Below are 250,034 nucleotides of genomic sequence, written 5' to 3' on the forward strand. Positions count from 1 at the left end.
ACCACTTCACAGTATTTTATAATAAATATGTCTGGGAAAAGGCTTCAGTGAATGAGTACGCTTAAAAATATTCTTCAGTGGGTATATTTGTTTTGGTGGTTGTTACTCATCACTTCTCAAAGCCCTGAGGATTTCATTAACACTTTTTTAGGTAGTACGTTTTCTCTTTCAGCACTTCATTTCTTTGTGACATAGGTACCTGTGTCTGTGAGAGTGTGCAGACGATAAATTTTATGCATTAAAATACTTTAGAAAGAGGAAAAAATATTAATCAATCCAAATGTTCAATAAAAATGGAAAATTAATCCCACTCTTCCTAAAAATGTGCAACGAAAACTAAATAGATTTGCATGTAGAGATATATTTTCCTCTCTTTTTCCTTTACCACCACCACTTTATAACACATCTTCTTTTGTCACACCTATCCACAGAAATCTTTTTCAAGTCCTATTATTTGCCTTTTATCCATGTATTTGCTCAGTGAATCCCAGCCAATCTTCATCTAATCTCCATGCTCTACCCCCCTCTTGTCTTTGTTCAGGGACATCAGTCCTCGTCTCCTGCCTACCTCCTCTTGCTCCTGTTCAACAGTAAATATCTCTCTTATATCTGTCATTGTTTCTGTCCTAGGATTTCCTCCCCCCACATTATTTCTCATTGTATTTTTCCTGCTTGTCACAACATTACCCAATGGCTCCTGCCCCATCTGTTTCAGCTTCTCCTCCCACCTCTGTGACCAGGTACCCTCGCAGTTGTTGTGTCTTGACTTCTTCTGCAAGTCTGTCACTTGTCTCATCTTTACCTAAATCACAATATTTTCCACCAGGATTGTCCAGGATGCATGGAGAGCTTGGAGCTTGCCTGGAGCAGACTTGTGGGGCATAATGGAAAGCAAGACGTTACAACTGATCTTGTGGAACAGCCTTTGTAACAGGAAATGGGGCGGCATTTGCATATTTATAAATTAATTTTTATACATATTTTACCATAATGATTTGATTACCTCCATTTTGTTGTTGCTCGGAATAATATCACACTGAATGTGTGCTCACTGGGTAAAAAAGAGGGGATGTTTTTGAAGGGATTTGAAATGCAGGTTGAGCACATAGGTATGTACATACAAATATGTGTATGTGCTTAGGTTAATCCTGATTTATTATATTAAAGAAGAATTCAGTGGTTTAAATGTAAGTTTTTATGATTCATTTACAGGCTCTTTTATTTATTCATGTAGTTTTACTCTACACCCTTAAGCTATCATAGATATTTTATATGACAGTGCTTAATTGTGTTCATCCACCAGAAATGCTGATTGAAAATTAAAATGTTCCTGCTCATTTCTTTCTGGGGATATGCACATTGAAGATTAATAGATTCATTTTTATTACGTACATGAAAGAAACTGGATTTGTTAAGATGGTGAAATCATTAAATCGATAGTTTCCTAACTAGAAAGCCTACCTGAAGCAGTTAGTTTGGACTTTAATGGGTGTTCCACCTTAGCCATGATCACCTTACTAGCAGTCCTAGTGCTTGAGCTTTATCTTCATTATCAGTTTAATGAACTGAAAAAAAAAGAGGACCAAGATAAGTGCATGTAAACCTTCCATGAAAGTATGCTGAAAGTCATTATAAGTAAGGTGAATTCATTAAACAGCGGGTAAACTGCCTTTCACAGATGAGGTCCATTCTTGCATTTTCCTGGGAAAGGAAGAATGGAGGAGAAATGAGGGATCCCACAACAGCTCATTGGAAGAGTAGATGAAGGGTGTTTTCATTTCAGCGTATCCCACTGCAATATGTCGGTGCCTGTCAAGTGGACTGAGCAGATGGCCAGGCTGTCCTTGGTCCTCTTCCTCCTGTCCTCAAGGCTGGCCTCAAGGAGTGGTGGGAACAGTCTCTTTCTTACTGCCTCCCCCCTCCACCTCCTCTCTGGAGAAGAGATGTTTGCACTCCCTTTCCTTACAGAAGCGGACCAAGGGGTTTGAAGGGCACAGACAGTGCTGAAGCCCCTCGAGAAGGAAAGTCCCTTCAGGATGGGAGTGCCCTACTCTTGCCCTGGTCTACTTGATAGCAAGCACTTCCCTTCTGCTGTCATCCTCCCTGAGGTAAAGAAGGAACAGAAAAATTAGACTGGGCCTGAGGTCCATAGACCTCCCTGTTTTTTCCCGGCTGAGGGAAATCACATCCCATTTTCAGTCTCAAGGAGAAATATTCATCTCCTTTTCCTTCTCTGCTGAAGCTCAAGGGGACGAGCTATGACTGGGAGGGCAGACTAGAGAGGAGCTGCCTATAAGGCAAGTATATCAGAGAAATATGATCTAAATTCATGACTTACTGAATATCTGGGGTCCTCCTGAGCACCTGGGTGTGGCATATCCACTTCGGGCTTTAACCTACCCTGTTCCTCATAATCTTACGAGGTCAGGTTGGGGGAAAGAAGAGAAATATTTTGCACGGTTACACATTTAACCCCAGGGACAGCATGCCTTTGACCTTGAAAGACAAAAGCAAATTTTTTGCTTTTGAGCTAGGCCTCTCCTAGCTGGGAAATTAATGTTGGGTACCTTCAGCTGCTAATGAATTCATTTCTGCCTGAAATAAAATGTAAAGGAGGTAACAGCCAGTTTTTCTGGGCAGATGCCAGTCTAAAGGCTGGATTCAGTACGATGGGTATGCAATAAACGCCTGTGAAACACTTACCCTGGAAATAAATTTGCTCCCAGACATTGTGTGTTTCCAAGTATTTCAGTGTTTGAGTACCTCACATCCTGTGACACGGTCATGTACCATCTTCTGGTGCCAAATCAGAAATGCTGGTAGATACATAGAAAGGATCATGTTGTTTTTTTGGATTTCTTTAGCCCGGTTGCATAATATTAGCCATTACAATCTTACATTAGGAGATTTTTTTAGAAGAAATATACTCCCTGTGCATGAGATTAAGTTAATATGTATGAAATGTCTTTTTGTTTCTGCAATATGTTCTCCTGTTGGTCACAAGCAAAGAAAATTGGGAAGAGGAAACCCCCTTCTGATTTATAGGATCAAAATAGAGAACAATGTGGAAAACTGAATATTTTTCCATATTTTATGGTTTGGCCTCAGCTCCAGCACTGAGCCTGGAAGAACTGCACCATGTAGAGGTGAAGCCAGGTAAAATATCCCAAGTAGAAGGTGGAGGTGAGTTTGGTGGATCATTTGGAATTGCACCCAACCACACAGAGTGAGTATGACACCTATTTGCAAATGTAAAATGGTTTAGAATTCAGTGCATTGCTCTTCTCTCTAAACACGTACATCATAGCCATGAAAAAGTGATGTTAGTCATAAGTTCAAGCCTCGTGCCCAACATCCCCCAACTGGCAAGTCTTTAATTACATTAACATTCACATTTGCTTGCTCCCATGTTCCTAAAATGAAGATTAATTTTCATCATGTCAAAGTTCTGAATGTCACAGGATTTCTGTAGTCATCATTCACAATACTTGCCAGGAAGTAATAGTGAAAGCAATTCCAGCTGTTGGTAAGGAAGACTGGAGGTTGATGAGGACTAATTACACAATCACTTGGGAAGAAATATGTAGTGCTAACCCACTGCTTGATATATATAACTTTGTTAATGTTTTGCTTAAATTTTTAACTAGCAGTGTGATTTCTACAGGTTGTAATGCATGCTTTGTTCCCAGTTAGTGTCTGTAGGCAGTAGAATTGTTGGGGACATAGTAGCAGGTAGAGAAGGTAAGCTGCTATAAATTGAAAAAATAATTGAAAGTTCTGAGTTATGAGTAAGAATTGTGCTCTGTGCTATAATTTGGGTGGAGGGGCATTCATGATTTATGTTAGCAATAAAGAAAAGAACTTATAATAATGTAGCTGGTTTATTAATGTAATTATTAATTTATTCTTTATTACGCATATGAAGAGAGATGAATTATCTCATAAACATCCTTTCCTAAAGACTGTGCACTAAATGAATGGTAAGCAAGGCTGTGGTTGCAGCAGCAGGTAGGAACAGGAAAAATGTTGTTGTGCAGAGCAAGATAATGAGTACCTTGGATTGAGAACCAGCATCAGAGATTCTGCATTGATGTTATGGCTTTCAACCCTTTTATTCAACTGCAGCTGCTTTCCTGTTTCTGCTTGTTTCTGGTAGAAGATGCATTACAGCAAGGCTTAGCAAGCTCCTGAAGATGAAGTGACAGCAGAAGAGCAGGACAGGTAACAGAAAGCTTATCAACTTCTACAACAGCTCCACACGTTGATGCACAAAAAACATCTGAGCTGCTGATTTCAGACTTCTCCCCTAGTGAAATCCTTCTGGAATATGGGTAATTGGGGTTTTTTGTTTGGTTGGTTTTTGTTTCTGTTTTTGTGTTTAGTTGGTTGATTGGTTGGGTTGGGTTGGTTTTGGTTTTGTTTGATTTGGTTTTGATTTTGTTTTTGAGGGCTGTTGTGATGTCTTAAACACCCAATCTTTCCATGAGGAGAGGGCTAAAGAGGTCATGCTCTGCTAAGGCTTGAATGTGCTTTCAGTTGTTCCAAAGCAAATCTTAGGCAGATAGGGACTGTCCCTGTGTCTGTATATGAAAGCTCAGGTAGCCCAGGCAGCCTTCACCCCACTGAATTACTCCATCCTATGAAACTTCTCTGCCTGGCCTTTGTTGTGAGCTGACAGAAAGGCAGTTCAGCTACTAAATCACCTTGCCCAGATGTGCTTCACATGAAGAGAAAGGTTCTGCAGGCTGTTCTTATGGGGCTGCTTGCACACATTAACTCAGTCCCTTGTGAGGGGTAGGTCATGGTCCCTGTGCTTGTTCTGAGTGACCCTTTGCCAGGACAAAACTTCCTCCTACAAGTCCTTCACCCTGGGGCGTGAATGCTGGGCAGAGATGCAACACAAAGAAGTCAGGAAGCAGCACACTGAGGAATTGGAAAGACGTGGCTCTGGTCTGAAGTTGTGCAGTAGAAGGGTAGAAATTGAATGTGCTTGTGGATCAGCACTTGGGCAGGAGATGGTTTAATTTCCTTCAAATTCAATAATTTAACATCACATTTCTTTAGTGTAGTTGGGACTTTACCTATTGTTCTTTCCCACACCAAAAATTTCAAAGACAAAACCACAACAAGATAGCTGATTCTGAGACATCAAGCTTAAACAACTCCCATTTATTGAAAGTTGAATTCAGTGCTGATGTGTTGCTGTTGCACTTCTGTTGCTGTGCCGTGACATCTTCTGCCTTTGCAGCAGAGTCCCTCTAGACAATGCAGGAGTGCTCACTGCAGAGAGGAGATTTGTGCTCCTCCTGCAGTGCATCACCTACTTTGTGCTATTAGCAGTTTGAAAGCTTTCAGTATGATTCTTCTCTGTGTATTTGACCAGACAGCAGGGGCTGTCCTTTCAGCCTGGCAGCCTGGCTATTGCTCTGCACCAAGCAAGCCCCAGTCAGAAGGAATGCCTGCCCCTGCCTCATGTTTTCCTGCCCTTTTACTTGCATTACTACAAGTCAGGCAGAGGGACCTGAAACCACAAGTGGGAAGAGGGAATAGGACATCATTTTCAGCAGCAATGCAGTCCTAGATCAGATTAAACTGACATAGAAATGGCACTCTCCTGAGATGTACAAAGTTATTCCCAGACACTTAGCAGAAGTGGTCCATTGAGGCCTGACCTTTCTTCCAGGGAAGGTCACATCCTAACATGAAATTTGGTTTTTGTCTTTCCATAAGGGATAACAAGCTGGTTTATGACTGATTTACCAATTGTCTTTTATCAAGTATGTTCTGCTCATGCCTAACCAAAGTACCCAATGTTTGATTGCCCCCACAGCACTGCAGACCCTGTTTCTCTCGGGCGCTGATGAGCAGGCTGATATGAATAGAGTTCATCCCAGCCCCTCTGAAATTCAACAATTCCCATGCTCAGAGGGATAGCTAGGCCTGCCCTGATCAGAGCTAGCTATCAAAGGCCACTGCTGGACTAGATTACTCTGTGCTGGAAGCAATCTCAGCTGAGGGCTGAGGATCATTTTGTGATGCTTGCAAGGAGGATGGGTTTTTATAGGGCAGATATGTGTTTTGAACACATGGACAAAACAGAGAGGGAGACAGTACAAGAGACATCAAAAGATCATGTGTTTGTTAATCAGTTAAGGAGTAATTGATTGCTTACAAGAAGAGCAATCAAACCATTTTAGGAGCATTTGTTTCCAAATTGCTTGTATCTGGCAATCAAGTAGAATAATAGATCTGTGTGGGGGCATGACTGACAGACTGGCTTGCATTACAACCTTCTGGAATAGCACAAATGTTCAATCTAGGCTTGGTTTACCTATGTTAAAACTGTGAAATAGGTGTTGACTTTGTGGAATCAGTGGCAAGCACTACATACTAGTTGGACACAAACTCCCTGTACCTCAGGAGATGCACTGAGCCTGAAATTGAAATGGGTTTTTATTTTCCCTCATGAAAAGGCAACAGTCTACTTGAGATAGATCTGCCCAGGTTCTCTTACAATTTCTCAGAAATGCACTTATCTCATCTCTGGAGAGTGTTTTACGGAAATGTATTTACTTAAAATGCACGCAAAGGATTTCCAAAATGCAGATAAATTATGAAATGCTCAGTAACACAAACGGAGAGAGGTGGTTGCAGTATTTTTGTATATTTTCTAAGGCATTTGGGATTCAAATACATACCTGGTGGGGTCTGCAGAGGTATCACAGTGAGCTGAAACCTGCAGAAATAAATTACAAGCTATTTAGATATTTCAGAAAACTCTCCTAAATGCATAATCATTTTCTTTAGGAGCCCAGTGCTTCCAGAAATCTTGCCCACTTCTCATATCTCCAAATGCCTACACAATGCAGGACACAGTTCCAAGGGAAAGGAATTTACTGTAAACCAAGTCCTTCTCATAAGTGATTTGGATGAGCAGAATGAGATTTAGAATTTGAACCATTGCTGGTAAATAATCAAGCTCCAGAATTCAAGATAATGAAATGTTTTTGAAATCTTCCAGCCCTGTCTACAAGAACATTTTTAAAAATTATTCTTATATTTCAAAAAAAAAAAATCATTACATTTTTTCCTTTGCAAAAGGATCAATATTACAGTAATTGCATAAATGAGACCTTGATGGTGAATGCAAATACAAAGCCACTTAAAGGGATTTTTGCTCCACTTGATTGTATTGGTTTGTTAAATTTATTACTGGTTTGCAATATTTTGGCTTCATTTCTTTCTCTTCAGTTATTATGGCATCAAAAGATTCCCCTCCCCTACCACTAAATCATTAGCATTCTCCTAAAAACTCCAATGTACAATCTCTACCTCAAAATTAATTTCTAGTGACAGATAATAGCAAAGAGTAGGTAGTTAGCAATCCTTTCAAATGTGGCTTGGAACACTGACTGCTGAGCCAAGCCATGTGGCCTGAAGCTACAGAGATACAGATTTCCTTGCCTCTAACAGCTGGTGAGCACTGAGAAAAACAACTACTGAAGGGATCTTCTTCTTCTAAAAGATTTCTTGCTTATCATGTCGTGAAGTTGTCACAAAGGTCTGCAGAATTATGGAATGGTTTGGGTTGGAATGACCTCAAAGATGTCCTAGTTCCAGCCCTCTGCTGATGCCTTAGGAAGGCTGACCTGGAACAGAGACTAGACAGAGCTAAGAGAATAAGGCAGGTATTATTAAAAGGCCTTAAAGCATACACCTTGGGCAGCACAAGAGCCTGGCCAGGAGTACACCCAAAATGATCACAAAAGAACCCAAAAGGCAGACCCAAAATGGTCAGAAAATGGATGACCGGTCACAAGGTCTCACACTTCCATAAGGTTTGGTCCATTTGCATATTGGGGTTAATTATCCAATTACAGCTTCAGGTTGTAAAGTCCCATCCTTCTTGTTTCCTCTCTTCAGTCCACCATTGTTTATGTTTTTAGGCCTAAAACTTGTAACAGTTGTTCTTGGTCTCCATCTGGAAAAGGATTTGTTTTGTCTACCTACTGTGTGAAGAAAGCTTACTAACACTTAATATGAAGCTCAGAACTACACCCCTAGGCAGCACAGAATTTGAAAAACATAAAAACTAAAACTTCAGGCATTACTGCCATAAACATGCATGCTACCCACTGGAGCAGGGTGCTCAAAGCCCCATCCTGCCTGGCCTTGAATGCTGCCAGGGATGGGACATCCACAACTTCTCTGGGCAACCTGTCCAGTGTCACCAATGTCAAAAGCTTTGCACGACTCCAAGTCATGGAGTTTGGTTTAGTAACTTGGTTTAGTAACTTAACTAACTGTAATAGGGAATAAAATCCTGGATTTCTCCTGATTTTGGTCTTTTGGGTGGCTCTGAAGTTGAAGGTGGCACTGGGCTGACTCTCAGTGAGTGTCAAATCTAGCAGGGTACTGCCTGGTGCTGCAAAGAGTATGAGAAGTGATGAGTTAATTTGGTGAGGCCCTTTCTGCTCAGTCACCAGCCAAAGCCAAAAGTCATTAAGGGAGATGAACAGCAGAGACAGATGGTATTGCCTGAGTTAAAGGGACAGCTTTAGCTACTGTGCCTCTAACACTGAGACTAACTGTTCCCAGCCCAAACTACAAATTGGCCTAAGCACAGCAGAAACTAAGAAAAAATTGGGTACAAGACACTCCTACATTGTATGTTCACCTTAATCGCAGGGGAGACAAATCCATAGGCCTTTCTTGCTTGTTAGAATTTTAATTTATCATTTGTCAGCAAAGGCTCCTCCTACCAGTCAGATCCTCACTAGTGTTCATACAAAGAATTATTTTAGCCTAGCCTGACAGTAAATATGAGGATGAGATGTTTTTCTGCTGCAGGAATGCCTCAGACTAACTTGTTTGTATTTACCTGTTTGATGAAAGGAGGCACCTGATCTTAGCTGACACAAGCTGGTCATTTCTGAAAGCAAGACAGAATTTTTGGAAACTTTCTCTAAAATCTGTCATGTTAATGCTTGTGGACCAGCTTAGTCCTGTTCATGGTGTGTGAGAGGCTTTTTAATGCCTAATCTTCACAGGACTAGAGAAAAAAACACTAGGTTTTTCCTAGGTGATAAGATGTTGACATGGAGAACCACACCACCTGCATGGAACATCTAGCAATGGGTCACACAAGGCTTTCATCTAGAAGGTGACTTTGGGCTGTTCAGCATGACTTCACTTCTTGGCCAACTCTCCAGTTTTGCTTTGGTCTTTGATTAATGCTAAGCCATAATGACTGGTGTCTGGCTTTTTCCTCTTACAGTCTTGCTTTTGCTGACTAAATGTCCATAAGAAAAGTTTCCTTCTTGTTTCACCTTACTGCATTATACTTAACCAGGTGTCCTGGTTTCAGCTGGGATAGAGTTAGTTTTTTTCCCAGTAGCTGCTTCAGAGCTGTGTTTCGGGTTTAGCATGAGAATAATGTTGGTAGCCCACTGATGATTTGGTTGTTGCCTAGCAGTGCTTACCCCAAATAAGGGACTTTTCAGCATTCCATGGTCTGCCAGTGAGCAGGTGCACAAGAAGCTGGGAGGACAGATGACCCAAATTTCCAAAGGGATATTCTATACCATAAGACACCATATCCAGTATATAAATTGGTGGCTTACTGGGAAGGGCTGATCATTGCTGGGGGACAGAGTCTGGCGTCAGTCAGCATGTGGTGAGCAACTATATCATGCATCAATTGTGTTTCTTGGGTTTTATTCTTCTCTCTTTTTGTTACCTCTGTTTTCTTGACATTATGATGATGATGAGGAGGGGGATAATGGTTTTTTTCATTTATTAAACTGGGTTCTCAACTCACAGGTTTTATCCCTTTTTAAAAAAAATTCTCTTCCCCATCCTACTAGATGAAGGGCAGGGGTGGGGAGTGAGAGAGCAGCTCCCTGGTTTTTAGTTGCCAGCTGGGGCTAAACTATTTAAAGTCTGATGTCAGCTTAACACCTTTCATAGAAGCCACAGAATTGCTACTCAAGAGAGAACTGGTGGGTAAAGATCTACTGATACCCCATTCAAAAGTGCTGTAGACAGAGCATCTCACAGTGAGATGCCTTTGTAGTCTTTGTGCAATGTGGGTAAGTTACTCCTCTGCCTGCCTACATAATGGCAGCTTTTAAGTAATACAGCCCTCTTGAAGGAGGCAGAATTTTGTTTCTCTTATTTTAGTACAAATTTCCAATGTAAGTATGTTTTGTTTAGTGTAAAGTTTAACTTTTTTTTTTTTTTTAAGAAAAGAGATTGACACATCTTCACACCACCAAGACTATATCTGAATTTTGTGGTGCTGAGGCTTCGTGGCACTGAAGTGTAATATCTGAATTTTGAAGATAAAAACCTGATGAAAAAGGAAGCCTGTAGTGTAGGAAGGACACGGAAATGGAGACTAAGATTTGGAAAGTTACACAATAAAGGACTTTCATTTCAAAATCTCAGCTGACCCCCTAGAGTGATACCATACTGCGCTGCTTTAAAATAGTCTGCACAGAACAGGGGAGAAAGTTTGATGCAAAATCCATTGTCAGTAAAGGGTTACCCTTAAAACTGTATTTTAAACTTGATTTCTGAGATAATTGCAAAACTGAAAGTGTCTATTTTTAATATAATTCCTCCTACCAAAGAAATCCCTAAAGAATGGGAAGTAGTACCTGTTTATAGGCAAAATTGGTGCTTATTGCAGTTGTGCTACATGCAAAAACTGCTACATAAAGCTTGCTCAAGTCTCAGAAATTGATAGCTATTTGCAATGCAGTGGCCTCCAAAGAGACACACAGTATTATAGCAGAATTACCAAAGTGTCCTCAAACTTCTCGGTATGATAGAGAGAAAAAAAATTAGATTATTCTCCACTATGTTTGACTTATAACATATCAGACAATAGTACGTGATTTTTATTATGAAGTGTTGATTGTGAGCCAATCAAGCTGTATTACGCTGTACTGGGCACCAGCATGTATAAGAAACTGCAGAAAAGGTTCAGGGTAAAGGGATGCAGACGTGCAAAAGAGAAAGAACAATGGGGCACAGAGAAACAAAATATGTACAGCAGCAATTTCTAGGAATCTGCTGGTCTGAGAGAGTTTGTAAGAGAGAACATCTTGCCACCTGTGTGGCCTGAATCAGTGCATGTCTCTGGGTCACACTGAACGTTGTGGGGTTAAAAATTCAGCATTAGATGATTCTGTTTTTTCTATTAAGATGTAATTTTGTCAGTTAAAAGAAAACCAACCTAACCTGGTTTTCCTGGGCACCTGCTGTTTTGACAGCCAGTGGTATCCTGACCTGTTTCAGAAGCAGTGTGGTCTTCAGGACCAGGGAAATGTTTCTTCCCCTGTACTCAGCACTCAAATCTTGTTCTCAGTTTTGGGCCCTTCCCTGCAAGAAAGATGTTGAGGTGCTGGAGTATGTCCAGGGAAAGGCAACAAAGATGCTGAAGGGTCTGGAGCGCACTTCTGATGAGAGGTAGCTGAGGGAGTTTGGGTTGTTCAGCCTGGAGAAAAGGAAGATCAGAGGGAACTTACTGCTCTATAACTACCTGAAAGAAGGTTGTGGCGAGGTGGAAGTCAGTCTCTTCTCCCCTATCTCAAGTGAAAGGATGAGAGGAAGTGCCCTCAAGTTGTGGTAGACGAGGTTTAGGTTAAATATTAGGGAAAAATTCTTCACAGAAGGGTTTGTCAAGCACAGGCTGCCCAAGGAAGAGGTTGAGTCACCATCCCTGGAGGTGTTTAAAAGGCATGTAGATGTGGCACTGAGGTACATGGTATAGTGACATGGACTTCGCAGAACTGGGTTAATGGTTGGACTTGATGACCTTAGAGATCTCCTCCAAACTCAACAATTCTATTATTCCACTGCACTAGAATTCACGTTGGAGGCAAATGTAAGGTGGAATGATGCCCAGCCACCTCCCAGGAACTACTGCATGCCAGCTAAGGCAGCAGAACCGTAAGCACCTCTGCTCCCCATCTGCTGCAGTTTGCTGCTAAAAATATGTGAACAAGGTGAAATCAGCAGTGGTTTGGGGTTTTGTACTGCGGGACCTCTGGGAAAGTGGCACTGCCTCTGTCACTGGGACAGTAATGTCTAGTGGAGATACCAATACAGCATTAAATCACTATGACCAGAAGGCAGGTTTAATTTTCATGTGTTATGCAACACAGGCACTGACCTGAGACCCACAGAGATCATTAGGAGTGACCAAGTTGGGGGTCAGGGTATGAGAAGGACATCCCAAGACATTGTAACTAGGTTGGAAACCAAACCCCCCTGGGCAGAGACACACACATATATTCTCCTTGCATACTATGTGGATGCAGTGGCTTTGCCAATGAACTCTGGTCAGCAAGGCCATGCACAGGGAAAGCAAGCAGACAAGCACAGGTTACCTGGCTGAGTGGCAAGTGCTATGCTGCTCCTGAAAGTGCCCTGCAGTCCTCCAGCAACTCACGCTCATTTTGCTCATTTACTCTGTACTAGGCTATTAAAGCAGTGCTGCTGCCTGTAAGCAGCTGTGTATTACCACACAGATAACCTCTGACTGCAGCTGGCATAGCAACAGAGCAGTCAGCAGCATACAGCTACAGCTGCAGCAGACTGGAGAGGCAGACGAGGGAGCTGAGCTGAACTCTTGTTTTCTTCTCCATTAGGTGCTCTAGGCAGCCACAACACTCACAGCAAATCTGGCTGTGCTTCCTGCCTTATATTTCTCCAAAACCACAAGCTGATTATAAAGCCAGCATTTGGGAAACAATCTGTGTTTATATGAGATTAAAAGAAACAGGAGTTTGTGCATTCAGTGGCAGAGGAAAGGGTGCATGTATGCTCTGAACTGTTTCTTTTTCTTACAGTAACCCGTACTAATGATTCCCTACTTGGGAAAACAAAGGAGCAAAGTCTCCCAAACTGCAAAGTACGGCAGTTCTAGAAGAATACTGTCTTCATAGATGGTCCTAGAACAACCCCTGGAGATATGCCTGAGAGAGGGAGTTCTAGCAGTGTCTGAGGATAGGGTGGGAAACCTCACAAAACATGCACCGTGCCCCCTTGATCATGATGTGCAAAGTCTCATGGGGCTTCAGACCTTATACCAGTAGGGTAGTCACAAATACTCTCAGCATGAGGTTGCTTGTCTGTGGAGCTGTTCTATCTTACTCAGCAGCACTGAAATGCGGCTTCTGCATTCAGCTCCAAAGTGAGATTAGCAATCTGATATGTATTGTAGCAAGATGCTTTAGCACAAACTCCTCTTTTCTGTCTTCTGAAGAGAAGAGCTGAGTGGAGTTAGTTCATGGCACATTTTTCTGAGCCAAGGATTACCTTCAGCTTTGTTACTTTGACATTGAGTCCTTCTCTTGTGTGAGGCATTTTCCAGCAACAAGCTGCCAAGTGCTCCCTATGCATGAAGATGGTAGGACTGTGTTCCTTCCAGCTACAAACCCAAATGATTTCCATTTAATGATTCTAGGTAGACCTTAAAACAAGGAACATTTTGGAGGTAAAAATCAGCATACAGTTGCTATTATGAAGACAGGCAAATCTCTAGCTGAATTATTTCATCCTCCACAGAACATATCAACTTCTTGCAGCACAATACCTCCATGATGGAAGAGGACTGAGGGCAGCTCAGCTTAACCAGGCTGTCTTTACCCTGGAAGCAACAGAATGGTGGTAGCTCATCTCCAGCTGCTGTGGGGGAAACAGTCCTTTCATGACCTGCAGAGCTTTCCACATGTATCTTCTACATATGCCTGACTCTCCTTTAGAGTCAGGTTTCTTTATATTGCTGCAATTTGCTTGCAGAGAACTTAAATTTCACTTTTGAGGTAGTACTGAGCTGCCAGAGAGGCCCCAGAGATTGGTAGCAACAGGACCAAAAGCTAAATGTGACCTTTGCAGAACCTAATTTATGAGAACCCCTCTGCCTCTGAGGAAAGACTTGCATGCCTATTCTTCCTATCCTGATGAGTTACTAGCCTGACTGGGGCACTGGAAGTCATCTGCAATCAGCCAAATTTGCATCCTGCTGCAGCAGTCGAGTCAGGCAATGCCTTAGGCACTTATCAAGGGCTACAGGGCAGAAGCTCCATCTGCCATCTAGAACACTATCATGGGGGAAGATGGCACCTTATATCCATGTCTTGTTAAAGAAAACCCAGACAGAGTAGGAGTTTCTCACTGGTAGGATTTTGTTTGGTTTGGTATGTTTGTTTATTTTTGCAGCTTCTGCATAAAATCCAGTGGCAGTCTTGAGAGTCCTCATGAATCAAAGGCACCTTCTCAGCTGAATGACCCATTGACACTACAGGCATTTGCATCCTCCCTGTTCTGATTAAACTCTTTTCCAGCAAGGTGGCACAGCTTCCACAGGGAGATGCAGCCTGCTGATTTCTTGTTGGAACTGAATCCCCAAGAGCAGTTGTCTCACTGCTAAGAAAACACTGCACCTTGGAAGGGTCTAGAGACATGGAAACCGAGGGTGCAACAGCTGCCATCACTGCTCCAAATGTCAACAGCTGGATCTAGTTCTGTGCCCTGTGCAGTCAGTCCAGCAGGCTCAGGCAATGATTACTGGAGGCAGCTCACCCCTTTCCACAGACAGAAGCATCCTCATCTCCTGAATTGTACCAAGTTTTAGCAGAAACAAAGTGCATGATCACACAGCCCAGCTATGGGAGACAAGCACCTTGTCGCATGGGACAATGTCCAGGGCAAATTTTCAGTCAGACACAGTGGACCTAGGCACCTCCAAGGCAGTGACAGTCAAGCTGTGAGAGAGAGCCTGTTGTCTATTGCTGGAATTTTGCTGAAGCCTAAGTCCATTTTCATTTGTTGGATAAACTGCAAACCCAGTCCCATTGAAGGAACTGCAAAGTCAGTCCCTGCTCCATTTTGGATAAGCACGTATCAAAGCATTGCCTTGAAAGTAGTCAGAATTTTATGTGAAATGTCTTCACAAAATATGAGTGAGTGGCAAACTGCATGCCTATGTACCAAAGCAGTGGAAGTGCATAGCTTAAAAAGAGCTACACTACCTTCCCCCACCAAGTAATTGCTGAATGCTCATAATCAGGTATTCTTCATTTTCTGTTGCAAGATTTCCCTGGTTTAATTTTATCTTTGCTGTTGAAACCTATTAAAAGAAAATAATGGAGCAAGCAACTAGAACTTATAGGTGTAATGTTCAGTTGTTTCCATAATCACAAGAAAATAAAGTCAGATGGATCATGTAATTGAAAAATGAAGAAAATTTGAGCATTATCTCAAGCAGTGTTTGCTTAATGAATATAAGACAGTGTTGATAACAATATTTTTTGGTGGTACTTTATCATGTGATGGGGACTGCATTATGCAGCTCTAATTCTGGTTTGTGTTTTTTAATATATTTTTAATGAAGAAAAGTAGATCTCATGGCTCTTAATGAGTGTACTCTCTGTTCGTAGGTAGAAGGAAGGAGAAGGAAATAGCTTTGGGAAAAAAGAAAAAAATAAACATCTTTTATTAGAATAGGAAGAGAATAAGGTGCTCTTTCATGGAATGATACATCTGGACCTTCTATGTCCTTTTCCACCAGCCACACAGATCTCTGTGTAATCAACCCAGTTTCACAAGAAAAGTGCTTCCAGTCTTGAAATCCAGTTTCAAATACTTATTAGTGAGAACACATTCAGGGACTGTTGCTTTTCAAAGGGCACTCTTACAGATATTTTCACAATTGTATCGTCTTTTGGTAATATTCCTGAAGACCTAGGGCTCTCATGTGGATGGAGATGCACGAGGACATTTACATGCATAAGGTATGCATGTAAGCACAAACTTCTAATGTGTGCCTTTGGGCTGACATGAGTGAGAAGCAAAAATCGTTGCTTGGCTTTCTTAATAAGGTTCAGAGGGATTTTAGTCATAAATGGTATTGTGAATGCAAAACAAAACAAAAAAAGTTGTTATTTTTGAGGGGCCTCTTTGTTGTTGCTATGAACTTTACCACAGGGGGTAGATGCACTGAAGTGGGAAATTCATAGTACATTGCCCTCTCTGCTGGAACTATTGTTTTTCATTATATAAATAACTGAAATGAACTGTTGAAAGATTGGGTGAGTAGAAAAGGATATCTTTTTCTTTTAATGTAATCCTTTTTCCTTTAGTTCCTGTTACTACATCAAAACTATGTAGGTTCCCAGAAACATCAATGAGAATTTGCTTTTAAGTGCCTTGGCCACCCCAGCTGTGGAATAAAGCAGAAGTTTGCTGCAATTCATATGCTCTAACATCTTATGCTAATTAATCCAAACCCCAAACAAAGCTGAGGGAAAGAGAGGGGGAGAAGCAATGAGATAATAAAACTAATGCTTATGCAATTAGGAAAGAATATTCCTCGGTGGTTAGCAGGGTAGGCATACAGCTCATTTTTATCTCCTCTGTATGTCCCTTTTTGCTTCTCTGTTTTATCTATCTTCTCATTTCTTCCAGTAATCCTGGATGGAGGAGCAAAGCACAAGGTAAACCCTATGCTCCTATAGGAATACTTCATTATGCCATGTTATGAGAGAATACATGCCTATCTCAGTCAGGAAACTCCTAGACAGAAAGTTGTTTTGATACAAACAAATGTGTGAATGATCAAACCCAATCATATTGTGAGTCTTCCCTGGGAAGCAAAAATGAAATGCCTGTATTTACTGTTTTTTCACTTTTACAGACCCAAGTGACTCTGAAGGTGAAATCACAGAAGTTCCTCATGGAGCACACACCACAAGCCTAGGAGATCAAACTAATGTTCCCATACCTCAGGGAGACTCCTCAACACCCTGTCTTCATGGTAATCCCATCCTGATCTCCTTCCTTCCTCCACCCTTTATGTAGGGATTTAAGGGTGTTTAGATAGCTTATGAACACTCAGGCAATAAAATATAACTGTAAAAGCTTTCTGCACTGAGTTTGTTATAGTTCCTTCTTAGTGCAGACCTATCCAAGGCACCATATCCTGTGTCATATATCTCGCCTGGTTAAAAAATGTGGTGACATTCTCTGTGAATGAAGGGCCACTTGTCTTAAGGATGTAGGAAACCTGGATACCAGAATTTTAAATAAATCATACTAGAAGTGTGTAGCAATTTGAATTCCGACTACTTCCTTTTGAATCAAACAATCCAAGAAAGAAGTCTAGTCAGGCTTTCTTGACACTGTGTGGCCAGGATACACTCTAACTGGAAAGTCCCTACCCTAAAAACCCCAATGCAAACCCAATATGAGTGTGGTGCACAGAGCACGGGGTCCTGGCCACAGCTACTGGCACTGCAGCATAGCACTAAAAACCAGTTGGAGCAGGTCTCTTCTGCACAGCCCTGCTCACTCCTGATGTGCCACCCCCATCACAGCAGATGAAACAAGGACTAATGCTGAATTGAAGAAGCACGTGAACAGAAGAGATTTTTGCCACACAATTTTTGGGAACACAGCACACCTTGTTTCTCCTATCTTGCAAGTGACAGACAAGACATTTTCAAATATACTGGACTTCAAATGTCAGTTGTCATCAAGGGTGAGTCTGTGAATCCAAATGAACTGTTTTGATAGGTGCAATCTAAACACCAAAACCAAATTACAGCTTCCCTGTCACGGCAGTTCTGCTGTGTGAGGTGAAAGCAGCACAAAACCCTGGGATGTGAGCAGACGATGTGCATTTTCTCACTGCACTTGGGGCACAGGCACCCCTTGAGACTTGAGGTAGTTAACCAAGAAATGAGGGAAAGCTGTGATAAAAGTGCAGGGCAGTTGAACTGGAAACAAAGAGCCAAGCAACTTCCTGATGTTTTCTTTAATTACTGCTTCTGTCTTCCATCTGAGGGATGGTGGTCCCAAATCCTATGAGAAGAGGTCTGCTAGAGGAGTAAGCTACCTGGTTGTCATGGGTTGACATTAGACAAAATGCCAATGCACCCATGAGGGTATATTTTACCCAATGACCTACTGTGAGATGTGGTCAAGAACAGAGCAGAGCAGGCCTAATACTTGAAACAGACAGACAATTTATTATACTACATAACAATGGACATTAGAAAAGGAAAGAAAAACCCAGCCACCCAAAAGCAGAAGAGAAAACCTCCCAAAAACACTGCTTCTCCTCCGCCCAATTTCCATTCCATACATGCTCACTCAGTTGACTCCAGCACATTACCTTCATCTACTTGCTTAATCCCTCAACAACCCTGGGTTCCTAATCCAAATCATCATCCTTTAAAATTCAGACAATCCACATTCCATCCAGGACGAGAGGAGTCTCTCTCGCACCACAGACCCCCCCCCCACAGGAAACACAGGTCCACCATCCCGTGTTCCCACGTCACCCATGGCACTGCCTAGAAGAGTCTGCCAGGGTGACACCCTCCTTTCCATGTCCAGCACTCTCACTGCCGTCCATGGACCTGCACTGCAACAGGGCTCTTTTTAAGGATGTTTTGGCCAAGTACCAAAAACCAGCCATCTTCTCATTTTGGGACTCAGGTCCCCCCCATTTACCCCTGGGGCCGGGGGCTCCAAGAAGCAGGCCAGAACGTCTCTGGGTTTGAGCCAAAAACATCCACCCAAACAGTCTTATTTATAGTCAGGAGGGTCCAGGGTCCGTCTATGGCTATCATTATGCAAGAAAAGTCCAGCCTCATAAGCCACTCCTCTTCATTCCGGCAATCAAAGGGGCTTCTTTTCATCTCACATTACCCTCTCGGTCCCAGGCTGTCCTCTCTCTTCTAAAACCACCAACTATGAGAATTCAGCATCCAGGGATAACTCTCTTCTGCCTTAGAAAGAGTTAAAAGCTTTTATCTCCCACCACCAAGGTCAGGCACAGGCGATCGCAGGCACTGCAGCTCTCACAAGCAGCTCCAACTCGGCACCTTCTCTCTGTGGGGGGAGGAGAGAGACGGGACCGGGGGGGGGGGGAAGGGGGGGGAACGGGATGGGACAGGGAGGGGGACGGAAGGCACCTCCAAAGTTCTCCCTCCACCCCTCCATTCTAGATGGAAGCTGGACCAGCTCCACTCCAGCTCCCTCTGTTCCCCACCCCGAGGCCCACCTTGCTCAGCCAGGCCCACCTTGCTCCCCTCCCCCACCCGGCCTAGCCAGGCCCGGGCAGGGGAGAGGAGAAGACGCTCCCTGTCCGAAAGCAGAGCAGGGAAAGAGGGAGTCCTGCTGGGAAATCCGGCTGTTAACCCCTCGTGTCCTCAGAGGCGTGTCCAACCTCTTAGTGGCCAACAAAGGTGCCAATACTCAGACCTAAGGACTGATTGGTTTGACCACTACTTCCAAAAAAACTCACTTCCCTTCAAACCACGACACTGGTCCTTCACATCTGTACTGGTTTACGGCAAATTTGGGAGGAAACTTTCAAAGGGGCCCTCTAGAAAGCAGATTCAAATGGCCCCTCCCCCTACTGGTTTGGGAAAATATTTCCTTGGAGAAAAATGGAAAAAAACCCTGTTTACTTAACAAGCAAAGTACTCACAAGCATAAAAAATGGATAATATTAAACAACAACACCTCTTGCTGTTCTGAAAAGATGGCAAATTCAGAAAGTCCTTGCCGTGGTTTGCAGCTCAGCTTGCTCAATCTCTTACCAGTCCCTCCAGCACTGAAAAATGCTGTCCTGGGCCATGGTGGGGAACTTCTCAGCCTCAGCTAGCCAAAAACTAAAGGCAGAGGAGAGCTCTCTCCATACTGACTGTGCTGCAGACAACACAGTCTGTGAGAAGGAATGCAGGGAGCCAGTGCAGTTTCTGAGAACAAACTCTGTGCTTCTTCTGCCCCCTTCGCTCTTGGAACCAGCCTTAAAGATGCAGAACTCAATATCCAGCATAAACAGAACAGACAATTGGGGATACAAGCATCATAAAGTCACCCTAGGACAACATCCCCTCTGTTCCCTGGTTCCTACCTGTTTCTTTTGGGCATCACTGAATTACTCAAGTTGTGATCTGGAGACCTGCCTTCTCCTCTACTACCAATCTGAAATTATTAGTACTTTATTTTACTTTAGAAGGACAATCTTTCACAAGAGCTGAGATGAAGATTTTTAAATTATTCAACCACTTTATGCAAATAATAACTAATCTGTGCAATGCCCTGGTGAGGTAGGTAATTATACCTTATCCTTTCTGACAGGCAGAGACATTAAGTTTGAATTTGCCCTAGACCAGAGGAGATTTTTGAACTCAGTTTTCCTGGGCTGAGGTGAAATTTTGAAAAAAGCTCTAGTTTGATCAGATGCAGCTTTTCGTTTTCCATTTTTGTCTGATCAAGAAACCAAGCTTGGAAGAATATCCCTTGGCTGAGTTGCCAGAATGTGCTCATAAATGATTCACTTGAACCTTTCGCAGTCAAAAATGACACTGCGAGTACCATGGAGATAAATTTTTGAGGGTAGATGAGTCATCCAGGTTTCATTGCAAGTAATGACAAAAGCTGACTCTGTTACTCACATGAGTTTTATCATCATTGCCTAAAATGCTTTTGCTATACAGTGATCTGGCTGGAGTGCTCCAGCTACCTTTCCAGTTTAGGGTCTTGTCATAGCTGAGGAAGTGTGGTTTGGTTCTGCTAAAACTGTGTAAACCTGAAGTGAACAGGACCCATGTTAGGTGTAGGCCCTCAGTAATCCAAAACTGGCTTGTGGTCTGAAACAGGTTTTGTATCTCTTCCAGAATCTGCCACCTACAACAGCTCAATTATCTTACGAATGACTCACTGAGTTCTTGTGGCAGTGAGCTCCTGTCCTAATTAAGGGAACAACCACCTGAGCTCCTGCCTTGCACAGCTTTCCTGTTCCCCTTCTATCTTCTCTCTGCCATTCTGTAACTTACCCCACTGTGACCTGTCCCCAGCTGGTTTTTCCCATGCTTACCTTCCCCAGTCATCACATTTACATGCTCAGCATCACTCTGAACCCTTTCTGAAATATTTTAGGAGACCAGAAGGGTGCACAGAGCCCCAGGGGCAGCAACATGGAGGTTACAGGGCAGCAGCACTATGAAAAAAGCACCATTTCTTCTCCATCATGACAACTTGCTCAGCGGCTGATCTTTAGACCACAGGTGGGCTCTCGCTGGAGATGTCAGACTGTACTTGCTGGTGAAGGCCATCAAGCGTGCTGTTTGATCTCTGAGTACCCTGGATAGCCACAGTGTTCATCCCTGAGCATATCCTGCTCTGACATTCAATCACCACTACCACCATCCTCTTTAGCTTCAAAACAAAGTCATGAGGAGATATGGAAACTTCTCTAACTTGTCCTGCACAGCAAAATATCTGGGTCTTAACCCTATCCTCACAAGAAATCCAGCACTATAGGACTCTCAAATATTTCTGGAAAAACTGTTTACGTTTCTTGACGGAAATTACAGTTTTTACATGTTTTGAATGAGCATTTTTTTAAAAAAACAGTATTTTCTAATGAAGTGATGTACAGACTGATAGCAAATCTTTGCCTCAAACACTCTATAAGAGATGTATCTATCCTGATTTTTAGAGAAGAATATAAGGCACAGCAGGATGAAGCTATTTGATGAAAATCACTCAATTCTGCTTTGATAAAAGAGAACTTAAACAAGAACTTTGATATCCTGATTTTCTGGTATGGCATCCATTAAATCACTCAGTAGTCATGCTATAGTTCTGTTAGCTTATTTTAAATACAGTGTTTAGAAAGAAAAAATTAACATCTCTATTTATGCATGTACAAGTAGGCATGACATGTATCTCCTTAGACTTTAGTTCCATGTTAATACACATAGAAAACTTCCACCACCTGGCATCTGGTCAGGCATGGAACTGTGACTTTTGCTACAATACAGGCTAGGATTTATGTTCACAGATAGTGTACAATCATACTTTTGCTTTAGCATCTTTCATTCTAGATCTCTAAAATGGAGGATGGAGACATCCACTCCAGTATAGCAAGGTTTTTTCCCCTATTCTAAAAATGCAAACACAAATACCATTTCAGATGACAGTCTTATAAAACAGATCTAAAGCCATTCTTTTTTGTTGTTGTTTTCATTTCCTGTTGTCAAAATGGGGTCCAGGATCTGTCTGTGATGCAACTACCAACAAGTCAATGCAGTTAAAAATTAATTTTCAAATTCAACAGATCATATGCGTAATTATAATAATTCAGGGCTTTAGAGGCATATTGAAGAAAGGATCTTGAGAGAGGTACCACATAGGACAACAGAATTCATTTATCTGGTTTTGCTACATCCACAAATGCTGATTTAATAAACACTCTTTGCTCCTTCTGGCTGGATTCAGTGTTCACCACAGGTGCTATTTACCTCTGAAATGCATGATGACTACCAATCAGGCTCAGGAAGAGGCACATTTTTCAATAAGTGATCGCTGTCTGAACATGTCAGCAACTCATGCCATACCTTAGTCTGGTAATGCTAACACTGAAAACAAAGGTTCAGTTCATAAGTTCACAGGACTTAGCTAAGACAAGCAGGAGCACCTCAACCAAATGCATCACTGCCACGTTAGACAAGGGATCATTAGCTCTTGGAAGATGTTTGTCCCCAGTACTGCAGGTTCTTTCCATTAATGTGTTCACTCATTTTGTTTTCAAATGCATTCTCTCACATGTGCTGCCAACACCTGGGCATCCCTGTGAGTCCACTTTCTGGAAGAGCTCTTTCTGGACATAAGTCCCAGGGCCACCTGTGATACTGGGAGCATCCACTGTAGGAAAGGATTAGAGAGCCCTCATTCTCATTGTCAGCAGCTTTCATCCTGGCCAGAGGATAAATGGAAAGCAGTACAAAAAATTGCTGTAAGTAATGAGGAGCAGCAAAAAGTGAGATTTCTGAAGTATTATGGAAGAGACAGAAATCCCATTTCAAACAGACTTAGAAAAGATAGTAATCTTATTCAGGTTTGATAGGTCCAGGCTTGTGCAGGGGTACATCAGCAGAGTGTGGTATTTTTGTGGCTTTAGCCTTTTACACAGATCTAACTTGTCTTGGGCCAGAAAAGCTGGGAAGCTTTGCTTTTTGTTTAAAATTTGGGAGTCTGAAATTTCCATTCTGAACAGAGTGAGAAGAAGATCACCTTGCTTAGAAAAGAGAACACAGACAAGAGAGTTCAAACAAAAACCCAGGAATTACTCTGTGGACAGAAATTGGCCGAATGTGATGGTCACAGGAGTAAATGTGCCTGTGTTTACCATGAGGCAAGCAGCTTCTCGGACAAATGGATTTATGAAGAAATAGCTTTATGTCACAAATCAAACTACCATGTTTTAAATATTTAGCCAAATAATTACCAACCTAAAAGGAGAGGTAGGAATTTCAGTTTGTGCCTCATGCATCTCAGGAGAATGCTTTAATCATTAAGTACTGGTTGGTATGAATCTCAGTTACTTTCACCTCCTAGAATCAATCCTGGGCTTAGTAAGCCTTCTGGATCAATATACCAAGTTAATTGAACCTTTTCATGGAAAAATTCTGTTCTACCCTACCAACATTTTCTCTTGGGAAAGAAAATAGCTCCATATCAGTATCACTCTATATATTGTGCATGAAAATGCCATCTATTTTAGCAGCCTATTTTAGTAGAGATATTTGGGTAGACCACGGTACTTTTTTCCAATTGCTTTTTCTGATTTTGCTTAGATGCTATACACAAGGGGTGGCTGAGAAAACTTTTTGCTATATTTCTTCTCCAGAGAGATTTGTTTTTTCCCAACTCTGAGCTGCTGCTGAATTCAGATGAGCATCAAAGCCTAGAAAACACTGAAATTTTGTCCCTACAAGAGAAAGACTATCTATTTAAAAAGCCTAGCCTGAAATATCAGAAAATCTCTCAAAGTAACTGTATAGTGTCTTGATGAGTGCACCTGACTTAGCGTGGCATTGGAAAATTACAAGCAGGAATTGATAGTCTCATCACTCTGTCATAAGTGACCCTACTGTATTATGAGCTCTTTTAGAGTGGTTTTGTCACATCAACCAAACAACACACTGGCTGCTTTCTAACACATAAGCAAAAGTAAGAGCAACCTAAATGTGATGGTGGTCTTGAGGTGGCATTTGTCAGTAATATGTAGGATGCCCAAAAAGATGATTTCCACACCTCATCAAAAATCCAAAGTCTTCCCTTCCATTTATGCTTTTAATTAAGGCGCCCAGGAGGCGGCTCCATGATCTAAAAGAAGAGATTTGGGGATGATGGGGATAATAGCTGGTGGGTGCAGGTTATAAGAAACATGAGAAAGAAGAGAGGAAAATAACTGTGAAAAATAGTAGAACTTTTTGGGCAGTCAAAGTGCAAGTAGCCCTGGAAGAATAGTAAAAGTAATAAAGAATTGCAGAAATACAGAGATGTAGGCTTTGGAGTAAGCTCTAAAATCCTCTTTGTCTAAAGAAGATAAAGTGCTTGAAGACAGTATTTCACAATATCTTTGCAGCTCTTGGTCTCAGATCTCAGGAGCAGAGGGAAGACATTTATTCACACATAAAATGCATGCAGCTGAAGGGAGTGTAGTAAATAAGGAACAGCCACTCAACCATGTGAAGGGATTGCTGGTCAGGCACCAAAATAAATTAAAATAGACTATTCACCACCTATGCAAGAATAGAAGTTAGGATTATTTCTTACATAGAAGTCAAGGCTCAGATATTTCAACTCTGCAGCTGTGGCAAATGATGCAGAATTAGAATGTGCTTGTAGAGAAACTATTATCAATTACCAACCATGTCAAATCTTTCTCTCTCCCCTTCTCTTTCATGAATTGTTCTTAATTAGACCACATTTCAAATGTGGTTACTATTTAATAAGAATCTTGAAAAGAAAACAGAGCTAAATTGACAAAGATTGTAAGAAAAAATGCCTAATTTCTTTGGGTTTAATCCTTTGTGCCAAATAACCTGATGTTTTCTCAAATTTCATAATTTATTTTAGCAAAGTTAATTGTCTGAGAATGAGTATCTGCAGACAAACAAGAAGACAAAGTTTGGTATAAAGGCACCCACCTCCAGTCAAGCTTTCATTCTCAGCCCCTCAGAGAGGACACATTAGTGCAGGAAAATAAGCAAAATCCTGGATGCTAGCCAGCATCCACTACAGAGCTGTAAGTATTTATTATGTGTCCCTTTATGCAACTTTCCCAATAATGCAAGTGCAGAGCTACCTTCTAACCTTGTATTTGCTGTATCATCTTTATGGAAAAGATGATGTTTATAGTGCTCTTGCTGCCCATATAAGAAACTACTTAAATTTCTTCAAGCACATGTGGATTGGAGATTTACTGACTAAAGTCCACAGAACAGTGAAGAGAAGCCATTTCCCCTGGAGACACTCTGATCAAAGGAGGCCCATGAGGTGTAATGCTGAGGGTCACAGAAGAGGGACAGCTTCTGTCACAGGAATACACCCTAAGGCAAGTGGATTTACAAGAATCAGAAGGAGAGGAGAAGGGGAAAAAAAGTAAGGTACTTGACAGGAGTTAGTTTTAACTGCCAATGTAGGAAGTGGCAGGGAAGAGCAGGACATCTGTGAGAAGTCAGAAAAACCCAGGACAAACGTGAGCTGGCAAGGTAGAGAAGAAGACAAGTACAGAAAGTTAACTGGAGGCTTTGAAGTCACATTGAATATTAGGCAGAGAAAGGGAAACTAGTTTGTGAGTCTAAAATTACCCACAAAGGGAAATGGAAAAATCAGTGATGGGAATGGAAAGAAATCCTTGATGCAGCTCAAATATTTGTGGGATAAAGAAAGGAAGTCAGTAGAAAAGGCTGCAAGTTCCAAAAATGCATGTTCACCCATGTTTCTTTGGGTATATGGGGTTTTTTTTGTTCTTCCTTCTGAAAAATCTACATGGAGAGGGCTGTTACTACTTCACCATTCAGTGTTTCTAGACTCCCTCTAGCCTGGCCAAAGGTGCCAGGATCCTCCAGATTCCTGACACTGCTGAGAGCTCCACTGGCAGTACCACGTGGGACTTTGATGTTTGCACCCCTGCTAATAAAACCTTGTCATATAAACCAGTGACTTGCACGGCTACTGTGCACCAGTGCAGCTGATGCAACACTTCCAGAAAACCAGAACTGGAGCCCAGCAAGCAGCAGCTCCATGGCACATGGACTGTGAGGTCCTGAGAGTAGGAAAGGTGGAAACTGGGACTGCTTTGATCACAAGTAAAGCCAAAGAAAACCAGGAAGCAGGTATTGCCTCATCTGTATTTGCAGCACTCTGACATTACTGCTTGTATAACAAGTGGGGTAAAATCCAAAAGCATCACAGAGTGCATGTGTCTCAGTGTCTGCCCCAAGGGGTGGGGGACAGAAATTAGGATTCTTTGAGGAACTCAAGATTTTGACTTGTTAACTTGGCTTGCAGGGGCAGGCAGTTGAGCGTAAGAGAAATTATGGTGGCAAAATACAGGAAGGGAAAAATACATATTAGTCATAAGGTAAGACAAATTATGTCTGTCAGCTTGATGCTTTTCTTTGCTTTCTTACATATATATGTGTATACGTAGATATATAAGTAACCTCTGAAATGCTTAGTTATAATCCAACAATTTGTAAGAAAGTTTCTTCCCTGGTACTTTGCATGTTTTATTCCCAAGACAAGAGAAAAGAGGAGGAAACAAAACTGTTCTCAATACAAATCTGATCAGCCCCTTCAGTTTCTTTGTTATGATAATTGGTAATTACAGGGGAAAAAAAAATCTTCATTTAACATGAAGATTGCTTCAAATGCCTTCCCTACACATGATCTATCACATCCCACCTATGGATGACATCTGTACTGAAGGTTAGACCAGGTCACACGAACTCTCTGAGCAGCTACCAGCCACTGCTCCCTGCTCCCCCTTTCCCCAGCACCTAGGGAAGCAACTAGGGCAGTACCAAGATCTGGATATTTGAAATGGGCTCCAGCATGAGGTGACTGTTTGATATATTACATTTCCCTCCCTGTTTAGCCCAGTGGATGGAAATTTACATGGTGTAAATTTTGGCTTTGGGCCAAAATCAGAAGCTTAAAGGGGATTAACCCCGTTCAGAGAAGAGTCACTGCCTAGTCATCCTCTGATTGGGCCAGACAGATCCTTGCTCCCTGAGGATGACTGTGGCTACAGGCATCTGGTGCTGGGTCACTGCACACCTACCCTTATGAGCTGAACCTTTCCAGAAAAAATCTACCCAGCTTCATGCCCATCTGCTGCTCTACACCGGGATGCACCCCAAGTGAGGACAGGTGAGTCCCATCCTTTGAAGCCAGCTTCTGTGCACGTCACAGAATGACAGAATCACAGAATGACAGAATGACAGAATCACAGAATGACAGAATGACAGAATGACAGAATCACAGAACATTCTGAGCTGGAAGGGACCCACAAGGATCATCGATTCCAGTGCTTAAGCAAATGGCCAGTACAGAGATCAACCCCATGATCTTGGTGTTGTTAGCATCCCTAAAAGTCACTCAGTTTCCAAGGACCAGTTTTTGACCAGTGTTAGGTTATGGCACTCACACTAATCACCAAATTCAGACTTGGATTTCATAACCAGTTTCTGTTTACATCCTGGCTTGAACCCTTGGTCTGGGTTACCAGGTTCACTGTGGGCTTCCCATCACAGGTCCTGCCACTGCCCCAGCCTGGAGGTGAGCTTTCCTGGCAGTGTGTGGTAAATAAGCTTTGCTCCCAGCAATGTGGGGGAACTGCTCTGACGAGTCCTGGGGGCTCTGGTGGCAGTGGGGAGGGTGATGGGAAATGGCAAAGGTCTGACTAAGGACAGTTAGACCTATTTCCCCAGATGCTTGATGATTCTGTTGCCTTCCTGTGGCCTTGTCCCCTTGCCTACACACAAGCACATGTCTGCACACACACATGTAAGAGCAGCCTGTCCGAGTTCAGAGTTCTGCTATGCACAACTTGCAGTTATTTTTTTTTCCCTGAAGCAAACATGTGACATCTGTGATGGAGAGATTAGATCTGGATAAATCAGACGTAGTATCAAGCAGTTTTCAGAGCAGAACAAAACATTTTTAACTGGTCCTGGAAAAGAGGAAAATATTCGTATTTCAGAAAAGTATTTGCTAACACTGCTGAAAGCAGTTGCAATTTGATTCAAGGGTAGCCTTGACGCTTTGTTTCCTTCTGAATGCTTTTGGGAGCTTGCCTTCTAATCTTGACTAGATACATGTGCTTATGTATGCCCATTTTACACTGCTGTGCTCTTGTGGATTTTTCTGAAGTATTATTAAAAAAAAAGGAAACAAAGAAAAACCCATTGATGTGAAAAAAATTTCCAGCTGAATCTGGCTGCTTGACAGTGTGTACAGGTGTGCTAAAATAAATACACAGCCTCTCAGAAAATGTAAACCAGGCATTCAAGCAGTCTATGGTACACTGCAAACAAATCTGCCAACAGGTAATGAGTGAAAAATGTTTGTGACTACTGAACCTCAAACAAATATATTCCACTGTTATCCAGGGAATGTGTGAACTCAAATGTAGTGACAGATTGTACAATACAATTTTATGGGGCACTGTCTTTATGCATAAAACCTTTAAATGTAAAGGTAGAAGGAACTGACTGTATATTCAGGAAAAAATACCTAACAATCACACCACACCAATGGGAGACACTATTGTTTGGAACAAAGCAAAATCAGCTTCAAACCTTGTTTCCATTAAGAAGCTGAGCAGTATTGTATACAGATAATGCGAGAAAAGCTGACAAAATCTGTTGTTGTCTGGGCTTTCTGGCTTGCAGCAAGCACTTCTTTGTCAATTTATTGGTAATTTCTCAGCATAATGGAGTTAAACTGGAATTACATTGGTATTATCACTAACGATTTTCAATCTGGTTTACTTTATGAGACTTTTAAAGAGTTGTTTTGGTGCTCCTATTACTTCTTTCCTTTTTTGTAAAGCCAGTGACAGGAGTGCCCACTCTCACTATAGATTTTGTCTATGCTGTGTTTGTGTATGTTTTCATCATAGCAAAGTAATGACTTGTGGTAAAGGAACTCATATGGGAACTTCTTGGAATGTGCTCTGCCCATGGAAATATACCCTCTACATTAAAAATAATGTATATCCCACGGATCTACAGCAGTTTTAAACTCTAAGCCACATGTTCCCCATTTTTTTAGCTTTTGGCCATTTGAGATCCAGATTAGAGAAACCATCACCTGTAAACCTGGGAATTGACTCCCTTGGCACTGAACTGCCAAGATTTTTGCTGGAGCCAAGGCATCCACTGTGGATGGGGAGGTCCCAAGAAGGACATCAATATTTTCCACAGAAATAAACCTTAGGTCTTTCAGCTGCAGTTAGGAAACCAGGAGGGGTGAGCAATAATCTCCAACCAGGAGCTTTCCTTGGGAACCTGATTTCCATGTGTCTGTGTCTCCTTCCTCTGCCCAGGGCAGTCCCTGACACCCTGTCATTCCTGTATTTTTTCGAAATACCAAGAGCTCAGCCCACTCTGAAGGGGCAAGTAGCTGTTGCTGTTCCCTGCCTGCAGAGGTCCAGATGTGCTGGGCAGGCACCCTCTGCCTGTGCCCATCAGCTCCCAGGAATGCTGGCAGCAGCTCTGGGACATTTGGAATGCAGTGTGTGCCCTCATGCATCTCTCCAAGAATTCCCTGCTGCCCTTACAGCAGCCCCTTTTCTGTGCCTTGATTTGCTCCCTAGATTTGCTGTTGCCTCACACTGGCCTCCATCCCTGTGGGCCTTGGCTGTGCAAAGGTTTACGATGTTTTTAAGTTATAAACAAATGTCATGCATTAAATCATTACTTTTATAGACTCATTTAGTGCAAAATCACATTCACACTTCATTTACCAGATCCCAAAGCTCTGGAGAAATCGGGATCATTTGTTCCTAACCAGGCGGATATAACTGAGAACAGCAACGGAGGACAGCTGCCAGGAGTTATCCAGGTGGATCCTAAAGCCAGTTTACAGGTCAATAAATACAGGTATATTCATTACAGCTGCACCAGAGGCTGCACAGAGATGAGCTCATGACTGCAGACTGTAAAGCTTTCTAATGTTATTCAAGAAGGGTAACACTGAATTCTAAGCTTCTGCCCACTGTGAAGATGTGATGTAAGGAGTGACAGAAGAAAGCCAGTGCCTTGGCTCAGAGACAACTTGCACTTTCTAAGTGGCTTCTGAACAGGGGAAGGAAACCAGCTCATGCCAGCGAAAGCAGGCTTAATAGGCACTACAATATTCCTTTAGCTCTGGAGACTAGGACTGGGGGTGAACTAAGCAACAGTAGAGTTTGCTGGTAACCAGAATGTCTTTTATAAGGACAATCCTGCCATTTTATACAAGGGAAAAAATCCTTCTAGGGATATAAGAAAATTCAAATTTTGGATTATCCAGAATTTTTTGGTACTTAATAATTTTCTCATGAGTCATGTGTGAGCAATTTATTTCAACATGATAAAGACCTTTCTCTTTCTCTACATTTGTGGTTAGTTTCATTTACAGCTATGCCATATGAAATGTAATGTAAATTCCCATAAATCATTCAGTGAGAATCTCTTCTGCCTCGACATTGTGACTTGTTGCAAACAGCGTCTACTTAAGAAATCATCACATTCCCAAAGACTGTATAGCAAGAGTTACACTTGGGGTTTTCTGTGTAGTTTATAGCCAGAAAGGAATCCTGCACTTGTTAGATTGCAATTTGGAGGATCAGATTATTTCTCTGTTGGAGCACATCTTGGGAGAGGTAGGAAAGACTTATTGGAATACCCTCTGTCCTCTTCATTTTCATCAGCATTAATTTGCAGCTTCCTTGGTCCCCCTTGCTTCCATATTTTCTCTTTAATGAGCATGAGGAGAACCAGTCTGTTATGAAATACCAGTGAGCTACAGATGAAAGTATATCAATATGAATAGGTTTAAGCAAGACAGCAAGAAAAGCTCAAGCTCTACTCCCACTCTTCCCATATCTTAAAATCATAAGAAATTTGACAGCACTGTCACTGGAACTAAAAAGTAACTTGGTTTCTGTGAGATGAATGAGGCCAGGCTGTACACAGGGCTGGCATATCCCAGTACATAAAAAATGGCCAAAAAGACCAATAAAATCATTCCTGCCACACAGCTTACAAAATCTGGGTCTCTGTTGGAAGAGCAGCACTAGTGAGGTGCATCAGAAAACATCTCAGCAAATGGGTTTGCTATGCAGAATTCACTCTATTTCCCATTCAATTGATTTAGTGTCTCTCAACAGATAATAGCACTTCACAAAAATACAAAAAGTTTGTAATACTTTACAAAAATACAAAAATACATTACAAAAATATTTTGTAAATACTTCACAAAATAAAGTACAAAAGTACTTTACAATAATACTTTCTTTTTATTTCTCTATACAAACATATACAAATATATTTTTATGTTTGTGTTTATAAAAACTAAATTTAGAGTTTTGACAATAATTCATTTCATTTTTGCCCTTCATCCCTCTAATTTTAGATCCATGTATCTGTTAGGATTTCTCAGTTTACCTTGAGTTACTTGCCTAACATGGGGCTAGGATGCTGTTTGAGATGTTCTGTGTTCTCCCACCTGGCCTCCAGTGGCTGGCCCAGGGACCTGACAGTTTTGCAACCTTTTAACCAAGGGAAATAATGGAGGGAGAGAAGACTGAGACGCTGACATGGAAATTCATGTTTCTAACTGCTGCTGCCTACATTGCTGCTCTTGCAGCCTGGCAGCTTCTTTTTAAAAGCTGCTGCAGGATGGATTTGCTTTTTCCCTCTGATTACACTGCTGCTAGAGCCGCCTGGCAGGAGCTGCAGCCCTTCTGTTTCATGACTGAGCGTGTTTGTGTGGGGTTGGATTAAGTGAGGCTCCCCGTGGGAATGGCTTCTGTGTGTTCTTGGTTCCCTTCCCAGCCTGGTTTCTCTCCGTGCTGCAGACACTGAGATCCAGGTGCTGAGGGGTGGAATTTTGTGCCCTGCAATCTATGCAGAGCAGGATTTAGGATGTTTAATGGGGGCAAAGAGCCTTGTCTCTCCAGCTCACCAGCTGCGGTGTTGCCTGGGCAGGAAAGGCTGTTCTGGTTGCCCAGAGCCCACCACTCAGGAAGACTCCCCAGTCCTAACCCAACTCCAGCACCTTGCTTTTTTCACTTGTCTCCCTTCCCATTTGTTACTCAGGATGAAGCTGCATTTTGTTCACCTAATTTGAGAAAGCCTAATGATTTGGAAACACTTGTGTGCCAGAACAACATGGCCCTTTCCATTTACTTACATGAGGTAATTTAGCACTGGCTCAGGCAGAAAGGACCTCCCAAACATTTTGGGGACAGAACTGGAGGTGTATGAACCACGGGATTTGTCAAGCTGGTTATAACCTCTGCTCCCACTTCTGCTATTTCCTGAGCCCAGTGATGCTGGTGCTCCTTTCCGAACAGGAAAATGCATCTTAGCCTCCTCAGAAGGGGATTATTTTGTGCCCTGAAACATGAAACCTTAATTCCTCCTACAACCACATTTCATTTCTGTGAACAGTTGAGCCTTCTTCGATATTTTTTGAACCTGGGAAAAAAGGAGAATTATTAGAAGTAAAATATGTTATTAAATGAGAGCTGACATGTGTCAGGCTTATTGATGGGAACTTGCATAAAATGTGATATTACTTCATTCCTACCTTAATTGAAGATATTTTCAGCCTAAGTGATGTGTAACTGCTCGGTGATTTAGCTCTCTTTTATGAATAATTATATTACATGTATTCTCTCTGGGTATTTCCATTGATACATAGGATAAGTGTCTCTCAGATTAGCCTGTAAAGGGGTCAGGCAGACCTCACTTCACTGAATCCCTTTGAAAATAGCATATTTTGCCTTCTTAAAATCAATGGTTAAATTAATAAACACAATGAGAAACCTTTAAAATGAGAGGAATATTCCCTCTGCTTATGATCTAATTCCCTGGACACCCACTTACTAAAGATTTGACAGGAGTAACATGAAGCTACAGTATTCACTATGTGGTTCATTTTTTATCAAACAAGACAGAAAGAATGAAGCCTTGTCTGTGTTTGAAAGCTGTATCATGTTTCTGCCATTTCTTTAGGCATTCTTACAGAAACCTTTCAGTTCTCCCTTTCTCATCTTCTGCAGGCTATTGTACTAGCAACGTCTTTGCAGTGATTAACAAAATAATGGTGATTTTTGCATGAAGCACAGGAAGAATCTTATTCTTACCTGTGTACTCATGAAATAACCAACTTCTAACTATGATGAAAACAGAAATAAAATATAAACACTTCAGAAAAAGAAGAAATCTTCAAGAGCTATGTTTAATATTAAGCACCACAGAAAATTTCCCAGGCAACATGCCGAGATGAGATTAACTGGATCTTCTTTAAGAGATGTTTGTAATGTAAATTTTAAACCAAATAATAAAAAACACTCTGACAAACCTTTATATCATTGCCATAATCTGCACTTAGACCCAATAAAATAATAGACAGGAAAGCTGCCAGCATCCAAGCCAGGAGTATGCAAAATGCCATATTCTGTAACTCACTGATAGCAGCTGGAGAACAGAATCTAACAGCACCACTTCAAAGCTTTTCTAGGAAATAATTGAACACTTAATGATTTTAAAGTTCCAAGATAGGTCCAATGCCAAGTTGTTGTTTAAATTAATTTACCTAGCAAATGATCTACGCATATGTCTGGAAGATGTTTACCTCTGTGTGTGTTTGCAGCTCTGCAACGGTGATGGCTGGAACAAAAAATGCAGTGGGGCATGGATCTTGTCCCAGGCCACTGGGGTAAACTGGGTAGGTAGTTGGTTCTGGATGAGGTGAAAAATCCACCTTTCAGACTATGGCATTCCCTTGATATCATTTATTTGCTGCCAACTGGGTCTGTTTCCAAGCAGACTTTGGAGGGCATCTCTCTCCAAAGTGCCAGAGAAGACTCTGACTTGCCTGCAGAAAAGAAGCAATGGCTTTTTTTAAAGGCATTTCTGTGTGATGTTGGAGTTTCAGTACCAGCTAAGTTGGCTTCTGTCAGCTTGAAGTAGAGAAGAGAGGGAGGTCAACCAGCAAAGCCACGATAGGACAAGTAGAGGAACTTCCCTCTCTGTCCCATTTCTCAGAGTGCTGAGGGACACCCCTTGAAATGATGAGGCAGCCCACTTTTAACACAGAAATCAATGCTGTTCCACACCACTTCTAATTGAAATGTGGTCTTCATCCCCATGGTAGGTGCACCTGCATTACCTGAGGCCAAGGTTGTCATGTGCTCCCCTTGTTTCTACTCACTTGCCATTACCCAGGCAAACTTCATTTGCACCACCTCTAGGTACCTGCACTGCATTTGGCATGATTCTCCACCTTTGCTCATCTTCTCTTTTGGTCCCAAGACTTGTCTGCCCTTCCACAGGTCAAGCTCGAAGGATGCTGAAGGGTTACTGCAAAGTTGTTCAGAGGGCTAAGGGCAAAATAGAACTTGCCTTGTGGATAAATAGGAATTTTCAGCCCTCAGGTTTCTGAATTAAAATATGTGGCCTCAAAAGGCTGTAAGATAAGTTAGTGAAAAGCGCTGTGCAGAAAAATGTTTAAGAGCCTTACAGCATGAAAAGGGGAAAGAGAAACTCCAACCAGCCTGGTCTTGCAGAGGGTTTAATCCTTCTTTATAAATTAGCCTCTTTGTACCAATGCAACATGTTTGATCAGATTCCAAATCATGGTAGAGATTTGTGCCAGCTGGGAAGCTGAAGAGTAGAGGAATGTTGGATATTTAAATATTTTACCAGCCCTTCATCTGGGTTAATATTATATTATCAGCAAATATGCTTTCCTGCTAAGGGGTCTACAACTACTGCTCACCATGCTGAGGTATGGGCAACTGTGCCTTGCACAGAGGCACTATGAAAGATAAGAGTTGAGGGAACAATTGGTGCCACTAATTTCTCTTTCAAATTTCTAAGGAACTGTGCCCCAAATGCATCCATACTGAGGAGCGTTTGCGTTCTCTGTGCCCGAGTCTCACAGTTGAGCTTTCTTTCCGTTCACACTGCTTTCTGCAGTACATACCAGCCACTGTGGAGCTGCATCATCCAAACTACACCAGATCCCTGGCTCTGTGTCTGCTCAGGATGGCAGCTGGCAGGTCAGTAGGACAGAGAGGGTTGCAACACTGTCTGTAAAAACTGCTTGGACCTAGTTTTGACCACATGGTTGCCAGTGAGACAGGCCTGCCCATGACCTGTCCTCCTGTACTCACCAGCAAATGTGTCATGGTTGGGGTTATTGGCCTCTCCTTTTGCAGTCAGCTGTGGAAGAACACCACCAGGTCTCTGACAAGAGCAGGCATGGATACTGCCACACAACCAGACCTAGGATCTTGGAAGATGGTTAGTTCAGTGCCCAGAGTGCAACAGCTAGAGCAGGATGCAGGAGTAGACTCTGTTCTGTGCTGCCACCTGATCCAGCCATGACCAGCCATGTTCAGTGTAGAAATGTCTGTGTAGATAATAGTTTAAAAAAACCAAAACAGGGCAGTTTCTCTGAGCAGCTGCCTCTGGAAAGGGTATCAGTGAAGTGGCAGTACAGAGGTGAGCTGGCAGGCTGGGAGCATGGGGAAGCTGCAATGATAATTAAACCATTTGCATGAAAAACTGATGTATTAAAGTATTGATATATTACAGTAAACTTTGTGGAATTTACCTGATTGTGTAATGCTACCAAGTCCCAAAACTTTACTGTTATGCATATCTAGCTAAAAAATTCCACCCAGTCTTGCTGGTTGATCAACTCATAGTGGACTATTATTCTACTAAAAGTACTAAAATTATTTTCTTCCAAGCATTTTGGTTGAGTTATTGTGCCAAGGGATACCTAGAATTCACATTAAATTTAGTATTGGTGGAGAGGATAGTAGTGACTAGGATCACCCTGCTTTGTATTCTTCCTCCATTCTTTCATACTATATGTCCTACTAAATTAATTAAAAAATTGGAGAGCCCTCCAGTGGCTAAAATTATAGAGCCTAAACTACCAGTGTATTAAAGAGGTATAGAAACATTTGATGGTGCCATCCAACTTCACAAAAATCCATACAATTTGAATACAGAACTTTACTAAGTGCTCTCTTTTTACTGAAGACACAATTTTTGAAAGGTCAATCCAGTTAATTACCTGTGGAGATACTTGAGGAAAAATTTCCCTAAATGTTTTTTTTTTTTTAGAAAATACCCACAAATGCAACATATGAAACATCAACTTCGAGCTCTTAGAGATTTTCTTTTAAAGGTAAATGCCAGGAATTTAAGAATGTTCTGTATTTGGTAATACAATTCTTCTCATACTCCTCAGACTTACTTGGTATTCTGCTTTTCATTAGGAAAAAATCAACAACAACAACAAAACAAGCCAACCATCCTCTGTGTGTGGGGGGGAAATCATGACTTTTGACTCTTTGACAATCTCTATATTGATTCCTTAAAAATCTGTATATTGCAGGTTTATCCAGCAAATGTGCCAACACAGCGTTCTGTTAAAAGAAGGGGGAAAAGTAACCCAGGTTTGCAGGCTGGCTGAGGTAAACAAAAAGGGATGAGCGACTCTGCTCTGGATCCTCCTTGATCTCACTTCTAAAATGCTCATTGATTTCCATGAGAAGAGATTTGGACTAAAAATCCATGGGGGGATGTTGCAAAGAAAAATACAATTTTTTGTCCTTAAGGCAGCAACTATCTCCTACTACAAGTTTTGGATTTCTGTTAGATCATGGAACTAAGCACAGAGAGAACATCAGTAAGACTCTTATAAATGACGAAATTTGGGACAATTTCACATGTGTCTCATTGCAACAAATTGGAAACCCAATGCAAAGCCCATTTAAGTCCATAGCTTTTGGCTCGGGCTCTTGGAGAAGGACACTTGGATCAAAACAATACAAATGATAAATCTCCCCTTGAGCCGGGAGACAATCTTTGCACAGGAGATGACTGCTGAACTGCTGGCTGGCTTTGCCATGGAGTGGGGTGGTGATACCCAGCCCAAAGCCTGAGCTCCCCGTCACCTGTGGCTTGTTGTCAGCTGCACGGCAGCCATGAAGCAGAGCCAGTCTGGTCACTAGCCCAGAAGGAGACTCCTGAGACTCCTGCCCTCTAATTAGCTGTGAGCTGACCTTGCTGACTTGAAAGACCTCACAGGCTGTGTTTTTTCCCTTCCTCTCAAACATTGTAGCAGGTCTCTGTCACCTTGTGTACTGCTCCACAGCTGACAGGTGATCGCTGTGCTTTGTAGGCAGCCTGAGACAATACCCCAGAGCCTGGACGGTGGGATGGGTGTCACAGCAGGGCAGCTCCATCACACAGGCTTATCTCAAGGTGCAATCACTGACCTTGGCAGTGCTGGGCTGCAGGGAATGACAGCCACTCTGAGAAAGCTGGAGCATCAGTTTCAGCCTGATGGAAACATCCTGATTCCCAAGGATGAGGATGGCCAAATCCTGCACTGCACTGTGACCACTGCCCTGGAAGCATTGGCTGCTGCTATTGGTGAAGAGCAATGCCGAAGCCCCCTCCTGACTGCCACAGCACTACAAGTCCAAGAGATGGAGGTGCACAGTGCAGCCCTCCATCATCTACAGAAGCATAAAAATAGCATGGGGTGCCTACAAATTGAAAATGGTCTGTGTCAAGAGCTGTCAAAAGCTGTGGTTGCCACAGGGATAATTGGTTTGTGCCAGCTGTAGTTGATGGGTTCCAAGCTGATGAAAGGAGACAGGATAATATGCCTTCTGTTGTTTAATTAAGGATTTTCTAAATCTCATATAAACTGAAAGCTCTGGATATTGAAAACCACCCAAATGCACCCCAACATTTGTAGCAATGACAGAATGCTGGGGAAAGAGGGTTCCTCCTAAAAAGTGCATGCACTCAAAAACCGCAATCCCTGTGCAGGAACAAGGCCATTTGGCCATACTCTTGCCCCTTATTTCCCACTGAATTGCTCCCTTCAGATTAATGCTTTTCAGAATCTTCCCTTATCACAGGGCTGCAATCTTTACTTAATACCCTGAGGGAGGGACATCTTGGGCTATTTTGCACAGTGCAAGTGAATTGAAATATGACAGCAAACAGTTAACATGATCCCAAACCTGCTGGCTCCTGGACCAGTATCTTTTCTACAGTTCTTTCAGAGACAGTGATTAATAGCATGTCAGAGAGCTGCTCTGTATACCAAACACTACTTGAAGGACTGTAAATAGATAAAACTGAACAATCAACAACTGTATACTGAAATAAGGCCAGGTACCTGAAGGGTTCTGGGAATCTCAATTGTGATTTCTACTTTTATTGTTGTTAATGGTTTGTAGCAAGAGGAGATGAATAGCTCTCAAATTAAATTTGCAGCTAATCTCATAGTAGGTGGCAAAAACTCTATCATAGAGGCAGCAGCCTTATCTGGAGGATAAAGTAATAAAATCCAACCTGAACAACACAAGCTAATACACCCAGAAGAAATGAAGAAACACATGTAGCTGTTTGATGGGGCTGGAGGTGTTTAGAAAGTAGCAATGCTGGAAAAGTGCTGGGTGAGATGATGTGCAGCAAAGCCGTGAAACTTGCTGTAAGCTCCCAGGGTGGCATGGCAATTAGGCTGGGCAGCGTGTAAAAGCAAAGCTCATTGTTGTGAGTCTGGGCAACATGAAAAGGATGGCATTCATTTCACAGGACTGGCATGCTGGGGAAAAAAAGATTACTGTTATGCCATCAAGTATTAAACTTGTGAGGAAAAGGCTGGTGATCTCAGAAGTGTTTATCCTTCAAGCACCTCCCTCTCTGAATATTCTCCCTGTCCCCAGCTTGCCCAGTTTTGCAGGGATCTGCTCCTGTAATCAACTCTGAGCCAGGAAGAGCAGGGGTGGCACAATTGTCCTCCCCTGCCAAAATCCCTGCTGGGGGCTGGCGAGTGCCCTGCAGCCCAGCTGTGCTCTGGTTCTCAGCTGCAGAGCCAGTGGGCATCCTCAGAAGAGTGACTGGTATTGGACAAAAGACTGGTCTCAGCAACAGAAGTGGTGCTGGCACTTCATAAATGTAGTATTGCTCCACAAAGGGCACATCTGTCCTCATCCCAAAAATAAGAGGATGGGAAAAGATTCAGAGATGAGTTCATCAGGATATTCAGAATTGTAGAATGGCTTTTACAACAAGAGCAGCCACAGAGGCCAGAATTCTCCAGCCCAGGAAAGGACATTTCCAGGGGCTGATGTGCTCTAGGTCCACCAAGCATCCTGGAAGGATGGGTAGGGAGTGACTCTTGGCTGTCCCACGCGAGTTTGAAGTCCCACCAGGATGCAGTGACACAGAGACTGGCTAGGGCAGAACTGGCAAAAGGAAACAGTTCTTCACAGAGATAGGACCAAAAACAACTGGGTGAATCCACAAACATCCACTACAGCTTCTAAATACCAGAATAATTTTTCTGGGTCAGGAGCTGCAAATTTTCAAAGGCTGGGAGATTATTCTGGGAAAACTGACTTAACCTGTTCTTGAACTCTTGCTTGCGTGTCCACTATGACTGTGGTCAGACACTCCGTACTGGGTCAAATTGGCAAATAGTCTGACTCAGGATGGCCACTTGGATGTCTCTGACGGTTTGTACATGCCACAGGTTTCTCTGTGCATTTCCTCTTGCCATAGCACAAGAGCTGCACCAGGCCAACCCTGATGTCCCACTTCTCTCTGCATTTATTGTGGCACTGGATAAATGATCAAGCTACACATTTCTGTGTCCTCAGTAACCATCTCTTTCAGTGGTCACTATCTTCTTCAAGGCAGGGCAGGAAATAACAGAGAGGAGAATCTAAAGTGGGGAAGAGAGATTTTCAAAATCTTCCTGAGAAGTGATTTTTAGGTTTCTACAGATCTGGTTCGTGGTACATTGGCTGTAGTTCTCACAGTCACAGACTTTGCCAGGGCAAAGCAAGCTACAGCTGGATCTGTCTTCAGAGATGTCTCTACAGCTTCCAGGTGATGAGTTGCTTCAGGTCCTAGACAATCATCCTTGTCTTAAAGAAATGTCTTTTGCAGCAGCTCATCTTGTATCAACCCCAAAACTCCCCAACCTCAACATACACTGACTGCTCACTGCTACCCTGGTCAGGGTATCAGGTTATGACCACTTGCCTCTCCCAGGTCCACTGGGCTTGGATGAACCCCTCATTACCTTACAGGTAGAGTTGGCAGCTCTCCAGAGTATGCACTGCACGTTCAGCTTCTCCATTTCTGCACTGAAATACAATCTGGCTGTTTCTGAAGATTGTAAAAGTAATCAATAATAGGTTAAACTGCACATTTTCTCCAGGCACTGGGTCTGCTTACATGTGATAAGTGTTTATGAACTGAGAAAGGCATCCCAAATTTACAGAAACACTTTGGTAATCCTGAAGATAGATTTTTTTTATGCCTCTATGCTCTGTGATACCAATTTTATTGTGCTTAGGGATAAATTTTTACTCACTAACACAGATTTGGATGGGTTTGCTTTTATTACACACAAAAACAGGAGGCTAGTCCATCCCCCCCACTTCTTACACTACTATTTCTTAATGATGTGCTTTTGTCAGTGAAGATGAGTTGGTAAAGACATGAGGATTACACTCAAATTCAGCTGTATTTGTAGTTTAAACATGCAGGAAATGAGATGAGGGGAGGAAGAGCTTATGCTAATCCAGACAAATGGAAGAGCTTGTTTTCACATGGTTTATTTGAAGTCACAATAAATTCTCTTTATAACCAGATGCATCTGCAAAGCTGGGGCTGCCAAAATATATATGCTTACCTGTTGTTATACAACTGCTCTAGGGCTTTTAATGAACTGCCATGGGGATGCTTAAATCATGTGCTGCGTATGCAAAGCACAATATAATTTATTAGACAACTAATCCACAAAGCCCATCTTTTAATTCATCCAGGTGGGCAAATGAAGGTAGAAAGACAGAAATGACCAGCTTATGGCCCCACAGTAAACCTGCCCAGAGCTGGGATAACAGTTTGGGAATCTGGCATTCGCCTCCCGGGGCTGTGGTGAGCCTGTACCTGGGTGACCCAAATGAGTGATTAAGCAGCATGAGCAGTGTGTCCCTCAGCTCCAAAGGAGACACTGCTTTACAGAGGAAAACAATGCTTCCTGGGCAGCTAACGAATCACCTCTCTCATCTTTGAAAGCAGTGCTGGCCCTTCCTCAAGTCACTGAAAATCTGCTTGTGCGTTCCTTGGGCTTGGCTGTTTCTGGGAGGTGATGCTGGCTCCCCGTGCCAACTGCTCCATCAGCCTTAGTCATAGGTCATCCCAGGAGAATGGGATAGCTGGTCTTGGAGCCATCGAGGAGATGAGAGACACGGAGCCTCTCCACCCTGAGCCAAAGATTTGACTTTTCTAGTGGTGAGGCTGGCCAGAGCAGTGCTTCTTCAAGTGGAATTGACGGTTTTAAGCCAATTTCATCCTTCATGCACAAGGTAGAAGAAAACAGATAGAATAGAGGTACTAGAAGGAACCACCCTGCCAGGCTTTGGTGGGGTGTCACTCTTTAAATGGTGAGCTGCTTTCAGTCAGACTCCACAGATGCTGCCCAGATCTACAGAAAGAGGACACACCCTGCCTGTATCAACCCTTCCAGTCAGTCTAATGAGCATTTCTGTGAAGAATCAGAGAGGGCAGCTCACCAGCTGGCCCACGGATGGTTTCCACTGCTCCTTGGAAAGGCACCCTAGCACAAGACCCCAAAATGACACTATGCATGTGTTCCTCAGGCAGCCATTCAAACCATGTCTGCCAAGTCCTTTTTCTGAACAAAAGTGTATCACCCTGTCCATCAACACGTGTGTTAAACTGATTGCTTACCTAAGAAATAGAGACATATTTGGGATTCTTGGAAACTTTTATCCACTTTTGTTTCTATTCCTCCCCCTAACTCCTTTAAAACAGGCCTGCTGGCCTACATTTGCAATGCTGAAGAAGGTGTTACGACATTTCCAATGTTCAATATTTTTGTTGAAACCATCTTGAGAAAATAATTTTTAATTAAACACATTTACTATTTCTCATCTCTGTGTGATCTGTCTGATTTCCTAACTCCTCAAAATGACAAAAAACATTTGTCTGTTCATAGATGCTGGCCCAAAGCCCATTACACCCACAGGCTGTAGTTTTATGATATGAAATGTTTGCCTAATTCTACGTACTGTGGAATTATAACCTTAGTTTAAGGAAGAAAAAAAAAAAAATCTGTTACATAAGCAATCCCACCAGAACATGGAATTAAAGGACAAATTCCAATCTAGGCAACTCAGAGGAGTGGACATGTATTTACTCTCTGAGATTACCTTTCAGCAAGTGGTAAGATACCATAGTGAGAGGTGCTGTTATAAAAAGAACACACAGATCGCTGGAGCTAAAGCTCAACCTCTCCAGAGAATACCAGAAAATACTTCTGTCTCTGCTTTCTAGCACTTGCTCTTAGCAGGTATCCTGCACAGCAAGGGGGCAAAAAGCCCCACCCCCAAAGCCTCACAGTACCGTATTTTGCAAGATGCAAAATGTTTCAGGTAGATGCTAAATGACCCCTCCTCTTGATTTCAGTGAAAGCTAAACATGCTTTGCTATGCCACCAGGCAAGGCAGGAGAAGGAGGAGGATGTGCTCAGAACTTCCATCAAGAAGCTTTACACATGCCAGCTTTCTTCTCCTACGGATGGGATGAGACACAGGCAGTATTTCTTGGTGAGTTGTGCATATTTCTGCAAATCACTTTCATCACGTTGCAGCAATTCCAACAGATAACATGACACTTTTCTCCCCTTTTGCATGACACCTTTCTCCCCTTTCTTTTATAACACACACATTAGTGTCTTGTAGGTTTAGGAATATAATCATCAGCCAGTCACATGGCTCAGTATAACATGTTTCTTACATCTTACCTAATAATGTTCAAACACTTCTTGGTATCACTGTATCTACTTTGTATTTATTGGTATCAGAAACTGCTCACAAACAACAGATGAACTGTTTCTGTAGCTTTTCCCCAAAACTGACACAGCAACTTTGTTTTGAATACATCAGTATTTCCCAAACTTGCATTTTTCAGGGTTGCCACATTCTGCTGCTCAGCATGCCCTGACATGCTCCTGCCTCGATGATGCTGAGCAGCACAAGGGCCAGTCCCTTATCACACATCTCCCGCCCCAGGGGAGTCACAGGCCAGGTGCTCCTCTGCCTGTCCCACCGGCAGAGCCTGATCCAAGGGCAATGTCAAACTCCTGCCCAGGAATGTGCCATAAGAGCCGGATGTCTGCAACTGCCGTTCTCCAGGAAGGCACAGGGCCCAATTTTTGCCGTTTCTCCTTGCATGTGATAAATAAATATTCACTTTATAGGGCAAGAAAGAGCACAAGATTGAATTTGCCTCTGTACAGGCACAGTTACAGGTGGTGAGCTTGTGCATGGGCAGGTGGGATCTGAGACGTGCTCAAGAGAAAGGGCATGGAGCACAGACCATCCCCTCTCCCCAGGAAAATGCTGAGACCAAACTGGCCTTGGGCTCCCTGTGATCTCTTCTGTCTTCCAGCTGGTGCTTAGCAATGCCATGGGAAGAGGGACAGCTCCTCCAGGAGAAGCATGAGTGCCCCAAGTTCCATCTCTCCATATGTTACAGCCTGCACAGGTGACATTGGCCTAAGTTGTCTTGAGCAGGGAGCAGCCTTTTGTCACCTGTATGGTGAGCTGGCTACTGACATAACTTCAAAAATACCTGAGGGAGGAAAACACGAGAATTTTAAGCATCAGTCTCCAGGGGACAGTAAAGACTTGCACGTTTTTAAGAGAGAAGTGGCTCCTGGTACACTGCCCTGAGATGGACATGCTTAAGGGACAACTTACCCTCAATGTTTCCTTTGGGCTGCTTGCAAGCTCCTCTGTTGGCTTGCTGATTCCTCTGACACCCTGAAGCTCCAGCACAGGTCACCAAGTCAACCTGGGCACTACCTGGAGCTTGGACCTTTTTAAATGTGAATGACCACAGCTGCCACTCAGAGAGGATCCTAAAGAGCAGCTGACCACATAGTGACGAGCACTGGTCATTGATCCTCAATCCATGGGCTGGCAGCCAACACAGACAGGATGCTGCCTGGTTTTGGCCCACTTGTGCTGCCTGTTTTCCAGCCTGTGGTGAGCACAGCTGTGAGTGGGTGGCCCTGCCAGAAGCAGCAGCAAGGCATTACACAGCAAGAGCCCATGAGCATGCAATAGGATGTACCCTGCTGCAGGAGGACATGTCACTGTCTCTGGACTTTTCACCTTAGCCAGCCAGTGAGCTGTGGCTGCTTGGCCAGCAAGAAGCCAGGAGGGTGCTGCTTTCTGGGAGAAGGGGAAGCCCAAGCACACAGCCAGCCTGCGGTGAAGACCTGCCCTTGGCAAAGGTGTGCAGGCTCATGAGAAGCAGATCCAATTTCGCAGGTCTGGTGTCTGCCACCGAGCGTGCAGTGCAGGATCAGGCACCTGTGCTCTGCCTTATGCAACAGCTGGCCCCAGGGCTCCTCTCTCTGCTGAGCTGCTGCTGGTGCTCCTCCTTGCTCCTGCATGGCTTCCTTCACAAACCCCCCCAAGAACATACACACCTTATGCAGTGGGTAATCAACTAATTCCTGAGGACATGCAAATCAGCTTTTAGAAATGGCAGCAGCATCTTTCACTTGTTTCTTTTATCTGCTTAAGTAGCTGAAACAAATTAGCTATGCTGCTACCTTAAGTTGCTGATTAACTTCAAGAGAGTCTGTATTTTTGTCTTCTGAGGCTGAGGTTCTACAGGCAAAAGTAGTATTGCAAGCAAGATCAATCGGTACAATTTGAAAAGTAGCCAAAGTTTGGGACACATGGTTTCTTTTTTAGGTCTGGAGTGGAAGGAGCAGAACTAATACATTTCTTTGCAACACAAGCAAATCAAAGCAGTTTATTCTCTTGTTTTGACAAAACTTCATTATTTTTTGCACCTGATTTTCAGATCAAATAAATATCAGAAAAAAACCCCCACGCTTTCAGTTTTCATTAAAAATGGAATAAACATAGTAGAAAGAAACATACACAACTAAAACTCATTTTGCAATGAAGATTATGTACTTGTGAAAGAAAAAGTTCATTTTCCAGACTGTAATCAATTAATGAAAACTCCTTGTTCAAAGAACATGCACTCATACACTCATAACCATTTTAAGACCTATTGAACTATTAAAATCTATTGGATTATTGAAATCAGAAGTGATATGTCAATAAGATCCAAATGACCTTAGAATGGCTTCTTTTTTGAAGCAAAAGAAACCTGGGGCTGTCACAGTGAAGTTCCTCCTTTCCTAGCTTGATTAGCAATAATGATTGCAAACGCTCAACTCCTTTGCATACTCTTCTTCATTGGCTTTTGCAAGGAGCAAAGCAAAAGTGACCAAAAATACTAATTCTGCATCCTAAAAGTTCAAGAGATGTGTCACCAGGTACTCCAGGTTGAACTGTAAGGGCTCCAAGCAGCTCTGGAATAAGGATCAGAAATGCAATTGATTCTCACCCACTGCTGTAAATTCATTGTTTCTCTCCTGTCAGTCACTGTCAGAGGTAGTGTAGGAGAATGACTGAGAAGCAGATGGCTCCATCTAATAAATTTTGCAGGCTCATTTTTAAACAAGTGAGGCAGTCAGCACTGACAGTGCTTCACAAAAACCCTTCTGCCTGTCCCAGTGTCAGCAGCAGCACTGAAAATGGGCTGCATGTCCCTGCTGGTTAGTAGGCTGGTCCTCTGGGACTGGCAATAGCCTGTTTCTCTGCTCCCTCAGTGGTGGCACAAGTTTCCCTCTCACTCGCAGACGTCTCCTGGGGGTGGGGAGCTGAGCAGAAACCTGGTGGATGGAAAGAAGTAAGAATATATTCTTATATAAGGAGGACGTTTTTTACAATGATGGTGGTGAAACGCTGGAACAGGTTGCCCAGAGAGGTGGTAGATAGCCCATCCCTGGAAGCACTCAAGGCTAGGTTATACCAGGCTCTAGGCAACCTGATTTGAAAGTGTCCTTGCTCGTTGAAGGCTGGTTGGACTAGGGGACTTTTAAAGGTCTCTTCCAACCCAAACTATTGTATAATTCTGATGCTATGATTCTATGACTCCTCAAAGCATCAGCTTGCACCTATTTTGATGCTCACTGATACAATGGTGTGTGGGATTGTCAAGTCCTCTTCAGTATGTATGTGCAAGGAGGACTAATTGGTAGATGTTGCTGCTGGTGGTTTTGCTATTCTCGGTGGGACTCCTTATCACTTCCTCACATCTCCAGCAGCTATTCTCAGCACTAGGTCAGCTGGGCCCCAGCTAAATGCTGAATATGCCTCCAGTAGCTTTTCCAATCAATGGTACTCTAGCATGTGTATACACTCACACATGCACTACCTGTGCAGGCAAAAATATTAGGCAGAATCTCTTTGCAGCTGTGCCAAGCACCTTTTCTCTGAGGAGAGTGCAGCAAATCAATTCCTGTTGTCAGTAGAATCCGGGGGGGGCGGGAAATGGGTCTTCATGGATTCCTGTAAGTGAAATATTTAACATATTCTGAAGCCATAAGTTAGTTTTCTCACATTTCTCCCATTTTATGAAGAAAGTAGTAGTGCATGCATATTCATGAGTATATGAAATTGATGGGGAATAATTATGCTATTCCGGGTAGTAGTAAAAATGGTTACATTTTAGTCACTTTTAGCCTGCGAACCTCTGTGGAAATAGTCGCTCAAATATTTAGAAAACAGATTCCTAAAGAATAGAGGATTTCTGAAGTTTCTGTGCATCACAACAGTCTCCTCTTTAAAAAGGTCAGCAGGGCAGAAAGTGGATTCAATTGTCTATATATGTTTTATTTTATATAGAATCTAGAAGTTATTCTCAATATTATAGACAGTATGTTTAATTATATAATGCATCTTACATACATATAATGGGTTGTATTTTTCTGACAAAACTCACACTGAAGCAGGTAAAAGATTATTACAGTTGTTTTGCCTCAGGTCAGAACTTCCCAAGCAGTTCTGTATTTTGGGCTACTAAAGAGGTGTTGCAGTACACTTGCCAGAATACAAAGGCAGCTGTCTTGCAGGACTTCACAGTTATTCATGGGGAAAAGGAAACATTTCAAAGGACTGCTAACCAAGAAAACTGCTGCAGAGAAAAATCACTTCAAGATTTCTTCTTCGGTTCACATTGCAATTATATGAAAATTTTGATTTATATTTAAGCAATGGCTTCCTGACTAAATCTAAAATTTTCTTGATTTGGTCTCTGAGTATATTCTTGTATAAAAGCAAACCATTTGGCTGAACATTCTTAAAAAGCTATTTTTGGGATGTATAACTAACAACAACTTGCAAATCTTACATATAAAAATGCACCTCAGCATTTCAAACATCATTTGAATACCACCCAACATACAATCACTTCCAGGTTGCAGAATGCTCTCATGAAGTGCTAAAGGCTTTAAACAGAGAAACTGATGTGAAAAACATTGCTACTGGACACCTGATTGAAAAGCTCTCTGCTCAAAGACAGAAACTCCAATTCAGGCAGACAAAGCAACACTTTTGGTACAAATATGGCATCTCTCATTTGCTTAGAGAAGCCTTGATTGGTGTCAGATCTAATGGCTATAGACATAATTAATGCAAATTATGGACTGCTGTCAGAAGACGATTCTAGACCATGTGTTCATTGTTGACCTCTGCTTCTCCATGCTGCAGCTATTTGGGGAAATATTAAGTATCTATTAAAAATCTCCTTTATACCATGTCATTTGTTTCTGAGCTTTCCTGTTAAAGATCAAAGGCAGATGATACCTCTCACCTTCCAACAGAGATGAAATAGATGGCAATTTTAGGACATGGAAAGGGAAGACACAGAAATCACCTTTCTCAGACTTCATTTTTTGGAACCTATTATTGTGGACACTATTACAGTGTCACAGAAGTTGTTTTGTAATAGATACCTCTACTGATAACTCCCCATGCACTCTTTCCTCACACTGAGGAAGAGAAACTATAACTTCAATGACCAAAACTGCCTAATACATCCTACATGCCCCAGCACTCTGCAGTTACAGGTATAAGCACTTTCTTACATAAGTCTTCTTTCCTAACTAAAAAATATTTCACCACAGATATGAAAATAATGTATAAGCAAAATATTAATTTTAATAAAACAGCAGTGGGGTTCAAACCATTATGTGTTCTCTTATAACATGTAAAAAAAGCCTCAGTTTTTGTGGAGAGACAATTAAGATATGTCACTGTATAATCTTCTTTCTTTCAGTTTCTTATGGACTAAGAGTTCATTTCATTGCTGGCTATGGAACAAACCTCTGGGAACATTTCTAGCCTTACCCCAAGCAGAAGGTACAGGGGCTTTCCTGTTTCTTTTCTAGATTTTTCCTACAGCAAGTATTTCATCTACGAAAATAGAACAGGGCATGAAAGCAGGCATGTAGGCCTTCTTCCAGATTCAAGAAATTGGGTCTATTACTGTGATTTCAGCACATGCAGAATATTCAGTTATGCTCACAAAAATTCAGATACTCAATCCTGGCTCTAGGAGAAATATGCTTCAAAGTCCTCATCCAATTTCTGGATGTGGGCAGTTTTGTCCTTCCAGGTGATTCTATTGAAATAAGGGAAAGTTCTCTCCTGATGCAGTTTTTAGCAGCTGGAGATGTGCTTTTTGGATTTGGGCCCTTGAATATTATTTGAAACATGTTGTGATGCATTGACTTGTGGTGGGTTACACATTACTCTGTGTGGACTCCCACTGACTCCAAGGAGTCTGCTCGCAGTGCCAGGACCCACTCAGAAGTCAAAACCTGCCTTAGGTACAACATATACTAACTCATCAAAAATTCATTTTGAGCTCTGTTTGGGGAAAGCCCTGTGCACCTCAGTGAGTGACAGCCATCAGTGTGTTTGGTGCTGCTTTCTAGCTATCCTTGGTGCAGGAGAGAGAAAATTCATCAACTCCTCCTCTGAGGCTACATGAATCACCAAGAGCTCTGGCACAGCATTTCTCACAAGTCACTATGTTTACTGCTCCCACCTCTCAGGGTTGCAGACTTTGGGGTTCCTATCAGTGTGTCACCCCAGCCTTTTAGGAGCTTTAATGAAGTTATTTCTGTGCTTTCAGTTCATTTTGGGCTCTGGAAAGAGATGCTAGGGACAGAAGGATGAACCTTCTAGCACAAATAAGATCCTCACAGCTAAATTTAGGGGAAACTCCACAATACTCTATTGATTTTTTTTCTTCTCAGTACTTAATAAAATTTCACTTCGCTCTGGAAGTGTAACAAAATAATAGGATTGCATGTCCCATTTACCAGGATGTCATTCCTAAACATCAAAGGCCTGCTTTTAAAAGGACACAGGTTCCCCTTGACCATTTTGTCCAAAGAGGGGCATGTGCACAAAACCAGGTAAGAACTTCTGTATTGAATTTTAGTGAAATACTAGTGGTTATATGGCTGGTTCACTGCAGAACTTTGAACACCAAACAATGATGCTGTGTTTACAAATGCTGAAACTTCATCCTACTGAGTTATTTCTCAACTTCTGTCGAAGTATAGACAGGTATTTTTCACATCAGACACTTTCATGATGAAATCAAGTGAGTGTTCAAAACAAGGATAGCAGAAACCAGTCAAAATCTTTCTGCTGATGAGGGAGGAGATAAAAAGAACATGAGAACAAGACCCTCTTATTGCATCTTACTCACCTTGGTGAGAAATAAAAGCGTGCAGTGCCATGCCTAAGACTGAGTTATAAATAATTGTCCCTTTTGGCCTAGAGTAGAACAGACCATATGTCCACACTGCAGCCACCGCAGGTCGTGTGAGTAACCCTGAGTTGGGCCTGAGCTCTCTCCCAGGCCTGTCTTGGCAGCAGGGACATCATTGCAAATCCTCTTCTCCAACCAGCCAGCTCCTTTGGCAGCATCACTGTGGCACCTATGGTCTAAGCAGTGCCTAAGCCACCTCATGGCTTTGTCTCTCTCATCCCCAGCTAGGTGTAGAAACAGTGAAAACAGGAATAAAGAAGAGGGGGCTGTGGGAAAGGGACAGTGAAAGTTACAAAAGTCAGTGTTCTTCAGAACAACTCATGACAGCCACTGTGCATTTACCATGGAGCCACAGTTCAGGATTATGACTCCCTTTGTTTCTCAGGGATCTCAGTCCTTTGGTACGATTCCCTGTTTCATTTCTCCCTTCAAGCTGGCTGCCCTGTGTGCTGTCCTCCTGCCAATGCAGTGCAGCTCAGCTGAAACCTGAGAGGGAGAGGAAAGACAGTGACAGCAGCGAGGAACTCAGGAGGGAGGAGGAAGCCGAGCAGGGTCCTGGATGACTCACAGTGGAATTCAGCGCTCACCAGGAAACGTGGCCACTGATTACTACACTTTCATTTGCAGTCTGAGGTGTGGGAGGCATGGACCTCAATATGCATGAGCAAATGGCAGTGTCTGAAGGCTGAACTACTACAGCTTTAGCAGAGTATCCCTCTATTTCATTCCAAGGAAGGATCCTTCATTAAATTCCTGCCAGAAGATACCAGGGGCAGAATAGCCTGGCATCACTTTTGGCACCCCCTTATTGGTTACATCCAGCTCCTCACGCTCCTGTCCATCGATCTCTGGCACACTCCATTTCTGGAGTTCTGTCAATGCTACATTTCTGTTGGTTGCCAGACAAAGGAATACTCCATATCCATGGAGTAAGTCAGGCTGTCTGGGAGGTGGGTGAGGGAACTCCTGCCCACTGAACAAAGTAAACACAGCAGAAGATTTCACAGCTATGCCATACACAGTTACAGGCACAACCAGATAAATGTTAGGCTTATTCCAACACAGGATTATGGTGTGGTTTGTCAGAATAAAGCCAAATGAGAGCCACATTACCTCCCTCATTTGCATGGCACACACAGCTCCTGGCTTTGGTGCATGTGTAACTACGGAGAAGTGATTCAGGTGAAACTCAGATCCTGCACTACGCATTTTGCTTCCCCCTTCCCCCAAGTCAGGGAAGTAAATATAGAAATAATTTCACAAGAAAATTTGAGTATTATGTTTCTATAAAAGAATTTCAAGAAAGTAACAGGTGACTAGATGTAACAAGAACATAATAGGTGAATTTCAGCAGTAAATCTCAATCACGTTACCCATGCCTTAGGGTATTAAGACGTGATGAAGACTTGAGAACTTTAGAGACTTCTGATCTGTGTTCCATTACAGCACATGAAAACACTGTCTCATAAAAACAAGGAGGAAAAACGAAATAACACTGGTATTTTTAAAAAGTTGGTGCATTCTGTCACATTAAAAAAAAGATATATTCTTATTATATTTCTGATGTAATCACAAGCCTTCAGCTTGAGATCTTGGCAGAGTGATACTGTACTAAAATCCATACTGAAAGATTTCCATGGTCTCTTTTTTAATTTTTTTTTTTTTTAACAGCAGAGCTTTAAACAAAGGAAAAAAATCTGGAAGTAGCCACAGGTGCAACAACACACTGCTTTCTGAGACACCAGTCCAACTGGCTCCAACTGGATATAAAGAAAAACAAATCATCAGGATGAAAATTAGGCATTAGAGCAGGTTGCCCAGGGTCATTGTGCAATCTCCATCCTTGGAGATTTTCAAGACACAACTGGATAAAACACTGAGTACCCTGGTCGGATTTCAGAGCTCACCCTGCTTTGAGCAAGGAGTGGGACTAGAGACACCCTGAGGTGCCTTTTGACCCAAATGTTTTATGCTCAGCTGATGAGCAGGTAATGATTCTGCGTTGTGGTGAAGCACTTTTTTAACATGTAGAATGGGGCTTTTCCTTTCTTATTAGGAAAAAAAAAACAAACTTCTGAGTATTTACATGAAAATGGAAGATGTAGGAGTGTCAGCTGCACACATCTGAGCCTTCTGGCTAGGGTGGTGGCTCAAAAGGTGGGAGACCCAGCTGCACATCTCTGCTGCATGAATAGAGTAGAAGTTTGCCCCCTGCACCACTTCAGATGGGTTGCCAATGTCACACCATTTGAAATTGTGTTTGCCTCAGCTTGCTTGTAGACGTCCTTGATATGTTTGTGGTCACCACTACATTTTTGGCTCAACAAAGCAGCATGGTTTGGGGATTAAGTCCTGAGCTCTCTGGAATTCAGCAGTGGTCAAAGGTGGTACAGTGCCTGCTGTGGCTTGGCCCAGCCTCAGACTGCTCTAAGTTGTTTGTGGCCCCTCTTTGTTCACAGAGCAGAGCTCAGAGGCTCCACAATAGCCCAAGAAATTTCATGTTGCTGATTTTCTCCTTCTTAGCACGTGCCTGTCATGGCCTAGTTCTGCAAGGTGAGTATGGGATACCAAGTGCCAGCACCCAGATCCCAGACCAGTCTCCTTTGTCACCTTGCAGACAGTACACAGGGACTGCAAAGGAGCCCTAGGGGGAGCGTAGTGTTTTCAGCATCTCTGAGAGCTCATTCTGTGCCCTCGGAGGCTGGCTATGCTGCACAGAGCCAAAAGTTCCCAATGGCTAATCCTGCCACTAAAACTGTCTCCTTCTGTGCCCTCAAGCACAGCATTTCACCTCTCTGTTGCAATTTTTTCATCTGTAAAATTGGGATAATGACATTTTGCTAACTCACAGGACTGCTGTGAACTTTAATTAAGGTAGGTTTTGTAAAATGCTGTAATGAGGGAAAGCACTAAGAAGAAGTAGATTATTTAGTTAAGCTGGCTGATGTGGTGCTGCCAGACTTGCCTGAATAACTCAGGATCTGTATGTACACACTGGAGATTGTTATTCTGTATACCTTCAAAGATAAGCATTGCGGGGCTTGATTCATTTTGGGCAGGAGGGATTCATTTTGGGGATGCCTCTTCCTAAGAAGACTGGTGTGCAGCACTTGCTGAGAGTGACAGAACAGGCCAGGTTGCAGGGACCACAGTGGGGTCATCCTGGAGCACATGGCACAGGACTGTTCAGATGGTTTTTCAGTATCTTCAGTGAGGGAGACTCCACAGCCTCTCTGGAGAATCTGTTCCAATGCCTGGTCACCCACACACGAAAGACGCTCCTCATGTTCAGGTGGAACTCCCTCTGTTCCAGTTCCAGCCTGTTACCTCTTCTCTTATTGCTCAGCACCATTGAGAAGAGCCTGGATCCATCCCCATTACACCCTCCCTTCAGATAATCAGAGACATTGATGAAATCCTCTCTTACATTCACTTCCCACCTTCTTTTTCTTTATTCTGCAGACAGCAAACAACTTTGATTTACCAAGGTCCCCCTTTAAATGAAATACAAATGCAGATGGTAGGAATCTGTGATACCAAGGATTGAAAGCACAATATCCTTTCTAATCCCCTCTTTCTGTGTATACGAGTAGCCATAGGTATGTGCAGATGAAAGGTAGGAAACCAAAGAATTGCTGTACTGCAGTGGCAGATGTTATAAGGTGACAGCATTGTATCCAAATGCCTTTTCCTTAGCATTTGAACAGGAGTTTTGTGATGGAGTTGCTCTGTTTTGCTGCCACCAGGCAGCCACAGACTCTCCTCTGCCATGGGCTATAACTTGCATAAGGTGGCTGAGACAGAGTTTCTTGCAGGGAAGAAAGTGATGTGTCTACAGTGTGCTGCAGATAGAAGGGATTGCCCTGCCTGCTGTATCCAACTCTTCCAATGCACTCACACTTCATGTTATTATATTCTCTATGTTATAAACGCCAGGGCAAATTTATTGCCAAATTCAATAATTTGGTTTATTAAAATTCAAATCACAAAATTTGGAATCAAATTATAACAATTTTAAACAATAAAAACAAAACAATACGAAACTTCACAAACAGCGACACTTACTTGACAGAATTTCTCCCGGGAAAAGTTGAGCCAAGGGTGACCCCAGAGACACAGAACCTGGCAGTCGGTGTCTCTAACTGGGTTCACGAATTTGCCATGTTCGAGGCTTGGTTTTTATACTCTTTATTCTGCCTCTGGCAATATTTCCCCATACTTCCCTTTGTTTCTTGGTTAGCTATTCAAACCCAAATTCGTCTCCGGTCGGATTGAAAAAGAGCTCCCCTCCCAAGTCCATGTGTTAATATTCAGTTTTTATGGATCCTTATAGTTGATGAATGTTCGAGATATGGGTGATATTGCTTGATGGTCTGTGAAAGTGGCTCCCGAGGTGTGAGTTGCTGATACCGGCTCATCTCAACAGGTCCCCTCCCAATACTTGAGAAGGCTGCAAAGTCTTTTGTTCCCTTCTGAATGGAGACGCCTGATTTTCAGGGTGGTCAGTTTCACCATCTGCTGCAGAAACCTCCTGAAACATAGACTTTTACCTGATATAAATTTATACAGCTTTATAATTTTCCAGTTTATCATAAGAACATGAATTAATCATCTCACGTTTTTCACATCTATGCTAGACAGTCAGACAGCAAGGCTTTGGGCATCTGGCAGCACTCAGCAGAGGGGTGACTACCACATAAATCCATGCAATCACAGTGTCTCACAGGTATGAGTCCATCTGGACACTGTCTTTCATTTTGCACCTTACAGCACGCAGCAGGTGATGACCATGAGCCTCGCATCTTTCTTCCTTTGCTACTTTCTGGGCCAGGAAAGAAATAACTGCCGTGAGCTACACTGAACAATTGAGCAAGTGAATGGAGAAAGGCAGCACCAAGAGAGGGAGGACCAGGACCCAAGCTGTGCCTCTGGCTCCTCTGAGAGCAGGAGTCAGGCAGTCAAAAGGACAATGTGGGGACATTGTGTCTGTCTGTGGGGATCTTTCACTGTCCTTCTTCTACACCTGTAGAGGTAGGTGTCACCACAGCCTTGCCCAAGGAACATGGCCCTGCTCTGCTCCCTCCCTGGTCACATGCTGCCTGCTTGCATCTCTTGCATGAGAAAAGACCAGTCTCTCCAGTTAATTCATTTGGAGCAGTGGTGAGTTCTGGGACTCCATATTCTTCTCCGAGGAAGATTTAATCTGTCTGGCTCTTAATACCACCCTGTTGCTCTTTGATCAAAGATTATTTAAGCTATTGTTGAAATATTGTGCTCAGACTTCTATTATGGCTGGTGTTCACAGAAACAATGTTCCTCACTAGCTGAGCAAATAATGTTGAGCTGTTTGTTTTAGACAGAATTCCACATATTCACTTTATGTTACTTCCACACTGCTGGTCAGAAACAATGACACTTGTCCAGGGCTACAAATAATTACTGGGAATCATATTTCGGCAACATTTCCAGCAAGCTTCTACAGTGCAAATTCATTTGCAGCACTCCCAATTCCTAGGCATCTCCTGAAGAATCACACATCTCACTGGCTTTGGGGTTTTGTATTCTGATGAGTGCCAGGCTTCCTTACTGTGTTTCCATTCTTTACATTTTAACCACGTTTGCAAAATGTCAAACATCTAAATCAGTTTGTCTTTTGTCAGATATGGAAGATTATTGTCTGTAATGATCAGCAGACACTAACCTGGCTGAATCCATGCTGTTTGTTTGCTAGTTCTACTACGGACACCTTGGCTCCCAGGCATTCTCAGACTTGAGCATTAGCACAGTATCTTTTTATTGCAAGATTCTTTAGAATAGTAAATACAGAGTCAGAGCAATGATCAAAGACCAAGACTAAATGTTTGATGTTGCTGCTCAGTTTAGATATCTGACGTGGCATATATTTTCAAGACAGAGTTACTTAGTCCAACCTCAAAAATCAAGCTAGTGATGTAAGCTATAGATCAGGTTTATGAAATTAGGAGATGCTATTGACAATCCTGGAACTTTGCCAAAAAGTTTCTGACAAGGTTGTTTTTTTGGTTGTTGTTGTTTCAATTTGGTTTGCTTTTTCAAGTCCTCCTGAGAATCATAGAATCGTCACAGAATCATAGGATTGTTTGGGTGTGAAGGGACCTTAAAGATCATCTAGAACAATCTCCCTGTCACAGCAGGGACACCTTCCACTAAAACACATGGTGGCTCAAAGCGCCATCCAAGCTGGTCTTGAACACTTTCAGAGATGGGACACCCTGCTCCGATTTTTTGTTTATTTGTTTTTAATAAAGGCTTCATAAAGTTCTTTCCAAGCTATATTTTGGAACAATTAGTGCACTTCAACTGCTGCCCCACTTAACTGAGAGAATTTGCATTGTTGAGATTCATCATGCATTTGAAAGCTGTTGTATGGCAAGTCTAATAATCCAAATTATTGTTTGCTAATCCAATCTGGCATTTTAATTAAACTGTGCAAAGTTCAGTGCTGCTGTGAGGTTTTATATCTGCCTCTTGGTTCATTTTATTTTATAATTTTTAGGTGTTATCAGATGACAGAGCTCTAGCTCAGAAAAACAAAGGTGAGGTGTCTGCATATTGGCACACTGAGTGGGTAGCTCTCAAACACTCCCGTCACTCTTTCCTGCACAGTAAAGTCAGATAAAATTGCAGATGCTATCATTAGCAAAGACATCCAGTCCATTCCTCTGCTACTGGCTCACTCCTGGCTGTATATTTCCTTCTGTTTCCTTGTGACCATCACCTAGACTTCAAACCTGCTCAGAATACTCTTCTGAGATCTGGGCCCAAACTGATGCAAAAGATTTGTTACATAAACTAGCAAAGCCCAGAAATAGACTGAGGGAGTACACATGAACTCTGTTAATTCCACTTAAAAAAGGCAAACCGAAGTGTACCTAAGCTGGAGTTGCTTTGTACTTGACTAAAGAGCCCTACTGTTTAAGCACACCCTTCACTCCACAACAGGTTTTGTTACATCTATTCTCATTCTTCTGGAACAGAAGGAAGAGGAGAATGATAACTCCTCTATGGCCAGATATAGGAACCCTTTCCCTTCATATGAGAGTGATCCACACAATATTCTTCTCTTCTTAAGCAAAGCTGGAGGAAGGCAGAAAACCAGCCTTCCCAAGTGGAAGAGGTCCGATGAGCTGTTACATCCCAGTGTGCTGCTTTCAGGGTCACCACAAGCTTTGAGCTAGCAACCACCTCTGCTCTGACAGTGTAATCTTCCCTCTTCACTATAATCACCACAAATAGTGCTGATTCTGAACCAACAAAAAGTGACTGCCCATCTTCTTAGAAAGCACTATGACCATGACTACTCCTCCTCTGCTTGTAGATGGGAGATCAGGTCTTGCCTCCACTGGGTGGATGGAAACAATAGCAGTACAACTCACTACAACCATGGGAATACAACAGGCACTCATCTTTCCTGACACTTCTCAGGAGGAAGACTAGCAGAGCTTTAACTCTGCTCCATGCTCCTACAACACCAGTTGGACAAGAAAAAGAACAGAAAAGCAGTCCTATATTATGTTAATTTTATCATATGGAGCTTTACCCTTTTCTTTGCGAAGATCTTATTGTCAGATTTATTTTATTTTTAATTATTTTAAACATAAATTCTTTTATTTTGATTTTTTTCCATTTTGAATGATCTTATACCTCCAAAATTCTCCTCCAAATCTGTTTCAGGAAGACTAGAAAGGATCATTTTCCTGCTGTGATGTGGGATCTTAGACAACCCTGCTGCTTGATGGGTGAAGAGCCAGGCTCCATGCTGGCAATGGGCTTCTCATCAACTGCTGATTGAGGTTTGTAAAATTATACATTAGCTGACAGCTGAGATCTGTAATTGTGCTATTAAAATTATGACTGCCAAAGGAGGCAGTAGGAAGATTCCAGGCACAAGATTCCAGCAGGCCACCACTCTTGTTAGGATGATTATTAGCTCTGCATCAGCATTTAGGATGTGCTTTGCCTGGGACTGGACTTCAAGACCACCCACTGCCACCAGCAGCCCAGCCACCCATCTGCCAGGATGTTTTCCTGCTGTGGAGAGGTTGGTGTTGGTGTAGCACAGGTTGCAGTGTCTGCTTAGTCAGTGGTTGGTTTCACTTCACACTAAAGATTACTTAAGATCTGGAGTGTGGCTGTCTCCCTGCTCAGCCTTTTCCCCCACCTCCAGCAGAAGCAGCAGGAGAGCTCTTCTCACCCTTTCTGATGCATCCTCTGTATCTCAGAACTGGAGGCACTACCCCTGCACAACTCCCAGCTCTCCCAGTTGGCTGGGAAAAACTCCAGTTTGGGATTCAGTCTGGGACTACAGCCAGGTTTATCTTATCTTATCTGCAGAGGTTTTTGCCTGAAACCAGGCCTGAAGGGTTTTCAGTCCTCACAGTGAGGGGGATTTTTTTGTTGTTGTTGTCTTTTACCAGAGAAGGCTACACTGCTGTGGGTTTCACTCTTTTTAGGTAAACAACTCTCTAGTCTGTGTAGATGTGCCTCCAGGCAGGTATAGATCCATTTTAGGAACTGAATAAATACCTCAGCTACACATTTGATTTTGGAAAGCAGGGAGTTATTTCACCATGCAGGATGAAGATGGCCTTTGTAACATAGGTAGATAAGAGCTAACTTTCCAGAGATACACCTCTGTTTTAACTTACTCATGGCAGTGTTCCTTTCTGGGCTGTCTGAAGCCTCTACAGTAACTCCTATCTATCCAATGTGCTTTAAAGATTCATAGTTTTCACCCTTACAAAAAACCAAAATTTTCATGATTGGGTCAGAGAAAGAATAAAATGCATGCTTAGTTTCCAAGTTTGGGGGAAGGGTGATAAGCATGACAGCCAGAGAGACCACAGGGTGACACTAGGCACTAGGCATGGCTGGGTACAGTTCCATTTCTTCTGTTGCTCTTGGAAAATAAAATGGGATTACCCTTCTCCCCATGCCTAAGTGGGTGTTTCACAGAAACTGTCTGACTGGCTGAGGGGGCCAGCCACATTCATTCAAAACACAATTTTCTGAGAAGCTGCTCTTTGAAAGAGCGTTCGCATCAACAAGTAAACACTTTCTGCATCCTATATATATGTATTTTTTAACCTGAGAGGTGAGTCCTTGTCCCACATTGAAAGACCTCTCGGTAAATTCCAGCTTGGGAGCCCAGCCGCTCCTAATATTAGCTTGTGCCATTATGCAAATGCAGCCCTGGTGTTCCCACAGTCTGGGGAGGGACCCAATCCCAGCTTCCCACAGCATCCAACAGCTGCCCACAGCCTGGGCTCTGCCACCATCGAAGACTGAAGCATTTGTCTACACCTCAGTTCTGACGTGGGTTTTGTCAGCTCCTGTCACCGGATGTACTTTTGCAGCTCTGCACTTGAGTCTCCCTCTGCTCTAGTTTTCAAATGCAAGAAGACATTAATTGCTGAAAACACACAACTGCAGTTGCTAGCATTTAAGAAAGATGGTAAATACAAGATTTCAGTCATAATGCTTTATCTCAATGCTTACATGTAAACCTAATCCAGTAACTCTGTGTTCACCTTTCCTGGATAACTGTATAAACCTGCTCAGCACTTTCAAAAGACATTGAAAAACCACAAAACCCTGTGGTTCTTTTCATTTTTAAATTTAATGTCTCAGCAAAGCCTGAGAAAACATTAGACCTCCTGACAAAATGTAACCAGTCCATTTCTCCACACTCAAGAGCTATTCCAGTATTGCACTGAAACGCTTTTTCACTCAGGTCAAACAAACCATATTGACTCCATTTCTCCACTAAATAGGATCCTAGCACAGACACAATGGAACTCTGACATTATGGGGTTCCAAGCTGACAGCTGCAAGTGTTTGGCTCAGTGGTTCTGGGATAGGTTTTGGGCCCTGGCTGACATGGTAACATGTTGGAATGCCCCTGTGGAGAATCAGGTCCAGAAGAGTTGAAATCTCATTTCTTCCCACCTCTCTTCAAAAGGCCTCCTCACCTCCCTGGAGATGAGCAGGAGGGGAGCAGTGAGTATCCCTCACCCTGACACCGATGCTCTTGCATCATGCAAGGCAACCTCAATGAACAAATGTTTACAGCCCAGTCTATTCTCCTATTTAATTTTGCTCATCTGTGATGGTGAGAATACTTAAATATCCAAACAGAGAATAGTTACGGTTGCCTGCCTGTTAGCACAATTTTTTTTACGCCTGCCTCTAAAACTGTAAACATGGGAATCAAACATCTGTTGTGCTTTCAGCAGGAAAAGATATTACAGTGAGATACAACTTGTAACATTCTTTATTTCTGGCTTAGATTTCTTTTTAATTGCTACGAGTTTTAACACAATGACCTTATACACATTATAAAAGAACTTACGTTTAAATAGGCTTACAATTATTTTCACTACATCTTAATAATTTGAATGACACATGCCTTACTCTTTTATGAGCTGCCAGGGTAAAAAAATTGCATCTAGACCAGCAAAATTCTCTCTGCATGGCTTCACACCAGTGAACAGGAAAGGAACTCTCCAAGAATCTCCAGTCTTCACCTAAAGTTGCCCAATGACTTTCAAGTCTGGAAGTAGTCCTATTGTCAGTGCGGAAGACAGATATATTCTGCTCTGCAAATGTTAGAAGAGTTCCTACATTCAAACTTGTAAAGGAGTCAGAATCATGCCATTGCTTTTGAAAGAAATCTGCATCCAGTCAACTGAGTTCAGGTGTGGCTGGAGGCACAGCAAGTATTTTGGAGAAAATAACTATGAGGATTGTTATTCACATAAAAATAATGCAATATGCAATGTAAATTTATTTATTCATTTCAGGCATAATTCTCTGTATCAGTCTTTTTTTTTTTTTAGAATTACTTGATTTTTAGACACATTTCTTCTGTGCTGTAACTTATTCTATTAATAATTTATATTTTTTTAAACTTCTTTGGCTCAAGATGTAGTAGCCAGCACTTTGCTGCGTGTTACTATACAGCCCTGTCTTCTGAGCAGAACCGGTCCTTTGTATTTGTATTTTAGAGGAAACATACCTTGCCATATCACTGACTTTAGAGAGATGAGAAAAATTGATGTCTGCATGCTTGGGATTCACTGTGTTTCCTCATGATAAATCTGAAGGATACAAATTTCTTCCCAGTGATATAAGGAGGATTTTTCTGATCTTTCTGCATACTCCAGCCAGTCTACATGACTTTACTTTTGCTTTTGGGAAAGGGCTTCTGAAAACCTGCCAGAAGTTTTTCCCAGTGACTCCAAGTGTTAAATTGCCATAAACATGGGAATATCTCATGACAAAGATGACAGAAACTCCCTGTTCTAACCTTTGGCAGCATCACAACCCTCTCTGTGGTCTAAGTGTCTCTCCACCTTACACTGCCATCAACCGACAGAAGATCCAGAGAGGCTAAAAATACTGCTAAATAAAAACGTGTTCATGTGACAAGAGAAAGAAAACAGACTCAGAAGAACTCTGGAGTGTTCTGCTGCCTTCGCTGCAAGATGGCACAGGACAGTGTGTGCACAGCACAATGCCTGGCAACAAAAAGAGGAAAATGCTGGGCAGGAAGGAGCCTCTGTTGACAGTACATGTACATTATTAATATTTGATGGAGGAAGGGGAGGAGAAGGATTCAGAATAGATTTCCTTCAGCTGGTGCTGTAGTTCTTATGAAATGAAAACCCCACAAACTCAGTAGGAAAGTAGCATGTAAGGAAACTTAAGTCATCAAGTAGATATTAAATCACAAAATCTCTTAAAGATTTTCCCGTCCAGGTCACATCTTATGAAGGGATATTGCTTTCCAATCCTATCATAGATTTCACTTTTTTTTTTACTGGGATAAATTTGCATTTGTGTCTGACAATCTATCTAGGAAGTTAAGTCCATATACACACAAGAGAGTTCATTGGGAAGTAGGTGGTGGTGTTTCATTCTATATTCAGGTATCAGTCAGATATAGATAACATTTTAAGTAGTATTTATTTTACATCCTAGAATGAGCTGTTTGCTGTTTAGGAAAATGCAACTTCTAAAAAACAAAAGTTACAGAATATTTCCACTTTATGAAACAACTTTGTAGTATGTCAACAAATTGAGTCCACATCCCTCAGGTTTCAGCAAAACCTGTGCTAGATAACATAAGACTAGAAATAAAAATTGATTTATTTTAAAAAAATATTTTTATTTAAACTATTGGCACTGACAGTTCAGTCTTTCAGTTTGGATTTTTCCTTCCTGTTTGCTTGTTACTGGTAGGCACTGGAAAATAAACTGACTCCGTAGCCTTGTCAGTGGCTTCATCTCTTTCTTTTTTGTTGCCTTTCCATTTTTGTTCCCTCAGAAATACTTACTTTTATTGACTCATCCCTTCATTTGCTGACTAGTTTACCTCCAACCAAGTTCCTCCTCTTGAAGTACAGTGCCCTGGCTGCATCCTGTCCCTTGTTCTCTCAAAGGGTTCAACAGGTGAAGAGCTGAAGTCTCCAAATGGGGAAAGAATCTCCTTTCTGCCACCAGCCTAACATCCAGGCAGTGGAGTACCCAGAGTATCTGACTTTTAACTAACCAAATCTAATGTGATGCTTGTTCATGATAACCTTCACCTTTGTTTTCTTGCTCAGTTTATTTTTAAGACATATGGAAGGTTTCCAGCAATTCTCAGAAGTGGTTCGTTGCCCATCAGACCTATACAAGGAATCATTCAGCATTGCAGTGTCAGTCAAAGGATTTTTGTTCCAAATTTTTGGGCCTTATTAATTCATGCACAGCACAAGAAGCTGTGGATATCTATTTTCAGTGGAGATATAATTAAAAGATGCATAATTATGGTTAGAAAATATTCCCAGAAAACTTTATTCTTTTGGCATGTGACATTTGCTTTTAGGTAACGTTCTGAGCAGTCTTCTAGGCTCACCAAAGATTAATATCAAAACAGGTCACCAGTGAAAAGATGTTTCAATTTTTCAGCTGAGCATCTGTTATCTTTGCAATTTAACAAAGCATTGAAAACTTTTTCATTAATGCTTTAAACCCAATAATAATTTTGAATATAAATAATATCCAATATTATTTCTATGCATTGAAGTCAGTAAAAACCTGATAAAATTCTCACTAAAGGAAATAACATATGATTAAGTCATATTAAACCTGCTTATTAGATGGACAAGAGGCATTGTAAAGTGTTCACTCATCAAGACATATTTTCTTTCTGTAGATTTTCTAATGGAAAGGTTTTTGTTCTTATATGTTTATGAACAAACCTCTCTGGATATACAAGAAAAGCTCCTAAGTGGATACACTTATTCTTCAGTGAGGTACTATTTTATTTATTCTGACAAAAGAAAGGGATTTTTTTTTCTGTATATATGGGTTAACACGAACAGCAACAGCTGCCAAAATTCATGCTTACTGAAACACTGATATTCTAAATGGAGAACTATTAATTTTTTTTTTCTTAATGGAGGACTTCTGAAACACTTGGAGTAGAACATGATAAAGGAAAGTCCTGACTACCCGTGTTACCTTTTGCAGGAATTCATCCACCAGCTGCAGCATCATGGCCCTATGATTTGTGTAACTTTCTGCCTATTCAATCACATCTTTGCATTACAATTGTATGAGAGAGATTCTTAGTATTTTTCTCTGCTGTTAAACAGCTGCTGCCTTTCAGTGTTGGTAAAATAGTTCTACATATAGTTTTCCTTTTTTAAAATGAAAGTGCTTTGGGATCTCTTTAGCTGAGAGATGGACTAGAAATGCAAATTATCCTTAGCCATATAACTCAGAATTACCTTTGTATTTTTTTCTACATCTGTATCTAGATATATAAAAATCCTGAAAACCGGTGACATTAGACCTGCTCATATAACTGACATGCTTTTGGGGAAAATAAACAGATAGAACTGCCAGCTGCTGCATGAATGTTGTAATGGAATGAGTGCTAATGCTGAAAAGTATCTCCTTTAATGAAATTTTTAATACAAAAATTTATTTTCATATATGCACTTAGAAAAAAATCACCAGAAAATGAATATACAAAAGCTTGAGTGAATTTATGTCATAACTCCTCAAGTTTCTTTTTCCATCCAGTTTTATTAACATAGACATTTGGGTTTGCACCAATACTTGCTCTTTGAATCTGTTTATGTTAGTTTCCTCCAAGTAATGACTGTAACAAAACATACCCTGGCAGAACCTTGCAAAATATAAGCCTGATTAAGTTACTCAGTAAAGACAACATTTCTTCAAAAATGCAGGAAAAGAAACTCTAGCTGCATGTAAATTAAATTTAGAACACTCCTTTGCATAGAGTGAAAGTCTGGCAGGCCAGGAAAAATCCATAAATGTGATTGCAGTGACAGAAAGTAAAACAAGAAAGAGGTCTCTGATGTCCAAGGCATGCCCTGTGCAGAAGTCTCTTCAAAGAACTGTCAATAGCTTTGCTCCTCCATCCCTATGACATGGTTGCCTCCATTTCCAAGCTTTCCAAAAGCTTCCAGACAAGATTTGAACAAAACCAAAACACTGAATGAAAGAGCAAGAATAAAGTGCCTATAAAACTTTTATGTAGTTATTTATCTACAAGCAGCAACAGGGGCTCCAATGGTTAGAAATTCCCCATCTTGCTGCTGCTTTCCCAGGGTCAGGAAGGACTTCGGTAAATGCCCCACTTACACACTGCTCAGCACCATGGCAAAGCCATGGGTAGGACTGGTTACTTGCAGGGATTGCTACCAGAACTTCAGTATGGGTTAGGAAAATTGGTTTGCCTAGGTCCCCGCCTTTCCTGTGGCAGTAACCAAATCATGGCTTCCAGCAGAGACTGGAGTACTCCCTGGGAGGTCGATATTGCAGTGGAACGCTATTTCGATAAAGATTTAGAGAAAATGCCCTTAACTACAGTACAGATGAGGACCAGGGCAGTTTCGGCTTGTGTCTCTCATTGGAAAGCAAGCAAGTTGCAGGCACTCTGAGGAGGGACTGCAGGACAGGTGCCAACAAACCAAACCCCTTCAGGGCCTGTCCATCTGAAAATGGAGAGAGGATGTAGATGGGTGAAACATATATGCAGAAATCGGAATATAAATGCTAGTTTAAATGCTTCTCAAGGCATCCTCAGTACCACTGTTGCTCAAGGTTTTTGTTTCATGGCTAAAGATAGCTCTGCTGGTAACATGAGACAAAATAACAGTGGAATTGTTTTACTCCAAGAGAGGCTGGGTACTAAGGAACCAGCTTTATTTCCTCCCACCACCAGCTCCTTCTAAAAGATCCTTTACTTTGAGCATTACCTTGTATTTCTTAACATGAGCCTTAATGGGACCTCAGCATCTCTGTGGCAGCTCTCTCTGTAAATGCAGGGCTGCCTCTGGGGTATGGCCATCGGCCTGTATCAGGTGTGCTGCTAATGTAAGTCAAGCAAGCCCACGTCTCTGCATTTTAAAATACCAGGCTTCTGTTTCCATGACAGAAGTTGAAAGAGACAAAGGGCTGAAGCCTCACAGCTTCAGAATAAAAAAGATTTTTAGCGTGGCAAAGGGTTTGCTTGGTTTTTTGCCAGTCCAGTCCCAAGTGATGCAAGACCTCTCTTCCACCCCACTCTCCTTTGCACCAGCTTTGCTGTAGCTCCCTCAAGAGACAAGAGTATTTTGGTGAATTTCCAACTCTTAAGATAAATTGGGCTGCTTGTGATATGCAAACGAGCTTTATGGGACTGGGATATAGTCACAGTGTTCAAAGCAGTGAAAGAACCCCAAGGTATGCTGTACTATTCAGGATCTGAAAGAAAATTGAAATTCTGCTCCTAATTCAAGGAAAAAAAATGGAAAAAACCTCATAATCTGTAATAAGAGTCTACATTTGATTGTGAGCATTAGCAGGCAGAGATTAGCACCTTTCCACTCTGTTTCTATAAAAGCTCTTTTATGCAGCCATAAAGTGCAGAAGGGCTGCGGGTAGATCTTTGCCAAAGATCATGCAGTTTTAGTGACGGTCTTGGCTGATGAGACACTTCAAGACCTGATCCAGGGCATTGAAGGAACATGGAAAAGGATGCAGAAGCAGCAGGCAGTTACCTAATACTATCAAGTCTCAATAAAAAATGACAAGCTGAGACATTTTGGCAGGCTTTCTGAATACCTAATAGGACAATGCTTGTGCAAACGGGCCTGGAAGTGAGGTTAAGAAATTCACAGCAGAAAAAAAGCCCAAACCCACACTTCAGAAGCAGCAAATTATTTCAGTTCACAGCTCTTCAGATCACATCTGACCACAGGCTGACAGAATTAGCCTCACTGATTGTTTCTGCAAGACATGATTCATAAGTCCAATATTTTATACGTAGCAATTCAGCAAAAACGCTCCCACCCGAGCCAGAATACATAAATATTTAACTTTTTGGCAGAGTGACCGTGACAGCATTTGTACCTATGGATTTGCTGTGACAGATAAACAAACCCGTACTCCTTCCTCACAGCTACAGAAGCGAAAAGGATGAAAACCCCGGGACGGTCGGGAGGGTCTGGTTTTCCACGGGGCCACGTTCTCACAGCGGCTTCCTTAAGCCACCAGACCGCGCTGATGGCAAAGGCAAACGCGGGGCATTCCCACGCACCGGGCAGACGTGTCTGTGCACGGGGCTGTAGGCGGCGGCGGGAGAGGCGGTGCGGTGCCCTCCTCCTCCTCCTGCCGGCGGGATCCGCCGCTTCGGCCACTTCCAACACAGGCGAGAGCCGTCCTTCTGCCTGAGCACAGTTCTCCACCCCCCCCCCCGTCTTTTTTTATTTCCAAATAACTTCCCCCGTCCCTCTCCCGCCCGTCCGAAGGGGCGGAAGCGGCAGACGGGCGCGGGGGGGACGCGGGGCGGGGGCAGCGCGGAGAGCTCGGCGCGAAGCAGGGGCCGCCCGGGGAAAGAGGCTCCTCGTCCCCGCCGCTTCTCTCCCCACCGGCACGGGGGCGGTGGCGAGGGGCTGCCGTCGCGCAGACACCGCCCCAGCGGCTCAGGAGCCGGGCAGTTTCTGGAGAGGAGCGGCGCGGCTCGGCTGGGCGCGCTCGCCCCGGCCTCCCCCGCAGGTGGCGGCCCGCCGCCCGCCTCAGCAGCTCCCCCTGCCCGCCGCGCCGCCCGCACACCCCGCTGGCACAGCCCGGTGCGCGGCGGCGGGAGGGGCCGCGTCCGCCCCGCCCCGCCGTGCCGCTGCCGGGCGGCGCTGCAGAGGGCGGAGCGGGCGGCGCGGCCGGCGCCCGGCGCGGGCTGGCTCCCGGCGGGCGGCGCTGCTGCGTTGCTCTGGGAGGCGCCGCGGGGCCGGGCGCGGAGCTGCGGGCTCGGGGGTGTGAGCGGCCGGGCAGGGCGCCCCCAGGATGCTGCGGTTCCTGCGCAGGACCTTTGGCCGGCGGTCGATGCAGCGCTACGGGCGAGGAGCTGGGCGCGGAGCCGGGCGAGGTGGGCTCGGCGGCGAGGGGGACGAGCGGGACGGGGGGCTGCGAGGAGCGGCCGCCGCCGCCGTCGGCTCGGGAGGCTTCCCCTCCTCGCCGCTCCCCGGAGGGGTCGTGCACAGCGCCGGAGCGCCCGTCCACATCCCGGCGGCCGGCGGCAGCAAGCCGGTGCTGCAGTGCCGCGTCCTTCTCCTGGACGGGACCGAAGTCAGCGTGGAGCTGCCGGTGAGTAGCGTGCGCTTTCCTCCGCCGCCTACGAAATGCTGCCTGCGGCTACCCTCTCCCCTCCTCCGCATCGTCCCCCCTCCCTGGCGACGGGCACCTGCGAGTGCCCCCCCCCGGCCGCACAACAGGCGCCGTTCGCCGGGAAAGCCGCCTGGTTCCGTCCTTCCCTCCGCGGGCGCCCTGGCCGCCGTCCCCGCCTGCATGCACCTGCCGCCAGGTGCGCGGCGCGCCTCCCCGCCATGACCGCCGCCCGCCCCCGTCCTGCTTGCCGGGAGCCGTCTGCGCCCTTCCTCCCTCTCCCGGGGGCCAGCGGGGAGCTGGGCACCCGCTCTCCTCCTCCCCTGCGCGGCCGAAAAGAGCCCCTTGCAGCGCTGCCTTCCGCGGCGCCTCTCCCGCCGGGAGGGGCCGGCCCCGGGTGCTACCTGTGCCTTTCCCCGGCTGGTGCGGGGGGCTGCCCGCTGAGCCCGCCCGACGGCACCGCCGGCCATGGGGGCACCGCGGTGTGCCAGGCGGGAGAGAATGGAGCCTCCGCGGGGCAGCGGTGCCTGGGGCTTCGCTGTCCCCGCGGCTGCCCCCCCCAGCCCCGCAGCACCTGTGGCGCCGCGGGGACAGCGAGGCCCCAGGCACCGCTGCCCCCGCCGCGGCGGGGTCTCCGGGGGGTCACCGCCTCCTTCTTCTCCTTAGTTCTTGTTTCCCACCGCCCCCGCTGCCGGGGCGATCTGAAGGGTCCTCCGGGGTGCCCGAGGCGCTCTCCCTGTCCCGTGGCGCCCAGGTGCGGGGCCGGGGTCAGGGCTGAGCCCGGGCGGCTCCGGGGGTGCAGCCCGACCCGGGTGCGGTGCCGGCGCTGAACTTTCTCCCCTCCCGCCGCTGTGCAGGAGGAATGAGGAAGGGACGGTGCTGGCCTGCGGGGCTGTGCGTGTGATGTCTGTGCCTGCTCGCTGAGATTTGGCCGCGGTTGTAGGTGTTTCAGCATCCCCAAAGCCCCCTGTGTGTCCTTTTATCTCTCCTAAAGGCAGCTGTGCGGTGTGTATCGGTAATTTGCAGTTTTGTTTTTTTTCATTCCTCACAGCTGCTAAATACTCACCACCAATTTTTTTTTTTTCTGACCTTTTCCCTCCGCCTTGAAACCCAAGTTTCTCATGAAATAGTACGGAAGCTTATCATGTTTGAAGAACATTTAATCTTCTTTCCATTTCAACCTAAATAGTCACCAGCCATTAAGCTTGTTCTCCAAAAACAGGTGGGAGAACTTAGTAATAGTGTATGTAACAACGTGAGAAATTGTGCACTGCTTTAGTCTCCAGCAGTATAAAAGAGTTTTTTTCAGAGTACCTTTAGACTCCTGTTAGGTGCCTTTCATATTAGCTGTCATCTGTATATATTGGCATCATTTCACTAAAACATGGAATTTGGCAGCCCTATTGTTTCTGCTTAAAAGAAACAGAAAAGATTGAGTAAGACTCTTACAAGTGAATACAGAAGTATGTGAACGGAGCCACCTAGAGATACTTGCTGCAGCATTATCAGGCCTCCCTTGCCTACAGGCTACATCACACATTTCCAGATATTTGAAATGCTAATATATTTCCTTTCCTCACATCTCCTTCACAACTTGCTGCACTCCTCTTAGCATCTCAAAACAAATCTTTTAGAAAGTAGACTTGATTGTTTTCAGTGTGCTAAGAGTTTACTTATAGAGGTCTGTGTCAATAAGCTTGGTAAATATTTTGTTTAAAATTATACTCTGATTTATCAAAGGTCAGATTTTGCTGTAGAGCCTGTTTAAAACAGTCTGAGGATTTGTAGGATCAGAAAGTGAGGCAGTGACACTCTTAGTCCTTGAATGCTGAAAATATGGATATATCTGCTTGGTCCAGTAAAGAAGCTGTGGAGCATTCTTGCTTGAATTGACCTTCAAATGAAGCTTAGACTTGCCAGTGCTCTCAGAATGTGAGCTACACATGTGGTGGTTGTAGCTCAGCTGTCCAAAGACAGAGTAAGAAGTTGCCTTTTTTTCACCCAAATCCCTAGACTGGTGGAGGACTTTGGAGCATGTAATAGCTGTCAGTGTTTTGAGGATTAAAAACTGTGCTGTTGAATTACATATCTATTCCTCATGGGTTTTTTTTCTTTTTTTCACAGAAAGTAACACCCACACTGAGAGTTAGAAAAACTGAAAGAGGCATTGCACCATTTATAGAAATTGATCAGTAAAGTTTCTCTGAGCTTTGCAGGTCTAGATTTTATGGGAATAGGGCGTGAAAGAGAACGTGCTTTAATACTCAGAAGTTGAGGTAGGGGACTGGTTAAGCTGAATGAATTGAATAGCATCTCTTAAAAAAAAAAGTGTATGGTGCTTTCTTTCATTTCAGCTCCAATTTTATCAAAAGGAGGGAATGTGGGCTTCATCACCAATGAGCAGCTTACTCATGAAGTCAAGTACAGAGATGATTGCAGAAGATTTCACTCTGCTGCTGATTGTGTTTGCAAGCACTTATTTCAGGAGATACTGGCATCTATAAAATGTGTTCTTCATGCTGACATTGCATCCCTCTTGCCTTTCTAGTTGAAAAAGGAACTTGTTGATATTAGAATACAATACTCTTGTAGCTACAACTTTTTAGGCTATCTCTAAGACTTTGTTTAGTAGTAATTGAAAGGTTTATTGTATTTCAAAGACTGTGAGTGTATTTGCTTATGTGGAGGAATGACAGAAAAGACATGATTGGAGGAAAACTAGCTATATACACAGAAAAAAGGTTCAGGGCTTTTTTTTTTTTTTTAGTTATTGTTTTATTTTTTAAAAATATTCCAATAAGACTGAAATCCTGAAACTTTTGCCCAAGTTAAATGTATCATGTTCTGCCACAGTGCTTTCTTATAGGTAGGGGCTGTTGGAAAAATAAACCCTGCATCAGTAAATCGGTAACTGTCTTTGTGGTTAAAGTTATAATTTGTGTGATAGTGTCTGTATCAGAAAGTACACGTTCTTGTAAATTCTTGTCCGTTTATGGTGGTAAGAGAAGCAGAGATGTACTCTGATCTCCAAGTTCTTCCTCAGCTCATTCTTCTCTAGGCTGTATAGCAGTAGTGAACTAGAGTCATCTTTCTTCTTGATCTGTGCTTCCACACCCTCTTTCTGTTGAGGCATTTGCACTTTATTCTTTTTACTGTGTGTGCTCTGCCCTTAGACTACCCCATCTGCCAGCCTGCCCTTCTACGTGCTGTGTACTCTTTCATTTGTAGGTGTTCTCTGGCTTTCACAAACTTGTTTCCTACCCAGCTGCCCCCACACAAATGTCAACAGAAGATTATTCTGAGCACTGCAGATACCCCTGGATAATGGTTTCTATACTCAGCTTCTTGCATGAAATTTCAAGGATTGCTTAATGATGCTGGCTTTTTCCTTCACTCTTACGGCAAGAACCATGTACTTTAAAAGTATTCTTTCTGAACAGAATAATGCACCGGATGGCTTTTTAAACCCACAAGCTCCTCGGGGCCCTCTATTGAATGTGCGATGCTATTAAGGTTGGATCTGTTATACAGGAGTGAGTGGCAGTGACCAGTTCTGTTGCCATGGGGTGATTTCCCATGGGAAGGGGAACATAAATGGTGTCATTACTTCTTCTTGACCTAACACCACGTGTCTGCTCATCTGAAATCCAGTGATGAGAACTGACACAAGGAGAAAAACGCTTCCATTAGAAGCCATCCCTCCTCCCTCACACATAGCTGTCTGTGTATTTCTTTTAACCACTGGAAACCTGTTTAGTATCTTCTGTGTTGCACACTCACACTGGAGGCTATTACCTGGTCAGAGTTTGCAGCTTGGTTGTAGGTAGATGGAAGGCCACTTGCCTGCTGTTGCCAAAACAGTCCTGCCTCTGTTTCTCTGGAGGACTCGTGACTTTAATGAAAGAAAAACTGGTTGTAGGTGATGCTGTGTCCTTACAGAAAGAATGCAAGGAGAGAGCATTGACATTTAGGCAGTGATGGTGCCTGCTAGTTAATACATAGATGGCTTTCAGATAAAGCCAAAAAGCCAGATTTTTCTTAACACTAAGACGTGATGGCTGACATTTCTAAAAACTGAGTGTTTGATTTTTAATTAGGTGCATCTTATGAAAACTTAAAGGGCAGGTATGAAAGATGGCTATTCAGTGGGACTGTCCAGAGTAGCAGAAATTAATGTCACTTCATGCTGTTGAAAACTGTATTTTCTGATAAATTGTGGGAGGGCAGGAGGAGAATGAACATTTGTAGAGTGTTCTTGGCTTGCTGTAGTCTTAAGTGGGATAAAAGGAGAAGCAAATGGTAAGCTTCTTCCACCATGAAAATCCTCAACCTGCAAAGCAGATCTAAGATACCTTACATTTTCTGTGATGTGAATCCAAAGCAGTCAGCATGTTGTCTGTTATAAATACTTCTTTCTAAAAATCTTCTTGCTCTGATAAATTCCTCTGCTGCTGTGAACACCATTACAAAGACTTGTGTCATGGATTAGAAAGCATGTAAAGTTTAAGGATTACATTAATCAAGAACTCAAATATAACTCTTCAAATCTGTAAATTGTTTTCAGATGAATGGCTTTTGCATTATTTCTTTGCCTTCCTTTTTCGTGTATCTGTTTTAATAATTGTTTTGGCTGCTATGGAAACACTTCAGGATAGGAATAGTAAATGTTCTTCAATACTGTTGTCTAATCTCTGATCTGCTATGTGTTGTATTCTTTTCTTATTGGGGTAACTTGAACATAGCAAAAATTGCTGTCTGGCCTCTATGCTTACATCAAATATAAATGTTAAATTAACTCTTGAGCAGCCGTCTCAGTTTTATTGGTTAGTGTATTTGACTTGATAAAGTTATAAATATCAGGAGGGAAGTGCAACAAATTTTTTCTTTCTTTCATATCACACATGACATGAAATAATGTTTCATGAATATTAACTCTAGAGGAATGCACTAATATGCATGTACATACTTGGATTCAGATCATGCTCTGGAGTTTCCTAACTAAGGAGTTACACACACATATATCCCCCTCCAACACATATACTGAATCAGAGGAGTAATGTGATTTTTAATAAATTCTTTAAAGCTTTTATCAGCTATAAAATTGGTAATATGCCTTCTTTATGCAGGAGTTACCTTTGTACAACATAAAATTAGAGTACTTGCGGAAAAATGTTAAAAGCATATTTGCAACGCTAGAAAGGGAAAGGCCTCTCACGTTCATGAGCTCCTGTGAGCACCAGCACCAGTAATTTCCTTTATAAACTGATCAGGCTCTGTTGGTAGAAGAGATTGGATATTTTTGCTTCTTCAGTTCACGTTTTGAAGCCTTTTGAGTACCTTACAGCTCTGATTAAGCAGCTGCAGCTAGGACTCAATGTGTTGTCTGCTGGTAATAACCTTTAATTATGTTATCCCTGTTCCATATGCCTTGATGCATTGCTGCAGCGTGTACTGAAGGTGTGTGAGAGACATTCATAGTACAATCACATACAGAATCAGGAACATGCCCAGCTCCAGAGAGACAGAAATGAGATGGGGTGTGCATACGTGACTGCAGCCATGCTTCAGAAATGCATGATATTAGGCTCTTGAGAGAGAAGAGGGAATTTTTGGCCCTTGATGTGCTTGCCCCAGTAAATCTACAGCAGATTAAAGAAACATAGTAGAAAAGGGAGTGCAGGAGACGAAAAGCAGCGTTTTGTTTTGGCATATGTAAGAGAAATCGTGCTTGTGAGTTCCATTAGTTATTAATGAAAACCAATAGAATTTTTCAGTGTAATACAGATAGACAGGATGACAGGAGTGCTGCTGCAGAGAGTTGACAACCAGGGAAGGGGGGAAAGCCAGTGATGAATGCAAAAGCAAGATACCTTGTACTAATTCGCTGATGGAGAGCTTATGTGTTTGGAGAGATGGGGAGAAGATAAGGTTGTTGTATGCATTCCTTCAGAAGCCTTTTTGCAGTGGACTAGAAGACAGCTATGCTTAGGAGAGTAACCATGTGAAATGTCAGTGTGGCTTTTGTTTATTGGCACAAAAATGCATTTCATGGTAGATGTTTGCACTGGGCTTACCTATCCAGTAGCAAACCTTGGAGAAACTTTGAGAACCACCATGGATTTGAGGGGACAGGGTCTGTAAGAAGGAAACTTACAGAACAGTGTGACAATACAGAACTTCCTTGTCAACAATGTACATCTGATATGTCTTGGGGTTTTGTTCCAGTGGTTCTGTTCTAGCCTATAGTGCTGGGTGGCAAGCCTGTAGCTTCAGGCTCTTAGTAGGAGTCCTGAAGAGCAAACAGAACATCTGGGCATTTAAAAAGTTCCTATGTGGCAAGAAATAGGAGCAAAGAGACTTTGGAAGTGCAGTACATATAACAGCAAGCAGAGGACTAGTTTTGTTTGGATTGCAGAAGGTGGTACAGGAAGAAAAAAGTGAAGAGACTATATATATATAACTGTATAACTATATATAAAGTAAGGGCTATTTTGTTCGTCTGTTTCTTTTCTGGAGCAGAAAGGGGACAGCTATCTCTACTCCTGGTTCTCTGCACATGCTTTGTCTTCATGCAATTCCTTGTGCTCCTATTTGTAGTGCCTCTGTAAATACCTTTTTTATGTAGCTTTCTCTGAGAGGCTGGCCTTGTATAGTGTCTCACCTTCCTCAAGCATAAGTCTGTTTTGCTATTCAGGGCTTCTGTTGTTAAATTCCCAACTGTTTCAACTCTCCCTTTTCATTTGCAGTCTCTTCCTTGAGCAATTATCTATGCTCTTTCTGTGTGGATATCATCTGTATTACTAGCATGATACCTAATGAATTTCCTTTTTAATAAGAGCAAATTTCTTTTAGTTTTGTGGGTTTTCCTTTACGTGACTGTTTTCCTAGTCTGTAAAAGTAGTTTTATTTTCCTCCCAGGAGCAGCTGGCTACACAAACTGTGAGGGATCTCTTCTGGGAGGCACTTTAAAGAGTATTAGAGGTCTGCTCCCTTCTGGTTTGGGGCTTGAGCACAGTTCTCTGTCCTATTCCCTCTTAGTAGTTTAGAAAATTTCTGTGTCTTTCTGCAGTTGACAGACATTTGAAACGCTCCTCAGTCCTGCTCCTCCCCCAGGAAAATTCAATTTCTCGGCTGTGGCCATGAGTCTGTGGCTGTCTCGGAGCTCATTCAGCCAGCTTGACTCACCCACGGGCCCTGTGTGCCAGGGCAGAAATGGTGCAGGTCGAGGACAGCTTGGTGTGAGCATCTCTAGAGCTGACATCAGGGAAACACTGGTAGCTGTCAGTGAAATAATTAATTCAAAGGTTAACCCTCCATACTTTAAAAATATATAGTTTCACGTGAGATAGCAAAAATGGACCTGAAAAATCAAGTGATGTGGGCAGGAGTAGAGAGAAGAAAGGAGAACATACACATCGTTGAGTTTGTAGGCTCTTTGTAAAGTAAATAGAAGAATAAGTACAAATTATTTTTTGCTAGAAGGATGAACTCAACAGCTGCTAGCAGTATGTAGAGTGTTTCTGAGTTAGTATTTTAAATACTTGAGAAACAGGAGGTTTTTAGTACTTGTTTTCCAATGTAGACTTTGGTTAATATTCTTTTATTTTTTCTGCATTAGAAATAAAAAGGTTGGAGGGTAATGAAGTGTTTAGAGTGACCATCTGCTCTTCATTTGACTTACTATTTCCATTTGTTTTCTATGCATCAATTTAAATGTGTCCTGGACCGTTACCTATATTGTGATGAGATTATTTTGAAATATTTGTTGAAGCTACAGACTCAGACTCCAGCTATGAAGCATGAAAAATATTAAGAGTTAATTTATGTTGGCTGTTTGGTTTTGATCTGTACAGATTCAGATTGTTTCCCTTCCTTGTTGTTATGGAACCACAGATAGTTTATCCAAACAAATACCAAATGCTGTCTTTTTTTTTTTCCCCTTCCCTTTTTTTTCTTTAAGTATGCTAACAAATACTTTTTTTTTCCTGTATTTCATTGTCTCAATATATGTGGTACAGTTTGTATGATAAGGGACTGAAAATACTAATAGAAGAACTAGTTTAATGTTTGTGAAATATTACAAATAACTCTACACAAATATGTGGAGAATATTGGTACTTTCTTTTGAAGAACTTCACTTTAGATGAACATAGTGGTATCAAATATACAGTTAGAAAAGCAGTGTTACCATTTATGAATTGTGACCTGTAATTAAATTATTCTAGACTGCAGCATTATTTCAATGAATAACTTATGAGCATTCTTTTGTGGCTGTTTGAAAATAATGCTTTTCTAAGTAGTTCTTTGTAGCACTAGTAATTGATTGTATGTCTTATTTGCATTGATATGTTATGTATATATATACATATATATCTAAAATAAATGTGGGCTTGAGAGGATTTTTGTAATGTAGCAGTCTTGACTGGGAAAAACTGTTTCTTTTTTGTCCTCAACTGAGACTAAACAAGGATGCTGCCTCCCATTTTTAAGTTTAAAGTTTCCTATTGTGTGCATTTCACTGTGTGAGGTCTTGTAGGTTATGTGTTGGATGATAAACAATATCAGTTTTCTTTGTTAAGCTTTAAAATTATCCCAGGTTCTGAACAAATTCTCACTTTAATTTTGATAAGTAATATTAACAGGCTAACTGCATCACATCTCTCTTGTTGGTATGAGGTCCAGAGGTTACCTGCATTAACTGTGCAAGTGAATATTTTCCAAATTTTCTGAGAGAAGGAGCAGTCCTGTGAAATTTTTTCCTTCTCCTTGTTTCCATCCAGGATTGATCAAGGATGCTTTCTGTCATTTAAACAAATCTCTTTCATACCTTGTTAGCAGTTCCTGGATCTATGATAACAGTTTAAATTAAGAGCTTACATTTATGTAAAAAGACCAAACTCAAGCACTCCCATTTTTGTACGCAGGTCTGAACACACCAGCGTTCAGTGCAATCGTTGTGTTGCAATAAAGATCACTATTCAGCAGAGATGCTGCTCCTCAGTGTGGAGGTTTTATATTCAAGCTCCTTACTGAGTGGAAATTCTTCCCGAATAATGAACCTTCCATGAGTGCTTTGCTTTGAGAGATGATGAATGATGAGTCTGTTATCTCTTTGAATTAAGCAAATAAGTGAAGAGCAGTGGTATTCTTCAAAGTAGGTCGTATCGCTAGGAGGGGCAGCACCCTGCAAGTGTCAGGTCCAGTGGGCAGCATCCACTTTTCTCTCAGTTTTTGGTCTTTGGATGCCGATGGAAATTGATGTGAATTCAGACATCCTGCTGTAGCTCTGTGGAGGAAGGAGCTGATTTAATAGTGTAACAATATAACTTCATTGTGCAAAAGACTTAATTTCTTTTCCTCCCTCTTCCTGCTGTTTCATGTTGCTGGGTTTGATTTAGTGTCTTTCCCTGCTGTTCAGCAATGGAGAGAGGGTGACAGGAAATGTTTTTTTTTGTGGCTGGCATCCCCATTCCCTGAGGAGGAGCATTTCCAGCCCCGCTCCGACTGTCTCAAGTGGGCCCAGGTCACGCTGTGAGCTGGGGCTGGGAACACCCAGCATCTCTCTGGCACTATTAATTCTGCATGCAGCTCTCAGCAGCACGTTGGAGTTTTGTTCTTGACTTCCAGTTAATTAGAAGATGTTAATTTTGATGGGGGAACTTGCTTACTAAGACAGCAGAGACCACTGATTCCTTTTACAGAGGCCAGTGAAGCCATTAAATGTTGATGTAGCACTTTTCCCTTTCTCCTTTAAGCTGATTGCTTAAGCTGTTATCAACCTGTTTGTGTGCTCTGTCTCCCTTCACTCCCTTCTTCTCATACAACGATATTTCACATTTTCTTTGTTCAATGAACTGTTTCAAAACTTATAAAATCAAGCTCCTTGTTTTTAGGTGTGAAAACTGGTGAGCCTTTGGGGCATCAGAACTCAAAACTGTTACAAACAGTAGGCACTTGGAGAGGAATTTTTCTTTATATAAAGGGGTTTACTTCATGAAAGGTGTGTAATATATTTTGGGAGGTCAATCTATGAGGAAATAATCTCAACAAAAAATATTTTATACAATATTCTTAAAATTTAGAGTGGAAAACAAGATGAAGTTTTTTACCCACTGCCTTCATCTTTTCCCTTGAATTCTCTAAGCCATCCCCTCTTGTTGATATTACTTACAATTGGTTTTTTTTTCCTGTGTAGTATATTGATGCATTATTTGCATTAAAATTTATCCTGTAGTGAAACTTTCCTGATGTGTCATTTCTGGCTTTATAAAATAAAGATGTTTACTTTAAAGATGGAAAAAATGAGGAAGGAGTTGGAGCATTTGTCTGTATATTAGCAAAAAAATAGGCCTAAGTTGATGACTGCATTTCTCAGAAGGGAGTGGGAATAGAAAAATTCAGTGCTGTGAAACAAAAACAAGTGGGTTTTGTTTGCTGCTATTGAAATTTGCCAGCAGATATTCTCATTTTACAGTTCATGTACTTGGATTTTGATGTATTTTCACTTAAACACACAGCATATTTTGATCTGTGGTTTGATCATAAAACTTACTCTGTTAAAAAAAAAGTTCATCTGTTTCAGCAAACATTTTGCATTAACAACATTGTTATGGTCAGGAAAGCATACCATTATTTCATCCCCCTAGTATAATGTTATTATATTAGCTACTGATAGGATGGTTTCTTCTTGAAGAATTTCAACTCACTTTGACTGGAAATGATAGCATTTCCAGTATGATCAGAATCTTGAAAAATTGTCAAACAAAGCAGAAAGATATTCTCTTTCGTAAACAGAAAATACTGTTCATCCAAATTCTGTTTCAGAAAGCAGATTTTTCACTGTAAAAGCTGCCAGTTTCTCAACATTTGTGTAATGCCAGGAGGGGAGAACTTTCCCAGCTGTTTCAGTGAGCCGTATGCTGGAAGCTTTCTAGGAAGAGAAAATAGTCTGAAGAACCTCTGTGTGACACCTCTGTGTGAGCTTGCTGTGACTTTCAGGAGTTGTTGAGAAGGGGGAAAGCTGCACTGCAAGTGCTGGCTTGAAGGATAGCCCTCAAAATGGGCTTTGTTTATTTTGTATTCTGTGAGGCACCTTACTGTTTACTGAGATCAAAAGTTACTTCTTAATTTAAGGCAGATGGAGCTTTTACATAATACCAAAATCTTCAATAAAGTTGTTTCTTGCAAGCTACAGGGCAAACAACTGGTAAGGTTGTGAGAGAAATAGGGAAACATTTAAAGAATATGAATTCCTCTTTATTGTATATGCATTAACCTCATTAATGAGATAAGGCTGTCAAGACTGGGGCAGCATTAAATGACTTGTGGGAGCCAGCAAATATAGATCCTGTGAAAAGCTTCAGGCCTGAGCAGCTCTCCCTACAGACAGCAGCTCTCTGAGCAGCACTGCCTGCTTTCCTTGAACAAGTTTTGGATTAGACTCCAACACCCTTTATATGGGAAGGAAGCTTTTCTCCCAGTTTTTCTTTTGAGTCTTAGAAGCTACTTTTTTTTTGTACTGGTTTCTTAAATGGTGCAGTTGTCTGTCTGCATTGCAGAGCTGATACAGGTGAGGTGGAGGGCGAAGTTCTTTTGTTTCTTGTGTCTTGTGCATCGTGTGAAAGTGCACACTGCAAACAGCAGATAGTTGCCTGACCCTGTGTGATCCAGATCCAGTTTGTGGTGCTGAAAACATGTCTCTGAAAGCAAAACATGAATTCACCGCGGTTCTGGAGGGACAGAATGTGACCACTTCCTCTGCTTTGCTTGGAAAGTGAAATGCCAAACTTGAGTAATCTCTCCCTCTGCAGAGATGGTAGTGGAAGCTCCCTGAGAGATGGACCAGGGCTGGGTTTAGGGATGATGTTCTAGAAGATTCAGGGGGACCTTACTGCTCCACAGCTGCCTGAAAGGAGGGTGTAGGCAGGTGGGGGTCAGTCTCTTCTTCCAGGTAACAAGTGATAGGACAAGAAGAAATGGCCTCAGGTTGTGCCAGGAGATGTTTAGATTTGATGTTGGGAAAAATGTCCTTTCTGGAAGGGTTGTCAAGCATTGTAATGGGCTACCTGGGGAGGTGGTGGAATCACCATACCAGGAAGCATTCAAAAAATATGTAAATGTGTGCTTAGATACATGTGGTGGACCTGGCAATGCTAGGTTAGTGTTAGCACTTGATATCAGAGGTCTTTTCCAACCTTAATGACTCTGTGGTTCTACAATGAAAATTCATGTTTTGGAGTATACTTCTGTTTCTGTCTTGTACATGGATGTAACCCGCAGTACTAATAAACTTGGGGTGGTTTTACTGCTAAAGGATGGGTTATAAATGCAGAAATGGAACATAGGACAAGCCTGCACCTTTGGTTTCATATCTAAATGAATTTATGGTGTTAGTTAAAGCACCTTTTGTATCTCAAAAGCCATTGTGAGGCTGCTGGTTCCTGGTGGCAGTAGGAAATGGAATTTGTTTGAGGTGGCTAGGATTTATGATGTACGTTTTCCTTTTGTACTGGAATAGGGAGGGACATTGTTCTAAAGGCCTGACTAAAGGATTACAAATTTACACATACTAACAGAACTCCTTGTTTTTACACATAATTATTTTTCAAAGGAAATTATTATAATCGAATATGTGCAGAAAATCACTGGTGATTGTTACATGTTTTTACTTCGACCCCACTCACCCCCAAAAAAACTGTCTACTTCACCACCACTTCTGATCAAGCTACTGCATTTGCTAAGAAAATTTACCTTGCATTAGTGGTTAGCAGATGTCCCAGCTGTCTCTGTTCCCATTTTTTCCTCTTTTTAACGTCCTTTGTTTAGGCTGTTAGGATGATGTTTAATGGAAGTCAGCTGACAATTCTCCTAGACATAATTTCTTCTATCACTCTCTATATTGGAGAGAGTCATGTGGATGGCTTGTAAATAAATAGGATCTGTAGATTTGTTTCAGGTCAGAAAGGGTCATTGTGAGCACTTAATCTGTTCCCCTTCCCTAATCAGTCTCTAGAACTTCTTCCATGAATGTGTTTTAAGCTGTCACTTTTTTACCAATAATGATCTCCTTGGATCTCATTAGTTTATCTGTCTTTGAGTCTTAAATGAGAAGCCGTTACTTATTCATGTTGCATGTGGACTTGTCAGTATAATAATTGGTCTTTTATTGTATCTGATATTTTTATGGTCTCTATTATCCCGTCTTGGTACTTGAGCAGGCAGGCAACAAAAAGTCATGGAACTATGGGGAAAAATATTCTCCGCATGCAGGTATGTAAAATCCATACACATGCCACCTCTTAGTCTTGTCTGTTTCTAAGTAGATTAAAAGAAATATTTACAGATGCTTTTCAGGCTTAGAAATATTGTTTATAGCTTTTTTCTGACTTTGTGAATAATGTGCAGACATTTGAGCTGAACACAGCAATGTTGTATTATAAGGGTTTGCTGAATGTTATGTGAAATGGCATTACTTCTTACCTAATGTTCCCTTGTTTGTTTTCTTGGCTGTAACATTGCACTGAGAGGTCACAGTCCATTATTTTTCTGTTGTTATACCAAGGTTCTTGAAGTGCTGCTGAAAGTCAGGGCACTGTCTTTGACCTAGTGAGTGTAAGTGAAACTCACCTTCCTCTCTGTGTGACCTGTGATTCCACTGACTTCAGCTACAGTGTGTTGGTGCAGTTCTGCATCCCCAGGATTTGTAAATCAGTATGTACAACCAACAAGGCCCATCATCTCCTGCTACTGTGCCAGTTTTGTTCAGCAGGAGTAATTTTATTAGTTCCCTCCCAGGGAAAACTGGTGAGTGACTGTGAGCAGAACACTTCAGGGTTGCACTGACAGTGCTTCTTGCTGGCTGGTTTCCTCCTTTCCCTTCGTGATTAATTTTTTTAAAAAATCTGCCTCTTGTGAACTACAGACATCTATTTTAGGAATGCTTATGCTTGCTTCTGTCAGACTCATCAGCTGTGTTTTGAGAGTGTGAGTGCTTTGTGGTCAGTTTAATTTGAAACAGTTCTTGGCTTCTCATCCCATCATGGTGCTGTAGACAGACATCTGCCCTTTCAGCTTTTACTGGGGCTGTGCTGAAAGCCAGGCCAGGGATCAGACCCAGGGATGTTTCATTGTGGAGAAAAGAAAAAGGTATTTGCAGCATTGAATGTCAGAAATTTGTTAAAAGTATGGCATAAGTAAAGGGTCAAGTAGCAGACAGGGGGCACATGAGCTCTTTAAAGTTCTGCAGCAGCCTGTGTTGTTGAGTTGGGCCATGAGGGTCTAAGTAATCACTTTAGGAATGGATTAATTCATGTATTTGGTGCTCTCATACCTTGGTCATTGAGTGTTCCTGGCCTGCCCCACCAAAGACAGGCTAGTGTGCAGAAGAAATAAGTGCTTGGGTGCTGCAGTCATGTTGTTCAGTGACAGAAATTGTGGCACGTGGCTCAAGCTAGACCTGCAAGAGCTCATCTGTTCCAAAGTCAGAGATCTTGCAGAAATTTATCTAAGGTTTCTTATTGCTGTAATCAAATAACAGTGTAGTTTTATGGAGGAAGAAGTTAGACTTGTTTTATGAGACAATTTTCTTGAGATCATGATGAGTGGTATAATTTATGCTGCTAATATTTAATCCTTTGTTGACTGGACCCAGCTGTCTCTAGTTTTTTTATTTTCAGAATCTAACAGAGAGCTAGAGTTGATAAGAGTAACAAAGCTGATACTGAATTTAGAAAGACACTAGGAATTTTAGAGAAAGTCACCTCTGTCTAGGCTTCACCAGTGGAGTTTCAAATGGTAACAGGACTGAAAAGGTTGTCTTAGGGTCCTTATTTGATCAGGATACCCTGTGATATCCAGATAAGGAATGCATCCCTTATCCCTTTAAGGCTGGCTGTAGGGAGGTGGAAGGAAACTGCTGTTCAGGGAAAATGACTGCTGCATTGAGCAGAGCCTGGGTTTCTAATCTATCAGGGATACATAAAATTCAAGCGGTCTGAGTTTAATTGTAGCTCTCTATTTCTAGATATTTCAGAAATGGGTTTTGCTACTACAGATTCAGTAATTCTTAATTGTGAATAAATGTCAATTACATTTTATCTTTCCATTTCTAATACCTTAATGATTTTTAGTTTAGTCTCTCACTTAGAAAGTAGACTGTGGATGAATTTGACTTCATGTTACATTTTCCAAATTAACCTTTTAAGGTTTACTATTAAATTACGGCATTTATGGAAGGAAGCTTTGTTTAAGAGCATGGTCTAAATCAATGCTTTTTAAGAGGCAGGTGGAAGATTATTTGTCTTGAAAGAACAAATGGATGAGTCTGAATCATGCTGAAAGTGTTCCAGTGGAAAATATCCTTTTACTTTCAAGTACATAAGTTACATTAGAATGACAGGTTTCTACTGGAATGATAACTATTTTAAACATTTGAATAAACTTTTTTTTTTTGAGGGGAAAACCAAGAAAAAAATTTGTTTCAGGATTTTCTTTCTTATGACTAAGCAGCTGTGTGCTTTTGATGGCTTGTGGGATAAATCTTGTTTTCAAAATGCTAAAGAAAACAGAGTTCCCAGGCCATCTGGTGCTTCTTTGTGTACATGCATGCCTGCATCCATTTACAGTCAGGGCTGTTGTGCTGCAGCTTCGGGGTGAGGGAGATAAACTTGGATCTGGAAAACCTAAAGGATGATGCTAACCAGAGATGGGAAGTGTTGGTTTTAATGTTCATGGGTGAAGGTTTCCAATTTAATATCTGATTTTTAAAAATTATTATTTGTTTATTTTAAGGTGCAGGCATTTGCTGCTCCTCTTGTGATACTCCCAAAGCATCTTTGGAGGTGTTACACTGTCTGGTTAGTGAGGTGACAATGTCTGTTATCCCCATCTGGACAGGAGACTTGAGGCTCTGATAAACTGCTGCAGGAAAGATTATGGGGGATTGCCTGAGATGTTATTGCCTTTAGCTGTCTCGCTCTGTGACTAAACTGACAGAAGGGTCTGCTCAATAACCAGACATGAGCTTAAACCATGGCAGACACTAGGCTGCAGTGCCTGAGGTAGGGGTGTAGGTGTGGTGGTGTGCAGGAAATGGTTATCTCTAGCAGAATTATGGGGGTAGGTGGGTTTGGTAGAGTACCAATGCACTCAACAGCTTCAGTAAGGTTGCCCTGTCAGGCTTCTTGGTACAGTTCTGGATGGCTCTTTCTGTGCCCATAGTATTCCTCTGTACAGATTTTTGTCTGGAAAGCCCCTGCAAACTATTGCCGTTGTATTTGGAGAGCAAATGTTTGAGTTCTATACTGGCCAAAAGAGGATCTGAAACACTGCTGGAGAGAGAAATTAGGTTGTTAAAGTCTGGATAGTTAAGACATATTCTGTAGATGCAAAGCCCCTTGACTGTGTGAGACTGAGGAAACAAGTTTAGCTGTAGTGCCTCTTTATCTGGACTTTGTTCTAGAAGCAGAATTTCACCTTACACAAATACTGGGAGCTGACTAAAGGTATTGCAGTGTTACAGTACAAAGTTCTTTTTGCTTTGACATTCTTTATTGAATTGAGGTGACTGTCTTGTGATAACCTTGTAGGGTAGAAGATTTGAGCTTTACTTGTGGAACACCCAGTAAACCTAAATTAAGAGCACCTCTTTTTACATGAAACTGGCAGTGTAGAATTTGGTTAAGAACAGTGATAAAGCATAGACAAAGGGGATAATTTGCTAAAATACAAATCTGTCTGTGCTACAGCAAATCTAGACAGATTATAGGTATTATAATTATTTATTAGTGACTTGTTACACACTTGAAATCACAGAAAAACAAATATTTGTCATGAACTTTTCAAATAGCTGGATAAAATTTGTTTGGAAGTTCCCCCAGCCCAAGTACTTTAGATTAACAGAGTGGAAGAGGGAGGTTGGGGAGACAGTTTCAAATTTATGAAGTTAAGACCTCTGATTTCTTTGAGACTTTTGTTAAGCATGTCTGCTGATTCTGAGGGGGAGAGAGAATCAATTTACCTGTTAAAAATGGATCAGAATAGAACTTGAGACTTTGAACCTGTTGCTTGTTAGATTTCTTTTCTAAGTTTATGACTTGTCTAAACACACAAATTACATAGTTCACTGTCAGTGTAACACAAATCAAAACCAGCTAAGTTTGAATGTGATACTCTTATGTTGTGCATCATCTAAAATGCTTTAATACTCTTTACAATTTTGCCAGTCACAATGAAATAGGTGTGTGCTTGTAAATCGGTAGACTTTTGTTAAAATGTTCTCACTCTTAACTGCCAGATTTACAATTTTCTTACTGTTGTCTCTAGTTTGGGAGTTTTCCTCCAAATGTTCTTGAACAGTACTTAAAAGATGTGGATGTTCCGCTGTTTCAATATGTGAATGTCTGAGAATCTGCCTGGTGATCACTGCAGCTTTGTCCCAACTTCCTGCTGCTGATACCAAGGGCATCTATTTTACCATGATAATCCTTTCCCATCTGATTCAACTGCCTTGGCCAATGTATCAGAGATTGTACATGAATGTGGCTGTGGCTGTATAGCTGAATTTTGGTGTTACTATGCCTTGAACTGAAATAACCTGTCTCCCCCAATGATCATCCTTCTTAGGCCATTTCTATGCACTTTGTTTCACCCTCTGAATCTGAAATCTGTGTGTCAGGCTCATAGCATATTGTTTTCCCACCTGGTGGACAGCGTGTATACTTGCCTAAGTGCTGTGGGTCATGAGTTAGTCAAGAGGTAATTATCTTCTCACATCTGCAGGAGCCTTCTTTTTTCTCTTGTTTTGTTTTGAACTTCTCCTTTTGTTAGAAATGTTTCAAGGCTAGGACATGTTTAGTATGATATGGAGTGAGGTTTGGGTACTTGATGAGAGTGTGTTGAAGTCTTTACTGCTTGAGTCTTAACTTTATCTAGATTTTGAAAAGTCTGTCTCCTTGAAAAAGTAAACCAGTGGTGGAAATCTCATTTCTTTGGAAGGTACACCTGGTGGCTATCATCTGTAAAAGTGTCTCTAAAGAATAAGGTGGGAAAGTGATGCTGCCAACCTAAGACTGCTAATGTAATTTTAGACAATAAGCGAAGTAGGACTACTGTATTTGTTTTGATTAGGTGAGGAATAATGTTGTAAACTGGGTTTTGTGAAGACTTTGCAAAGGAGGTATTCCTCAGACAGTCAAGTAGAGACCTTTATGATGCTGTGGAGTTTGCTGCTTCAGTGGGCAGAATTTCTTTAACCTGTGGGAAAAGATTTGACAAGTTGTTCTGCTTAGGCCTTCTAGTGGGTAAGACCATGTCTTGTAGCTCAGTAAAAAAAACACAGTCAAAAGATGGGTTAAACTGGTTTTTATAACCTTACTGATATTTGGATTTAGTTAAATGGAATGTTAAGTATTAACACATGAAAAGATTGTTGGCAAAATACTGAAGTTAGAAACTGAAGATCTTATAGCAGTCCATTCAAAGTGCATTTTTCTAAACAATGATGAACTCTTATATTTTTGTGTTAAAGGAGAAATTGCATTAAATATAGCAAGACTGCGTAATTTATCATAATTTGCTTATAATAGGAAGGAAGAGTGCATGGTAACAAACTATGTATCTCAGCATAATCATTCTTTTTGACGTGCTGAATTTGCTTGCTCACATAACATTTTTGACAAAAATAACATGTCTTCAGTTTGCTGCACGTTTTTAAGGAAAAAAATCAACCAGAGATTGTCAAGTACAGGGTTTTCCCCACCTTTAATAATTTGAAAGCATTTGCTGACTTGCACAGAAATAGATGCAAATATGAGGTGATGTGAGTTGAGAAAGGGCTGGGGCTTATTTACTTCAATACACTTGGTATAATTGAACAAAATCTACTGCATTCCTCAGTGATCTTAAGCACATAGAATGCAGTAACTTGCTGGTTTTGCCTTAATAATGCTGAAGTGCACCTGGTCGTTCAAGAAAACTTCATTATGCATGCTTTATGACTCTAATGGTCTTTGTTTTGAGTAACTGTGACTCATCTGGGGATGGGCTATGGTGACAAACCAAACTCATGACACTTAACAATTTTTGGGTTTTGCTTCCTGAAGCTGTTGTGCTATTCACATGAATTTTTGATGATTGTTGCCTGACTTCCCATCTTAATTGTATGTTGGTTCACTCTGCACTTGCTTTGGGCAAAGAAAACTCGACATACAGCTCTGGGACCCAAAGATCTAGTGCTTGATAAAAACTTATAAATCATTAGATAAATTAACTGGCAACAGTACTTGGCACAGTGTAGGGAAAACTGCCATCTTGATGTAAAAGCAAACCTGAACCTGGGAAGATAAATAATGAGTTTATCAAGAAAATAAAAGAATACCTGTTGCCTTTGTTCTTCCAGCATTGAGGATGTACTTGTTTAGTTTGAGGAGAGAAGTGGAGGAAGAAAGAAGAGGTTTGTGTGTAAAGTCAGACTTGTATGCCTGAAGAAAACAATTCTTTGATAAAATAGGTGAAAACTTGTATGTTGTCATTAGGATAATAATTTTCTATGGTCAAGCAGTAGTCAAATGATTTCTGGTTATTACAGAGTTTCTGTTGTAGAGAGCCAGAGGATCTTTTCTTTGTATAAATTAGGTTGAACTGTTATGCTTGCGTTTTCTAGTGTTGGATTTTTTTTCCTTAAAATTTTTATGCTGACATAGTTTTCAAAATCAGGGCTAATGTAAGGTTTCTGGAAACTGATGAGACTAAAGCCTCTGCTGTGGATGGTGTGGCGTAAAGGTTGAGAACCTTGTGTTAATTTAAAATGTCACATAAATAAAAGAGCAGTAGAATCGAGAGGAAGGGCAGAGGCGGTAAGAATGTGACTTTGTTGCTGGCTGGGTCATGTGCGCACCTTGAGCTGCTCCAGATCACAAGCTCTCTTTGTTGATAGCTGCCACCTCTACATGTGCCAGTGTCACAGAATGGAGTAGGACTCCTGCTTCCTGACTAAACACACTGACTGTGCGTGCACTTTGCTAGAAAAAAATGTAGGCAGGGTGCACATCTGTAACATACTCCAGTCCTAATTCTTCTTGCTTCCTCCCGCCTGTGCTTAATGTTATTTATAGTAATAAATGTTTTACAAGCCCTTTGTGCAATTTAAAGGTCTAGCAAAGATAAAGTACATTTTATGATGTTATTTTGTTGAGAAACTGAGATGACTGTGCCATCTTTCTTCTGAAATTAAGAATTCTGGCAGCCCGAAATGAGCAAGAAGAATTCAGTAGAGTGCAATATCTGAAAAAGATCATTACTTAAAAAATACGGTTCTCCTAGAGTAATTTGGAAAAGTAGAGGAGCTTATCCAGCAAACACCAATCACTAAATGCTGTTATTTATGTTGTCCATTTAGCATGGATGCCAATTTTCAGATAAAGGAAGTTGATGGGAATAGATTCAGGTCAACAGAGTTGGTATTATTCCTGATGTTTAAGGGATTATGTTCTTTTAGTTCATGTTATTAGAAGCTTTTTGCCAGAAAAATGCATGAAAGATGAAATGAATCAACAGTATGAACTCTATTCAGTAGCTAAAACACCCTTGGCCACAATATTTATGTGTTAAAGTTGAATGCCTGTCTACTTTGCACAGGTCTTCCAAAGTAATTAACATGTATATATTGCTACATGGTAATTTAAACAACAGTCATTTAAAGGGCTTCATTAAACCTAAAAAATGCCAGGCTTGAGGAAGCCATGTGTATGTGTGGTTGCTGGAGCGATTTGTCATTTGAATTGAGAATGAAGCCCCTATTGAAAGCAAATGAACTAGGAAAGAGCCGATCCAGCTGTATTGTAAATGAGCCTTAGAAATGAGTATAAGGCCAGTGTTCATTCATACTGAAAAATGCAAGATAGCTGCCTGTGACACTGGAAGGATGTTTAACTGTTGCAGGATGATTTTATTTTCCCTATGAGTGTGATGTAAGGAGATGGGAGGTGGGGGAGTGGGGAGAGAAAAGCACTGAATGAAAGGTTGTAGTGTGTCCCCTTAATTAAGGGCTCTAAGCAAACTGATATGGTGACATACTATCAGTCTTGGTACTAAATGTGAACTGTCTTAGTACTTATTTAAGTAGGGCTTGTGCTGAAAGTATGTTGCTGCTGATGTCAGTGAATTGTTGTAATTTGTAACTGGGTATTTTTACCTGCATGGATCCATTTTTTTTATGATGTACACTTTGGGCATTCTGACATTGTATTCTTTTTGTCCAGTAGCATCACAGATATAGCCTATATATCCTTGCATTTCCCTCCTTGAAGCCATGTTTCAGGTCATGTTTCATTCCAGATCTTTGTCCCAGAGAGCCGTACACCGTACTTGAAACTCAGGAAGGCACAACTGCAGTTTTTTGGAAAGAACCAGAGTAAGATGAGTATTTCTCAGTTTATTGTAGTACCAACAAGCTGGGACCTGCTTATTCCAGTGCTCCACCCTTGTCAGGAGACAAGTAGGTAGTGCAAACAGTGATATCTCAATAGGCCTTTCACCTGCCCAGAACAAACACTGGTCTGGTAGACACTCTTGGCAGATGATATGTAGCCAGCTGTGATGAATTCATCCTTCATAGTTCAGATTTGGTGTAGATCTGTTTTTCTATACAGAAAATATCGTGCTTTGAAGCAGGTGTCAAGCTTCAGACTGCCTTTTTTTCTCTGTATTCACCATGCTTGCTTCCTTCTAAGTATGGTTATCCTACCTAAGCAGGGTAGGATTTGAGAAAGCAGAGGGTCTGCAAATCTAGCAGTCAACAGTATTTACATACCCCTCAGATTCACTGTCTTCCATTTAAGGAACTAGTTTTTTTAAGAAAATAGGACTGGACCATCATGTACCAGAAACATTTTGCAAGACTGCATTATTGAAAAAAGTAGGTGGTTTTCACCCGAGCTCATCTCTTACCTTTCATTATTAAAAAAATTCTAGTGGTGTGTTTTATGGTAGCCCTTGTTCTTGTATCTTCAGCAGTTGTGCCTTTCCAGTGTTACAGCCCATATCATAAGCCGTTTTTGAGCCTTGCTAATGTCTGTCTTCAGATGCTGATTCTTGAAGCTTACCCCCTGGAACAATTCAGTCTGAATACGTGCGTCAGCCCAGCTCTGCCTGCTTTAGTTAACCTGAGCTAAGGTGCTGCTGTGGTCCTCTTACCTACTTTTCCTACTCCAATTGCTTATCACATTGGGTTTTTTCAGTTAAACTGGAATGTTAGTTCTATTCACTTTTCCTGAAGTCACTTTTACACCTGGAAGATCTTTAGGTCCATAAGTTTTGCTGGTGGGGAAAAAATGAGGACTTTGTTCCTGGTTTGCCCAAGAAGACCTCTAGCTAACAGAGATGCTCTTTTCCACTTCAAAAAGAAGTCCTGGCAGCTTCTGTCTGTGTGAAAAAGTGTTTGTGTATTGGGTGTCTGTAGGGCTGCTGCTTTGTCCTGGGTGTTCCTTTCCCCGAAATAATTCAGCAGGAGCCCAGTTCTTTTGTTCTTATTTGGATGACTAAAGGTAGCTAAGACTCAGATTCTTATCTTGCAAACTTGGATTATTTACTTTTTTGTTGCCACAAGTGGGATGAGAGCAGGCAGAATGTGAGGGAGTGAGGGAGCAGATCTTACACAACCTGTGGTTGTTCGGACTCTGTGCAAACCTGTGGTTCGCAGTCTCGCTTGGCTCGCATTCCTCCTCAGCCCCCACTGATGGTGAGATGAGACATTAGCCAGGAAAGCAGGGCAGCAGAGCCTAAGCTGACTTTCTGTAGATACTGCCCACATCTGGGGTTATTGGGAAGTTCTAGAGTCTATGCTCTGCACAGGTGAGCAGTCTCCCTGCACTGTGTGCCAGTTGATACACTCTGAAAAGTCTGAGGTGCTTGCCTGGGAGATCTGGAATCCACAGGGATATGTTTTCTTTGCAGAGACCCAGTTAATGAATTTCGAACCATTTAGGTTTGAAAAGAGCTTTAAAGAGAAGTAATGCTGGAGAGCTTTTTCCTTTGTGCAAACTGGAACCGTATTCTGGCCTTCCCAAGAGTGAGAGGGCTGAGCAGGAACTCAGAACAGAGGAATGTTTCTGGGCACAGAAATGAAAATGAGGGTTTCGTTCCCTTGTCTCCTGCCTGCCTTCTGATAAACATAGGAATTGCAGCTAAATTTCACAATTCTAACCTTTGGTGTATGCCTTTTCTTGTATTGTAATCTACTATTGTATGATAATTAGCTATCCAGAAGATAACAGAAGCACATAATGATTTTTATGCTAATTCTCCTGTAGACTCAATTTTATTTTCTGGTTAACTACTGTATAGTTACGGTACCTGTATAACATGCCATGAACAATATCTCCTAGGAAAAGGAAAAGAAGAAAATCAGCAGCACTATCCACACAAGTTGATATCATGATTGCAGATGTCTTTACAACCCTGCCTGGCCATCACAAAAGACCTTTGGCATGAACTTTTATATTTGCCTGTGAACTTTTATGCTTGCCTGTGACACTGACATAGGGGTTCAGAACCTGTATGTGTACTTCAGGGAAGATTTTGCTCTTTTTCAAACTAAGGCACGGATTTCTAGTGTTGTTCTACTTCTGTTGTTCTCTGATAATGCTCCTGTATATGTGCTGTGCACTTGTACTGTGATCTACTTAAAGGAACACTTCTGTCCCTTTTTAATCTATTGCCATATGAAGAAAATCTTGCTGAAAGCACCCAAAAATGTTTTTGTTTCCTTTTGTGAGTGCATGCCTCAATCTTGTTGTGTATGACAGGTATGTATGTCTTGTTGTTCAGTTGCTGAATGAAAAGGTAAAAGAATTAACATTCTCTTGGAGAGATGATCAGTTTTCTTGGAATAGCTGCTTAAATAAATGAGAGATTGTGTCTTACTCCTTCTTCCCCTCAAAAAAGGGCTGAATTAAAGATGAGATGTTTTTGAAGCAGCCTTTAGGTATTCTGAATCTTAATTTAAACGTGAATGAGGCTGGAATGTTGTTTGCTCTTATATGTGTTTGCAGTTTGAAAAAGACATCTATGCTACAGCTTTTACTAGTGACATCTGTTTTGATTGTTCTCTTTTTCTACTCTTAAATGACATACATGTCAAGAGAGATTGCTTAATTTTTTTACATAATTTTGAAGAAAACTCAAATTTGATTTATTTCTTGTTGTACTTCTCCTCTAAGATGTTAAGGAGTTACACCCTTAGAATAAAGGACCCTTAGTCCTATCTAGAGAAACCTTTACATTTTGTCAGCTGATTTTCTGAATAGTAAATATTTTCCTGAAAGCTGATAACATTTAAAAAAATAAAACCCAGATTCTTTTGTGTTTTGTTTGGTTTGTTTTTTTTTTTAATTCGCCTTTTTTTGTGCTTTTTGGTTTGGTTTGGGGTTTTTTTGCTTTCCTGTAGGAGAATGGATTAATGAGACAATTAGAGCTGTAGGAACAATGGCATTAAATATGTTTTTCCCAAAAACAAACTGTGAGAGCACGGGACACTTCTCTGCCAGTAAAGATGTGAGAATCGCAGATAGCAGAGAATTTTGAAGTTTCAGTAAGTTAAAGCATTTTGAGTATGTAGAAACCAGCCTAATTGCCTGCAATAAAGCAACAGTGCTTCAGGTGAAAGCTGAACCTGCGTTCCTGGATTATCTGATGTGTATTATCAAAAAGTGTTCCTCATATGTTGGAGGAAATATGAACTCAGTGCTCTTAAAGAGCCTGGAATAACGCAAGCTTCTACCAGTCATAGCTTGCTTGTTGCACAGTGAAATATAGAGGAGAAACTTGTGTAGAAGGGATCATTACAAACCATCTCTCCATCTGAGTTTTGGGTGTTGAAACAGCTGACTGGTAACTGAGAGTTTGCTTCTGGACCTGGAAGTGACAGAAATGCACAGTGACCCCGAGTAGAGAACACTCTCAGTAGCAATATGACTGGGAACAAATTCAGCTTTTTATAAACTGTGTTTCCAAGGAAATTACTTGGACCTTGTGCAGGCTTAATTTAAAGCAATATCATCCTCTGGACATTGTTTACATCTCAAAACTTCACAGACAGCTGTTTAACAAATTGAAAAAAACAAAGGACTGAAGCAATAACAAAATCTGGGGAAGTCTGCCTCCCAGCACTGGGTTATTGCCTTGATTGTTGATGTTTTGGGGTTTTTTAAAAATTTATTTGTTCTTTATTTGAACCTTAAGTATAGCTGAAGGTTATGTGCCTTGGAGGGTGGTGCTGTGTGCCTGAATTTCACTTTGTTTTTGTTGGGTGCACACTCCTTTGTGCTGCTTTGTAAATACAAACCTCTGTGTATGTGTGTTTCTTCTTAATCTTGATGGCATTTGTTTTGTTCTGTTTGATCTTGGCATGCATATATATTAGCCCCTGGTAGAGATGAGTCACATCTGAGACATGGTACATGTGCAGTGTTGTTTATCAAGCAGTAATTTCAGAGTTCATTTAAATATATTTCCTTTAGCTTGAAGGTGTGTGCGCCTTGAAGAACAGGCTTGACAAGATCTTGAAGTGTAAGTAGTAGCAAGGCAAATGTGATCTGTAAGGAGTTTATAGCTCTGAATAGTTGTCAAAATGTTGCAGGGACAGAAGACAGATTTGGTAGAAGGTGGGAAAATATGGAAGAATATAGGGAATAGAGAGAGTATAAAATAAGACAGTTGGGAAACAGGTTGCTTGAATCAGTCTTGAAAGGAAGGAATTAGTCTTACTTTTCCATTCCTGCCTGCCCCGTAGTGAAGGCTAGTGCCAAGTGCTGCCCCAAGGGAGGAGCAAACCCAGGCATCAGCAGATGCTGGGTTGGAGGAAAGCTTTGCCCAAAAAAGCCCTGGGCGTCCTGGTGGACAGCAAGTGGAGCCTGAGCCAGCAGTGTGCCCATGCCACAAAGGAGGTGAATGGCATCCTGGACCGCACTAGGTGGAGAATGCTGATCCTTCCCTTGTGCTGTGCACTGGTGATGCCACACCTGGAGTGCTGGGCCAGTTCTGAGCTCCCCAGTACAAGAGAGACACTGAGAGAGCTGCTAAAGTGATCGAGACTGGAGCATTTCACAGGAGGAAAGGCTGAGAGACCTGGGACTGTTTAGCCTGTACAAGAGAAATCTCTTGGGGTGGGTAAGAGACACACGGATGATGGTAAGACCAGTGTGTTTAAATACTTGAAGGGTGGCTGCAAAGACGGAGACAGGCTCTCTTCAGTGCACCCAGTGACAGGACTAGATGTAACAGGCACAAACTGAAACACAGGAGGCTCCATCTGAACATTGGGAAAAGTTTTTTTTACTGTAAGAATGCCCAAACATTGGAATAAGTTGTTCAGAAAGGTAACAGAGTCTTCATCCATGGATGGAGAAGCAGTTTGGACATAGTCCAGGACAGAGTTTTATAGCTGGCCCTGTTTGAGCAGGGTAGCTGGACTGGACCTTCAGAGGTTGCTTCCAACCTCAGCTGTTCTGATTTCCTTTTCTAACACTGGCAGTTTTTAAGTTAAAGAACAGATTTACTCTGAAGATACCGTGGATCTAGTACTGCAGAGTCACTTTGTACCACAGAAGTGCAAGTGATATGGTTCATTTACCCAGGTTACTGGGGTGGAATCAAGTCTCTTTGGAGTAGTTTTCAGTCTAGTTCTTGCAAATAGTCAAAGGCAAGAGATCCCATAATGTATTTGGGTATCTTGCTCCTTTGTTTTAGTGTCCTAACTATTAAAACTTCTTTCTAGTTCAAATAAGCTCAGCTGCAAGTTGAAACTCTCCTGTTCCATACAGAACATCACTGATTGCTGTCCTCTTCATAAAACACTTGGGTGTATTGAAGGAGTGAATACGAAGACTCTTGTGGCTGGGATGTGTTCTTAGATGGTAGCATTTTTGAGACAAACATCTAAACAGCCTTGTTTCGTTTTGTTCTATATAAGCCACATTTGCCAAAACTATTGTCCTTGCAGTTCATCTTGGTTGCTTCCTCTTTTTCTGTCAGCAGTTTTAAACATGGTGCTCCAAACTGAGTATGGGATTCCAGTTGAGATTTTTTATCAGCACTGAGGACTGTTACTGCTTTCCAAAGACCTCACTGATAACACTCCTAGGAGGATAACACTCCTGCTAGAAATCAGACCTGCTGCTTTGGGCAACAGTCTAGTATTGACTGCATGCAGTTTTTCATCCACTCCATTCTCTCTGCTCTGCTGCTTTCTTGATTTTATCTTCTTTCTAAGATATCTTATGTCTAATGGATTTTTATTTTCATGTTGAAACCCCTTTTGGTTGATGCTTTCTTTACTAGTGCTGCTTTGATTTTCTTGGTTTAATCTTTAAAAAAAATCTTGGTACAGAATTGTTTATTTTGGACACTTTCACCTAAGTTATTTGACCCATGTCTTGATAACATCTATAAATTTTAAAAGCATACCTGTTCTGTCATCCAAGCCAATAATTAAAAGCGTTGGAAAGAATCACATCCAAAAAATAACTTAAAATGTCCATCTCCTGGTTGTTTAGCTGCTGTCTTGTGAGTGCAGTTGATCAAGGATATGAGTCCACACATCATTGTACTTTAGATTACATTTCTCTAACTTGTTTAAGAGTGTATTTGGGAAAATTTATGTTTTGAGAACACATTAAAATAGGCTGATACTTCACCTGTGGCTTTCCTTTCAGTCTTTGGGTTAATTGCTCTGCTGGAATAGAATGGGAAAGGTTTGCCATTACATAACATCTGTCTTAGTCCTCCTCTCAGATGCATCTTCTGTACTTTGACTTTTAAGTGGGAGACCTGGATCCCTGTGGAAACCTTGAAAGTAAAATGTCCTGTGAAAATACTTGAAATGCCCTTGTCTGAAGGAAAAAAAAAACCAACAAAGTAGCACAACATCTCGTATGAACTCCTTCTGTGACGCCAAGTATTTTACATTGAATCCTGAAATACTGGGAATTTGCAAAAACAGCACGTTGTAACTGTAGAAAGAGGGCAGTCCTCTCCTGTTCTGATAGAGGCCACAAGTTGGAGGAAGTTGCACAAGACTATTTGGCTTTTTATTTAAGTAGTGGGATTGAAGAAGTAGTATATAAATAGTAAATTCATTTGACTTCATACTATTTGCTATACCGTTTTCTAGAGAAATCAACCCCCTTCTAAGGTATACTGAGAAAAAACCCACATAAATTTAAAAAATATTTCTCCAGGACCTTTGTTCTAAGTGAATGTGGTACCTGAATTGTGTATCAGAAGGATTTTTTTCTTTGTGGTTTTGTGGGGTTTTTGGGGGGTTTTGTGTTGTTTTTTGGTTTTTTTTTAATGTGAATTTACTTGCTGGTAATTAGTAGAGATAAAATCCAATTGTGTGCAAGAGCTTACTTAAACTCCTTTCTTGGAGTGGACTGTTTTATATTTTGGAAGATTTTCCTTTGTATTTATCTCACTGAGGTGCCACTGTGTTGTTATGAGGTTTTGTTTTGTATATTGCTCTTTTCCACTTCAGTGGTAACTTTTCTCATAAAATGATTGGTTATGAAAGCAGCTTTGCTCTTCTGGTATCATTTACTCACAAAAGAAAATAAATAGATGACTTTTCTGTTTTAAAAATAGAAGTTTGGGGGGGGGAAAAAAGGGCACATGGAAAATTGGTTGGCATTAGCAGTGCAAAGCCTCTTTCTGACTGCACCTGCTTGACAGTAGGGCTGTGCAGGTACAGGGTCCCAGACCAACCTGCACGTCTGCGAGGAGAAAGCCAGCCGGCATTTTTGGGGCTTGTGTTGCTGAGGTATAGTTACACCTCAGCAGGAGATCCCACCATTTGTAATAGAGCAGAAAGAAATACCTCGGCCTCTTCAGGACAGAAGTATAGACACAGTAAAACATGCTTTATGGCCTGTCTGCAAATCGAGATACCTTGTGAGTTGTTCATTGTTATTTTGCAATCAGTTATGCCAGCCTTCTGCAGAAAAGGCTGCTTCTTCTTTCCACCAGAAAATGCCATCTACCGCAGAGATCTCTTGTGCATTGTTCTATTGACTGCTGGTCAGTGCAGTATTTTTATTAGCCTTTCTGCTCTTGTCAGAAAGGATCAGGAATTGAAAGAGTGCTCCCCCCTCTCTTAAGGGTGGAGAGATACTGTGGTTTGTGTTCTCATGTGTATTGTGCTGCAACATATTGACTGTTGCTTCTGTACTATTCAATACAGAAGTATGTTTAAAATGTTGGAAATGCCTTCAGATGCCTTCTTCTATCAGTGAATACAGATATTAATTCAGATTTTTTTGCAGAAAAACCTCCAAGTATCTTAATGTTGAGAAATGTTTTCTTCCCTCTTTGAATTCAGTTTCTTTTCTTTGGTGTCATGTTACCTTTAGAGGCCATAATGAATTGTCATGAGGTGATACTTTGTAAGCTACTGAACTGTAAAAGCCTGAAGTTACAAAACCAGTTGGAATACTCCAGTGGAAGAAAAAATGATGTGGTACACAGAGGGAAAGTTTCTGTCCAAAGCTTGTGTCTTCTTAGGAACTTGAACAGAAAAATGCTTAAAAGTACAGGATATTCTTGTTAGAGACCTTTCTAGATGCTTTTAGTTCATAGTCATGTGGGTTGTTCCAAACCATTACTCAAAGCAGAGTAAAAACTGAATTTAGACTTTTTTTTAAATTCAGACTGAGGATATCGGCTATCTTGAAAACAGTGATGAAAGTGCTACAACTTCTCTGGGAAACCCTAAGGGAAAAGGTTTTTAGGACACCTAATTGGAACCTTTTCTGTTTCAATTTGTGTCTTGTTCTCTTACCATGCATCGCAGCAGAGACCCTGGCTCTGACTTTGCAGTTACTTCTGCTTAGCTATCACATTGCTCCTCCGTTCTCCAAACCTTCTCTCCTGTGGGCTAAACAATCCCAGCTCCTTCAGCCATTCTTCATGGGAAGGTGCTGCCCTTGGCAGAACCTGCTCCAGTTGTCAGTGTCATTCTTGTATTTGTCCTAAAACTGGCTGCCTTCTCCCAGATCTGACACAAGGAGCATCGAGTAAAGAGGATTAGTGAGTTCACTCAGTCTCCTTGTAATGCTTCTGTTGCTGCAGTCCAGGGTGTTTGTTGCTTTCCTTGTTACCAGGGCATGCTCCTGGTTTGCCTCAGTGTCAGGTCCTTTCCAGCAGAGCTACTCCCAGCTAATTAGACCTCAGCCTGTACCATTGCAGGAGCTTAGGCTGGCCCAAGCGCAGAACTTTGTATTTGCCCATGTTTGAATTTGATGAGAAATGTTCCTCTTGGCCCATTCTGCCAGCCAAGAGGTTACTTTGAGCCCTGCACTTGAGTGTGACCCCTCAGCTCACTGAGTTCCAAATCTCAGTGAGGGTGCATTTTGGTTGAGGAACTCTACTTGTAATTGCCCTTCAGGTGTAGTTTGGACTGATGACTACTGCCTTTTGAGCCAAATAATCCAGCCAGTGCTTCATCCACCTAGAGTCTAGATGTGGTAACTATCAATACACTAACCTGGATTCAAGGGTGCTGTCAGATATGATGTTGAATGTTCTTTTGTCAAGGTGAGCAACTTTGCTCCCTTCTCATTCACACATTTAGTCACTCCTTCGTAGTGGTCAGTTGTGTTGATCAAGCAGATTTATCCTTGGTAAATACATGCTAGTGTTTTTCTCCATCATCTACTTTGTGTGCCCTGTAATATAGTGATTAATGCTTTCCGAAAACAACTAGAAGTCTTCTGCCTCTTGTCCTCACAGAGGCTATCAGCCATCCAGACATTCGCTAAGAAGGCCTCAAAACTGTGGGCAGATGATGCTGGAGGTTCCTAGAAGTTGCAGCTGATGAATTCCTAGCAGATGGGGCTAATGCTCTGTTTGCCCTATTATACAACAAAGATGAAAGAGTCTAGTGGATCTGAGTGATCATGAGATGACAGAGTTCAGGATTTGGAGGAAGCTGGGCAGTAGAATTAGGCCTGTGAACTAGACTGTTGCTTAACTGAGAATTTGTTAAACTAGAATCCCTGGTGGAGGTGTTTAATAAAGGACTTAGAAAAGGAAATTTAAAAATCTGAGCTGTTGGACAGCTCAAGAAAACACCATCTCAGTTTCCAGGAATATCAGGACTTTGAACAGAAAACCCCACTTGACTGAACAAGAGACTTCTTGATGAACAAAATCACAGAAAATGGACATAGAAGAAGTGGAAACATGGACAAGCAACAAAAGTATGAAAGCATTACTCAGGTATTTAAGGATGAAAAATGAAAGGCCAAAGCCCAGCAGAGTTAGGGCTAATGAAGATTAACAGGAAGGGTTTCTACATGTATACAGTAGATAAGGGAAAAATTATGGGAAAAGGCTAATTGTATGCTCAGCTGCAAAAATCTACAGCAAAACTCTGAAAGTAATAGGCTAATCAGCCTTATTTCCATCCCTGGAAGGATCATGGCTTGTTTCCACATCGATTAAGTTTGTAAATATGTAGTCAAGAATTTACTACTTAATAGTGGGCATTTAATGGGAGTGTGTTTACTCAGTTGCCTTCTGTGGCAAAATATCTATGAACAACAGAACTGTCACCTTCTGAGGCTACCAAGGTTTTGAATCATGCTACCAATTGCATTCACATTTAGAGGTCTAAGGAATTAGGGGCTGGATGAACAAGCTGCTTAATGGGTTGAAAATCAGCTGGACTCTTATCAATAGCTGGCAGCTGACTGTGCAGTACGCCAAGGGTTGGTTCTGGGGTGTTTTTTTTCAATATGTAGTGATTTGGATGATGACATATATCTGCAAATTACACTAAATTAGTGGGAGTGGCTGACATGACTTATGGCAAAACAAATCCCAGGGGATCCTGAGAGACTTAAGGCTTGGGCCATCAAAAACTTCATGAAGTAGAACACAAAGTGCAAAGTTGTGCACCCGATGGATAACAATACTGTGAATCGGTACAGCTGGGAGCTGATGGGCCAAGTGGCAGCTCTGCTCAAAAGAACTGGGGATTATAGTTGAAAGCAAGTTAAATATGAACTAGTGTTCCATCATTGTCAGTAAATCTGGTGCTGTGCTACATTAGGAGTATAGTCAGCAGATTATGGGAAATCATTGTTGCTCGGTCCTCGGCACTGAGGATCCTCTACTAAGAGCGTTCCCTTCAGGCCCATTAGAAAAGTAAATGTCAGGAAACTGCAGATGTTTCAGTGGTTGTCAGGATGGTCTGCATGCTCTGCAAGGGGAGGCTGAGGGGAGTGAGCCTTGTCTGGTGTAGAGTAAGCTAATAATAGTCTATAACTATTTGAAGGGCATCTAAAAAGGTGCTGGAGCCAAGCTTGTCTTGGTAGTGACAGATGCTGTAACAAGACCAAAGACCTATTTTCAGCTTTATTTTTTACAGTGAACATTATGAAAAATTACTCCACTGGGAAGGTAGTGTAGCACTAGTGCAGGTTATCCAGAGAAGCCATGAGATCTCTCGCCATAAAAGTTTTCAGAGGCTGGCTGAATGGATGGCCATCTGTCTATCCTTACTGTGTTTAAATATGCAAGGCAAAAGATATGTTGAAGCCTCCTGCCTTTTGATAGTTTTACATTATCTCACTTTGTTTTTCTTTTATTTTTCTTTGGAGTGTGTAGGTCTAAATGTGGTATCTCTCAGAATTCAGTGGAGATGCTTTAACATGCCTTAGCAGCAAGTTTTGCAGTTAATGAATGTTCCTCCAGTGTGTAGGGAAAGTGATGGGAAAAGAAAGAGCCACAGTTGTGTCCCTTTAAACAAGAATGCTTTGTTCAGCATTGGCACCAATAGTCTCTTGGGCTTTGTCCTAGGGAAACGTGGTGATATTTCAGACTTCAAGACTGCTGTCAGCTTTTTTTTCTGTCGAAGGAGTGGAAGTCTAGGCAGAGCTCTACTAGGCAAGTTTTGTTGGCTTTTATTTTTATCTTTGCCCTCCTAGCAATGGAATTCTAATAGGGCTTTTGGGGAGCCCTTAGTATCCTTGTAGGCTTCGTTGATCCCAATCATTCTCTTGACTGAAATGGGGCTGAGAAAGTGGGATCTTAAGTGTGCCTGGGTACATTCACATGTGCACCCATGAACGCATCTGACTGCTCTGGTGAGCTGGGAGTTTCTTGGAAGCAGTTTGCTCTTGAGCTCCTTGTACTTCACTAAATCAACATCTCTTCCACAAGGACTTTCTCTGTCACTGGTGGATGGCAATTCAAGTTCAGCATAGCAGGAAGCAAGAAACTTGAAAGCAGTAGACAGCTTGAGAATTCTTAGATATGTTTAGTAATCCTTATCTGTAGCTTCAAGAGTTAGTAAAGACTAGGTGTATTCACACCAGAAGACTGAGTTTACTCTGTGAGAATAAACATTGACTTGCTGCAACAACATAGTCTGTCTGTGCCTGATAAGTTTAATGTGAAATAATCGTGTCTTCTCACTAGGACAACACTGATTATCCACCTACCTTCATCATAGTTGCTGCTTAATTGTTACCTTCCAGAAGTAGGATGCCATACCTCTACACTTGATACTGTTGTCTGGAACTGACAATAATTTTGTAGTAATGTAATAAGTCTAGCTCCTCTGTACTGGGCGGATGTAGTGAACTGGAAGCATGATATCTGAGTAAATTGCTCGTGAGTTTGTGTTTGAAAGCTGTAGCATGGTAGTGGGTTGTGTGAGAGCTGTGCTTCCTTTCTCCTAATTTGAGGCACTGGCACTTCAGAGTTTGTTGCACAATTTTCAGGAGCTGTTTGTCTAGGCAATGTGTTGCTTGGGCAATCCTAGGCTGTTGAAGCAGGGCCTTCTATCCACAGATTGCCCAGTTCTTTTTCCTCCTGTACCTTGATTCTTGCATTGCAGTCAGTTCTCCAGTACAATTATTTGCACATGCAATAATTTTGCTGGGTTTGGAAAAATTGTTTGTAAATATCTTTTCTGCTTAACTTTTCTAATGACATCCACTTCTCCCTCTGGACACTCCAGTTTTGATTTTTATATTTGTTTTTGTAATAGAAGAAGTTCTTAAGTTCTATAAGTTCTTAGCTTGAACTTAAAATAGCTGTGTTGGGCAAAAAGTAAACAATGTTTCCCTACAAGTCTTGTAGCTGTGCAAGTCCTAAAGATGAGCATCCATATCTTGTCAATGGTGCCCAACCAGGCATAATTAAGGCAGAGTTATGCTGAGCATTGCAGGATCGTGGAGCAAGATAAATTTATGACCTTAAACTGGTCATGTAAGGCTCAGTATGTATACCATGTAAAAGAGAATGGTGTTTGTTGTTGTATTAATGCTGGTAATCTCTATAGGCTCCAGGCCAGTAGATGACCACCAGCTGGTCTCCTGTATTTTTGCACATTGTCTCTTCTTGAGGTTGATTTTTTTCAATTATAGCACATATATTTCAAAATTTACATCTGCTTCTGTGGCTCTTGTTCCCTTTTTCATTTTATTGCTGTCTTCTTTTGACTCTTCAATACTGCACATAGTGGCAGCCTTCACTTTTTTCAGTCCAAGTCTTTCTCCTCTGCTTCACTGCAATGACTTTGATCCTTTGGTTTCTGGATCAGTAGTGTATGAGGTGCTAGATGTGCAGTCCTGGCATTGCATGCTTTCTTTGTCAGCTAGCTGATCTGCCTACTATGTTTAATACAAAAAAAAAGCACTCCTTTTGTATTAATATTGTGATATTATATGAACAAAATATTACTTGACTCCACTAACCCCTACAATGCCTGAAAACATCAAAATAAGATTTCATCTCTTTACAGAGATGCTGCAAAAAGAATACAGGATCTATAGCTGGGCTGCTATGAGGTACAAAAATACAGATGCCATCTAAAGCTATTGAGAAAAATTAAGATGTGATTTTAGTGCATGATAAAAATATGGTATGTGATGTCTGTTCCATTACGTCGTGTTACATGTGCACCAGCTTGTTCTGGCATGTAAACAAGGCAGTTCTGGTTTCCTTGTGAAGCTTTGTAAATAGTGCAGCATACCTGCTGATGTCTGCCAAAGGGAGGAAGTTGCTGGCCATTTTTGTAAATCCTCATGTCTAAGTATGATGCAAATGTGTGAAAAACACTGCTAAGTACATACTACACTAAGTTCTTACTCATCTTGATGGGTTATGTTCAGAACTACTTGTAGTTGTTTGGAGGTTTTTTAAGGGATTTTTTTTTTATTTTTAATTTCAAGCAATGTCTTTGGTTTGCCCTTTAAGCCCTTTTTAGTCTTTGCTGAGTCAGTCTCACTATGCACTGGAATATGATGCATGTTTAACCTAGTTTTTAGTATTAAGACTTAACACCATAAGCAACTTAGCCATAGTAGTTCTAGCAGAGTTGTTCTGCTGTGGTTACCATGCAGACTTCCTATTCTGAAATGGGTGCTGAGCTTACTGAAGTGCAGAAGTTACTGCAGAACAAATTTCTTGTGGCACAACCTCTCCATGAGGGAAGTGGAGTGTCAAGTTATCTTACTGACCACGAAAGCTTCTGCCTGTATCCGGATGGTAAACAAGCTGTAAGTCATTCCTTCATCTGTGTATCCCTTCCAGAGTCTTGAAGACAACTGGTGACCCTCTGGAAGATGATCTCTTAAGCAATTGGTGTAAAGCAAATTGGTTAGACATGTATATTTCTGAAAATTGTTGTTTGATCATGTGTCCTGGGAACCAGATGTATTATACCAATGGGGGTTTTTTAAGTGCTTGTTTTGAGTAGTTAGGCTTCCATTTTTATGCAGTTATACTTGACTAAGTGGGTGCTTCAGAGGAGAATAACAAAGATAATTGTTTGAGTTTGATGTCTACCCTTGTGCTTCAGCAAATGTTACAATTTAATACTGACCCTAGATCATGGTTTATCCTGAAAATTCAAAACAACCAGCAGCTTTAACAGTGATGAAAACCAGAAGACAACTGGAACGTAACTTGAGGAAATGCTTTGCTTCTAAATGCTCCATGTAAACAAAATGGCATTAATTCAGTATGTGTTACACACAACTTCAGGAAAGGCTTGTTACCAACAAACTGTCAATCTTATGTCTGTTCATTTGCAGGAAACTTAAATTAGGGGATGAGGGAAAGTGGGAACATTTATGACTCATATGGATTGGGAGATAATAAATCTAAACCTATGTTTACATTTAAAATAACATAACGCTTTAACATGTTTCAAACTGTTAAATATTTGTAATATTGTCGTTTGTAAATTTTGTGTCTTCGTGATTCACTGGGGAAAATGAATTCACTGGGAGTGAGAGAACAGCACAGGCTGAAGAAGGACGGTTTCCAACACATGAGATTTCACAGCCCTGGATGTTGTGAAAATGAAGTTGGAAAGCATTTGGCATTGCTTGCAGGCAGGTGTGTGCTCCCCACTGACTCTCTGTGGCCCATGGAGTCTTGGCATTTTGCTTTGCATGGAATGTCTCAGCAGTAAGGAGAGAGTGCTTTCACATCGAAATAAGCTGTATTTTGTTGGTCGATTGTGTTTGTATCAGTAAATATATTACATCTATTAAATGCCTGGCTTTTAATTCAGTGCCCAGAGTTATTGAGTAACAAGTGTGGAATCATTTCCTCTTCTGAAAGTTGGGAGTGGGGAGGGAAGATGAGAGACAGACAAAAGAGACAGCCTAGTTCTCAGAAGCTGAAAGAGATTTTATCCCTTGTTGAGGACGTGAATTCAGTGATATTGTCAGTAGAGAGAGTATTGCCTTTCAGTATCGATGAGTATGGCAGATCTAAGATAACCTTGTCTTGAGCTAGTACAGCAAGACTCTCTACCCTCCCCCTGAACCCTAGGTAGTTTGAATTTCATACTGGTGGCCCAGTAATCTGTATGTGATGTGTGAGAAGCCTACATACCAAGGTCAAGACAGTGGAGCAAAAGAGGGTAAACATATGTATTGGATTTGTGTGTCAGGGTTTGGTAGCAGGGAGGCTGCAGGGATGGCTTCTGTGAGAAGATGCAGAAGCTGGCCTCATGTCAGATGGAGCCAGTTCCAGCACGTTTCAGGATGAAGTTGCCACTGGCTAAATCTGAGTCTGTCAGCAATGTTGGAGCACCTCTGTGATCCCATATTTAAGAAGGTGAGAAAAGCTCTACACAGCAGCTGTGAGGGGAGTGAGAAAACTGTGAAAGAAACAGCCCTGCTGACACCAAGGTCACTGGAGGAGGAGGGACAGGAGGTGCTTCGGCCGCTGGAGCACAAATTCCCCTGCAGCCTGTGGTGAAGAGCAGGTTTAGGGAGGCCCATGGCCCTCCTGCAGCCCATGGAGGCCCACGGGGGAGCAGAGATCCACCTTGAGTGCATGGAGGACCCAAAGCAGGAGCAGATGGATGTCCAAAGGACACTGTGCCCCCTCTGGGGAGAGGAGACCATGCTGGAGCAGTCTGTTCGTGAAAGACCCATGCTGGAGCCAGTCCTGAGGAACTGTAGACTGTGAGAAGATTGCACTCTGGAGAAGTCAGTGAAGGACTTTATCCAGTGGGGTTGGACCTATCCTGAAACGTGGGAAGGAAGGAGCAGTGAAGAGACACTGCCCATTTTCCCCAGTGTCACTCAGTGAGGGAGGAGATAGAAGAATCTGGGGTGAAGTTGAGCCTGAGAAGAAAGCAGAGGGGAAAGTTTGTTTAGTTATGATTTTGGGTCTCACTATCCTGCTGTTATTAATTTGCAGTGAGCTAAATTAATCTTCTTCAAGTTGAGTTTGTTTTGCTGATCACAATAGTGATCTTTCTGTACTTTTATCAACCTGATAGGGTTTATGATCTAGCCTTATAACACTGTTATAGCTCTTTCCTGATCTCTGGCTTGTCAGTGTCCTTGTGTACTGCCTTCCCACAGTTCACCTACACACCCCAGCCTGGTGTCTTCCAAAAAGTGATATGCTCCATCTCTTCCTCCATGTGGTAGATGCAGGTGTTGAGCAAGGTGGGTTCTAGGACAGATGCCTAAGGGAATTCTCATTACAGCATGTCTCCAGGTGGTGTTCAAACCGCTACCTACTTCCCTTTGAATAGTGGATAGTGGTCTAGGCATCAATAATCGACCTATCCAGAGGGAAGTGCCCCAGTCTGGATGTGGGGATGTTGTGGGAGACCATAATGAAGACCTAACAATCACGATAAACAACTTTCGTTGGTCTTTCATCCGAGATGATAAAAATTAAAGATTTTAAAAGGCGTAATTAAAGATCATCAGTGTGTGTGTGATTGGTGAGTGAGCATTCAGCTTATCACTCTCTTCATCTAAATTGCTTGTTTTCCCCCAACATATGGTATTTTCTATACAGGGAGATGAAAGACGAGTCTCTCTTAGTCTACAGACTCTCTGGCTGTATCAACAGTCATATGTGCTTTGTTGCTCAGCCTGAATAAACTTCACGACATGCTGTCTCTTTCAGACTTGGCACAGCTGAGCAAGTGAGTTGACACTTGTTCTTCCTGCATCATCGATGTGGTGTTGTATTTGGTTGCACTTAAAAGCTCTGCTGGCTACATGCGTGTGACTTGGAAGTTATCTGAGTTGCTGGTGTCATCTAAAAGCTGTCAGGGGGCAAAGTTGTCCCTGCAACCAGAGTTTGGCTTGCAGAACTTTGCTTGAACAGAAGAACCCAAGTTTACTCTTGACTCTGTCCAAGTCTGTAATTCTGGCAATGAGAAACATTGTTCATATTAAGAATGTCTCCAGAACAGTGGTGGATTCCCCAGCACTGGACACTTTTAAGATTTACCTGGACAGGGTGCTGGGCCATCTTGTCCAGACCGTGCTTTTGCTAAGGGGAGTTGGACCAGATGACCCTTGAGGTCCCTTCCAACCTGGTATACTATGACTTTATGATTAGTAGCAGAAAACAGAATTGGGGCAGCAAAATATGATCCACCAGTGACTTAGTGACTTTTTACACTGTTAGAGGGCTTGATATTAATGGTGGTAGTTTCAGTTCTGTTGGATATTTAATTGAAGTATTGCAAGTTGGTGGGAGTTCTCTGCTCATGCATACAGTTTCATTGTGAAGTAAAATTCTTCTGAGACAAAGGGACTTGGCAATTTTGTTTGCTTTATAAATGAAGGTTTTTGTTAATGTCTGTGAAGAACTGGTGGTAGAGTCTTTGCTGGAGCTATCAAAGAGTGATTTCATTTTCAAGTAGTTCGTCACCCCTCCAGCTAAAACCTATTCTGTGAAGTGACTTCATGTTGCAGTGACTTTTGGATATGTATTCATACCATGAGTAAGGCCTTAGTGAGATTTTTTTTTTTTCCCTGAAATAAAAAAAAAATTAAAAGTTTCACTTAAAAATCAAGTTATTTTAAACAACTGAGGTGGTAGCAGTTCAGCCATGTGTGACTAGCCAATTTGGACTGTTAGGTCTGATCTGTCTTGAGATGCAGACTCTAAGAAAAAATATTTTTGCAAAAGTCATGAAGCGTAGCAAAACTTCTGTTGAGGTAAAATGCCCAGGTGAGAAGAGCCAGCCACAAGGAATGCCTCATTAGCCTGTCACAGTAAACTGGGAGTGTCACCAGTTTAGTGAATTCGACTGCATCTCTGGCAGTCACTACAGCAATAGCAAAGTTTCCTTATGTTTGTGTGGTGGTCTGAATTAAACATCCAAGCTCCTATTGAGATGTTAATATACATGCATAATAAGCTAGCTGAAAGCTGATACTATATGTTTTTTACTCCTTTATGGTGCTTGAGTTTAACTTCTGTTTTATTTCCCCTGACATGCAAATGTCCGGAATCTATTTCAGGGCATGGAGCAGGCGGGGTAGCCAACCCTCAAAGCGAAGGACAAAACTCAAATCTTCCAAAAGACTAAAAGCTGCAGCTTGCTGCAAATGGATTTTCAAATTAAACAATATGTGGGGCAGCTTTCTAGCTATTGCAAGTCTGTCTATACTCTCTGGAATTTACATATATGTAGCTTTGATCACATGTTTTCATTTGTATTTTTGCCTTAAAATATCTGAAGGTTGTCTTGTAAAGTACATCCAGAGGAAGTGCTGGCTCACAACACTCCCTTCCAAGTGGGCAGCAAAAACTGCAGCATGCAGGGAACCTGACAGGAAAGAAGGCTGACACTTGTGCAGATTAGTGGTTCTACTTTTCTCTCTTCTTCAAAAACATCACTTTTCCAGATTCTGGTGAATACTGTGCTTTTCTGCATACTGACTCTGGGGTCAGAGGTTTTGTTAATAATGGGAGCTTTTATCTTCTCAGCCTCTTACCTAACAGGATTGGATGATCTTTTGGTTGGCATGAAATATTAAGAAATCATTTTTGACTAAAACTCAGTGTTTCTGCTTCTCATACTAACACTCAGAACTTCTAAGTTTATTCAGTAAAAAACTGTAGACATTAGTCCTTGTTCATCTTTTAGAATGAGGATAAACAGAACGTTGTGTTGCCATGCCTATTTCAGTACAATAAGGTGTTCACTTGTCCTTCAGATCTGAATATTTATAAGACAGCAAGATGTTAAATACTATAGCATGATGAGAATTTATCTTCTCTTGTAATTCCCTTGCAGCAGTGAGAAGATTAGAGTGCTAAACTTCGTTATAATAAACTTAGGTCTGCCATTGGTTTTAACTGAGCAGTAGCATCATCTGAGAGAGGTCTTTTCTATTACCTTGAACTGCTGTTTATTCTTTTTTATAATTGTTCTAATGAAGTTTTTTTAATAAAAACCACATGACTTTTCCTCACGCATATTCTGTCTTTCTTGAAAGAAATGTAATTTGTAGTGATTGTCTTTAGTTGCACATAATTGTCTAATGCTTGTGTCTAAAAATAATCACGTCTTCCTGTCTGTCCACTAAATGAAATACTTTACTGGCAAACTTCCCTGGTCTTCCTTTGTTTTTAAATCTGCTGATTATAAACCTGCAGTTTAAGAAGGTTTACCGATTTTTCTGAATCTCTGATTTTCTGGTTCTCTTCAGAGGAGCAAATAATTGGGGTTGATTCTTTGGAGAGGTCCTATCCTATGACTTAGTGTATGAAGGAACAAAGAGTGAAGAGTACTGAAGTCAGTTGGCTGTCTGAACAAATAACTTTGCATTTTTAAGTCCATAGAGCTTGTGAGGAAAAGACCCCATTAAAGCTTCATCCTCAAGTTCCAAACCCCCTTTTTGGTCACTGCTTCTGTTTCACATCTTTGAACTTTTTACTGGCTGTAACTATCAGAGTGATTAATAATAAATATAATTTATATGGAAGGTTTAGCACATTATAAGGTAATTAATATAGGTAATTAATGCTAGTTCTAGCATGCATGTGGAATTAATTTTGTCCTATGAAAAGTGCCACAAATAGTATATGTTATTTAAGTTTTAAAAAAAGACATAGAAATAATTGACTGTGAATTATGTGGTGTTAACAGGGTGCAATTTTATGCTGGAGGAGAGGAGTGGTTCTAGGGAACTTCTTGTTTTATCCAGGCGTAAACAAAAGTAAATTCATGCAGCATACATGATGTGATACTACTAAGGGAACCTGCATCTTTTTGCTTTTATGGGTCAGCAGGTGGTGGTGGGGATTCTGTTCTGTGTACCCTGAAGGACGATCTGCAAGGCATTGTGTAAGATATCACTTCCTAGAGCAGCTGTTCTAGGCTTTGCCTTCCAGCCACAGCACAGCTTCGTGGCCTCCTCCTTGCCTGGATACCAGTGTTAGGAAGCAGCTTTTGGCATAGCAGGCCCATGCCGGGCTGTGCTGTGTGCTCAGTTTGTGTGGGGAGGGGGTTTGGAAGCTCTGTTAGCTTGAATTAGTAGTGATGTTTAGCTGATGTAACTTCCCCCTGTAGCCAGTTCCTTGCAGGGCGTTCAGCTGCCCCGACAAACCTCTTGGGTAGGAGTCAGGAATGGAGGCTGTGACTTGTCTGGCTGGCAGAGCGGGAACCCTGCAGCCTTAATTTATGTCAAGTACAACTACTTGGGTTGCTTGTGTGTCTCACTGGCCATTACTGCTAGTCTGAGCTGGTCATTTAAGCTGGTCAAGGTTGCCAGTAGAACCTTACTGGTAAACTGCTTTTTTGTAGACAATTATAAATGTGTCCTATTTAAAAACAAGTTTAAAAAAATGGAAATAGTTGAGTCAGGCACCCATACATGTGAATTGTATATGAAGGATGTGTCTATATGGAAAATTCTGTTTGTTCAATTGCCTCTGTTTAAAACTATTTCTACTCCTGGAGCATTCAAATGCAGGTGTACAAGAAAGCAAAGATGTCATTTGAAACTTTGGTACTGAATTAGCATAAGAAAGTGCAGAGTCTTTGCTAAACTCTCCCAGGATTCTCTTCTGATAGCTCTTGCCTATTTCTCCTTGTTCTTTTTAATGTCATCTTAAGCCGGTGATCCATGCTATTTCTCAAATACAATTTAAATTCATGACCTAGAATTTTCTCTAGCTCTCCAGCAAAATGGCACCCCTATCCCATCATGATTTGTGCAGGAGGGCAATGGGCAAGGGAAGCCTAAAGCATTGTGTTGTGTTTGATGATACCATCTCAAAGAGGTGGCTTCCATGTCAATGCCTGTAGCTTAGCTTTACCAAATAATATTTCCTCCTCTGGGAATGCAGAGCTGTCAATTATATTTTGAGTGAAGTCATGTAGGTTAAGGAGTCTCAGCACAGGTTTTTGTTCTCCTCATCCTAGCTACTTCGTGTTTCTTCCACTTCATGTTTGAGGGGCATGTAATATTTCAAGTGGGTCAGGAGAGGGAGCTGGCTTTCTAGGGGTGAAAAAGAATCTTCTTTTACATACAAGTAACCCTTTTCTTAATTGTGCCTCTGAGTGTATAGTTGTGATGCAGTAACCTGTCTGTTCCTGAAATAACAGGAGTCCAGACTGACTTATAGAACATAAAGTTGCAAGTAAGGATTTTTTTTACTGCTTTGTTCTGTGGCTGATGGTTGCTTTTATCTGTTGCCTGAGGATCCCATTTAGAAGTGCTGACAGTGCTTTTCTCTTGGGAAGAGGTCTGTGTTGCCAGCAGTACGTGTAGGTGATAGGGACAATGAGCAGAACCTCACCTTCATCTGAGTCCAATAAAACAAAAATGTCACTGCTGATAATAATGTTGACAATAATAATTGCACATATATGGCACCCACCATGGTAGTACCTGCCTGGCCTTCATGTGACTTTTGGAGAGATTAAAGGCTTTTCAAAGACAGCATGCCCTTTAGATGACTGATGGAAATGTGAAATTGCCCTGCTCAAGGGTTTCCCCACTGCAGTGGGTTAGCCTTAGCCATCACCCAGGCTCCTACCCAGCCCCCTCACTCAGGCTGCAGGATGGGGGTAGAATATATGGAGAAGAAATGGGAATTAAAAGGCTTGTGGGTCAAGATAAAGCTGACTCTTTCCCTAATTCAAATCCACTCCTTCACTTGTGACTTCGGTACCCATGTCCTACCCCCACCACCGGTGGTCAGTGGGTCTGCTGTGGACATGACTGAAGCCAGCTGTGTCCAGCCTGGGACAGCCCCATCTTCTCTGAAAAAAACCCAAGCAAGTGGTGAAATTATCTTATCTCTTCCAGATAATGCAGGTCTTGATCTTGAGTCATGATAGTTCCTTGCTCCTTTTTTCAGCAATAGAACAGGCTTCTGAGCCTCTGGATATGCTACTATAATCTGGTTTTGAAGGGCTGTACTGCAAAATTCAGGTGGTGAAAGTGCCTATTTCAAAAACAACTGTGCAAAACCAGCTTTCAGAAAAAGTTAGCATTGTTCAAATCCTTTTATAAGTTTGGTTCACTTGTCCAGTTGAGGAAGAGACAGAATGGGATTGAGGGGTGGGGAAGGAAGTGACTGGAAGCAGGTACGTGTGAAGTGGCAAAGGAAGCCCTGTACTCTCCCTTCAAATTTTACCTGACTTTCCTGGATCTGTGTTATGTTTGTGTTACTGTACACAGGAATCTCTCCAATGGGTTACTTGGCATGGCTTTGCACTCTTTGGAGATTGTTTGCATCCAAGGTAATTCCCTCTCTGCTCTATTGTCTGTGTGTTCTCTATAATGCTGTGCTGCCAGTTCAACCTTTGATTCATCTTAATGAGTTTGTACTTTATGAATAATGAAAAATCTTTTCTTCACTCCTATTGCAGAGCTTGAAAATAATGTATTATCCTTCCCCACCCTTAGTTCTTAGTAGTTTGGGTTTCTTGGTTTTATTTGCTTTGTTTATTTGTTTTTATTGTTACTTTTTTGTTGTTGAGCCATTTTTTGTTTGTTTTATTTTTTACTGACAAGTGACTGTCCTTATATAACAGGTAGAAAGCATAAGCCAGTGCAAGAGACTTTTCCAGTGTCCCACTAGTATGGTAAATGTACTGTGATCTGACTAGAAGCCCAGTGCCATTTGGGTTTATGTAGAGACTTGGTACATATAAAATACAGTGATCTATTTATTTGTCCTTGTTCAGGCTTCTCCTCCAGTGAACACTGAATCTTCTTGCCAGTAACTGGGGGAGAGACAAGAGTCTGGATGCTATTAAGAAACGCTGCTGTGCAGCAATAGTGAGATTTACTATACCCACTGCTAGGGGATTTTTTTTTTCCTTAATGACTGTCTACAAAATCTCATTGGCATCTTGGTTGCAGGAACCCAGCTCGCTTGCACTGTGGCCAGTCTGCCCACAGAGAGAATATTGTGAATTGGTTGTGTGCTTATCTGAGGTTCCCCCTGATGGATGTGACTTGTGAGAGTCTGAGTTTTTGAGACTTTTATCGTAGGCTTAGAGACTAGTTTAAAGGAAGCAGCTTGGTTTGTTGGTTTGGTTTATTATTTGTGGGAGTGTTGGGTTCTTTTTGCTTTGGTGTTTTGTCATTTTTCAAGGGGTTCTTTAGCTTTGCTTCTAAGCCACTTCTGCTTAGGAAATAGCAATTTTTGTTTGGGGCCTTAACAGAAATGACTGTGAGCAAAATGTGTGTTCTTTCAAGGTTATAATAAGTAAATACCATTCATGGGATGTTTTTTGTCTGCTGATGAAGGGCTGAGGGCTTGGTGGTGTATGTGTGCATTTGGGATTTTTTGTTGGTTTGAGTTTTTTATGCTGAGGGAAGTTAAGGGGATTTTGACTGTTATTTTCAGCTAATTTCTCAAAGGAACTAAAATGAGTTTTGTTCCTCTTCAGATAAAAGTTCACATGCGTCATCACTTGCATTTTCTTCTGGGCACATTCAGCAAAGCTGCTTGTTTCTGTGGTTTGTATTACATTTAAACATCATTTGCATGCAGTTGCAGGCTCTGAAGCAGTACTGGTGTTATTGCCATGACAGGGTGAGAGGCTTAATGGTTACTTGAACAGTGTCACATTTTCAAGTGAGCTTGTAGCCAGAGCTGAAAATTTAAGTCAATGGTTGGCTGTTAAGAAAATAACCTGACATCTTCACTGGAGCTTGAGCAAGTTAGCCAGCCTCATGGAAGTGATGTGTTAGTAAATAACTTGCTTTCCTTCAATTAGCACGGATTTTATGAAAGTAACGTACTATTTGCATGATTTCAAGCACAAAAAATGCAATTCTTTCCCCACTCTTATGAATCTTCTCATTAGGCCCCTGGAGGAGGGTGGAACAGGCACCAAGGTCATGGCTGTGTGCCCTCTGCCAGGGTGTCCTCTCTGGATGGCAGCGTGCAAACTGGAATTTGGAAACAAGCTGCCAACTTTGACAGCACTGCCTGTGGCAGCAGTGCTGGGATGGCTAAACGTGGTTTTCAGTGCAGCTTTTGCAAGCCATGGCCTCCAACGTGTACTTGGCTGAAGCTGTTAGATACCCTTGATTTATAAGAATGTAGAAGAGTTGCATTTTTTTGTGCTTAAAATTATGGAACTATTGCTTGCCTTCAGTACAGCTGAGTGTTTGAGCAACTGAGGGTTTGACTATCCAGAAGAAAGCAAGTTAAAGGACAGATGACAACTGAGCACCAGGAGTCGAGGCTAATTAGAAGCACAGATGGCTTTTATGCATGTTTAGCCTGTCTGAAACACTTGGAGACAGCACTGGCAGTGACTGCTAAAAGGCAAAGTGAATTCTCACTGCTAAGCAGTATGGCCAACAGATAAAGCCTTAGGTTTGAAAATGAGCTTTAGGTTTGAAAATTGAGTTAATAACAGTTCAGGTGTAAGAGGACTACTCAGAACATACTGAGCTACTCCGTTCTCAGGAGATGCCAAGGAGAGGAAATGCTGGTGCCATCAGAGCAGGGCAGTACCAGGCCTGTAGAGATGAGACTTCCTAGCTACAAAGGTGCCTTTAAGAATTTACTAGAAGCTCAGACCTGGAGTCAGTGACCATGAGACCACAGCAGCCCACTCCGCAGAAATATTTCACATATTGCAGAATACATAATCTCTTGCTTTCTTTCAAAACAGAAACTAAGTCTGCCCTACCTACCAGTTGTTGCTACTCACTGTTCAGTTTGGTATGCATTGCCTTTGATGGGAAATTTAATTGGCTTTGACTTTTCTCTTGGAAATAGCTTATTTTCCTTAATTTTGGTTGTCATTTTGTCAGCTGGCAGACTATTTCATGTACCTCTTGGCCTATTTGACAAGTTGTTTTCCCAAGCAGTGCTTCAACTATTTCTGAAATCTGTTAATAGTTTGTTTGTAGCCCTGTAGTCTGAGCTCTCTAATATGACTCAAGAATTCCAGCCTCTCCACTTGGGTTCAAGTAACTACACGAGTTTGGGGAAGGTGTGGGCAGAAGCTTTCCAGCTTTGCATGTATGTGCTCTGAGAGTGATCAATGGCATCCTTGCACTGTATCTTCACTAAAATGGGACTTTTCTGGCTTGTATGTCCACTTTTCATGCCCTTTGGCAAAAACTTTTTAAAGAGCTCCAGAATAGCTAAAATCAACACTAATCAGCTTGTTTAGACAGGGCCAGTTGGTGTAAAATGTCCCTGGCTGATCAGTTTTCTCTTCATGTCTACGAGAAGCACATTAAAACCTCTTGCCTATTTCCCTGTCAAGTCTGGAAGAGTTTCTAGTTAGAGAAGTTAATCTTTGTTTTGTCATGTTTTAGCTGACAAGTATTTCCATAGATTCCCTGAGACTGGGAACTCTCTGGCAGCCAAAAATGTAGCCTGCTTGAAATGTGGGCCATACAGCTGTCACTGTGGCTGTGCAAGGTGCTTTATACCCATCCCAATTGGAGTCCTTGTAGGATTTGCAGTGAGTCCTCATTTAGCATAATAATTCTCTCTGAATGTGATGCATGACCCAAGGAATATGATATGGAGGTTTATTTGAGAACGGCTTTAATGAAACAGAGTGGACAAAACTCTTATAACTGTTAGATGAAACAGGGGTGACTGACATGAGAAACTTTTTTTCCTTTTTCTCAGTGATTTCTCATTATCAGGGAGCTTCCCAATCTGCATGTGTAATTCAGTCTTTGTGTTTCATCAAGTGCCTGCCTCATGCTAATTCAGTTTTGCCTTAGGTTGCAGCTGTAGTTTTGTTTGTAAGCTGAACATTTCAAGCCCACTGTCCCAGTGCTTGCCTGTGAGGTTTCATGGCGCTCACACAAGTTCTCCTGAGTTCCAAGGAACACTCCACCAGAAACTGGCAGTGCTTTACTTGATGTTTCCAAACAAAACAAAACAAAACATCTCAAACAGAAATTCACAAACCAAAAAGAAAACCCTACCAAAACAGAAAGCAAAGACAAAAAACAAACAAATAAACAAAAACCCAAGGCAACGCAACATTTTGCAACTTTCCTTACATCACTGTTCCCAATTATAGTAACTTCTATACCAACAAAATAGTAACTCTGTATAATAGTATATGCATACTCTGTATAATAGTATATGCATACAGTTTGTTGCCATGCACTTAATTTTGGGAGATAGAAGTTATGCAAGCCTTTCACATCTGATACTTCTGAACCATCTGTCTAGCAAGGTATGACTGTAAAATATTTTTGGTTTATGGTTTGGGTTTTTTAGCTGTATCTTCAGAGAATAGGCACAAGTCAAAGATCTGTAGAGAGAGTGTGATTTATTAAATTCCAGATTATTAGATCTACTATGAAAATGTTACTGTACAAAATAATTTTCTTGTCTTTATGTGGTACCTGAAAGGGGAAACATGCTTTTTAGCTACTGTTTTGTCTAGAAGGAGGGGAGAAGAAAGACAGTGAAAACCAAAAAAATTAGTATAATACAGACATTCTTTGCTTTAGAGACCACGATCATGCAGATGTAATGCCCAAGGAAAAAGCCTTCTATTCTGCCTATTCCACCCATTTCATTCAGTGCACATTAATTTATCAGTCCACAGTCTGACCCCTGGGTTGTCAGTCAGTGATGAGGCAGAACAAAGAAGGACAGGTCATCCTTTACTGTTAGTAGAGGAAAGGAATTAGTAACGTTTATCTCCCCCTGTAGCACAACATCTCAAAGAAACTTCTTTGTCAGCAATTTGTTGGCTGCAGCAGCTTTATCGTTTAAGTGGTACAATTTTATGGGAAAGCTCATTTAGTGACAAGTTAAATGCTCCAATTTCCTGTAAGCTATGTATGTAATACTGCATTTTATGGTTTAGCTGTGCAGAGCTATTCTGCATGTAACACATGTTAAACATTAACTACTGCTTGGGTACAGAAGGTGGAGTGTGCTCTCCCTGGTTTCTATTGGGTGTGTGGCAGGGGAAGATAAACATATACTCGTAGTTAATGCCATAAAAAAAGCAACCATGAGCAGAGTAGGGCATCAAGTGCATTTTTCCTACATTTCGAATTTTTCACGTTCTGAGGTTTTCCTTTATATTGCTTTTGAGGGTTTTCTCCTCTCTCACATAAGCAAAATCTGTTTAAATTTTGTTGTGCTTTGGTTTGGCTTCTTTTAACAAGTGCTTATGTTACTCCATATGAGAAAATATGTTCTGGATACTTTTTGTTCCACTTGTAACAATTATTGTTATAAACGGAAAGAAAATAAAGATGCTGACTTCTTAGAAATGTACTGTTTTAAGAAGCCATTGTATTCTCATCTGCCTTTAATAGAATGTTGAACTTTGGTTAAGAATGTCTATTATCCACCCCTTTTCCCCCATCAAAATAATGAAACAGTATCTTACAATGACAGTTTAATGTTGGTATTAGTCTTTTATGCAGCTTGTTGTAGTGGAGTTCTTATTCCGCTCTTGAAATTTGATATGATTCCATTTCTGTGCTTCTGCTTTGTTAGTTAAAAAAGCCCAAAAATACAACTTAAATAAAATTTGCTACCTATACCTGAGCTTGCTTGAACTTCTTGGTGTCAAAGATATAGAAAATAGACATGTAACTCGTTATCTTGTCTATTGCTGAAAAAAACTGATTTTAAACAGCTTGGAACCCTGAACAGCAGTTCTGCATGTTATGATTGATGCTGCCTTTGTGCAGAAGGTCAAACTAGAGGAACTGAATGTAACTCTGTGAATTTTGCTGCATTTTGGGGTAAAGTGGAAATGCCTAATAGGTTAGTTTTTAAAATAAAAATTAAAAAAAATTCCTTAAAGTGGTAAGAAGGAGAGCAGTCACAAAAGTGGATCCTGATCAGTACTTCCCTGTGTAAAGTACAGCTGTAGCTTCAGTCTCTTACTCAGATTTATGATCATCTCATGTATTTTTGGCCAAGGGGTATTTTTCCTCAAGAACTTGAAAATTTTCTTCCCCAAGTAACTCAATAGGATTTGCATGAAAATTTTTTTTTGTTTTTGCCTTTTTCTCCTACCCACCTGTAATCTTCAAACATTGGTTTTCTAGTGTTGAAGATGATCTAAATTCTTGTCTTAACCTCAAAATAAGTACCCAGGCCTATGCAGCCTACCTTTAAGATGTGCTAAGTTTTCTACCCTTACCTGTAGTCCATAGTTAGGGTTTTAATTGTTCAGTTTTATTTCCACGCCTGCATGTTTCAGATGGCATGCCAAGTAAGAGTTACAGCTTTTTTGGCCCTTGTTTATTTCTTCCTTTAAAGGCTGTAAATATGATTGCAATTGGCAACATAAATGAAAGATTCTGATCAAATCCCATTAATTTTCTTCACAGTGATCTTTGAGTATTCAGGCTGTCCAGAATTTATTTTGCAGTTTCAGTGGTGGTGTGGCACTGCACAACTGCAGGTGCTGTTGATAGCCAGCAGATTTTAGGCAGTGTGTTAAGCAAGCTTTTCCTGGAGAATCTGACTTCCTGGGGTCCAAAATGATGGCTCTGTGGTTTAGAACATTGTAGGGCATAAGCCTTGCCTTTCTCTTGTACATTTTTAGTTATGATGAACTTTGAATGTTTTCTTTGAGAGTGAAATCTCATGCTGTTGGAATAGCTGCAGACAAGAACAGCATGTCATTCCCTGTTTCCTGAGGAAAATAAAAAGAAATGTCAATGCAATTCTTCAGGAGAAATAGAATTGCTATTTTGATATTATTTTCTTTAGTATATCTCTTCTCACACATTTTACCTTGAAAAGAAACACATCCAAACAGCCCCGCACTGACCAGTTTAAAAAAAAGCATTTCTTTTCTGTTACAGAAAAATGCAAAGGGACAGGAGTTGTTTGACCAGATTGTGTATCATTTGGACCTTGTAGAAACGGATTACTTTGGCCTGCAATTCATGGATGCTTCCCAGATTACGGTGAGTGTAACTGAAGTTGATTTTTATGCCTTGCAGTAGTTTGTGTTGCCTATCGTAAATGCATTGCTGGTGCAGTTCCACAGAGAGGTGTCAGGACTGGGGGATGTGCTGCTGAAACAAGTGATGCCATGTCTGCTTCTTACACACAAAGCTACATCCTCTGAATGAGTCCTGTGTCATTTTATATTGTGTGCATATGACTTGATTGCACACAAGTTAGAAAAACAAATGTGGGTAAAGAAAAATGTGCTTTATGGTTAGTAGACTCATGGTATTCAAAACGTGTTTCAAGCAAGGATTTCTTGTAAATTTTCTCTTCTCTGCTGATTCATGCACACATTGTGTTGCTTTGTAGGTTTAGGTTCATTTGCAAGAGCAAAAAGTTTTAACTGAGAGTTCTCCTTCTCTGCCTTATATAAGGACCTCCAGTATCTACAGGTAAAATAAATAAATCAAAAAAAAAAAAATAGGTACAGGTCTAAATAGATCTACTAATAGGATAGGGTTAAAAGACTACAGCGTCATGGTTACACGTAGTGACACATATCTAATCTTTTCCTTTTTCTGTTCACTCTGTGTGAACAGAAGTTTGACAAAAACCTGCACTGTGGATAGAAAATATGCGTATTTGGAAAATAAGTGTTTCCTTTAGTGCTCTCTGGTCAGTTCATAACTGTTTTTTCCATGAAGCAACACAAGGTGTTCTTCTCTGGGATAGGAGAATAAAATAATGGGAAAATGTAGCTGCAGTATTGACATCCTGGGCAGTGTAGGTTCGAAGTTTATCATCCCAGAATTCTCAGCTTTACTTTCTAACAAGCTTGGGTCAAAGGATGGATCGGTGTTTAAGCTGCTGCATTATCATCTGTCTTTTACCAGTCACTTTAAACAACAAAAAAGAAACCTATCCAGGTACTGTAATGACTTGATACTGGAAGAAGGGAATCTGTGGGTTTGGGGAGAAGTGGTATTAATCTATTAGTTTAATTAATTAATTAAACAGTATCCTGATGTCTAAATTAATTTAATATCACTGAAAAACGATGCTTTGAATGAAGTGCGTCCATAAGGGGTTTGGGATTTTTAGGTGGTTTTGTGTGTGTGTGCTCCTGATAAGATTTCTGATACATAAATTGTGTGTGCTTTTATGATGGATCTGATTCTAAGGACACAGCTAATAGTGCAGAGCCTGTTTATAATGGGAAAAACATAGCATATTGTCACTTATTGCCAAATCATCCAACTGGGAATTTGATAGCTAGGAATAGTTACCTAGCAAGGAGTTCCATACTGTTTTGAAAGGAAGCAGAAAGGGAGAGTGAAATACCCTTTTTCAGCAGGCATGAGGGCAGATCAGCCGAAAGCTGGGCTGAGGAGGCTGGGAAGACTCATTTTCTTGTATGTTTGCAAAACTGAAGGGCTCTTTTGACTGGTAAGAAAGATGCAGACATGAGTAGCTGTGTCTTCTGTATGTAGCCCTCTCACTGGTGTTGGGGGCAAAATGTGCATCAACATGCAAGTGTTTTAGCTGTGTTTTTGTGCTCTTTCTCTGTTCTGTTAAGGAGGGAAGTACGTGATGCATCTACAGTTATAAGAGGGATGAGGCTGTGAACAGCTGCCAGGGAGCTCTGAAAAAAGGCAACTCTGTTTGCAGGGCTTTGGTTGGAAGGGTTGGAGTTTCCTGAATTAGGAGGAGTGTTGAGGGCAAAGTTCTTTACCTTCACTGAGTGCAAGGCCAAAAGCTCTTACTTGGTTGTTTTTGGTCTGGCTCAAGCTGGGCAGACAGTAGAGCTTGGAGTACTTCAAGGCACAAGCTTTTATCTTGCCCAGCACCCTGTGCCAAAAGGTTCCATGCTTGAACAGCCTTGCTTCATCTGTTTTGAGCTTGTGACCTGCGCTTTTCCTTTGCACAGCAATTAATGCAGAGCCTCCGTGGGCTTCTGCTTAGTGCCAGCCCAGACACACAATGGCGAGTGGGGGACTGGAAGATTAAAGTTGTGTAAACCCCTTTGAGGCTCTGAGCCTTTGTCTTAAGTGTGTATTGTTAAGGACTAAACATCTTTAAGCCACCATTACAAGTAAGAGAGCACAAAATAGTCTCTGAATAGCGGAGATTGCTTCTGTGTGCTCCAAGGCCACCGCTTTTGAGTGCACTGTGTTTCCTGCAGTCCTGTAACTTTGCCAAGGAGTTGGGATAAGCAATGTTGATAGCTGTGATGTAGAAAACAAAATCATGATTAGAATTTATCTGCTTTGAAAGAGAAAAAACTTTAATTATTTGAACAGCTTATTTTTAATATAAATGCCCCCATCAAGCTGTAAAAAGCAAGATGTCAGCAATAATGCAGAAAATACTGTAATGCCTATTCAGTGAACTCTGCATTAGTTTGTATCTTGTGCTCTTTGAAGATATCCATCAGAAGAATGTAGAAGGATGCAGAATGATAAAAGGATGTAGATAATCATCTAGTTTATTCTAGTTTATATTATAGTTTATTATAAAACAGATCTTAGTGGACTGTTGTATTTTGAGTTACTTGCTATTAACTCTAGTAGAAATATTCTAATACAAGAAAACAATTTCTTATTCCAGCTGTTACAGAACTTCAGCAGAGTAGTTGTACTTGGGGTGATTAAAGAGTGTCACTCTGATGTAGGAGGGTCTCTGCAGTGGTTTAGAGAACACACAAAGCTTACTGTGTTTTTAGTTACTTTTACTACAGTCGGTGCTTTCTAGCAAAGCAGGAGGCCTTGAAAGCTTTAGATGACGTTGGGAATAGCAATAATAAAATCTTGGGAGACCATATTATTGAAGTTCAGTTGCCATGAGGAAGTATTTCATTGATCTTTGTAGAAACTAGTTGCGTTCAACGTATTCTATGGTTGGTTTGGGTGTTTGACACTTAGACGCTTATTTTTGGCTGTTAGTGGCTAATGTTTATTAATTTTCTATCTAGGGATGTCCTTTTTTTGTCTCTTATTCTAAATTATGTTAATTTAAAAACAGGTTTTCTGTGGTTAACAGCTCCTTGTGAGCTCTGTATTTCATAGGGTTTCTCAAGATTTGGGTATCTCCATTTCTACCATTGCATTCTTTGTTCCAATTTTCTGTCCTGTGATGCCAAAACATGGATACCCTCCCAGCCCCTCGTGTGTTTCACCAGGATTCATAATTGAAGGATTTCCCATGTTTATCAGCTTGGAATTTGCTTGCTTGGGATCATGATTTTGTTTCTGTTTGTAAGAACAATTATAGAGTAATTGAGGGGGAAGAAATTTTAAGATAAATCTTTGAATTCCTTTTTTTTTTTTTTTTTTTTGTCCAAACGAGTTGCTGTCATCCCTGGGAATGGATGGAAGCAAAATAATTAAAATGCCGCTTTTCTCACATGTGTCTCTAAGTCGTTTAAGTCCTTTATGTCTGATCTCTAGTGTCACAAAAACCCCTTAGCTTGAAGAAGGTCTATATGGAACAGCCTTTTCCAGCTGTGCTCTGCAGCCAGTTGAACCATTCTGAGGATGTGTGGTTGCACCCAGTGTATCTGGCACGTTGGGAGGCACTGGATTTACAGTGTTTTTTACAGCAAGACCGATGTGTAAGGACAGCCTGTGCCTCCTGCAGGCTGCGGTGGGGCCAGGGCTCCCTGGGAAGATGAGTGCCAGGAGCAACCTGCAGTGAATTGTCCTGGTAAACCATGTTTGCATGTGAACTTCCCAGTACTGACCAGTTTCTAAACTGAGTTTTGATGCGAGAGGTGAGAAGACAATGGAGGGAGGACATGGAGGAGATTGTGCAGAAGTGAAACAGGCTTTCATGAAAGCAATTGCTCCAAGTACAAAAACAAGAGGGAAAAACATGGCCAGAACTGTGTTGCCCAGGGTGGGCCTGACCAGCAGTGTGTCAGGATGCACTGAGATCCTCACCTCTATGAAAAGCAGCCTTCTGGCCAGGTTTTTCTGAGAGGGTCAGGATTGTGTATGACTCACAACAAAGGATTTCAGCAGTGCTGGGGGCCAGGTTGAAAGCAAGCTGCACAACAAATAATATAAGTACCTTTGTTTCCTCTGCACATCAAGAACTAGATTCCTGGATGTTTCAGTACGTATTGGGTCAGGGACTTGTAGTGCCTTGGTTCACTATGACTGCCTCTGCTGTATCTATCTGAATTTTCTTTTAAGGGCTCATTAATCAGGTTTTTTTCAGCTGCTGCTTTTGATATTACTGCCTACTGCCTACTATTTGATATTATATGGCTTCTTAAGATGTGAGGGATGTGGAAAAATGAGCAGTTCAAACCAGTCAATTAGCCTCATAGTGTGATATCTGGGAGTCTTTTTCCTTCTGTACTTCTTAATACTTTAACAAGTGTTCATGAAGAAGAAAATAGGGCCTTATTTTCAATACACTGAATGTGGGAAAGAAGGGAGACTGGTAAATATTTTGATAATGCTTAGTGTTTCCTTTCCTGCAACTGTTAGAAACATACTATTTTCCCCATTAATAGGCTGTGACATTCCTCTGTGACTCAGTTTCCTCTCCCTGAATCTCTTGTTCCTCTGGATGATGAGCACTTTGGGACTGTGGTTGTTGCAGGATGTGTGTCTGTAGATTGTAGCCAAGAGCAAAAATACTAGTCACAGATGGAGGGTCCCAAAAGCTGTAGGACATCCTGTAGCACTCGGTGATAGTGGCAGTGACAGGAATGCCAGTTCAATAACTGCACAAAGGCAGCGTGCCTGACTCCACAGTGATGCAGAACACCTGAAGAATGTGGAACACTTCCAGCTGTGGCTGTCCCAAGCCTGTATTGTGGTTTGTGAACACCTGGTGGAAGACTCCAAAACGCTAACAAATTCCAGTCTCTGGTCAGCCAGTAGAACCTGCTGTTTTGGGAGGACATTTTTTTGATGCAGACTTGAGACGCAGGTGTACAGGGCAGGTGGTTGTGATGCTGTCTGTCAGTGATGTGTCTGCACCTCTCTCCTGAGTGTTAAGAATTCTCTCCAGGACAGCAAACAGTTTGTGCTGGTTTCTTTTGTCTTTGTGTATGGCTAGAGCAAAAGCTGAAGTGGTTTTCACAGTTTTTCTGCCACAGATTTAGTCAGGTTTGTTCCTCGCTTTTTACAGATCCCTTCAGTTTATTTTTAAATGTTTGGACATAGGCATCAAAATTAAAAGTAAATTGCTAGAAATGGTCTGGAGTGGTATCAGCTTTCTTTGTCTGTAAAGTAAATCTAATGAGAAATATACTAGACCAGACAAGTTTTTAATATATTTTTAATATAATTCTGTGTTTTCTGTCACATCAAGTCTACAAAGCAAAATATTATTTGGTGGATTCATGGATATGAATTAGGATAGGCTAATGGTCTGGAAGGATGTCCCTATATTTCTCTATTATTCATGGTTAGTTTATCTGGTCTGCAGTTAAACCACATCGTTCATCAGGATGCTCCTGAGATGGCTTTATGCTAACTCGGACTGGGACATGCCAGCCTTCCATGAATGCCACACAATATGTGAAGGTCTCAGGGCTGGTAAAGACCCATTAAGGCCTACCAGTGCCCTCACACTCTGGAGTGTCCTTGTACCTCCCAAGATCACAGTCTAGAGAGAGCTTTATCACAGCTCCATGTGCCCTTCTGCTGCTGGACAGCATTGCTGGCACCCTGTGCTGTCTCAGTGTGTCTGACCTGGGGAAGGTGGCAGCCCTTCCTCACAGGGCAGGAGAGAACTTGGCATGGGAACTGCAGAATGGTGTCAGTCCAGGGGGGCTGCTGGAGGGCAGCTGGTATGACTTGTTCAGGCCAGAGACAACTTAGAAAACTGATAAAACCTCACACCTGGATCAGGTTGGTCCTCGCACCTCCAGCGGTGTTGATGTGGCACTGTACTGAGGCCCTGTCCAACAAGATACTGACTGACAACAAGATACTACTGACAGTAATGTCCAAAGAGGGCCAAAATCAAAACTGGCCATCTGAGACTGAAACTCCTGTAAGATCCTGCCAGTCTGTTGTGAAAGGTTGGTTTCATCTGAGCCCAAATGCAAACTGTTCACCTCATTAATCCCACCTTGGTTTTATAATGCTATTTGAGTAGAAGTGCATTTTTTTTTCTTTCAAGTTGGGTAGGTGAGATTGTAGAGCAGCATCCTGAAAGATGCTGAAGGTCTTGTCTGTTCAAAGAGGCATCTCTATCCAAACTCCCCATAGCAGCTTCAGTTGTATCTGGTTTCTTGGGGCTTTGTTCAGTCATGTTTGATACCCTCAAGGATGGTGGTTCCATAGTCCTTCTGGGCACCTGTACTTCGTCTGAAGAGCCTCATGGTGACAGTCTTTGTCTAGCTGGGATTTCTCCAGAGTCTGGTGCCACTCGTCCTTCTGCCATGGAATACCTCTGGGAAGTGTTGATCATCTTCTCTACAGCCTTTCAGTAGGCAGCTGAAGCCACCAGTCAGGTGAGCCTTCATTTTCAAGCGGAGCATAACTTGCTAGGAGGGATTTAAGAAACATGAGAACAATAGCTCATTGTTTCAAGTTGTGAAATCTTGGGAGATTATCCTGTTTCTAAGTATATGTTTGTGTTCTCCCTGAGTTTCTACATGACTCCAGTCCTCATTTGATTTTCTGTAATAATGTTGAAAGGTGACCTGCAAAAGAAAAGAGGAGTTTTGCTCTTTTGCTCCCTTTTAAATCTGTAAATGTAGAGAAATACCCAAACTGTGGTTTGGTGGGTAGAACTTTTATTGGCTTGATTTTTGGTGATTCCTTCCTCTGTGTGATACATACATTTTTAACCTCTCTGCTTTAGAAGGTTGTGTGAGTAATGGCAGGCAGCTTGGTAGGATTCAGGTGCCTAGGAAACCAGAAAGCAAGAAGACAGTTGAAGGGATAATTGAATTTTGTTTTTAAAAATGCTGGCTTTTGTTTAGCCCTGCTTCTTTTCTGAACTTGATCACTGAGAATGATTCTCTTTCTTGTACCTCCAGGCATGACTTGAGAAAGCACTACGCCAATATTTTTTAGAGGGCAAATAAAACTCCCAGTAAAAATGATCTTTTTTTTACTGATAGTTAAATATATAAATAAGCATAAGGCAGAACAGTCTATTCAAGATATTCTTCATGCATTTTAAACTAGCAAAGAAAGTAGACCAAAAAGGGTCAAATGCAGTTTTTTTCCTTTTCAGGTCACCTTTGAGGGCTGTATAAATCAAGACAAGGAGTTTTCATTCTTTTAGGAAGCAGGTAGGGTGGCGGTGGAATTTGCAAAACTCAGGTGTGTGATAAGATTGTCAGCCTGTGGAAATCCTCCTTTCAATCTTTATTTGGAACTCATATGGTCCTTATAAGTTGGCTGCTTTAGCAGCTGTAGTTTATTTACTGTATCTTGACACAAATATATTTTTCCCCGTGCTGTATATCTATTTTGAGAAAATACTGGCTGCTACCATTAGGAAATGTTGAGGTACTTATTTTTTCCTCTTCACTTCAATAAAGTGACTGATCAACAGGAGACCATGCTGAGATAAATACATGTTTCTAGTATTTTAAGAAATTATTTTTTAAATAGTGCATCTTTCATGTGGAATTGATTGGTATTTGTTTTGAATCCCAGTCAATGGCTACTGTGTTATGTCAGTTAATACCATAGGAAGCATTATTCATTTGATAGAGCAAAGAAATTTTGTTGAGATTAAAGAGGAATAAATGGAAGTTAATGTAGCATTTGACCTGTTTACCTGACAAAATTAAAGGAGGGACTGCAGTGGTCTCTGCAGCTGATGATGGCAGAGGGAGCTGCTGAGCTCTCCTCCCTGGTGTTCAGTGAAAGGATGCTTGGGAATGGCTCAAAGCTGCTTCAGGGGAGGTTCAGAGTGGACATTGGGAAGCATTTCTGTACCAAGAGGGTTGTCAAACACTGGAACAGACTTCCTAGAGAGGTAATTGATGTGTCAAGCCTGTCAATCTTAAGAGATGTTTGGTCAATACTCTTAATAACATAAAGTGGTCAAGCAGTGGGATTAGACGGTCATTGTAGGTTCCTTCCAGCTGAGCTACTTGTTCTAGCACAGTCATAGAATTCTGATTACCTGCAGTTTGATCCAGTTTGGATTTTTCTTCCCTTTCTATGGGTAAAGCAGCTCAGACATTGTCTTCCTATCGTAACAGTCATAAAGCAATTAATCCCTTTCCTCCTCCTTGTTCTGCACTGGTGTGTCTAAGTCCAAACAGGATAGGGGGATTATGGTGGTTGAAATTAAGCTGGTCAGTCTTGGTCCTACACTGTGAGATCCACAGTTAAGTTTCTTTGCTGAGTCTGGATCCTGAAATGATGTATGATTATTTAGCCAAAGCACAGGATAGGCAGAGCTACGGTCTTAGGTGCTGAGAGAGCAAGGCTCCTCTTGTTTTATTCAGCTTCCTAGTGAGACTTCAGAATTCATTGCTTTCACTTCCCACTGAGTCAGCAAGCAGTATGTAGCCAAGCCCAAACCTATTTTAGGCTTTAGCTAGAGTGCTTTGATTTTTTTTTTCAGCACAGGGGCTCATTTGGAAAGCTGGTGTGGTACACAGTGTGAAGAAGCCCTCTGACATTATCTGAGGCAAAAAAGTGTTAAAATTCAGCCTGATTTTCACAGAAATTGCATGAAATATCTGGCTTTGAAATTGGAGTTGGTTCATAAATCTGCATGAAAACTTCCAGGCCTGGGAGCTCTGGGCCAATAATACTGTCAGTCCATGCTTACCTCTTTGTATTCTAATCCGTGTGGTGGCACATCACACACTTGATGTGTAGCGTAGCATGGGGGTGAAGCAGCAGCTCACTGATGCCTCTGGGGAGAGCTGACTTTAATGCTTGCTGTGCTTTCTGTGTACAGTGAGTGATGGTAGTTTCCCGTCTAAGCTATAGTCTCGGTTAATGGTCTGCCCAAGCAGTTCCTGCAGTCCTGTTAGGTATTTTGTAGCCATTATTTGAAGTACTTGCACTTGCAAATAATAAGTGTGAAACTTACTCTTCTTTGAGCTTTGTTGTACCCTAAAGACCACATGCCAAGAAAGGGACCGTCAGCTGTTTTTTCATTGGGAATTATTATAGTTCAGGTTGTGCAGTGCTTGTTCCAGAACATGTACTAACAGGAGTTTTTGGCATGTATTATAGATGTTTTTTACATGGAGCTTAACTTTTAATGCATTCATTATATTTGTTTTTGAGGGGCTTTTCTTTAGCCAAAATAAATATTGAATAGAAAGACATTTTCATAGCTAGGTACTTGAAGAATAAAAAATTAATCTGCCCTGGAGCTGTGAAAATAACAGACTTATATAATTTCAGTTAAAAAAAAAAAACTGCAAAGTTTCAATATTGATATTTTTTTTCCTTATCAAAAACTTGAGATTTCATGAAGCTGTCATTTTTCATAACAGAACAAAGTAGAGACAAAGTAAATTACTTGCAACTCTACAGAATGTATTTATATGAGCTGCTGTAATATTTTATTTCCATTCTGGTAGACATTTCTACCAGATTAGGGATTATAAGAATGGATTTCTTGGCAGCCTCACCTAAAGGAGTCTTGCAAGTCTCCTGCAAATAAAATCACCTTCAGAATCATTGTTGCATTTCTCTTTCTGTTTCTACCTCTTGTGAGATTTATTTACCTTAAGGGCTGTAAGCTGTCATACTTTGGATCTCTACACATCTATACCTGTGATAAATTTTTGCCTTGGTTTAGAACATACTTCGTAAATAAATACCAGTATTACTAGACAACAAATAATTTTGCACATTTATTTATTTAGCCATAGTAGCATGGTGTTGATGTAACAATGAGTAGTCATTGAGAGATTATCCTTTTTCTGAAAACATTAATGCTTTAGGAAGGAAGGAAGGGGCTTCTTCTCTATCATTTTGTTTCATAGTACCTAGTTAATAATTTTAATATATATATAAAGATAGAAAAACATTTATTTCAAGGAAATCCAAAATTCTCTTACCATTTGTATGACAGAAACATTTACATGGAGTTGCTTCCAATAAGATTGCAGCCTTCTGTAGGACATTGAGCAGAGACTGTGAAAGATTTAAGCTAAATTTATACCAGATTGTGTTTATTGCTGCCTTTCTGTAGATGCAACTTACACTGACAAGAGAGTGTGTAAACTTCGCTGGGAATCATATGTTTTTGTCATCAGTGTTGCACTATTCCAGGTCTTCTGCCTTAGTTTAAAAAGGAAGGAGTGGGATATGCATCAAATGTTTCCCAAATGCTTTTGGTGGGATTAAGTGTCCATCCTCACCTTGAAAAAAATTGGCTGTGGTGCAATGGAAGACAGGATAGTACAGGATTTGGAGGGTCTCCATCAAACAGAAGTTTAAAGGAGGCTGAAAGTCAGGGGTTTGGAGCAAAGGGGTGCCTTCCTTACACACCACTGCTCTGTGGCCTTGGATTTTGAAGTTTCTTCTCTGAAAGGGTAGCTTCCCTGGCAGTACTGATGAATTTAAAAATCAAGCTTTCCCATGTGGAAGAAGGGAAGTTATTAAATGTGCCAACAAACACTTTCACCAATGTGCAGAAGTTTAGAAAATAAATATGGCAGTATTTCCTTATAAGAGATTTGTATCTGTTAAATTTTATTGTGATCAGTTTATGGAGTCAAAGGAAATCTTGAAATTGTACTTCTTTTAAGTGTGGATTTTCTTTTTTTAGCACTGGTTGGACCATTCAAAATTCATTAAGAAGCAAATAAAAAGTAAGTACTGTGTCTCTGCCTATTTATTTTATTACTTCGTAAAGAATTTGAATTTAGTGTATTAGAAGATGATAATGTTTAAATATGGCCTTTAATGGAATAAATATTTCGTAGGAAACAGTTTTAATGTAATGGGTAATTGGCTGACTATATTATGTCTAAATGCAAGAGCTCTTAAGCAGCAGCCCAGCCTGCAGAAGCCCTTGTTAAACCTGTGCTGCTTGTCTGAGGCAGAGTGGGTTGCCAGGTAATTTCAGTCTGATCTGTGAAATGAGGTTGCCTGGACACAGATCGCAGTTCCTGTCACTGCTTCTGATCCAGAGCAGATATCCTGCAATTTCTTTCAGAGAGTGAATGCAAAATACTTCATTATGTAATGATTAATTTTTAATTTTTTTCCCAGATTATTATCTTAGAAATAAAACTAACAGAAATAGCAGCTGTTTTGTCAAATGTAGTTTTGAAATAGCTGCTGTTTCATCCAAGGTGGTTTTGGATGGAGGGATTGGGTTGGGCCACTGAATTTTCTGTGAAAATTGTCTGAGGCATGGAAGTAACTCCAGGATTTTTGATAATCGGGATGCAGGCTAGGGTACAGTACAGCATTGACATTAACATGTTTTATTACAATACTGCAGTTGGTAACAGTCATGGGCCACGAAGGCATGGCTTCTGTGAAATTAAAATGTATTTTTCAAGGACATTTTTGACCCCCTTACGGGATCTCACAAAGATAGGTCCTGATTGCTTCAGTGCTGCTTTGCCTTTCTTTTTGATAAGTACCCAAATATCTAGAGGATTTTTGTAAATGGTGGAGTTCTTCAAAGGCCTTTAGGGTAGTTTGCTGTCACCCCATGGTGTGTGGGTGTCAGCCTGCTAGAATCCATGGTGAAGATAGCTGCTATGGGTAAGGTTTTTGCTGTTTGGTTTTCTCTCCCCTTTTCATCATGTCACAGACTGCTTTACCTGAAGTGACTGACTGATTTGCAGCTGCACTTTCTCTAATATCTTCGTCCTTTCCTCCTGGAAAATCAGTGGTTCTGTAACACCTTCAGACAGTTTAGTTGCATGTTTTTGTTTGTTTTTAATCTGTGAAGGGCCTGTTTTAAACAGAATTTGGTCCATCATGGCTCTGAGGAATGCTGAAGAGGGATGCAATTTGTTGGTTGTTATAAAGGTTTGTCTCATGACAGGTTACTTTCCTTTACCTTGCATTCAGCAGATGCTTTGTGAAGAGTTCCTCTTTCATGATGCATGTTGCTCAGTGCTGTCTTTTCCAAGTCATTAGCTCAGCTATGCATCCCTCACCAGTGGTGCCAAACTGTGAGCTCAGGATGCTATAACCTGACTTAAAGGAGATGTGCATGGAGACAGAATCAAAGCTCTAATTATTTGACTTTTAGCTGCATTTCATTTAGTAGAAGGATCATTAATAGGCACACGTTTACATGTTGATGTGGTGTTACAGAAGACCATAGAAAAGTGAGAAAAGTATTTTTTCTGTCAGTGAATACATCAGCAGGTAGTTGGTCAGAAGCTAGGTTAGGCAGATAAGGATTCATTGGTCACAGTTTCGTGGTAGCTGGATAACTTCCTATTATCTGTGTTACACTGAAAGTCCAATTAAGGATTCATCTTCTGACATTAGAAAATACAATTCTTGCAATCCTATGGAATTTTTTAGCTTTCTGTGTTCATGGGTGCCTTCCAGAGTCTCCTCCAGCACTTTTCAGTCTGTTTATCTTACCTTTTCTCATTCATCGAAAGCTGTTTCGATCGAAAGCTGATCTGTTGGGTAGAGATTTTTTTGGAGTACTGTTTGTGCCTGGAAAGAAAAAGCATCACCCTCTGCTTCCCTCTTCCTTCCATTCCCCCCTGGGCCCAGCAACAGGCAGTGTACCTGGAACTTGCTGTCATTCACAGCGTGCTGCGAGGCACCCCTCTTTGGACAAAACTGTGTTTTGCCAAATGGACTATTGCCTTGATAAATTTGAATTAATGAGTATCATAAAGTATGTCAATAGTCAATTTATTTTAATTGCATGCATTTTTAAATTCAAAAATATTAAGTATCATTTTTGAGGAGTTTGAAGAATGTGATTAATTTGGGGTTTCTTGGGTTGTGGGGTGGTGTGGTGACTGTTCTGCCTTATTTAGCAAGACTGCAGCAAGTATAAACCTTTTTTCCCCATCTAAAATCTCTGCATGTGCAGTTGGACCTCCGTACACGTTGCATTTTCGAATTAAGTACTATTCATCAGAGCCGAACAACCTTCACGAAGAGTTTACAAGGTAGGAACTGCACATGGCTGATGGGGGGATTGAGACATCTGAGGGGGGTGGGGTAAGCAAGTGATTCGAGCTTTCTTATTAAAAGTGGTTCTGCCTTCTTTGGTGTTTTCCTACTGTCAGAGAAACATCACGTGTTTTCTGTGGTGCCAGAAAGCCTTCATGGGCCTCTCCAAGAGTGTTAGTCTGTAGGAGATGCTGTGTTTTGGTGCTTTGAAGCTGGCAGTGTTGGGTGGGGAGAGCTGCAGCTGGGAGACACCTGCTCTTGATACCTGCCTTCCTCTGAGAGGGTTTTCCATGATGTCCTGCTGAAATGCCAGTGGCCTGCTTTGTTCCTGATAAGGGTGATTTAGTAATGGTACCACGGGTGGAGAACTGTGGGAATAGCCGGTTACAGCTCTGGGTTAACAATTGATTCAATCACTTCTGGTTCCTGGGGTTCTCTGTGACGCAAGAGCCTGCATTGTATAAAGTCACTCTACAAATACCTGGAAGTCTTTAGTTTCAGTCTGCTGGGCTGTTTTCTGTGGACCTGTACCTTGCTGGGTCCATAGCACCTTGGTTCAGAGGGTATTCTGAAAGCTGGGGAAGGGACAGCTGTAGGAAAGGGTTTATTTGTCTGTTGTGTCTGCTTACTTTGTGTCTTCTCTGTATAGCAGTCATCTATCTTAATGTTATTTTATCTGTTCTTTTGTTCTGCCTCTCACCATAGGGCACTTTCTGTGTCTTCTAATTTGCTTGGCAATAATCAGTGTACTCCTAATCAGCCTAAGGTGTTTAAAGATGGTTGATTGTTGTAGTTCATGTGCATGCGATGTTTACATTGAACTTATGCCTGCAGGCAAATGATTACTGTCTCCTTCACTGTCTGCTGTGCCAACCACGGGTTGTTTTCTCTGCCTGAGACAAGATTAAAGGGCTAATTGTCACCTCCTCATGATACAGACGTAGGGTCTTTAATATCCATTATCAATTTAGTCCAGCAGCGATAATTCAATAAAAGGGCATATTACTATAGAAAGTATAATTAACTTACAGAAGGCCCTGCCACTTATGTAGTTGAGTATAAGACATTAAGAGAATCCAAAAATCTGGATGATTCATGGACATCTCTAATGAAAAAATGCAGTTAAATTGGTAGGAATAATATGTGTTTTCTGGAAACTGATGTAAGTCTTCATACATCAGGGTGCATGTCTGACAAGCATTACATTTCCCCTGTGGTCAAATTATTGCATTACTGTCTACCATAAGATTTCTTGCTTAATGCTCTGTAGCATGTGGTCCTAGTCACTGTGAGTTTGGGTTTCTGGGCTATGTGATCATTGCTGTGATCGAGTAAGACATTTTGTCTGAAAGTGTTAACCTCTGATGCCTTGTGATCTAATTATTGCTGAAAGATGACATTTCAGAAGACTGTTTTAATTAGAAAAACACTTCAGTCAGCTAAATATTCAGTGTTGTGAACAATTTCTTTTGATTATAAGCTTTACAGAAGACCACTATGAGACTCTGTAAGAAAAATTGGGAAATCGGGGCACCTTTTTTTTTTTAAAGCATTTTTTTTTAATTTAAGAATTTTCTAGTCCTTAAATTTTTTATTCTTTTACTTTCTGGAGGGGTTTTTTTAGGAGTCTTTATGCTAGTTGGATCATATTTTCCATGGAGCATGTGGAGTGAAAAGTGAAGAATAATAGCTATATACTCAAAATCATTTCAAGTAGAAGAAAAGTCATCATTAACAGTATGTACTATGCACTATGTACTTTCCAGGTAGGGGGTGTTCCAAGTTCCTTCTGGAGATCTGCTTTCTAGTAGACTCCAATTTCTAGTGACACTACAAACATCACATTCTCATAATTAACACAGTGTTGGGAAGCATTGAAACCCTTCACCTGCTCTTTTTTTCAGTTTAAAAACACAGTTGAAATAAAGTGCATTTTGGAAGACATTTTCTGTCACTTGTGTGTGACCTGATTACTTACTTTAGTTAGAACAACAGAGGAACATGTCTGTACTTGTGTATTGTGAAGAACTTTCTAAGGTATTTTGCCAAAGTAGCAACAATCGTGGTGCCAGTGTTTGTCAGCCTGTGCACAGAAAAGGGCCAAGGGCAAGCCGTACCCACCAGAGTGGGGCTGCACAAGCCACCTGACACTGACAGGAGCACTGCCCAGAGTCTTCTTGGAAGTTCAGAAGAGTTCATGGGATTGTGAATCATCTGGGCTATCAATAAGAACAGGAATTACACTTGTCTGCCCTTAATTTACGCATGCGAATACCTGGATGTGATTGGCAAGTGAGGTATTAGCCAAGTATGTGAATCGGAGATGTAAAAGAGCTAACATGGATAAATCTGATTCTGCTCTAGTGTTACCAGGAGAAATCTTAGTCTTCATTTTCATTTCTGTTTCCCTGTCTAAATCCAACTATTTGTCCTTCACCACGCTCACTGCACATCCTCTGTGATGAAAAAACCCCACTTTGTCTTTCTAGCATCCTTTGTAAAGACAGGAGAGGTTTATGGCTGCGTTTAGTGAGCTCTCTGGAGTGCTTCATGCTTTCTTCTCTTGAGTCACTCATCTTTGCAAGCCTCACCCCACAGTGTCCAGAACAGTGCAGAGTTTGCTGTGCCTTACTGTCCTCTACTCACCCCTTGCATGACCCAGGGCACTTGTGCATGCCTCAGAGCCCAGCTCTGAGTGATCTCAGTGAAGCATGCCTAGAACTGAAGATTGGCAAAGCAACAGCTTAAAATACTACGGCAGTTTGAGGGCTGTAAATTCCTACTTGGCTTATTGAATAAATGTGTGAGCTCTGTGGAATTCTTTTTATTCAGAACTTCTCTGCTATTTTAATGTGACATTTTGGTATGAACCTTTCCTTTAGCCCAGTTTGGACTTTTTCAATGTTCTGTATTTGTGTTTGAGAAGGCAGCCCTGAAGCCTACATGCCTTTATTTGTGTTTTGTTTCTAGACACTGTAGTTAATTCCTGCCTGAATTAGTTAGGACACAAGTTTAGGAGAACACTGAAATGTTAGTAACATTTAGGTTGCTGTGTATGCTCAGATAGAGCACATCCTTAACAGCAAGACTTTGGACAATGTCTTGAACACAACCAGTGGAAAGAAAACGTTCTTCTCTTTGATTTTAGTGGAAGCGGTGGGAGCTTTGAAGCTTGGCAGGGTGTATCTGTGTGATCCCAAAGACCCTTTTTTTTTTTTTTTTTGTAAAGAGCAAGTTATTAAAATTGCTGTTACTACTCAATGAATTGGGGGATTCTTCAAGCCAGTGGAACTTGAAGGATGCCACTGTAATTACTTTTGACTTTCTGAATTTTTATTTGTCAGGTACCTGTTTGTATTACAGCTCCGGCAAGACATTCTTTCAGGGAAGTAAGTACCTTTTTACACTTGCAGCTGTAATTTAAAGAATTTATAATAGTTAATCTTCTAGTGCATTTTCTTTTTCTTTAGAATACAGGCATATAGGACTTTGTGTGCATTGTGACTATATTACTAACAAGCAGAATAGATAAAGATTTTGATGGATTGAGCAGGTGATGGAAATGTTTAAAGAGAGCAAAAACTGTCCTGGGTTTTATGACTTGAAAATGTAACATGGGTTTGCCGTATTTTTTTCAGTATGGTGGGTGAAACAGAGTATGAGAAAGTTGAAGTGCAACACTTCTTGTTCAGGTCAACTCTGCAAAAATATTTTGTGTTTTTATAGTCTTACCCTGACCAATATTCATTCACACTGCACTATTTTTTTTTAATTACAGAAACAAAAATCCTCAAACCCATATATTCTGAAATACAGTGTTAAAGTGAAAATGGTTCCTTAGTTGATTCAGTGTTTTCTCTGTTAGTTCAAACTTGTTTTATGGTGAAGTGTATTATGTTTAATGCTAATCAGAATATACCAACTTAGGAAATAATCATATACAAGTATAAATTAATTGTAGATATTTCATAGCCAAAGTAGCTTGTGGAAGTTAATGTTTCTAGTTTTTGTATCAGGTTTATTTTCAGCTTTATTGCAAGAGGACTTCACTGACAAGAGACATGATTTTTATAGTTCTGTTTTTTGTTTTGTTTTGAAGACTGAAATGCCCATACGAAACTGCTGTTGAGCTAGCAGCTCTGTGTCTTCAAGGTATGCAATCTTTTGAAAGTGGTTTGTCCTAATTTATTAGAAAACTCACCTACTGGTTTCTTTCCCTTTGTTACTAATGCATTCTCACTGATCATATAGAAATGTCATGCTTTTACCCAAGGAGAGGAATTTTAGAGAGATCACTTTCTTGACTTGCCTCCATTCATAACTTTTGAACTACTGATATTATCCAATATCAGCACACTTGCTATGGGAAAGGAGACTTCAAAGTGTGGCTAGACAAAAGTTTCATGGAGACCCAGGGCTGATCATGGAAGAAGGACCCAAAATAGCTCCTTACTGAGGGAGAAGCTGTGGTGCGTGCACAAGTGTTGCCACTTGTGCCTGAAGAGGCAGCTGGCCCTTCACACAGTTTGTGGGAGGGGGAATTTGGGCTTCCTGCTGCCTGACAGTGCCCGGGAGAGGAAGCCTCCACAGAGGGTGACTCAGGAGATGGTTACAGGGGAGGAGGAAGGCAGTGGCAGGTACCAGAGAGGAGAGAATTACATGGGAGGGTAAGAACTAAGGTCACTTCTGTGGCAGGAGCGAGGATTTCACTATGTAAATGCAATTCCAGGACCCAGGGTTTCATGACGTTAGTGTAGGACAGTGTGGGGTTTTTTTTGTTGCTGCAAGCATGTTTATACAAGTATTTATTCCATTTCGAGCAATTTGTTTTGCAGATAGGGATGAAATTTTTGTAATGAAGCTCAAATCATGTTCATTTTTTCCAAAAGAAGGTGCGGTGAGCTGGATCATTCTAAGCATATCAGCAGCAAAATTAATGAAATGAAAAATCCTCTTCCTGTTTCACTGGTGGCTGGGCCATGGCACGCAGAGAGCTTATGCAGAGTCATTTACTTTAATACAGCCATGGAAGTCACTCAGTGATTCTAGATGGACTCGACAGGCATAACTGGGAATTCAGTTCCAAGCAGCAGCAGGTGTAAATCTAAAGGCAGTGGGTTGTATTACTGCTCCAGTTGGCACTGCTGGGATTGTCAGGTGTGCAAAGAAGTGCTGCAGGCAGACTCCATTTGTCTTTTTGAGCGGGAGAATATGCAGAGCCCGAATTTGATTTGTTGCTTACGTTTCCACAGATAAAAACCTCCGGTAACCTCACATCTGGTCCAAGCAAGGAGGACCAAGCAAAGAATAATAGGTTGATGCCTCAACATTTTGGATAGTAACTGACACCTGTGATTACTGTATCAATGCAATACAATAGCTGTCCATCATGTTTATGATGTGTCCAGCTGTCTTCCAAAACTAATACTCTTTGATGCTGTCCATGGGAACATGCTTTTACATTTTCTTGCTGTCTTTTTTTTTTTTTCCTTTGAGTTTTCCACTATTTTGACATCATTACAATAAGCTTGTCCAAGATTGTTTCATTACTGCAACTAACTCATTCTCTTTGCTGACATACATAGCAATAAGCATTTTTGGTGTAAAGTTTGCTACATTTTATTGACATTGGAAACATAATTAAGCAGAGAAGTAAAAAGAAATGTCAGTTATTCCTTCCTCAGTGGGTTACATTTTCTTTGTAAATTTCAGTCTTGCTCCTTAGTATGCCTTTCCTAAGAGTGAGGAAAAAGCTATGAATTGCTATTTAGGCATCTGTAGTCTGAGCCTGCTGAAGGGAAAGTCTTTTCACAGATAAGCTTTAAATTTCATACTTGTATTTTTTTTTTATCAAGGGACTTTTCTGTTACAGTAATTCTTGGTTTCCAATCGCAGTTTCCAAGGTTGTTTTTTATTGTGAATCATCTTTCAAACATAAAGTGTTGATTTATTGCCAGTCCATGAAGGAAATTCTGTAGCAAGTAAAATTGATTTGAAGTATGGGGTAACATATGAAGCAGATACAATAATATTATGCTCCACTTAGGGATTATCTGCAGAAACTTTGTCATCAAACTAGAGTTCTCACTGTTACAGTTAGCTTTTAACTGCTTCATTAGTGTTGTATGATTTTAGTGATTAACTGGCTATCATTTTGAAGCTGCTAATTAAATTGATAAGGAAAACATTTTCTCACATCTGCAATTTTCAGTTCTAATCATAAGACATCTTCAGGGGATACTGCAAACTTTTTTCCCCCTCTGTATAAAAGAATCAGCCATATATTTAAAAACAAATATATTTTTTGAGTTTTCAAAAGCTTTCTGGGAAACATCCTTTTGAAAACGTCCCCCGGGTTATTTTTTGAAGAACACAGATAATGTATACATATGTTATATAACACCTGCCCCACCTTCCACCTCCCCCCACAAAAAAAGGGCAGAGGGGGGCCATGCCAAAGCACATCATGAAGACACAAGGGAAGAGATGGGTCCTCTGCTGTGCCCTTGCGTTGCAAAATATTAGTGCTGCACTGAGGGAGTGCAGTTCTACCCCAGCAGCGACAGCATCCTCATGGAGAGTCTGGGACAGCCCCTTCTTCCTCTGCCCTCCAGCCCTGTACAGGGAGCTGGCAGGTCTCTTACTGACTCTTACATTGAAGACCTATTTCTCAGAGATCCAGAAGATAACATAGTTTGTCCACCTGAAAGTGAATAAACAGTGAGTGCAGCTGTGGAAAAACAAGGATTATAATTTTCTCCTGCCTGATACTACTGCCTTAGCTTCTCTGTGTGTCTTCTGTCCTGCAAGCTCATGATTCTTCTCATCCCTGCACATCCTCTTCACAGCACAGTCAGCCTTCCTTCCCCACCTTCTCTCTCAGTTAAGTAGTAGGGAAATTTTGCATGTTTTTCCTAGATGGTTGGCAGCACATCAGACTTCAGATCCTTACCTTTTTCTCTGCCCTTGAAGTCCTCCTTGCTAATGTGTTTGCTGTGATTCCCTCGTGTATACTGGACTGACAGTAATTCTTAATCATATGTGCTAAATGGGCTTCCAGCTTGGATGAAACAGCCACAGAGCTGAGATATCTGTGTGTCCTTTTCTTTAACACAGATAAGATACTGTAACTTACTATGGAAGATTAGTGTTGAGAGAAAAAAATGTGTGTGAGACAATAATTAAAGATGAAAACCAATGAACTCAATCTGTTCAATATCCTCAGGACTGCTAAATGTTTCAGCAAAGCTCAAGTTCTCAAAACCACCTAGTAGGTGTTATCAGCCAACAGATTGGATTTTGGATGTAACTTCCTATCTACTGATGAATCCTGCTAGATATTTTCGAAGTCTGGCTGTGAATAAAATTTTTGCAGCTGTTAAGTGTAAAAGCGCCCTGAAGGAATAAAACTGTTTTCTTCAAGGGATTTAGTTTCCCTCTATGCCTTTTCATTTTTATTTTTATTTTGGTAGTAGTAGTAAGAGTAGTAAACAGTTAAGAAATGCTGACTGACAAAGGCCTGGTTGGGCATCACATCATATGTCAGGTGACACATGGTATTGCTGAAGAGTGGATTTTCCACTGATGTTTGCCACACAGTCCTGAGGCAGCGATGGTGCAGCCTCTCAGTACAGCTGAGAGGCTCCAGGAGCAAAGTTGTCACAGACACAAGGCAGTTAAGGGTGTCAGTCACAGAAATGCTCAGCACTTGCATCTCCTGCTGAGCCCAGTGGAGCTGGAAAGTATTCTGCTCCTAGAAAAGAAAACACCAGAGCCCAAGCATATAAGTAGAAAGTGACCACCTTAATTATGTTAATGTTTCAGCATTTTGTTCCTTAAAAATTACTTAGTCTGAATGTTACACCACCACTGTGATTTAAAAAAATGCACAGCTCTATCAGTGGTTTCATGAGACTAGGTATTCCCTTCATGTTTTGACATGAACAGAAACATAACTCCTAAATTTGTCCTAAACTAGGACAAATAACAAAGCATGCAATAGAATGAGAAGTGTTAGGGAATGAAAAGTATTCAATGAGAGGAAGTTTCAAGGTAACCTCTTTTAAAACAGAAGATGCATTGATGATTGGTTTTAGTAGAAACTTTATTTCCTGTAAATGCTTTAAAATCCAGAGAAGCAGCTTTAATTGAGCTGGTTCACTCATAACATTCCTGAATATCAGAATTCTGTACCACAATCTTACTCTGTTCCTGCAAATGCATTTATCTGACTTCTGCTGTAAAATCTGGTTTGAATTTACTGGGGCCAGGAGTGGGGGGATGGGATATTAACTCAAAACATTGACACAAGTGCATTTTGCAACATGCTTAGGAACTTGCAAAGTATCCTTGTCTTTGTAGGGATAATGGGATTAAATGTTTCTGGTCATCCCAAGGTCTTTATATTTTTAATTTCTCAATTGATTTATTTCAGCTGAGTTGGGAGAGTGTGAGCACCCTGAGCACACACCAGAGCTCGTATCTGAATTCAGGTTTGCACCAAACCAGACTGAAGCAATGGAATTTGACATTTTTCAAAAATGGAAAGAGTGCAGGTAGAGTACCTGTGTGGCAACAGGTTTTCTTCTCTTCCAAAGTCAAATCCTTTCAACAGGCATGAAATGAGGATTATATTTGTCAGTGAAGAAGTATTGTAAAAAGGCTTTGAGTCTTCCCCTTCCCTAGAAATGCAGTAATTTAAGGAAGGGTGATGGGGTGAGTTTTAATTTTTTATTGTTTTTTTCTTTAGATTATTTTGTAATACTTTAAGGAGCTGGCTCTTTTTCCTGTTTATGTTGGAAAAATATCTCATTCTCTCTCTTTCTCTCTTTCTTTGATTCAAACATAAACTTTGTGTTCAGGGTGGCAGCAAACTCATTTTCCTGTCTTTTATTAATAAATACAGTACATTTCAGTAATGCTTTGTTACCTGAACTTTCATCCTTGTTGGCAATTTTAAGCCTTTTTGCATTTTCAGTCCTCTGTTTTATTTTCATTTGGAGGCAAGAGGGTAAAAACATAAGCCAATCTTGAAATACCATTTAGTGTCATTACGATTGAGGACACAAAGAAAGGGGTTAGGGGAATAAATTCGAAAGTATTTAAAGCAGACAAAAAATTTTTACCATGCAGTTTGAATTTTATGTTCGTAGGGGAAAGAGCCCGGCGCAGGCTGAATTGTGCTACTTGAACAAAGCTAAATGGCTAGAAATGTATGGTGTAGATATGCATGTAGTTAAGGTAAGATCTGTGTGGTGTTTTATGTTATCAGTGTGAGGTCCCTGCCCTGGTGAGGGTCAGTCCCTGAGGAGTGTCCTTGTCAGGGTCTGGGTTGTCCCGTGGGCCATGGTCCCTCAGAGGTCATTCCCACCTGCAGCACTGCTCCCAAGGGTGCTTCTCTGTGTTCCCACAGTATCCCTTTCCCCTTATGCCTTTTCCTATGTCCCTCAGTTTCTTCCTGTTGTGTCTGCTTCCCCTGCTCTTAAACAGGTGAGGTGAGGTGAGGTGAGGTGAGGTGTGGGCTCCCCTGGATACAGCGTTGGTGTGGGTCCATCTCCATGGATCTCAGAGTCACTTTGAGCAGCACATGGCCTCCTCCCACAAAGGGCACCCTGCAGCCTCCTGTTGCCAAAATATGCCACTTTGCACCCAATATAGATGCATAGTCTTCCTCTCGTAATGTTAAAAAAATATAGTAACGTTATTGTTTAGTTCAAGACCTATGGATTTTGCAGTGCTACTGTATTAAGATTTACACTGCTCATGGCAGATTGATTATTTATTCTGTACTTGCTTGCAGGGAAGAGATGGCTGTGAATATGCTCTTGGCCTGACACCAACAGGCATATTGATCTTTGAAGGAGCCAACAAAATAGGCTTATTCTTTTGGTAATCTGCTTTTGTGTTATATTCCCTTTCGTTTAAATGCTGAAATCTTTCTCCTTTGCATAATGGGATCTTGACTGTATTTTGTAATTTTTAATTGGATCAACAAAGTTTAAAATCTGAAGGTAGATTGGCCTGGTTAGAAGTACCACTTTCAAATGTGAAATAGTTGTTGATATAAAATTCTTTCAATGTTCTTCTAATTCTGTTCTTCTTGATTCTTGTGTTTAGGCCTAAAATCACAAAAATGGACTTTAAAAAAAGCAAACTAACACTTGTGGTTGTAGAAGATGATGAACAGGTAACTTCTTTCCCTTACTTGCGCCTGATCCAACAAAGTGTGGTGTGTGCTCAGGCTGGTAAGAACACAAGGGAGGCTCAGCACACTGTTGGCCCAGGCTGTGTTTCTCCAGCCAAGGACAGTAACTAATATCGTGCATGCCAACTTCCAAAGCTTTTGTTTCTGCATTTAGGGCAGAGAGCAAGAGCACACATTTGTTTTCCGGTTAGACAGTGCCAAAACGTGCAAACATTTGTGGAAGTGTGCGGTGGAGCACCATGCTTTCTTCCGATTGCGAGCCCCAGCAAATAGCAAATCTAGTAGATCCGACTTCATAAGGCTGGGATCACGCTTCAGATTCAGGTATTTAGTGAAGTAACAGCACTATATTTATCTTTATACAAAGTAGCAGGTACGGCTTCCCGCAGAAGGCAGTGGTTTACTTTGGTTATTTCTGTATTTTAAGTGGGAGGACAGAATATCAAGCAACACACGGGACAAGATTGCGCAGAACTAGTACGTTTGAAAGAAGGCCCAGCAAGAGATACCCTTCTCGGAGGCATTCCACCTATAAGGGTAAGAGTTTTTATACATCTGTTCACTGAGCCGGTCACGTAGGTGCCCTGTTAAATCCCATAAACAGTCATGACATCTCTACCACATTATAAAAAGAAAAATATGTCAGATCACCTAAAAAATCAGAAGGCGCATGGGTTTTATTTTGCCAGAGTTTGTTGTTTCCATCTTCTGTTTTTAATCTCTATCTACAATTAATTCTTCCACCCCCATCTATGGAGGAGGTACCTATAGTTTCCTTTGTTGCTCTGTTGAAGAGGAAAGAAAAGTTGCAAAATAAAAACCACTAAGGGAAAGCATGGAATGTTTTTTTGAAGAATTGCTTGTGTCATGTAGGGTGGAGCAGTGTCCAAAAGCCTCACTGACTTGCTTATCTAGCCAGACAATTTTAGGGTTATTGGGCAGTTTCATTATGCAGTTGTTGTGGCTTTCCTGACTGTAAGGACACATTATTCACCTATCCAGACTCTGACCTTAACTAGCTTGCCCTGGGAATTGGGATGTGCTGAATTTAAATGGAATGACAAGGAATTGATTTCCCTTGTGGTTTTGTAATTTGTCCATAAAAACTTGAGCTTTTTGTTCCGTGTAGAAAAACCTAGGAAGGAGCAGTGCAAGATAACCCTTTACAAATTCTGTATGACTTGTGACTGCAGGTATAGTTACTGTATGGAGCAAGGTTGCTGTACAGAGCAGGGTGAGATGACATTCCCTTTGAATGTCTTTGCACCCGTTTGCATTCCCAGAATATAAACCACAGTTCTATCAACAGCTCTCGTGGTATTATGGGGACATTTTTAGGTCTCATTTATGGTGGGGGGGAGAAAGGGCAACAAGCATGCAGGCTTTCTAGAGACTGTAATTCTTTCCCATTTCCTTCCTTAGTACATGGAAGGAGTTTTTTTAACTGAAATGAAATAGTGTGGGTTATTTTATAAGTGGAAGAATTAATTCTTTAAATTTTATTGTTGCCATAACAGGATCTGATAGACCTGCAGCTTTTGCCTTGAGACTGAGTGCTTCTGTACTTATGTCTGTGAGATAGAAGGAGAAGAGAGAAAGTGGGGCTTATGTTTAATTATGTTATCTGTCCATTGCAGCCAGTCAGAACTTCTTTCACACCCAAGTGATTTTCTAGAGAGCTCAATAGCATGTTTAAGTTAATGCCAGTTATTATCTTTCTGTAGGTTATTATCTTTCATGCATCTTTTGGCCATTAGGACCTGTACCTAAATGCAGCCCACAAGGGTTGGATTCTCTCCTACCTCTGTCGCTTTTGAGACTTCTGCAGCATGTCATTAACTTTCTGCATTTGGATTTTCACTTTATCACTGACAAGGTTTTCAGTTCTCCTGAAACACACACAGTAATGAAGAAGAGATGATATGCCCCAGTTACTCAGCTGCCACCTTCACCATTCTTTCCAGCCTGTCCAAAGCACAGGCCAAGCCTTGTTGCTCAGGATTACTCAGTGCCTCCCAGGATTCCCAACTCATGGCCTGTTTTGGCTACCATTGTTCCCTGTAATAAGACACAGATCATTACCAGCTTTGTGAATACTTTGGTTTCTGTAAGATAGTGAAAATTTCTGCAAGGGGCAGTTTCTGATTTCCAAGGGATGTGATGGTAATAACATGGTACACAGTAAGGTGAGAAAAAAAGTGTTCTGGTTGTGCAGAACATACTCTGCCAAAAGTCCTTTTGTGGCATTTGGGAGGAATATGCTTGTCTGCTGTCATCTCTAAAGGGCATTCACTCCTGCAGGACTAGAGGGAGATTTGTGTCTGCCTCATACTTTATGAAGTCACACAGGATTGCTAGAAAGCACAGGGCTGCACTTGAAATTCAGACACTTCTGTGCAAATATGTCTGTATGAGGATTCACTTTAGCCATAGCGTAACAGTCCAACAACAGGAACTGCAAAATGGCTGATATTTCTCTTATCTTAAGGTTTTGTGTTTGTTTCTTTTTAAGCAAACAATCCTGTGAAAGCAGCACAACTGTGGTAAGTGACTGCCTAAGTTCTCTCCACCTCTCAGTTGCTGTTCTTGGGCTAAAAGGATTCTGAAGACAATAGCTGCATTAGGATTTGTAGAAACAGATTCTCTGGTGTGGGATGAATTGCTTTGGCATGTCTCATTATGCATCTCCAGATTCTTCCTGGGGACTGCCTGCTTTCATTGTTTAATCTATTTTTTTAATTATTTTTATATATGAAATTAGACTAAAGTAAAACTTATTTTTTGCTCACCGCTCTTATGCTAGCTTATCCAGCATAATTTGTTCACGTTTTTTAAATGTAAAGCAAAGAAAAAAAATTACACCTCTCCTTCACATGTTAACAGCTATGGGGTATATCTTGAATAAAATCATGATGTCCTTAAGAATATGAATTTTACTTCTCTGTAGTACTTCCCTGAACTAAAAGACATTGTGACATAGACGTACTGATTACATAAAAGCTATGTTTTTTTCTCTCTTAGTGCTAAAAATACTCCTGAAGTCCTTAACTACCAGGTAAGAGCATACCAGTTACAGAGGAAAATGTTGTCATTTTCATATTTTGTGGTAAATATTTTTGCTCTTTATACTTTGTACAGCTGTTTTGCTCTCCTTTCCTTACTCTGGGGTGAAATTTTCTGACATGTCAGAAATAAACAACAGTGCTTTGGGGTTAAGGAGAAAGTGGAGTTCTCTTTTCCCCTCTGTGTTTTTGGATGCTCTGCAGGCTGAGTACACTCCATTTGCCATCTTCTTTCCCTTCCCTTTCCTTTCTGTGAAAGTTAAAGCCTTTGGGACTGTGAATGTGATGGGCCCCAGGAGACTGCTCTATGAGCAAGCTTTTGTCTAGAGCAGCTTCTCACAGTGGATGATTGTGACAATTTCAAAGTTGCAATTACCTCCCTCATCACAACACTTACAGAGCTGCTGGTCAAATGCTTGTTGGATTTTTCTTTTTATATACACTCCAGGGAAAATATTACCTGGTTTTCATCTGTGCTGCTGACAGTCAGTGGGTACTGAGAAAAAGCAAGCTTCCAAACTCTGTATGTGCATGAGAACTTAATCTTAACAGTTTCTGTTAAAACTCTCAGCAGTGATTTTGTTTTACTGTTTCTCTTCAAGATCTTGTGGATATGAGAAGGAAGTGCTGTCACCAAATGTAGGTGACTTTCTGAAGCCTGCTCTTACAACAGTAACCTTTCTTATTCCTCCACCTTTGATCAAAGCTGACACTTTTTTGATGTGTGTTCTACGAGAAGCTCTAGATGTGCCAGGTTGTCTGTCATACAGTAGCAATTTTCTTTGCCTTTTCCTGTGAGTGTGTCCTAATGAGCAGACTCATCACCCAGAGGCTTCATGTATGTGCTCAGTGACATGGGAGAAGGTGGGAGAAGGTCTGAAGGGTTTCTGGGGTTCATCAGGAACGTATTCCTCATGACCCCAGGAAAATAAAAGTTAATGGGGAGCTTTTATATGATTTCATTAACCAGGTTCAATGTTTCCATTTGCAGCCACAGTATCATCCTAATATACATCCTGCTCAGCCACATTGGCATCCACACACACCTGTGAATGTAAGGTAAGCAATCTTCCCTTTGTGAAAAAAAGATGATTGCTTTTTTCTTTATCTTACTTGGTATGAAGCTTTGATGACCTTATTGGGCAGTTCTCTGCACATGAAAAGCAAACAAGTTAGAAGTACAGGCTATAGAGACAGTATTAAATGACTCCTAGGTTTTGCTGTGGAATATGAATTCTTTTTTCTACTTGATTTCTAATTCAAAATTCAAAATAGATTGTTACTGATTTCCTGTAGGGAGTATGTTGGATAGGGAGCTACTTTGTAGCTTAATTGCAAATTGATTAGTATTTGTTTGCATTTACTTTCCTAAGACAGAGAAGAAACTAATTTCAGTGTAAAGTTAGGTTATTAATAATTATATTCTTGCAGTGGAGCATTCTCTTCATCTTTTGCAGAAATGTATATGGAAAAATGACAAGTATGTGGAACAATTTATCAAGAACTTTACAGATAATGAGTAAAATTATAGCACTGAGTTTTTGAGAACTGTTTCACAAAAATACTCCTGCGTGTGCTGTTGTGCTATCTTCTTGCATACTTTTTTGTTTGTAGCTAGTGATGAGAGACACTGAGTGAAAAGAAATTTTGGAAGAAATTCAGTCCAATTGAAACCCACTTTTACAGGGGGAATGCACAATGAGGGCATGCACCTGCTGGTGGATATGTGTCTATACGTGCACACATGATAAAAACCAGCTACTTTTTTATCCTAATAAAAAGCAACCCTTTTAGGTGACTCAGTTTTTTAGACCAACAATTACTGTCTTCAGTGAAAAATACCAAAACCCTAATTTTTGTTTCTCCTTATCTAACATTTGTATTCTTACATCACAATAGGTGATTTGGTTTTAGTGTGGGCAGGCTCTGGGGATCAGGCTGAGCTTAAAAAGAATGAAAAGACAATTTGGTGTTAGTTTGAGTTTGAGAATGCAGGGAAAGGGCAAGTACATTTTAGAGATACTGGGCAGAGAAGTAGACAGGCATTGTCATCTCAAAATTCCTAGCTCACAGCAGTAAAGCAGATATTCAATTTATGTTAGAAGCAGGAGACTTCAAGTTGTGTAATGAACTTTGCCTTTATTTCAGGCTCAGGAGTCTTCCTGGTTTTAGGGTTTCTTTATCCAGTTTATTATGAGCATTTTAAAATGTACATTTTAACATTATGAAAGAGTGGTTGCCAAGAGAGCCTAAAAATTTTATAAATCATTTGAGGTTTTGCTGAAATTTTTCTAAAGATTTCATCACTTACAATACCAGTCTGTGACATTTTAAAGCCAAATAGTTCACCCTGGAGCAGAGTGATATTGAAGTAAGCACAATAATGTATTATAGTGTGTGTAGACAACCTCCCCCTTCATCCCCTCCACTGCCTGGACAAAGACTAAGGTCAGTGAAAAATGAACAATGGCTTTTTTATAGCAAGGCTTGTAAGGTTAAAAAAAAAAAAAAAACAAAAAAAAAAAAAAAAAAAAAAAAACACCCACCCAAAAAAACAACACAAAAAAAAAACCACAAAAAAACAACCCATACTTAAAATCTCAGTCATAGAAGCTTGGTAGAAAAGGTGCTCAGAATTTTTGTCCCATTCAGGTAGAAGCATTTAAATGTGTGGTTAAAGTGGAAGTCTCAAGTTATTCTAACTTGGAGTCAAAGTGAAAGAATTGGACATTTAAGATCTTGGATAGCTTGATTTGAAAAAGCTTATTCCATTGGACTGCAAACTTGAGATCTCAGCTAGAGATGCATAAAATTCTTTCTGCTGGGCATGAAAGTCTGGAATGGGCATGGGCTGAAATGAAATGACCTGTGTAATACGTGTTATATATGGAGCTTTCATTGAATAATTTGTGAAATAGTAGGTGGAATTGTGTCTCAGTAGAATTCTTTCACTGAAATTGTTTGCAGATTCTTTCACTAGAATTGTTTGCAATCAGCTTAATATTTAACCTTTTGAAAAAAAGATGTCCAATTAATAGCTGTCATTATATAACTTTAGAATATATATTTTAAAAAAGGTAAAATCTAAACCTTGCCTGTATTTCTGTTACTAAAAACCTTAACCAGAATCATAGAATGTCTGGGGTTGGAAGAGACCTTAGAGATCATCTGGTTCTAACCCCCTGCCATGGCCAGGGACACCTTCCACTAGAGCAGGTGGCCCAAAGCCCCATCCAACCTGGCTTTGAACACTTCCAGGGATGGAGCATCCACAGCTTCTCTGTGCAACCTGTTTCAGTGCCTCACCACCCTCACAGAAAAGAATTTCTTCCGTATATATAATAATTGCAGCTTCAATTTGGTAATAAGGTAACGTTAAATGTTGTGGTTTCCTACATAGTGTTCAAAATTGTTGTTTTATTTATTCCCCACTCCGCTGCAATGATTCAGGGGACACTAGGAATGGTTGAAGTTAGTATCTCTAAGTAGCAATAATTAATGAACAAGTAAGGAAAAAGATTTTTCCTTGTAGTACTTTTTGCAAGTCTTAGAGAATTACCTGTGCTAACTGTAGACTGGGGGTGTTCTTAAAAACTCCAACTCTGTAAATTGCAGGCTGCTTTAGTGTTAATTAACTGCACCCGTGCCAAAAGAATGGCAACAACTACAGAAGAGCAATTTGCATTCATAATAGGATTGCCTTTCTTAACCCTTTGCATTTTAAGGATGTACTTTCATGAGCTCAGCGTTTTGCATGATATGTTTTATTTTACTTGTTTGTTGTACAAATTTAGTTTTCCTGTAGCCTCCTCCTCCTTCCCCACCACCCCTTTGGAATTCCAGAGCGTTGATGCACTACGCTTGTCTATAACATTGCAGACAGAGAGGGGTTTTAATGATTGAGCTCTGATTGAAAGCCTTTTGGAATCAGCTAAAAGATTCCCAGTTGCTTCAGCAGGTTCAGCGTTAGACCTATAGGCCTGTCCCCATTTCCTTCCCGTGCTGTAGCTCCATGTGCATGCTTAGCACTTGCGCGATGAGCTCATGTTACTGTGTAGCACTCTTAAGTTTACTTCCCTGCCTCACTAACCAATAACTGTGCAAATGGTACAGGCCACCCTATCATGATGACAGGCCCTATTGGAAACCCCCCACAAGTGGAGAGGACAGCAATTTACGGTATATCCAGGAACAGAACCAGAAGAATTTAGGAGGAGTCCAAAGCATGGTGTACCAAGATAAACTCATGACGACTCTCTGAAAAAGAGCCATCTTCATTTCACCTGCCATCTTAGACATCATTGCATTCCATGGTCCTTGTCTGTCTGCAGTATGTTCAAAGTGTATTGTGCATAAAGTGTGTGTCTTTGTATGTATATCCATCCTTGTTTAGTGTTTGTGGACATTCTTGGGAAAAGTGTTTTCCATATCTTCGTTACAAAAAAAAAAATCTTGAAAAACCTGTTTTTAAATTCTGGTAAGAATTTTCAGTGCCTCGAGACCATAAATATTGCTGGGGGTTTTTATTCTACCCTAGTTTCAAATCTGTGACCCTCTGCCTGCTGTTGAAGATCAGACACTTGTGCCTTAGTTATTTTTATTACCTTGTTTCTTTTGAGTCAAATTAATAGATCAAGTATGAGAACTTTGTTTCTTAGTTGGCATGCAAAAAGGAGATTGGAGGGAAGAAAAAATATAATTCATACTGGCAATCAAATTAGGCTTGTGGGTCACCAACAAAGGGAGCCTACTGAGGTAGTCCTAGGTTTGGATGACATTTGTTTCTAATTTTTGTGTTCTGCAGAAGAAAACAGAGGTGCTTACCTAACTTTGGAAAAAATTATAGGGAAAGAACACTGTAATAAATTTCACAGAGTACGTATATTTTTATTTTTTTTACTTACTGATTATATTGATAGCATTCCCCAAAATCATACCTGCTGCTATAAAGGCAAGAATGTTAAAAATTAATCCTTGCTAAAAGGGTGCTGCTGTCGTCTTATTTTTAACGTGATTATGGAAGTGAGTTTTATTATTACATGAAACTACCTGCTGATTACTTTTCTCTGAGTGGGTTCAAAAACACAACACATAATCAGTGCATTAAAAAGTGAGGACATTCCAGTGGAATAGCTCTATTTTTTTAAAGTTAGACATTTGTGAAGTTGAATGTATATTTTACAGACCTTGGACTTTGAATTGAACAGGCTGGTATTTTGATCGGTTGCAGACTTTTTTGTTAAACCAAAAATCACAGTGCCATCTTCACTCGTACATTTGTTTTAGTTAGGCCTTACATCTGTGGTCTTTCTGAAGTTGTTGGAATGAACGAATCTTCATTTGGGATGTTTTCAAAATGAAGTAGTTTTAAACTTGATTTTGATAAATACACATTTATAAATGTCTATAACAAATTTTTTCAGAGCAAATTTGATAGTTTATACCTTTTTGTGAAATACATTTGTTTACAAATGCTATCTTTTATTATTTGTTTTGATCTCTCCTGTATGTGCTAAGTACAAATAAAAAATGTCAATCTTGTGGATCTGGTTATGATGCATTATTTATTTTTGAAAGCTTTTGGGGGAGGGTGGGTAGATAGGCTTGTGTCTGATTTCCTCTGTAATTACTAATGCTGTGGTGGATCATTGTTTCCAGTACAATCTGTAGAGAGGGGAAGACAATAAAATAATTGTGCACTGAGATGTGAAAGTGCCAGAGCAAGCCTAAGGTGTGTAATCACAGAGGCTGACTTTGGTTTCCCCAGACTAGTCTTCCTCTATTTCAGCAGCATTTTATTTAAGAAAGGAAGAAAGAGAAACTTTTTTGGAGCCACTGGAACAGACGTCTAGTTTAGCTGCTGCTCTGAAAGTACTCTGGAGGAGGGTTTTTTGAATACTCACATTAAAGTGTGGGGAAATTATGCTTTGTTATTTACACACCTACATTCATAATACAGTATCATTCTTGTCATATAACCTTGTCAGCTTCCATGTGGTTTGTTGCCAGTGTTCCACCTCATCCTGTGTTGTTATATGTGGTTTGGTTTGTTGCTGAAGATGCACTGAACGAGGGATCCATTCTGTGACAGACTGCAAGAAAAGACAGCACAAGGCCCAGCTGGTCCTGTAAGTGTTAAACAGCCTCAGGCACATTGGTGAAGAACCTGTGGGCCTTGTGTGTTCTGCAGTTTGTGTGTGTCGCCTGGAGGGAAGCACTTGTCTTTCTGCTTCTCTGGAGAAGGAGCCCACACATTCTGCACTCCCCTTTTCACTTGTTCAGCCCTCATCCTCACTGCTGTCTGCAGAAATCTGAACCAGCCAAGTCACGGAGCGAGCAGCTAGGTAAGAAGGGATCTGTCCTTCCTCCCTCGAGACATAGCTGGCTTCCTGTAGCAAATGGGCTAGGATGCAGCTGGGAAAAGGGAGCATGTCTGCCTGTTTCCTCTCTGACCCCAGTACTGCTCTCACCTGTGCAGCTTGCACCACCTGAGCAAAGGTGGGATATAGGTGATATCTGTCTGAACAGGGTAGTATAAAAGAATTGCTTTAAATATTAAAAAGCACATTGGCCTTTTTTTTTCCCCTAAAATTAGCACAGTTGTAACTCACAACAGTTTGGTTTTAACAAGTAATAGAAGTCTTGTGATGTTAGGATTACAATTTTTTTTTGAAGCTACACAAAACACTGCAGCTGAAACCAGATCACGTGTAGAGAGGGGAGAGAGAAAAAAAGTGGAAAATGTTTGGTCTGTTTGTTAAACACACCAGCAATTTTTATTTAAAATATTGGGAAAGCTCTGTCAAAGAAAATCAATCTACATTTTAACTTTGTGCTGCTACAGGAATCCTCTGGTAGTTTAAAGGCACAAACTCAATATGGGAACTTGATGGCCCTGGTATGTGAGTGTTTATACACTGAATGACTGAATTACATTACCTGGGAGCTCCTCATGAGGAAATGCTGCACAGTTTTTACCAAAGAGCATGTTACACAGTCATTCTAAGTCAACACATTTTAAATGTGTTCTAAATATACACGGGGAAGTTTGGGGTTTTTTTAAAAGCCTTGAAAATTGCTTAAAGGAGGTAACAGTTTAATGCAAATGAAACATGTTTTCAGGGGTACCCACTGAACTGCATGTGCAAACTTTCTCCACCCTATTCTGAAGTGTGTTTGTTGTCGGAACCCTTCTTTTTACAAGTCCAGCATACAGTTAGAAACTTCTGTAATCTGATTACAGGTCATAAACAGTATCCTTGCAGCAACTTTGTTGAGGAGATGGAGGGGAAGTGAGTGTAGCAATAGACGTTGGAAAAATTACACTGATATGAAGTCCAACATGGAATCACTTCTTCCATGTGCTGGAGAATTAATTGATACAACCTGGCTGAGGGTATCTTTTGATCATCTCTCTGCACATCTTCCTCCTGTGCTTAATAAAGCTGGAAACCAGGTCTTCCCTAGCAGGGCTCAGGCCTGGCTCTATGCTCTGTGTTTGGATTTGAAGGAGGATTACCTTTCCTTTGTAATAACCATAATCCCATGTCCTCTTCCCCAGGAATTCATGTGGAATTGAAAAGCTGGTGACACTGTGACACCACATCTGTAACACCAGCTGAAATGCATCGCTGTTCAGCCCCAGCTGGGACCTGGCATGCAAACTAATGACTAATATTGAATACTGAAATATGATACCTGAAATACAATACTGAAAGTGTTGTCACTTTGAATATATTGTTTTAGTGTGGGCTTTTTCTTCAAACTTTCATTTTCATCTATTTTTTCTCTAGTTGATGTGAGTCACAGGCAAAGTGAACAAAGGGATCAGGTTTTATAATGCGTTTCTAAACTGGCAGTCAGGGGTTTGCATACTTAAATGAAAGAATTAAGTTTTTCTGGACCCTGTTATCATTTAACCCATGTGCATACTGACCAACAGGAGGATATTTTCTCACATTGTGGATGGCAACAAAGCATATATTGTGGCCTGGTGATGTAAAATGTGATTTTCTATTCCTCTGGATGAGCGCTGCAGAAGATGTCTCTTCAGCCTGCAAGAGAAAGAGTGTCAGAGTTTACAAGTAATTTTGAAAATGGAACTTCAGGTACTGGTGAGGAATGAGCTGGGGAACATCAAAGGCAGCAGGGGAAAAATGAAACCGAATCAGGTTCTATCACCTGCTTCTCAGGCATCAAAGTTGGCAAGATGAGGCTCTCTGAGAGAGAGGAGACAGTTCAGCACTGCAGCCATCTCATTTTCAGAGAAGGAACCTTTTCAGTTTGTGAACCAAGCAGGCAGGCTTCTTCTTCCTACCGCAAAGGAGAGAAGTTTTGATGCACATCCATCTAACGTGACAGTCCAGACCTCTGGAAAGACTGTTGGCAATGAGAGGTTTTCCTATTACTCTACAACAGAGAACCAAGGAAAACAGACTTGTAGGGGGAATGCTGTTGTTGCAGCATTGCTAATGGCAGCTAAAGTGACTGCTGGTGCCAGAGCTGCTACAGACCAGCATTAACGGACATAAATTAGCAAATGTATTTTTTTAATTGACCTCAGACTCTGTGTTGTGCTTTGAAAAGGGCACTGATCCACCAGGACCCTGGCTTCTTCTGTTAAGACAGAAATTTCATGTGCTAGCCATGAAACCTTGAGAGCCAGCTTGAACTCTCTGCACCCTAACCAAACTTTTGCTACATTGTGAGTATGGAGATTTTGAACTGTTTCAGAATAAATAGTTTTCCTACAGTAAATCAAACTGCACATGCTTGGAAAAATCAGTGTTCTTATCCTGCTCCCAAGTTTTAGTGTCAAAGAGCCTGCAGGAAAATCAGTCCTTCTTCCTCAGCAGGCACACAGAAGGATTCAGCTTTTGGAAAAAAACAATCCTAGTCAAATCAGATCAGAAAAAACACATAGAGAGGTGGGCCATACTTTTCTGTCTGCCTCCTGCAGTACATGGCAAAGCAGTGTGTGGTGATCATGAAGATGTTGCTTGACTTTCCTTGTTTCCTGCCTACTGTTGTACCTTGAAGTGACTGGCCAAAGAATTTCCCTTCCTCAGTGTATGTGCTGTTGCCCTTGTTGCCACTGCATCACCAAAAGAAACCACAACAAACAAAAACCAAAACCAAAACCAAAAAAACCCCCAACAGATAATTCAGTTGGAGTTCTTCCATTGATATGAATCATTTCCAGTAATAAAGCTGCAGAGTAAATGCTGTTCTCAAGCACTTACTAATGACTGTTTCATGACTGTACTTTAAAGCAAAACAACTTACTTTCCCAGGGCTGGTTTCATGAGTGTTAATCTGAATTTAATTGTGAAGTTCATGTGTCAGGCCTCCCTGTGCGCTGTCCCCTGCAGATATGAGTATCTTGCTACAGAAAGGACAAGTATGTCTGTAATAACTTGCATACTGCTCTAAATTTATGCATGTAATATACTTTCAGTTTTGAACAAGAAGAGATTTTAAAAAACCCAACAAAACAACCCTTTATTTTCCATCCAGCTTTTCTAAAGATGATTTTCTTCCCCTTCAGTTAGAACCTTGGCAGACTTGGCACAGGGATTGGTGGAGATAGGAAGTTCCACCAGTCTAACCCAATGTTACTTCACTGGGTTTGTGGGTGTTTTGCATAACAGCTTTCTAATGACTGTGGGATACTCCTTTGGGTTTGGTGGCACCTTGTCTTCTATGATCTGTTGCCTGCATCTCTCATCTCTTCAGAAGAAATCTAGTTTGTCACTAGCAGAAGAAGCATTCACGATGACTGTGTTAATCATCACGCCCTCTCAGAACTGAGGAATCTGCCAATTTAAAATTAAGATAAATGTTGAGCTGTAGCTACAGGAACCAGTGGAAGTGCCCCTAGGGTTCTGTTTTCAAATTGCACCACAATTATATTTCCACTATGAATGTACTGTCTTTATAATGTGGTTGGGCTTTTTTTCTTTTCCATTTTCATCTTCTTTTTTTTCCTCTTCCCTTTCCTTTTCCTTTCATAGCACTAATAGTATGACCTTTATCAAACATCAAAATCTTCAGCTCATGGTATGAAAGATGATGTTTTAGATTACACAAGAACAGATGTTTCATACAGGAACAGTTTGGAAAACCTCTAGTTCCTGGCTTACCACTGTCTTATGTTGATGGATTATGAAAAACACTATTTCTTTTTTTTTAACTGAGGCAGTGAAAAACATCTTCTACTTTCCGAGCCACAACGAAAATGAAAGAATTAGCCACACCTAATTAGAAGTAGGAAGTACTGATCTAATGCAATTAAACTCCGGATAAGAAGCTAATTATTTATAAGTTACTTTTTCCTCGCTAAACCCATAACACTCTGTGCTGGAGTTATAATCACAGTAGCTTACCTTTCATTACCAATTTCTGCAATTTTGTCTTCCTTAGAGAAGTAGAAATACAAATCATTAATGAATCTCCAGTGCTGTCTGAATTGTGTAATAGCATAGTAATGATCTCAGTACCTAAACAGATGACAGAGTGGCTGTTTCTTTTCATCTCCGGGGCCAAGGCCCTGAACATTAAGGCCTTGCTGGCAAGAGCAGAGCCAGCATCACGGTGCCTCCGAGACCAGTCCTTCTCATCAGTAGGAATACAGGAGTCAAGCAGGAAGGAAGAGCTCAGGAAAAAAAATGGGTCAGGCAAACAAAAAGCTCAAGTAGAGGGTTTAAGAGAAACAGAGTTTTACAGTGTTATGTGCAAAAAAAAAAAAAAAGGAACTAGAATATGAAAAGCTGTGGATTCTGCTAGAAACTAGAATGGGGAAGAGGAATGAAAGCGGCAAGGGAGCTTTGTGATTTCAGCATCTGTGTCTTCAGTACCTGGGGCTCTCTGAATCAGTAGCAAGGCTGATTTGAAGCAAACTTCAAGGAACTTAAATGTAAAATTGGATGCTGCTTCTGTATGAAAATTTTGAGCCCAGGAGGCCTTTGTTTGTTATTACTCATTTTCACTTTCAATGGTTGCATTTAATGCGTGTGTCTCATTCCTAATTTCCAACTTAAAAAAACCCAAAACTGTGAAAATGGCTTTAAAGGTAAAATGAGCAGTTTCCTGCTGTAAGTGAGACGAATTGCCGAAGTATTGAAGTGAGAACCTGCCCAGAGATAGGGCAGAGGCTGCAAATATGTAATTAAGAGAGGCCTTGCTGTGCTGAATGATTGATTTTGTACTAGTTTTACCTGTTAATACTGTCTTTTAAAAAGGGCAAAAATCTATAACCTAAAAAGAAGTAATTTGTGTGGCAATAGAGTTGGTCGTGTTCACGCTGGACTTCAAAGTTACAGCAAATTACTGAAAATTCACAAGAAAGCATATTTTTTGTAAAGCATTAGCAGAATCCAGCATCAGAATAACTTAGAAGAATGAAAATTACACAGTTTTGGTAATTTCTTTTAAAACAAGTCTCTTTCCCAAGGAATTTCAGCTTAGTAAGGATGGAGACAGAAAGGAGATTTTGTAAGATGGGAGCATATTGTTAAGGGAAGCCAAATCCAGTGGATTGGCTTCAAGGCTAAAGGGATTACACTTTTTTTAATCTGCTAGATGCAAGGCTGCTGTAGTTCCTGGCTTCACAGCCCAGGATGAGATGCTGAGCATTCATTCCAGGGATGTAAATGCTCACCGAGCACCCACTCAGCCAGCCCTGCCGAGGAGCAGAGGAGGTGAAGGGCAGCACCTTGAGCAGCATCTGCATACGCAAACAGCAGCTCACAAATGTGGAGCAGCACAGAGAGCTCCACCCTCCATGCACAGACCTCCACAGAAAATAGGACTCAGTTGAGAAGATGCCCTGGACTGTGGTGATCAGAGCTTGACCAGCCAAGCTGACTGACCAGCAGCTTGCTTACATGAGGCTGATCACTTTTCTTACCTTTCTATATGCATCCGGAATGAAACTTATTCTGCACATGAATTCACCTCTTGTCTCCTTGCAGTTAGCCCTGCTTTTTCCTTGCACTGTTCCTGGTTTTGCTAAGTCCATACTCAAATATCCCAAGGCTACCACAGAACTTTGGACCTTACACAGTTACTGATACTATTTCCTAGACAGTGCTGGCCTTGCAAGGTTTTTGTCACCCATGAGGCTCTGATACTCCCGCTTCAGAGCTCTGTGATGTTTGGCCATCGCTCATGTATCCCTACCGTAAGTACCTGTGAATTCCAGCAATCCTTCTGGGCATGCTCTATAGCACTTTTTAGCTGTTTCTGCCTTCATCTTTTATGTCCAGCAACTCCTGTCCCATCCTGTGCTTTCTCATGTTCTCCTCTCTTAGCTAAGCCTCAGGCCTGTGCCTGCTTCTCTCTGCAGCCTTTGGCAGCAGTGTGATACTGAGCACAGTAGAGATGAGACAGGGATGTGCTTAGCTCACAGGACCTGTGTCATTAAATGGGTTAAGTGGTGGGAAAAGCTGCACTGTAGCTGGCAATCTGAGGTCAGCTGCAGGCTCCCTCAGAGGCCACAGTTCCTTGCTTGGCTTTGCTCCTGTTTTAACTTGAGCAAACCTCAGTTGGCTTAGTTTTAACCTCAGCTGGCTTGCTTGGGTTAGACACCCCAAGTTGTTTTATATCCTAAGGACAAGAATATATTTGTCTCAAAAGGGAAGGCAGCAGACTTGAGGAAGGATCTTGTTGGTCCTAGAAAATTTTATGTCTGCTTTTCAGAGTTTTCTCATCTACAAGGACATCTGGGACAATGAATTTTTTTTGACAGGTGATTAAATATCATTAGCTATTGTTAGTGTTAATTAAAAGCATTTGTAAATGAAGAAAAGCAAGCTTAGTTCCCTAGTGGGCCTATTTTGCATGACAGTTTTGCAAGACAGTATTTTTTAAATGATCTTTATGCAGATAAGGTGAAATCTATGAGGACAATGTCTTTATTGAGTCAAGATTTGTACCTTGGTATTTTATTAGAACATGCTTTGCTGCAGGCTTTATTCTTCTTGTGGAGAATTCCAGAGTAGTCTTGCTTCAAAACTTAGTTCAGCATCTTGTGTCCTACAGCAGGCTTCCATCACCATTTATTAATATATTTTCCCCTATTATAATTTTCTCTTTAATTTCAAGGTTGTCTGGGAGAAGGCTGCTGGCTGCCTGCTCTGCTTTCTGAGGTGTCCCTAGGAGCTGATGGGGACTGTGGATCATGGCAGCAGGGAAAGAAAGGAACACAATTTTCCGTGCCTTCCCTGAAGGAAGCAAGTGGGCCAGCTATGATGTCCTGGTGTCAGAGCAAAGCATGGAAGTGTAACCACACTGCTAGCTTTAGTTACACTTCACACACCTCAGGAAGCCAGTTCTGGCCAGCAATGAGATCTTGGTTACATGATGCAGGAAAAAAACCCCACAGGTTTACTTTTAGTGATCCCAGTTTTCCTTTACTTAGGAATACTCATTGTTTCTATATGTCCCAGTCCTTGGCTGCAAAATGAAAGTTTACCCTCTCGTTAATGCAGTCATCCTACTGTGGTCTGTGTTCCCTTCTCATGTAATGCTGGGGCAAATCTTTTGCTTCAGTCCAATAGCCCTGGCCATTAAGAGATATTCACATGTACTGCCTTCTTCCTATCCCCTCACTCCCTCTTTCCTCTCCACAGGGACATTTTCAGAGAATGCAAAATTCCTTCTCTTTCTGTGCCACTGCCATGCTTTAGTGAAGCAAGTGATATATGATTCTAAATACAATTAAAGGAAGTTTAATCTTATTTAGTAAAAGTTCATTTTGTTTCAAAAGTTCAAAATTAACTAAAAGTTCATTTTGGTTTATTTGTTTGTTTGTTTTAACTGCTTGTGAAGCATGGGCAAGGAATTAACCCAGAGTCTACCCTCCTTCCTCCCAATAAAGGGAGATACTAAAGCCAAAAAGGAATGTTTGGTTTCACATAGCTATTAAGTCTCCTCTCCCGGGCTGCCACACTGAAGTTTCAAACGCAGTGGCTGCTTGCATTACATACACATTAATACAAATATATATTAATAGGCACTGCAGCACTTCCACTGGCTGCCATTTGGGAGCACATCTAAAGCCCATTTTGATGCTGGAGAAGGTATTGTAATGATAGGGTGATGGGTGATACATCTCCCAGCACATTCAGTACCACGCCAGCAGTGTGAATTTTTGCCAAAACCTGTGCAAATCACCACCAGGCTTGCTCCAAGCTAAAGATGGGGGAGGATCAAGAGCAGTTCTGAAGATGTTTGTGGAAAGTTTGAGGACTTTTAAATACTGGAAAATTGCAGTGGTTTGGTGCAGGAGGAATGTGCAAAACAAATAGAGGTGGGTGTGGTAATTGTTGAAGGTTACTTATCACAGCCAGATCTAGAAGCCTGGGATTTTTTTAAACCACTGTTCAGCTGTAGTAGGGAAGGTCTAAACTCTTAGAGTCATCCACAAGGCACCATAGTTTGAGCCTGCTTTCTGCTATTGCTCCTCCAGCCTCCCCATGGAGAGGGGAGAGAAACAAGCCCCACCATTTGCTCTCCAAGTGTAACTTCAGACAGGTAGAAGATGCCTAGAGGAAGAGTGGGGAAAGAGGGACGTGGGCAGGGTGCAGGAGTAAGCCTGCTCTGGGACACAGGTGGAAGGTGTTTCTGCAGAGCTACAGTTGTGTAGGAGGCTGAGGATGGCAGCTGGGAAGACGATGGCATGGAAAGGCAATTATGTTTTTTAAAAAAACCCTTGTCACTCATGTGTTACACCAAAATGTGAGTCCTTGCATACTGGGCCATTCATGGATGAGAAGGAAGTCTTGATCAGGTATTGATCTTTGCACATCACAAAGCTTAGGGCACAGCTCAGGAGGAATGTTTATGCTGTTAGGTAGAAGTAATGTGTCACAGCTGAGGTTGTGGGGCTGGAAACCTGGCCAGTTTAGGAAAGGATGTGATGTTCTTGAGGATTACAACTTAAATGTGAATCAACAATCCCCAGCTATATAGAAAAACACCAGTGTGTAAACAGGAGTAGATCCTATAGGATGTAGGAAGCATCCCTTCCTCTTTGAAATGTGTTTGCAAGGCCTCACCTGGAACAGGGTGTCCAGTTCTTAGCACTGCATGTTGGAAGCAGAGCAGGGGGCAGCTGGGTGGACAGGGATGGCAAGATGTCTCAGAGCGGTAGGGAATGTGCAACCTGTGAGGGGCAACTGAGGAATTCAGAGCTCTTCAGATCCTGAGGGGAGATGTAAAGGGCAATTTTCAAAATCACAGGCTTCTGTAGCAAGAAATAACCTTCTCACTGTGTGTGTGATGGATGGGAGATAAAATAGCAGCTTAAATTGCAGTAAAGGAGACAGAATAAACAAAGAAATAAGTGTAGACGTGCTGAGACACTGAAATTGATTGCACAGGAGGGTCATGGGGTCTCTGCGAGTGAAGGTGTTGGAGGTTCAGTCCAGGTAACACAGGCCCACGTACTTTGGTTCTGAAGGCTTTCAAAAACTTTTCTTCTCCCCATTTTTCTATGTCCTTTTAACACTATTCTGTGTGTGAATTGTACACTAGAGACGTAGTTTGGTAAAGCAGTAGGTGACTGGAGCACATGAAATCTAAGAATGTGAACTGAAAATAGCTTTTCAGGTAATATGTGAGAAGTGTAAAACTGAGAGAACTAGTAATGTAAATGAAAATTGTAAAATAGAAAAGGAAATTAGTAGATACATGTTATTTGTCTTGTTCCTCGATGTGCTGCCTTTTTGGTCAGAAGGATGTAACTAATGTGAATTTGAGGTTAAAGGCAGTACTAACCTTCTTGTGAACACTGAGTGGCTTTTTTGAAGGTTCAGCCTCCAAAAACTGAATCCTCAGGAGTGCTTTTTGCTGAGGGAGGGACAAAGAAGAAAAAAATGTTTGCTTCCTTTGCACACTTGCCTGTAGGGCCCTGCCTCATTTTCCTTGAAGGACAGGAACTATCTGTATAGGAAACAGCTGGAACTTGTTGAGAAAGCCACACAGGTAAATAACAGGAGAGAAAGAGGAAACCTGCAGGACAGCCAACTGATATTTAAAAAGCAAACCAAAGGTCAGACATTGGCATACTAAGACAGCTAGAAGGCAGAAGCAAGAGAAAGGATGAAAACTACTGCCTGTCCACATAATGCACGTAGTCTGAGAGCATTATTTGATGTTGGAGGAGCAATTATGAATTCCTGGAGGCCAGTAGTATGAATACTTTAGAATATGGTTAAAAAGTTAGTTCACTGAAAGTAGTGACTTATTTACATCAATAGATTGGGAAGGATACATGAGCATGTTTTCTATTCAGGTAAGCCAGATAGAAGCAAGCAATAGAAAGCAAAGTTAGTGACAAAAGGATGCATTGAGTGGAAAAGTGTTAAGTCTGTGTATTTAAAAGAGTGGAAGAAAAGTGAAAAACATGTGATATGAGATATTAATACTGATATCACCTCGTAGAAACTACAGTAAGATAGCAATTTGCCCCTAAAATATATATGAGTACACAGAAAAGAGATTTGGATTATTTATGATATTTTTGTTTGGGTACTGTCAGCATTTCTAGTTTGCAGGCTCTGGGTCTGCTGCAAGGCCTGTTGTTTCTGATTGTTCAGTAACTCCTTGGTAGTGAGGGTGTCTGTGCAAGTGCCCAGCCTCATATGCATCAGAAGTACAAGAGTTGTCTGACACTGAGATGAGTTTGCCTCGACATCTGTTGTTGTTGGCCCTGGAAGAGTGCAGACGACCACACGCTTTTGCATGGGCCGGCAGTTTGAGCCGGGATTTCACATGGGAGCGCGCTGCCTGGGTAGTGACACCCCGTCTGCAGCTATGTGACCTGAGTCCTCAAGGATTTCAGTGCACAGCTGAACAACAGCTTCACTGGGATAGCTCCTTACTTTTTGGATGTAATGGTCTCCCTGCATTTTACATTTTACATGTGAACATTTTACATGTAATACTCCTCTCTGGACAGTCAAGAAGTACATCTAGAGAATTTGGTGCACATTTGCCCTCATGCCAGAAGTCAATTTAGTTGGCTCATTCAGTTGCTCAGCTCCTCATTTCAGCATGGAAGATACCTTGGGCCCATAGCAGTATGACAAGTGAGTGTAAGGATTTGGTGTGATTCATTTTGAAAAGACCATCTGAAAATCTGCTAAACCAGCCTGCCAGTGGGTGAAATGAAACTCCCAGCACATAGGGTTTTGTGTCTTGAAAAAAAACTGAATCAGATGGAAAAAAAGAGATGTTTTGAGGCTCCAGCCCCAAACTTATTTCCCAGCAGGATTTTAACCATGTGAACAAAACTACCTATGCTCTCAGTCAAAAAATGTCACACCAATCCAAGGCTCTTGAAGGGAAAGTACAGGAGAGCTGCTACAATTAGTGTGCAATCTCATTAGCTTGTACCATTTCCCCCCTGTAGACACTTGCTTGATTTGATTGTAGCAGTAAAGATGTAGTGCAGTTTGAAAAGACAGACCAGTCCTGTCTGGATTATCTGAGCTCACAAAAGCTGTCCCCTGTGGATCAGACACCTATTTGTATCGTTTCTTTAAGGGAAAAAAGGCATCAGAAGGGCCTTTATTGGCAGTGGTTGCCCCGTGCCGGGAACCTGCCAAGATTAACATACACGACGTTCCCCTCCCCACCTGCTGCTTTCAAAAAGTAACCAGCATAAAAGTATGATTCAATTAGAACCCAGTCAGAAACCTCATGTTGTCTGAAGTTGTTACCAAGAAGACAGTGGTTATTAAAGATGTACCAAGCTGCGTTTTTCAGTATAACTTTGGAAATTATACAGATGTGTTTATTTGCAGATGACTGGTTAATTTTGCTTTGGATCACTAAGTAATCTGCAGAGAACATATGTAGCAAGTATCTTAGGTATAATTTATTCATTGTTCCTTTAATTATTTGGTTTGCCTTCATTTCATATTGTCAGGTTTTCGGCTGCTGTTATTAATAAAAGTAAACTGAAAACCCATGCAGCTGAAGATATAATTTCTTTAGCATATTTCAAATAGGCAGGGGATTCATCTTTTGTTGAAATGAATTGATTTACCACAACTACTGTCTAATGCACTACTATAGAATAAGTTTAAACCTTACAAAAAATGTAAGCACTCCTCTGAGGAACAGACATTCAAGTTGTTCGCAATATCTATGTAGAATTATCTCAGTCTTCTTTGTTTGCTGGAATGGAGAGAAAATATCACTTCTAGCAATTCCTCGTAATTTCAAGCAATAAACTGAAACAGCATCAGTTAAAGCTAATGAAGAACAGCCGTGTCATTTGTCACCTCTCAGAGATGATGAGTTAAAATGTCAATGTGTCCCCGTTTGCCAGCTATTGTAGACTGACGATAGTTTATCTGCTAACTAAACACGCCCACCAAAAACCCAAACTACTTATTCCAGCACAGGTACAATTCCTTTTTGACTAAGTGCTATTTTGTATGTTTTCTGTAAAATGTTTAATTTCTCAATTTTTTCCCTAAGTCAGATTTTTTTTATATACCCATTTTTCACTATAAATTTAGAGACCTGAACATTCTTAGGAATGTAGTGTTAATTTGAGACTGTTCCTTGGTCTGCTCTTTGGACAATTTCACTTTAAAGGAGTTATTGTTTTCTGCTTGATGACTTTCCTATCCCAGGAAAGATTCTAGCAGAGATTGTGTAGTGTGTAAAATCAAAAATAGTTCTGATCTTAAAGCCATACCAACAAGCAGAGGCACCCTTTTTCCTCATCAGATAAATCTTGCATAGATAGAAAACTAAAGATTTTGGATATATCTCATTTAAATTTTTATTTACAAAACATTGAGCATTTTTTCCCAAGAAAGTTTTCACTCTGTCTCTCCAAAAGTACAATTGGTGCTACTGTTTACTGCTCTAATTTGAACTGAATTTATTTTGTAGCTATCCGTTGAACAACAGCGATCTGCATCCGTTCAACATTGAGGAGAATGGTGGAACTCCATACACCACAAAAATGGCTGCAAGGCACCACCACCACCATCGGCATCACCACCACCATGCCAATTACGGTGCCCTTGCTCCCGAAAGCAAGGACATGGTTTCTGCAGTTCCAAACCCAACCAGTAAGTCCACTGCAGTGATTGTTATTTCAGTGACTGTGCTGCTTTCAGGTTTGTCTCGGGCAAGGAGGCAAAGGAAAGGAAAGGAAAACAGTGTGCATTTCGGTTTTCCTCATTGAAGAATGTGCTTCCTGTTATTATTTGCTAGCTTTGTAGCTTGTGCAAATAAGACGAGATTTGCAATTTCCTTGATTTCCTACGGGTTGAGGGATTTGGTGTTAGGTGGGTATTCCATAGCTGAACAAATGCCCCATTAGTCACAGATACTGACTCTCTAACCACTTGGCACAGCCTCCTTTTTTGTTGTTACTATTTGTTTGTATAGTTTCACAAACCTACCCTCATCTGCTGTTGTCTTTTGCTGATCTGTCCAGCTCAGCCCTCATTGTTTGGATCTTGTTTTCATGTCTGGGCACAGGCAGCAGAAATTTTGGAGCTCTGGACATACAGCATCTTGCTCTTAGTTTTGGTAATCGGAACAGTAGGTTTACACAGGAACTGGAAGAGAAACATCCCTGTCATTGAGCAGTCCTGCTTCTTGCTCTCCAGATTTACAGTCTCTGCACTCTGCAGCATGTCAGATGCTGAAGCTGTGTAAGAATGTCAGATGATGGGCAAAACAAGACATGATCTATTATATTCCTTGTCTCTAGGAAACGAGGAGTTCTTCCCTTGCACTGTTTTTGCCTTCATAACTGGGAATGACCCTGAGATAGCTATCCGTTATAGAATCTTTCACCCTGGTCAGTTAATCTGACAATTTTGAAATTCCTGAAACCAGGGTCTTGGGCTGTACTGGGTGACCCTGACTGTAAGCTGTCCCACCTCAGCAGTATGGCACAGGCATCTATCTGTCTGGACAAGAACATTAATCAGACTTCATTTCAGAAGATCAGAAACATTTTCTTTAATTTTCTTTCCACCAAGAGAGTTCAATAGTTTTTAGGAGAGAAGCTCAAGAAATAAAATGGAAGGCACTGTAGACATTTAAGGAAAGAATCCTAAGCAGTAATATGACTTGCTTGCTGGGGCTTTCAATGAAGCTACTCCCTTAGGAGCAACCTCCAGAAGATGTGTTATTTCCCACTGACTGTACACTGTACTCCAGTGTACCTTCACTCTGGGAAGCACATGGGGCTGACATGGAGCACGGCCACCGCCTGCCTGGCACAGCCATACAGGCTCAGGGCAGCTGCAGGATGCTCCTGTGCCACTGAGAGGTATTTGCACCTCGGCCCTGCTCTGCAGCCGCCGAGGGCAGCGCGGGCCGGCCCGTGTGGGGCTCTGGGCGGCTCCCCGGGCCTGCCCCTCCCGGGCCTGCCCCTGCCGGGCCCGGCCGGTCGCTGGCAGGGCCGCCCTGGGCGCCGGGCTGGGCGCAGGTGTGGGGGGATGCCGGTAAGGCTGTGCTGGAAAACCTTTCCCGGCTGGCAGCCTGGCACAGTGCGAGGCGGTGACCTTTCTGGGGGTGTGCCAGCCCATATTTTCCTTTCCCAAGTTAGAGCTGAAGCATGCCCGGAAATTCATTGGGAGCCAGCTATGCTGCTGCTGAGTGTCCCGACCCAGAGGGCACTGCTGGCCCTGCTTCCCCCGAGCCGCTCCTCGGGGCTCCCCCCTTCCAGCCCACAGCTCCGTGTCAGACCCGGTGCCCCAGCGTCAGCCCCAGCACTGCTGCTGGTCTCAGCTCCCCACAGCCCTGCCATGGGCCCATCTGCAGGACAGGAGATAATTAAAGAAACAGCAAAACCCACACAGCACAGGGTGTTTATTCCAGCACTCTGCCTCCTCTCAGATCACACAGCTTTCCTGCTTCTCCTTATCGCAGAAATAACCTTAGATAAAGCCTAGAAGAGCACAAGGGCAAACATCAGGAGCAGTTCTCTGTGCCCAGTGAGTGTTACCTGTGAGATGAAACTGGGGCCCAGGAGGCTCCGTGTCCTCCCCCAGGCATGGAGGGCTCCCCCAAACCTGGTCCTGGTCCTCCCTGACCTGTCTGGCAGCTGCCATGCTCTGAAGGGGACTTCAGAAGCTAAGGCACATATAGCACCTGATGCTGGAGACAGATTTACCTTTCTTTTCCCTTTGTCTGCTGAAGACCAGTCAACACTAACTATTTGATACAGAAGAAGTGAATCAGTGCTGGTTCTTGCCCAATGCCAATAGCACCAAATGCCAATTCCCAGTTTCTCTAAGGGAGTGGAAAGGGATGGGACACTTCCAAGGGGAGGCTGTGGTGCAGATGTGCTGGCTGCTCCCAGCTGAGCTATTTAGGCAGCTGTGCATGCCATGTGCTGGGTGTCTTAGTGCTGCTGTGCTGCCCCACTGCAACCCATTGCTGATCCTCTGCGGCACCTGTGCATCCAGCTGGAGGTGCAAAGCTGATTTCCCTCGAGGAGCCAGTCCATGGTTATATCCGGCACGTTTATGCTGGGAGAGCAGTGGCAGTCTGGGTAGGAGCACTTCCCTTAAAACAGAATCAGACTTACTCATTTGCAGCTTGGGGTGACAGGTCTAAGTGCCTTTTCAAGGTTGATGCTCAGGGGACTAGGGTTGGTTTGTTTTTAATGGTTTCATTAAAATGCTGCTCAGGCTGTTTCAGCTGAGAAAACTCTTGTAGAGAGCCTGTGGGAAAGGTTCACAGTGCGTGTACTGAAATAGTTAGGAGTGTGCTCGCCATTGGCCATCTACTGGGGACATGGCACAGTGTGTGGGACAAGAAAAAATTAGGCAGAGAGGAAACATTATCAGTAGTCTGCCTCAGGAACGTGAGGACATGGGGGACTGATGTCTGGCTCCAGGCTGTGTGGAAAGGCCCATGCTGGGAAAGTGTTTCTAGGAAGTAAGTGGTCACTAAACTGGGGATGCTCTCAGGAAAGAGAGTGTTTGTGACCAAAATATCTCAAGTGGAAATGTCTGAAGAGCAAAAAGGTCTCATGGGGCAAATATGCTATCCTAGCAGAAACTTCCCCATAAGGCTGACAAAGGTGACACCAGCACTTAAACTACCTTGTGCTTTTCCGTGGGACCACAGGTGTTTTGTGACTTGTTCCAGTTGCTGTGGACTGGACTCATCACTGAGCTCTGAGATGGTTTTGTATTCATCTGAAGTGGAACATGGAGTGACCCACTGATATGTACCCACCATCAGGCTGAGAGAGGGAGAAAGCATCTGCCTTTCTTCCTCTTACATCTATTCTGAGAAATGGCAAAATTCCAGTGCAATTACTGGGACATGGGCAGGAGAGAGGGAAACAACAATGTGCCCAGCCAGGGTTCCTTTAAATACTTCATGTTCCCCGGCAAACATACAGCACAGGACTTGTTACAGAAACAAACAGAAAACAAACCCAGGCCAGACCTGCCTGATTTTTCACATTCCAAGTAATTTGTCTGCTTCAATTACTGAAGGAAGTGAAATCCAGTGAAACAAATCTGATGTGTGTGTTTATGAAGGCATCTCAGCAGAAGATGTTGTTTTCCTGCATTCAGCCTGATTCTTGTACTTGCGATGCTACTCTTCACCTCAAAGCTAATGAACACAGATCACATCTTGTGGTGAAGCACATCTTCCCCCAGAGTATATCAGAACCCCAGTCCCACTCTGTGCAACAGCAGTTGGCCTTAGAGGGAGGAGAGGGTGAACCTAAGTGGCGAGGCAAGGTTGTGCATGGGTTGCCAGGTGCACATGTGCAGATTCACCAGCAACAGCTGGGGCTGTCACTGGGAGCAGATCCCGACATGTATGCAGTGCAGCTCACAGAATTTTTATGACAGAAAATGAGGAACGGGAAGAGGGGAGCCAGGTTGCCTCTTGAACTCTGGGCTGAGCTTGCAGGTTATCAGTTCAAAAAACAAAAAGGCATTCTTTACTCCTGAGCAGCTCAAAAGACCTTGAATAACCCTGAGCAGAGAATGGCCTAATGCACACTGAGTTTCAGGCTGAGAACAGTGCTTTGAAAAACCATGCTGCTGCCAGATCCTTTCTTTGAACGAAAGCCTGGGTTTGCCAAGATTTAATGCTGACTCAGAAAAGTTATGCTTTTTGTAGGAATTCAGTTTTTTGCCTTTTCTTTTGTTTGTTTTTGAGGTTGAGTAAAAAGCCTAAAGTGGCCTGTTTGTCTTCCAGAGCCCTTCCTTTAAACAATCAAAAAAACCCCACAAAAAACCAAACCAAAAACAAAACAAAAACAAAACCAAAAACAAACAAACAAAAAAACCCCAACCAACCCAGCCTAAAAATCAATTTTAAATAATAGCAAACTTGAATAATTTAAATAAGGCACTTTCTCCCTCTTTATTTTCTTTCTTAGGAGGAAAGCAGAATGATTGTGTTTCTTCAAAAAAAAAAAACTCCCCATCATCATGTCTGTTTTTATGGCTGTGATAATTTATTCCCAGGGTATCAGGCAGTTTCACAGTCTCATATGTACAGAAGCAGCTGTGATGTGAGAAATGCTGAACTCTGGCAACACTAACTGGTGATGAAAGACCACCAAGAGGAGGTCAATGCTGATATTGTAACCCTTTCTAGGATATTATTACCTCAGGGTCTGATAATGTTTCACTAACGCCAAAACCAGCTTTTTGCTTATATCCCTATAAGCTGGTTTTAGCAATTTGTCTTTAGTCAGCAAAGCCCTTAATGTATATTTAAACAGCTGTAGAATTAGATCTTGAGTGAGTAATATTTAATATTCTTAGGACAGCTTAAGAACCTGATCCAAACCAAACGGCAGTCAGTGCAACGTTTTTATTGATTTCAGTAGGCTTTGAATCAGACTCCACAGAGCTGAATTCTTCCCAACTGTTATTATCTGGAATCCATGGCAAAAAGAAATACGGGAGGATACAGAGATTTGTTAAATCATCACATGACGAAGTTTATTTTTCTCAGATATGTATATATGTGCCACACCATCCCCAAGATGATGACAGAGACCTTTCAGGGCTGTCTGAAAAAGTATTTTTGCTTGCTTTCTGTGTCAGTGGCTTGCTCAAAATCTCTATTGACAAAGCACAGCAAATTCCTGACAACAGTCTTAAAGAGGCTGGCATATAAATAAAGATGTCTGAGAAAAGCCAAAAGCTATACTCTGATCTCTTTACACATCACATGTTTTGAGAGTGGCACCTTGGCTGCATAAATAATCCCTCTGGTGTCAACTAAGTTTTAGAATATAGAGGAGGTAGAGGCGGCAGGGAGGTAAGGAAATATGTAGCCCAAAGCTGGCAAAAGCTCTGCTGAAATGAAACGATGGGTGAGAAGGAGGAGGGGGAGGAATTGTTTGCTAAATAGAAAAAGGCAAAATGACCCAACTGGCATAATTATGAAACATTTTAAAGGGTCTTACAGAGAAGATGCTTTGCCGACCGTTGTCTCTTCAAATGCAGTTGAGTGTCTTGCTCTGCAGTTCTTCTGTAGCCTCCCTTCAGATGGTGTTTTTTTCTTTCTTTTGGGCATCCTTTTAGAACTGAGCTCAGGACTTCCCCTTCTTTATGATGAAACTTCTCATCTGAAGAAAATAGAAACGGAGAATGTGAAGGTAGTTGGACCATGGCCAGCCCTGCACGTCAGCATGAATAAGGTATAGCATATACATATATACTTTTACATATATATGCCAGAGCACCTTTGTCACTTCATATTCAAAAGCTATTGCTTTTTTCACCTCTGATTCAAATCAACATTCATCTTCAACTGGCTTGCTTTTTAATCACCTCTCACCATCTTCTTATGGGACTGGGATTTGGTTTTTAGATTTAGCATTTCAATCAGCTTTGCCTTTTAAAATTTCAGAAGCTGCTTCAACAACGTTATGATATAGTTTTAGTTTAGTTGTGAAGAGTTAGTCATCTAGGCAGCCCAGAGCTGTAAAAAAATAACAACACTTTAAGTGATAAAAAAAATCTTGTTTTTCTACATGAGGAGTCCGTGTTATGCCATAAACTCCCCCTGGCATCTGATGTTAGTGGGTGTTTTATGAGACAGTTTTTGCAGGGGTGGCCAAACAGCCATGTCCTGCTGTTTCTGCCAGAGATCAGCAAGTTGGTGGCTCCTTGTATCCATGTGAGGCTAAATCCACTGTGCCTGAACTGTGGGATTCCTTGATCTGAATCTGGACTAGGATCTCTGGTTTGCAACCACACAGGTCCTGAGCTGGACCCTCAAGTGAAGTCAATGAGAGCATTGCCACTGTCTTCAAAAGAGGGGGTCTGAGCCCCCAGTGACTCTGTATAAACCTTTTAAGGTTAAAAGAAAAGTGGTGTTTTGAGAGTTTTTTGTCAGCTCAAGGAAGAATTCAACTAAATTACTTTACCTTGGTTTTACAAACAGCCTTTTGTTATTGATATTACTTCAAAAAGCATTCAAGAAATTAAAACCCAAGGGGACATGATCAAGTGTATCAAAAATACAAGCACAAAGGGATCCTATATCTATATAGCAGAAATCTTTCTCTTCTCTGGATGAGAGATTCCAGGAGATGGAAGTCAAGGCTAGAAATCAGTGAGCCAGGTGTTTCTAATGAGAAAATTAAATGTTGGATTTGTTTTCAACATTAAAGTTAATTGAATTTCTTCCATAATGCAGTGGATTTACTATCACTAAGATATCCTTGAACCATGTTCAGTGTTTGTCATAGGATTGTGGTGTAGTTCATATATGGACTGCACTCCTTATGCCTTATTAATGTAGTCATGAGGTAATGACCTGTGTCATGACTTTTGGAGATTTCTCAATGAACAGAGGAAGATGGAATATTTTAGACTTTCTCCCAAATCTATTTAGTTTTCACCTGTGAGGAGTTCTAATTTTGACTAGCTCAAGTGGGAATTAAAAAGATAAATCATAAAGTCAACAAACTGGGGTGAAATGGGAAAGAAGTCACCTTTTATTCCTATGTACATTTCTCAAGTTCATCTTCTAGAAATTCTCAACTGGTAATAAGTACAGCTTTTTATAGGCAAAGCTTGTTAAGCAGTGACATAGTTTGCCAAAGGAAAATTCTCCATCTCAGACTCATCCAGTGAACACCCAGGTCTTGTGAGAAGACTTATGCAGTTCAGATGTGATTACTGATACTCTGTCTGAACCTTAGCAGAGAACATTTGCTCAAGTACAATGTCCAAAGCATGCTTTAAAGGACTGTCTTACACTATTGAGCTCACTGAGAGCTGAGTTTGGCATATTTAAAGGGCCAAAGTGAAGAAGTGAGAGGACTCCTTACACGCTGACCACAGTGCACAACTGGTCAAACCAATCTGACCTGTGTTGCAGAAAAGATTCAAGGATATGATGGTAACGATACCCCTGTGATTTCAAAATGAGTAGATTTACATTCTGTCTTCTTTCTTAAAACGAAAGCTTAAAACACTTTGATCCTGTACCACAACACACTGTGCAAATAATCCAAATATTGTGCCTGCAACTTCTGCCTTATCTCTGATCCTCTTGCTCGTTCATATTCACTGCAAGTCTGTGGAGGGAGGACTCAGCTCTTCTATAATTAAAGGTTTTCTTTGGCTTGTCCTGACAGCTCTAGAATCTTGTCCACAGTCAGATGGATTATTTATTTAAGGACTAATTAGCAGAACCCAGTATCATAACAAGTCAGAGCTTCACAATAAATGCAGCTGCACAGTGAATGCCGCCTGTGTCTGCAGTGATGAGTCTGCCATCAGTCAAAGTTTAGCTGATAAAAAAGTCTTGTAATGAGCACTAAGAGCTGCTAAATGCTTCTGTTTCTGGCAGAAGCTCAGCAAAAGGCAAGGCTAGAGGCATAGGCTGTCTAATGAAAACCTTCCCAAGGCAGTCATAGAGGGTTTGGGTTTAAGAGCTGGGCAGCATTCCCATAAACAGCAACTACCATGTGAATGCAAAAGAGGCCAGCCCTTCAAAATTTATCAAAATTACTGTACATAGTCTTGAAACTGGCCCAGAGTTGCCACTGGAAAGCATTGGAGTGATCCAGCCCTTACATTATGCACTATATTTGTGACCAACAAATCATTCTGAAGTTCTTTTGGCCTTTCGCTTGTGATTTCTTCTTCAAGCACCATTGTCTGACCTAGATTCTGGTGAAATGTGTATACAGAGCTCACAAAGCTAAAACGAACAAACCAGTCAGGTCTCTGAGCTCTGAGCAGGGTCTGGAGTTGCCTCAGCAGATGACTTCTCCAGTGAAAGAGAGGGGCAGTGCTGCAAATATTGGGCCAACCCCGGCCTGAAATGCCGTAGAGCACTGCCTAGCAGAAAGGCAACAAGGCAGGTTAGACCAGATTGAACAATCCGAAACCGTGACAAGAATTTTTAACTGAGAGTGGGGCCTTTAAAGTTCCTTTGGTTATGGTAGTTAACTAGCTACTCAGTTTAGCAGCAAACAGATTTTAACCAGTGTTCAACATGGTTTAGTTTCTGGCAAAAAAAAATGAAGTGTTAACTCATCTCCTGCACTACTCCATTGATTTCTGGTCTACTAAGTGCTTTTTATGGCCTACTCTTGCATCCTCCAAAATATTATGCTTAAATAAAACCAGTGAAGCTGTTACAAAGCTGTTTCATTTACTCTATTTCTGATTAAAAAAACCCAACATATCCACATCTGCTGTGGAGTCCCAGTTTTCACTCCCTCCCTTTCTGTTGCTAATTGTTATTTTTTCTTAAGCAAAGTGCTTTCAGGCTGGAATTTGTCAGGCTTAATAATCGACCCATAGGAGAATTAGCACAAAATTGGGTAAATTAGATTCTGCAGTTAATTAATTTGATTGTCTGCTACAGCAAACTTTATCTCATGGGAATGATGAATGGATGTGTCCAACCTCTTTTCCAGAGCTGTTTGGTATGGTGTACGTGTCTGTCCACTACTGAATGATGAAAGTCTATTTCAACTTGTGTTTTTTTGCACTTTGGTGCTAGCAGACTCCTTAATCTCCAAGCCAGACAATCCTAAGTGTTGTAGCTGTGAATGTGTTTCTGATTTTCTTCTTGGAAGTGTTTCATTAGAAAAATTTGTTCTTCCATCCCCTGTTGCTTTGTGTGTATGTGTGTGTATAAGGCCAAGAATGTATTGTTGGCATTTCTGAAATCTTGGGAGTCTAGTAATTATTAGCCCAGCTGTAATTATTGCATAAAAAGAAAGAATAATAATACATTTCAAATTGTTTCTACCTCTTTTCCTAATGTTATGCTCACCCTTTCCCTACACCTGTGGGTCCTAAGATTGGTGATTTCATTCTGGTGGGGTCAGAGGGGGAATTATGATGGTCATAGAATCATGGAATCATTTTGGTTGGAAAAGACCTTTCAGACCATTGTGTCCATTAAGCCAGCAATGCCGAGTCCAGCACTAAACCATGTCCCTCAGTGCTACATCTACAAGTCTTTTAAATACCTTCAGGAATGGTGACTCAACCACATCCCTGGGCAGCCTGTTCCAATGTTCTGTCCAGCCATGTTCATGTTTTCTTCTTATCCTCACTCTACAATATACTTTGGGTCTTTTTGTATGTTTTCATATAAACCTTTACATCTCGCTCTTTCTTAACTGATCTACATCTTCGCATTACACCCAAATTTACTGTATTTGGTGGCTTTTACATATAATGCTATATACTATGTTTTCACTCTCTTTATTACCCCTAAACCAAATTTTGTCCAGGTTCAGGTCTGCACTTCACCTGGCCATTGGTGAGTTGTTTGTAGCCATGGGTCCCCAGTGCCAGACTGTGCCCTTTGCGCTATCGCTCCATACCAGAGCTCTTCTACACCATGTCCTGAGTCTTCCCTTCTCAAGGCCCCTATTTTTGTATCAGCCTTTAAACTATGTGTCTGTGTTAGAGTCATAAATACCTTATTCTACAAAAAATACTGGTGTTATTGTTTTCAATATAAAATTATTGCTGCTACAGCTAAACTTAGTAGAACAAAGCTGCAGGCAGACTGAGGAAGGTCCAGACAGAGCCAACTTGAGCCTCAACGTCTTTGCAAACTCTACTCAGAACTTACAGCCTTTTGTTAGCAGGGTAAAACTGTATTATAGGACTGCCCTGTTACACAGATTGTGTGCTTCCAAGCGATAACAGCTCCCTGCATAACAGCAATGCCCAAAGCCACTGCCATTCCAAAAATCATCTGTAGTTTAAGAAAACCCACAAAATGAACTCACCTTGTGGAGATACCTGAGACTCTTCTGTGAAACAGGACTCAGAGGCTATATCCCAGGAAATATGGCTACCATGATCCGCTAAGACTGTCATGAAGCTTGCAGTGACAGAAGTAGGAATTAATAATATTGAGCAATAGTATTTTATAAAATAAATCTGATACCAAGAATCAGAGGTTTTCTCTGAGGATATAAGCATAACAAAATTTATTGGGAGTTATATCTTTCATTAGACCAACTAATAGCTAACCTGAGGAACATATTCTGTGTCTGACAACTTAATGAGGGGTTTGTTTGTTTGTTTTTCAATTGTACATTTTTCTTCAAAGAGGATGCAGTTTCTGCTTGTAAACTTTGCCTCAAATAAGAATAACACATAATTGTATAGGTCTTATCATTGTGGTATCTGCTCATAATTGGTGTTAGCTGTCACATGGTTAAAAGCAATCAAGTTCCTGGTGAAAAAGGGGCAAAAGAGTCTGTAGATTTCCAAGCACATTTGCAGATGTAGTTGAGTCCCAGGAAACCTCTCTTAGCTAATGTGCATTCAAAACCTATATATTTGTGTTGTCTTTGTTAAAATTTTACCTCCCACTACTAGGGATGACTTGCGACAAAAATAGACCTGCATTCCTACAGAAAATATTCATTCTATTCTTCAGGTAACTCCAGTCAAATGCATGTTTTAAACGTGCTGTTTGGCTAAGAAGAGGCTATCAATAAATTCACGGAGGCACAAGATCATGGATCTTGCTCTTCGTGCAAAGATTGGTGTGGAACAAAGCATGAACCTTTTAAAGCAGAGCTCGGAAATGTTATGTACAGGAGTGATATTGCTGTGTTTCATGCAACTATTTTTATATTCTGTATGTGTACTGAATATTCACTTAGCTTTGCAAACCAGAATCAGTGTCATCATTATCTAGCACTCTACAAATCTGCCTTCAGTTCTAGTATCAGCAAATGTAATTGAATTTAAAGTAAATGTTTGAGAGGAGAAAAAGCAAAAAAAGAAAAAATGCCTTCAAATTTATATATGCATACATCTGAGCTTGTTTGACTTTTTCCATTTAAAAGAAATTCTCCAGTGTTCTCCTTCTATGGAAAAATAAAATTCTGCATTAATATTGAAAAAAATCTAAACACATTGCTATTATTTGGATCAGCAGAACTGGACATGGAAAACTGGAGTGTTATCAGCTATCCTAATGGATCTTTTCTTAATTTCTAAACCTTTTAGGATTAAATTAATTTAAATTGCAATTCTAAGCAAGAATATTTCCCCTTTAAATGTAAGTTTGACACTAGGACTTTCACTTGAAAGGTGCATCATAAAAAATTATAAAATAGGAAGTTTCATTAATATCATTCCATGTTTAGCATTCTAATCACTTCCAAATAGAATACTCTGAGTTTATAAATTATAGCAAAATGTTAATAACTGCCAGCCTGGCTCCACAGATGAATACCTAGCTGCTGTCTTTATGCTGAGAGCAGTGAGGATTCTGGAAATATAAAATTTCTCTATCATACAGCAAAATCAAGTAGAATACAGCTTTCATTCTTGTAGCAATATTATGTGGAGATTCCTAATGCAGAAAGGTTTTAGATCTTTGTTTTTCTTATAAACTAGTGAAATGAAGCACAGAAGATTCTGCATGTGCTTTTGTAACCATGAAATTTTTTTTTTTTTTTTGCATTCTTTATGACAGTTATACTTTAAGAGTTAAGTTGGGGGATGAACAAGCTTGTATGTAAAGATTAGCGACATTAAGGAAAAATAGGAACTTCTATAGATGCTTAGAAGTGCTAATAGTCTGCAATAAGGAGATACTGCTTTGTTCTGTGATTCAAGTTTACTTTATCTGGATCCTCAGTGCCACTGACTCTGTGTGTAACAGTCTCAGCTAATGAGCTGTGGGAGAGCAGAATTCAGCAATGATTCAGGATTTGTTGCTCTGCAGCAGAAAAGGCTGTCACTGCTAAGTAAGGCAGGCTGGCAGAGAAGCCTTTGACATATGTTCAGAAGCTAAAGAAGGGCTGGGTCAGGCTGAGCAGTCCCAAGCCCCACATGTGGTTTGTGTGCAGTTGGCATTTCCACTGGGGCAGGGGGACGTGGTGGCCTTTGGCTGTTGGCTCAGCAGCTGCTGAGCAGGATGAGGCCGAGCAGCAATTGCATCAATGTCTGCTCTTCATGTGTGGCCAGTCACTAAAGGTGCTGCTGCTCCTGTTGCAGTGCAAAGCAAGTGTGGCTTGCTTGAAGGTGAAACCCTTAAAGTGTGACCCAAACAAGGAGTAAAGCAGAACTGAACACCCAGGATTGGCTTCTGAGAAGTGTGCACCTTCTAACAGCAGCTTTCTCTTTCAGCCAGGTCAGCCACCTCAGTATTTGGACCTCTCAAGAGTCTCAATATGAGACTTGCACATCAGATCTCACATTGGGGATCTCTGTTAAATTAAGTCATCTGCACAATGCTGAATGCAGCAGGAGATTTAGATCTTTTGAGGAGTCCCAGCTATAGGGCAGCCCTGGGAAGTTTTATCTTCCTCTTGGTCGATGTGGGAAAATTGGGCAGTGGAGGAAGAACAATAGGAGTGAAAATATCTATATCCATTGAATAACAGAGGGATGGGGCTTGGGAACATTTCTTTTTATGAAAAATGCTTGTCTCCTATACAAGCCTTTATTGTCTTGCTATAGCAAGTAAAATACAGTTGTTTCATCTTGCTTGACTGAAATGTTATTTAATTAGTATACAGTGTTAAAACAAAGGTGGGATTTGGCATGGCCTTTAGAAATACTGCTGCTTAGTGTGTTGTTTTTTCTGCTGTTAGAAATCAATACACATGAAAGTTGGCAGTAATAACTGCTTTTTAAAAATGTATTCACTTTGTGTACCTAGAATATCAATGAAGTAAAAACTGTGCTTTCTTTACAAATAATCTTGTCCTTTTGATTATCTCCACTTCTTAGCTTCACAAGTATCCCGGAAAGCACTCCTATCTTTATTTCATCAAATATTTCATGTTTGGGTTTGGTGGTTTGTTTAGCTTTTTTTATATACTTGCCAAGCTACTACTATATTCAAGACTGAATAGGTGACTACAGTTCCATAAGTTGCTCCAGCTACACTGTCACTTTTCATTTTATGTGTTTTCTTTTTCCCTTAGGAGGAGACTAGGGAGAATGAGAAGTCCAAATATATCGTCCTCTAAAAAAAGTAAATGTAGCTTGACAAATAAACATGTAAGAATTATTAGAAATTCGGCAGAGAAAAAAAATCTCATGATGAGCAGTCCTTTAACAGACAGTTGTTCAAAATCATACCTGGCAGCTATGGCATTTTGGATGCAGAAGGCTGCTACACCAACTTTGTTTACACATAAATATCTTGCAGTCCCAACAGAGTTCTGCTAAGGTCTGGCTTGTTCCCTCCCCAGTGTTTGCTGAACAGTTTCCTCAGGCAGCACAATTGCTTTTGTGACTTGCTCCACTTGCAGAAGGTGTCCCCCAAATCTTGATATTCCCATTTGTCTGTGCTTGCTCAAGGACCTGAGAAAAGAGTCAGTAGGACTGTAGTTAACATCAGCCAGTGGGATGCCATGGGGGAGGGCAGAAGGAAGGATAAAGGAGACAGATTTTGAATTTAAAGGGCTAATCATATGGTAATTTCAGTGGCAAAAAAAAAATGTTTGGTTCTGTCTTGAAATACTTGACAGAGGTGAACCTCAGGGATCACTGGACCTGGTGTACTGATCTATTGTACCTGTTCTAGCTGAATTCTGAATGACAGCATTACATATCTATTCTGTCTTGCTGTATACAACCACTTACCCTTCTCATCCATGAAAGCAGAAAATGAATGCACAATCCAGGCTGCTACTCATCTGTAATTCAGGTGTCACTTTCAGGAAGAACAGGGAAGTTTGCAATGGCTGCTGTGCCATTGCCCAATTATTCTCTAAAAATATGTAACATGTTACAGTTTGATTGTTTAAGAGTTCATGTTTACAATCTTGATCTCATCATACTCTCTTTGTTGATATATTGCTATTACATTGTCTTTCTTTTTGTTTTCCTTTTCTGCATGAGAAGTTTGTTAATGTGGCATTTCTGCTGGATATAGTTTGTTCAAGGCACAAAACCATTAGGTCGTATTTGACCAGGGCACTACACTGGCTGTCCTGTGGTCAAAATTTCTAATTTAGATCACTGCCTAGGTAAAGGATTGCTATTAAGTGGAAACAGCAATGTTTAAAGTTCCTTGATTTTTCTTTTCCTTCTGATGAAGGAGGTTTTGCTTGGCCTTCAATTAAGTGGAGATTCCTTCACATTTCTCTGGTTAAACTTGCAAAGCTTTGTCTTTTAAGGGTGGTGTAAAAAGTCAGTGTTCACTCTAGTTGTGCTGTTTGCTCTTCTGCCTTCGGTGGGATAATTTGAGACAGTCTTTTGTTTCCTCAGTGTGGTCACAGGTTTAAGCAACCACTCCAGGGCCTGGCTGGGATTTCTTAATGTATCTTCATTTCACATCATTTTCTTGCATCTAATACTCAGGCTTCCCTGGGGCTATTCTTGTCTTGAACATAGTACCAAGTCATTAAATATTTTGAAAACTTCTAAGATGTATCTGTCAGGGTATGGATATGGAAGTTTTAGCCAGTATTGCTGAATCAAGTTATTACAAGTGAAAATTTAACCTTTGATAGTTTTATGAACTTATCTAATGTATGTCACTGCTTTTTTAATAAATGCAGCCTGAAGACAAGAAGGTACCAGAAAAGACTCTTCATGCCCCTGTGTCACCTTCATCTGTACCTGACCATTTGAAGTGCAACATCCTCAAAGCTCAAGTGGAGGCTGCTTTTAGAGTAGGCACCCAGGTAAACTGTGTTTAATACTCTGCTTTTTTAGTTTTGGCATAGCTTTCACCAGTTTTCCAAAGTCCCATCGTTCCTCCAGAGGAAGAACCTAATTTTTAGTCAAGTATGCACATTGACATAGCATTCTGTAGCTGGTCTGCAGTTTCTTCAGGTAACTCAAAATGATTGATATGGTGGAAGTAGGAAATTTATCCTAACTGACATGATTAAGACAGCTAAGAGAGGCTGAGAAAATAGGAAGGATGGCCTCAGGAAATCTCTTTTTTGTCACTGTAGTTTTTACTTACTTCCTATCTTAGAAAGAGTAACCTCTGGAGTTTTTTGAGGCTACCCACTACTGATGGGAACTGGGGTTAAGCTTGTTCTAATGATGATATCTATATATCCAAATTCAACCTTTATTTCAGGGGATTAGCTTTAGATGTCTGGTGTGAAATATTAGCTAGTGTTTTGTTTTCTTACTCCTTTGTGTATTTTAACTCAATTTTAAGCTTCTATTTTCAGTGCTTGGTTAATGTTTATATTAGATACATCCTGTTTCAAAAATACTCTTTTAATGATGCCATACAACTGAAAACTGATGCTAAATAGCATGACTGTAAAAAGTTGTTTTCCCAGTCAGAGATTGAAACCTAAAATGTGGAATTTGTGAACAAAAGATAATGCCATCAGTGCCAAAAAATAAAGCCAAATACAAAGTTTTAGGAACAAAAATAGAGGTAAAAGATTGTTATAATATAATCCCAAGGTCCTGTGGTATCCTTGAGCACACTATTCTTTTTGAATACAAATTATGTTGGTATTTCCATTACTTTGCTTCTTTTCACAGTAATGTACCAGGTCAACTTACCCTGCAAACGACTTTAACAATCAGCTTTGTGTGTTTGTTGTTCCTTGGCAGATCTTTCATTTGAGGGCTACATTACATCTGGTCTAGCTAGATCTAAGGAAGCATCAAAATTTGGTTATTCTGACTGCCTTAGATTTCAAGAGCAGAAACCATAAATCTGGCAGCATAAGGAGGAAGGAGTTGTTTGGGTGATTATTTTTTCTTTCAGTTTTTGCTTAAAGCAGTTCTCTCACCTCTCTGAACTCTGTGTTGTATCAACTATGTTTTATGCAGCATATTTCTGCCCTTGGGTTTACCTTCTGTTTTTCCTGTGTGTCTTTTCTACAGGATGTCATGGTATACTTCTCATATTTGTATTTTCTCTTGAATATGCTTAATGGTCATGTTTGACTGGATAGTTAAAGGCTGGAAGCAGTGTGTGCTGCTGCATTCAGAATACAACATTACTAAGGCAAGATAGGAAATGTACTTAACATATGCATCTCTCAATTGACCTGTTCTGCCTTAATTTTTCAGTCTGAGGCTTTCCAAGAGAAAACATCCTGGGTTGTTTGTTCTGCCATAACCACATTCTTTAGCTGCTGCTGTGTTGTAAATAACTTTCAGAGCCAACTGAGCATTCCTCTTTTCCTTCTTGCCTGGGTTGTTTTTCACAACACTTTAAAAGTCAAATTGGATGAAGAAGATGTCTGTGGGCTTGGCCTCAATGAGCGAAATCTTAATATTTCAGGGGAAGAAAGGTAAAGAAGGCTGTTGCAGTATATCATATATTGTAGAACAATAATGGCATGAGATTCAGTTTGAAATCCTTGAAACTTTCGCTGCTAATAAAGTATGGCTTAAGATTTATAGCCAGTAAATTAGGAAGTCATCTTAATCTTGGAAATCCTCATTCAACTACCTGCTTAGCCACAAAATTGCCTGTGTAACTAGAGATGAGTTCTGCACTTGAGCTCCCCTCCTGTCAATTATGAAAGATCTCCCTTCTCAGATACATTGCAAAAATAAGCAGGCAGAGACCAGGCAATGATCAGCTGTTACAGTAAGAAGCTGTGGCAACACAAGCACTGAAAAGGGTAGGAAAAATGGTCATGGCGAAAGAATCAGTGGAAACACAACTTTTATAATCTAGAAGGTGGAGAAGGGAAGGCAGCTACAGGAAAATCTGATAAACCACTGTATTAGATACCATAAACTGACCCAGTTATCTTCTCTGCCTGCCCCAGCCTCCCAGACAACTAGCTGAATACCAATAGCTAAGCCATTTCCCAGTGGCAGTTCAGTCATCTTCTGGGAAAGGAGAGCAGGGATGGAATTACGCTGCTGAAAGACATAGCATCCTTTTGAGGGAGCAGATAAGGAATAATTTTGTTCACAGAAGACAATTATTTAACTCCGTGTATTCTCCAGGGCAGTGATCCTGCCCCTCTTTGACCCCATCTGACATATCTTGCTGCTCACTATATCTGGAGGACTAATTATATTTTCCTCTGCCCAGTTCTGTCTCTTGATGCCAGTTCTGTACTATATCCCTGAGAAGTCTTGCCTTCTGGCCTTACTTGTAAACTCCAATTTCTCATCTTTTTGTACTGTCATATTTCAATTTGCTAGGCAGCCAGAGCAAGAGGTATATCTAGGGTCTGTAAGGCACAGCCCATATTCCTTGAGTTATAAAGCAAGGCAGCCTTGCTTTTCCTCATGTAGACCACAGTTATTCCCATATTTTATGATAGCACAAAAAATTTAAAAAAAAAAAGAAGGGAAAAAAAGAGTGTTTGCTCTTCTGGTTTGCAAAAGGAGGAAGAAAGAAACACTCTGTGTTATGCACATTTGTGTTTTAAAGGAAGTGTTCCTCTAAGGGCCCCAAAAATTCTATGGTCTAACTCATTCTTTTTGAAAATTCATGGGGCATCTTCATTATATGGTTAGGTTTAAAAGCATGAGAAAAATATTGGTGCACTGTAGGATCGCATCCAAAATTAACAAACTGTTGCTTGAAGTATTTGTAACAGCTCTCCCTTCAAGCAGTAGGAATATTTTCAATACCATATGCTACTAACATCAGGATGTGACAAGTTTATGAAAGCACCTCCTGCATGTAGTAGAAGAAGAAGCTGTTCCTTGTTAATTCAGAGTATGGAGTAAATGTTTGCAAATGGAAAATATAAGCTTGGACAGAAATTTTTTGTAGTTTACTTTTTTCTTATGGCAACTAGGCACCAAGAGAGAGCCTTATAAATGAATTATTCCAGTGCTTATGATTTAAAAAATGAAACCAGGGGCAATGTAGCTATACATTTGAAAATATATCCTGGAATAAAATCTCTGTATTCTTCATTTCAGAATGCTTCTTCATTTCAGAACTGTGTCAAAGAGCGGTTTATCACATTTCTTGGGGACATCTCCCACAGTTACAGCCCTGAGTTAGAAACCAAAACTTTGTAAAGTTATGCTGCTGATTACTTAACCCTGCTTTATGGTTTAGAGTCATAGAGAAGCAGAAAACTAACATGAGTGAGGGTTCTTTTTTTTATTTGTTGGAGACAGGAATATTTATGTGCTACTTATGTAAATGTAGAATCAAACTGCAGTGTGCACGGGGGTGCTGGATGCTGGATCTAGGAGCTCACTGCCATGGACACAACAAGTGAGAAATGTGAGGAACCCACAAGCAGCTGTGGGAACATGTGGTTTGCACAGGGCATGCCACACAGTTACCTGCAGGGCAAGAGCAAATGAGTAATGTTTCACAACACACCTCTCAAACTGTGCCACAGGGATCTGCCACCTTTTAGCTGACAGACTCCATGTCACAGTTCCCACATAATTAAGCTCCAGGAGAGCCCTAAACACTGTGAAGTAACTGACATATCTTTCTTTTTTTTTTTTTTTTTCATGTATTCCGGGCTCTTCATTTGAGAGGTACTTGTATAAAGCAGCAGTAAGGAGTTATCAGAATACAAAAGACCAGCTCTCCCTAGCATTTAAAACCCCTTTGCAGCTTGCATGAGTCAATGCTGATGTGCTGTGATTGAGCAGACATGACTTGTTAGTATCACAAAGAGTCCCTTTTGCCAAAAAGTTCATGGCCCAAGTGATGAAAGAAAGATACTTGTAGGTTTCAGTTGCTATTTATATCCATTTTGGCTTTGGACAAATCCTAATTATCCTTAAAATTACGAACAGGGTCCTGAGTAAATGTACAGCTATCTCAGCAGGGCTTTTTATTTTGGCAGGCAGCGTGTGCTGTGTTCTAGCAGTTTGTCATCCTCAAGTGGTGTCGGGATTCTGCACCTGTTACCCAGGCTTTCCGAAATCCTTGGGTTGATGTGTGTCTAGCAGGTTAGCATAGGGAAGGATCCCATTTTTCACAGATTTCTACTGCAGCTGATTTTTGCATCGCTCACATCTTCCTCTTGTCTGCTGACAAGAGAGAAGGCCAAGCTCATTCTGCAGGTACATTTTTGCAGTGCAGTTTCTAGAAGACAGGTAGAGGTGACATTACTACTGAACTACATTATGGGTTGTTTGCTGAGGAAAAAAAAAAAAAAAGTGATGAGAAAAGGTGGTTTGGAGTTTGCAGCTGCAGGGTTCTTACAAAAGAGCACACAAAATCCCATTTGTTTCTCCCTTTTCAACCCCAATGGAAACTCTTGGCCAGGGAGAGGTATCTTCAATCAGCCAGGTTTGAGTTCTCCAGCCATTGATCCCCCTGCCTTGGTTCTCAGTAAACAAAGAGACATTGAGGCTGAACAAAGGGATGTTCAGTCCTCTAACTCCTTTCACACACTAACTTTCTTGACAAGCCTATACACATGTAAATTTTTAGGCCAGGTCGATAGCCATCTCCTTTTTTTCTCCCTTTTCTAGAAACAAGTGTAGGCCGAAAATCATTGTCTTAAGAATTGCAAATATGTGAGTAAGTGCAGGTTGCTTGTGCTGTTTAGAGTTGTCTTGGGGAAAGGACTGGTCCATGGTACAGAAAATACCTCAGGTCATGCAGGATACTGGTGTCATCCTGTGCTCTCTAACTAGATGCAAGCCGTGACTGCAATGTAAATGAGACTGGCATCTATGCATTATTTATGGTAGAAAAGGTGCCTAAGTGAGGTGATCCACAGCACTAGTCTGTCATGGCTACGTTTTTGATGATTCTTTGTCTCTTTTAGTTCTGCCTCCTTTAAGGAAAGATTCAAGTGTAAGGACTTGACATCTTCAAAGTCCAGATGCTTTTGCCGTGTCTTTCTAGAAAATATTCACTGTCTTTATGTAAGCTGGGACTTTGGAGCTTTATTCACTTAAGGCGATCTGGATTCAAACCCTAATCAGGTCACGAATGAAAATAGAGTAGGTGAGGGAAAGACACTTGAGGATTTATAATCATGTGCAATCTTTTTTATAATAGGACTTAAATCCTTCTGGATACCCAAAAGAATTCCCAGCTTTCATTAGATGTTGACTTAGGTACCTTGAAAGGATCAGCTTTTCCAACATTTCAGGCTCCTTCCATCATGACTTAGTTGCTATTTGCTTCTCTCTCTCATTTCCTCCCTCCCTCCATCCATCCTTATTCACAGCACCGAGTTACTGCACAATTTGACAGTCTTTGCACAGAGATCAGAACTGAAATTGTGTGAGCATAACAGGTCGCAGCTGAGGTGTTCAGGCTGTGGGGGAAGCTTCCACATCTCCTTATGTACACTGTGCCTTCCTTGCTAAAGCTGTTGGTGTTAGTCACCCACTTGGATGAGCAATAACCTCGCTGTCAAGTTTTAGGCTAGGTAAAAAGAAGCAACTGCACTGGGACTCTCAACTGGAACAGCAGCAAGTGCAACATCACATCAGTTATAATTGTTCATAACAATGGAATTTAAAAATGGCTCATCTTCAAATTCTCTGTGTTCAGTTGCTATGTGGAAACAGGTTTGCTCAACTTAAAAAGTGAGGCTATAGGAATTTAATGGTTCCACAGGTATAAAAATACAAGATTTTGGTTGTGTGTGATGAATATTTGGTACATGGCAGCTCATTAGAAGTGTGTCAGCAATGATAACTTAAAATCAGAGAGGGAACTGAGGAAATGATGTGGCAGCTTTGCTGGAGGTACAGAAGGGGAGTGAAGATTTACATAAACAGAATGTGGGAACTGATGAGCTCTTCAATTTATTCTCTGGGATAATGGAGGCAAATGTGGCAGTGGTGTCACAAGACTCCCAGAGCTGTGGGTATGTCAGCCCTGTCTCCTCTCTGGTGTGTCTCTAAGTGCCAGGACATGATGAAACAAGTACTGTTAATTGCCTTGATGTGTAAGAGCCCCACCACAGCCCATGGTGCCAGGCCTCATTCAGAGGGAAAAAAACCAGATTAGTCTGTTCCCACGAGACATAAACATCATGCTTTTCTGCCTGAAAAGTTACATTTGACATATTAAATCACCAAGGTAAGTTTACCTTGGCAGAACATTCTTCCTGATGACATGTTCCTTAGCCTGTATTATCTAATGAGATCACCTAACATTTGGCGTGGCTGACAAAAGATAAAAATGTTGATAAAGAGCTGAAAAATCAAATATGATTCAGGCCTCCTTACCATCATTACAGATTCAGAAAGAGCCAAGATAGAGAAGTAGTTCCAGACCACTACAGTGAGAGTCATTCCTTCCTTACCTTTGAAGATCTCCAAACACGTGAAAGCTGTGTTGCTCTCCCTTCCTTTCTGCAACTGACATCTTTGTGAAAGTGCTAAATAAGAGCCATCATATGTTTCCTATGAGCCTTCTAGACCCTTGTCTTTCTCAGATGAGAACCTGACTCTCACCCTCAGCTGCAGTGATCTGATCCTTCATGCAGTTTTTTTGCTTATCCAAGGTACTCCTATTTTGGATCAGTAGAGGTGAGAGCCGCAGCAATGCCCCTTAAGATGGACGAGAGACACAGATGGCACTAGCTCCCCGTGGTGCTTGCTTGAGACATGAAGAACACAGACTGCCTTGCACAGTGCCCCACTGGCCAAAATCACACAAGACTGCACCCAAAGTTCTGTCTTTAGTGTATTTTCTCTTGGTACATGCTTGGTGCGACCAGTTCCCATTTTAAACTTGTGTCCTCCATTATCCTGGGGCTAACTATTTCTTCAGACGAAAATTGAAAGAGCTGCTGTTCACTAGGCAAATCCAGCCACCATAACTCATGAATTCATGCATGGGATTGCTGTCATGGGCCAGAAAGTGTTCCCACCTCTTCTAGAAAGCTCAGCAGAGTCTGGTCTAGGATCCCTGGAGTGTCCACCCCCTCTCTAAGGTTCCAAAGGACCTGGCTGCCGAGACAGCACCAGGGATTAGCAGTGCTCAGGAGCTGACTGAAAAGCAGTCTGAGAACTCCCAGGCTGCCCATAGGTAGATGGCTTAGAGACCTGTGGGCAAAGTTTGATATTACTTAGATATTTTTCTCCTCATCCTTTGGTGAAACTATTTCTTAGCAATCATCTGTGAAGAGAGCTTGTACTGCCCAGTCATGTTTCTTGTCCCTAGGTAGTATAAAGTAATACTTAAAATGATAAAGTAATTCTTTCTTTCTAACATCATCCAGAAAGTTAATGGCATATGAAATCAAAACATTGATGATTTTTGTTTTCCTCTGGGTCTGGTGCAGATAAAAAAAGAGAATAGCATTGTGTGGATGTATTATATGGATCAACTTTTAATTTGGTTTGCAGTCTGGTAGCCAGAAGAGCAACTTTTTTCTCTTTGGGTAATTATTAAATGAATATGCTTCTGTATAAATTTGGCTTCCAGATCTGCTATGCTCTGAAATCTCTCCCTCAGAGCAGCAACCTCTGTGGTAGGGGAGAATCTGCCTTAGTTAAGATCTAAGCAGTTCCATGCTTTGCTTCCGCCGCTGTCATCCTTACACAGCTCATTGCTGGGCTTTCAGTGGGTGAGAGCCACTGCCCAGCTCTCTGTGTACGTTCCCTACCAGGCACCTCCTGCTACCCTTGGCTAAGCCCCCTTGCTCCATTGCTGGAAGGCATCCTGCAATGGCAACCCAAATCCTGGCCCCAGCAGGTGCCCTTGTTTTCAAAGTAAGACAAACCATCTGGGAATTAGATTGTAAGGGTTGTATAAAAGCATAACCTGTTCTACAGTCATATCTTTTCAGTAAGGCTGAGAAAGTCCTTCTGTGATTAGTGAATGCGATTTGCAGTGTTAAGAAGAAAAATAAAAACGACAGCTGATGACTTACTGACCTCGTTCTGAAACAAACAACCCAAAAGCCAATAAGCCAATAAGTGAAGCAAGGGTTGTACACTTTGTGATGGATGAAGCCCTCTGCAGAAGGGTTTGCAAGTATAGCATTTTCCCGTGTCTGTTCATCCATAGGTAGGGAAGAGAGGCACCAGGTGAGAAGAATGAGCCCATCCTTGTTAATATGTACCTGCCAATCCGCATCCCATGGCACCCTGAGGGCATGCCTTATCATCTGAGGCTGTTCAACTCCTCCATTTCTTTGCATGCTCCCTCTCTCTTTACAATTTAGAGTGGGATTACTTGCTCACTGGTCTGCAGTGCTTCCTTGTGGATATAGGATTCTTTTCTGATCTCTAAAACATGAGTAATAACAGAGAAGTATTCGTACCAAGAGAAATTCCTTATTGATGGAGACTGCTAGTCATGCTGCTTAGGAATATATGACTTCTTGAGATCCAGACTTAGCCTTCCAATGCAGAGAAGACAAAGGGAGAAATAATGTAGTCACAGAGCTGAGAAGCAACCAAGGGTCTAACACAGTGAACTCTCAGCTGGCTAACGAGATCCATGGCTTATAGCATTGAAGGAGGTGGAATTTTAATAATTTCATTACTGGTCACAACCGCTGCACTGCATTCTCGATCTCTGTAATCTCTTTTCTATTGTTGTGTTCAAGTGCATCTTAAAATGCAGATCAAATTATTTGGTGAAAATTGGAATTAACTAAAATTCATCGTTTTAAAAAGTAACCAGTTTGACACATAAAAAGCAGCTAGCTTGACAGGCTTAACAATAAAATGCTGCTAAGACATCAGTGTGGAAGAAGAGACTTTGCATTAAGTTTCTGACAGCTGGATTAATGTTTACAGATTTCAGAAACCAAACAGCTTTTTAAAAAGCATTATAATTTCTGTAGAACAAAGAAATATTGCCTCCATTGCTCATCTATGCCAACAAAGAATGATTTTCAATGCTTTTTCTCCTTAAAAAATTTTTTTCTTTCAAGAAAGCAATAGATTTTGAATAAGCATTATGCTAGACAGAGCTACTAGAACAGTAAAAAAAAAGGTTTTTAAAGCTGAGCTGAATTTCTTAAAGCTACAAATTTATTAAAAATTTAAAAATTGCACTCCTGATCCCCAAATGGTTTATGATGTGACACTAATTCACTGAAAACCTGAGCAGCAAAACATTTGGTAGCTGACTTACAATGATGGTGGTGGTGTGATTATGTCCCATATTTATCTGGTTCCTTAATTGCTGGAGTGTTTGTGCAGGACTGAGGAAATCTCTGCCTGAGGAAACCTCTCCCTGAGGGAGATTAAACCCAAATATGTAAGAGCACTACATTGGAGTGGAGCTTCTTTAGTAGCTACTGCTGATCCTGTTCTTCATGTAACCTAGCTGTAAACCAGCTTCCACTGTGTAAACTAGCCCCCTAGGAGAGGGATAAATGTGCTCATGAGGGTCAGAGGGTCCCCTCTCTGAGATGGTGGGTTTGGTATCAATATACAAGGTTCAACGGTACTAATAGGAAGGGATGAACTTCCTGCTAAAGGACTTGACTCAAAATGCCCTCTAACCCATCACCTCAGGGACTTGCCTGGGCTGGAGAAGACCCAGAACAAAGTTCAGTTTCTGTCAGGCTCCCAGTGGCTCTAGCTTAATTGCCCATAAAATTAATTGTGTGTACAAGCTGGAACAGTCCCTCCCCACCATGGCTGATAATCTGATAAATAACGATCTGGGAAGTGGCAATAAAGGTTCTGTTTTCTCTACCACAAGAGGAAAACAAACCCCAAACTATCACAGCTTGGGCAATTTCCCCAAGCATGGTATATCCCTACTGATATTTTTATTTTAGTTCATCGCTAAGGTATAGAAGAAACTCAGCTTCGATTTTGTTTCCTTTTCTTATGAGTACCCTCAAATGGAATGTATCAATTTTTACTGAATGGAAGGTCTTACGTAACATTACAATATTTTTACATGTCTGTAAAATCCTTTGATTTGGATTTGATGGATTTGAAGAAATCTGTTTCATCCTTTTTAAGAGGATTAGACTGACACATTTAATTTAATTTGATCTGGACCTACAGCCTCAAATTACTGTGGTTCAGATACTGAGCACTGAAAAATCACTCTGTTGTGGGACTATTTCAGTCCCCTTCTGTTCATGTAGTAGGGTGCAAATGTCACAGTCAGAGAAGTCCCTGACTAATTTGGAGATACTCATGTCTCTGTAGTCAGTATTTTCTGTAGCGGGGGGCAGTGTTGTCCTCACACTGGCATTTACACGTGGATTGTGGAATACTTGCATCTCAGATGAAAAGTATATCAACACCTGCTCGGATTGGGCATTTCCTAGGCAATAAAGCAATTCCCATGTAAGTTATTTTGCAATACTGGTATTTTCAACTCGACAGACAAATGGCATATGAGAGACAGGAGTCTGTAATTTAGCAGAGAGCAGTAGTGGGTGAGATTTTCTGTGAATTGTGCATACAGTGTGAATATATGTAGGGGATCACATTTTTCAGTTAGATTTTCAAAGACTGAATGAAAAGTTGGCATCATTATTTCATTTGGGCTACATAAATATTTATTCTACTCCAATTGAAAAGACAGCTCAACTACAGTATGTTTGTCTGTGTAGGTTTTGTATGATTTCTGCTCAAGTGCTTTCTGGAGGAAACATAAATGCCAGTGTTCCTTTCTTTATCCTCACTTCCTTACGCTACTGCCCTGCACATTGTACATTGTTGCTCATCACAGTGAATCTCAGCTGTAGGAGTTAAAAACCCAGAAAGATTATGTCTTTTAAATCTGGACAGAGTATGCATTTTGGGTACTGCAGTTTTCTGAGATGCTTACAAAAATATTTTTTTAGTAAACAGTTGTATTATCCCAAATGCATGGACACTGTACTAAACTTTGGCTCCTTCTTTTAACAGGCTGTGAAAGAAGAGACCTCTTTTGTAAATCCCAGTAAGACGTCCAGTCTGCAGGACCCTAATGTAAGGTCTGTTGCTTCTTGTCTGTAGGGGAAGCATAAAATTAATGTATGATTCAATGAGGCATTTCCCAAACATTATATTAACCTGTTGTTGCAGTTCAGTTAGCTCATTTCCAGGTTGCTGTATAAAGTTCACCATGCAATGACCTGAGGAGAAGGTGGTTGTCAGAACAGTACTTGTTTTACACATATATATCAGATACTGTTTAAGAATTGATAAAAGCTCCTTTTTAGAGATCAGACTGAGTGTATCTACTTGAATAAATGACAAAAGTTCTGGGTAAGAAATAAGGTCACAATCTAGTTACAATCTTAGAAAAGCTTTTTTAAAATAAGTCAGTTTTCATAAGTTTTCTATCAGAAACATGCTAGATGTCCAAACTGGAATATCTCTGTGTCTGCATTTTCCTGATTTGTGCAAGGTCTTTTCTTTGCAAGAAGAGGCATTTGGTATACAACCTTCAGAAAAATGGCTCATTTGCAGACAGTAGTGACTACTTTTGATTGTACTTTTCTTCTGTTGATAGAGGATAATAGATTTTCTTTATTGGAGTGGCATTTTGAAGAGGCATATTAATTGTAACCATTATTTGAGTGGCACAGTATGCTGTCTTCCAGCAGGGGATTAGAGTGGAGGTTACAGCAGGAGCATTTGGAAATCTCCTGCCTCCATGTGTGTGGTAATGCCATCACTTTGGACATCAGTGTTAAAATCTGAGGGGAGAGTTTGAGGGAAAAATATTACAGATTTACAGCATGGCTGTTAATCAGCTAATTACACCAGTGTATCTGCTTTTTATATATGTTCATGTGTATGTAATATACATATGTAGTGGAGCACTAGTCATCTCGTGATTTTATTTTATAACTTTTGGGTGGTGATTCTTGCAACAGAAAGCAGACATTTAATCACCTTATAGAAAAGTCTAGCTGAGGGGGGTAATGAATTATATTAGAAAAATTAAGTAATTCTGAACTCAAGAAAACCACTTATAGTTGGGAAAATTTGTCAACCTCTATTTCAAATGTGTATCTTTCTTCAATATGATAAATCTGCACTAGCCTTCAAAAGCCACTTCATTGAGAAATTAATTTCTGACCAGATTGGGTTAGCAGTGTTGCTGTGTTTGCTGAATGAAAGCAGCTACCTAGAGAAGGATGGTGGGGATGGTTGGTGGTGCTGAGGCAGGAGGAGACACGAGAGGCAATGCTATTGCCTCCCATGGCAGGGCCTGCCTTGCTTGCAGTGCAGTTGTGATTCCCAGTTTCCCAGTGTCTTATCTCAGGATACCCTGTGGAGCTGAAATGTCTCACCTGATAGGCCATGATTTCCTCATTTGTTTATCCAAGAAGCTGTAAAGTCTGTTTGATATAGAATCACCCATTTTTCTTCCATACCATTGCTCTTCTTAGAGCTCCACAAAACTTTAAGAAAATTCTTTTCTTAAGAAAATTCATTGCATACATTGGACAGTGACCTATTTCTTTGTTTAACTGGAATGGGTTTCATATGTTGTCTCTGCCACCACACCCTTTGTTGGTTTGCTGTCACTTCCAGAAGCAGTTCAGGAAGACCCAATTTGTATATCCCTGTGTGACTAAGAATGTGGCTACAGACATGCTTTCCTTAATCACTTCTGCTGAACTTCTGCATAACATCTGTAGAAAAGCCTTTTTACTCCACATTTTGGAATAGGTTCTCTGCTGCTGCATCATGTTGAACTGTCAATGAGTAGTGTGCTTTGTGATGTAAAGTACTGTTCAGCATGAGGTAAGGTTGGTGACCTGGGTGCAAAGCAAATTTCACTGTTTTCTTTTGCACACATCCAAGCTTATAAAATTGTAAAAGTCACTTTGGAGTTCTTGGTATGCAGTGTTCTGGCGTATATTTGTCTGATATTTATTTTTATGTGTGCTATGTCAAGCAGCATTTCCTCTACAGTGAGTTGTGCCAAATGAAATGGTATTGTTTTATTGCCGTGTCCTGAAGGTGCACATATACAAGTAATCAACGCTCAGGAATAGACCAGTTTTAAGGGATAGACCAATTTTAACAGCTTGCATTCAAAATTCAGAGAAAAATGCAAAATAAATCTAGAGTCTAACCATTCTCTTTCTCCTTCAAGCATCTACCCTTTCTGCAGGGATATATGCACTTTTGCAGCAAGCCAGCATGTGACCTATTTGCCAATAACATCCTCTGTAACCTCTGTCCTGTGGAATTTGATGGACATAAATGAGCCTTTGCTCTCCTAGGAATTGCATCTGAGTAGAGTTTGTTCATACTGGGAGACAAATTGTCCGGGAGCTTTGTTCTTCTCTTTAGCGGAGACAAGCAAAAGAACCCTTGGTAAAAAATCCTTCCACATGGAATATATATTTTTTCCCTGCAAGTGCCCATGCAGACATTTCTGTAAACAACACCTCTGTGAATCTTTGAGGACTCTTTGTTTGCTGAAATATCTTGCCGGTTGAAACCAGTAGCTGTCACAGCTTTTTAACAATACTCCACTCTTTTCATGCGAGGGATTTATAGCAGGGAAAATGACTCTGTGTATTTTTTGCACTGATGATTGTACAAAACACTACAAAATGCTTTGTTTTTTCTAAACCCAAGATATAGGGAAATTCATTCAGGCCAGCTAGTAAGCAAACATATGCAGTTTTGAACAGTAACTGAAGCATGAATTGTTCATATAAATAGGGAACTAGAGGATGACAGAGTTGTTTGATTAAAAAACTGTGCTCTCTTTGCTACCATTTTGTCTGCTCTTCCATTGCCATCCTGAATATTACACTTCTAATGAATTAACTGCTTGGATATGGCCTGTAATCTCCCTGAGCAATTATTTTAGCATCTGCCACGACAGACTCAATTTGGCTAACAATTGCTATAGCTCTTTGTAGAATTAGTTCTGGTTCAACTGGTAATTACTCATATGTATGTGTGGTATGGCCACTTTTCCTACAAGTAGATCTCCAGTCATTTTCTTGGGCATGGCCTCAGGATACTGTTGTACTTATGCAAAGCTGTCATGTATCAGGCAGTTTATCCACCTGTTTTCTGTGGCTTCTGGCAAACTCCAAACACTTCTTTATGTAAGTAATTTTAAATATGAAGAAGGGGGAATCAGAGCTGAAGCTTAAATAGCACTAATTTGTCAGCTTTCAGGAGGGGAAACCTTGTTAAATTTGCTCTCTCATTTGTCATACAAAGGCTGGAAGTGAAAGGTTGTCTCCTGATCTTGCTGCTAATGGGTAACCTGTACACACCAGATTAAGCTGCTGGAGGATGTGAGATCACAGGAGACTACAGTCCTCTCTCACTCCCTGCTTTTGGAGAGCAGTCCTGCATGTTTCTATAGGTTTTCCTCCTCTGGATAGGATTTCTTTTTTTCCTCCCAGACTGTTTCAAGTGCTGGTCCCAACATTAAATGAGGAAAAAGCTGGTGACTCAGTAACCCAAGATGTGCTGGAGTGTTCTAGCTTACATCCTCGTTAAACCTCAATTAAGGCTGATAGAGTGCACTATGAATTGGGACATAGTTTTACCTTGCTGCTTTGCTGATAACCTGTAACAGAGCTGCAGATCTGGACAGTGGCTACAGGGAAGTTGGATTGTTGCCTCAGCTGGATCCATCCAGGCTGCATGTGACAGAGCTCTCAGCTGAACAAAGTCAAATGAGAGCAACGAACAGGAAGGGAATTTCTCTAGCAGGTGAAATGGGAGAGCCATGAGTTACCTTGATAAAACACAGGAATCCTCTGAAGAAGAGACAGACCTTTTTTTTATTACTCTGTTTTAGCAGATCTGAAAGCATACACATTTTCTTCAATACCAAAGTAATATGTACTCCATAACTATACACTAGTATCTATATAGCTGGGCTGTATGCATTTTGGACAAGGCAGAAGAGAACATTGGTTCATTGGTTTTTGGAAGAAGAAATACCTGGGGAAAAATGTTATTTATGTATTTGCTCTATTGTTTTTTCTTTTTTTGCTTTCTCACTCTTTTTTTTTTTTTTTTTTTTTTTTTTGCTTGCTTGCTTGCTTGCTTGCTTGTTACACTGTCTGTGTTGAATCAAGAAGAGATACAGTTAGTTTGCAGTTCACATGGTGAGACATGCTTTGTTAAGGCATGTAGTAAAAATGTGTCAACACTGGGTTAGTTTGGAATTTGTAATGGCAGTCATTTTGCAAGGATTTTTAATGGTACTTCTTTTGGGACGTAGACCCAAAGTGTACAAGGGAAGAAGTGATCCTGTTGGTCCTTTTAAAGACCAACAAGAGGAATTCATCTTACAGTAGAGATAGAAAAGCCTTTCTAACAGATCAGTTTCTTCTTTAGTATTGTAAAAGAATCTGTCACGATGGCAAATGATCCAGAAGGGATTATGAGGAAGCAGCAGAGGTATTTTCCCATCTGTTATAGAATTCCTTACACTCAGGTATCTGTCTGTGTCCAGATGGAAGTGTTGAGGAAGAAGTGTTGTGGGAGAATTTGCTGATTAGATATTTAAATTCATCCAAGTTTGAGATTACTGAATGTTCTTCAATATAGTTTTCATAAGGCTCTCATCCCCTGCCTCCACCAACTAGATTTTTTGTATTTGATTCCTTTAGCCTTGAGAGATCAGGGTTCTAGCTGTCTGCCAGAAACAATGAAGGGAATATAACAAAGGAAGCAAAGTGTTGTGCAAAATAGAAAAAAATTAAAAATGTAGTCAGTAGCTTTCCTATCAGCTCTGGTCACACTTTCCTCTTGATCAGGGGTGTGTCCCACCTTCTGATTTGGGATGTGGAGGTTTCTTTCCTACAGCTTATCAAGGGAATGTGAATCACAGAGTCACCTTTTCACCTTTTTATAAACCTCACTCATTTCTCAGTAAAGGGATGGATGCTAGAAAGATAAACTTGTGAACTTTCTTTGCAGAAATTTATTGCCTAATTGCCAGCCTGCTTAATTGATTAAATATAAGGAATATATGGCTAACCACAGAACCCCATCAAGAAAATTTATTTTCTTATTCAAAGCTTTGCCAGACAGAAGCACCATCTGTACAGTCTTCCCAGAGCCTATACATGAAGTTGTCCTGAAAATTCTTTGAAGTATGTTATTTTTTCTGGCTATGACCACCTGCATAAGCCTATAGCATGGATACCTGTGTGCATGTGCGTGCAGATTCACACATACAGATTTGAACTGTATTTAAGATAAACACCTGCACTTTTTAAAATTTTGTTTGCTTCTTCAAACATATCTGAAGGCAAGCCCAAGTATGATTCTGCTGTACTGGCTTAAGGAATTCCAGATTTAAGAATTACACCAAAATGGTCCAGATGTTAGGAATTGCTATTACTTAGGACAAAGCAAAATACTGGCTATCTTTGGGCATAGCCTGTTTGCCAACTAAATTTCAATCTTGGGATAAGCCCAACAGTAGAAATGTTGGTAAAAATGCCCCAAGTTAAACAAGTTGGGTAAGGAACTGAACTAAAATTTGTAGGACAGGAATTACCTAGCAACAGGATTTGCTGATAATATACACTTTTCTTCATGTTCTTGTGCTGCTCAGGAAAACTTAGATATGGTATGTTTGGTACATGTAAACACTAATACCTTCTTCATCTGCTACATGTTAGTCTTCATTTTATGAGGGCTCAAGGCAGGACTGTCACCAACACGAAATCAAGTCAGCCATGGCTTTGTCTATCTGAATTTTGAAAACCTCCAAATACAGGATGGAGATTAGACAGCCTCTTACTCAAAATAGTGATCAAAACTGTAAACATAAGTTCAGTTGTCAGTCAGGAGCCCTCTTCAGCTGAAGCCCTCAAGTTAGCTGGTCAGTTATTACTGTTCTTGTTGCTGTTGCCACTTGCTGTCATGCACCATGTGGTACATTTATGCACTGCAATGTTTATTTCCCTTAAAATATGCTTTTGGATCACTGCCAGCTTTGGCAGGCTTTATATCCCACATGGTTCAGGATTTGTCTGTGGATTTCTTTCTGTTTAGACCAACTGCTGCATCACCCTTTGTTGATCCTTGTTATCCAAATTATCTCATCTTTCATAGGATTGCAAATAGCAATATTCTTCTTATGTGGGAGTAGGTATAAGCACCAGCTGGTGCTTTGTGCATTCATTTATTCTAATTCTCTTTGTAAATCTTCCCATCCAAAACCAAATTACGCCATTACATTGATACTAATTGCATTAGGAGCTGCTCAACACGTAATGTAAAATTAAATGTTATCTCATAGAGCTTGATGATGCTGCACACCAGAAAAGGAGGATGGAAAACATTAAATTATACCAAGTTTTATGGGGTGCAGATGAATCAGGAGAAGTAATCTCAGGCGCTCTTCTGAATGCCCACTGCAGAGTGAGCTTTGCTCATACAGATTGTCAGAGTGTGATTAACCTGCTGTGGCTTGTGCCTCTGAGGTGCACTGGGCTTTGAGTCTGGCTGCCTTTCAACTTATGGGAAAATGTCTGACACCTTTTGTGACCGAAGCAATACTTCTAAAGAATAACTTCCATGTAAAATCAAGGAAGGAGCATCTCTCAAAGTAATGTGTGCACTCTTGTGCTTTTCTCTCCCCATTCCCACCTGCATAAACTATATTAACGTTTAAATTGTCATCTTTTTCTTTCTGAGCTAACGTCTCACTAATATCCCTGCTGCAGTCTGAACCTGAACCATGTTTTTCAGAGAACTCTGGCTCTCTGCAGGTGCTCTCAAAATATGCCTGTATAAGCAAGGTGCAAAGTGTAGTGATGTTTGCCTGATCTGTACACAATTCAATCTGAAACTAGCACCTCAGTATCTGCTTTTATACACATACTTCCAGTGAATGTCAGGGTAGCTTTCATGCCAGCTGATATGTCACCTGGATGGTTATGGGCTGCTTTTTTCCTCAAGTTGAAGGCTTCAGTTCTTTAGAAAAATAGATATATCCAAAAGAACTTTCTAGAAGTTCAGAACTGAAGCTGATCAAGAATTATGTGCTTAGTTTTACCTGGCATGAACTTCAGTGAATTCAAGCAGGATGTTTTTTCTTAAACTCAGAATGGAGTTAACTTTGTGAGACAGAGTCTGAAATATTACTTCTAAATATAGTGTAAAATATTCTAGGTAAACTAAAATCATTATCTATGCTGGCTTCTTCTTAAGAAATTTGAATTGCTTTTTAAAAGCTCCTTTTCTCATTCAGTCTTTACCTTAAAAACATAAGAATAAAGAATCATTCTCCAACTGAAAAAATTCAACCAGCATTTTCAAAAATAAATATCTAAATACCCATCACTCTGGCCTCAGTACATGGACAGGCTAATGGATCTACTACTTGAGCTTTCTATAGGACCTTCACTCAGTAATTTCTGCAACAAAGTAATAACTTCAAGCTGAGCTCTGGAATAGCCTTTGCGTGCCAGTCTGCATCAAAGATTGCAGATAGCACACCTAGGTAAGCTCTTTGATTTAATCCTGAGTCTTTAAGACCTCTTTGACCTGCTGCCTGAAGACAAATGCTGATGAATTATTTGTAATTGTGTTCTTAACCTCCAAACTACAGAGAAAGGAGCAGTACTCAGACCTTTCAGATAAGGTTAAGCTGATGAAATACCAGACTCAAGGTGCATTTCTTTGACTCTGTCCTGTGTCCCCTAAACTGTGCCTAGGCTCTTTGGAAAGCACAGAATTCATAATGGCTGTTCTGGTTGCGGTGAGGAAGGGTAGGATTTGTAGCTCAGTTTGTCCTTAGATACCAGGTGTTGATCTCTTACATTACCCTGAGCTGTGAGAGAAGAGCACTTCCTGTATCATCATTATTATCATCATTATCATCATCATTATCTGTTGAATCACAGGAGCACTGTATTTTTGTCTAGACTGCACATACATTTTCATTGTAACAGCAATGGAGAGGGGGAAATTTTTTCCTTTACAAGGAACAGAACTCAATTTGTGAGTAAGAAAAGCACATAAGCTGTAGCAAGGATCTTTGCTATACATCTGCAATCTATAGGGAGGGGGCGGTATGGGAGGTAAAAAGAAGAAAAAAAACTTTATTCAGAAAATTTGATACTGGCAGTAGCTTTAAAATGTCCAAGCAATGTTTTGAAGAGCTAACCTGTCTTCTGAGAAAAGCTGCCTTATCAAAGTGAAAAAGAACATACTGTTTCTTAACTTCAGATGACCTTTGGAAAAGAAATGTGTGAAATCCCTAGAGCACAGGTTTAGGAAAGATTTGAGTGTCTGTGTTTGCTTAGCTTGTTAGGCTATGTCTTTGAAATACAAGCGAATGCATCCATCAAATATTTTTTTCCTTTTCCTTGCTTTTTGCTTATCCTTCCCAAGTTTTCACTATCATGTTCGCACTCAAAGGGAATTCTGAAGCCAAAATCAGCCTCTGGGGCTTTTTTTTTTCCTTTTCCCTGAGTCAGCACCTGAAAGCAGGTCAACTTTTCATGCAAGCTGGCTGTATCTTTGTAAATCATGGGGCTTTTATCCTCTATCTCTCGGCATCAGTTTGGGAAGACATGGGCAGAGGGATTGTTCCAGATGACAAAATAGGCACAAACAGAAGCAAAGAGGATAAAATCTGTTAAAGACCAATGCAGGAAGTGTGTTCCCCCAGCAGACTTTGGTGGTTTTAAAATTCTGAACTAGACCCTCCAAGGTAAGAGAAGTTAATTAATGCCGTTGAGTTTATTAGGTGCACAGTCATTTGATCCCACATGGCCCAATTGCCACGTTTCAAACAAACATGGAGGTCTGCCCAGAGCCACCTGCGCAGGGGACAAGGAAGCCACAGCACACAAAGGGTGGCTTAGGAGCAGTGCAGCCTCAGCTCTGCAAACTGGGCCAAGGTGGGCTGGGACACCCTGAGTCCCTCAGCATGAGCACATGTATTCTGCCCCCAAGGAAGGTTCAAGCTAAACCAGTGTACATCTGTGGTCACTTGAAATGTTCCACAGGGTAATGGTTGGGTTTTTTTTGGGGGGAGCAGTTTTGGTTTCAGTCACCTTCTTGGCTCCTAGTCTGAGAACAAAACAGATTCCTTGGGTTTGGGGGGGATCTTCCTCTGGGTTGTGTTTATGTTGCTGTGCAGGCTTGTGAAACAGGCTGAAGCTAGTTCAGGAGAGTGTGCTGGCTGTGGCTCAGGAGCGTGCTGGGGCTCTCAGTGCAAAGGCAGTTTCTGATGACCTGCCACTGCATGCTGACATTCGTGGTTGTTATTGTCATTCTCACCAGGAAGTGACAGATTTTTATGTAAGGTGCCAGGTCATTAACTAACTCTGTCTCGGTTCAGTACCTTCATTTGTATGCAGTAGTGGTTGGGTACTGTTACAGGAAAAAGGTTTCTTGTGAATTAATGACATTGAAAAAGAGCCTTCTAAAGGAACTGTAATACACTGTACATTTTCTTTTTCGTTTTAATTCTGAGTCTCACTGATCCTTTAACACTTTCAGTTTTCCTCAAGCTGTATACTTTGTACAGGGCTACAGTAGTTTATATAGCTGTGTAGTTTATATAGGACTACAAACTTGAAATGGTGATATCTGCACTTAATCACTCTATTTAAATAATTGAAATAATTACAGGGTTTCTCTTCAAAAATCATATCTTTCCACATAAGAATTCTGGCTGTAGAAATCAAAGGATAATAACAGAAGCTATTCTGCTACGTTTTCTGGAATATCAATGAGGTTTTTTTTAATTTCTGTGATATTAAAAGCCTGCCATTTTTAAAACACAGATCAGGCAGTGGGTTGATCAAGCGGAGCATTACTTGCATCTAGTTGTTGTTGAGAAAGTAGCAACAGTTTTGACCAGGTTCAGACTGAGGAAAAGTGTTTGGAGATGAAACAGGAGCTGTGATGGAATTTTTAGTCTGGTGTGGAAAGAGGTAACCTAGCAAGGTTTTAATGAGCACAAAAATCCAGCTCTGCAGTTGGTAGGACTAGTCTAACATTTCATCTTGTGCTAAATGGCCTCTTTGGGTAGAGGCATTGCCACGGGTCGTTTTCATTCAGGGGTAACTTCAATTTACATCCTAGCTAACCTGCAGCTTCTCAAAAAGTGCAATAAATGGTGCTTGTGTCTCCCTCAGAGGCCTGATAAATATCAGGGTAAAGGTAGTTGCTGCCATCAGCCTCTAACAAAAATTATGGCAAAATTTTATCATAATGAGAAAGAAGATTTTCCTTCTAAAATGGTATCAATTTTGCAAGTGAGTGGAATACTTCACAGGTGTAAACTTTATCGGCGAATGACAATGACTGCAAAAGGAGTAGGTGTGCCTAATGTTTACTTGGCTTTTTTTTCCTACTGGAAACTCCGCAGCATTCAAAGGAAAATAATAAGCTTTTATTTTTTTTTAATTGAATTAGAGAGTAGGTGCTGTTTGTATGTCAAACATTTGATTTACAGTTGAGTGAAATTTTTCATGTTAAACATTTTTTCAGTGTTAATTCAGACTTAGAATTTTAAAGTTTTTGTATTTATTAAGTGAGTTTTATAACTTGCTTTGAAATCATTGTAAACTGCTTTAGTTACAAAATTACACTACATCTTTTCAAATAAAATTTTGATTGTGACAATTGAAATGACTGCTTCAAAAGCCCCACCTCTTCCTCTTTTTTTCTTTAAATTACAAACCATGGTATTCCAAAGGCTTTGTATAATGAAACATAATGAAAGAGCTGAAATTATCACTCCAAATCTTTCTTTGTGTGAAAGTATCTGACTTACTTACATCACAGGTTATAATGTTGTCCTGAGAAATTTGAAGCACCCATGAACTGAAAGTAGATTTGTAACCAGTTTTCCTGTTGTACACTTTGCTGTTTCTTGAACCCTTTCATACCATTAGTGCATCACTTGCTATCATTTTGAGGAAAAATTCAATTAATGTAGTTTATACCACTATTTTTTTTCCACTCTCACTGAGTTGATGAAAAGGTTTAAAAATTGTAAGGGACCCTCTTCCAAAATTATTGGCAAATTGTGAGGACCACTCATACAGAGCAAGAATGTCAGCTAATATATTTGAGCTGAAAAAAATCATATAAAAATTACATTCATTTACACCCCTTCAGAATCTGACTATCGGTTGTTTAACATGTCTTAACATATTTATCCTGCTTATGTCAGATTTCAATTGAAAATCACTTTGGGTAAATTGAACAAGTAATTTTTTTCAGTAGCCAAAAGCTACCTTTGCTTCAGCAAAAGAAGTCTTGTCTTTAAATTTGTCTTTAAATTTGAAGTTTGACTTCACCAAAACGATCTTGGGAGCTTCCATAATGATGTTGATACACAGATTTTCAGGTCAGATATATTGAATTCAGGACTAAAACAGATGATTTGGGTTTGGTTTTTTTTCCCCTTTGCTTATCTTCCCCTTATTTGCCAGCCTAATAGCCTAACAAACTCAGTAAAAGGTCTTCAAACCTGGCTGGCTTGTTCTGCATTGGTGTCATTGAGAAACCTGTGATATAATTGACTGACACTGAAATCTGAACTAGAGAAAGGAAACATATCTGATATAGATATCTTACTGCTATCTATGCTAACTTCTTGAAATTAATGGGAACAAATAGGTAAATAATTGACAAAAGTTGTTTCAAGAGAAGTGGAACTAGCAGTCAGGTTTATGATTTATTTATGTCCTTTGTACTTTATTACTTTCCATTGTTCCATCTTATGCTTTGTGACATCTCCAAAAACTAAAAAACATTTAGGAAAACTGAATATATAACCTGAAGGCTGTGCCATCTCAGTGGATTCTGTGGTAGCTCAACACCAGGTTCAGAAGTTATCAGAGTTAACAAAGCTTAAAACACGGAGGGGCATCAGAGGGATCTGCAATTGTGAAGATTAAACATGTGTATCTTATTAAGGCTTTAGAAGGCTAATACACTGCGAGTAGGCTAGAAAAACTTTTGCCATTTGTGGAATCTCCCTCAGGGCATGAGCAGTCCCATCAGTAATCAGTAGGGCTGCTCAAGTTACTAATTTAGAATCTGACTTCAGATTAGATGGCAGAATACCATTTCACAAATTGTTAATAACGACATTCAAATTATTTTTTTAATGTTTGGCATATTTATGATGTTTATAGTATACATATAGTGTGTTTAATGATAACCTGTTGCTTAAATAAAAGCAGTATTTAAGATGTTTCATGTGTCTTCATGCCCCTCAAGCTCATGGTTGAAATGGTTTCCTTTCAAGATCATGAGGATCTCTTATTTCGTATTTATGATTTTTTTTATTGAAGTCTGATTCTACTGATAAATGGTTAAGGAGAAGATTCTTTCATGTGGACCTCCTCACTGCCATATCTGTTCTTTGCTGGAGCTCTGCAGATGTGTTTCACATTAATAAGCATCTGAAACATGTCTGAGTTTTGCTTTTTTCTAGAAAGTTGGAAAAAATTTGATCATTTTTCTTGGATCAAATCCATTAGTTCATTTCCCTTAAGCTGCTCTTTCAACTGTGGAGGGATAATGTTTAATTTCAAATAAAAACTATTTTAAGCAGAACAGGTTTCACAATTCATAAAATAGTTTTTGTTTAACATATGTTTTGTAAAAATACTTCCGACATGACTGAACTGCTGGTCTGTTGTTAGAATGTAGTATTTTGGAAACAATGACATTTCCACATGGTCTTTCACATACGCTCTGTGTTTGTAACCAGTGGCTGCTTCTATAAATGGTATGTCCAGCACAGGAGGGTGAGTTCACACATCCTTTTCTGTACACACACACACACAGGCCTGTGAACTATAAATGGAGCCAAAGGACGCACTTCAATGGGCACTTGCCACTTTGCAAGATAAATAAGTGTTGACGAGTTAGAACTTTGTTGATATGCCTGAAGTAGTTTAAATAGAGCCTGTATGACATATGTTTTTCTTGTTATTTTTAGAAGTCCAGCTCCAGTGAGACCTGAAACTACACCAACAACTGTCCCTGCAGAAAAGCAGGAGGTTAAAGCTCCTCGTGTGAGGAAGTTAACGAGGCAGTACAGTTTGTGAGTAACATACAGCACTATCTTTGTGGTTTTGCCTACTACAGCTGAAAATGAAAGGGGATGCTAATTATTGCTCTAGCTATGCCTTCTGAAAGGCATGAGTGCAATTACATGATAATGATCTTATACCAATACCATTCCTTTCATCACTGAGAATCTTCATGCTTTTAATACAAAATGAGCTTGTGTTTCCTATGCAGCGCCTCACCCTTTGAATTGCAGGCCATCCACCTTTTCCCAAGTGTATGGGTTAGGAATTAAAAACCTCTTTACCACGTGAAATGTCAAAGACCTGGTGTGAGCTCAAACAAGCTGCTCTGTTGGCTTCATTACAACCCCATTTGCAAAATGAGGAAAACAGTCTTTAGTTGTTGGGGCATCAAGCTGTGCTGTGAGCCATTCCCTCTCAGAGAGTGCACCCTCCCTCTCTGTGATTTGTCACATGAAGAAATTGCTGAGACTGCTACAGCTACAGCCAGCAAAACTAATTCTCTTAGTCCTGGAAAGAGGGATCTGTGCCTACAGGCCTTTGGCATCCCATTTACATGTAATTCATTCTACTTGAAAGTCTCTAGAGATGTGCAGAAGTGCTAGTCAGTGTTGATTTGTCCTCCCATGAAGAGATAGACAAGGCCACCAGAAATTGAGGGGGGAAAGGGATAATGTCAGCACAAAATTATTAGTACAAGAATACCAATGCCACAATGAAGAAAAAATATGTAAGCTTTCTGTGTGGAATGGCAACTATGAGTCCATCCAGGATTCAATATTCTAATGTCAGTAAATATATATCAACATTAGGAAAACTCTTCTGTCTCTTCAAAAGGATTCTAATAAATATCGGTACATTATTAATTTTTGTTTCACTGTTGAGAACATCATCTTTTTAACAATCTCCATTACCAAAACTGAAAAACTATTTAGGACAAGAAAGAGAAAAACTGGTCAAATTGAAACTAGCAGGAAAATGAGCTCCTAGCCAAATTGGTATTTGTCCAAGAGGCCAAGAATTGCATATGGAAACACACAATCACTTTTTGATTTATGAGGTTTTGAGGAACAGTTTTGAACATGTCTTGCTCCCATGTGGATTTTCAGGTGTCCAGTATTAGGTATGAGGAACAGCAGATGAACACATCTAACCAGAGGTCTCACCTGTGCTGTGGCCCTGCACAGGACCAAAGACTCCCTATTAAAAATATGGAACTTTTTTTTCCTGTTTGTAAACTCAAATTATGTTGAATTTAAATTATCTTGTATCTGGAAAGCAAATATGGGAAATATGCAGAAACAGCGAAGGATTATTGTGAAAGTAATAGAGTGACGGCCAATTCTCAGTCTTACGGCTAGTGAGCTGATAGCTTGACAGCTGATACACCGGCCCTAACTCTTACATTTTCCACTTGCTTGTATACATCAGAGTAGCTTTACCCAGCAAGGATGGGGAGAGTGCCAGTGATTTCCTGCTGAGAGGGGGAGCAAGGACTGGGAAAATGTCAGCTACATGTTTCTGAAAGAGAGATTAACTAGGTCAACAGCCCAGCTCTGGGCTTGTTACATTAATAAAATGTCTATTCAACAGGTCCAAAAGACTTCAGATTTTTTTTCCAGCATAAAATCTGTGTACTATGCATGCTGTGGTGCTGAATTCTATCCTTACCCAGAAGAAATTAAAAAATGAAGTTTGAAAAAGATAATATTAATTACCAAAATTTTATATCTTAATTTAAAAAAGCATTGCTAGGCAACCCAGGATAAGGTTGTGTAACCTGTATGTCATGCAGTTTTGAAGTTTTCTGTGTTGCCCAGGCATGCTGCCTTCAAGTGGCACTAAATCAAGTGTAGTTCTCTTCTGGAAGTATCTGTCAAACTGGCATGGCAGGCTTCTGTGCACAGTGAGTACCTAATTGGTAGTCAAAATTAGTGCTGTTTTATGAGCAGAAGTAATTTTTCTCATTATTTTTCGCTGTGCATTAAACTGTCAATCTGTAGTTTTTCCTTTTCACACATCATTCTCAGTAATAAGGCATCCGTAGGCCAAATTATGACTCTGTTTACCTCCATCCAATTGCAATTAACAATTGGAAACATCCTGACTCAGGGCTGACTGTTCCCAGTGATCTGTAGTCAATGGGGTTCTGCAAAAGTAAATGAAGATATAATATTCTTTACTGGCTTTCTTTTAGTAGTGACAGTAGGTGAGATGGAAACAGTTCAGCTTGACGGCCTAAAGCCCAGGGGAAGCGTGCAACCTCATCTTAAATAAAATGTTTTCTCTGTAAATGGAATAAATGGGACAGGAAAAAGATACCCTCAGAAGAATGTTTTTAAAGAGATCCTTTTTGTAGTCAATCAAATTCCTTTAAAAACAGTTTGAAAATAGCAGCATAGACTAGCTCCATGATGGGTGTCAAATCTACCGTTGTCTGAAGCCAATGAAGCAGTCAGATCTATGGACGGATGTCACCATATCTGCTCTTATCAGTGCTGCCAGCCTCCATAGAAAAGAATAAACATTAAAGTGGAGTAATATCTAGTCAGTTCATTTATGCATATATACATAATCCATAGAAATGCTACTTGCACCTAATAACCATAAGATTTCCATTTGCAGATGAGAAGTACCTAGCCAACCCGTTTTTAAGGAATCTTTAAAGCTTTAAAAAAAAATCTAATTTACTTGAAAAGGTAGCTGCATTTCAGAGGGAAGAGTAAATGAAGCTTCACTTCAAAGCACTACAGCAGACATACAGGTTACCAGTGCCTCCTCTGACACAAGTGCAGTCAAAAGTCCAGTGGCATTTTCTAATGGGAAAATCTGTTTTTGTCAACGGCAGTGATGAAGATGACCTTCCTCCAGCACTGGCAGCAGCAGCAGCAGCATCAACACCTGTGTCTTCAGCATCTCCTGGGTCGCAGAAAACGTGTACACCACAAACATCGGAAGGACAAACACAGGTTTCGCCTGGTGGCAAGGTAACGCAAAGAGATGAGCTTATGTCACTTGGGAGAGGGCTCAGGAAGGGTAGGAGGGAGCTGTGAGTAAGAGGTTTTCCCTAGATGGAGTAATTCTACATTTAAGGGTAGTTTTTAAAGCACAGGTGTAGTAATAGGTTTAACTTGTTGTGCAAGGAAGTATTTAAGAGCCTGCTCCAAGACCCAGCTAAAATCCATAACAGTTTTTCATCAGCATTAGTGGGAAGTGGATCAGAATTAATCACTTGGATTTTAAAGGTGCATAATTATGTTCTCTATCTTTCCTGAGTGGCCATACTTAAAAAACATGGTATGAAATTTTAAATCCATTTGGCAATCTGTGTTTTAAGGAATTAAAAAACCCAACAAAAATAACCAACAAAATTACAGAAATTAAATGGTTCTTTATTCCAATGCTGGGTTTCTTTTTTGCCTTTAGAGTTCCACAGATGCTGGGAGTACATTTGCTTTGGAGCCAGGTGACCTCCTGATGGATTTCACAGAGGCCACACCAATGGTAAATAGTTTTAGTTTGTAACCAGGAAAATCTAGAAGTTTTCAGCCATTTGTCTGCAGCTAAAATGAACGGGATAATATGCAGTGTGTTAGAGAGTGCACAGGAACAAAGTAAGTTTCCTTGATATCCAGTGATCCTGAGCCTTTGTCAAACTCAGCTCAGAATTTCTGAAAATCGGTCCACACCAACAAGTGTTATGGCTGATCTTCTGAATGCATTTATTGTTAGATAACTACTTGTTTCTCTCTCTTATCTTTACAAATTGCTGCACTGGTTTCACAAGCTTCTTTGTCCCTTTAACACAGATTCCTAATGTGATCATAACTTTGCTTTTGGGAGTTGTCTGAAAAGTCACTTCTTTTTGCCACAATTTTGTTCAGAGCTTACCTAATACCCAATCCCAAGATGTGTACCTGCAATTTCATGTTTTATTAGCAGAGTTCTCTTCCTCACTTTAGACAAAATTGCCTAAAATGTGTTGATTATTAACTTTTTTTTTTTTTTGAGCTACGTGATTTATATTATTGCTTAAAAGCCAGGGAGAGATGCTGGTCCCACTGAAATCAAAATGCCTCTTGACTTCAGTGATCTCAACACTTTCATCTCAGATTATTTCTTGCATAATCATAATACGATCCTTAACTTCCTCCAGGTCATCCTGCATTGCAAATAGCTCTAATGCCAGATAGAGTCCTCTGCTGTCCAAAGGCATTTTTGCTGTCTTCTAGAAACCACGGTTAAAGCATATAAAAAGCGTGACAGGACAGCAGTACATTTTGGGCATAAATGTTTTTGTATTAAGGTAATTCTGTCCTTGCATTGCTTTCACTACATGGTTAGTTTACAGTATTGGAAAGGTGCTGTGGGGTTGTGCCTTTTGCTTCTGAGACAGTGTTGTAGTTGTCTGTAAATTACTGCTTTTGTCCTGTTACCACTGGATGAGAGCTGTGGGGCTTGACAAGACCCAGGCAGACTGAAACCGAAACTACCAGAAAGGAGATTGTAGCGAGGTAGGTATTGGTCTCCTCCCAAGTCAGAAGTGACAGGACAAGAGGAAACGGCCTCAGATTACTCCTTAAATTGCATATTAGTAACAGTTTGTTCACTGAAAGGTTTGTAAAGCATTGGCACAGGCTGCCGAGGGAAGTGGTTGAGTTGACAGCCTTGGAGGTATTTAAAAGACTTGTAGATGCTGCACCGAGGGATATGGTTTAAGGGGGGACTTGGCAGTGCTGGGTTGTGGTTGGACTTGATGATCTGAAGGGCCTTTTCCAGCACAAGTGAATCCGTGATTCTATCTAGCTTAGATTGTCCTTTTCTATGTTAGTAGCACATTTGTGGCTAAATTGTGGTTATCTGTTGGAGTTTACAAATAGATTTCTTATTCTAAAAAACATATGCTGTTTTACTGTGTTAATCAGAATTTTAAAAAATTAGTCATGGAGAAGTCAGCAACTGACCTGCTTTAGATGACATAGGTTTGGGGTATTTTTTTTCCCATTTAGCAGAAGTCAGCATTACACACTTTTTCCTTTTCCAGATGAGGATACAGGGGGTTTTGCCCTAAATATTTTACCAAATCATGCTTTGCCCTTCCCTACCCCACCACCCACTGACATAATTTAGCACGCTGTATGTTCATGAACTAACCTTCCACTGACTTTCTTGGTTTTAATATTTTGGAGAGCAGGTACTGCCCAGCATCAATCAACCCATTTTGTTTTGTTTAACATCTATAAAGGTCAGCTTGTTCTCTACAGAGCAGGTATTGTTTACAGACCTTTCTCTGCAGTTTCACTGACTACAGGCTGCTCTCAGTTGAGCTTTGAATGAAAAGTTTACTCTTCAGGGAGAGAGGCTCCAAGCAAAGACAAGCTAAGGGCAAATGTGTAGCTTTGAGGCAGTCTGATTATTTAATAGTTCTGTTGTGATAGAGTGTGCTGTCTGTTATTTGAGGGTCAAGGTAATGTACAGCTTAGCATCGTGTTATTGTCAAGTCTGTGGTCATGTGCTGGTTTTGCATGCTGTGACCTGGCCCTTGGGAATGTGTTAATTGCACCCATTTGTTTCACATTCAGTGACAGGTACAGTATCAGAAAGGGTCATTCACGTTGTCTTATTTGGGGTATTTGCCTGAGGTGACAGAGATGGAAGTTGAGGTTCCTGTGCAGTGTTTTCCTGCAGAGGGTCATTCAAACAGCTGTTTTGTCTTTGTTGTCTAGACTGGAAAGACAAAGACACCTAAATTGGTCATCCAAAATTAGGTTTTCTAATTTCTTTTGGTCATGATATATGCTGCCAAACTTGCCCAGTTCACTGGAGAGCTGTTATTTGAAGCAGCTTCAGATATTCTCCCTTCTTTTCTGTAACAATACTGGTTGAGGGTGATTAATAGTCACAGACTGAGCTGCAAGATCTTTGTTGTTCACTGTCTAACCATTGATGCTTCCTGATGACCTTGAGTTTTGTCCATGTTTTGCTGCTGTTCCCAGCAAACCAGTGGAAGATACCAAATACAGTGGAATACGTGCTGAGAATTACACTTAGAAGTGGAGCTCAGAAAACCAAATTAACTTATAAAAATGTAAAGATTACTGAATGGAGTGAATTAATAAAAATCATCAAGGCTACCATGCAGGGATGAGAGCAATCAAATTTGTCTGCTCGGTCAGGCTGGAGGAGGTATTGTGATATATACAAGAACCAGCTGAGCTCTAATGGTCACTTAGTCATCAATACTTAGACTGCCAGTAACAGCCGGGCAATTATGAGGCAGACTGATTTCAGGAAATAATTTTGCAGGAAAAATAATGTGCATTTATTGGTGCAGATTGCCTAGAGGGAAAGGTATCCTTTTGTGCTCCGCAGTCCCAAAACCCTGTGGTTTATGCACACTTCTATTCATTTTCAGTTAGATCCTAAAATTAATTGACTACAACATATTACTTGTTGTCCTTAAAATAATTATAACATGAGCAGAAGAAAATCTTTACCTTTTTTACCACCCTATTATGACTTTTAACACTGTATCCTTTTAAGTTGCATGTAAACAAGATTCAATCCCTCCTGCTTTTGTGTTTTGAAAAAAGCAAAAAATGGATTAAAAAATGCAGCATCATATATGAAGAATTATATTATCCCATTAAGAGTATCCGTAATGAGGTACATTAGAATAAGTTTTGTCAGTGTAATAGGCTCTTTCTCCTCCTACACTCCCTCCTTGTGTTTCTAGCTTTTCTGGAACTGGAAATCAAAGCCTGAGCTTTAATCTATTCTGTTGTGGTTTATAATCTATGTGCTTTCTGACACGTGTGTGAATGTAGAGCTTTTTCTTGTTTAGCTACAGAAATCTCAGTCTTAAGACCCTGAAGGAATGTAACAGCTGCTACACCACACTGACAGTAACTTCTCAACCAAGAGGGAAACCAGTGTGCACAAATTTCATTTGACCTACTGGAGTAGGACAAAAGAAGTAAGAGTTTTACATACAACATGGAGCTATTCCTAAACTTAGACTAAGGTTTGTAGTGCAAGGTGGATGGGCTAGGACTAAGTCATGATCACATCTAAAGAGGCATCAGAGAGCTGTAATTTACAACTGGCTATGTACTTTCAAATTATAGGTTATCTCATGCTGTATCAAGTGAATCATTTTCTAGAGCTTCACCTGCCATCTATTGGTGGGAAACAGAAAGTAGAAAATTATTTAAAACTTGAGATATAACATTTAGAACATATAAATTACCTGTATGATAGTTTAAAAATGAAAAATAAATGCTTTCAGTGTAATACAAGATTTTTTTTAGGATGAGGTGGAAACAAGTATGTCTATTATAGTGATAGCATTACCAGGGTATGCAATTCCTGCTCATTCAAAGGGATCTCAATTAGTTTGAAAGTGAACAGAATTTGATACATTAGCACCCACTATTTTGAGAATAAAGTGAAAGTAACCAGGTCAAAAGTGAGTTAGCTCAGGTGGAAACTGGGAGAAGTTTTTGTGTCTTGACAGAGGTGATAAAAACAGCCCTGAAAACTCTCAGTACTTAGTAGATAGTGAGCAAAAGGTAGTGAATAGAGCAAAATAACTAATGTATATTTCCATTCCACTCTCCTTTAATATTTGTTATATTCATAAAGAAGAGTTGATTTAATTTTTAGCTGCTAATTTTTTATGACAATTTTGCAAGGTTACGATAAGCCAAATAACAGAGTGGAAATTGAGTTCAGTACTTCTTGCTTTCATTTTGAAGAACTTTTCACTTTCTGTGCAAAGCAATTTTTTAGAGGAAGACAGGAAAACATATCAAACTCTAATACCTCCATAACCAGTCCTTTTGACATTGAATTCTGAACAAGAGTAACTATAATGTAATTCAAGACTGATATTTGATAAGAACATTAGCATGTATCTACTATAACTGACTGAAAATATAGATAAATTATCTCTGCATGCCCCCAAGATCTTTAAAACAGCTCAGTCAGAGACAAATTTATAAATGCTTTACTTATGGTGAACTACATACTGAAGAAAAAATAGAAATCTTGACAACTGGGTGATATATTTCAGAATTAGAAACTTTCTACTTTTACATCTTCATCACAAAAACAACAACAACAAGTTTCTTAGTGTAAGATGAATTGCATGCAATAATTATGCAATGAATTCAAAGGGGAATATTAAAAATGCTATTTCCCAAGCCAGCTTCTCAATTAACAGTATTCGCATACTCAAACTTACATGCAGTGGCCAATTATGAGCAAAAGAATTTCTGAAAAGAAAGAGTTTGTCTGTTACACGTAGGAATAAGAAGTAAAAGCAACAAGCAGGATGTCAAATGCACATTTATTCCCAGTTTCAAGTTCATGGGCTTTAACTCCAGATTAAACTAAGGAAAAGCAAAGAACTGAAATTGCTAAACCAAACAACCTCAATACAAAAAACTTACAGCAACAGGCAATAAATCTAGTTCCATGTGAACTCAAGGAATACTCTAAATTTACTCATATTGCAAGGGACAGTTCTTTTCTGCTGCAAGAAAAGGGCATCAGCTGGATGAGGACACATTGCAAAGGGGTGCACTGCAAGGCTCAGTCAAACTGAGCACAACACATTCCACTGGGGATTTGCAGGAAGTGCTGGGGGCCATGCAGCATAAGGCTCCTGGGAGCACACAGCTGGAATCAAGCAAATGCAGGTTACCTGAGCATCATTTAGGTTATATAAGGCATGTCAGTAAATAGGGAAGGGACTTAGAACATTTTAGAAGAATCACAGTCTTTGGGCAACCAGATAAATGGGTGAATACATACAGCATTATAAATAGGACTTGTGACTAATATGTAGCTCTGCAAAGTACAGGGCTTTATTGGTGGATGCCAGTTTCATAAGCAGTCTGTTGAATTACTAACAGGCAAGATAACTGAGTGTCAGGCTCAGGGACAGCCCCTTGAATCTTAGTTTAAAATTCACTGAAATGCCTAAACCTCTTTGACTGCTGCTTAGCTATTTAGGGATTTGCTCCTATTCCTCCATTAAAATATTAGTCAGTGAAGAAACAAGAGACAATTCTAAAAGATGAACTGTAAGCTTCTACATTTACTTTTTATTTTTCCTCTATTTTAAGTGATTTGAATTCATTGGCTCAATATATTTCCCCCCATTATCCATATGCTGAGCAGAACAACTTGGTGCACTATGTAGATATATGACAGACGATTCAACACTTCTCTATTTCTTTAACTAATTGAAAGTGAATTCTCCAAAAAATAAAAAGATCCACAAAGGAAATTCATTGCTGACTTTGCACTTGTCGACCCCGTGATAAATTGGATATGATTTGTATATGAGCAAGAAAAGGTTCCAAGAACAGGGAAAGGTGTTAAACAGAAAAAAGTTCAGGCATGTATCATCTAATTCAGTGCTTTTAAATAATCAATGGTCCACTGGCTAACATTTTATAAAACTTGAGATGAAGGTAAGGTGCAATGTCAGAAGATAGTTTGGATCAAGAGGGCAGAAGCTTTTCCCTGGAGAGGTGATAAATTCTGCTACATACAATTATTTTTTGTCATCTTTTGTGCTTTTTAAGATGCTGTCCTAAGCATTCTCTGGCATTCCATGTGCCTCCTTCATGGCCACAGAAGTTCTAAAATGTGCAAATACCTTTTAGTAAAACTGGTTTCTGCCGGATCATGCAAGCAGAGCTGGTCCTGGAACTTAAGACTTAGGCTGAACTCCATAGCAGGCCTGAGCGGATGGGATCTCATTTGAGAAGATATTTACACCAGACAGCTGGAGGATCCTGTACAGCCTGTGTGCCTGCAGAGAGATAGAATCAGAAAAATGCTCTATAGCTGATGACTGTGACATTGTTGTGCAGTGGTGGGATGTTTGCTGTGCCTGTACAATGGGTGGCTCAGTAGCCATTTCCAGACTTGCCCATGAAGCTGGAGGACTGAGCTTGTGGTGTCACAGCTGCACATGTAGCTGCTTCTGTAGATGGGTGATGGATGATTTAATGTGTCCCAGCTTCCTGAGTGGGGCTGAACACTAACCCTGCAAACAAAATTACTTAGCTTAGGTCAAATCCTCTATGAAACCCTGTGGTTTCACAGATGGCTCTCCTGAGGACTGTAGGAGTGATAAAGTACGTTTGCAAGCAGTGTAGTTTCTGGAGTAGTACTCCAAAAGGAAGTACTGTGGTTGTTGAAATTAATTTGAAGTTTGATCAGTTTATGGGAGGGGACATAGGATGTGCCTGACTGCAGTAATGGTGACTTGAGGCTATCTGACAGGCAAGGTCCCAGGGACTCTGCTCCCTGATGATGGAGAGCATCTGCCAAACACCACAGACAGGGCACTGCAAGACTGTGTGCTTCTCTTTTTGTGCAATTAGTCCACTAATCATTTTTAGTCCAGAGCTTTTCTCAGTACTGCAGAGTGAGTCTTCATCTCACTTCTGAAGTGACATAGATTGCTACCGCTTCAGCAGTGTTTAGGAAGGTCAGAAAACTTGAGGGTCATAAACACTATTGAAGCTTAAAAAAAAAAATATAAAAAGAAGAAGAAAACTACCTGAAATCCCTTTCTCCTGTCTCCTCAGGGGAAAAAAAAAAAAAAAAAAGGGATTATTCCATGGCAGTAGCAGTTTTCTCTTTTGCTTGAAATCAACATCAGAGTAAGTGAAAGGAATCAAGTAAATGCAAGCAAACAGATTTTAAACCAGCTGCCATCTACCTTCAACAGGAAGTGAAGGCAAATCTTTAGCAAAGTTTTTATAACCTGTGTATTGTTGTAAATCAAGTCTGATATGTTCAATCATACTTTTCGTCAGCATCTTTTTTATTTAAGATTATTGCTTTATTTTTCAAGTGAATATGTTCCATGTTCTGAGCAGCAGTAAGCAGGTGTAACATCTGCCTAAGAAGAATAAAAGTGAACAATACATAGACCGGGCTTTTCAGACAGAGCTTAAAGCATCATCTTTTTTGTACTGGCTGAGTTTCCCCTTGCACTCTACAATATTCGATGTGACACAAAAATGCTCAGCTTCTGTGTGAAGACTGAAACCAGGTATGTCTTTTTACATTTGCTCTCGATGAGACAAGTACAGTGATGAAGCTCTTCTGTCACAAAGACTTTTGAAAGAGGCCCATTGATCACCTTTCTTTTGGCCTGAGAAGTACATTATTCCTTTTGTCTCAGCAGCTGTGAAGTTGCTAATTTCTCTTCCTCACTGTGATTAATGACAATTGCATTTAGATTTCAATGAGTAACTATTGTGTGTTTTCTTTCCAGCCATCTAATGAATTGATATATGTGTAATTCTAATTCACATGTTTCCAGTGTGATAACAAGTATGATACTAACAGCTTGGCTGCTCTGTGGAATTTCAATTGAATGTCTCCAAGCTTCAGCAGAAAATGGGAACATCTGCTTTCTGAACTGTTTTTTGACTGGCTGGGTGACTCAACTAGTAAACCAGCAAAAAGATCAAGTAAACTTTCTTTTTATTTGCCACAATTGAATAATCAGAACTGATAGGAAATATTTTTTTTTCTTCTTTGATTAATGTAAAATCTGGTTGTCTACATTTTCCTTTCAAAAGCCTGTATTTTGGAAAATATCCTGAACTGAATGTCAGAGAGTAGTAAGAAGGGTAGATAGAAAGATCAGGCCAATTTGAAATTAAATAGTGGTTCATTTTCAAAGAATGTTGGGTTATTAATTTCAATGAACTCATGTTTCCAACCAAAATCTCATTTCTGAATTAGGCACTAAAAACTGCACTGACAAAATGCTGATTGAAACCTTTTAAAATTTACTTTTTAAGTATAGAGAAAATTGAATCAGCACCATTTCTTTTTTAACACATTCAGTTTGAATAGTTACACATTTTCTAATGAGAATTCCTAAGCAGTAGCAGTCCTTTTTTAGTATGAATCACAAGTGGTACCTAAGTGACCAGAGATTTTATCTTCTAGCCTATTATGCTTTTTGCTGTTATTCACAACAGTGGGTAAATTCTCTATTGAAGCATAATATATTTAATTTTCTGCAGTCTGTCTACTAGCAAGCAAAACTGAAACAGAAATACAATCATTGACTTGTGAGATTTACATCCAGACAGATCTTTTGCTAAGACTTTATGCAGCTAGTACAAATCTTATAACTCAGAGGAATGGCATTAGTAGAATAACCAGGAAGTCAAACTGATAAAATTGAAGTTTGCGTAAACCTCAGCACATCTATGGTAATTCCATGGTTCTGTGCCTTGTCCCAGACATTGTATATCATAGAAGAAATTTGTAATTTAGTTGTGGGAGAAAGAAAATAGCAGTTCCCTAATTCTAGCTTATTAGCTATCATGGTAACTGGATTGCAAACCAATGAACTCAGTAGGAAGGGTTCTCTTCTGTTCATTATCCCCTATATGACCCTTTGAAAAAAAAAAAGGCTAAATTGTTTTGAGCTGAGGAAGAAAAACTCTACAGAGGTAGATATTCTATATAACCATTTTAAGCCTGATTAATAGAAAGCAGTTCTTGCATATTTCTCAGAATTATTCCCTGGAACTTGTCCACAAAACCATCACTATGGAAGAACTATGGATTTATGGCTTGCTTTACAGTATGGCATTCTTCTCATTTTCAGCAAACCAAGACCAAATGCCCCAACTCTCTAGGAGATACAGGCAGTGAGGTGAGGAAAGTGATTCTCTATAAAACTTATTTAGGAAGTTAATGTCATTTATTGGTCCTTTGTCAAAAGTTTGACTAGATTCTTGCCAGTGCTCCAGTGCGGTGGAATGTCACTTGGCCTCTTCTGGCGAAGTATCAGATATTGCCAGGATGGATTGTGATGAAGGAGTTGGCCCTGCCATCTGGCATACACACCCAGCCACGTGCACATGCTCTGCTGAGAGCCCTGTTGGCAATGCTGGAGACGGGATCTCATGTGCCAAGCACAGTGGACTTCTGACCACCTGAATTTGTGCACGATTTGGCACCCATTTCATGCTGCATCCAAGTTGAGCAAGCTGTCAAAATTTATAACCATGAAGCTCAAGTGCTCATGTAGAGATAGAATCCATGTGTTTGCATCAGTGGCTGAGCTGCCCAGACTTCAGACAAAGCTTGTTCTCTTCAAAATATCTGTGGTCAGGAGAGCCCATGTTTGTGTGTGCCTCTAAAGCAATTTTGGCCTTCAGATCTCTCCTGTCTTGCTGCTACTGGTTTGGAGAAAGGTTTGAAGAAACTGTGCTTTCTCTTTTCTTCTTCACCAGGAGCAGGGGTAGTGAGGCAGTGTGGATAAAAGATTTTCTTTACATCTCTAGTGTGGCTCAAGTTGGGCATATTCCTGCACCAGGAATAGTTAGTTCCCAAGCTCATAGAGAGCACACTCAAGAAGCACCAGGCATAGGATTGCAAAAGAAACCCCAAAACCAAACCAAAAATCAAAATCCAACAACAAATCAGAACAACACCCTGCTCTCACTCTTCGGCAAGAAAAGAGTGTATCCCGAGTCTTAGCCTGCAGCTATCCCAGGGCTCTTGGGAAGGAAATTAAAAGTAAATGCTGTAACCCTCCCTCCATAACTGTTCTCCAGTTATGAAGCTGACTGGACCAGATTTTGCTCCTCTTACATTTTAGAAGACTTTCAATTCTTTCTGAATTGAAAGAGTTAACTATAATCTTCCCAGGGACCACAACATCAGCAGAAGTTGCCAGACAATAATATTTTGGTCTCCTCCATCAGCACATGGTGCTGGGAAGGGGTCTTTGAGGCAGTGGTGTTGGAAACATGCCTCACAGGAAATCTCCAGCCCCAGTTTGGCTTGCCTGTGAGCTCCTGTTAGGATGGGCAGGACGTGAGTGACTGGAGACCTGGATCTGCCTGTGACATATCACTCATAGTGTATTTCTTCCCTTGAAGAGGTGCCGATCTCTGGGGAGAGGACTGTCATTGTTTGGTCTCTCTCTCATTTCTGTTTTACTTTTCCTGCTCCCTGCCACATTATAATGTTCTTCAGTTGCCTACACAGAGATGTTTTTAAAAAAATACGGGGAAGCAGAGCTCTGCTCAAGTGATAGAACAGCCTTCTGGCATTGAAACTGCTGTCATTCCTGGGCCAAGCAGAAGAGTTCTTTACTTGTGCTCTTGGTCCAAAGGAGATATTTCTTTTGTAATTAAGGATGGGCAAGAGTGAGTTATGTGCTAATAGCCCTAATTGATTTGGATTATCCCTTGACTGGGACTATTCTCTTTAGCCATGGGACATGGGAATTGGCAAAGTGTTACAATGCAGGTGTTTGAATCTGTATATGCCTAATGAGCTCTTCTGTTTGAACACAACTAGATTTTACTTGCAGTCAAGTATCTTTGTGTTTATTTAATGCTTGATGGCTGGCAATATGAATGATTCATAGTCAAGGGTGTGACGTTATGAATAAATAGGTTTTTATTTATAACAGATATCACAAAAGATTTACTAAATATGAGATTGATTTTGTTCATTCACAAATCTTAAACCTAGCAACACGTTGCTCCTTATAGACTTTCAGCTTCTGCTCCAGCTGGTCTTGTTGATAGGATCAAATCGTTTTGTATCCACTATGTTTAAGGAAGTAATGCTCTGCTTCCTTCATGCATGTTGGAAAAGGTGACATATTGTGATAGGAAATTATTATTGTCTTATGGAAGCTTAATTCGGTCAAAAGAGTAGACTTTTAGAGTAGTGAGACAGCTGCAGCACAGCACAGCAGTCAGCACTCTTATGTGTACTTGAGATCATAATTTGTGAGAGGTCACCAAAATTTGTAGGCATGTGCATAGTTTAGGGCTGCAGTAGTCCCTGGGACTGGTCACATGCTGAAGTTGAAAATACACTGAAGTGTCCTTCTTTATATATCTATGATATATAAATAGTGCACCAGTTTGTAATTTTAACACTTTTTCTGCAGCTCCACTGACTTTAATCTACCTGTGCTATTCTTTTCCTTTATAATAATGAACTGTATAAACTCCTGGGGATTTTATCAGAGCTCAATAGCCCAGAAAAATAGGACAGAAAATTAGTGCAAAGTATTTCTTACTATCCTGACATTCAAGGAGACTGTGATGGGTTGAGTTTCTGGATGCTTACGGACTTTTAGCCAGCTTTTGCTCTTACACAAGTAGACATTGATTACAGTAGAGAGACAAACTGTTTGTGTTGGACTAAGGTCAAGCAGTACACTGTTTTTGCCAATCTATCATAACTTTTCAAGAGAGGAATGTGATCCTGAGGGTTTGAAAAAAAGGCAGGTGTGTTACGTGGTTATTAATCAGCCTTTGTGGGAATGTTCCTGGGTTCAAAGTCTCCATTTTAATAAGTCTTGGTGAACTAACAGTTATTGGGTGATGAGCTATCAGTGTCTATACTTCGAAAGAATCAGGTGTGGTGAGGGGTGAGTTTTTCCGTCTGGTACAAAACACAGTCTGCTTGCTGGCAGTGAAATTGGGAAGTATATGATTTACCTGGGGCACCCTCAGCCGGTGGGAATCACAACACTCATTTCCTCCTCTTCATGTTATCCATCTTTAGTGACTTTCTTCTGTGAAAACAGCCTCCATCTGCAGAGATGCCACTTGATTTTGTTGGCTGTGCACATGGTGCAGGCACCTGCCACTGGATCACCACTGATTTCATTGGTAAAAACCAAGGGACGCAAAGGTAACTTTGCATTAGCTGTCCCAGAAACGCAACTAATGCAGCAACTGTTGGAGAGCAACCATATACAGTAGGAACCTACTGCTTTCTGTTTGCTTAATTTCTGTGTTTTAAACAAAGACCAAGCAAACACTGCAATCTTTAGTCTGCATTTTAGCCAACACACCAAGACTGTGACATCATTTGGCCTTGCCACGTTTTCCTCAGGGGATGGTGACTGGGCTGACAGCCCATTCTGTGGTCATGTTCTGCTTAAGCTTGCTCACCTTCACAGCACCAGCGAAAGAGTACTGAAAATCCTGAAGACTGTGAGAGCATGGACACTGTCTTGTTTTGTCACATCTGAATTGTTCTTATTCTGTATTCTTTTGAAGAATGTCTTCTCAAAAATATTCACAAGGCACAGTTACGTTGTAAAAATGGTCCACAACATGCATTTTCTTCCAATGTGCTGTAGAGATACTGAACTGATTTAATAACACTATTACCATCGTCCCTCATGCTCTCCCAATACCTCTGAAATCCCTTTGCTAGCAACCCATAATTACAATCCTTAGAGTGAAAATCTAGAGTATTTGATCCTTAAAGGTAGCATAAAAATGATACTAGCACAAACAAAATTTATAGGGCTATCCTTGCAAATTATTACAGAAGTTTATATGAAGATTCAGGATTACATCCAGGGCATCTTAACTACTGTGATTTAGATAGACCTGCTTGCAAATAGTGTATAGTTTATGCTGCAGCCACAAACTACTATGAATAAAGTATCTGTGAAATTCTATAACTGCAGCAAATCCAAACTTTAGCAGAGGCTGAACCTTCTACATCTTCTACTCCCATGAACTCCCTTGACATCCATTTCAGAGACAGAAGTCACTGAAGCACAGTCAAGGAGCCACGTAGACACCTCCTGACAATGCCTCTGTGTTAGGAAAGATTGCACCAAGTCCCTCTAAGAGGGAGGAAAATACCTGATGGAGAGGAAAGTACAAGCAGCTGGTGAGACATCAAGAAAGCGGTGTATGCTGCCAGGTCATGTTCCAGGACAGGTGCATCTACAGCAAGGTCCAAAGAAGGGCTGGTGTACATGAGTGAGCAGAGAACGGCAAGTTCACCATTTGAGGGGAACCCAAGAGAACTTGTGTCATCAAAGATACCAAGGGATCAACAAAGAGCTTTCAAAGTGGAGCCTTTTCGGTTTACCAGGAGGAATTGAGTGGTACCTGTGGGGAGGGGGACTCTGTATCGCAGTACAGTCCTGTGGAAACTCACACCAAATCAGATGAGTCAAAGACTTCAATTCACTTGTGCTCATTCTTAGGAATCAATTAATATTCTTGAAAGTATTTCCTTGAATTCCAAATTCCTCTCGTTTTTTGTAAGATGAGTAAGGGAAACCCAAATATCAGATGAGGGAGAACCATGAGGGAGATTTTTCAGTTTTGTCTCCTCAGAAAGAGTAAAAGGGCAGGGAGGTTCTGAACGTGTAGCTTCCTCCCTGGCTCACTGGCTTATGCAGAAACCCACCCTCTTAAGAAACTTCTTGTTTGGTGCCTCAGGGTGTTTTCACTAGTACATTTCTGCAGAAGTGGCCTCTTTAATGGGTGTGAACAAAATCTGTCTGCTGACACCGACACCTGGATATCAATTCAAAAACTAGTAAAAATCCTGCAAAGAAAGAAGGTGGCCTGTGATGCAACACGGGTGGGATTTGCACCAAATATGGTTCATCAGGGCATTTAGTTCACACAGCTTTTTCCAAGACTAATTAGTCAATAGTATTGCTGATTTATGTTTCTGTCTGGTTTCAAGTTTGCTGCACTATTTTGGTCTGATTTTCACCCTATGCATCCTGGCAGGGATTATGCCTGTCATGCTGGTTATGTTGCCACATGAGAAGAATATGAACTGCGGTTGAAATAATATGAGTGTTTGATCCTTTGGGTCTGGAACTGCTCCCACTCAAAAGAATTTGTTTGTCCATGTAGATATTGTGTGGTGAAAAATACCAGAAACCCTTTGGGTTTACATTTTCTGCCTGCCTCAGTATTCATTTCAGCCACTGAAATGGTATGACAGCAGACAAGGAGCTTTACTGAAAAATGGTGGAGTCTAGAATCTTCACACTGGTTTTGGAAACCAGGCCTAATGGTTAACTGGTATTTTTAAAGTCATATCACATGTCAGGACTGGGAAATGCTAGTGCAATATCCTCTAGACATTTCAGCTGATGTCCTTTTCTAATTCGATGAGTAGAAACAAGTCTCTGTGCTGTATAGATATGATGGTATTTAACTTACACCGTGTATTTTGAAATAAAGCACTACAGAATACTCCCCTGGCTCTATGTGTATCTTGAGGGCCTTATTTATGACACTGCTTCAGGTGTTTGCAGCTCTGCCTCTTCTTGCTGCAATGCATGGGAATCCAGTGAAGCGTTTGGCCTAAAGTCTGTCTTCCATCTGGTCAATATATAAAGTGACAGTGCAAACCCACTGAGATCACACGTCTTCACCACAATGTTACAAATGCCTCCAGTCAAGGTGCAGGGGATGGTAGCAAAGCAAAGTGTCAATGGCAGAAAGTGTTACTGTACCTTTGTGGAAGGATAGTTGTGCCAGGGCAGTGAATATACTATTCCAGAGGCAAGGAAACATATCCAAATTATGCCCACGTCTCTCAAAAGTAGTATTTTTTTGCCAGAGGACATTTGTAATATTCCATTCTAATGGAAATACCAAAATAGCTGATTATATATCAGTTAACTTGACAAAATACTCTTTTTTTATCTCCTTCCATTTCCATTTGTTTTTATGACAAATTTACATTTTTGTCTCCTAACTCATCTAAAAGGTTTTTCAGGAATGTGGAATTGTTTTTACTGAGATTTGAATTTTCATCCAGAAGAACTCTTTGCACAAATGCAAAGAGAAGGGGAAAATTCTTGTCCTTTTGTCCTTTTTCTTCCTTCCCTCTTCATTCTCCCTTGCTGTATAAATGTCAAGAAAAATCAGTACTGTTAATTCTTTCTGGTTGTGGCAAAGATTCCTCCAAAATATGTTACTCCAATAATGCAAAAAGAATCTTTGAGTACTAGCAGAAAATTATCCACAGAGGAATAATTTTTTGCTCCTTTTCCCACAAAAATCAATGTGGCTGTTATATCTGACTGATTTTCAGATTTTTCACCTTAAAAATTACTCAGCCATGGGACTTCTCCTCTTCTCCTGAGACTGTGCTGATTTTTTTTTTTTTTTTTTTTTTTTTTTTTTTTTTTTTTTTTTTTTTTTTAAATGAGAGTCAACTGTTCTTTTAAGCTTAGTAAATTCTCAACTTGCCAAGCTAAATATTCCAGACAATGAGCCACTTGTCCAAAGTAGTTCTGCTATGGTAATGCACCCTGATCTTTCTAGCAAGGGGCATTTCAGGTTATGAAACAAGCCCTCAGCATGTGAGATGCTGCTGGAATGCCAACCTTCTTCACTCCCCTTTCATGCCATGCCCCTTCGACCTGACAGTTACTCATGGGGCCTGCCTTAAAGGTTGTTTTATGGCTGTGACTGTGGCTGCAAGACTGTTGGCACTCCTGCAGAGAGAGCAAGCGTGCTTGAAATCAAGTTTTGTACTTAAAAGCCTGTCTGTGCTGTTCTGGAGAGCACATCTCTAACCTCTTGTTGATTATGATATTTCTGTAGCCCCTGTGACACCAGTTAGTCCCTTTTGCTCCCGTGGAAGAGCCTGGCTGTACCAGAAAATGTCCATCTAAGCAATGTGGATGAGATTGCTGCTCCATCTGCCACCACAGGAACTGTGCCGAGCTGTAGACTTTAAAGATGTTACTTGTTTTGTTTCATACCAAAGCAGACAGAAAACCTCACTCTGGTTTATAGGCAATCCACACACTGACAGCTACTGTGTTTTACTTCTCTGAGCAGCTAGAGTTCAGCTTCATGAGACCAACCTGTCCGTGGAACTGCCCACTTCCTCTTCCCTCCTCCCTTCCCCTTCATGTGTGCCACCCCAGGTAAAGCCTGGAAGCTGCTGAGGGTCTCCAGATGCTGGAGGAGCTGCAGCTTTGAAGTCGACTGTAGAGCTGGCTCTGCCCTTCTTCTGTTCTCAGTTCCCAGGTGGCATCTTTCAACTGATGCTGCCACAACAGGGAGAAGAGAGTGCTCTAGAAAATTTAAGAGTCTGCTTCTTCCATGTGAGTTAGGAGTTATTTAAAGGTATGGTATGTCTTCTTCCTAGGGCAGGGAGACAGGCTGTGTGGGGAAGGCATAACATTTAGGTTCTGGTCAGGGAGTTGTTTTGCTTTCTGAGCCACTCTGAGATCTTTGTCTTCACGCAGTAAACTCAACTCCAGTGCAAGGGTAAGGAAGAGACTCACCCATGACGCTGCGTTCCTTGTGTGGTAGGGCAGGAATCACTGCCTTTTCTTCCTCCTTCCAGGTCCTGGCAACTGCTACTGCTGGCCATGGTGAACATGCAGGACAGTTAGGTCAAAGTAGGCAAAGTATATTCCTGTCTAAAGAGACCTTTCAAATTTCCAAATCAAGTTTCACATAAACCAGTTTTTAAATTGATGCTTTCCACACTGCTGTCTCCCCATCCTGCATATCCTCTGTCTGAACAGTATTCTTGAATATATTTTTTTCTGCTGTTGTATGGATTAGGATGTTGTACCAACTTCCTACTTAAATGAGCCAAGCCATTAATAGTTAAGAACTTCTTGCCAATGCTAAAGAGGCAACAAGAGTGTTGTCTCTGCCTTACCTGTGGAAGCTGGCAGCAATAATTTAATCAAGGCCTGAACCAAACTAATAAACTCAGTTGCGCCTTTTGAGTAACTCTGGCGTGTTCTCAGAGGCAAAAAAATATGGGGAAAGAAAGAGTAAATACTAAAGGCTAAGCAGGATGGTTTCTGTTTGTCACTCTTAAATCAAACACAGGTATGGGGTTTTTTGTCTGTTCCCTAATTTCTCTTTTCACTTTGTTTAAAAGGCCAGAAATTGAGGTGTTTATAATCCAGAGAGCCTTTCATTTGTTGACATTGTCCTGTTCTCAAGATTTAAAAAGCACAGCTCCCTGAGAAAGGGACTCACACTGATAACTAAACCAGATTAACCATTTCTTGCCCTGTTTCGATACATAGACTGGCACACATCCACAGACTGAAGTGCTGGTTTTGCAGGAGGGTATTCTGCATGGCTGTGGATCACAGCATGTGATCAGACTGATTCCTGTTATGGGCCTCTGCTCCCAAATCTCAGTGGACTCTCCAGCATTCTGCATATTTTTTCTTTCTTGCATTCAGTAGCTGTGCTTCATTTCTTTAATGAGATCAACCACCAAAATTGGAGAGATTTTAGCTGTGGGATATCAAACTCATACCACACACAAGCAACCTGCTTCCCATCTCTGTTTGTCTTTGGCTCAAAGATTTTATTTGTAACTGAGTACACTTGTACTTTGTGCTGTAACATCATATTGTAAACCCTTCATAACCTGAGAATGTCAGCCTGGGCTCATGGGCATTTGCTGCCTCTCAGAAGACTGAGACATGCTACAGCTGTCCAGCTTTGGCTCTGGGTATAATGCAACATAGCAAACTTGTGAGGAGCTGTTGTGTCAGTCTAATGAGTTAGGTCCAATCAGCAATGAAGCAATACTTTGCTAACAGACGTGAATATAGAACTGTGAAACTTCCTTTAATAAGTTTGCATAGAAAATTATGATTTGAAATAATTTCTCCTTCACAGATTTGTTAGCTCATTTATGCCTGTGTAATTGATTTACAAATACCTCTACTTGGTTAAAAAGTTATTTAGATGCTTGACAGTATCTTTGCTATCCATACTCCTCATGTGTAAGAAGCCTGACTATTAATGCTAAGCTTAATTTTGCATGTTTGCAGAAGCGAGCCCACAGATAGCTGTTAATTTCCCTTGGTACCCTTATAAGCCAATATGTTTCTGCTATTTTATTTGCAAAATAAACACTGTACATTTACTTAATTATATTTGATGTCATAATTCCAGGTTTTTCTTTGGCCTATAGGGGCTCAGGGCCCTCAAGGTAGCTTTCCTCATTATTAAACAACAGTTGTACAGCTGTAGTTAGTAATTACAATTGAAAACATGCATAACAAACCAATGCACAGCAGTTTCTGTAATAAAGTGAAAAACAGACCTTTACAGTGAAAAATGTAATTTTCCAAAGGGAAAGCATGAAGTGCAGTTCAAAACTCAAATGTTTATTTACTATTTTGTCCTCTCTGAATGAATGAATAATAATGTCTGCATTCTGAAAAGGAAAATAATGAGAAACAGCATTCACAATGAAGTTTGGGACAGAGATTGTTGCTGCTTTTATTATATTTTTAATTTCAGCTAATGTTTAAAACTACTTTAAGGTCAGAAGTGACTTCCAGCAGGGTCTGCTCACAGCAGTGACTATATCCTCATGGAGCAAGCCCTTTCGGCAGATGGATATGTTGGTGTCTCTCCTCCTTGTCTCCATGCACTTTTCAAAAAACCTACAAGGGTTCATCCTTTATCCACAGCCCTCCACTCAACACAGGGCCTCCTAGCTGCCTGAAGCAAACAGTTTTGGTTTTTTAATATATGATTTTCTTCTGATCCCACCTTGTGTGATTGTTTGTCTTTGGTAGCAACTGTGTAAGCAAAATTTTGGAAGTCCAAAATATTTAAAGCACAAGTTCTTTAGCCAAAGTTCCTGTACAGAAAAATTTGCTCCTGCACTTCATATTGCATATCTTAAAATGTAGTACTGGCTGAAAGCATCCCATAATAATGCTGATGACAGAATTGGAAGATATATTGTATGCAACCAGCTCTGTATTTGCTCAACGTATTTAAATATGTGGTAAAATTAATTTATCAAGTTTTCATACTTATGCTTTGACTATTCATCATCAGGTTTCTGTATGCATTTTTGGAAGCGTCTTTTTTGGGTGTGGTCCAAGCACTGCTGAACTGCTCTGATTTGTTGGATATGTCACTGTAGTTGCAATGCTTTGCTGCTTTTTTTTTTCTTTTGCATTTTTATGCTCTGAAAGTAACATCTTTTTCTTTATCTTTTTTAAAGATAAAGACATTCCCTGCTGATACATCTAATCCTTTTTTCGATCCCTTTACAACAGTACCACAGTTTTCTGTAAGTAGAATGCGCAACTAAAAAACTGTGTTTTAACAGAATTCCAACTGATTTTTTTAAGTGTCAGGAATCTATGCACTAAGCAGTCCTCAAAAAATAAAAAAAATAAATTCCAAGTAGAAATTAAGAGTACAAAGCAGTTAAGTATTCCCATTATAAAAAATGTTACCTGCATTCAGACATTGCTGCTTACTAGACAGAGGACTAAAAGTTAAAGGTCAAGGTTCACCACTAATGAAGTCAGTCTCAAAATGTTGTTCATTTCAGGACTATAGAGGACACTTGTGAAGCTCCATAACATCTTTACAGGGAGCAGTAAGGGAATGGGAAGACTTAGTCCTCTGTCTAGCATTGCATGGCCTCCTGCCTGAAACTGCCTGCTGTGCCATCACAAAGAGGGCCCTGATTTTCAATGAATTCACAGCTGAATTTTAAAGAATTATAGTTAGTGTGTGAATGACTACAATGGTATCCTTGTACAAACTCCCATGTTTACCCACAAACTTGGATCCAATATTGAACTTCATTCTTGTTAAATTTTCACAGAAGATGTGGCTTAGGGATTTTGGTGAGGTAAACTAGATACAAACCGAAAACAATTATCTGACAATTTAAAAAGTAAGTATGATCGAAATCTTGCTTTAGTGGCAGAGGCATTATCTAATAAGTATGACAAAAAAGGTATGACAAAATTAACTACACTTTAAAAAATACTCTGCTTATAAACAACATGTAAAATGACTTACAATTTTAAAGTTACATTTGAAAAATGAAGCATTTCAGACTTTGACATTAAATTTTACTGGTTGCAGCAATCTATATCTGGCATATAATCCAAGATAAATAACTTCATTCACTGTTGGGTCATGTGAAGGTTCTGTCTGTATTTAATGATTTAAAGAAAGAGGCTTTTCTTTCACAATAAACTTGATCATGGGCTTTTATGTAAATGTGTTTTTTCTCCAAACAGGTACTTTGAAGCTAGAGTTAGTTAGCCTCCCCAAGCTGTTTAAGTGCCACAGTTGAGCTCTAATTAAATACATTTGAAGGTACACAGAAATGTCACAGCAATGTTTCACTGTGTCAACCAAGTCCAGATGGTACAATTGTGATAAAAGCTAACCCAAAGTTGCAGTGCTTGTGTCTTTCACAGTGCTCCTTTATCTAAGCAAAATGATGCACCCCCCAAAACAGCCTTCCCACTAATTAGCATTGATTGTCAGATGTTATTTTCCTGTCTCTGACAGTTAGGATGAAAACAAAATTTAGGAGAGCTATAAACATGCATTTTCATAATGTTTCATAACTGGGGAGTCAGAACTCTAAAATATAAACTGAAGGTATACTGATATACTTGCCCACAGAAATTTTCATATTGCAGAAAATGACTATTTCATGGCAAATTCAAATGTTGAATTTTTGTTATGTTCTGTCAGGAGAAAAGAAGCAAAGCAGAATTCAAACTGATCTTTCTGAAATCCCATCTTCTCCCCATAGTTCTCCTCATAGATTTCCATTTTTCTGGGCAAGGTGGAGGGCAAGATCAAGATCACAAATATTTAAAATACCATTGCAAAAAAACTAATGATGTGTGATCCATCACATGATTCTATACATTCCTTTTAGTGAATTATGTACAAATACCTGTGGCACACAGGCAGCTACCTAGGGGACTGCACAGAGATGGGAAAACAATTAGTAGGGTTGGGTGGCTTTGGTCCTGTGTTTCATGGCCCTGTGTCCAGCCCGAAGGGAGATGTCTCTCCACAGCAGCATTTGAGATCATCCTGATGCACTGCTGAGGGCTTGAAGAGAGACACAGCAGGCAGGAGCTGTAATGGAAGGGTAGCTAGGGCTTGCAGGCAGATCTAACTCTGAATGGTCTCCAGTCACACACAGACCCAGATGGTAATGTTTGTTAATGGTTTTCTTTTTGTTGTTGTTGTTTCCTTTCCTTGCTTGCCCTTCCCCTTCTCTTTTTTAATTTTTTTTTCTTGGAAGAAAACACTGAAATGTTATTAAGCAGGAAAAGAATTACGAATAGTAACATTTAGCAGGCTTTACCTTTCACGTACAGCTTCAAATTTGGTGTTATATATGCATTTGCGTTGATTTGACCAGATGAAAAATTAGGTTACTTGGTTATCTGGAATGTTTAAATATAAGCTGAAAGCCAGGAACCATCTGAATTTCAGAGATTTCCACAGAAAAATGGCAGACATGATGGCCATATTCTCAGGCAGGTGTAAGTCACATAGATTTAAATTAATGAAATTATGTCTGTTTAGACCAGTTAAATATTTAACTTAAGCATACCATGCTTAATCAGACATATATACAAAAAGATGCTTTGGGTATCTACTGTGAAATAATGATCCAGAGCAAACACACTAGGGATTTCAAGGCAATTTTTCAGCAAGTGTAGTTTGTCATCACTCTGCTGATTTCAGTGAGGCTGGGAGAATTTATATGAGAATTTATATGAGAATTTATATGAGCTTCAGAGTGATGTCTTCTTCTCATGCCATAGAGTAAGATTTGGCAGGCCTTGGAACACAGGGATCCTGTAGGAGGAACACCAAATTTTATACCCCTGCAGTTTGTAAGGCTGAGTTTTAAAAGTTGAATGACAGAGAATTTTGAACGGATTCTATTAGCCATTATTTACACACAGGAGAGTTTCTTTAGTTGATTTTACATTTTTCCATTTTAATAATTTTGTGGAATTAATGAAATTCCTTTTGCTTCAGAGATTATTTTGGATCATTAGAGATATGTCTAGACATGTTAAAAAGTGACAATAAGCTAGCAAACCTAACAAAGACAGCCTTTCCTGGGCTTAAATAGTTTTCCCACTGTTTAAACCAAGTTTGTGAATCACTTGCAGAGGCTTGCAGAATTTGAGAAATTATTAGACAAACAATAAAAAGGGTTGCTCTTCAAATAGCTGCTTTCTTATGATGGTGACTTTTCTTCCTCCCTGCCTTAGACTCTGAACCAGGTTCAGAAGAAGCGGTGATCAAGGAAGAAAGGTAGCTAATACCAGTAGGAGCGTGTTTTAATGATCCTGACGCACTCACAACTGCAGTTGCTCTGTACACTTCCCAGGTCAGGGTCAGACATGCACCACAGGCACTAGCTGTTGTGGTTTGGCACATAGAAATAGCCCGTGCCAAAAAGCAAGACAGGGATGTTTGATTTTTAGGGATCCTCCCCCTCTGGTTGTAAAAATAGCCCAGTCTTTGCTATAATATTGTTGTGCTGAAATACCTCACCTAAAAGGGAGGAGATGGTTACTTGCTGCTTGTCTTAAATCTGCACTTCCAGTACTGCTTTAACATTGCCCTTCACTGGATACTGCAAGAGTATCTCTCTTGAGGCATGTTCCAGTTAGCAAAAGTGATAAAGGTATGGAGATTTTGAAACCTGGACTCCTAAAAGCCCAGACTCCCAGCTGTTAACAAAACACAGAGTAGTTAGAGGACCCACCAACAAATTGTATAGCATTACTGAAGAATATTCCAGGAATCTCATGTTGTTAACATTCTGCATAGTTTTTAGGGAAAGTGCAATAATGATAAGAGTCATTCTCCAAATGGATCATGGTTTTTACCTGAATGCTGCCAGTCTCACATGCTGTGTCATCTCACCTGGTGCATGTTGCAATCAGGCTTGTCCCCCAGGCATCAAAAGAGGTGGCTGTCCACTGTCCAGCATCTGCAGAGGCTGCGCTGAGAGCTTATAGCCACAGCCTCCCATTTGTTCTCATTCTTAGTTGCTGTTACCGGGTGTTTGGCAGTGAATTGGATAGCAAAGGATGGTGAGACCAGTAGAAGCTAATCTACAATTTTTTCTTTCTCTGTGTTTCTCTACATTATTCTTTTTTGTAGGCAGAATTTGCAGACAGCAAAATACAGTGCTGTGGGGTGCAGTCATCTCCTAAGATCACGCTGGTGTCTCCATCACCCGTCCTGAGGTCTCTGGCAGAGACCATACCCACCCCAACAGTCCAGACAGTATATACGTCGCACAAGCCCATTTCGCTGGCAGACAGGTACTGTGCAGTTCTTTCACAGAAATACTGTGATGCTTTCTGCATTAAAGGAATCAGCTTGATTTCCCTTTTTCTGACATAAATACCATAAAGTGTCATTTTCTCTTATACCAAAAGATTATTGCTTGACTAATAATAGGTGGATTATGTAAAGAAATATCTGTAACTCATACTCTCATGCTCTGAGATTAAAAAAAGCCTGCCTTAATTAACTGCTGCAGCCAGCAGTGTACCATTTCTGTGGCCAATGGGCTGAATAGAAAGGGTTGTGCAGACTTTCCTCAGGCAAGTAATTTTGTCTGAACCACAAAGGTTTTGTTTTAGTAATTGCTGTTACAATTTGTTTTTTGAAATTAGATGTCTGTGGGGGAAAGCTGAGGTTGAGAAATGTCTGTACTTCTAAATGAAACACAGGCATTGGTTTTCTTTGTTGTTCTTTTTTCTTTTTTTTTTCCCCTTTTTTAGTAATGTCAAGCTACAGTGGTCTTGTAATTTCTCTGAGAAACAATAAGTTACCACCTTTCCACAGGCAGAATCTTTTCAGTTTTCTATTCTTTCATCCTACCAGTTTTGCATGCTGGCTTCTTATTCTATAATTTAATCAAAGCTGAACCTCTCAAGCTGATAATTTACTGAATATAAATGTAGCAGTGGATATACTCGGTACTTCTGGAGCACAAATAGTGCAAGGGTTATGAAAAGTATTTCTTTAACATAATAATGAATTAGTCTTTTTTTACTTTTGGATTCATAGTCAATTCCCATTTTTGGTTGTTAATTATTTTTTGCAGTTGTTGGTTAATTGCACCTGCACACTTGTTCGATTATTGTTGACTCATCTAAAAATTTATCATTCAGGCGAAAACGTAATTCTGAAGCTGTAGTGCTGAATTCAGCTTCTGTTAGATGTCTTGAACACAAGTGGGTGATTCTACCCCTGCTTGTACATGAATGGGCTGCAAGGTTTCTGCAATGCAGTTTAAATCTCCAAACTGTGTTACAAATGTGAGATACGTAATTTTCAGAAAAGCATGGTAAACAGTTTCAGAAATGGAATCACTAACCCAGGGCATTCCCAGGGTTACAAAGCCTCTGGGCTCTGGTGTGAATTGGTGAGAGCAAGGACCTCAGGATCTGATTATGGCATCCTGATATGTGCAGGACTGTGGTAAATTCAGAATATCTATATATCTATGTATATAGATATCCCTCAATATCAGATTACACCAAGGAGCAGAAGGCTGTAACAGAATTCTTTCGTAATGGCATTTGCTGTAGCTGCTCCATTTTTAGAGTCCTTATCCAGCTCCCTTTGAAATCAGTAGCCTTTAATGGGGTTAGATGAAATTATAAACTGTTTTGCCATGTGGATCTTTTTTTATCCTTCTTCTTGCCTCTATTTGCTCTTCAGAAATATCAAACAATGCTTGTTTTTGAATTAGCCATCAGCTATCAGTTTTCTCACTGAACTGAGTCTGACCTTTTTCCCCTACTTTGGTATTTTGAAAATGTTAATTATTTTAAATTGAAATCTGAGACTTATTGTTGTTCCCATAATTGGCTGTTTGTGCATTAATTACACAGCGCTGAGACTCTGAGGCGTGAACTTGAGAGAGAGAAAATGATGAAAAGACTCTTGATGACAGAATTATGAAATTCGCACTTCCGTCAGATGGAGAATGGATTGGGGCCTTTCATGTGCCTTCTGTCTGTTTACATTCCTCTGCTTCTGTGTACTCAACATAATGCATCGGGAAAATGTGTGATATTCCTGGCTCGCCTGGATTCACCACGGTTGGTTGAAATTACGTCTCGGCTAGACTTTAACTTGAAGGAGTTTCTTTATTCATTTGCTGCTGGGAAATAAACCTGCAATCCTTTATCTCTCCTGAGATTTTATACTATTAACACAATTAATTTCTGGTTTGGTTTTGGTAAATCTAGGGCAAAGAGGATCAGCAAGGAGCATACTGATTTCTATTGGGAAACACTGTTCTGTACATATGTTAATAAGTGCACAGAAATTAATGTTATGCAGAATATTTTGATAGTAACATAGAAAATATGTCATTTTGTACAACTGAAAATTGCAATGAGCTACTGCTATTTGTTAAGAGAACCATTTTTAAAGCAGAAGAATGATTATTACATCCTAACCCCAGGACTGTTAGTCTCCACAGAATAAACGGCTGTCTTATTAAATTCCTAACCTTAACCTTCACTCAGAGATATAAATGGCTGCAAGGGGGAGAGACACCCCACCATACAGATATACACACCCAATACTCCCTGTAGCTTGTCACCTTGACCTAAACCTTCAACCAAATCTTACCGTATTTCCATTAATGGATGAAAAAACACCCGTTGTTTAAAGTAATTTGCTACTGACTTTCTAGCTTGATACTGACTTTTTTAAAGTAAGTGAGGAGTTTTACCTTCTCCAGTTTGCCTAGACTTTAAGGCTAGCCCACGCTCAGACATCTTTTGCCCCAGCACTGAAGGTTGTAGAGCCTCAGCGGTGTGGACATAGCTCACACTAAGGAGAATTTTTTCCTTCCTGGGTAAATGAACCACCTTCCTGACTGACACGAATGGACTGGTCCCCTTCAAGAACAAGAACAATGATAGTTTTAGGGCATAGCCGTGCCTATACCCATACTTTTGACTGTACAAATCAGCACGTATGTCCCGGCAAACCTGTGGAGGATGCGCCTGGCCATACGTCACATCCACCTCCAACACCCAAGCAGCCTCTACATCCAGTGGAGCTATCTCAGGCATGAGGTGGGGTGGGAGATCCAGCACTAGCAGAGCTGCAGCCGCAGGAAGGGAATTAATGGTACACAGGTAATGCTACCAACTATCTCCTAGGGAAAAGAAAGGTTTCTATTTCCCCTTGTTCAGTAGTGCAGGGTCATCTAGAAAACTAACAACATCTGACTGTCAGCTACAAGGTACTCTTTCAACAGGAAAGCTTTTGTGCATTTTGTATGGCTGAAGATGTATATTTTTCTGTTACTCTGTACACTATGTTCTCTTATTTGTATTAAGATAAAAGATTGCCCTTCATTTGGCACTGATTACGATGGCTTTATCTCAGCTTAAGCAGTTTGTGTGGAGACTGGGAAGTGATTGCCGTGAGGCTGGGTTTCCTTCAGAGTTAGCTTCTGCTGTTTTTCTAAAATGAGAGTTCTGGAGAGCTTCGTAAGATGTGGATTGCAGTGTGAAGGTATAAAATGACTTGCCTATTTTATGATTGCTGGGACAAAAAATTAACATTAGGCTTCTCATTTAAGTCCACCAAATCCAAAACTTTCTGGTTCCCATAAATCAGATCAAAATACACACCACAACTGTTAGGTAGAAAATCACATTATAGAATTTAATCAAGTGGCTCAACATGAGCAGTGGGCACAAGGAGCCACAAAACCACACCTGGACTGTAGATTTCAGAGCATTCCAGTGACTTTTCTGGGTAATCAGATATGACTTGTATGCTGTCCACCCTCTAGTTGCAGTGCCATGACTCTTCTGTTCCTTATGTTTTAATGCCCCACTCAATCAATGCAGGGTTCTTAAAAATTGCTTAGGAACATTAAATCCCTGTGAGGAAACCAGAAAGGAGGGGAAAATGCACAGACACAAAAGAATGCAATTTCCTGTTACTCTTTTCTCACCACTTCCCAGAAGGCATTGGTGAGGGAGAAGCAGCAGCACATTTTGCCTGTGTCCACGTGACAGTGAGCATTTTGAAGATCAAATAAAAGAAAATTGTAACTAGAAATGCTGATTTGGGAGTGGAAAACGAAGTGAGGTTGAGAATGGCACAGTGCTGACTACCTGAATCTGGTTTTCTGCCTGTTAGGTAACCCCAAATCATGTTTGAACTGGCAGCAGTTTCACAAAGTCATTGTCAAGGAAAACACAGGAAAAAAAAAAAAACAAAAAACAACACAACAGAAAAAATCTAAACACACCCTTCAGTCATACTGACTGCCATGGAGTGGACTTTAGGAACCCCAAAATATACCTTTAGGTTTGGGGGCAAAACAGATCCATGTTAGGATAGTCTGATCACTTAAGCAAAAGCTTTTAGCAAAACTGAATGCTTGAGTCAGACTAGCCCATAAGATGTTCTGGCTCATAAACAGTCTATTAGTTTATTGGTTTTAATGCATCGTTTTTACTCCCATTGTATAAATTTTTCCAGCTGAAATAGTCAGAACCAGAAAATAAGTATAATGAACCAAGGTCACTTTATATGGCCAAGCCTTTATGGCTGAAGCATGCTCTGGGATAGCTGAAGAAGGGCAGAGATTCCTCCTTCTTTGGTTCCCACCAGGAGAAGAGAGAAAGGCTCATGTGGCTGCTTAGTTTCTGTGGGACATTTTCTACAGAACAACTCCAAGTACGTTGCCTTGTTGTGTTTTAGTGTCTTATCCACTAGCTGCCACCATTTCCTATTCTGCAGTCTAATGGAACTTTATTAAACTGTTTTACTGATACCAAACTAAACTTTTAACTGTGGAATGCCATCATCTTGTTCTTTCTTACTACGTACCTTCTTCAGCCATGCTTCAGCATCTCAGTTTTCACATCCTCTGAAGAAACACTTCTGCCTCACCTCTGGTTGGGAATGACAGTGTTAGGACACCTGTTACCCAAAACTACTGTGAACAAGACAATGTCAAAATGAACATATTGCAGAGGGGCAGATATTGCAGATTTGCCCCTACAATTTAACTTTACAGGTGTTAAAGGATACTCTGCCTGAAGGTATGTCTATATAATAGTGCAGAAGTATCTGAGCTAGCTTTAAGCTTGCATATGTAGTTGTGGCAGCATGAAGCCCAGCACAGGCTATCATCATCATGTACATTGACATGTGTAAAGATAACGCATTTGAACAGCAGCCTTCTGAAGCATGGTCTCCAGAACTGGTGACAGGAAAGGGTGGCTGAAAGGATTTTGTCTCTTCAGCTCTCCTGGGAAAGGGTTCATCTCACCTAACATTAAAATGCCCAGCTCTCACCTGATGAGAGATCAAAGGAACTGTCTTTTGGAGGTGCCTCTGACTTAAGTGTCTACCTTTATTCTGATTAGCGTTAAGTGAGATGAATCCTGCTTTCCGTCCCTCTGGCGAGGTCTACATTGCAAACCCTTGCTGACTCAGCTGCATCACCCGGGGTTCAGCTTCGAGGCACGATTTGTGATCAGTGTAGCTCTGCCAACGAAAGCCTCGCGCATTAGGTGTAAATAAACTGCCAGAAGTATCCTTTTGTCGGGACAGCTTTTATCCCTTGTGGGAGAACAGAGAGCTGGGATAACAACTTGCAGTGACATAAGCACAGAGGCTTTGCTATAGTCGTGCTCCATCCGGGAGTAGCTGGTTGATGAAACCTCCTGCTACAGCCACGCTGGCAAAGCTAAGCAGGGGTGGCCCCGGCTTTAGGCAGTGCCTGAGTGATGCTCTGACCCCGTCAGCAGATCCCAGCTTTCGGCGTGAAGTCTCTAAGCAGCGGAATGCAATGTTGTCATGTTTGGGTGATTCCAGCAAAATTTATTGGCCATTTAAATAGCTATGCAAGGAGTTAAATATTTTCTCATTTTGCAGTCTCTTATGGAAGCCAACCGGTTGTGCTTTGTTTTTGTGTGGCTCAGCTGTTTCCACTATTTTGTTTTAAAAGGAATAACCGGGTTTTCTTTAGAAATGTTGGTTGAGATTCCACACCTCTCTCAGATTCCACCGTGTATGCAAACTTTTCATGTTTCATAGACCCTGGAAGTGCAAAATTTGAAAATTAACTCCTCCAAAGTTTCAGTTCATAGCTTCACTCTCTTGCAACAGAATGCCTATGTGCCCATTTGAAACAGAGCTGGCAATACAGTGAAATGTTTCATTGGAGGCAGCATCATGTTTTGTTTGAACTGTTTACAAATAACCTTTGCTTTTATTTATTTAATTTTTTCTGAATACATTTCTGGTTCATTTGCTACAAAAAACCTACTTGTAATTATGCAATGGAATATTTTTTCTTTTTTTTTCTTCTTTTTTTTTAATGTCCTGATGTTCAAGGAGTTTGCAATAAATATACTGAGACTGATCTGTAATTGCATGTAAGATTAGCCTCACAACTGTGTTTTGTAAAGTTAAGTGCCGTAAAAGAAGCTGTAGATGACGTGGAGAAGGAGGGAAGATAGAGGGTAGTGGAGGAGAAGGCTTCCTTGGCAGCTGCAGCATGGAGTGGTGGGTAGCATCTTTAAAGCGAGACTGCTCACACCATTTTGTTTCACCTGAGTAGCAGCGTGTATCATCAGACAGTGTATGATGGCATTTTGTTGAAAACATGCCTAAAAAGAAACTTTTACGGCTCAGCTGTTTACCTGTTCCTGTATTCATGCCTGCAATAAAAGAGATGAAAAATAATTCACAGAGTCTGAGCAATTTGTAGTCAAACCAGTCATTTAGGAGGCAAGGGGCGGCATGCCATTTAAAGGAAACATTTGCTTGCTAGGAAAGTAGATCTACCATCATAAAAAATTGCAACACAAAGAAGAAATGGAGAGATAATTTCTCACAAAGCCCAGAGGGTTTACTCCAGCTTAAAGTTATAGTCTAGTGTTGTAGAATGGCAATCATCTGTGGGGTTGTTAGGTGGGGCACCCTTTGCTGAATACCAGAGCCAGAAAAACACTGGCAGGATCAAGATAGACAAACACAAAACTTGACAGTTTTTTGGGCTTTCATCTACAGGGCTCAAGAGGCAGCAAAAAGTATTACTAGAGTGGAAGGGGTGGGGAGGAATGTTCCACACAAGACTGAGAGACACCAGGTTGTTAAACTGCTTCGAGGAAAATTTAAAAACATAGCCACCAAAAAACCCAAAACAAACAAAGCCTGTTCACTGTAATTTTTTCAAAAACAATTAAAATATTTCACTCAGATTTTTGCCTTTGATTTTGCCTTTCTTTCAATGTCTAAATGAACAGTTGCTTCAGAATGAAACATTTCCCTTTCCTTCAAAGATCTCTAAATCAGGACATTTTGACATTAACTTTCCCAGTGCACTTATGAAATTGAATCCCAGCAATGTTCACCCCATTTTCTGTGGTTGCTAAAACTCTGTATTCAGAAGGAATCTGATCCCAACCCAATTTCTCCATCTGGATCTTCTTCTATTTTTATTCTCTATGTGGAGAAATCAGAGGAGCAATAGACCAGCATTCTTCCAACTCTGCTCAATTTATACCAAGAAAATTGATTATCCAGACAACAAACCTAGTTAATTAATTCTCCTTAATAAAGATCTTTGCTAAAGAACAGTGTTCTGAGGTGCAGTGTAATGAGATGCTGTGCATTGACAAATAGTCTTGTGGAATTTGGCTGCAATGGAGAAGCGTGGGGACTTCTGAGATGTAAATCTGAACAATCTTTTGGTTCGTTATCAGATGACTGATCTATGAGACTGAGTGTGAAATCATTAATTCTGTATCTCTGAGGACATGCTTTCTCAAGCAGAAAACAGCCTTTGCATTCAGTGACTGTGAAGTGGGGGCAGGGGGACAACAAGGCAATGGTTTCAGCCTGGCTGTGGTGCAAAAATCCTGTGGCAGCAAGGGGGTAGGAAGGCACCCATCAGGGTGCAATCACAGGCAAGTGGAAGGAACCCCAAGCCTTATGAAGGACCGTGAAATGGCCATGCTTTGCCAAGCACAGTGAAGCCTTTGGGGCTGGTCAGCATTGGGATCCCTGTGCCCAAGTGCAACTTGACCTGAAGGACAGCCCTGGAGCAAACCCAGAGTCAGGTCTGGTTGTGACCAGGTGTGCAGGAGTATACACCAGGGAATGAGGGAAATAAAAGACCAACTATTGTCCTTTCCCAGCCGTCCCAGGACAGGTTCATGGGAGCATCCCAGCTTCTGGTGTCAGATGAGGAGAGCAGACTTGTCCTTTTCGTGAGAAGCTGGAAGCAGGAGCAGTTTAGCTGAGGCATCTGATGTGTTTGACAACCCTGACTATTACAACTACATCTTACATGCTGTAAGTACTGCCGGTAGCACATATGGTCTGTGAGGTGTCTCCTCACCAGTATTTAGGGTATATGATGGTCAGGAGAATACGGGAAATCAACACAAAAAGGAGAGCAGCAAACAACCCACACTGTCACCTGCTGGGCAGCCTGCTGGCAAAGTACTGCCTGCAACGTCAATTGCTTTTTTACTTTATTTTAAAATTACAAATATAAAATTGCCTCATTACATAAGCAATATGCAATTGATACTAATTTATGTTATTTATTTTAATTTCTACAGTGTGTGTGTTTGCTATATAATGCCAGTGAGTGCTCAGCTGTGTCATCAGAGTGGCATAAAAGCCACATGGATCTTTATTGTTTCGTGCAGTGATTATTCCGTTCTTCAAACAGGGAGCAAGTTAACCTTCCTGCATTGCTCTTCCTCTGCCTTTTATTAGCAAACTCTTCTGGAACTCCAAGAAAACCACAGCAAAAATTATTTTCTTAAAAGATATTTGGTCAGTCAGCTTAGCATCCCAGGAACTCCATGATTGAAGAACTCAAGTATCTTGTTTCTTTAATTATTTGCCTTGCTGTTCTCACAAAAAACAACCCCATGATTTCTGTGCTAATTGTCTCATGCTCTGCTCTGGCTGCTGCTCCCCTTCCAGCAATGCCAGGCTTGGCAAGGGCACAAGGTGGTTTGGCATGAGACAACAAAGATCAGGTGGGGTTTTTTTGGAGGGAGGAGTGCTAATAGCACCCAGCACTTCTGTTCTTCTTGGGGCACATTCCTTGCTGTGGCTGACTCAACCTCTTCATTCTGCAAGGTGGGATGTGCACTGCCTTGCTGGAAGCTGGGATATTTGCAGCTCTGTGTCCACCCAGTGAGGATTTGGGGCTGTTGAGGTTCAGCGCTGAGGTGCTTGTGCATGTAAGAGGCACCCATAAGAGCTGAGGCTCTGAAGGCTCTTTTTGGAGGCTGCCTTGTGCCCTTGTTGTGAGGCCATGAGTTGATGCATGAGGCTTTGGGAGAAAGGTCCGTGTGAGCTGCCCTCTACCTGAGCGTGCAAAATTAGAGATTTAGTGGTAGAAGCACCACTGTGAGACTGATTTCTCCTCCCTCCTGCAAAGACATTTCAAACTTGTGCCCTCCAAAGCTGACTGAAGCCCACAGGACCAACCTTTGCTGAGGGAACAGAGCAAAGAGCTGCAGCCAGTGCCTTTGGCAGTACTTGCTCCAAATGAGAGTGGCAGTGCCCTTGTCACACTGGCTCACAGCTCCTTTGTGGCAACGCGAGGGTGACAGCCCCTGAGAGGCACCTCTGCCAAGGCTGCCAGCCTGTGAAGATGGGGATGGGAAGTGCTGGAGCTGACTTAGCTCTGCAGCCCAAGAGCACTGCCATTTTCCCACTCCCAGCTCAACATGCCAAGGCTCAGAGTGGGTTCCTGACAACTTGCCCTGGTTATTGTGAGCCACCAGGATCGGAAGGTACCTCCTCCAATGACCTGCCTCACAGCCCCTTAGTGCCTTTCTATGCCACCCTGCCAATCCTCCTCCCTCCTCTGCTTGGCACTCACTCACATACTGGTTCATGGGTGCCTGCCTCCTTTACCCTTGTGAGCACTCCTCCCACACAAGCACCTCTGAACTTTGCTGACTTTCCAGTTGAAAATCTTTTGCCTTTTTAAAGGCCCTTGCCCATTCTTGCTTTCCCTGACCCTCAGAAGGTGCTCCTCCCTCTGTACTTTTCTACCTTTCCTCTGTGTCTCACTCAGCTCTCATCTCCCCTTCTGCTGTCCTGTGTCCAGTGTCTAACAGGCAATACAGCACAACAGGTTTTCTTGCCAACCAGGAAACCTCCATGAGAAGATCTCTCATTAGAGACCAGTGGCTAGTGAGGGTCTGCCATCAGCCAGGGCTGCAGGAGCTCGCATCAAGTCCAGTAAATATCTGTGGGTACACTGCTCAGCCTCAGAGACTCCTGCCTATTCCATGGCACCAGAGAAGAACACAGAGGAGTAGTGTTAAAGAGAGGATATTATCATTTGCCCTACCCTTGAAGTGAGTGATTTTGCTTCTATATTTTGGTTAATCTCCATTGTATCAGTGAGGCTTTAGTGAATGGAGGCACTCCAAAGAGGTGTGACAAAAGTCACCTTCCTTCCCTAGCTCCCTCCCTCTTTCTCCTTCCCTCCTTCTCTTTCTCCTTCCCTTCCTCTCACAGTTCATCCCTTTTTCTTCCCCTTCTTTCTTCTAGCTTCAGACAGGGTATTTTTGCAGCCTCCCTGCCCCCACCATAATCCTACATGGTAGCAATAACCACCCCTTTAATCCCTTCCTACCACTGAGGTCTTTGGCTCTGCTGCTCCGTATTGCTGTGCTAAACTTTGAAGCACTGGAACCTTCTCCTGCATGAAATCTTTGTGCAGCACTGAGGGGTCTCACCTGGTGTCCAAGGGCCACCTCTGGCAATCCCAAACCACTGTTCCCACCAGCCTGTTCACCCCTGCTTGCACAGCCCTGGCTGCACTGCGGTCTCTGCTTGAGCAAAGCTCCTGCAGGACAGCTTTGCGTGTTGAAAACCCTCCAAGAACACTGTATCCAAGCTTCGGAGAGGAGCTTTAGGACATGCAGGACTTGTTCCCTGCAGCTGTGAGTCAGCTTAGGGCAGCTTCTATCTCCCTCAGTGGCCCTTAGGCATCCCTGTTCTGGTGCTACTCTCTTTAGTGGGGACAGCCTGGAACAGCTCTGGGTCTCCTTTGTCACATCTACTCCTAAAGTCTAATTAGTGTTGTTTGTGCTCACATTGTAACTGAAAGAAAAAAAAAGTGATGCTTCAGTAGGCCAAAGGGTGTGAAGAGATAAATGTAATTGCAATAAATGTAATTACAGTAAGTTTAATATATTGAAAGATGTTACCATTTAATTAAAAGTATATGAATTATGCATGTATCTCTTCCATAGCCTTACTGTGTGGGCTTGAGCAGTAACTGAGTACATTCAGCTCTAGCTGCCACATGAAACCCACGGCTGCCTAATTTCTCCCTCACACACCTAACAGTGCCAGCTGAACTTTTGCTAGGAGTAAACAGTGGCATACATGGGGGTTCTTTGGAGTTACCTTTACCTTTCTGTACTCTTGGGCTACCTAAGAAGAGACATAAATCTTACCCCACCAGTTTTCCCCTGAGAGGATGGAGACTGCCTTTTGGGCAAATTTTACAACATCATGTTTGAAATTCACCTTATTCAGGGATGCAGAATTGCCATGAAGGAGAACAATGGATTAGGCTACCCATACCTGTCTGCCATGGGGCAATGCAGGCAGTAGCATCCTGCAGTCTTGTGCCATAAAATGTGGAGCCCATGGGCTGGCTGAGAGCTCCAGCAGCCTGGCAAGGATGGGGCAGGAGAACAGGGCTTGGTGGTGGAAAAATCACAGCACCTGCAGCTCCCCAGAGCATTCCATGGCTGGCACTGCCACCCCCACCCTCAGGTGCTTAATGTCACCATCAGGTGCTTGGTGCTCAGCTTAGCTATACACCCACTTAGTGCAAGCCATTTCATTAATATGGAAGAGTGACTCTCTCTAAATGCTGTGCTGTCTTTCTGGGTACAGAAAATTTTCCCCATCAGGGCAGGCTTGCCCTTTGCAGCACTGCCATCCTGGCAGAGTGTGCCCAGACCTGTCCAACAATCTTCTGCTCAAGGCTGCTACTTTGTCATATCTTTGATTATCAACAGAGATGGAGTGAACTCACATGAGGGAAAACAGATCCCATCAGTGTTTGAAATTGTGAAATTTCAAACTGGTTATTATGAAATTAAAACAGGAAACAAAGTGATTGGGGGAGGAGGGAGACACTTCTCCCTAATCACTTAATAGAGGCCCATACATCTCCTTAGAGCTTGCAATAAATCATGTCTCATTTTAACCAGATGTGCAAGTTAATGAAATCTGAATCCAAATGTTCATCTCTAGCTAATTTACTGTAGATTTGTTCCTTATTTCCATGTCTTATGGAAACGAGAGTAAAGATTTTTTTGTTGTCATTGATTTTCATGCTTATACAAGCTCTGCCTTTTTTCTTCCAGGGAAATTTTGGCCTTGGTTTAGCAAGACACTCACATATGACCAGCTTCAGGGTGAGACTGGTCCCCCTGGCCTCCCTCCAAAATAGCCAGGAAAATTCAAACAGTTGCAGCGGAAGCACTCGCCTGTGCTGTGTGCTGTGCCAAGGCTTTAAAACACAAGATATTCTTACCAGGCACATTTGATAAGCCAGGCTTGGCTGTTTTCCTGCATGCTTTTTGGCTGATGACAAGAGTAATACATAACAAAGGCATGAAGCTGCAGCCTGCTCTGAAAAAGATAGCAGAGTTATTTTCTTCTCTGTGCCTGGCATGATCAGGGTCTGACAAATCCTCAGGGCTGAGCTTTGCCCATTTGGCCTGCAGTACTCAGGAAGGGCACAGAGCTCATTCGCTGTGCCGGGGGGAGACAGGATGTGGGGCAGAAGTCCTGGGGAAGAGGTTTGTGGAGCACTGTGGGGAAGGACAGCTCAGCTAGGAGACAAAAGAAGAGCAGTCCAGTGCTGTGGACAGCCCTAGGGATGGAGAGATGGATGGGGGAGTTAGATGTCTTTAGGGACCAGGCTTCAGGAGAAGGAGGAGCCAAAAGCAGCTAAAGCCCAAAACAGATTGTTTTCACGCTAGCCTTTGTGCTGTGGGGTGTGTGCCCTGATCTCTGTACCCTGAAGGCAGACAAAGCTGCAGAAAGGCAGAGAAGGACTGGAAACTGTGATGGAGCTGCTGTTTCTATTTGGTGATGTCCCTGTCCTGGTTACATCTGTGTCTCGTGCCATACCAGACTGGGTCCACTGCGAGTTCTGGCCCTTCTAAGTTTGAGGTTGCCTGCAGGTTGCATCTAGACATGGATACATGGCAAGAGGTTTTTAAGGACAGTCTGGGACATCTTTTTTCAGCATGAAATAGATAATCAAGATCAAGGTTGGATCTTCCTCGGATGAGGAAGAGGAAACATGGAGAGAAGTCTGAGTATGGGATGTATTTCACAAACTGAATCTGTGGGTTCTTCCCATGCAAACTTGAGCCACATGAAAATGTATCCGTGGCTTCTGGCCTGCAGAGACAAGGGTGATCTGGCTGTTTTCACTCCCTTTCCACCTTGGAGCGGGAGCTATAGCATAACAGTGATGTTTGAGGAAATGTGTTTTTAATGACACCAAGGCCTCTCTGTTTTAGCACTGGTTTATGTGCCAGCCAGGCCATAGGTTAGTGGAGAAAGAATGTCAGCTGATGTTTGTTACTGTAGTGCTACAACTCATTTCTTACCACCTTCTCTAACAAAGAGACGCAAAAAACCCCTTAATCTGCTTTCTACAAACTGTCAAAAAGGCCATTCTTCCTGTTTTGTTTGGCTTTGGGTTTTTATGAAAGCCCAGAAGTATTTATTGCCTCTAAACACATACTCAGAGAAAGGGAAGAAACGTGCTGGTGGAATGTCCCTCAGGCTGCCCTGGCCAGCAAAGAGAGAAACTGAGGCTGCTGATACAGGCTGGATGACAACTGCCTGCCTCTGCATGGTTCAGCTCAAGCAAGTCCACAAATATGGGCTGTGGTAAGCTTAAAGGCACCAGCACGAGGCTGGAGGACAGAGCTGCAGCTGGACAGTCGACACAGTCCCCAGGAGGCGAACAAGAAGAAGGGGCATCTTGGACACACAGACAGGACAAGGCTTTTCACCAGGCATCTTGCCTTCTCAATGCCCTTAAAAAGGACTATAATAAAATAAAAATGGGACCAGGAAAGATAGGTAGAAGAAAAGAGATTAATTTAGGAGAAATAATCATTTTTTTAGGGCATTTAGACGATTCTGAGTACCAACTGGCTGAACTCAAATGATTTAATACTGTTTTTTCTCAGCATCATCTGATCAGGTCATGTGCAGCATTTCATTTGGCACTCGTAAAAAAGGAATACAGATTCTAACAAGCTCTCATATTTTGTTCTGAAAATCAGCACCACAAACAGCTCTCGGTTTCTAGTTCTGTTCCCTCTGAGTCCATTATAACCATGATAAATGGTGCACAGCCATTTGTGTGAACCTTGACAAGGGAGGGGGTGACTCACAGCAATTTCATGCCACAATGCCATATCACAGCAACAGAATTGGATGAGTAATTTCAGATCTTACCTTCAGGCAGCTTACTGGCTTATCTCACAGATCTCACTGCAACAAAATGTCAATGTTTTAATACCTTTGACATTTCTTCAGGTTCAAGAGACAATAATGAATCTTTCTTGGTTACTTACTAAGAGGAGATTATATCAGCAAAAGCAGCTAATTCTTCTTATCCAAAGAGACAATATTGGAAACAATCTCTTTTTTTTCACTAAATGTGAGAGTAACCAGCATTAAATAAGAGCCTTTTAATTAACTACAGTCATCAAACAGCCCTCAAATAGATTTAGTTTCAAGCAGTGACTAAACAGATTTAATGCCCAGGAACCATGCAAGCACCTCAGGTGGATCCTGCCTTTTCTGTTCCTCCAGACACGTATGCTCCAGGAAAGGCTGCCTGTAATGCACGAGGCAGAACACAGCAGTGCCAAAGGCTTGGTGAGCAAGGCTACCACAGCTGCTGCCTGCTACCATAAGCTGGCACAGCTCTATTCAGCTGGTGGCCTGCCCAGACACCTTCTAAGGAACAAGAACTAATAGACCCTGGTGGAAATTAGCATATTTCTTCAAGTTTCTGAAGGGTGAAGGTAGACAACTAAGCAGCCAAGGAAAGCAAGATGATGCCCGTGATTTAGACCTGCTTGGAAAAGCTGATATGAAGTTTATATTATAAATAGCTATGGTGATGCAAATGCTCCTTACTTGTAAAAAGGCAAATGCTGCTCTGAGCCCATACAGATCTATGGGACAAAGTACACATACTTAATATTTTTAGTGAAGGGAGATCTTGATCTTTGAAGAACCCTGTCAGGCAACAATCTCATATGGTAGTTGCCATTCAGCATATGTTCTCTGGCTCAGACAGGGCACCTACACCAGGGCTGTACAGATGGCTGCTTGCCTGGGGATGTTCCACTTTATCAAGCAGATGCTTGGAAGGTGCATTATGAATCTGCTTCAGCATTTTCAGTTCAGATAAGGAGATATTCGATCACTTTTGACACCATGAGAGAGTAAGATGTACCTTGAAATTGCACTTTTCAAGACATTATGAAGAACATAGGGCATTTTCAAATTTATTTTCAGGTTTTGCAAAACAAAAAAAGGCTTTTTGCAGAAGCTGGCCAGCCAAGTTCCATGGACAAAACAATGCAGCTGGATTAGCACATGGCTGTGCTATAAACCAGAGGTAGCACTGAGCTGATGTATATAATATATTGTGATATATGCTCCTTTAGATCTTCCAGTTTAGTCAGTATCAGTTTGAAATGAAGAAGGATTCACAGCAAAGGCATTTTCTAAGAACCTGAGAAGTGCAAAGCAATAAGAGCATGACAAGCAAAGGACCCTGCAACATCTTCGGGTCTAGTAAGATCAACAGGATATACATCCTCAGATTCACCACAGCTGTACCACTGAACAGCTTCTCAGCTTGTGAGAAATGCTGCTTCACACTGGCAAAGCTCTGTCAGATGGTGATATTTTCCCTGCCCAGGATTAGGTTCTTAGCTAGGTGGCTTAGCACTGCGTGGGAGGCTCAGTGAGGTTTCACGCATGTCCCATATGCTGCTCTTCCTCTGTAACCACTCAGGTCTGCAAATTTGCCTGAAAACAAAGTGAACAGCTACCCTTGTCCTGCTAAGGACTGCCTGTTTCCATTCAGATGTCATGTTTCTGTGTGAAGCATCCCTGCTGTGACTGCTTTGGGAAAGTTTCTCTTGTCCTGTTAATTTTTCTTCTATTTTTTATCATTGTGAGCTAAATAGTCAACAGATGTCTTAGAGGAAAGAAGGGATTCCCACAGCAGACAGGACTTTGCGCTCCTAAATTAGGAAAGGAGAGAGGTGCATTGGTAGCACTCTGCAGCTCCTGAAGTGTCATCTTCCCTTTGTGGTGCTCACTTACAACCTTTGCTGAATACAAGTGCATGGTACTATTTTGTCTGCTTTGCCTTCTGCAAAGTAGGTAGGCTTTTTTTTAGTGTGGTTTGCTTCCAAATGCATAAAAAATCCCCCCCCAAAAAAACAAACAAAAAGAAGAAAATGTGTTTTCTGCATGAGCTGGAATTGTTTTCTACAGCATCTTCTGAGATATCAGGAAATATGTGAGAAGAACAATTTTCCTTTCAAGTTGTCTCACTATTTCTTGTGGTCAGAAAATGAAACACTTGGGTAGTAAAAATGTAGGCTTTCTACCTTTTTTGTTGAAATATGAGTGCAACAATTCACTGCTAAAATATGAGCAATGGAATAGATTAAATGAATCTTCTCACAAAGATAATTTTAATGACAATGTTTCCTTGATTCCCTGCAAGAAAAAAATGTTTTTGCTGTTCTTTTATAAGGGATTCAAATAGAAAAATAAATTACATTTTTCATCGCTTTCCCTTTAAGGTGATTGAATAGGGGGATGTTTTTAATTATGACAAAAATCTCCATGTTAATAGTCTTGATTAAAGGGGCTTTTAAATAGCTTATCTGCCTGGCTATGTTCCATCCTAAAGCTCTGCAGAAGAAGACGTCTTTCATGTTGAATTTAAATGCTTATTATCCCTTTGAACTCTGCCAGTCCACCTATTTGAAGTATTATTCTTCCCTTCCAGCCTGTGGAGTCAGCTCACCAAGAGATTTTGGTAATGTCACTCTTTGGGGAGCTGTGCTGGTTAATTGGAACCTTGAGGCAGCAGCTGGGGCTGGTATTTCGAAGCTTGCTGTGACCTGCTGCCTCATTTCAGAGCCAGCCCTCCAGCAGGGACCTGTGACATCTTTATGGATCCATCACCTGGAAAAATGAAGCCTTGATCTCATCTGTGGGCCTCCTATGACAATAACCACTGATAGCTGATGAACAGAGGTCTCAGTTAAAGACTGCTTTTCTCCTGGGGTACCTACTGAGCAGAAATCCATGGCAGGGGAAAGGGAGGCAAGATGGGCAGGTCCCTGAGAAACCACAGGTGACCTTAGATGTGAAAGTGAATAATATCTGGAGAAGAGATTTTCTATAAAGGCTCCCACTCTTTTTCCCATGGACAACTACTGAAAATGTTGTCTTCCCTTTCTGTTTTCTTTTCCCTCACACTGAAAGCAGAGCAGTGTGCAGTGCAGCTGGAGTCACTATACAGGGCTGCATCCAGAAATGCTTTCCTTTTTACTCACCTGCTACACAGTTCAGGCATCTGACAAGGTCAGGTTAGGGGAGCATCCCTTCCCTTACAGCTGTACAAACAGGAACTGCAGGTGCTTGCATGTGTTAGGAAATGATCCAGCCTTCTCAGCCCTCATGCCAGGGAAAGCAATGACTCTGGACATGGATGAGGAATGACCCAGCCCCTGTGGCAAATCGCTCCTCTGCTGCCTGGTCACGCAGGTTTGAGGAACTAATCTGCAAAAGGGACTGATGTAAGCAGACGGGAGCCATTGCTCCAGAGCACACCAAGCCAAAGGTTTGGCCCCCTGCACAGTCCCTGATGGCCATCCTATTTGCTCTTACTGTATGTGGAGAAGTGAAAGCACTTGAGAATGGATTGAAATACTCATGCTCTTGTCTCTGCAAGCATCATACCTAGCAAAGGTTTCACTGTAGGTTTCTGATACACTTTGCTCTTTCTGCTGGCCAAGCACACCCTATGAGCTGGAGCTGGCAGAGAGGTGTGCTGCTGCCTGTCATGGCTGTGCACACACAGAGGAAGCTCTGTCTGCAAACCTCCAGTGGGAGTGGGTGGGTTTCCAGAGGAAGAACAGCCAGGACTGAAGAGGAAAGTTTGGGGTAAGGGCAGGTGCTGAGGGTTTACATCTGTTCAAGCTCTCTGCCAGCCCCTTCTTGGGTTAGGTACCTGTGAAACCCTCACAGTATGGGAACAGATAGAAGGAAAACAGCACAAGGAAATGAAACTCCTGATGATAGAAGACAACCACTGTAGAAAAGGGAAAGTGCTGTGAGCATCAATTGTTTAAACAAGGAACAAGGAAACATGAGAAATGTTTATTTTTGCTGTTGTGCCTACATGCTTGTTAAGCTAGTGCTGGTTGATACAGCTTGCATTGTCCATGTGAGCATCCCTCAGGCCCATGGCCAGCTGTCCCACTAAATGTTTTACATGCAATACCTGTAATAGCATTCCCGTGTGGAATGGGGCAGGATGACTCTATTAAAACTATAGTGCTGTGGAAGAGCTGGAAGAGCTCCATTTTCCCCCCAAAGATGAAATGTTCCCTTATGAGAAATGGAAAATGCTGCTGAGTCTCTTCTTTAATCAGGAAAGTAAAGCAAAACAGTCTTCTATTAGGAAATTGTGACTTTACTTAGCTGTAGTTCTGAAGGTTAATTTTATAAGCACGGGCACGCAACTGGAAGGACGCATGCAAGTCTTAAAAAGTAAGCTGTTAAATATGCTTTTGACAGTTGTCCCCAAAGCAGAGCTCAAATAGAAAAGAGAAGATAAAAATAAACATTGCTCAACCCTTTCATTCATTACAGGCTGTCAAATGGGACAGGTGCTGTGGAAAAACCCATGTGTGACTGTCATTAGAAGCTGAGTCATCATGCGAGGGCAGGGAGACTGCGGCAACCTCAACTTAACATGGACTGATCTTTAGAGAACAGCTGGTCAGAAGCAGGAGTTTCTTGTGTTTTGAGAAGTTTCTGCAAACTGAGAACCAAAAGTAAAACTTTCCCATGGATAAACACTAAGCAAAATATCCAAATTCCCTTTTCTGATGCTGTTAAACTCTTTGTGGCACACAAAATAAATACGAATACAATAAGTAACAGTATGATGTCATGCGTTTGAACAAAATGGTAGAAACAAGGAAGAACTCTCATTCCCAAAAAGGATTTGAAAACCAAAGCCTTGTTCTTGACTTTCACTTTGAAAATACTATCAGTATTAATACTTTATTACTAATGAGAGTTCTGATGAGTTTGAGGTTTTTTCTTTCTGTTGTTTCAGCAAATGTGAATGCTTCTAAATATATTTCAACTAAATGCCGAGACATTTCATGAGAAGAAGAATTGTTTACTATGGGTGGAAAAAGCTGTGCTGTTTTGGGGTCTCTAATGCCACACACCATTAACTCTGTCCTTGAGGGATGCCCAGAGCTGGGACTATGGCAGCATCTGGCCATGCCAGAGAGTTACCATTTTGCCTGGAGCCTGCACAATAAAATCACATCACCTCCTCAGCCAATTGCACACTCTACCCACCTGCAATGTCTTCCTTCAGTGTGTGTGGCCAGGGCACAAAAGGCCTAAGGGAGTGAAAAAACTAATTTCTCATGGTCCAAAAGAATACTCAGAGGGCAGATTTGAACAGTCTGTATCACACTGTAAATACTGTTCAGCTGCTCTTTCTGTGTCTGGGTTCAGGGTTTGTGCTCATCAACTCTTATGGAGAAAAATGTTGTTGTCCCAGTGTGGCCTGAGCTTGGTAAAACTGTTGGATGTCAACACAGCAACACTGTACTGCCTGTGAGGTGTGGCAAGAAAGCCTCTGTTTAGTGCTCTCCACTGCTACAGTTTTGGGTGGTTGACATATGTGAATATTTCACAATGGCAGGGAGAGGGCTCTGTGTACATGTGGGAGAACTGGCTGCCAGAATAGGGGAGCTTGTGTTTCTCTTCAAGGACCAGATTGATGTCTGGTCTTCTTTTTTTCCCAATTGATGAGCAATGTTTTCAGTAAATGCTTAGAGACTGTTTTCCTGTCTCAAATTGGCATAGCAACGGCATCAGAACAAAACTCCAAAGCATCAGCTTAATGACATTCTGAAATGGCTTCAGAATTCATAACAAACCCTCATTTTTTGATGTGTAAGGGGAGGGACTATTGCACAGCATGGGGAAGGGGCTACTGCACAGCATGGGCTGTTGGAAACCTTTCCTCCAGGCACGTATTGAATGCCAAATGAATATAAGCCAGTGAAATACTTATTTTTAATTAACTTTATCCTTGTAAATA

At 41.0% G+C, this 250,034-nt stretch overlaps 1 protein-coding gene across 3 annotated transcripts; it reads left to right on the forward strand.

Annotated features, from left to right (window-relative positions):
- Window positions 1–67,272: 67,272 nt before the first annotated feature.
- EPB41L4B (erythrocyte membrane protein band 4.1 like 4B) lies at window positions 67,273–236,639 on the forward strand. Of its 3 annotated transcripts, XM_063398915.1 has the most exons (25): window positions 67,273–67,586; window positions 118,190–118,294; window positions 129,009–129,051; window positions 131,265–131,343; window positions 134,692–134,736; window positions 135,447–135,499; window positions 139,782–139,902; window positions 140,500–140,587; window positions 141,147–141,235; window positions 141,464–141,533; window positions 141,706–141,875; window positions 141,979–142,088; window positions 144,064–144,094; window positions 144,573–144,606; window positions 145,605–145,672; window positions 163,529–163,710; window positions 169,174–169,289; window positions 178,620–178,745; window positions 189,796–189,863; window positions 202,808–202,912; window positions 205,750–205,888; window positions 206,328–206,405; window positions 225,732–225,800; window positions 229,691–229,854; window positions 231,439–236,639. In XM_063398915.1, the coding sequence occupies exons 1-25, from the start codon at window positions 67,287–67,289 to the stop codon at window positions 231,506–231,508; spliced, it is 2,523 nt and encodes an 840-aa protein (XP_063254985.1). In that variant the 5' UTR covers window positions 67,273–67,286; the 3' UTR covers window positions 231,509–236,639. The 3 variants fall into 3 exon arrangements, with proteins under 3 accessions (XP_063254985.1, XP_063254995.1, XP_063255005.1); XM_063398925.1 differs by lacking the exon at window positions 225,732–225,800 and having other exon boundaries at window positions 231,439–236,638; XM_063398935.1 differs by lacking the exons at window positions 163,529–163,710; window positions 169,174–169,289; window positions 178,620–178,745; ... (5 more) ...; window positions 229,691–229,854; window positions 231,439–236,639 and adding an exon at window positions 148,727–150,158.
- Window positions 236,640–250,034: the final 13,395 nt, after the last annotated feature.

The sequence above is a fragment of the Prinia subflava genome, chromosome 1, assembly GCF_021018805.1.
Source record: "Prinia subflava isolate CZ2003 ecotype Zambia chromosome 1, Cam_Psub_1.2, whole genome shotgun sequence".
Taxonomy (NCBI): domain Eukaryota; kingdom Metazoa; phylum Chordata; class Aves; order Passeriformes; family Cisticolidae; genus Prinia; species Prinia subflava.

Bases quoted from the DNA above. Each gene is read 5' to 3' on its own strand.
- EPB41L4B (XM_063398915.1), top strand. From the start codon at position 67,287: ATGCTGCGGTTCCTGCGCAGGACCTTTGGCCGGCGGTCGATGCAGCGC. The intron at 135,500-139,781 runs GTATGCAATCTT...GATTTATTTCAG, and splicing joins AGCAGCTCTGTGTCTTCAAG to CTGAGTTGGGAGAGTGTGAG. The intron at 189,864-202,807 runs GTCTGTTGCTTC...TGTTATTTTTAG, and splicing joins CTGCAGGACCCTAATGTAAG to AAGTCCAGCTCCAGTGAGAC.